At 48.8% G+C, this 276,058-nt stretch overlaps 9 protein-coding genes across 20 annotated transcripts; 7 read left to right on the top strand and 2 right to left on the bottom strand.

The window, feature by feature from the left end:
- Window positions 1-1,369: 1,369 nt before the first annotated feature.
- Window positions 1,370-9,205, bottom strand: PDRG1 (p53 and DNA damage regulated 1). Its single transcript, XM_048819489.2, has 5 exons — window positions 9,067-9,205; window positions 8,297-8,372; window positions 7,760-7,834; window positions 2,787-2,867; window positions 1,370-2,395 (listed from the first exon to the last, which is right to left on the bottom strand). Exons 1-5 carry the CDS (start codon window positions 9,148-9,150, stop codon window positions 2,307-2,309), a joined length of 405 nt encoding a protein of 134 aa, XP_048675446.2. The 5' UTR covers window positions 9,151-9,205; the 3' UTR covers window positions 1,370-2,306.
- A 37,506-nt stretch (window positions 9,206-46,711) lies between these two features.
- Window positions 46,712-90,603, top strand: XKR7 (XK related 7). The gene is made up of 3 exons (XM_048819470.2): window positions 46,712-48,072; window positions 78,650-78,849; window positions 79,445-90,603. Exons 1-3 carry the CDS (start codon window positions 47,504-47,506, stop codon window positions 80,395-80,397), a joined length of 1,722 nt encoding a protein of 573 aa, XP_048675427.1. The 5' UTR covers window positions 46,712-47,503; the 3' UTR covers window positions 80,398-90,603.
- Window positions 90,604-91,990: 1,387 nt separating this feature from the next.
- Window positions 91,991-105,162, top strand: CCM2L (CCM2 like scaffold protein). 3 transcript variants are annotated; one of them, XM_048819475.2, is made up of 10 exons: window positions 91,991-92,887; window positions 94,300-94,467; window positions 97,718-97,801; window positions 98,201-98,384; window positions 99,499-100,004; window positions 100,099-100,234; window positions 100,693-100,756; window positions 101,533-101,665; window positions 101,815-101,885; window positions 104,220-105,162. In XM_048819475.2, exons 1-10 carry the CDS (start codon window positions 92,858-92,860, stop codon window positions 104,434-104,436), a joined length of 1,593 nt encoding a protein of 530 aa, XP_048675432.1. In that variant the 5' UTR covers window positions 91,991-92,857; the 3' UTR covers window positions 104,437-105,162. The 3 variants fall into 3 exon arrangements, with proteins under 3 accessions (XP_048675432.1, XP_048675431.1, XP_048675428.1); XM_048819474.2 differs by having other exon boundaries at window positions 91,995-92,887; window positions 98,204-98,384; window positions 101,815-101,953; XM_048819471.2 differs by having other exon boundaries at window positions 91,997-92,887; window positions 101,815-101,953.
- Window positions 105,163-115,071: 9,909 nt separating this feature from the next.
- On the top strand, window positions 115,072-154,736 carry HCK (HCK proto-oncogene, Src family tyrosine kinase). 4 transcript variants are annotated; one of them, XM_048819479.2, is made up of 15 exons: window positions 123,758-123,948; window positions 124,857-124,911; window positions 127,285-127,449; window positions 132,285-132,402; window positions 133,191-133,233; window positions 137,777-137,876; window positions 138,215-138,310; window positions 139,185-139,288; window positions 140,089-140,238; window positions 141,074-141,226; window positions 142,450-142,632; window positions 143,276-143,352; window positions 151,294-151,447; window positions 151,796-151,927; window positions 153,072-154,736. In XM_048819479.2, the coding sequence occupies exons 4-15, from the start codon at window positions 132,286-132,288 to the stop codon at window positions 153,272-153,274; spliced, it is 1,512 nt and encodes a 503-aa protein (XP_048675436.1). In that variant the 5' UTR covers window positions 123,758-123,948; window positions 124,857-124,911; window positions 127,285-127,449; window position 132,285; the 3' UTR covers window positions 153,275-154,736. The 4 variants fall into 4 exon arrangements, with proteins under 4 accessions (XP_048675435.1, XP_048675436.1, XP_048675434.1 ...); XM_048819478.2 differs by lacking the exons at window positions 123,758-123,948; window positions 127,285-127,449 and adding an exon at window positions 115,072-115,459; XM_048819477.2 differs by lacking the exon at window positions 127,285-127,449.
- A 1,971-nt stretch (window positions 154,737-156,707) lies between these two features.
- Window positions 156,708-182,738, top strand: TM9SF4 (transmembrane 9 superfamily member 4). The gene is made up of 18 exons (XM_048819469.2): window positions 156,708-156,802; window positions 167,309-167,422; window positions 169,553-169,652; window positions 170,258-170,426; window positions 170,518-170,644; window positions 172,279-172,402; window positions 173,396-173,514; window positions 173,727-173,838; window positions 174,468-174,538; window positions 175,032-175,164; window positions 175,817-175,898; window positions 175,988-176,063; window positions 176,581-176,664; window positions 177,551-177,726; window positions 178,129-178,192; window positions 179,199-179,318; window positions 179,920-180,009; window positions 180,543-182,738. Exons 1-18 carry the CDS (start codon window positions 156,782-156,784, stop codon window positions 180,690-180,692), a joined length of 1,932 nt encoding a protein of 643 aa, XP_048675426.1. The 5' UTR covers window positions 156,708-156,781; the 3' UTR covers window positions 180,693-182,738.
- Window positions 171,355-198,306, bottom strand: PLAGL2 (PLAG1 like zinc finger 2). Of its 2 annotated transcripts, XM_048819481.2 has the most exons (5): window positions 198,201-198,306; window positions 194,431-194,818; window positions 192,864-193,459; window positions 177,067-177,143; window positions 171,355-172,024 (listed from the first exon to the last, which is right to left on the bottom strand). In XM_048819481.2, the coding sequence occupies exons 2-5, from the start codon at window positions 194,691-194,693 to the stop codon at window positions 172,001-172,003; spliced, it is 960 nt and encodes a 319-aa protein (XP_048675438.1). In that variant the 5' UTR covers window positions 194,694-194,818; window positions 198,201-198,306; the 3' UTR covers window positions 171,355-172,000. The 2 variants fall into 2 exon arrangements, with proteins under 2 accessions (XP_048675438.1, XP_048675437.1); XM_048819480.2 differs by lacking the exons at window positions 171,355-172,024; window positions 177,067-177,143 and having other exon boundaries at window positions 184,883-193,459.
- A 40-nt stretch (window positions 198,307-198,346) lies between these two features.
- POFUT1 (protein O-fucosyltransferase 1) lies at window positions 198,347-212,233 on the top strand. Of its 2 annotated transcripts, XM_048819487.2 has the most exons (7): window positions 198,351-198,517; window positions 199,903-200,024; window positions 203,876-204,058; window positions 204,817-204,929; window positions 206,394-206,586; window positions 206,864-207,106; window positions 210,349-212,233. In XM_048819487.2, exons 1-7 carry the CDS (start codon window positions 198,406-198,408, stop codon window positions 210,535-210,537), a joined length of 1,155 nt encoding a protein of 384 aa, XP_048675444.2. In that variant the 5' UTR covers window positions 198,351-198,405; the 3' UTR covers window positions 210,538-212,233. The 2 variants fall into 2 exon arrangements, with proteins under 2 accessions (XP_048675445.2, XP_048675444.2); XM_048819488.2 differs by lacking the exon at window positions 204,817-204,929 and having other exon boundaries at window positions 198,347-198,517; window positions 206,394-206,480.
- A 9,747-nt stretch (window positions 212,234-221,980) lies between these two features.
- On the top strand, window positions 221,981-238,469 carry KIF3B (kinesin family member 3B). 3 transcript variants are annotated; one of them, XR_007352633.2, is made up of 10 exons: window positions 222,314-222,444; window positions 229,135-230,576; window positions 231,212-231,313; window positions 232,013-232,135; window positions 232,247-232,365; window positions 232,571-232,684; window positions 233,417-233,522; window positions 234,010-234,188; window positions 234,461-236,303; window positions 237,511-238,469. XR_007352633.2 is itself a non-coding variant. In XM_048819467.2 (9 exons), the coding sequence occupies exons 2-9, from the start codon at window positions 229,194-229,196 to the stop codon at window positions 234,552-234,554; spliced, it is 2,220 nt and encodes a 739-aa protein (XP_048675424.1). In that variant the 5' UTR covers window positions 221,981-222,101; window positions 229,135-229,193; the 3' UTR covers window positions 234,555-238,469. The 3 variants fall into 3 exon arrangements, 2 of the variants coding, with proteins under 2 accessions (XP_048675424.1, XP_048675423.1); XM_048819467.2 differs by lacking the exon at window positions 222,314-222,444 and adding an exon at window positions 221,981-222,101 and having other exon boundaries at window positions 234,461-238,469; XM_048819466.2 differs by having other exon boundaries at window positions 234,461-238,469.
- Window positions 238,470-240,998: 2,529 nt separating this feature from the next.
- ASXL1 (ASXL transcriptional regulator 1) lies at window positions 240,999-272,241 on the top strand. 3 transcript variants are annotated; one of them, XM_048819465.2, is made up of 12 exons: window positions 240,999-241,336; window positions 250,876-250,976; window positions 253,982-254,090; window positions 259,217-259,328; window positions 259,748-259,845; window positions 260,285-260,378; window positions 260,735-260,887; window positions 261,935-262,098; window positions 262,212-262,308; window positions 264,424-264,529; window positions 265,906-266,530; window positions 267,336-272,241. In XM_048819465.2, the coding sequence occupies exons 1-12, from the start codon at window positions 241,277-241,279 to the stop codon at window positions 270,300-270,302; spliced, it is 4,686 nt and encodes a 1,561-aa protein (XP_048675422.1). In that variant the 5' UTR covers window positions 240,999-241,276; the 3' UTR covers window positions 270,303-272,241. The 3 variants fall into 3 exon arrangements, with proteins under 3 accessions (XP_048675422.1, XP_048675420.1, XP_074974742.1); XM_048819463.2 differs by lacking the exons at window positions 240,999-241,336; window positions 250,876-250,976 and adding an exon at window positions 251,308-251,910 and having other exon boundaries at window positions 259,748-259,851; XM_075118641.1 differs by lacking the exons at window positions 240,999-241,336; window positions 250,876-250,976 and adding an exon at window positions 251,309-251,910.
- Window positions 272,242-276,058: the final 3,817 nt, after the last annotated feature.

The following is a 276,058-nucleotide window of genomic DNA, read 5'->3' as shown; positions in this document are numbered from 1 at the left end:
TTAGCAGTTAGAAGCTTGTGGCTGTAGCTCTAAACCCTACACACTCGCTAGTTAAATACAGCCAACTTCTTAAAAGAGCAATCAAGCAAAGCTAACAGATTTATCAAAACAGCCCCTGTCTTAAGGAGAGTGGAACAAGCCTATTCTGGTGCAAACCCACTCCTCCTGAGCTCCATTTAAATGTTATACTTGTGCAAAACTGAACAGGGCAGTGGATAGTAGTGTGTATGTGTCTGCCTAGCTGGCTGGGAGACTGGCTGAGGAGCTAACAATTACAGTTGTTCTGTTTAAAGTGTAAACACCTGGTGCTCAAAGCTGTTCACCCTATATGGCAGGAGGCTGAGTGCTAGAAAAAGATGAAGGGTCAGTTACAGTTCTCTGGGCTGAATGTACAAAATTTCCCCAAACAGATGCAGTTGTTTCACTGGCTTGCTAGCTATGCCTACTCCCCAGCCCTAAAATGTAAACCAGTGTTTTAAACTAAAATTCCACACCCAAAAGCACTTTCACTAATTTAGGGCACACTTTCAAGCAATGCAAACGTTAACAGTGGAAAAAAGAGTGAAAGTGATTCTGCTAGGCCCCAAACTCCCTTTGCTGTATTCAGAGTGAACCAAGTTTCAACCTTATCTCTGACTTTTTCAAAATTAAATAGCAATAACAAGACATAACACACCTACCACTGTCTGCACTATTGAAGCGATGGAATATGAAGGAGAGCTGCTCACGGTAGAATCACCTTAATTCTTTTCCTTTAGTTTTTGCATTAACTGAAGTGTTATGTGTTTTGTAGAGGATATTAATATATGATTAATATTTACTAAAGTTTACCTGAGCTAGTGTGGGGAAGAAAACCTTCATTTCTAGAGAGACGACAGCAGGCTTTTCTTGTCCCTGTATGTTCCTCTTCCCCAGGTCCGTGCACAAACATAAGCAGTCATATTTACCATTTCATTAGAGCAATTAGGAACAAAGGAATTACTAGACATGGGATTTATCTAGTCCACTATCCTGTTGCCAGTAGCAGCTGCTTCCAACCGCTTCACAGAAAGGTTCAAGAAAACCTGCTGTAGGCAGTTATGGGATAATCTACCCCCAGGGAAGTTTCCTCCTAATTCCCCATCGTACACACACTCCTCCATCTCCACTCCAAATAGTTAGAATTTGTCTAAAACCCTGAAACACGAGGGTGTAATTTTTTAAACACTACTATGGCTCTGGCGAGTCTTGTTATCCACCAGTGTTTAATCCTTTTTTGAATCCTGCAGTTAGCCTCAATGATATATTGGAATCTATTGCTACATGTGCTAATTGTGTGAAGAAAGTATTTCCTCCTTTTTATCAGTTCTGAATTAATCATTTATCAACATCATTGAATAGCCCTTTATTCTTGTATCAAGACAGGATGAGTAGAGACACCTCTTCTCTCCTCCAGACCATTCATTGGTTTGGATACTTATGTCCCCTTCCCTAATGTAAACAATCCTACTTCTTCCAGATCTCTTCTTACAAGTTTAGACACAGGAGCCTAGCTCAGAAGTAGACCCTTCAGATTAACAGGCACTCAAGTATCTATTAAAAAGAACAGGAGTACTTGCGGCACTTTAGAGACTAACAGATTTATTAGAGCATAAGCTTTCGTGGGCTACAGCCCACTTCAAAGCTTATGCTCTAATAAATTTGTTAGTCTCTAAAGTGCTACAAGTACTCCTGTTTTTGCAGATACAGACTAACACGGCTGCTACTCTGAAACCTGTCAAGTATCTATTGTACACTTAAAAAAAATCCAGGAATTTTCTTAAGTGTACACTTTAATTGATTCACAATTCTCCTACCACCACAAGCTTACATAACTCAAAGTTTCTTTATTTATTCTTTGAAGACACTATGAATTCACAGTTCTTTCCCTCCTACTCCCTTTCCTGCCAATAGAATGCACTAGCTGTGGAGCTAAGTTACAGAAGTTCATACATAAAAGAGATGCAGTTAGGAATGTCCTGCTCTGATTCTAATAATCCCACTCCCACCCCAGTGATGGCAGGCTGTCAAATAACTAAAAGGGCCAGTGTTCTAGCAAGTCTCTGCAAACTGCAGTATTTAATCCATGATCAACACTGGACCCGAATGATTCCTACCGTGAAAAAATTTCAAAAGCCAAATACTTCTTAGGAAATGTACCACTCAAGAGAGATACCAGGAGTAAATATGTCTTCACAAGAAATCTGGAGATTGTCCACAGATTTTGTACTGTGAGTGACGGTCTGAATGCACCTTATCAGCAACGTTGAAGTCTCCGTGATGAAGGTCTAGTTTCGTCCTTCCAGTATCTGATTGATTGCTCTCATTTCCTCATGGGTCATGGAGTTCAAGTTAAATCCTTTCAACTCAGGTTTACCTGAGGAAGAACAACAAGCGGGAAATAAAGATATTGTTAAAAAGCATGCTCACTGGCGCCTGGTGAAAGAGTTCTCTAAACAACTGCCAGAACAAGTAGTCTGGAGAAGACACTGCTGTATTTGGCTGCAGAATTGTTCCCATAGTCATCACTGACTGAACTACCAGCAATTAGAAACAACTGATAACATGTTAGTGGTGCACAGTGGGGTCTGCAACAGAACAGTCCCAGGCACATGCCCACAAAACTCGGCAAATATGGGGCTTTTGCTGTAAAGAGAATGGAGGGGATTTATTCTCGGAATATAATTCATGGATTTTTGGACCTCTTCCCTCCACCCCTCACCTGATTTGTGCTCACAACCAAATGTTTCCTGACCCTTTTCAAATACCTTGAGCTTCAAAGAGATGGTTGACCTTCACTCTCAGCTCTTTCCGAAGTTGGTTTATTTCCTCGTCTAAGTGCTTCTGATCTGAGAAGATAGTGATGATGGTGATAATGAAGCATCCTGGAGTACAGTGAGTTAAGGCAACATCAACTCTGAGTGAGGGGGAACTCTTCTCTGCTGCCTATTCCTTGGATTCTCACTCTCATTAAAACTTGCTGCATTTGTTTCGTCATATAGAAAAAACTAGGTATACAGTTTTCTTTCTACAGAATATACTCATGCCAGATAATCCCTTCCAGTTAAGTATAAGTGAATTGAATGGTAAGAGAAACAAGGTTCTGGAGCCCAAACAGGCTCATCTGTAACTGCATTACAACCTGTCAGAAAAGATATGCCATGAGAGTACTGGGAGCCAAACCGATGGTTTCTTAAGAGTAACCGTAAGCTATCTGGGACAGGTACTGTCTTTTGTTTGGGTGGGAGGGTGTGGGGGAATGTACAGTAACTAATTATCAGGGCCTCTGGGTACTACCACAATACAAACAGTTAATATTTCTAAACCCACCCACTTTCATAGATTTTAAGGACAGAAGGGCCCATTATGATTTTCCAGATTGACCTCCTGCATAGTATACTCCTGGGGGGATTCTGTGCCAAAAAAATTAAAATTCTGCAAAATTATGCATATTTTGTCAAAATAATGCAATATAATCACACCAGTTTCAATTGTTTTCTTAATTTATTTAAACTAAAATATAGAAAAAAAGTCTCAGTAACTATTCAGCGTTTCCTAAACAAATGAAAGTTAAGTTACAAACACTTGATAACTAATCCCCTGCATTCCAGTTATAATCCTGGAATTTAATTTGAATTACAGAACACCACACAAAAACAAAAAAAAGTAAATATTTTAAATTGCTCAGACTTTCACACATGAAAGTCATACAGTTTTGCTAATCATTGTCCTGGACCTGGCTAGGTACTTTGGAAAGTGCTTGGTTCTTATGGTCCTGACATTTTTACTGACTGCTTGGTAAATGTTTTATTTGCCCTCAAAGTCTTTTTTCTTCATGAGGTAAGTAAAATAAATCCTGAGCTGTAATCTAACCCCATTGTGCCACTTTGACACAGGAAAAAAGTGATAAAGCACATAGAGCTTCCTAGCTGAGGATTCCCTTCCTGTCATTTATAAGACTCCTTTACATCACTCTGGCAGTGTAGGGGCCTTGAAACTTTCACAGATTTTCATGCTCCTGGGGGAACTGACTCAGAATCATAGAATCATAGAATATCAGGATTGGAAGGGACCCCTGAAGGTCATCTAGTCCAACCCCCTGCTCGAAGCAGGACCAATTCCCAGTTAAATCATCCCAGCCAGGGCTTTGTCAAGCCTGACCTTAAAAACCTCTAAGGAAGGAGATTCTACCACCTCCCTAGGTAACGCATTCCAGTGTTTCACCACCCTCTTAGTGAAAAAGTTTTTCCTAATATCCAATCTAAACCTCCCCCACTGCAACTTGAGACCATTACTCCTCGTTCTGTCATCTGCTACCATTGAGAACAGTCTAGAGCCATCCTCTTTGGAACCCCCTTTCAGGTAGTTGAAAGCAGCTATCAAATCCCCCCTCATTCTTCTCTTCTGCAGGCTAAACAATCCCAGCTCCCTCAGCCTCTCCTCATAACTCATGTGTTCTAGACCCCTAATCATTTTTGTTGCCCTTCGCTGGACTCTCTCCAATTTATCCACATCCTTCTTGTAGTGTGGGGCCCAAAACTGGACACAGTACTCCAGATGAGGCCTCACCAATGTCGAATAGAGGGGAACGATCACGTCCCTCGATCTGCTCGCTATGCCCCTACTTATACATCCCAAAATGCCATTGGCCTTCTTGGCAACAAGGGCACACTGCTGACTCATATCCAGCTTCTCGTCCACTGGCACCCCTAGGTCCTTTTCCGCAGAACTGCTGCCTAGCCATTCGGTCCCTAGTCTGTAGCTGTGCATTGGGTTCTTCCGTCCTAAGTGCAGGACCCTGCACTTATCCTTATTGAACCTCATCAGATTTCTTTTGGCCCAATCCTCCAATTTGTCTAGGTCCTTCTGTATCCTATCCCTCCCCTCCAGCGTATCTACCACTCCTCCCAGTTTAGTATCATCCGCAAATTTGCTGAGAGTGCAATCCACACCATCCTCCAGATCATTTATGAAGATATTGAACAAAACCGGCCCCAGGACCGACCCTTGGGGCACTCCACTTGATACCGGCTGCCAACTAGACATGGAGCCATTGATCACTACCCGTTGAGCCCGACAATCTAGCCAGCTTTCTACCCACCTTATAGTGCATTCATCCAGCCCATACTTCCTTAACTTGCTGACAAGAATACTGTGGGAGACCGTGTCAAAAGCTTTGCTAAAGTCAAGAAACAATACATCCACTGCTTTCCCTTCATCCACAGAACCAGTAATCTCATCATAAAAGGCGATTAGATTAGTCAGGCATGACCTTCCCTTGGTGAATCCATGCTGGCTGTTCCTGATCACTTTCCTCTCATGCAAGTGCTTCAGGATTGATTCTTTGAGGACCTGCTCCATGATTTTTCCAGGGACTGAGGTGAGGCTGACTGGCCTGTAGTTCCCAGGATCCTCCTTCTTCCCTTTTTTAAAGATTGGCACTACATTAGCCTTTTTCCAGTCATCCGGGACTTCCCCGGTTCCCCACGAGTTTTCAAAGATAATGGCCAATGGCTCTGCAATCACAGCCGCCAATTCCTTCAGCACTCTCGGATGCGACTCGTCCGGCCCCATGGACTTGTGCACGTCCAGCTTTTCTAAATAGTCCCTAACCACCTCTATCTCCACAGAGGGCTGGCCATCTCTTCCCCATTTTGTGATGCCCAGCGCAGCAGTCTGGGAGCTGACCTTGTTAGTGAAAACAGAGGCAAAAAAAGCATTGAGTACATTAGCTTTTTCCACATCCTCTGTCACTAGGTTGCCTCCCTCATTCAGTAAGGGGCCCACACTTTCCTTGGCTTTCTTCTTGTTGCCAACATACCTGAAGAAACCCTTCTTGTTACTCTTAACATCTCTGGCTAGCTGCAGCTCCAGGTGCGATTTGGCCCTCCTGATATCATTCCTACATGCCCGAGCAATATTTTTATACTCTTCCCTGGTCATATGTCCAACCTTCCACTTCTTGTAAGCTTCTTTTTTATGTTTAAGATCCGCTAGGATTTCACCATTAAGCCAAGCTGGTCGCCTACCATATTTACTATTCTTTCGAATGGGAACAGTTAACTAATAATAGGAACAATAGGCATGCTGCTACATTTCTGCCCCAGAGAATGAGATCAATTAACTCAGGCAGGCTGCTTCATTTGTGCCTCTAGCCTGCCTCACCCATAATAAAAAGCCCTACCCTTACACACCAGGGAACTGCAGTCACGAGGGACAAAGTCTCTCTCTCTCTCGTTGGCACACAGGTACGCCCAGCCCCGCACCCCTCCTCCTGACCATGATCACCAGGCACGCACCACCAGCCCCCCCACAATCTCTGAGGCTGCTTCAGGCACGCTGGAACAGATGCGCTGCCTGGGAAGAGACACGTGTCCCCCGGCAGATTTTTTTGTGTTTTTCTGCACGGGGGGGCACAGAAAAATGCAGACCATATGAATTTTGTGCCGCCGCATGCCGCAGAATCCCCCCCCAGGAGTACAGGCCAGACCATTTCACCCAGTTACCCCTGTACTGAGTCCAGTTTTAAAATGTGCCACCTTTCAATTTCATTGAATGCCCCTTTGTTCCTCATATGATAGAGGCAAGTTGAATACAAGTTCCCGATCTACCTTTCTCACCCTTCCTTTTTTTGTATACTTTTATCACATCCCCTCTCTACCAAGGTGGAGAACTAACTCATCTTCCTTTCATAGCAGAGATTTTCTTGTCACTCATCTCTGAAGCCCCTCTAATTCTGCTGCATCCCCTTTGATATGGGGTGGCCCATACCACACACAGTATCAAAGGGAAGGTGCCCCATTGATTTATAGAATGGTATTCAGATATTTTCCATATTATTCTCCAGCCCGTTCCTTATGCATCCTAAAATTGTTTGTCTTCCTCACAGTTGCTGCCCAGGACTTATAGAACAATACACAGTGATGCCCAGGTTTTTTTCCTAAGCAGTGACAATTAACGTACATCCCAGGGAAATGTATGAGTGGTTCAAATTATCCCCTCTAATGTGTATTTGTCACCACTGAATTCCACCTGCCATTTTGCTGCCCATTTACCTAGCTTGGAAGTTCCTCATCAGCACTACTCCCTCATTTCTTTGACCTAATTTGTTCCTGTACAATTTATACCCAAGTATTAAAATATTAATTTAGCTTTTTACATTTAATCTCCTAATTCCTTAGTAAAAAGTGTAAAGGCTGCACTGTTAAACACTCAGCACAACCTGGACAGAGGCCACCTCACTTCACAGCCAAGTTAAGGGCCTCTTCCTCTGAATTGCACTCAAGGAAAGTTGTGGGGCACTTTGGAAAGGATATGCAGGGTACATGGCTCACAAAGCAGGTTGACGAGGCAAAGCACTGAACTGGGTGTCAGGAAACTCCAGTTCTACTCCTTGCTCTGCCACTGACAAGCTACTCCCCTTCTCAGTGCCTCAATTTCCCCATGTGTAAAACACAGGTACTGGTACTTAACCTTCTCTGGAAGGCACTCTGAGGCCTAGGGATGAGAAGTGCTATCTAGGAGCTAAGCTTCCAGGCAGTGGTGAGAATAAAAGTTCTGGATATAAAAGCTCTAAGTCAATAAAGACAGACTGGCTCAGCAACCAAATTAGCACAAGTACCATACTTGTGACACAAGACACCTGTGTATATGTCCAAGGGTATGAAAAAAAAACTTGTTCAATCCTGGCTGAAGCTTGAGAGTTTACAAGCAGGTTTTAGAAATCTGGCATCTGTCTTACCTTTCTGAATCATTTCCTTCGTTTTTGAATTTGGAAGCTGAATAAACATGTTTCCAAAGCAAACCATTGCTTTATCTGAAACAGAAAGACAGCCTGTTTAGATATTTTCATAATGAAACATGCTCCTCTGCATCCTGCTGGGTACAAAATAAATGCAAAATCCAACCAGCAGGCTAGTTTTTGTAGACCCTTCTGTGCTCCACAACAGTCTGCAGAATTGTTTAGGTGTGTGTCTAAGAACAATTAAGCAAGATTCAGTCTCATGGAACCTGCGTAAGAGTGAGTTAGTCACAACAAACACTGTAATTGACCTCTCCCCAAATCTACCTCCACTCTGAGGCACAAACTCGCACAATTACATCCGCAGCTGCAACTGTGTGTTTAATCTGCATGTGCCATTTTGGAAATGTGGCCCTCCATCACTTTGCAGGCAGGGTGTGTCAATTACAAAGATAACACAGCAACTTTGTGTCAGGCATGTCAGAGAGCTGAAAATTTCACAGATGTGAACAGCAGCGCCAACACTGGATCCCTCACCAGAAGGGTCTGGGTCCTTCTGCAGAGCCCTGAGAGCTTCTCGGTTCTGATTCCGCTTTAGATCCAGGTCCACAATCTGGAAAAGAAACAGGAACATTCAGATTTCTCCGGCCTAAGGTGAAATCATAACTGTTATGAGCTGGGTGAAGCCTTGTTTTGGGTTGAGTTAAAATCCCACTGAGAGCCATAGGTCTGGACTTACCCTGCAATTAACATAACCGCAAGGGTAAGCCCCTGCCCAGGACAAAAGGTGAGTGTGAGGCCCCTGGGACTTTCTGGCGGAGCATCGTTTCGGGGAGGAGTGTGGGATGAGCAGGTTACACGAACACCGGTCAGGGATGGTCTAGAGAATACTCAGTCCTGCCATGAGTGCAGGGGAGCGGACTAGGTGACCGCTCCAGCTCCCTTCCAGTCCTACGAGGGAACACGGGGAAAGGGGGAGCGGCCCAGGGCAGAGAACGAGGCAGAAACAAGCTAGAAAGCCGAGCTGCGCCCGGCGGAGCCCTGGGAGAGCCGGAGAGCGAGCCAGCCAGCGAGCTTTGGGCTCTGGCGGCTAAAGCGGCCGGGGGCTGCGGCTCAGTTCCCGGTTCCTCCCGCGCTGGGGCGAGAAGGGGCTTCCTACCGGCCTGTAAATCGCCCCCCCGCCCCCGTCAGTCCCCCCCCCTCCAGCCGGGGCCCGCCACGGGGCAGCGCCAGGGCCGCTCGGCGTGGCTGGCCGGGGGGTCCCCAGGGGCGCCGCGATGGGCCCGGGGAGAGGCCGCCCGCGGTACCTGCCGCCGCCCCGCCAGCACCTCCTCCGCCAGCTCCTCCACCTGGGCCAGGTAGCGCAGCACGAACTCGGGCTCCCGCGCCATGGCGCCCGGCCGGTCCGCCCGCAAACCCGCCCGGCCGGGAACCGCGGCCCGCGGGCGCCAGGGGGCCGGGCGGGCCAGAGCCGCCCCTCGGCCCGGGGCCTGGGCCGGGCCCGCCCGCTCCTGCGGCCCCTTGGGCCCCCGGCCGGAGCCCGCGGAGCCCGGCGCCCCTTCGGCCCCGCCGCCCGCCGCGGCGAGCGGGCCTGCCGGGCCCCTCCCCGGCTCCCCCCGGGGGCTGCCGCCGGGGCCGCTGTTGCTGAGGGCGCCTCCCTGGGGCACCCCCGCTCTGCGGGGCTCGCCGGCCGGTGGGGGTCTCTTGTGGAGGGCGCCCCTGTGCGCTGTCCCAGGCGGTGCCCTTGCCTCGCCTAGGGTGACCGGACCGCAAGTGTGAAAAACCGGGAGAGGCGGTGCGGGGTCACGGGCCCCTGTGTTTCCCAAAAGAAAGTCCTGAATAGCGGGACTCTCCCTGTAAAACCCGTACACCTGGTCACCCCAGGTCACTTGCGCCGACCCCTCAGCCCCAGCCATATTGCCAGGCGCCTCCCGCTCCGGGGGGACCATGGCACCCGCCGCTGCCATGCACCTGCCTCTGGGGTGGGAGGTAGCCCTTGCTTAAGGGCAGGCCCTGGCGCAGCCGAAGGGCCCCGGGCTGGCGCAGAATCCTGTCGCGGGTTGGAAGGCCCCGGGGGTAGAGTACCCTTACCCGAATTATAATTGGCCTTGGGGCGAAGGGCACAACGCTGAAAAGTGCCGTGGAATGGCTCATGAGCACCAAGTCAGCGTTGGTTCCTGGCTTCCTGCTCCCTAAGTCCCCCTCTGAGACCACAGAGGTGCACCTGGTTAAACCAGATACCAGGGGTCTGTAGGTTTCAGAGTAGCAGCGGTGTCAGTCTGTATCCGCAAAAAGAACAGGAGGACTTGTGCCACCTTAGAGAGACTAACCAATTTATTTGAGCATGAGCTTTCCTGAGCTACAGCTCACTTCATCGGATGTCTGTAGATTATTGATACTCCTAGATGCTATGCAGCTGCATAATTCTTCCTTCTAATTCTGAATACGGCAGCATTCAGGATAACTTCAGCTTTCAGCCTAGATATGTGAACTGACTTCTTTACCTTTGGTCCTTGTTACAAGAACTGAGTGTTTCTCTGTGGAGAATGGAGACGTGCTGAATGGAATGGAGGCATCCTGAGTACATTTGCAGGGGGCGTTAGTGCATGTCTGTGCGAGAGAGAGAGAAGCAAAAAATCTTCGGTCAAGATGAAGTCGTGTTTATATGGCAAAAATCACTTGAAATTAAACAAATATGTTTTAGAGACTTTCCAGTCAAAAAGAGGACAGCTTAAGTAAATAGCCTCTGAGTTTGAAATAATTGAGAAAGGACAAAGGTCTTGTTTGCAGTATAAGAGCAAAAAGGGATGTCAAATACTTGGTGAGGGGTAGGGACTTGGTAGCATCCCCCTCCATGCCTCTTCTGCTGGGTCATTGCCTGAACACTCTTTGTTGCCAAAATACTCTATAAGGGTCTTCTTTACTGGAGAAATGACAGCTGAATATTTAGCAACTCAGGACAGGGAGAGGTTTCTGTGGAAGTGAGTCAGCACCACTCTTGATGAAGCAGCAACTCTGCTGCGTGAAAGAGTAAATTACATTAATGTAATTAAACAGGGGCACTCAATTCATGAAGAGCATCTGTTTAATGCACAAAAGCAATAAAAGTGAGGGATCAGGGCTTCTCCAAGACTGGTCCCTGCCAAGTCACTGAGCAGTTGTCATTAAGGTATTGAAGGTTCTTCCTGGTGTTAAGAACCACTTCAGCTGCAGCTGAAGTCCTTGGAATAATGCAACTTCATGTAACTTTGGAGTCCAATTATGGATTGCATAAGTGAAAAGATTTTGCCAAAGAAATATGTAGGGAAACCTCCCAGAATCTGGATGTAAACTAATATTAATGATTGATTTGCATTAAAGGTTTTTTGGGTTTTTTTTTTTGCTGTGCTTGGAAATTGCTTACAATATTAAGTGTCTGCAAGGGTGGGAAATGTGTCTGCAAGCTGCATGGAAACTTTTTAAAGGCACCATAATAGAGGTTCAACTTAAATATACACCCCAAATTAAAAAAAACATAGAGAACCAAAAAAAAAGAGCCACCGTGACTAAACTACAAAGTAAAAGAAGCAGTGAGAGGCAAAAAGGCCTCCTTTAAAAAGTGGAAGTTAAATCCTAGTGAGAAAAATAGAAAGGAGCATAAACTCTGGCAAATTAAGTGTAAAAATACAATTAGGAAAGGCAAAAAAGAATTTGAGGAACAGCTAGCCAAAGATTCAAAAAGTTATAGCAATTTTTCTTTTAAGTACATCAGAAGCGGGAAGCTGCTAACCAATCAGTGGGGCCATTGGACAATCGAGGTGCTAAAGGAGCCCTCAAAGACAACAAAGCCATTGCGGAGAAACTAAATTAATTCTTTGCATTGGTTTTCACGGCTGAGGATGTGAGGGAGATTCCCAAACCTGAGCCATTCTTTTTAGGTGACACATCTGAGGAACTGTCCCAGATTGAGATATCATTAGAGGAGGTTTTGGAACAAATTGATAAATTAAACAGCAATAAGTCACCAGGACCAGATGGTATTCACCCAAGAGTTCTGAAGGAACTCAAACGTGAAATTGCAGAACTACTAACTGTCGTCTGTAACCTATCATTTAAATCAGCTTATGTACCAAATGACTGGAGGATAGCTAATGTGATGCCAGTTTTTAAAAAGGGTTCCAGAGGTGATCCCGGCAATTACAGCCTGTAGGCCTGACTTCAGTACCGGGCAAACTGGTTGTAACTATAATGAAGAACAATATGTTCATCTATATGTCTGACAATAATTTGTTGAGGGAGAGTCAACATGGTTTTAGTAAAGGGAAATCATGCCTCACCAATCTACTAGAATTCTTTGAGGGGGTCAGCAAGTATGTGGACCCAGAGGGATCCAGTGGATATAGTGTATTTAGATTTTCAGAAAGCCTTTCACAGTGTCCCTCACCAAAGGCTCTTACGCAAAGTAAACTGCCACGGGATAAGAGGGAAGGTGCTCTCATGAATTGGTAACTGGTTGAAAGATAGGAAACAAAGGGTAGGTATAAATGGTCAGTTTTCAGAATGGAGAGAGGTAAATAGTGGTGTCCCCCAGGGGTCTGTACTGGGACCAGTCCTATTCAACATATTCATAAATTATCTGGAAAAAGGGGTAAACAGTGAGGTGGCAAAATTTGCAGATGATACAAAATTACTCAAGATAGTTAAGACCCAGGCAGACTGCAAAAGGATCACTCAAAACTGAGTGACTGGGCAAAAAATGGCAGATGAAATTTCATGTTGATAAATGCAAAGTAATGCACATTGGAAAGCATAATCCCAACTATACATATAAAATGATGGGGTCTAAATGAGCTGTTACTACTCAAGAAAGAGATCTTGGAGTCATTGTGGATAGTTCTCTGAAAACATCCATTCAATGTGCAGCAGCAGTCAAAAAAGCGAACAGAATGTTGGGAATAATTAAGAAAGGGATAGATAATAGGACAGAAAATATCATGTCTTTATATAAATCTATGGTACGCCCACATCTTGAATACTGTGTGCAGATGTGGTTGCCCCATCTCAGAAAAGATTTATATTGGAATTGGAAAAGGTTCAGAAAAGGGCAACAAAAATTATTAGGGGGATGGAACAGCTTCCGTATCAGGGGAGATTGATAAGACTTTGACTTTTCAGCTTGGAAAAGAGATGGCTAAGGGGAGATCTGATTGAGGTCTATAAAATCATGACTGGTATAGAGAAAGTAAATAAGGAAGTGTTGTTTACTCCTTCTCATAACACAGGAACTAGGGGTCACCAAATGAAATTAATAGGCAGCAGGTTTAAAACAAATAAAAGGAAGTATGTTTTCATACAACACACAGTCAACCTGTGGAACTCCTTGCCAGAGGATGTTGTGAAGGCCAAGTCCATAACAGGGTTCAAAAAATAACTAGATAAATTCATGGAGGATAGGTCCATCAATGGCTATTAGCCAGGATGGACAGGGATGGTGTCCCTACCTCTGTTTGCCAGAAGCTGGGAATGAGTGACAGGGGATGGATCACTTGATGACTCCCTGTTCTGTTCCTTCCCTCTGGGGCACCTGGCATTGGCCACTGTCGGAAGACAGGATACTGGGCTAGATGGACCTTTGGTCTGACCCAGTATGGCTGTTCTTATTAAATAAACTGAGGTGAAAGCTCACAAAGCAGACAAACAGTGGTACCCCTGTGTCCACAAGCCCTCTAGAACACCAAGGAGTTAGTAGGGTAATTAAAGTAGATGAAGCAGTTGGAGAGAAGGTAAATGAATTCCTTGCAGCAGCCTTCCTAAAGCAGATGATGAGGAAATTCCTGCCTCAAGGGCATTCTTTACAGGAAATCATAGTATGGCATGAACAGAGCAAGAAGTCTCTGAAGAAGAGATTATGGAACAGCTCAAGTAACTTGAGTGCAGGGAGTCCCTAGAACCAGATGGCATTCCCACAAGAGTTCTTAAGGAACTAAAACTTGAGGCTGCCCTAAGGTTCTGTAACAGATCCCTAACCATGCTCCTGAACCTGAAGAATGGAAATTCACCACTGTGATTATCTTCTTCTAAAGAGGAGCCAGGGTGACCATGAGAATTACAGATTAACAAGCCTCCTGTCAGTGTGGGGAAAACTGACTGAGTGTAATTTCCAAATAATACACCATGTAGAAAAATGTTAAATGAATACAGGCAAACCAGCACAGGTGCTTGAAGGGTAAATATTGCTGCTCTGACCTGCTAGAAATTTTTGGCAGAGCTATTAAAATAATGGAGGAAGGGGGAATCGGGCAGATATAGTTTACTTGGATTTTCCAAAGCATTTGCCAAGGTCGTTCCAAGATGCTGTTAAAGAAAATAAATAGCCATGGAGTAAAGGGGCAAAATCCTGTAGGGATTTGAAAAGTAGCTAAATGATAGGAAATAGTGTCATAATTAACAGCTGCTTTTCATAGAGATAAAATGTTTAATAGTGGGAAACCATGGTGATCAGTGTTGGAATCAGTCTTAAATGTGTATGAAAGAGTTGGTGGAAAGTGGGAAATGTGCAGTGATATTTTCTGATGACTGAAACCTATGTAGATCATTAACAATTATCAAGGATTGTGAGACTCTTCAGAAGGAGTAACATTGGGGTTTGGGCATCACACTGGCAATGACATTTACTCATCTCCCCTCTCTTTAATTCAGATAAAGGGAGGACTTTTTAATTGAGGTGTATGAAATACCAAAGGGTCTACTGAAATCCTTCTGGTTTCAGACACTCATTTTCACGCTGAACACTGGATGTGAGAACACAATGGCACTCAGAGCTGAAAGGCAGTACATCTAAAATACTGGGGTTTTTCTTCTTAACTCATTGTGCAATCAACCTACAGAACTCCTTGCAGCAAGAAGTGACAGTTGGTTACACCTAGTGACAGTTGTGGAAAGAATAGACTAATTTCCTTGGAGGATTTCAACAAATCCATCACAAACTGAGTCTGACTAAACAGAATGAATGAATGAATGGAGTTTCATATCTGGGAGCATCTTGCAAGAGAATGGCTTCCATGCAAATTTTTGGAGAGGAGGGAACTCTCTAGGAAGCAATTTTTGACTGGGCTTTCAGTAACAGAGCTGAAATGAGTGGACATGTACAGGTGTAGTAGCAATCATGGGCCAGATTCTGCTGTTGGTCATGCTGGAGTAAATGTAGAGTAATTCTACAGAAATCAATGGATTTAGGCCACATCAACACCATTGTAACACAGCGTAATCTGCCCCAGGAAGACAAGAATCTAGACAGACTGGTAGTGAGGTCTGAAATGAGTGCCAAAGACAGGAGAATAACTGTTTAATTTCAGTAGGATACATTCTGAGAGACTCCATTAAGATGTGGGCAAAATTGAGAAGAAAAAGCAATGGAGGAAAAGGACACAAAGAGGAAATGGAAAGAATTGAAGATAAATTACTGTATCCCCAAGTGTTCTCCATGCACCATACAGCTCAATAACTACCCTAGGAGCAGAAAAAGGCAATGAGAATGAACAAGGAAGTACAGAAAGTAGAGAGAGAAGTGCCCTCAAGGTCTAAAACATCAGGTTTTGGAGGAGGATGGGAGGGGTGTCAGCAAAGGTAAGAGTAAATCCATGGTAGGAAAAGAGAGGATGACGGATGAAGGGAAAGCTGCAGTGTTTTAGTGTACAAGGTAAACGTGACAATAACAAGGAAATGAATCCTTGGTTATAGATTGCACAAAGCAGAGTGAAGAGGGAGCATTTCTGGCTTGTTCAGGTTCCCATCCGGAACACAGGGTGCAGCTGGGTTGATGCTGAAATTACATGGGAATCAGATTTCAGAGTAGCAGCGGTGTTAGTCTGTATCCGCAAAAGGAGGACTTGTGGCACCTTAGAAACTAACAAATTTATTTGAGCATAAGCTTTCGTGAGCTACAGCTCACGTCATGCTCACTTCATTGGATGCATCTGATGAAGTGAGCTGTAGCTCACAAAAAATTATGCTCAAATAAATTTGTTAGTCTCTAAGGTGCCACAAGTCCTTTTTTTTTTTTAAGGGAATCAGAGACATTGAGGGGGGAATGAGCAGCTTGTATAGGAGCCCAGTCCTGCAAGCAACTACTCAAGTAAGTAATCCTATTGAAGGCAATGCCACTGCTCACGTCGGTAAGGTCTGTTCCTGTGAAAGTGGATTTGCAGATTGAGATGCTTATCTTGTAGCACAGCTATTTGGCCCTTTGGTGTTGCTTTAGGCTTTCCAAAACCAGAGCTGGGTAAGTGAATTTAATACAACTAGAGTCAATAGGCTTGTGCTTGTTCACATCAAAGCTGAATTTTGCTCTTTATTTTTAGGAATAAGATCCCCTCCTCCCCCATGGAGGCTATAGATCTGAAATAATTAGACAGGAGGGATGAGCTATGTGAGTAAGAGGGAGGAAGCCGGGGGCAGGTGAATGTAATATAGGAAGGGATAGACCAGTGAGGTTAAACTGAACTTCTGTGACTAGTCATTGTGTGGAAATGTTTACCAGGAAGAAACACTTGTGTATTTAGAACAAAAAGAAATTGTAGGGTACAGCTTGCTTCTGTGAGACAAGAGCACACCCGAAGATGGACTTTCTAGCATCTTATGGAAACATAGCGTTGTGTGGCCGAACAATCATCTCACTGAAATCCTCTGTAGTAAAGGCAAAAACCTGCCCTCATGTATAACCATGCACCCCCATTTAGGTCATGGGTGCATGTAAATTTGATCCATGATTTTGAACACCGTGAAGACCCCACTAGGACCTTAGAAGGAAGACCCTGCTCCCACGGCATTCAGATTCACTGTGCAAACATGCACAGCTAAGACTCGGCGCTTACCTTTAAAGGACCCTCTTTCAGTTGGGCAGAGGGACAAGAATACTCTGTCCAGAGCTGGGCCAATCTGTTGCACCATCACCTCTGCCACAGAGCTGTTACCAGTGGCTACACACACCCATCACTGGTCATTTGCAGCTGATCTGTGAGGACATGAAGAGGAGGGACTGATCCGTGCTCATGATTTGTCCCTGCTTCCCCTCCCACATCAGGCCTTAGTTTGTGCTTGTGCACACACACACACAGAGTAACTTTTTAGATGAAAGCCAATTGCTTTTCCACATGTCTCTGCAGCTGTAAATAATTTATGCTTTGTCATAAATAATCCCCCTTTCTCCCCACCCCCAAGCAGTGCTCACTGGGCTTTGCTTATTCTTGCTGCTTTCTAACAATACATCCATGTCAGGCAGATGGGCTCATTAATAGCAGAGGGTTGGCTGTTGTGATTTTTTTTTTAACAATACGTAATAAAGCGAGCATTAGAAGACACAGTCGATGAGATCAAATTTCATTCACTGCAGCTAGGCTGCTCTTTCAGAGCTCAGTCGGTTATCTGCTCCTGACAGTTCCCTGGGGAAGGGGATCTATCTGTGAAACAGGGCAGCGCCTACCAATAATACAGAACCCACATTAATGAAAGATGCAGTGATCTGCACTAGGAACTAGGCTTCATTCACTGTAAAACCTGCCTGATTACAGACATTTAGTGAGTCAGTGGCAACAAATCTAGCAATGAGCAGAGAAGTCCGAGGTGGGTGCCCAACCATTGCACCTATGGACCACACTGGTAGCTTGCCAGGACCTTGAGAACATTATATAGGACATGTATTTAAATCTTCAGACATTTTAAAATGAGAACTACGTTCACATGCTCGTACTGGTGTTTGAAACATCACTAGCAATTGCTGCTTGTTTGAGTTCACTGAGATTAAAATTCCACTGATGATCAATTTTGTGTTCTTCCTTCTCTTACAAGCGGAGCGCGACTAGGGGGTGGATTCAGGATGCTACAGCCCTTCAAGCTGCTCTTTCTGTGCCGTCGTTCTAAGGCATCCCATTTGTGGGAATTGGAGGGAATTGGATTTCTCAGAAATCAGAAGCGTTTTGGTTCCCATTTTTCCTAGTCCACCTGATGTATGACAACCTGGTTATCTCCACTCTGCTGGGCTCCTATGATTGTAATTAGTTGTGCACATACTGCACTTAGAACTGTACAGAATGTGCAGCATGCAGGGCCTCTGCCACGCAGATCTCTGTAGGCTAATACAATGAATGAAAAGCAGTAAATCCATCGCACAGCATTTCTTCTGTATATGACTGAGAACTATCCAAGCTAGGTGTTTGGATAGTGTGATGATGGGCATGGGGTAAATATGACAGATTAGAGGGATGGCTTACCCCAGGTAGGTGGCATGGTAGAAATTTATTTTGAAGGAGAGATTTGGGGCATCATGTAAGAATGCACAAAGAAGAGAAGAATACAGAGGGAGGGAGGTGTTGGTGGAAGAGGGGGAGTGGTATGACAGGAAACCAGAGATGATGGCCAGAATAGAGCCACTTTCATAGAAACATTAAAAATAGAGAGAAATTCCCATAAACATGCATCCCACTTCAGACAGTGCAGGATTGATGTTAAATGCCACAAATGATGGTGCTTTTTCTTTTGGAAGACTATTCCACCACTTAATAGTTTGCAAAGTTAACAAATTGTCCTCAATGTTCATCCCAAATATCTTTCTTGTTTGCATACCAATTACTATTTATTGATAACAAAACTTAACATTTAAATAGGGTTTTTCAAACATGAACTCATTGATCTTTAACCAGTTTAGTGCTTGAACCATCCTTCAGAGTGCCTTTCTCCCTAATCCTGATCTGTTCTCCAGATTAGGATTCATCTTAATCCCTAATAGTTATGGGTTCTTTTAACCCCTGAAGAATTTCCTCCAAGTTTTCTTAGCATTAACTATAATTGTGAATATTCTTGTTATCCATTTCAGTGTCCACGCTTTAATTCCTTTTCCTTTCGGTAGAATACTGTTCAGTCTTGGCTTCTTAGGTACAGTCTTTCCAGTTGAAGGTAAGGGATTCATTACAGCTACCCCACCCCCAGCTCAGTGGAAATAAAATAATTTCTGTTCATTTTAATTTCATTTTTATTCCTTGCAGTGAGTTTGATGCTGGTGCCACACTGACAGCTGTGGAGACTGTGGCCCTCTCTTCAGAGACTAGGGGAGGGAGTAGCAAGATCAGTGCAAGCTTCCCCACACTACCCAGCCAATGACTTGGAAGACAACTCCAGGGATGAGGGGGAAGGTCACCCTCCATGGCCCATTCAGTCCTTGGCCCTTCTGCTGAAACTGCCAGTAAGGAGGCCAATTAATGCCAGTTGTAATGGTAGTTTTAATTATGTAGGTATCTGTCCCGGACTCAGGACAAGCAACTCCATTCACATACATCATCAGCTAAGTGTCAAGAAATACCAAGTGTAGACTGGACCATTTCTAGCGATGACAGGCTCCATCCCCAGTGAGCCACCCAGTCCCCCTTCTATTTGTTTTTAGGAGCCGCTGGCTGCTCTGCAATTCAGCAAGCACATTTTAAAATTCAAAAAGCGCCTTGTGAGTCTTTAAACATTAAAATGCTCCAGAGTGGTCATTATACCCTCCCCTTGCAATTTCGGCTCAGTGTCTCATGATTACAGTCATCCCATTCTGTCACCCACAGATTGCTGAGGGTCAGGGGGAGAGAGTGGGGAGAAGCCAGGAGGATAAACAGGTGCATTCCAAGAATACTCTCTCCAATCATCAGTCCTCTTTGGTATGATAAGTACAGGAAATGGGAAACAAAACAAGGCACGTCCCAGCTGCTGGTGATCTGTGAGGTTTGTTTGGCAGAAAACATTTGAATCCTAAACTCTCAGAAATGGGATCCTTTCCAGAGAGCGTTAGCATTCTATGTCAGGAAAGGAAACAGCTTCTGTGGTCTTGGAGCAAAAAACCTCTCTCTTCCTCCATGGAGCTAGCAAGCTGTCTGACCTTGAACGTGTCCTAAATGGAGTCAAGAAGGTCCGTTATTTGCATTCTGTCAGTAGAAGCTGCCAGTGTTGTTGCCCTTTGAAGAGCTGACATCTGAGATGCTGTAGGGAGGCCTAAGAAAAATGGGAGTGATTGTGAATGTGCAAAATTAGCACTTTATATTGGGGGGGAACCTGAGACTCCAGCAGCAGGGATCACACCAAGCCAGAGTTGTCCTCGGGGCCTTGAGGAACGGTTCCAGAAGGGTGTGATAGCGAGTCAGAAAGGGATGGGCCATATTCACACCTGAATTAATTCCAGGGGTTACAGTGGGGTTAAATGTGTAGGGAACTGTTAGAGAGCTTATTCCTTCACTCTCCCACTTCCCTGGTCCTTCTCGCATGAACAGAGAACATGAACAATACCTGAAGTCCAAAGGTGCAAACAATTCAATGTTTATTGGGGTGAACTTCCAGCAAGCTTAAATCCAAGTTCCTTTTTCCTTATTTTTGAATCCCAACTTACTTCCTGTTTGCCACTAATTTATATAGTAATATTCTTAGCTATACCTTAACCAATCATTCTACTGAAATTTAACTAACCAATCCTAACATATTGTAACATGATTAGCTAACCAATTATATCCCACCACCTTAATTAGTTTACACCCAGCAAAATTAATTATACAGCAGACAGAAACAATCACAGAACCAGACAGAGACCATGCCAATAAACAATAGCAAAGTGGGAACTATAGTGACAAAACAGTACAGAAGTGGGGATTTCAAAAGGACATCTATAAAGACATAAGGGTTTCCCAGCTGTGAATATTGATAAGTGAGTTCTTACCAGACAAAAAACTATCAACCTAAATTTCCTTTTACATCTTCTAGGCTCTTCCCTTTCTCTGGAGGTGATAGATCGGATCACCTTCCTAACGGCCGCAGATTGACTAGTTTGCAATGTGAGGATGTGACCGTTCGCTTCCCAGCTTATGGCTGTCTCTGCTTAGCCAAAGACCTTGGCCTAAGAACAGGTCCCCAGACTGTCACAGTGAGAGAAGGCCCTTACACAGATTCTTTCTTGTATATCTCTATGTCACGGAGTCCCTGGGCGATGCTCTGGAACTGCTCCCCATGAAGCCAGTCAGGACTCTGGGGCAGTCGCCTTTCTGTGAGCAGCCTGTCTTCAGGACACACAGCTCACACAGCTTCCACCTTCCTGGGTCTGACCTCGGAGCATTCAGCATCCTCTGCCCCTCCGTGCGCTTCCCCCCAGCGAGTCCGCTCAGGCGGGGCTCCTAGGGAAGCCAGAGGGTCCTGCACCCCAACTTCGCAGTCAGACGTGACTCTCAGCCAGCCAGTAAAACAGAAGGTTTATTAGACGACAGGAACATGGTCTAAAACAGAGCTTGCAGGTGCAGAGAACGGGACCCCTCAGCTGGGTCCATTTTGGGGGGTAGTGAGCCAGACAACCACGTCTGCACTTCACTCCATGTCCCAGCCAGCCCCAAACTGAAAACCCCCTCCAGCCCCTCCTCCTCTGGGCTTTGTTCCTTTCCCGGGCCAGGTGGTCACCTGATTCCTTTGTTCTCCAACCCTTCAGCTCTCACCTTGCAGGGGGGGAAGGGCCCAGGCCATCAGTTGCCAGGAAACAGGGTGTCGGCCCTTCTCTGTGTCCAGACCCCTGCACACACCTGCCCTCTAGGGCTCTGCAATGATCATACACCCTTACTCCACCCCCTAGATACTTAAGAACTGACTAGGGGAAACTGAGGCACCCCCACACTATTCAGAGGAAACATTAAGAACAGTCCCACTTCGTCACACTCTATTACTAGCTAAATGATAAACATATACCTACATTCTTAGAGTATAGGCCTTTACAGACAGGCCTGAATATCTATATCCTAACACTCCACCCCTTTTTTTTCTTTTGGGATCCTCCTGCCCAGGTATCCCTGGAAAAGCATAGGACATATGGCGACACACTTTCTGATAGGGCCAGGCATCAAGGTGGAAGGTGTCGATGCTCCATCTGTCCCACTGCTCCTTGTGTAGTACCATGCCCTGCACCTTCTCTCGTACGGGCATACTACACCTATTCCAATTAGTGTTCCAGACTTCCCAGTGTAGTGGGCCCGAGAAGGTTGGGTCCGGGTTGTCTAGTACGTTGCGGGGGGGCTTACTACATTACTTATAGGTTATAATTAGTGGCTGTTCTCTAGGGGGTTGTGCCCCCCTTGATCGTTTCCATATGCAATGTAACACACATATAGTTAATACACCAGCTGCCATGATAATCCACAGCAACTCCGAGAGTCCTGACCACTGCAGTATGGTCCGACATCCTGGCCACCACCAAAAACACTGCTTCTCCTCCTCTGATAAGGTTAACATTTTGTCAGCGCCATCCTGTAGTGTGTACTGTAAGTGTGTCCAACTGTTGGCGCTTGCAGCAAGTTGCTCTTGTAATCTTTGTGTACTTTTGTCCATATTGTGTGTCCATTGAATATCCACAGTGAACTTTGGTATTGTCCAAACCAATTCAACTACTTGGTACGGTATGGGGTAGTAGGTGCTGGTTCGATTGTTTACAATGATTAAGTCCACTGATCCATTGGTGCACCATAGTCCAGGTGGCAGTGTATAGAAGTTCATAATTTGGTCATACACTGGAAGGATTTTGCCTCCTAGTGTTATATTGCAGGATTGCATACATTCCCAACAGAATACACCGTACCCCATATGCATTACCCCTAAATGCCCCCCCTTTGCAATAAGCCGTTGATCCTGCTCCTCCATAGTCATAGGAGAGGGGCACATCCATATTTCTCCTCTGGATATACAACTGCTTAATGTGATGACAGTCCAATTTACCCCATTCCATGCCCCCCCCAACTATTTCCTAGTGGCTCCCAACGCACTCCCCCTTCCCTACTTACTCCCATAGGGTTCAAGGGAACCACCTTATTTGCATTTCCTTCCCATGGTATCATAGTAACAATTACACAAGAACTGTCCCCAAAAGTCGGGGATGTTATTTTCCAGGTAGATGGGTATGTTTTTGCAATTGTGGATAAATATGGGCTAGCCTCCCGATTTAATACTGAAGGCCATTGTTCTGACCAAGCATCTCTCATAATATCCATTAACATTATTAACTGAGCATTTTGAATACCTGCGCACACTTCTCCCCATGTTAGTCTTCTGAAGCCACCCCCCACCCGTGTCACCAGGTCCCCTGCCCAGTGAGTTAACTGCAAGTTTACCTCCACTGCGTCCTCCACCCTGTGGCAACTGCCGATACTTGCTGTGCCATTAATTCATTAATTTGTTGTTGAAATTTCACATTTTGGCTCACTAATTGTTTGGTTACCCCCTCGTCCCCCAGATTCCATGTACCCAGCATAGTGTTCCCTGCTGCCCACAATCCCCTTTTCTGACGACGATTCCAGGTGTGTCCCCTCACCCACCCATTGAATTGTTGTTTCAGTCCTTTTATGTACATACTACAATTAGGATGGATTTGGTCCACCCACCATGCCTTGGGGCGTCCCATCCCTGGAATAGAGTGAAAGGACACGTCAAAAACTGCTGGCTGCACCTGCTCCCACAACAGCTCCCAGACATTTGCTCGTCGGGGAATATTCTCGGCTCCAGGCTGTGACCACTTTAAGTTTGGTTCTTCCAACTTGGCACCCATATCACCTGTAGGGTTACATTCTGTAAAATGGTTAACTCATCGTACACCCAGCGTCCCAAAGGGGATTTTACACCTAATGTAATATGTACATAACAATCACACCTTCGGGGATTATCTTCCATGGAAGTACCATTGTGGTTACATATGGTAACATCACACCCTACATGTGGGGCCCTATTTTCCCAAGAGGGTTCATTTGCTCCAGGAGACCAGAGGGTTATATTCTTTGGACCCTCTGTAACAAACCACATAGCTGGGTAACTGTGTTTTCCACTATCATTAATCATGGCAGCACCCAGGGAGTACCATGCGATATTTCCTGATAAATTTGATATTCTCCACCTGGTTGGGATTCCCCCATCTAATCCATAAACCATATACCGACACTGCCAAATTTCTGTTGGAGTATTAGTGGTACATCTTTCTATGGGGAGATTCTCATAGTCTTCATTAGCTTTATTACCACAGGTTGCATGTGTAGCCGTCCATGTGTTTCCTCCTTTTGACGCTTCATATCGTGGGATCTGAATAGAATTTGTAAATGTGACAATTGTGATTAGCACTAGTAATTGTTCCATCCAGGGCCAGGGAATTTTTATCCTTTTCTCCTTTTTGAATTAACCTGTAATACACACGTAACAAAATTTACACGTCCCCTTTCCCAATCCCCTGTTTGTACCTTTTTTATTTGCGTGCAGTGAATCCACTCCCGTCCTCCATTCTCTGTACCCAGTAATAGCAGACTGGGCCCTAATTGGTCAAGGACAAGATAGGGGCCCTTCCATTGAGGAGCTGGGAATGGATGGTGTTGACCTGGAATCTTGTACACCATTAGATCTCCCACCATGGGTAGATTACTGTGACCAGTTTTTTCCTCCCATTTCCACTCCCTTTCTTAGCTCACTTTTAATGGTGTGGTTCATGCGTCCCACCTGCCCCGCAGCCTGGGGGTGATAAGCAATATGGAACAACTGTGTGATTCCAGTGAGGGCCGAGAGCTCCCCTAACAGATCTGACCTAAAAGCAGCTCCTTGGTCTGAGTCAATCACCTTTGGGACACCCCAGCGAGTGAATACCTCATTTACCAGTATTGCAGCAGTTACCCGAGCAGTTTGATACTTTGTGGGGAAAGCTTCCACCCACCTGCTGAAAAGCATCCACCACCACCAACATGAATCGGTTTCTCCTGTGATCTGGTGGTGGGGGTCCTGTGTAGTCAATCTGTATTCTTTCCCATGGTCCCCTGTCTCATTAATTCTCCCCTTAGCACCTTGTAAGGTGGGCTGTGCCTGGCACAGTCCAAACAACGTTCCAAATGTGATTTTAAATCAGCTGCCATTCCTGGCCCCCAGCACAACCTTTTTAAAGTTCCCAGTGCCTCCTCAAACCCGGGGTGTCCCCCTGCCAAGCTCCCATGCACCCAGCTTAAGAAAGCCATCCGACTTCCCTGGGGGCACGGCATGACTGGTCCCTCAGTTGTTAAGACACACCAAATCGCTTCCATTAGTTCCACCTTGGGCACATGCCTGGCCCCAAGTTTCATGATGCCTTCCAGTCCTGGGTCAGATTCCTGCAACTCTCAAATTCGCCCTCCCCGATCTGTATCCACCCCGCTTCTTGTTAACACTGCTACAGACACACTCTCTTCTGGCTCCCAGGACCATGGGGGTGCCTCTGTTGCAGCCCGCTTGGCCTCTACATCGGCCAGATTATTTCCTTTGCTTGGGGTCCTGTTTTCTTGGGTGCCTTTACCTTTACCACATTGATCCGTGTAAAACAGTGACTCAGCTCCTCCACTCGCTTCCACCAGGTAGCATGCTTGATTGTGGAGCCGTCTGTTGCCCTGACGTGATTATCTGCCCACCATCTCAGCATTAATGTGGCCCTACGAAATACATCATCTGAATCTACCACCACCCAACATTCTGGCTCAAATTTGGGATCCACTTCATTTAAAGCTTTGCATAATGACAGGTTTCAGTTACATCTGATGAAGTGAGCTGTAGCTCACGAAAGCTCATGCTCAAATAAATTGGTTAGTCTCTAAGGTGCTACAAGTCCTCCTTTTCTTTTTAATTTAAAGCTGTTAGCAAGGCTGCCAATTCTGCCTCCTGAGCTGACCTTGCTTCTAGTGAGAAACCAACGGTGCTGACTGTCTCATTGCCTCGGATTCCCACAACAGCTAAGCCTGCAGTTTTCCATCCCCCTTGATACCTACAACTTCCATCCAAAAACCATACCAGTGTCCCCTCCTTTACCTGATTGGGGTTAGCCACCCAAAACACCTGATGTTGGGTTTTACCCGGGCTGGCTTCACATTGGTGTGGGGTGCCAGCCAGATGTAATCCAGCTACCCAGACTATGGGTTCCTTTAACACCTCTGCTTTAATGTTTTCTGCCTGTAGAGCCAGCAACCATTTGGCAATACGCTGCCCACTCGCTTGTCCCTGTAAGACAGTGTGCATGTTTAACTGTCGCAGGGGGTCAGGATGAGATCGGACTATTACTTTCTGCATTCCCGGGAGGCATTTGAATTTCCCTGCCCCCCAGTAGGAGCACAACCGCACCTTTTCACACCCTCCCTACTTCAGTTCCACAGTGCTCAAAAGTCGAGAGGCAAAGGCCACAGGTCGGTCCTTTGCTCCATACTCCCGTGTTAATGCACAACCAATGGTAGTGTCCGATACCAAAGGATACAGATAAAAGAATTTCTCCCCATCCGGGGAGGCCAGCACTGGAGCACTGGCCAGGTTTTCCTTCAGCACTCTCACTGCCTCAGGACACTCTTCTGACCACTCCCAAGTTGAGGCTGGGGTTAGGTCAAATAGAGGCTGGGCTATTTCTGCATAATTGGCCACAAAATCCCTGCAAAATCCAGTTAGACTCAGAAAACTTCACAAGCTTTTAACATCCATAGGGAGTGGCAGGGACTGGATCAGTGGCACCCGTCCCTTATCAATTTCCCTTCCCATCTGAGACACTTCCACTCCTAAGTAGGTCACTCTTGTTTGTCCCATCTGAGCCTTTTTCCCATTGACCTTCAATCCTGCTCTTGCCAAAGCTTGCAGGACCTGCTCGGTTAGTTCCCTGTCTTCTTCCATTGTCCCTGACATTAGCAACAGGTCGTCTACATATTGTATGCACCTTGCTGAATCCACCCCCTCCAGAACCTATCTCATGTACCTGTGAAAAATTGCAGGGGAGTCCCTATATCCCTGGGGTAGGACTGTCCAGCAGAATTGTCTGCCCTCCCATGCGAATGCAGTTTTATACTGACACGAGATAGCTAGTGGCAGAGACCAAAACCCATTCGCTATGTCCAAAACAGTGAAAATTCAGAATTGGGGTCCAATACGGGCCAAATTTCAGGGTACGCTGCCACCACTGAGACTGGCGAATTGGCCAGAGTATTTAGCGCCCTGTAATCCACAGTGAGGCGCCAGGTACCATTTGGCTTCCTCACGGGCCACACAGCAGCATTACAAGGGGATGCAACTGCCCGAATCAGCCCCCTCTGTTCCAATTCCCCAGTCGTTGCCCCCACCTCTGCCAACGCCTCCCGAGGAATAGGGTACTGTTTCTGTGGGGGAGGGTCCCCTCCCTCCATCAGTACCTCCATGCGGCCCCTCCCACAATCCAGGTTATCCTTCGCCCACACAGGGATGTGTTCCCACCCAGCCGGGGGTGGTGGGAGGGCATATGCCACTTTAATGGTCATAGTGGCTATCCCCATGGGAATGGTATAGCCCTGACCGTCCTGCGTTTGCCCCAGTAAACACACCCAATTGGCTAAATCCAGTAGAAGTCCCAGTTTGTGTAAATCTCCTGCCCCCAACAGATTAAGCATATCATTACAACCCCACATAATCACCCCTTCCCCCATGATTCCTTTGATCCATCCCTGCCTCAGGGTTAACTGTGTCTCCCCTCCCGTTGCCCCTACAATTGTCACCGTCCCTTCTGAGGGTCTCCCCTGCCCCCATGTGGTGAAACTGATGGCTGCTCCAGTGTCTATCAAAAAATCCCTCATGGGACTCCCTTCGATTGCCCCCTGGAGCGTGGGGCGGCCAGATGCGTCCCGTCCTAAACTGAGAACATGGACAGGACGCCTCCCAGGGCACCCCTAAGTTGCAGCACCCACCTCTGTCCCTCCCACTGGTTCACAGGGGGACCGGGGGTCCTGGCACCAAACACATTCCTGTCTCCACGCAAAATTGTGTGTCTGGCATTTCAGGCAGTCCCAGTCCCCTGGCCTCCGGGGCCACTTTCCCCCTGATCTGGTAAGATCCTGGGTAGTCAGTTTAGCCTGCAGTCTCTGGATCTGTTGCTCTATAGCTGCCCGCTTGTCCCTGACTACCCCCCCAAAGCCACGAACTCTCCCTCTCCCTCCTCCTCTCCAGGCTGACCCACCCCTTTTCACCTTGTATTGATCCCCCGCAGTAATAGCATGGAGAGGCTCTTCCCCCTGACGCATCTGCCTCCACACATCTGCCTGTTTCAGAAACTGGGGTAGCTGATTGGGAGCAAGTTCATGGTGCTGCAACCTTAAATGCCCCACAAACTGCGGATTGCTCAGCTCCAACCATTTCTCCAGCAATTCCACACCCCTACCCTGCTCCACACCCCCACCAGGTCCCCGTGCCCCTTCCTGGGGCATCAGCCATGGACCATCCAGGGGATCCACCCAGCACCGTGCCCATGCCTGTATGCGATTAAGTGTATCCCGGCCTGTTTCCCCAGGGATTCGCTTCATCTTATTCATCCCCGCAGTATGAGAGTACACCCCAAACAACTGTTTTGCCACCTGTCCGGGGATTAGAAATGGGTGTGCCACTCCTGCCACATCGATTCCCAAGGTACCTCGTCCCAAAAGACTACGCCATAAGATCACCTGGTCCTCCCGAGTTAGACCCTCCATCTCCCTGCCCACCTCCACTAGCCACAGCACAAACTGATCCCAATCATCCCGGGGTACCTTTCCCAAACGGCCCAGTACTGCTTCCCGGTCCTTCAGGGACAAGGGGCGGATTTCTGCCTGTTCTACTACTTGTGGGGCATGGTCCCCCCACTCCGCAACCAGGACCACTATTCCTGCCTCCTGCAGTTCCTCCCGGGTAGCCTCTCTCGCAGGGGCTGTAACTGTGGATTGCCGGCTTACAACGTCCCCTGGCAGTAGTGGGTACAGTGTTTTTTCAGGGTAGGGTGGTGGAGGTGTCTCCTTCAGTTCCATTAGTGGGGCGGATGGTTTGGGGTCCCCAAGTCCATTGCCCCCATGTTTACAATGATACAATTCCTCCTCTAAGTCTCCTACTCTCCCCAGCAGTTCGTCCCTCTCTCTCCGGATTGCCTCACCAGACTCCTCTGTCCGTGCAGCATCCCGTGCCTTCAAATCCGCTACCTCTACTGCTAACACGGATTTTTCTGTTAAAATCCGTTGCTGATCCACAATCCCCTCCAAATCCTTAATGTGTTGGAGGAGATCAGCTTCCCTTTTTACCCAGTATGCCATCCCAGCACACAAACCTTGTCATACCATTCCCTTTTTCCTACACTCCTTTCCCTTGGGGTCTCCCAAAACCTCTCCCATCTCCTTCTCAATCTCATCCCAGGTGAATCCTTGCACCTGGTATGGGCCCTGATTCTTCCTTATCCATTTGTTCAAAAAATCCGTTACCCCAGCTTGCCAGAACCCGTAACTACCATCATGAGAGTTCGCCATACCCCCTCCAAGCAGCTGTGCAGACTGTTGGGGAGGGGGACTTACAGGCTGCCACTCACCTATCCGATGTGATGTACCCAAGTCCCGGCACCAAGATGTTACAGAGCTTATTCCTTCACTCTCCCACTTCCCTGGTCCTTCTTGCATGAACAGAGAGCAACAATACCCAAAGTCTGAAGGTGCAAACAATTCGATGTTTATTGGGGTGAACTTCCAGCAAGCTTAAATCCAAGTTCCTTTTTCCATATTTTTGAATCCCAACTTACTTCCTGTTTGCCACTAATTTATATAGTAATATTCTTAGCTATACCTTAACCAATCATTCTACTGAAATTTAACTAACCAATCCTAACATATTGTAACATGATTAGCTAACCAATTATATCCCACCACCTTAATTAGTTTACACCCAGCAAAATTAATTATACAGCAGACAGAAACAATCACAGAACCAGACAGAGACCATGCCCATAAACAATAGCAAAGTGGGAACTATAATGACAAAACAATACAGAAGTGGGGATTTCACAAGGACATCTATAAAGACATAACGGTTTCCCAGCTGTGTCTATTGATAAGTGAGTTCTTACCAGACAGAAAACTATCAGCCTAAATTTCCTTTTACATCTTCTAGGCTCTTCCCTTTCTCTGGAGGTGGTAGATCGGATCACCTTCCTAACAGCCCCAGATTGACTAGTTTGGGATGTGAGGATGTGACCGTTCGCTTCCCAGTTTATGGCTGTCTCTGCTGCTTAGCCAAAGGCCTTGGCCTAAGAAGAGGGCCCCAGACTGTCACAGTGAGAGAAGGTCCTTACACAGATTTCAGAGTAACAGCCGTGTTAGTCTGTATTCGCAAAAAGAAAAGGAGGACTTGTGGCACCTTAGAGACTAACCAATTTATTTGAGCATGAGCTTTCGTGAGCTACAGCTCACTAGTCTCTAAGGTGCCACAAGTACTCCTTTTCTTCTTACACAGATTCTTTCTTGTATACCTCTATTACTAGCTAAATGATAAACATATACCTACATTCTTAGAGTCTAGGCCTTTACAGACAGGCCTGAATGTCTATACCCTAACAGGAACCTGGCGAGCTCAGAGCCTAGCGGGAGTTGAGGGAAAGTTTCAGAAGTGTGCTATTGGTGGAAGCGATGGGCAGGGGAGTCAAGAGCAGACTGTTCTTCCTGGGTTCAGCAGGCTTCTGACATGATGCGTTTATATGACTGACTGCTCGCTTTTAACTGAACAAGAATCCCAGGCGCCGAGTTCCCTGAGTGGAAGCCGGGAGAGTGCGCATTTCTCCTCGTGTCTCTTTCTGATTCTTTTATGAAGCTAAAGTTGAGAACTGTGACACTAACCATTGTAGGCGCTTATCTGGCCTCTGTTGCCTCAGCGCTTCACAGGCTTTACTGTATTTACCCTCACAACGCCCCCATGCAGTAGGGCAGAGCTGTTATCCCCAACCCTCCTTACTGCTGGGGAACAGACCTGAGAGACTATGCATATGTCTACACTTCACACTAAGCCCAGGCTGTGACTCAGGTTTGAACCCAAGCCCCACTTCTGTCCACACAAAATCAGTCTGAGCTGGGTCCACAAGCATTAAGGACCCACGAACCTGTTGGGGGGAGGGTCAGAGCCCGAGTCCTGCTGTGACTTGGGGCCAAGCCCTGTAATTTTGCAGTGTGGACGTACCTCAAGCTGCAGAGCTAAGTCAGATGTCCTGTGTAGTGCAGCATGGATGCGTACAGAGGTGCTGACTTTCTGATTTCCATGGGGGTGCTCAACCTCCACTCCGCCCCAGGCCTCCCCCACTCCACCCCTTCCCCCAAAGCATCATCCTGCCCTGCCTCTTCCTGCCCCATTCCTCCCCCTCCCCACAGCGCACCCCATCCTTGCTCCACCTCTTCCTGCCCCCGCTCCTCCCAGCGTCTCCTGACGCCTCTGAACAGCTAATCACCAGCGGGAGGGAGGTGCTGGCGGGGCGGGGGAGAGCAGATCAGCAGGGCTACCAGTGGGTGCTAAGCACCCACTTTTTTTTCCCCATGGGTGCTCCAGCCCCAGAGCACCCGCAGAGTTAGAATCAATCATAGAATATCAGGGTTGGAAGGGACCTCAGGAGGTTATCTAGTCCAACCCCCTGCTCAAAAGCAGGACCCATACCCAATTAAATCATCCCAGCCAGGGCTTTGTATGCCTGTGTATGCATTAGCATGGCCGTGAGACCTGCTCTAGCAATTGTAAAACCCAGTGTTGTATGGACACTTAAGCACAGACCTGGAAACACAGATTCCACAAGCATGGGGTCCCACAGACCTGGGTTTATAGTGCAGTGTAGACATACCTGAAGTGACTCTTCCAGGATGGATGCCACACAGCAGAGAAGGGAAATAAACCTGGGTCTCCTGAATCCCAGGCTATTGTCCTAACCACTGGGCCATCCTTTTCTCAAGCAATGTCATAAAACCTCCCACTCTATACTCTGTCCTACGAATGTGGATATTAGGCATGAAGTCAGCCCAGTGTAGTGCAAGAAACAAGATGGGAAAAGGCAACAAGAGGACTGGCTTGCTGGTAATCATCATACTTTTGTTTGCAGATAATCTCTTAAAAAAGATTACCTATAGATTGGAAGATTACTGATCTTAATCACATAAGGCCATTTGCTCTAGTTAACTTGAGATGTATTTCTGGCCTGCAGCAGTGTGTGCTAAAGCAAGAATGGTTCAAGTGAACATAATATTAATTAAAATGTGCACTTACCCACAGTGACGTTGGCCAGAATAGGACTGAATCTAACTTCTTAGATTTTTTTTTAATGCTGGCTAAAAAGAACCAGAAGATTGAAAGGAAATCTTCTCCTTTTCCCAACGGGGGTCATGCCATTGGACCAATCTTTTCCAGGCTTGCTGGTCCGACACTCACTCTCTATCCACTCCGGCCTTCCATACACATTCTAGCCATTGTTTTCTTGGCTCTCCTCTTGTTCTCCTCCTGTGAACGCTAGTCTCAAGTGCTTCCGTGACAGGATTCCCTTCATCCATCCTTCATCCATGCCCACACCATGTCAGCCTCCTCTCTAGCCACTTCTCTCTGGTACTGCAGACATTGGTCTCGCTCCTGATGACATCATTCCACATGTGGTCCACCAATGGCTCCCCTCTTGCTGCTCTGAAGCGTTTAATTTCAATGGCTGCAAGTCTTCTCAAGTGGCTCTCTTTGGTCGCCCATGTCTCTGATCCACACAGGAGAGTTGGTCTTACCAAGGACAGTCCTTACCCATACACAAAGTACACAGCTGCGTAGGGCACCAGGAAATTTGGGGCATCAAATTTCCTGGGGCCCTATGCAGCTGCATGCTGCTCCAGCCCATGCTCTGCCTCTTCCCCATGCCCCCACCCCTGCCTCTGCCCCAGCCCTGCCTCTGCCCCACCCCAGCCCCGCCCCCACTCCACCCCTTCCCCTGAGGACTGCAGCAGGGGTCGGGCGCCCTGCATTCAGGGGGTAGTGGTAAGTGGAGCAACCTGGCCCCAGCCCACTCTGCACCTCTGGCTCACAGCCGCACCACTGGTAAGTGCTGGGGGGCAGTTCCCCTCCCTGCCCCCCAAGTCCCAAGGCTGGGAGCCGGGGAGCAGAGCGGAGCGGGCTGGGGCCGGGTCACTCCACTTCCCGCTGCCCAGTGCGTGCGGGGTCGAGCTCACCCTGCACTCAGCGAGCAGCAGAAAGTGGAGCAACCCGGCCCCAACCCGCTCCGCTCCGCCAGTGAGTGCTAGGGGGTGGTTTCCCCCCTGCCCCCCCAAGGCTCCGCCCCAATGGAGGCCTGGGCCTGCCTCCCCCTGCAAAGGCCTGGAGCCACACGCACACACCCCCCGCAGGGGGGCTGCGTAGGGCACTAAAATGGCTAGGAACAGTCCTGGTCTTACCATACTTTTGTAGAGTTGTCCCTTAAGTATCCTGGGCATCTGTTTATCATAAATCATTCCACTTATCTTGTGCCATGCAGTTCTCTGTCAACTTCTCCATTTGCCACTAACCACCCCCCAAAGTACTTAAAGCAGGAACCTAATTTAGTTGCTGGCTCTCAGTTTTGCTATTAATCTGTTTTGCTTCTGCTCGAGTCACCCACGTGGCTTTAGACTTTTCTTTACTCATTTTGAGAATATAGTTTGTTAATTCCCTGTTCCAGGGATCAGTTGTCTGGCCCAAATTTCCTCTCTAGCTCGGAACAAAATACCGAGGATAAACTTAGTCTGAAAAATACTTCCATTTTTGTTTGAGGAGAGCTGACTAAATCCAAACTCTGAATTGAGCCTGATGCTTCCACTCTGGAACACTGTTTTTGACTTCATTAGAGTTACCCTGGCATAAATGTGGTACAAAAGAGTGAAGAATCAGGACCCAAGGCCTGTCCCACTTGACTGGACATGGTAAATCCTGTCAACAGTTGCACTGTTGATGCCTGAGAGTGCCAGATTTTGACAAACATGACCTGACTTCAGCTTTCATTTTGGCTTTACAGCACTACTCGATCCTATTGCTTAGAGGCGCTCAGAAGATAGAACCCCTTATTGTAAAAATACACACTAGGATCAGTATCAAACCTGGAATATATATGGACCTTTGCTTACGAGGACACTAATTGTTCATTTTAGTTTTCAAATCAATGACAAAAATCCTTATGGGTAATAAAATCCTTGGATGTCTGGCCTTTTCCAACAGACATGAATGCAGAGCTTGAAATAGCCTTTTAAATAATGGCTCAGCAGTGAAGAGGAGAGAATCCAACAACAGCTTTACCATCGATGGGATAGACTCAGAGAATATAGAGGCCTCCTGGCTCTTCTAGTCCAGCTCTTATCTCTGTTACCCAGGCTTCTTCTGGACACCTCTTATGATGGTGCTTCAGTTAGTTCCCTTCTCAAATGATTCCATTGTCTAAGTGGCCTCATGGTTAGAAGTCTTTCCCTGATGTCTAACTTCATAAGAACATCAGAACGGCCAGACTGGGTCAGACCCAAGGTCCATCTAGCCCAGTATCCTGTCTACCGACAGTGGCCAGTGCCAGGTGCCCCAGAGGGAATGAACAGAACAGGTAACCATCAAGTGATCCATCCCCTGTCATCCATTCCCAGCCTCTGGCAAACAGAGGCTAGGGACACCATCCCTCTCCATCCTGACTAATAGTCATTGATGGGTCTATCCTCCATGAATTTATCTAGTTCTTTTTGAATACTGTTATACTCTTGGCCTTCACAATGTCCTATGGCAAGGAGTTCCACAGGTTGACTGTGTGTTGTGTGAAAAAATACTTCCTTTTGTTTGTTTTAAACCTGCTGCCTATTAATTTCATTGGGTGGCCCCTAGTTCTTGTGTTATGAGAAGGAGTAAATAACACTTCCTTATTTACTTTCTCCACACCAGTCATGATTTTATAGACCTCTATCATATCTCCCCTTAGTCATCTCTTTTCGAAACTGACAAGTCCCAGTCTTATTCATCACTTCTCATATGGAAGCCATTCCGTCCCCCTAATCCTTTTTTGTTGCCCTTTTCTGAACCTTGTCCAATTCCAATATATCTGTTTTGAGATGGGGTGACCACATCTACACACAGTATTGAAGATTCACTGTCCCTTTCTCTGATTTGAAGCCATTACCTGCCCATGATCTACATGTTACCTACTTTGGATAATCCCTTCCTCTTTTATGCTGTTACCTCACAAGTGCTTGTAGACATGCATAGGCTCCCTTTGTCCTTGCTTCTCTGAGCAGCACATATTAAGACCCCTTAACTCTATCATCCTGACTGAAATTGGCACTCTGTTTTAAAAGAAGCTAGATGATAATAGAGTTTTTTCTAGAGATAGTAATACCGATCATGAGCTTTGCCTTATGTACGGGGATAAATTCATGTTGCCCATTTTAACACCACTTCTACAAGCCAGGCATTTACCATGTCAGCCAGAGTTCTGACAGTTTTGATGGGGTTTGAGAGCCATGCTGCAGTAGCTGTATAAGAGAACATTACAGCAGGAATTTGTGCTGTGCTGTGTCTATTTAAATCCTGATAATCAAACTTGGCAGTGTGTCTGAAACAAAAGGTTCAGAGAATTTTTTTTGCACAGGGTCTCAGTGTGGCCAGAGCTGGCATCATTAGTTTAAGCCCAGGCCTGCCTGCAGCATTAGAAATGCATAAAAGGAGCAATCATTTCCTCTGCTTGTAAGCAATGCTCAGAAAATAAGGTGCAAATCTCTGCCTCTGCCTTTCCAGCATCTCCAAGGGAACGATGAGCCTGGTAGGGCTGGGAGCCCAAATTGCACAGGTGCACCTCCGAGTGCCTCTGACTGGCTGCATCAGAGAGCGCTTCTCTCAGCATATCAATGAGGTTCTCAAGGAGAGTCAGAGCAAGTGGAGCCATTCCTCTGAAGGAGCCAACGCTCTTGAAAAGACCAGCTGGTGCAAAGGCTCCTTTCTTTTGGCTGAGGAATGATTTTCAGTCAGAGAAGAGTCCCCTCCCCCAGTCAGTAGTTTGTCGAAAGGATCTGTCAGGAGCTTCTCAAGGTTAGGGATTAAAGTCACATTATCCATGCTAATGTATGCAGCACTCAAAGCCTCACACCGGGCCTGATTCCGCCACTCTTACTCACACTGAGTAGCATGTTACTCCACAAATCGTTTCATTGATTTCATGGAGTAGGAGTCTGATCCAGAGATAGTAATGGTTTAAACTGATCTCATTCTGTGGTGTTGTGCAAGAAAGAGTTTTAAAAGTTAATCAGAATGTCTGGTCCACTCCCATTAAGGGCACTCCCACTCCCCATGTCCCTCAACACCCACTCAGGGCCAGCAGCCGTTTGCACATTCAGCTTCTCAGCAGACAGAGACACCAGGACAAATCTCAAAGGTAAGCTGCAGCAAGAACTGTGCATTTTTGCTGTTAAATCCACACAGCAGCTGCTCAGAGTGAGTGATGTCACTCGCAAACAGGGTTGCGGCCTGTGGATCTATGCACAACATAGATCAGGAGGGCCTAAAACCCATGCCAAGGAGCAGCAGCAGGCCTTATTTGCTCGCAGTAGTGCTAGCTATGTGGGTGACTTGACCCTGTTCTGAACCGGGGGACGGGAGTGAGGATTCCTTCTCTGTGCACCTCCCTGTGCATGCAACTTCTTCATGAAACCAAAGCCCTTTTGCTAGAGCTTTGTTCTAATAAACCCCTTGTGGGTATTCACTCACACTGATGATACATACACGGCCAGTGCATTCGTACCTCTGGTGAGCACCCTCTTGAATGCCTATCCTCCTCCATTTACATCCAGGCTCAGAGGCCCAACAAACTCCCTGCACACCCTGGGGCACTTCCCATGGATGCATGTGTGTCCGTCCGTGGCATGTTGACTATTAATCTAACAGCGCTATCGTATGTATTTGCTTCAGGTTGCGGGGCTGTCTGTAGGCAAGGACTGGCCTACAGACAGCCCCGCAACCTGAAGCAAATACTCACCAACAACCACACACCACACAACAGAACCACTAACCCAGGAACTTATCCTTGCAACAAAGCCCGTTGCCAATTGTGCCCACATATCTATTCAGGGGACACCATCACAGGGCCTAATAACATCAGCCACACTATCAGAGGCTCGTTCACCTGCACATCCACCAATGTGATATATGCCATCATGTGCCAGCAATGCCCTTCTGCCATTTACATTGGTCAAACTGGACAGTCTCTACGTAAAAGAATAAATGGACACAAATCAGATGTCAAGAATTATAACATTCATAAACCAGTCGGAGAACACTTCAATCTCTCTGGTCACGCAATCACAGACATGAAGGTCGCTATCTTAAAACAAAAAAACTTCAAATCCAGACTCCAGCGAGAAACTGCTGAATTGGAATTCATTTGCATATTGGATACTATTAATTTAGGCTTAAATAGAGACTGGGAGTGGCTAAGTCATTATGCAAGGTAGCCTATTTCCCCTTGTTTTTTCCTACCCCCCCCCCCCCAGATGTTCTGGTTTAACTTGGATTTAAACTTGGAGAGTGGTCAGTTTGGATGAGCTATTACCAGCAGGAGAGTGAGTTTGTGTGTGTGGTTTTTGGGAGGGGGGTGAGAGAACCTGGATTTGTGCAGGAAATGGCCCAACTTGATTATCATGCACATTGTGTAAAGAGTTGTCACTTTGGATGGGCTATCACCAGCAGGAGAGTGAATTTGTGTGGGGGGGTGGAGGGTGAGAAAACCTGGATTTGTGCTGGAAATGGCCCAACCTGATGATCACTTGAGATAAGCTATTACCAGCAGGACAGTGGGCTGGGAGGAGGTATTGTTTCATATTCTCTGTGTGTATATAAAGTCTGCTGCAGTTTCCACGGTATGCATCCGATGAAGTGAGCTGTAGCTCACGAAAGCTCATGCTCAAATAAATTGGTTAGTCTCTAAGGTGCCACAAGTACTCCTTTTCCTGTTGGAAAGGCACTCCTGTAACACACACATCCCCAGGCTGACCCAGCCAGGTGTGTTACCCCTGTGTCCTGCCATCCTGAAGGGGGGTGTTGGATGGTCTCTGTCGAAAGCTACGAACTAGCTGATGGGGTGGTTATTTCATGATGTTTGTATGGGAAATAATTTTTGAGTTATGTAACATAGTGGATACTGGCTTTCAAAGTTGTTGGTGTGAAACTTGTCACCTTGAGGTCTCAAGGCTAACTCAATCACCACTGAGAACAATGGACATGCATGGAGCCAGTCCTGCATTTGCTCTCTGGACCTGGTGCAGAGTTGTGGATTTACAAAGACAAATGAACCCCAAGAAAAGTCTCTGAATAGGGGACCCCCTGGGTAAGAGACAGAGTCTGTGACTGTATAAAAGAAGAGGAAAAGACAACAACATTTTATCCATTACAGAGAAGAGACTCTACCAGCTGTGTTCTCTCATGACAGGCGGATCTCAGCTTTCTGGACCGGAGAAGAACTGACCATGGTTGAGAAATACCTTATTAGACAGGAAAGGAAGGATAGGCTTGTGACGATGTGACTCAGCAGGGAGGGGGGAGTGTTGACCTGGGAATGTGCCCTGGGGATGGGAGTCCTGAGAGCCTGTCACCTGAGCCAGGAGGGGGAGGGGGAGGTGACACCTCTGCCCAGGAATGTGAACAGAGGCTGCAGCAGGGAACCTGCTGGGTGAGTTTAGTTGGCAGTTTGGAGGCTGGGGGGAGGAACACAGGGAACCCCAGGGCTGGGGTCTAAGCTCCCTGCTCCCCCAGAAGGACGTGATTGAGGGGTCCTGGTTGTACCCACAAGCTCTGTTGTGGACTGTGTTCCTGTTGTCCAATAAACCTTCTGTTTTACTGGCTGGCTGAGAGTCTCAGTGGATCCCAGGAAGAGGGGTGCAGGGCCTGGACTCCCCCACACTCCGTGACAACTTCTCTCCCCCCTTCGAGACTGAACTGAGCGGGGTCACTGTGACCAGTGACCTGGGGAAGTTCGGGGCCCCCTCTCCGGGACAGCGCATCCGCTATCAGGTTGGCAGTTCCCTTCACGTGGACCACGTCCATGTCGTAATCCTGCAGGAGCAGGCTCCATCTCAGGAGCTTGGCGTTGGCTCCTTTCATCTGGTGCAGCCAGGTCAGGGGCAAGTGGTCGGTGTACACGGTGAAGTGCAGCCCGAAGAGATAGGGCTCTAGTTTCTTGAGGGCCCACACCATGGCCAGGCACTCCTTCTCGATGGCCGCGTAGTGTTGCTCCCGGGGTAGCAACTTCTTGCTCAGGTACACGATGGGGTGTCTCTCCCCCTTTTCATCCTCCTGCATTAACACCGCCCCCAGTCCCGTGTCGGAGGCGTCGGTGAACACCACAAAGGGCTTGTCAAAGTCTGGGTTTGCCAGAACTGGGCCACTGACCAGAGCCTCCTTCAGCGCCCGGAAAGCCTCCTGGCGCTGCTCGGTCCAGACCACCTTGTCTGGCTTCCCCTTCTTGCATAGCTCAGTGATGGGGGTGGCTATGGCGCTAAAGTGAGGCACAAATCTTCGGTAGTATCCTGCCATCCCAATAAAGGCTTGGACCTGCTTTTTGGTGTGGGGAGCGGGCCAGTCTCTGATCACCTCCACCTTGGCTGGTTCCGGCTTTAGGCGGCCGCTCCCCACCCGATGGCCCAGGTAAGACACTTCCGCCATCCCCACCTTGCACTTCTCCGCTTTTACAGTCAGCCCAGCCCCCTGGAGTCGGTCCAGCACTTGTCTAACCTGGGACACGTGGTCCTCCCAGGTCTGGCTAAAGACACAGATGTCATCAATATACGCCACGGCAAAACTCTCCATCCCCCTCAGGAGCTGGTCCACCAGGCGCTGGAAGGTGGCCGGCGCTCCCTTGAGGCCGAAAGGCAGGGTCAGGAACTCATAGAGCCCCAGAGGGGTGATAAAGGCCGATTTCAGCCGGGCATCTGCATCCAGCGGCACTTGCCAGTAGCCCTTTGTAAGGTCCATGGTGGTAAGGTATCGAGCTCCTCCCAGCTTGTCTAGGAGCTCGTCCGGCCTGGGCATGGGGTAGGCATCAGATACAGTGATGGCATTGAGCTTCCGATAGTCCACGCAGAACCGGACCGACCCATCCTTTTTGGGGACCAGCACCACCGGCGAGGCCCAAGGGCTGGCAGATGGCTGGATCACCCCCAAAGCCAGCATGTCCCGGACCTCTCTTTCCAGGTCCTGAGCAGTTTTCCCTGTGACTCGGAAGGGGGAGCATCTTATCGGCGGGTGCGACCCTGTCTGCACCCGGTGGACAGTCAGATTAGTGCGTCCAGGCTGGTTGGAAAACAGCTGTCGGTACGGATGCAGCACCTCCCTGACCTCATCTTGCTGGGCAGGGGTTAGCTGATCCGAGAGGGGAATTGTTTCCAGGGGGGAACCAGCTCTAGTCCCAGGGAATAGATCCACTAAAGGGTCATCTCCCTGCTCTTCCCACTGTCCACACACGGCCAACACCACATTCCCCCTGGCATAATATGGCTTCATCATATTCACATGGTACACCCGGCGGTGGTGCGCCCGGTTCGACAGCTCCACCACATAGTTTACCTCATTGAGCTGCTTGACGACCTTGAAAGGGCCCTCCCAGGCGGCCTGTAGTTTGTTCTTTCTCACTGGGATGAGAACCATCACCGGATCCCCGGTGGCGTAGGCACGGGCCCTTGCCGTGCGGTCATACCAGACCTTCTGCTTCTTCTGGGCTCTGGCCAGATTCTCCCTGGCCAGGCCCATGAGTTCAGCAAGTCTCTCTCGGAAGATCAGGACATACTCCACCACTGACTCTCCATCGGGAGTGGCCTTCCCCTCCCACTCGTCTCTCATCAGGTCCAGGGGGCCCCTCACCCTCCTTCCATATAACAGTTCGAAAGGCGAAAATCCGGTAGACTCCTGTGGCACCTCCCTGTACGCGAACAGCAGGTGAGGTAAGTACTTGTCCCAATCCTGTGGGTGCTGGTTCATAAAGGTTTTCAGCATCATCTTTAGCGTCCCGTTAAACCTCTCCACCAGCCCGTTGGACTGGGGGTGATAAGCTGAGGCCCAGTCGTGCCGGACCCCACATTTCTCCCACAAGCACCGGAGCAGGGCCGACATGAAGTTGGAGCCTTGGTCTGTCAAGACTTCCTTGGGGAACCCCACTCGGCTGAAAATGGTCAGGAGCGCATCGGCCACGGTGTCTGCTTCAATGGAAGCTAAGGGCACTGCCTCGGGGTAGCGGGTGGCAAAATCTACCACCACCAGAATGTATTTCTTCCCCGACCGGGTCGTCCTGCTGAGAGGCCCCACGATGTCCATGGCCACCTTCTGGAAAGGCTCCTCTATGATGGGCAAAGGTCTCAAAGCCGCTTTCCCCTTGTCCCGGGCCTTCCCCACCCTCTGACAGGGGTCACAGGATCGGCAATACTGCCGGACCGTGGTAAAGACCCCGGGCCAGTAAAAGTTCTGTAGCAACCTCTGCCGGGTGCGCCGGATTCCCTGGTGCCCTGCGAGGGGGATGTCATGGGCCAGGTACAGGAGCTTGCGGCGATACTTCTGGGGGACCACCAGCTGCCTCCTGATCCCACAGGACTCTACTTCCCTTGTGGGAGCCCATTCTCGGTATAGGAACCCCTTCTCCCACAGGAACCTCTCCTGGCAGCCTCTCCTCATGGTCCGTACCACCCTGAGGTCGGCCAGGTCCCTGAGCTTCCGCAAGGAGGGATCTTTCCTCAACTCGGCCTGGAACTCAGCAGCTGGGGAAGGGATGGGGACCGGTTCCCCCTCAGTGGCCAGGTCTGAGGCCTCAGCCTCTCTGAGCCGTGCCCCTCGGCCCTCCCTCCCCACCAGGGTAGGGTCCTGCGCCTCCGGTGCGGTACCCTCCCCGAGGTCAGGGAGCAGTGGCCCTCGCCGGCTCTGGCTACGGGTCACAACCAGGGCGGTCTGGGGCTTGCTTGGCCAGTCCTCTAGGTCTCCCCCCATCAAAACTTCAGTGGGCAAATGGTGGTGTACCCCCACATCCTTGTGGCCCTCCTTGGCCCCCCATTTCAGGTGTACCCTTGCCACGGGCACCTTAAATGGGGTCCCACCCACCCCTGTCAGGGTCAGGTAGGTGTTGGGCACCACCCGATCTGGGGCCACCACCTCGGGCCGGGCCAGCGTCACCTCCGCACCCGTATCCCAGTATCCATTGACCTTCCTCCCATCCACCTCCAGGGGAACAAGGCACTCTCTCCGGAGGGACAGCCCCGCGCCCACCCTGTAAACTGAGCGCCCTGAGTCCAGAGCCTCCAGCCCTCTGGTGGAGCTGGCCTGGGGTACTCTTCCCTCCGGGGCAGGTGGTAAACTGGCAGCCCCCCTTGCCTGAGTCGTCTGCCCCTCGTCCAGCTGGGTCCCTACCCAGTTAACCCTGGGTAGGTTGGGTCTGCTCAGTTTGTCCCTGAGCCCAGGGTACTGGGACCGTACGTGGCCTCTCTGGCCACAGTGATAGCAGCTCAGGTCACGTTGGTCCCCTCGAGCGGGTCGGAGGGGCCCGACGCCAGGCGTTCCCCTTGGGAGGGGGTTCTCCCTATTTCCCCGCTGGGAGGCCCCCTGGTGACTCTCTCTCTGCATCGGGGGGGGCCTGTTCTTTTGGGACTCCTCCCGGCTACCCCCTGACCGACTGTTCACAAACTCGTCGGCCAGCTGCCCTGCGTGCTGGGGGTTCTCGAGCTTTTTGTCCACCAACCACAGCCTCAGGTCGGAAGGGCACTGTTCATACAGCTGCTCCAGTACAATTAGGTCAAGCAGGTCCTCTTTAGCTCGGGCCCCCGCTGTCCACTTGCGGGCATACCCCTGCATCCGGTTGGCCAGTTGTAGGTAGGTGACCTCAGGCGTTTTACGCTGACTCCGGAACCTTCTCCGGTACATCTCGGGGGTCAGCCCAAACTCACGGAGCAGGGCCTGTTTGAACAGTTCATAGTCCCCTGCCTCCGGCCCTGTCATCCGGCTGTACACCTCCACGGCTTTGGGGTCCAGTAAGGGGGTGAGAAACTGGAGCCTGTCTGCAGGGTCAACCCTGTGCAGCTCACAGGCATTCTCAAAGGCCGTCAGGAAGCTATCTATGTCCTCCCCCTCCTTCCGCTGGGCCAGGAAGCACTTATCAAAGTTCCTTGCAGTCTTGGGTCCCCCCTCACTCACCACAGCCGGGGCCCCACTGCTCTTCAGCCTGGCCAGCTCCAGTTCGTGCTGTCTTTGTTTCTCCTTCTCCTGGCGCTCATGTTGACGTTGTTTCTCCTTCTCCTCCTGCTCATGTTGACGTTGTTTTTCATGATCCTCCAGCTCCCTCATTTTCATCTCCCTCTCCCATTCCAGCCGCCTCCGCTCCAGGGATGGGGAGCTCCGCCGGGAGGATCCCCTGCTGGGTGCTGGGGTCAGGGTGCCCTCGGTATTCGCTGGGCTTCCCCCAACCCCTCCCCCAGACATAGGTAGGAAGGGTCTCGGGATGTCCTCGGCAGCAGTCTGACCCCTCCCAGCCCGGTCAGGCCCCAGGGCCCACGCTGCGTCTGCCGGGCGGCTCCCCTCAGGGATAGGGATCGGGTCATCCAAGCGATCCCTCTCCTCCAACTGGGCAATCAGTTGTTCCTTGGTGGACCTCCCGATGCGCAGCCCCCTCTGCCTGCACAGCTCCACCAGGTCACTCTTAAGGCGTTTAGCGTACATCTCCCTGCTGGCCACTCGCAGGCCGGGCAGCTTCCCACGGTTTCCAGGAAAAGCCCTTAGTGTGCCAGTCCTTCTTGAGGTCACCACCTCTTTGCCAGGGTCGAGCTGCAGACTCCTCCGCCCCTGGGACTGCTCGCTGCAATCCCCCGGGGGACCCTGTTACTGCAAAAGTCTTTCTCTCTGGTCACACATTCCCAGGGGTTAACCGCCCCCCGAAACCGTCTCTGAATCTTCAGCACGCCTGGTCCCCGTCAATTCCCCTTCGTTTTACTGTTCCCCAGTCACTTACTGCAGGAAGCGCCGTTCACGGGGTGCAGTAGATCCCACCGCTGCCACCAGTTGTCACGGAGTGTGGGGGAGTCCAGGCCCTGCACCCCTCTTCCTGGGATCCACTGAGACTCTCAGCCAGCCAGTAAAACAGAAGGTTTATTGGACAACAGGAACACAGTCCACAACAGAGCTTGTGGGTACAACCAGGACCCCTCAATCACGTCCTTCTGGGGGAGCAGGGAGCTTAGACCCCAGCCCTGGGGTTCCCTGTGTTCCTCCCCCCAGCCTCCAAACTGCCAACTAAACCCACCCAGCAGGTTCCCTGCTGCAGCCTCTGTTCACATTCCTGGGCAGAGGTGTTACCTCCCCCTCCCCCTCCTGGCTCAGGTGACAGGCTCTCAGGACTCCCATCCCCAGGGCACATTCCCAGGTCAACACTCCCCCCTCCCTGCTGAGTCACATCGTCACAAGGCTATAGGGTGCAGTTTATGTTTTCCTTTACTTGTGACCTTATGTTTCCAAACTTACACTATCTTTTATTTGAAAATCTATCTCAAGCTCTGTTGAATAAACTTCAAATTGGTTTTGCTGTAGACACGTCTCCGTGCCTTGCACTAAGGAGAGTGTTGCACCTGAGTTCCCTGGTTTCACCTCAGTTCACTGCTTCCCTGGAAGCAGCAGATCGGTTTGCATTGCAGGTATCAGGAAGATAGGGGACTGGGCACTTGAGTGTAACCAAGTGGAGTGTGTAAATTCCTAGCTTGCACTGGGAATGAGCAGGGCCTGCGGAGAGAGCTTGTCTTGTCACCAGCTGGGAGGGAGGGAGGGCAGGCGGGCTTCCCCAGGTGGGCACAGACAAGGCTCTCTCCTTGTAAGTTGGTGGTAGTGATTCACCCTGGACACCTTGGGGTAACCCTAAAAAGTGCCACAATTACCTCAAAGGCTCCTGCCTGCAGGCAACAGCTAAGTTGTGAGCATGTCCACCTTTGACAGCAATGAATCAGGCCCTACTTGAATTGTGGGAGGATTGTAAAACATTGCGGTTGAGTGGCAGACAAGCCATGGAAAATTGTGGAAAAGTAATAATGGACCTTATGGTAATAAAATCCATTCGTACTTTTCCGTGATGTTCTGCTGTCGGCTGCCTGGGGATGACAACCGGAACAGGGGGCTGACAGTGGGGGCTCCCTCTCAGCCCCAGGGTGGCTGGGGCTTCCACCGTCAGCCCTGCACACAGCGGGGCTCTTGTTGTGAAACCTGCCGTGACAGTCTAATATTGCAGAACCTGCAGTTTCTGCAATATGGCCCGTTAAGTGGGGCACATTAAGTGCGGCCTTATCAAGGAGGTATTTTCATTTAAAACCCCACCCCCAGGCAGCCCTGCTGCTTCTGCTGTCTCCTCCACTCCTAACTTTCCTCGTGCATGAACCAGCAGCTCCGTTCCAAACCAAAATATCAGGTCACCTGAGCCCCTCACCATTTCCTTTCATCTACTGTCTCCTCCCTCCCCTGCCAAAAGGCCCGTGCGTGGCTCCCGATAAAACCCCTGTGCAGAAGGGAAATGATCTACAGCGATCCTGTCACATCCCCCCGTGGCTTTAAACTGGGGAAGAAATGAGGAGGTGGAGTATAGCCGTGGTGAGCTTTCTGTTCTCAGTCCAGGAAAGCTGCTGGCTGTGGTGCAGGAGGGAAATGAACATAGAAGGTACGTGTCCAGCTGGATTCTTGTATTTTTAGGGGTGTTAACTAACTATTGTAAATTCCAGTATAGACATGTGTACCCCACACTGGTTCTCAGCCAAGGGTTAAACAAAAATTGAAAGGAACATCCATGTTTTGTCTACAGTCATATTTAGCACATTAAAACATGACAAAGAATTTGAGCGTGGACCTCCCCATAGGAGACTCAGGGTAAGGGTGGCCATGGGCCCAGTGTGAGATTCCTGGAAAGGTTTCCCATCTTGACTTGCTGCCTCTGGGAGGGGGCACATAGCTGGCCAGTGCACTAACCCTCATGAGAGATGGTCCTCACCAGGCCCCCTCAGTCAACCTTTCCCCCCATGCTGGAGAGGTGCACATGGACTAGAACTGATAGTCTACTCAAATTGAGCAGAACCTGGTTCATGACTAGCCCCTTTGAATCAAGGGGGAGTAAAGTATTATTTGAGGGGAGTAAAGCTTTCAGAATCCGGACCTTCTTTCTAGAAGGGATCCCACCACCCTCTGCGCTGGAGGGGAGCTTGGAGCTACATCCCAGTTTGGCAGCTTGGGACCTCTCCAAACAGGCCTAATGGCCCCTCTGAGGAGCGGGCCCTTTACAGCAGCGGGGTGAGAGGACAGGGAACGTTGCTGCGTCCCGACGCCCCGTGAAGTGTGAGCTTGTGGCTGAGGAGGGAAGGGGAAGGGAGGGGAAAGCAGGCGCGCAGAGCTCCTGGCAGGACCTGGAGCAGAGCCAGCCACGGCCCTGCCAACAGCCCAGCGGAGGTTCCGCCGGCGGCCGGCCTCGCAGGCCAGAACTCTGCGTCCCGAGAGGAGCCGGCCGCCCACGGGAGGGAAGCAAGAGAAGGAGCGAGCGGGGGGTGGAGCGGAGACCCGTGCGCCCTAGGCGCACACCGCGGGGAGGCGGTGGATTCCTTGGGGAGACGACAGGAAGGCGCAAGGGAGTCTGCCCCCGGAGATGCTCCGCACACCCCTGCCAGGTGGGGCCCCTTTCTCCTGGCCCCCTGCTCCCGAAGGGGAAAGCAGAGATGGCCGCCCTCAGCCTCGCTTCCCCGCTGAAGGGCAGAAATGGGGCATGGGGCTGCTCTTCCTTCTTCCCTGGCCTCTGGCGTCGTCTCAGTCCTTCCCTTGGAGAACAGCGGGCCTGGCCCCTTCCCCTGCGCCTCCCAGAGCAGTCTGTACCAGCCCAGCGCCCCTTTCCTGACAGCGCAGGAGGGGCAATGTCCCCTCACCCCGACCCCGGGGTTTCCCAAGCGGTTCTTTCCCTTCAGGACCTGGGAGCAGCCTGGCTCAGACCCGCCCGGCTCCCCAGAGCCAAGGCCGACGCCTCGCACTCCGCAGCGGGGACGCCCCCAGTAGCTCGCAGACTGAGCCGGGGCTGGCCTGGGGGGAACGCGTAGAGTCTAGCGGGGCGCAGCGCGCCCTGCCCAGGCTGCAGGGGGTCGGGGCGGGACCCGAGCGCCCAAGGAGCGGGAGCTGCGAACGGAGTAATCCGAGGAGGCATCAACAAGTATGCGGGAGACGCAGAGAGCCGGGCAAGGGCTTCGAGCCCCAGACTCCTGCCAGCCTGGACCAGAGGGGCCCGCGGCCTCGGAGCGTCGGCTCCCCTTAGCAGCGCCCTGCTCCCTGCGCGCCGGGGAGGGATGGAGACGATCTGCGGTCGATAGGAGCAGGGGGTGGGGAAGCGTTCGTGCAAATGCAGCGCCCGTGGGGTGAGGCTTAAAAGCCATGACAACCGGGCCTGAACACGCGTGTGAGCCTGGGTGGGGTCAGGGCAGGCCTCGGGGCGCTCTGGTCCGCTGATGGGCGAAGCCCCCAAACTGGGAGAGCGCCCCCAGCCTCCAGCCTGCCACAGCGTCTGCCCCCCGGCCCCGGGACCGGTGGGGCGAGGGGAAGCAGGCGGACGAAGGAGCGGGGAAGGGGGGATGCAGGAGGAATGAATGAATAACCGCCCGCCCGAGTGGGGCGGGACCCCAGCTCTTCCCCGCCCGCCTCTGCCTCCTCCTCGCCCGGCGGCCCCATCCGGACAGGCTCCGGCTGCGGCTGCCGTGGGGGTGGGGGGGGGGTAACTGGAAGAGGGGAGGTGGGTTTGCAGAGGGGGCGTCCAGCACGGGGTCCTCCCCTCCTCTAGCCCCCTCCCTTCCACCCCCGCCCCTCCTCTAGCCCCTCTCCAGCCCCCTCCCTCGCTCCCCGCCCCAGCCCGCCCTCCCTCCGGAAGTCTCTCCCTCTCCCTCCTTTCTCCTCCTCTCCCGCAACATGGCCGCGAAGTCGGACGGAGCCGGGGCCGCCGCGGCCGTGCGCATGGAGCCGGGCGCGGAGGGCGGCGGCGGGGGCAGCCTGGCGGGCGGGGCGGGCCGCGGGGGCGCGGGGCCCGGGCCGGCCGCCCCGCCGGCGCCCCGCGCCTACAGCCTGCTGGACTGCTGCTGGGTGCTGGGCGCGCTGCTCGTCTTCTTCTCGGACGGGGCCAGCGACCTGTGGCTGGCGGCCGATTACTACCTGCGGCGCCAGCGCTGGTGGTTCGGCCTCACGCTGCTCTTCGCGCTGCTGCCCTCGCTGGTGGTGCAGCTGCTCAGCTTCCGCTGGTTCGTGTACGACCACACGGCGCCCCGAGCCCCCGGGGCCGCCCCGGCCGCCGCCCCGCCGGCGCCGGCCGCCAGCACCAAGGACAGCGGCGGCCCCAAGGACGGCGGCCGGCCCGGCTCCGCGCGCCTCTCGCCGGCCCCGGCCCCGGCCCCCGGCGCCCCCCGGACCCGGGGCTGCTGCCGCCTCTGCATCTGGATCCTGCAGTCCCTCATCCACCTCCTGCAGCTGGGACAGGTCTGGAGGTAGGGGCGGGCCCCCGGGGGGGGGGGGGGGGGCTGGCTCCGGGCCCCGCTCCCCTGCAGAGCCAGGGGAATTCCGCTGGGGCAGGGCCGGAGCAGGCTGGGGGGTGGAAGGGGAGCCTGGGCTCCCGCTCCCCTTCCAGCGGCAGCTCGGCCCTTTCAACCGGGAGCGGGGAGTCCGGGGGAGCATGGATGGATCTGCCCCTTGGCCCGGCGAATTCACCTAGGACAACCCCGGAGCCGTGTCTAGAGCTGCAACACAGACGGGGTCTGCCCAGCCCAACCCAGGCCTGGGGCTTTAGCGAGTCTCTTTCTCCACCCTGCCTCTGGAAATGGCAGGGGAAGGGGGTCCAGGACACAGGGGTCTATCCCAGCCTTGCTCCCCACACACCTTGCACTGCCCCTGGAACTCAGCAGCCAGGCCTGGGGGTAGGAGCCCTCCAGAGGCTCTGGGGAGCAGTGGAAGGGAGCTGGGTGTAGCCTGAATTTCCCTGAGGATCCGGGAGGGGGATCTGACCCCACCACCTGCTCTGTCCAGATGGGGAGTTTGCAGCCTGCCTTTGGACTTGTCCTTTGAACAGTTCTGCAGCTGGACATCAGCCAGCAATTGGGGTGAGGGCCCCTCCCTGCCCCTCAGGCCCAGCAGCCCATCACCCACCTTCCCCTAGGACCTGCCTACTCCAAGCCCTCACCCCCAGATCTCATGCTTCTAATTTCCAAAGCTTTAGAGGCAGTCCTGTCCTCAGCTACACCGATCTCCGCCCCGGGGTGGGACGTGGCCCCAGCTGCTTGTCTGGAACAGATGCGCTACAGCAGGAAAAAGAAGAGGAGGACTTGTGGTACCTTAGAGACTAACCCATTTATTTGAGCATGAGCTTTCGTGATGCATCCGATGAAGTGAGCTGTAGCTCACGGAAGCTTATGCTCAAATAAATGGGTTAGTCTCTAAGGTGCCACAAGTCCTCCTGTTCTTTTTGTGAATACAGACTAACACGGCTGCTACTCTGAAGCCTGTCATAGAGCAGGAAAGGGTCTCTTCTGTAATCAGATCCCTGAGATCAACAGTTCATGAGCTGCAAGTAGAGGGTGTCTGGTCCCCTGACCTGAAGCACACGACCAGCGTGAAGTGGGGAAGGTGATGGAGGCTGGGGCTGCTTCCCCTTGGGTGTGTGTCTTGGGGTTATTATATGAGCTCCCTCCGGTGAGCCCCATCCATTCAGGAAGAGAGGAGAGTCCTGGGCAAACTGGAGCCGGGAGGAAGGGAAAGCCCTGGGCCGAGACAGGCTTTGAGGGCTAAATGTAACTGATGTGCCATGGGGGTGCTTTACCTAAACCCCAGTGACGGGGAAGGCAGCACTGGGCTGGGGGCTGTTTTGAAATATTACGTTTATGGAGCCTTTTCATGGCATGAGGAAACAGGTACCAGATAAAAAGGCACCAGACAGCTGACAGGATCACCCCTACCCAACAAACTCCCCCCCCCCCCCCCGCGGTTTATAATGCATGTGTGTGGACGCCAGCCAAGCTGCTAGCCCCTCTGGAAGGGGTGAACGTGGTGTCCTTCTGGTCCCTGTAACAAGGGACCACAGCGAGCAGTCCGCGGCTAAAGGGTTGCACCATTCTAATCCACTCACCACTTCAGTCAGAAACTGAACAGCTCAGTCTTGGTTCCCTGCAGGGCCTGATCCTGTGAGGTGCTGAGAGCATCTGGCAGGGTGCTGGATGCCTTTGGCTCAGATCAGGGTCCCATTCCGTGCCCACACCCATGGAAGTCAGTGGTGTCACACAGAACGTGCAGGAGTGGGGTACCATTGGAGCCATCGCACATCCAGCCTCTCCCCTTCCTTTATCCCAGTCCTCTGGCATTTCATTCCTCTGCTCCCCACCGAAACAGCTGGGACCAGGTCCATGTGAGCAGGATGAGAGACAGCACAGACAGGCACTCACCAGAGGTCAGCTCCACTGCCTGCATCTCCACTGGCTCTCCAGGGCTCTGAGCTGATCATTTACTGGCATGCCTCTTTCCCAGGGCCAGGCTATTGAGCTTCCCTTTCTCTTCTCCACCCCAGACAGCCTGCAACACTCTCTTTCAGAGTCACAGAGCTACAGGCAGACAGTGCGAAGGAGCTAGGCCTCTGCAACAGAGCTGATTTGTAGAGACGTTAATGCTGGGAGAGAAAGGGGAGACCGTGGCAAATTTCTGAAAAAAATGCAACTAGCAACTGAGGAGTTTGGATCAGGTTTTGACGCTATTCCCACCTTGTATTTCTGTTTTCTGTGGCCTTGTTTGTCCCAGCATATCTGTGTGGAGGCATTTGTCTGTTACTCTTCCCATGATCAGGTAGCATAAGGGTTCTCAAACTTTTCCGCAGTATAGAACGCATCTTAATAGTGAGATTGTCTGTCCCTTCTCATTCGTGACTGCACAGACCGGCTGCTACTCTGAAACCTGCCTTCCTACCCATTCTGATCCCAGCCCCGTGGCATCTGCAGCAAGTGCTTACAAGGAAAAGCGATATTAGGGAAATCTGTTGTGTAAAAACTGTCTTTAATGTGCTGTAGCAGCTGGAGATGTGGGGGAGAGCCAGCACCTTGGGACCAGCCAGCTGTCTACAGACTGTTAGCAAGTGGACCATGGCCCACCAGTGCTCCATGGGTCACAGTTTGAGAATGGCTCAGCTACAATTACATTGTAGTCATTGGTTAATTTTTATTTATTTATTTATTTATTTTTGCTCCTGGTTCTATAAATAATCCGACCCCCTGATCTGTTATGGTGGGGTAGGGTTTTAAGCCAATTAAAGTGGTAGCTCTCAGAATTGATCTCCTGGACATGTTGGGCTCAAATTGCAGATCAGTCTCTTTCTAAGCTTGCAAAAAGAAAAGGAGGACTTGTGGCACCTTAGAGACTAACCCATTTATTTGAGCATGAGCTTTCGTGAGCTACAGCTCACTTCATCGGAGTGAGCTGTAGCTCACGAAAGCTCATGCTCAAATAAATGGGTTAGTCTCTAAGGTGCCACAAGTATTCCTTTTCTTTTTGCGAATACAGACTAACACGTCTGTTACTCTGAAACCTTTCTAAGCTTGGGATTTGTTACTTATGCCCATTACCAGTTACATGCAGTTTACTAAACTCATTAGTGAGGCTGGGTTCGGTGCAGGTGGATGTGACAGTTTCTAGGGGTTGAATTATTGCTGTGTTAACTGTGCATGTGAAGAGAAGACTTTTCCTTGAGCTTCTTTGTCAGTGGGGGCCTGGCCCTGGCCCTGGCCCTGGCCCTAGCCCTATTGGACTGGGGCCTTTTGCGTATCACAACTTACATTCAGTCAATGTACTTACAAGCCTGAGGCCCAGCTTCACTTCTGTGAGAACAATTTGCACCTGCAGAATTTGCCCCTGCATTTTTGGCACCTGCAAAATGAATTTCAGCACAAGCCTTGATCTGCAGTTGGGTACTTAGAGCTGCTAATGCTGCACTTTGTCCTGCAGCTGAACTGTTGGCGTAAAAGTGAAGGCGCAAGTTTTGTGGGTGCAAACTGTATCTGCCCATATGCCTAATAATGTGTCCTTGCTATAGAGCACTCATTTTTCTGTTACCTTGATTTAAAGCTACTGTAGCAATCCATTAAAGTCCACTGTAATCAGCCCATTCACAATAAACATGCAAAATCATTCTTGTGGTATCCCCTAGAGACGGTATCAGTTGCATGAGAGTGAACATGTGCAATCTATTCTGACTACCCGGAGGCGAGGGTACAAATGCTGGGAAATGTGCCTTAACATTGGACCAGTTCCGGGCCTCCATAATTATGAATGGTCAGAAGAGGGACAGTTCCTTGCATGCAGATTTCCAGCCCAGTCTTAAATGCTCTTCCTAGCCAGTAAAGCACAGCCATGCTCAGTTTGGGGATAGTCAGATGCAATCAGCACACCATTAGCAGCCTGGATCAGGCTGTGTTTCATCGTGTGTCTCATGCTGATGAGATTTCTCAGTTTACAAATTCCTACCCACTTTGCTTGCAAAAGGTCAAAACTATCTTCTCTAAATGGAGAAATATCAAAGAGAAAGAAAGTCCTTTGGGGACTGTTCTCCCCTTGACACGCTTGCCTGCCTCCCATTAGCGTTAATAGGAGCATGTGCACATGCCAAGGGGACAGCCTTCTCCAGTCTGTGCACATCACGCAATGTATTTGCATTTGGTATTCATTCCTCTCTGTCTTGTAATGTCTTTGCTCAGAAAAGCTCGGCTTGGATGTGGCATCTGTTTGCCCGGTCATGTTCTGCTTCCACCCAGTTTCACATCTGGTTTGGTCGAGGCACAGCGGGGCCACATGATTTCCCAGAGGTCACACAATAGCTCAGAGGTCATTTGCTGGCTCTGCCCGAATGATTAATATTAACTCTACTTGGCATTTCTATATCACCTTCCATCCAAGGATCTCAGTGCGCTTTGGAGACATTTCATTAGGCCTCCATGTGCATCCTGATCTTATCATTATCCCCATTTAAACTGGGGGATAGCAAGGAGAAATGACTTGCTGTGATAATACAGAAAAGCAAGGCCCCTATTCCTGAAACTGGATTCACATGGCCCCCAGCAGGGCCCCATTGACTTCTGCGGATCCCTGTTTGGGTGCAAGAGTCTGCCTGGGTGGATCCAGTTGCATAGTTATGGCCTGGGTTTGTGGCAGAGCTGGATACGGAATGGAGATTGGCTGATTTCTAATCCTGTGTCTTTAGCCACAGGATTCCCCTTGGAACACATGGCCCTCCTGTTTGCCAGGCCTTTGCTCTAACCACTCAAACAAGCAGGGATTCCTTTGATTCCCTAATTACACCATTTTCTTGGATATAAACTGGGCCTATTAAAGAACAACTTGTATTGAAATCAGCCAATTCCCCTGTTGTCTCTTTTGGATCCCACCTGTTTCTCCTTGGCAGTGCACTGGGCTTTTCAGGGTATGATCCAGTGTTTTTCAGAGCATGAGCTGGGATTTGAAGAAGTGTTGGGGGTGGGTGGGAAAGGAAGTCCTTCAAGCCTTTAATCAATGCATTGATGTGACATCATTCAGACTGTGCCACATGGAGATCTTTCTAATTATTTCACTTTGCAAGATGTATAATGGATTAAAATGGCTGCAACTGAAAAGCAATTTCCTCCTTGTTTAAATAAAGGATTACGGAATAATATCCCACATTACCTTTTAGGAAAATTGTACTCTGTATCAATTACTTTTAGATCAGTGGGTCTCTCTTGTTTTTTCATCTCAGGATAATGATGAATGAATTTAGTTACAACTGGGGCTAGGCTGTTTTTTTTTTCTTTTGGTTTCAACACTTGAAAATTGGAGTCAGTAATTGGAACAAGTTAAGGACAGAGCTGGCTGGCAAAGGAGCGGAGGAGATGCTGGTATTGTTTTGGATTATTTATATCACTCTGAACAAGGTTAATAATGAGGGTCTTTAGCTGGCCACTTGCTGTGCGGCTTGTCTCTGGGTGATGCTTGCAAATGAGAATGTGCATTTCAACAGGTTTATTCTGGAGGCGCGAGGTTTAACGTGACACACCAACAATTGAAGGGCTAACTGTGCTTGTGACAATAAACCAAGCCTTTCAACACACTCTTCAGAGAAGAGCTGCTGTCCAAACCCTTTCTATGAATTTTTACACTGGTGTTCCTTGGATTTTTTTTAATCTGAAGAAGGCAGTAATTAGCTCTAATAGCCTTCTCTGTAGATTTCTGCTTGATCATCAGTTTTTGAAAATTAAATGATTTTTTGTAATTGATTTCTTATTTCTCACGCAGCTGCCACTGTGTTTGGTTCATAAAAACCTAGCCATGCCCTGTCAGTGCAAGAGAGAATATTTTTCTGAGTTGAAACATAAACTGTATGATCAAATGCATAACAAATAAGAATCAGCATTTCATTCTCGCAAGTTGATGGGAGATGAAATCTTGTTTTAATGAGATCCATAGAACTGACAGAATGATGGGAGAATAATTGTGCCCTGCAATGAAAACAGAGGGCGGGGGAGGGAGGGAGGCAGGGTCACTTGTTGAATCCTTGAAGAGTTGGAGATTGTATTAGCAGATGTGCATATTTTGTGCTTCCTTATCCCTCCCCTCTCCCTTTGTTCCAGTAATGAACTGTGCACAGCAGCTGCTGGCTGCACGGAGGGGAAGACACTGCCATAGGGTTTGTGTGCATGTCAGGCCATTGTGCATTGCAGACAGCAGTGTCATTGCAATGACAAGCCCAATTAGTGAGTTTGATTACATCAAGAGGATAAGGTCACTGGTGTCTGGGCTCCCTTGCACAGACCTGGGAGGGGGACTCCCTGTGGATCCAGACTGCCTATGCCCTAAGGACAAGGGGAGCAGAGAGCTCTGAAATGTTTCAGCTGAGTGGGCTTCTGGAAGCCTGTGGCTCACATCACTGCAATTGTGGGCTGTGCTTTCGCTGCCTTGTGTGTAGTCCCACAGCTGGGGGCTTTGCTTTGTTCACCCCTCCTCCTAATACTTGACAGCTACCTCTCCTCCCTGCTGGGATCCTCCCACCTGAGGGCTCAGCCCTCCGTAGCCCCACAAAGGCAAGGGATTATGTGCAAGGGATTATGAATTTACTATGTTTGTACAGCTCCTTGTACAGCGGGCCCTGGGCTCTGACTAACAAGGCTGGTGGACACTACGGTAATCCCACACTCCCTGCAGCTGCTGACATCTCTTCCCTATGCCCCTCTCACCCCAAAGCACAAAGGACAAAGCACATGCTGTTCCAGCACTTGTCCCTTCACACAGGCCAGCTCTGAGGGCAGCCTCGGAGGCTGAGAGTCTGTCTGTGTATCTGTCCATCCCATCCACTCCTCTCACTCCTTAGTGTGCAGGGACTGATAGCAGGGTGTCCTGCCGCACTGGGCAGACAAATGGGCATGGTCCCTGCCCCGAAGAGATGAGTCTGTCTGGGGAGCATAGAGAGCAAGTCTGCCCTGGATGGGTTATGACCTGCTAGGTCCTTTTCATCGCTAGCCTCTGTGATGCCATGAGAGCTGGGGCTAATTAGGCCTGGTCTACGCTACGCAGGTCGACATGAGTCTCCTTCCATCAACGTACTTGTGCCCATGTCTACACCGTGTCACCCGCTGTCCTACGCGCTCCATTAGGGCCACGCAGCAAACCCCGACCAACCTGCTGAGGTCCTCGCAGTGCGAGTGTAGACACTGCTTGACCTGTGTCAACCTAGCAGTCCTCCAACAGCTGTCCCACAATGCCCCATTCCCTGCATCAGTGACGGCTCTGGTCACAATGGTGAACGCCACTGCTCAGCGGTCACAGAGAGTAGACGCCACCCCCAGAACTCCCCCAAGTCTTTTTGAAATGCCGTTTCCTGATTGTCCAGCGTGGCGAGCACACTTAGCAGGACTCCCTGGCCATATGCAACTGCCCGTGCCAGGTCCGTGCCCTGGCCGCACTCCTGCCTGGCCTAGACAGGAGTATTGGATCTCCCGGCCCCGGGGTGCGGGGGAGAAGAGGCTGAGCGACGGACCAACCGCAGAAACATGGACATCTATGAACAGCTTGCACCAGCGATGCAGGCAAAAGGGGTCCGACAAGGATCAGCAGCCGTGCCACAGGACAGCAAAGGAACTGAGGCAGGCGTACCACTGGGCCAGGGCGGCCAACAACCGATCTGATGCTGAGCCTCAGATCTGCCACTTTTACAGCGAGCTGCAGGCCATACTCGGCAGAGACCCCACCAGCACGTGGCAGGCCATTGTGGATACCTCTCGAGACCCTGAGACACAGACCCCTGCCTGGAACAGCGAGGAGCAGGAGGAGGACGTGGCAGGCGGTCCAGCCATGTCATGAGCCAAGACCTGTTTGAGACTCCACCAGTCTCCAGCCAGTCCCGCCAGCCGAGGACAGATGAGACTGATGAAGGGGAAGAGACCAGGGTAAATGACTGCATGCATTTTTCCTTACAGTGTTTAAATTTAAAGATGGTGCCTGGCCTGTTCCCAAGCTAACAAGACCCAGGAATCAACTTCTCACGGTTTTACTCATGTGTGAGAAGAGACAGAAGCACAACAAACAGAGGCCGAGCTGCCATGTGCTTTTCATTCACCTGCAGGGTTAGGCTAGGGAGCCACGTGGAGCAGTTTGTTTGTGCACATATGGCCCTTGTATCCTCCCAAGAGATCTCAATGAAACTTTCCTGGAGATATTCTGCAATCATAACGCGAAGGCTTCTAGGGACAGCTGCCTTATTTCTTCCTCTGCGGTAGCCAGTAGGACACTTTCCCATGCCACTCTGCCATGAGTTTGGCTAGCACGATTGCAGTAAATAGGCAGTGGCCTCTAGGTCCGGCCGGCTTCGGGACGCAAGTAGCAGCTGAGCTCTCTGGGCTTTTGTTATCCTTCAGAGTGAGATATCAGCTAAAATCCCCACCACCTGTGGAAAATAGCGCCAATATTCAGTGCCAGGGCCCTGAACTCCTACCCATGGAATAGGGGCTGAAATTTGATTGTTTCATGCAACCGAAGTTCCTTTCCCCCACCCAAAGCTGAAGTGGCGATAAGTGGCATGCTTATTACAAGCTTGTCTGAGAACAAGGGAAGGGAGTTTTAAAACTTCTCTTTCCCTTTCCATTGTGACTGTAAATCCTGTGATGCATCTGTCAGTTTTTATCAGCTGCTGCAGGCTTGAGGGGTGCCCCCTCCACACCCACAGAACGCCTGGCCCTAAAGAGGAGGAGCAAGAAGACGACTAAGGAGGATGTGTTCAGCGAGATCCTGCATCAGACCACAAACAAAGGGCCTGGAGGGCCACCATGGCAGACGTTATGGAGAAGAAAAGAGCAGACAGGAGAAAGGCCCAGGAATCCCAGCAGTGAAAGGAGATGCAGATGCACCAGGACATCAGAGGTCTTCTCGGGCAGCAAACCCAAATGCTGAAGACCCTGGCTGGCCTACAGGTCCAGCCATCCCCGACTCCCCACCCTTTGCAGTCCTTGGAGAACTCCCTGGTAGCAGGTCCTTACACCCCCCGACATTCCATGTGGCATCATGGGTTGCATCCTTATTCTGACCGCTCCACATGGTGGGACAGCAAAGAAAACCCCGGTGTCACATACACTGGCCTGTGGGAACCACAGCTGGCATATGCCTGGCCACAATGGGCTACATGTGTGCATTGAAATGGACAGAAATGTTTGTTTGCTGCCTTTCCAAGTGTAAAGTTCCAGTCCGTCAGTTTACATGAGAGGTTTCTAGTGCATCGCCTGGGAGGTTGGCTCTTTTTCTTTCGTTCGTTCGTTCGTTCGTTCTTGATGTTTGACCACTCAGTAAAGTTCCATTGTTGAAGAAAGTGATGGAGTCGACAGACGGCGCTAACCCAGAGGCAAGGCAGGGGGGGCCTGTCCCTGAGCAGCTGCAGGACATGCTCCAGGTGGAGGAACAGATTGAAAGGGTACTGGCAGGCCAGGGGAAGGAGCTACAGGCTGCACCAGGAGGTGAGGCTGACACCTGGAGCTGTGAGAGGAGGGATTACAGTTTTGTTAAGCCTACAGTGGGCACCGTGATCCAGATCTCCCCGCTGCTCCTCCCCTTTGGGAGTTGGAAACTCACAAGAGCCTGTGAAGAACGGGACATTGTCCTACAGGCAGATGAAGTGGATCTCTGTCCAGGCCCCAAATCTCTGTCCAGGCCCCAAATGAGGGAGCCACAGCCTGGTAGAAAGCGACCCGGGGGGAGTATAATTTGCAGGGCTGGGCAAAAACTGGTCCAGACACTGTAAGGCCCCACTAGGGCCCTGGTTCAGGACCTGGTGAGGTGGGTGGTCCTGGGTCCCCTTACCTTGCTCTGCTGCACCTACCCCATGACAGACACCTCAGGGGAGTGGAAGGGACACTCAGGGAGATTGAGGCCCACCACATACTACCCAGCCAGGACCCCCTCTAGAAGCACCAGGCCGAAAAGATCTGTGCAGCCACTGCTTGACCACTAGGCCAGCTGGCTATCAGACTGACACCCCTTCCCCCTCCGGAGAACAGAATTATCTTTATTCATTCCCAGTCCTTATTGCAGGCTGCCCGGCAGCACACGAAGCACCCAGTGCTTGCAAATGCACAGCAAGCACCACGTGCCAGCTGGTATAAATGCACAGCAAGGTCTGCAAGGTGCCTAGCAGCCCCCGGAGCTTCAGCCCCAGACAACGCTCCAGCACAGAACACGGCCGAGGCTGACCGTCCAAATGCTTCTTCAGAGCCTCCCGCACCCAGAGAGCCCATGCATGAGCCTGAGCACCTGTCCCCTTTGCAGTCAGTGGGAGTCTTGCCACTGACTGTAATAGGGTCAGTTGGCTCAGAGGCTGCAGCAGACACCATCACCTCTGTGCGTGGTCTGGTCACTAGGCGTGACTAAGCGTATGGATTATGTTCAGCCCCCGGCGGCTCTGAGCCCGTCTGGCCTGCTCACCCTTAGGCCGGACATGCGGGTCAGTTGTTCAGTCCCAAAGCAGTACCGTTATAGAGTGACTTTCTTTCCTGGCCATTTATTTGGTGGTGGAAGGCAAAGGGCCAGACCCGCAGGCCCTGATGGAGCCACAGAATAGAGCAGAGCTGGGGTGGCTCTGCGGCCCACTGGGCTACGAATGGAGGGATCTCCGCCACAGAGCTGCGTTCCAGGGAGTCTCCCCGTATCTGAGCAGGGAGCATGCCTGGGGGCATGGCACTGGCAGAGCAGGGGAGGGGCAAGGACCCAGTTTTGTCCGTCTATGTATTTATACCATGTCCCTCACAATGAGAGCTGAACTCCTGCGGAATGGCTGTTAGATCTGTGGCTCCGTGGATCTACTGGGAAACACCCCCACCTCTCCCTGGGGGAGAAGAGGAGGGAGGAATCACAAAGTACGAAGTGAGCCATTCCTCCAGGCCCCCCTCGTACGAGCTCCGAGAGTTGGGCAGCATGCTGGGCAGATGCAGATGCGGCTCACAGCCGTGACAAACTGCAGCCGCAGGCAGTGCGTGGTTGATACACCGTGGTGGTCGCACCGTTCATCTCCAAGCAGCAGCTGCAGCAGCCTCTCCCTCTGCTCTTAACAAGGTGGTGAGTGACATGGACAATGGATGCAGAGGGGATTTCACCTCTGATCCAGAGAAGGAAGTACTCAGCTCCCTCCTGTCTGCTGGATTGCAGTGTGGCGTGCTCTGCCCAGTGCTCAGTGAGCGGCTTTTAAAAGATTTATTTGGGACCCCCAAACCTGATCCTGCTTTGGAGACACGGGATCAAGTCACTGGCTCCTCCAGCCACACCATCCTTCCAGCCATTGCCTCTGTCACCAGCACTCGGAATAACGCCTGACGCAGAACTGCAACAAGCAGTTTTGGTGCAAGGTGACAAATAACACAACAGAGCTGGAGTGCTGGGGCTTGGGCTGGTGGCTCTACCTGAAAAGCCGAGGGCCTGAGTCTGATCTCATGTCAGCTACTTTTACCCCAGCATCACTTCATTGCTTTTCCTTTTCAGGAGTTACTCCTGACTCCTGACCTGAGCGAGTGAGACTAGAGGACAGTCCTGAGTCTTCTCAGGAGGCTGTGTGCAGTTGTTCTGACTGAAGATCAGGGGGAAAGGAGCTGGCACAGGAAGCGGGAGCTGGGAACGGTGCAGCCTGGTAGCCAGTGTTCACGGTTGTCCTTCGCATTACAATGGGCTGAGTAGATTTGGAACAGATGGTTTTCAGCTCCTTGTCCTTGCCAGAGCCCAGTGCAGTGAGCTGAGCTCATGCCCTGTCAGCCCTCTCCTACTCTGCCAGCCGCCCCAGGCTTCCCTCTTCACTCCTCAGATTGTGCAGGAGATAGCTGGGCAATGGGAGGGAAAAGAGCAGTGGGGCTTCCCTGTGCTGAGCTTTCAGATCCTGAAACAGCAGATTGTGTAGCTGGCACTTGCAGAGGGAGAGGTGTGGGCTGAACCAGGAACTCCTGGCACGGTCTCCCTCTGTGGCCTTGGGCAAGGCCGGACAGTGCTTTGTGCCTCAGTTTCCCCAGCTGCAGAACAGGGGTAATCCTACCTTGGGGCAGGGGGGGACTTAGGGTTTGTAAAGTGCTGTGAAGAGGAAAAATGCTAAATACAGTTAAAGGTGGGTTGAGTGTTATGTTATTTGTATTTTATGGTTAGAACCCCCCAGTTCTCCATCAGGACAGGAGGGTCAGGGATTTTCAGAAGTATGCAGCAAACATATTCACACTTGGCTCGAAAATGGGCCCTTGCTTTTCCTCAGAGGAAAAGCCACCGTTGTGGCTGGGTGTTCAAATCCCTTTGGTGCTGTGAGCTGAACTTGGACTCCTCACTAGAGAGGGGATCCCAGGAAATACAAGAGGACTTTGCCCTGTTTTCTCCCTTGCCCAGACACACCGTGGGCCCTGAGATCCCAGGACTTGCACATGTGCTTAACTACTGCAGGTGGCTAAGGCTTTGCCAGATTGGGGCCTGGTGGAGGAAGCATCTCCTGTCTGCGAGGGAGCAGTGAGTTGTGAGTGGCACAAAACGCTAGAATTAGCAGCTCCTTCAGCGCTGCATATTAAAGCCTCCTTTTTACACTAATGCAAACAAACAAATTGGTGCCGGGGAGCCTGGCTGCAGGGTCCCAGGCCGGCACACAGCAGTAATTGGCACATAATGAAACTGGAATTGAACTATTAAAATCACATTATTTGCTGACACTAATGTTTTGTTCGGTTGCCAATGCTCTGAAGGTCCTTTTGTGACTCTCAGCAGGAGAGACTCGTAACTATCTCACAAAGAGAGGGGGGCTGGGAAATAAGAAAATTAGGCCATTAAAGCAACTCCTAAGGGCTCTATCCCGAGCCACCACTTGAGAATGAGACTGAGCCGGAAAAATGGCCTTTTGTCCTCACACTCCGTTGAGAGGCTTCACTGACTGCAGGAGTCGCTGCTAAGAGCTTTTCTCCACCGGCCACGGGGCTGGGCGCTCGGAGTCCAACACGCTAGCGAGCGAGCAATTTTGGCATCTTTTCAGGACCTTCTGCAGGGCACTGCGTAACCGTCTATGTGTCGCACTGGGAATTAACCCTTTCACGCAGGAGATGCCAGCCACTGGTGGAGACCAAGAATTGTTCATCTCCCCTGGCTGATGCTTAAGCTTTCCCTTCGCCACCTCAGGGCCTGATCCTGCCAGGTGCTGAATGTCCTGGGGGCCTAATGACTTCAGGGAGAGATGAGAACATTCAGCCCCACATGGGGACACAGCCTTTATGCCGAGCCTCTCTGATGGGACCTAGCCTGTCGCTGCTCCTCAGGTCCTGGCCCTCTGTGCCTGCTTTAGCTTCCTGGCCCAGGGTGACTGGCCCCTTTAAGGGGAGATGGGGCTAGCCCCACTTGTGCCATAATTAATTAGCCTCAGAGGGTGGGGCTAAAGGGGGTCAGCTGGTGCTTTAATAAACACTTGGTTCTTATAAAAGGACTGAGCGTGAGCTCAATGTGGGGTGGAGTCACAGGAAGTGGGTAGCAGGCTGGTCTGCTCACTCACTCCTGTAAGAGGCCCTGAGCCAGGGCTCAGGAGAAGGTGATCCAGAGGAACCAGCATGTAGACTGAGTCCTCAATAGAGGAGAGACTGAGAGGTGGCCCAGAAGGGGACTGGGAATGCTGCCCAGAGGGTGGGCTGAAGAAAAGCCCATGCAGGGCAATAGAATGTTTTGTTTGTTGGGACATTTTAAGTGGACTCCTGTTACCCTGGAAGGGGTTAACTTCATTTTGTGACTTTCTTGGAGCGCCAAGCCATGTGTCCAGCACTGACCTGGCTGTGTGGAGTTTCTTTATCAGGGCTGCTTAATAGGGAAACTGAGGCAGTGCTGCAGAGCCATCCCTGGTCATGAGGGGTGCTTGGGAAGCAGCTGACCTTGTTGCAGACTGGGATGCTGGGGTTAGGTTGGGTTGGGTTGGGAGGGGCCTGCGCTCCTGAGGAGGCTAGGGCAAGCACAGTTGAATGGAAGGAGGCAAATGCTGGCTGGTGCCGATGAAATCTTCATGGGGTAGCTGACCTGCAAAGACGGGGGCCATTAATGTAAAGCCCAAGACACCACGATCTCAAGGCCAGTCCTGCATCTCCTTACCTACCCCCTCCTTTACCTTGGCAGGGAGTCCTGCTGCTTTCTCTTCAGCTTGTGCATCCACTCCATGCTGGCTGCGGCCACTTGTCTCAGAGCCCAGGCTCCCTGTGCCCCGCGCTGCCATGCGGGAGGAAGGCACCTGTCTGGAGAGCCTGGCCGCTCTCTCCCCAGGTCTCCTTGTCACTCTCCTTTCCCAGCCATGGGCAAAGCCTCTCTCAGGTGAGGAGCTGCGTGGGCAGGCTCTTCTCTGCAGCAGAGCGAGAGGGGTGGGAAGACCTTGGGATAAACCCCTCTCTGCTCTTCTGCTTTCATTCACTCCCAGGAGCTGCCTGCTGCAGTCCCACCTCTCCAGCAGCCTCCACAGGTGCCTCTGACTCTGGGGGTGCTGTTGGGGAGCTAGTGAGCAGGGTTAGCAATAAGGACTCCAAGGGACCAGTTCACCCCCTGCAAAATGCAAGTTAATCCCAGTGAAGTCAGCAGGCAGTTTGTATCCTGCAGGACACTGATCAGACCCTGCGGTTCTGTGTGACCTTGGGCAAGGCCATCCCCCCACTTTCTGGACCTCCATTTCCCCACCTGTAAAATGGGGCCATTATCTTTGAAAACTCATGGCGATCGGGGGAGGTCCCGGACGACTGGAAAAAGGCTAATGTAGTGCCCATCTTTAAAAAAGGGAAGAAGGAGGATCCTGGGAACTACAGGCCAGTCAGCCTCACCTCAGTCCCTGGAAAAATCATGGAGTAGGTCCTCAAGGAATCAATTCTGAAGCACTTAGAGGAGAGGAAAGTGATCAGGAACAGTCAGCATGGATTCGCCAAGGGCAAGTCATGCCTGACTAATGCCTTCTATGATGAGATAAAACTGGCTCTGTAGATGAGGGGAAAGCAGTGAACGTGTTGTTCCTTGACTTTAGTAAAGCTTTTGACACCGTCTCCCACAGTATTCTTGTCAGCAAGTTAAAGAAGTATGGGCTGGATGAATGGACTATAAGGTGGATAGAAAGCTGGCTAGATTGTCGGGCTCAACGGGCAGTGATCAATGGCTCCATGTCTAGTTGGCAGCCGGTATCAAGCGGAGTGCCCCAAGGGTCTGTCCTTGGGCCTGTTTTCTTCAGTATCTTCATTAATGATCTGGAGGTTGGTGTGGATTGCACTCTCAGCAAGTTTGCAGATGACACTAAACTGGGAGGAGAGGTAGATATGTTGGAGGGTAGGGATAGGATACAGAGGGACCTAGACAAATTAGAGGATTGGGCCAAAAGAAATCTGATGAGGTTCAACAAGGACAAGTGCAGAGTCCTGCTCTTAGGACAGAAGAATCCCATGCACCGCTACAGACTAGGGGCCGAATGGCTAGGCAGCAGTTCTGCGGAAAAGGACCTAGGGGTGACAGTGGACGAGAAGCTGGATATGAGTCAGCAGTGTGCCGTTGTTGCCAAGAAGGCCAGTGGCATTTTGGGATGTATAAGTAGGGGCATTGCCAGCAGATTGAGGGACATGATTGTTCCCCTCTATTCGACATTGGTGAGGCCTCATCTGGAGTACTGTGTCCAGTTTTGGGCCCCAACCTACAAGAAGGATGTGAAAAAATTGGAAAGCGTCCAGCAGAGGGCAACAAAAATGATTAGGGGACTGGAACACGTGATTTATGAGGAGAGGCTGAGGGAACTGGGATTGTTTAGTTTGCGGAAGAGAAGAATGAGGGGGGATTTGATAGCTGCTTTCAACTACCTGAAAGGGGGTTCCAGAGAGAATGGATCTAGACTGTTCTCAGTGGTAGCAGATGACAGAACAAGGAGTAATGGTCTCAAGTTGCAGTGGAGGAGGTTTAGGTTGGATATTAGGAAAAAACTTTTTCACTAGGAGGGTGGGGAAGCAGTGGAATGGGTTCCCTAGGGAGGTGGTGGAATCTCCTTCCTTAGAAGTTTTTAAGGTCAGGCTTGACAAAGCCCTGGCTGGGATGATTTAATTGGGGATTGGTCCTGCTTTGAGCAGGGGGTTGGACTAGATGACCTCCTGAGGTCCCTTCTAACCCTCATATTCTATGACAGTGATACTGGCTTTGTCGGGGTGTACTGAGGCTCGGTTAATCTCTCGAGTGCTTGGAGATCCCTAGATGGAAGGGGCTGGTGCAGAACTGATGGTGTGAATAGGCTAAATACTGCTGTCCTCTTACTCAAGCCCCTTTTGACTCCGGCAGAGCTCCCCTGACTGCGATGAGAGTTGTGCCAAGTAAAAACTCAGTGAGGGCCTCAGGCTGTGGCTGGTTCTTACGAGCTGGTACATGGGGTGGGGAAGTGGAGCAGGTACTCGGCTATGTTCTTTCACCAGGCGCACACATGCTCTCCTGCGTATCATGGGGGATCTCACTAGCAGCTCCCATTGCTTAATACGTGACTGGCGGGTGCTCAGCTGAGCATGGTGTAAGAACCAATGTAGAGCCGAGCCGAGGTACTGGGCAGCCCCTAGGTTTCCCCGGTGCAGAGCAGTCCCAAAGAGCAGGGACACCCGAGGGGTCAGGGTGGGGACGACTCCTCCTGACTTTGTGAGCTCCCTCACGTGGCTGGCCAAGAGTAGCGCTAGCTCTTCTGTGCAAACCCCCACAATCCCTTTCCAGGTGCCCAAAGGGGCTGATCTTTGAGGAAAAGCCGGGGTGCAGCCTCAAGGACTCACTGGGGTAGCCTGTGGGTCTTCCCTGAGAAATCCACATGTGGATCCCCACTCCAGCGAGACAGGGCCCCCTGCTGCCCAAGGTTGAAGTTCCTAGTGGGCAGTGATGGGGGGAGGCGGGCCTGTCCCTGCCCCTCTGGACCCTGAGAGTATAAGGGCTGGGGTAGCCTCTAGCGCCTATGGCGAGTCTGTTGGGGTTCTGCTGCAAGCCCCCCCCTTGACTTGGCCTCTGGCTCTGCTGCTCAGTGTGGGGGAGCTACCCCCAGTCACTTTTCAGCCCGTGCCCCCCAGGGCTGGACGCAGTGCGGGTGCGCAGGGTGACTGCCAGGAATGAGACCCTGGGCCGAGGTGCACAGGTTCGAGGGTTAGTTACTTACGCAGCTTCTATGAGCCTGCCTGTAAACAGAAAGCCGGCGTGGCGCGAGACTGGGCGGGCACAGGGGTGGCTTGCTGGGTGGCAGAGTTTCTCCCCCCGGGGATATGGCTCTCCTGTCATCCCGGCCCTTCCCTGTCCTTCCCACAGTGATTGATGAAGGTTTCCGCCATTAAGAGCCATTGCCAGGTATCCTGGCCCTTCCGAGTGGCTGGAAAATTGTCAAGAGCCCAGTAAATCCCCCGCCCTGCTGAATATTGAAAGCGCAGGATTAACAATCACTGTCACATGTCAGTGTCCTTGGTAACGCAGCCAGCCAGGGAGCTGTCAGCTCAGTGACAGCAGAAGGGCTCCTCTCTGTCTGCGGTGATACACCCCTAGCCCCGACTCTCCTCCCTCCGGGCTCCACTGCCCAGCCCAGCCTTGCCCGGCTCTGCCTCTCCCCTCCCAGTCCCTCGGCTGGCTGGCTCACTCAGGCTGCTTTACTTCCCCTCGGCTCTCACCCCCCCGTTTTTCATTCAGCTCCCTGGTGTCTGCTGTCGTACAGACCAGATGCCCCTTTCCAGTGCACCAGCTGCAGGGGGCTTCACCCACCACTGAGGGGATTTCCAGCAGGGCTCCAGTTCTGCAGGGTCCCAGGCTTTCATGGGCAGGTGTCTCTGCCGTGCTTCAGCTCTGCAAGCCGCAGAGGCGCTGTATAGTTGGTTAAATCCAGCACGGGCACATATTCCCACCAGAGAATATTGGCAGGGAAGGTGGGCATCTGTCTGGCGTGGGCAGCCGGGCTCTGGCGCAGCAAGGCATTCGTCTGGCGGTGTTCTGGCACTGTGGGATGGGGCTCCCTTGGGCAGTGCGGCATTCCATCGCACCCGCATCCCCGGCGGAGCAGCCTGGCACAGCAGCCTGGCAGGCTCTGGGGGAGGAAGGGGCAAGGCCTCCGTCCCTTGCGGGCTCTGGATTTACTCCCAAGTGGCCGTGCCTGCATACACAGGGCCCAGTGCTCTGCAGCTCTCCTGGGCAACCCTGCTGATTTCTGGCCCTGTCTCTCCTCTCTGGGCCCAGCTGCCACACGCTCTTTCTGGCTCATTATCTATCTCTCCTTTGTCTCTAGGGGTGTCTCTCCCTCCTCTGCTGCTCCCTGGTTCCAGGGCCCACGCGCGCGCCCACCCACCCCTGCCCACGCACCCCTTCACATTACCCCACGTTGCTGTTTCTTCTGTCAAACCAATTGTCACTTTTCAGCTGCTCTGGAACCTTCAGGCTCCAAGAGTCCATCTGCCTCTCCCAGCAAATTTCTCTCCCTGCTGTCTCCTGAGCATCCTTCGGGGCCCTCCCTTCCCTGGGGGTTTCCATTGCCAGTGTGTGCAAGAGGCGAAGGAAAGTCTCCTTCACAGGAGGCTGAGGGAAGCCGCTGTGCGAGTTCTGCCATCCAGCTCCTCCTCCACGCACAGAGCAGCAGCTGCGAGGGTGCCCCAGTGCCCGGGACAGTCACGGCCTGCAGCACCCAGCTCAGTGCGTGGATAAGGAAAAGGTGGTTTCAGGGGCGAGTGGTGCATGTTTCGCTGGAGAAGGATTGTGCAGTTTGTTTGCCAAGAAGGCTTGGCTATTGGGCTGCAGTGAGAGAGACACAGAAAGACCCAAGATCTCTAGGAGCTTCCCCCTCCCCACCCATCCCTACCTGAGCACCGGTGCCACTGGCTCTCCCGCATCTTCCCACCCTCTGGGGTAAATTCATTTGACTGCTTCGGTATACAAATGACTGCTCCTATTAGAGCTCTTGCCTGAGCAAAAAGCAGCCACTATTCCCAGGGCAGGATCAAATATCTTCCGCCTGCCCCTGGCTTCCTGCTCCTTTACTCCCAGTTCCTGGTGGGGGTCTGAGAATGAGCTCTAGTTCAGGTCCCAGCGGCCCTGCCTTGGCCCCCCAGATGCCAGCTGCTACCTGCTCTCAGCTGCTCTCCTTCCCTCGCTGCGTCTTGCACTTTCCCCCTCTCTTCTTCCTCCTTCACAAAGCCCTGCCGCCGTGCTCTGGGAGCTGTGGGTCTCTGCGGGTCGCTGCGTGCCTGGTGGGCGGCATGATGAGTGGGGGTACCTGTGGCACCCCAGGTCTTGCCTGAGAGGCAGTCTGGAAGGGGGCTGGTCCCGTGGGTCTGGACTTGGATGTGGAGTGCTGCTGCAACGGTACGTCCCTGTGGGGAACCGAGCAGCAGCTTTCAGGGGGCTGTTAACCTGCCCTAGGGAGCGGGTGTGGCAGAAGTTTGGGCTGGAGGAGACCAAGGGTGGAGCGCTGTCCGGGCCGGAGGGTGAGGTGGAATGTGTGGGTCTGGGCTGGGGAGAGCCGCCTGAGGGAGCACTACCTGGCAGTGATGCCTTTCTCTTTGCACACTCTGAACAGTGTGTTTCTCCATAAGCCAGGGACTGAGAAACCACGGGACCAAGTCCAGGGCTGGTGTAATCAGGCAAAACACCACTGAAACCAATGGTGAGGCACCAGTTTGCACCAGGCTTGAATTTGGCCCAGTAAGAGGAACGATCCCCCTCTGGGTGTGTTCACAGGCGCGCGTCTGTGGCTATTGCACAATGATAGGAATTGCTCCACTGCTCCCTCTTGTCTTGTTCGTGTGTCCTAGCTGCAGCTTTGCACCTTGCTCTCTCTCCTTTATCCCCCTTGGGGCGATTCTGTCCTGCAGAAAGGTGCTTGGCCTCAAGACTGATATAGACGTTCCTTGGATCCCTGCATTCTGCATGGTCTAGGTACTCCACACCCCGATGAACCTGCTGCTGGCCACCTGCCGCTGCTGGATGACCCTCAGCCTGTCGCGGATACAACCCTAACCCTAAAGCTCATGCTCAGATAAATTTGTTAGTCTCTAAGGTGCCACAAGACGTCCTTTTCTTTTTCCTAACCCTCAAGTTACTCCTAGCACATGAGTGAGCACTAGCTAGCTCTGGTTGGTAAATAGACCCTGCCTTGTTCACTCCTGTTTGCCCACTAGTCCAAAGTCGCCCCCAGACTCCCTGTTATGGACTCCCTCTCTTCATACCCCCTGAGCAGAGCTGGGTGAAATATTTTTGGCACATAGGAAATTTGGTGAGAAATGCATTTTTCAGGACCCCTACACTGTCCATGAATTCAGAGTGAATTCGGCAAATGCCTTTGGCTGACAACTAAAATATCAAAAATCTGGAAGCGTTTTGCTTTTAAAAAAATTGAAACGAACCATTTTAAAATGTCTGGTTTGATTTGACATTTGAACATAAGAGTGGCCATACTGGGTCAGACCAAAGGTCCATGTAGTCCAGAATCCTGTCTTCCAACAGTGGCCAATGCCAGGTGCCCCCGAAGGAATGAACAGAACAGGGAATCATCAAGTGATCCATCCCCTGTCGCCATTCTCAGCTTCTGGCAAACAGAGGCTAGGGCTAGGTGTAATTGGAAATATTTCATGTTGACCCCCACGTATTTTCTTCTGTATTTTATTCCACCAAGACACCCAAAAGTCAGTTTGGCTCGAAACAAACCAGTTTTCCCCTGGGATTTTTCAGTTCAGCCACCAAACTGACAAATCAGGTATTTCTTCAGCTCTGCTCCTGAGTGCTGGTTTCTCAGCTCTGGCCTAGCATTAGCTTCTCTCCCTGGGAATTATAGCAGGGCCATGGAAATAGAAACTTTGATTTCTGTTTTCCCAGTCATTTGTCTCCCGCCTTCCAACACCTACGTGAGGTGGTTTGAGTAGCAGAGCGTGGAGCACGGACCAGCAACCAGCTCCTCAGCCCTGCTCCACCACTGGGGCTCAGCCATGCCCTCTCGGGACGCCCTTTCCCCAGGGATCCAGCTCCCCAGCTGGCACAGTTCTCCTCCTTCCCGGGGCGAGGAGAGAGAGAGGAATTGGATGTCTAGTGTATAATTCAGAGGATGTAATTGACTGTGAGCACCGAGGCTGTTTGTCCCCAGTGCCCTGGGGAGAGCCACAGGCAGCTGGGGAGAGCCTCTGGCGGTGAATACCTGGCCCCTGAGCTGGGTAAGGCAGGAGCTCCAGCACTGACCGGCTGTGAATCAAGCTGCATTGCAGCTCCCCTCACTTGTGGTCAGTTTTCCTTGAGCACCTGTGTGACGAAGTGGGACTGTTCTTAATGTTTCCTCTGAATAGTGTGGGGGTGCCTCAGTTTCCCCTAGGCAGTTCTTAAGTATCTAGGGGGTGGAGTAAGGGTGTATGATCATTGCAGAGCCCTAGAGGGCATGTGTGTGCAGGAGTCTGGACACAGAGAATGGCCGACACCCTGTTTCCTGGCAACTAATGGCCTGGGCCCTTCCCCCCCGCAAGGTGAGAGCTGAAGGGTTGGAGAACAAAGGAATCAGGTGACCACCTGGCCCGGGAAAGGAACAAAGCCCAGAGGAGGAGGGGCTGGAGGGGGTTTTCAGTTTGGGGCTGGCTGGGACATGGAGTGAAGTGCAGACGTGGTTGTCTGGCTCACTGCCCCCCAAAATGGACCCAGCTGAGGGGTCCCGTTCTCTGCACCTGCAAGCTCTGTTTTAGACCATGTTCCTGTCATCTAATAAACCTTCTGTGTTACTGGCTGGCTGAGAGTCACGTCTGACTGCGAAGTTGGGGTGCAGGACCCTCTGGCTTCCCCAGGAGCCCGCCTGGGTGGACTCGCTGGGGGAAGCGCACGGAGGGGCAGAGGATGCTGAATGCTCCGAGGTCAGACCCAGGAAGGTGGAAGCTGTGTGAGCTGCGTGTCCTGAAGACAGGCTGCTCACAGAAAGGCGACTGCCCCAGAGTCCTGACTGGCTTCATGGGGAGCAGTTCCAGAGCATCGCTCAGGGACTCCGTGACAACTGGTGGCAGCGGTGGGATGTACTGCACCCCGTGGATGGTGCTTCCTGCAGTAAGTGACTGGGGAGCAGTAACACGAAGGGGGATTGCCGAGGACCAGGCCTGCTGAAGGCTCAGAGAGGAGCGGTTTCGGGGGGCGGTTAACCCCTGGGAGTGTGTGACCAGCGAGAAGGACTGTGCAGTAACAGGGTTCCCCTGGGGATTGCAGCGAGCAGTCCAAGGGGCGGAGGAGTCTGCAGCTCGACCCTGGCAAAGAGGTGGTGACCTCGAGAAGGGCTGACACACTAGGGGTTCTCCCTGGAAACCGTGGGGAGCTGAGAACACACGGGCCTGTGAGTCCACAACAACTTGGGAGGAGCGGAGTGATGGCCTGTCACCGTCTCCTTAAGAAGGACATTGTAACCCTGTGCAAAAAGAGAGGGTTGAGCATTGGAAAGTTCACCAAAGCAGAGTTAATCGTGCAGCTGGAGGAGGATGACCGCTCTAAGGAACAGATTCCTGACCCCAACTGGGGCTATAGCAGGATCTGGGAGCAGCTGAAGCGGGAGCCAGGCATCGCCAAGACTCCTGTCCCCGACCAGACGGGGGTCTTCACGATCGGGTTCCCCATTGGGGGATCAAGACGGACGGGATTGGAGCTGAGTCTGAGAGAGCAAGAGGACTGTGAGAGACAGCGAGAGCCCGAGAAAGAGCTGCAGAAGCAGCAGCAGCATGAACTGGCGGTGGGGGAGCGGAGAGGCCTAGGGGACCTCCCAGGGGTGAGTGGGGATAGACCCCGGGGGGCCAGTTCCGCAGGGAACCTCGAGACTAAATTGCTGCCCCTGGTTAAGGGGGGGGTGTGTGTGGATGCCACCTCACTGCCTTTGAGCAGGCTGGCGATTTGAACCAAGGGGACCCTGCGGAAAAGCCCCGGTGTCTAGCTCCCTTGCTGGGTCCCAAGGCCACAGACTCCGTCAGCCAGATGGTTGGGGATGTGGACAGGCTCCCACTCCTGACCCCAACCTATATGTCTGTGTGGAGTTTCCTGGGGCCAGGCCCCCCGGACCTCCAGTGGGAGCAGAAGGTGATGGTCAATGGGGAGACATTCTTGGGGTGGCCAAAGGGCATGGGCTGCATAAACCTTCCCACATGCGGCCTGCGAGTGCTATCGACCACCCCTGACCTAAGGGAGGGCGTGAAACTGGAAGGGCCTGGTGTAACTCCTACCAAGGAATGGGAGAGATGCTGGGGCATCCATGGGAACGTTGGTGGCTTCGAACTTCCCCAGGTCACCGGCTAAAGTGACCCCGCTCAGTTCGATCTCGAAGGGGGGAGAGATGTGACGAAGTGGGACTGTTCTTAATGTTTCCTCTGAATAGTGTGGGGGTGCCTCAGTTTCCCCTAGGCAGTTCTTAAGTATCTAGGGGGTGGAGTAAGGGTGTATGATCATTGCAGAGCCCTAGAGGGCATGTGTGTGCAGGAGTCTGGACACAGAGAATGGCCGACACCCTGTTTCCTGGCAACTAATGGCCTGGGCCCTTCCCCCCCCCCCCCCCCCCACCCCGCAAGGTGAGAGCTGAAGGGTTGGAGAACAAAGGAATCAGGTGACCACCTGGCCCGGGAAAGGAACAAAGCCCAGAGGAGGAGGGGCTGGAGGGGGTTTTCAGTTTGGGGCTGGCTGGGACATGGAGTGAAGTGCAGACGTGGTTGTCTGGCTCACTGCCCCCCAAAATGGACCCAGCTGAGGGGTCCCGTTCTCTGCACCTGCAAGCTCTGTTTTAGACCATGTTCCTGTCATCTAATAAACCTTCTGTGTTACTGGCTGGCTGAGAGTCACGTCTGACTGCGAAGTTGGGGTGCAGGACCCTCTGGCTTCCCCAGGAGCCCGCCTGGGCGGACTCGCTGGGGGAAGCGCACGGAGGGGCAGAGGATGCTGAATGCTCCGAGGTCAGACCCAGGAAGGTGGAAGCTGTGTGAGCTGCGTGTCCTGAAGACAGGCTGCTCACAGAAAGGCGACTGCCCCAGAGTCCTGACTGGCTTCATGGGGAGCAGTTCCAGAGCATCGCTCAGGGACTCCGTGACAACCTGTGAATGTGAGATAATGAACAGCAAGGGTGAGACCATGAGATGACAGGGCACTGCTGTAGGGAACCTCAGATCTCTGGGGCGTTATGGCCTGGGTCAGGCAGGGCACCCTGCAGGGAATCATAGGATCATAGAATCATAGAAGATTAGGGTTGGAAGAGACCTCAAGATGTTATGCAGATAAAACTACACAGGATCGTTTCAGGGGACAAGACAAGTCACATTTATTATAACACAATTTGATTTATGACCAATAACTAATTTCTAATACCTGTGTATACACACACACACCCCACACACCCCAAATGTTCTGCAGCTGCTGTATAGTTACCAGTCCTGAATGTAGCTTGGGTTCGTGGCGTGGGTTCGTAGCTTGTGGCGGCTCACTGGCCAGGAAAGCCGGGCACAAGGAAGAGCTGGGTCTCTGTTGGGCATGCACCAATGCCCTTCCATGTTGGCAGCAGAATGTTACCCTCCAAAGTCTTCCATCGCATCCATCCTTTTTATAGGCTTTAGTATGAATCCAGAGTCTATAGGTCCTGCTGTGTCAGGCTGCCTCTGGGTCCGGTGTGACTGATCACCCGTCAATTGCAGACATATGTCTTTCAGCCTGGGACCTGGCTTTGAAGTTTCTTCAGTTGTACTTTTGTTCTTTTCTTTTGAGGGTGGACTCTTCTTGCTTTGTCAGGGCTGTTGTCTGCATCTTCAGCCGTTGGCGTTTACACTTTATTTCATCAGGACAGGCTGGGGCTGGAGGTTGATTCCATCATCCATCCATCCCTCATTCCCACATCTAAACTACACTCATCAGATTACAGCCGGGTTTTGCAAAATGAAGGTTGCAGCAGGGTTTACAAAATGGAGTGAGCATTTTAAAATGGAGTTTGGGACAAGCTGAAATGGAGTTTGAGTTACAATATGGACAGGTGTAAGGAATGACAAACAGTGAGCAGAAGTTACAATGTTGAAACTGTGTAAAACAATTGGATTGAAAGTGAAACTCAATTAGCCAGTTATTGGGGTAACCGGTTTTATGAATGAATGTTGTTTCATTCAAAAAACTTTGCTTATGAAGTTATATTAATAAAGTGAACAATTAAAAACTATTTCATTGATCAGTTCTACAAGTAGGTCATCTGGTCCAGTGGTTCTCAAACTTGTGCACTGGCGACCCCTTTCACATAGCAAGCTGCTGAGTGCGACCCCCCTTATAAATTAAAAACACTTTTTTATATATCTAACACCATTATAAATGCTGGAGGCAAAGCGGGGTTTGGAGTGGAGGCTGACAGCTCGCGACCCCCCATGTAATAACCTCACGACCCCCTGAGGGGTCCTGACCCCCAGTTTGAGAACCCCTAATCTAGTCCAACCCCCTGCTCAAAGCAGGACCAACCCCAACTAAATTATCCCAGCCAGGGCTCTGTCAAGCCTGACCTTAAAAACCTCTAAGGATGGAGATTCCACCACCTCCCTAGAGAACCCATTCCAGTGTTTCACCACCCTCCGCGTGAAATAGTGTTTCCTGATATCCTACCTAGACTTCCCCCACTGCAACTTGAGACCATTGCTCCTTGTTCTATCATCTGCCACCACTGTGGACAGCCGAGCTCCATCCTCTTTGGAACCCCCTTCATGTAGTTGAAGGCGGCTATCAAATCTCTCCCCACCCCCCTTCTCTTCTGTCGACGAAATAAGCCCAGTTCCCTCAGCCTTTTCTCGTAAGTCATGTGCCCCAGCCCCCTGATCATTTTCGCTGCCCTCCGCTGTAGTGAGGGTCCCAAAACTGGACGCAATACTCCAGATGTGGCCTCACCAGTGCCGAATAGAGGGGAATAATCACTGCCCTCGATCTGCTGGCAACGCTCCTACTAATGCAGCCCAATATGCCGTTAGTCTTCTTGGCAACAAGGATACACTGTTGACTCATATCCAGCTTCTCGTCCACTGTATTTCCCAGCTCCTTTTCTGCAGAACTGCTGCTTAACCAGTCGGTCCCCAGTCTGTAGCGGTACATGGGATTCTTCCGTCCTAAGTGCAGGACTCTGCACTTGTCCTTGTTAAACTTCATCAGATTTCTTTTGGCCCAATCCTCCAATTTATCTAGGTCACACTGGACCCTATCCCTACCCTCCATAGTATCTACCTCTGCCTCCAGCTTAGTGTCATCCACGAATTTGCTGAAGGTGCAATCCATCCCATCCTCTAGATCATTAATGAAGATGTTGAACAAAACCGGCCCTAGGAACAACTTCTGGGGCACTCTGCTTGATACTGGCTGCCAACTAGAAATGGAGCCATTGATCACTACCCTTTGAGCCTGACAATCTAGCCAGCTTTCTATCCACCTTATAGTCCATTCATCCAGCCCATACTTCTTTAACTTGCTGGCAAGAATATTGTGGAAGAGTGTATCAAAAGCTTTGCTAAAGTCAAGGTATATCGCGTCCACCGCTTTCCCCATATCCACAGAGCCAGTTATCTCCTCACAGAAGACAATCAGGTTGGTCAGGCACGACTTGCCCTTGGTGAATCCATGTTGACTGTTCCCAATCACCTTCGTCTCCTCCAAGTGCTTCACAGTGGATTCCTTGGGGACCTGCTCCATGGTTTTCCAGGGACTGAGGTGAGGCTGATGGGTCTGTAGTTCCCCGGATTCTCCTTCTTCCCATTTTTAAAGATGAGCATGATATTTGCCTCGTTCCAGTCGTCCGGGACCTCCCCCCATCGCCACGAGTTTTCAAAGATAACGGCCAATGGCTCTGCAATCACATCCGCCAACTCCCTCAGCACCCTCGGCTGCATTAGATCCGGCCCCATGGACTTGTGCATGTCCAGCTTTTCTAAATAGTCCTGAACCTGTTATTTCACCACTGAGGGCTGCTCGTCTCCTCCCCATGTTGTGCTGCCCAGTGCAGCAGTCCGGGAGCTGACCTCTGTGAAGACAGAGGCAAAAAAAGCATTGAGTACTCCAGCTTTTTCCACATCCTCTGTCCCTAGGTTGCCTCCCTCATTCAGCAAGGGGCCCACACTTTCCCTGACCTCCTTGTCTCCAACATACCTGTAGAAGCCCTACTTGTTCCCCTTCACATTTCTTGCTAGCTGCAACTCCAATTGTGGTTTGGCCTTCCTGATGACTCTGCCCCTGCAGGCTCGAGCAATATCTTTATACTCCTCCCTAGTCATCTGTCCAAGTTTCCAATTCTTGTAAGCTTCCTTTTTGTGTTTAAGCTCACACGGCTGGAGCCATTGCTCACTGATGTGCATGGCTGTGGACAATTCCCACAGACTAGTCACCCCGCATCAGACCTGGGGGCAGGGCTATAAGACAGAAGGGAATTTGCAGCTTGAATTGTGCTCACCTAAGACTCTGTCTACACCGGAATCAGGGGTGTGACCGTAGACGTACCCCAATTAGCTCCGGTGCCAATAGCAGGGAAGCCGTGATAGCAGAGACAACAGCAGGGCTGCACACACTGGCCTTGGGGGTGTACTTGAGGGCTGGCTTCCCTGCTGCTGTTCCTGGAGATGGTGAGATCAAAGCCAGGCTAGGGGTGTGTACACATGCCACAGTCGCACCTCAGATTGTCATGTAGACAGGATTCCTGTGGCCCAGTGGCTGCATAGGAGCTGCCCGGAGCAGAGGGCAGTGTAAAAGCACAAAAGCCTCTTCCTCGGCCTCTGGCAATGGCTCACCACAGACCCAGCGCAGCTGGTCGGTCCCGGGCTTGTTGCTGGGGGGGGGAAGGGAGTCCAGTCCCTGTTTGCAAGGTAAAAGATGGCCTGTTTGTAAATCACAAGCATGTGTCCACACAAACACCTCCGCTGACCCCACGCTGGCTACCATATGGCAGGCACAAGCCATGTGATGGCAGCAGCCAGAGCCAGGGAAGGCTCCGTCATCAAAACCCTGTGAGTTTCCTGCATACAGCTCCCGAGGTCTCAGTCAGAGCAGCTGTTCCCTTTATCCTGTCTGATCAGCACGGCGGGGGAAGAGGGGCAGGCCTCAGTCGGGTTAGGGAAAAAATAGATATCCACTTCCGAAAGCCAAGGTGCCACGTTCTCTCTCTGAGATCAGTGCTGCCAAACTGCACCCCCCAGGTCAGTGTGCAACCCAGCGAGATAGACCAGGGATCTCACGCTGGAGGGGAGAGTGGGTGTGATCCCAGTGAAATAGACCCGAACTCCGCGTTCACAAGGCGAAAGGTATCGTGATATCCCAGGGAAAGATACTGGGACTCAGTATACAAAGAGGCCAGACTCTGTGGCATGAGCAACTGTGGGGATGTGCAGCCTAGCCAGACTCTGTACCCACTGATGCCCTGCATATCCTGCGAGGGGATCCCCTTCAAGGGCATCTGGGTATGCCCAGTTCCTGTCCCGGCCCGAGCCCAGCATGCCCAGTCTCTCCTGGATCCCTGTGAGGGTGGGTTTGGGTTACTCTCTTGCTGATTGGCAGTCAGGCTGACCAGTCCTCTACCTCTCCCACATTCCCCCCAGCCACAAAAGCCTCCTGTACAAGGCTGCAGGGCATCTGCACAGGGCTCTGTTTCATGGCACACAATACGGGATCCCTGCATGGAACCCGGCATCCTCCTACCCCACCAGGCACCAATCTGGCTGCCTTTGGGGCCCTCTGCACCCGGGAGGAAGAGCTCAGCACTTGTCCCATGGCCAGTAACAGCTATTAACATGCAGAGCCAGAGGGGAAAATGTTATACTTATAAGAAGTACACGGGATCTTTATAGGGGAGAAGGCAGCACGCCGCATTTATTGAGAATACAACAGTTAGCGTGTGCTTTTCAATCACACACCCCATGCACACAGTCCTGCCAGTCGATGTTTATAGTTACCAGTCCAGAGTCTGGATCAATCTAGTGGCCAGCCAGACTGGTCGCAAAGGGGAGCAGGGCTCTGTTGGTTGTGATCCGATGCTCCCGGAGCGTGGCAAGATGAACCCAAAGTCCCATGGCCAAGCACCCTGTTCTTATAGTCTTTTTTCCCTGTTGAAGTCTATGGATTTTGCTGTGTCATTTTGTGACCGGTTACTTCTTAATTCATGTATCTTTTGATGTAAACATTCCAATACACCTCCGAGAGGGTCATCCTGTCCTGGTTCCAATTTAATCAATTGTCCTGTCTTTAGGGGTGTCAGCCTTCACCTCAGGGTCGTCAATCTGCCCTTGCTTCATTATGGATGCACGTTGACGGTTCTCTGGTGTCCTTAAATCTCTTCACTCCTTCTTCCTTGACCATCTGGCTATAACAACGGCCTTCACACCTTATCTTTTCCTGATGCAAACACTCCTCATTCACACAAACTGTCTTTTTATAGAGACCTTTGAGAATACAAACAGTGTCAGTTTATTTTGAGCGAAAGACATTGTAAATTAAGCCTTCCTCTAATCTCCTTAACATAGACACAATACAAGATCCTGTCTCTTACTTACTAAACCTTAAAACAAAGAAATGTATATTTAACTAGAGTGCCTAATTTGTAATACATATAGGAAATCATAGTAGACATTATAACTTATCCTAAAACAAAAGGGTGACCATAATCAGGCATAAGGATTGTGCTGGTCTGTCCCTGCCTTAACATCAGTACAGACACTGGTAGTCTGTCAGAGGGTCGTTCCTTTCTGCTATTCAAAAAGGGTGGCTGGCAGGATGAAATCAAATCATACATTAATTCTCATAGTACAGTTATAAAATCCTGCTCCTACAGAGACTTCAAGCAGGAGGAGCACAGGAAAGCATCTGCTAGTGGACTCACTTGTCCTGTCACGCGTCTCCTTGCCCAGCGAAGGTGTTGGCAGAACGGGGTCAGCCTCAGGGGGGAGCATGGGACATTAGACCTGAGTGGGAGTTTTACCGAGTTCCTTTGGCACCCCAGGGATCTCAAAGGGCGTCACAAAGCAGTGAGTTAAACACTCAGGGCAGGCAAGAGCTCAAGGAGGAAGATCCTGAGCCCCATGCATTAGCAGCTGCTTCACTGAGAGGGGGCGCTGGCCTGGACGCGGCTGTTCTCCCCTGCCGCCGGGATACCTCGTTAGGAGAGCGAGAAAGGACCTCGCTTCAATGTCTCTTCCCAAAGGCGGGGTATCCAACCGAGCAGCCCCCTGCCCCTCTGCTCCACTGCAGGGCCAGAGGGGAGCACGATGTCAGCTGGCCTATTCGCTGCGAGGGGAAGGAGGATACTCATCTCCCGCATCCCGAGTTTCTGTGGCCAGCTATGAACGTGCTCGGGATGAATCTGAACATACTTGGAAGGATCCTCGAGTCTCCCAAACTTCGGTGCCTTACCCTGGCCCCACAATGCAGGATTCTGTGGCCTTGCTCTTATCCCCCGGACCAGCCGCTGCCTGCCTACCCCAAGCCTAGACTGCATGGCTGGGTCGGGCAGCAGGGCCGCGTGCCAGTCTCTGACATTCAGGGGTCGAGCGAGTGGGAAGCACGGGCTCGCTCCGGTCTCACCCGCTGTCTTCCCTGCCTCCTGCACAGGTACCTCCGGACCCTGTACCTCGGCCTCCAGAGCCGCTGGCAGTCAGAGCACAGACAGCGCCACTTCTACTGGAGGATGATGTTCGAGAGCGCGGACATCAGCATGCTGCGGCTGCTGGAGACCTTCCTGAAGAGCGCCCCCCAGCTGGTGCTGCAGCTGAGCATCATGGTGCAACAGAACAACATTGAGCCCCTGCAGGGTAAGGGATGACCCCCGCCGACCCAGCCCCCATCCCAGCCTTCCTGCCCCCTCTCATCACCTGTCACTGCCGGGGACGTGCCACGAAATTAAAAGGTGGCAAATTCAAAACTGAGAGACAGAAAGGGTTTCTCACACAATGGGGGAGGAGACTGTGGAACTCTCTGCCACTGGGAGTTGCTGAGGCCAAGAATTTAGCAAGAGTCGAAAAGGGATTGAACACTTGTATGGATAACGAAAACAACCAGAGCTGTCAATAGTTAATGGTCAAATTCTGGAAGGGACATAAAACCTCCTGCTTTGGAGCTGAAGCCAGAGTCTCTAACTGAGGGACCGGGAGGAGACCTAATGTGGTGGCAGATTATCGCATATCTGCTCCTGCGGATTCTTACCCCTTCCCCTGCAGGATCTGATGTTGGGCTCTGGCACAGACAGGACACTGAGCTAGAGGGAGCTGGGATCTGATCCAGCCTGGCCACACCCATGTTCCATCTTCTGTCTTCCCTTCCTCTTCCTCCCATCTCATACCATCCCCTCCTCCTGTTCCTCTCCTTCCTCTCCCCTCCAACTCCCTGACTCATTCTGTGTCTCCGCAGGTCTCTCGGCCTCGGCCTCCCTGGTGTCCCTGGCGTGGATGATCGCCTCCTACCAAAAGGTGCTGCGGGACTCGCGTGAGGACAAGATGCCCATGTCCTACAAGGGGGCAGTGGTGCAGATCCTCTGGCACCTGTTCACCATCGCTGCCCGCGCCATTGCCTTCGCCCTCTTTGCCTCCGTGTTCCAGCTCTACTTTGGCATCTTCATCGTCACGCATTGGTGCATCATGACCTTCTGGATCATCCAGGGGGAGACGGACTTCTGCATGTCCAAATGGGAGGAGATCATCTACAACATGGTGGTGGGCATCATCTACATCTTCTGCTGGTTCAACGTGAAGGAGGGCCGGAGCCGCTGCCGCATGGCCATCTACTACACCATTACGCTGGCGGAGAACGCGGCCCTCACCGGGCTCTGGTACATGTACTATGACCGCCAGGCCACCGCTGACTTCGACGCCTTAATCATCGTCTGCGTGGTCTCCTCCAGCTTCGCCCTGGGCATCTTCTTCATGTTCATCTACTACTGCCTCTTGCACCCCAACGGGCCAGTGTTCGGCCCCCAGACCAGCGGCTGCATTTTCAAAAAGGCGCCGGCCGCCTGCGTGGGACCCCCGGAGGACGTAATCACCAGCCCCCCACGCTCCTTGCCACGGACTACAGGGGGGGAGAGGGAAGGGGTGCCAGGGGACAGGGACAGCTGCGTGCCTGTTTTTCAGGTCAGGCCAAGCGTCCCCCCAACCCCTGTTGCCCGCGCCCCCCGGACAGAAGGGCCCGTCATCCGAATAGATCTGCCCAGGAAGAAGTACCCTGCCTGGGACGCCCATTTCATTGACAGGCGGCTCCGTAAGACGATCCTAGCGCTGGAGTATTCTTCTCCGGCTACCCCGCGCCTGCAGTACCGCAGCATGGGGGCCTCGCAGGAGGTGCTGGAGTATGAGACCACGGTGTAGGCCACCGCGGGAGCCATGTAACTGCCTAGCATGCCCCCCCACCCCCACCGTGGGGCTGACACAATGGTGCATTTCCAGAACCCAAGGGGGTCGCTGGTCAGAGCCCACTGGCCGCCAGCCAAGCCCGGCCTTCCGCTGCCCTGGAGAGTGGCTGTCCAGTATCTTCTTAGCATTTTGCCTTTGTGTTCATTCGCACTGATGGCCCCGCACCTCCCCGCTCTACCCCCCATCCCAGAGGGGTTGGCGAGGTCAGCTGGTGCTACCTGCCCCGCTCTGCCTTGACAAGCTCCCCCTCTAGGCAATGCCATGGCAAAGTTTTCCTCCCTGTGCCCCAGTTGCGTCCAGGCTGCCTCCCTGGCACCCCCACAGATGGGCCCAGAGGAGTCCATCCTCCCCTCCAGGCGGGAGTCTTTGTTGGTGCTGAAATACCTCACCTGTACCTGAGCTCAAACAGCCTGGAGCCGCCCCATGGTGTGGCCTCTAGCCACCGGCAAAGGGGCAGGGCACCTGGTGCAGGAGGGGTTGCACAGAGCCCGGCTGGAGAGGGTGGGGAGCAGCTTCCTTGTGGGTGTGAGGACTGGCCGGAGCTGGGGAGCAGGGTGTGTGAGGGGCCACGGAATGGGGGGTGGGGGAATCAGGGCAGGCTGAGCGCCCTGGGTACAGAAGTGCACCACAACCCCCAGTTACTCTGGGCACAGGGGGGCCCTGGGAAGTGGGGCTGAAGCATGCGGAGCTCTGGGGGAAAGGTGGGGCCCTGGTTGCTGGAACACACACTGGTTTCTGGGGCGTGCCGGGGGTGCTGGGGTAAGGTGGAGCATGGCAAGATCACAGGCGCAATCCTTCATCATTCCTGTGTGAAGTCTGTTCCCGCCATTCCCTGGGCCTTGGAATTAAGGGAATGACCTTGGGCCCCCTCCCTGTTGTTCCCCCCCACCACACACACACACCCTGAAATGCCTGCCACAGCTGTGCCAGTCCATGGGGCAGATGCACTTCTGCCTCTGAGTAAAGGGGACATAGGAAGGTTAATAATCCCAGCATCCCATGGGGTGAGCGTGGCGGGGGATTCTCCCTAGAGTGTTGGGGTCATGATGGAGAGAGCTCCTGGGATCCCAAGGAGCCCGTCGGCGAAGCTGGGCCGGCAGGAGCTGGAGACAACAGGGAGAAAGCTGGAGCTGAATGAGGTGTTTGCTTGAGGCCAGGCCAAGCCAATGGCAACAGCCCTGGCAGGGTAAACGCCAGATTCATACCAGTGCCAAGGGCCAAACTCCCTGGGACTCCAGTGTCGTCAGGATGCAAAAGCCCCAGGGCTGCAGCAATGCCAGGCACCAGCACACACCCAGCGTTTGCCACTCTGCAGAGCCTTCTGTGCCATTCAATCTCCTGTGCGAGGAACGCAGCGGGGCCGCGCTTGGTTCTAGGGCCTCGGGTGGTAAATACTGAGTCTGCAGGGATCAGTGTCCCATCACAGCTCTGCAGGCATGCCCCGAACCCAGGCCAGAGGCTGGGGGCAGTGATCTCTCACTGGGGTGGCTGTTTCAGGTTTTTTGTGAACCAGCTGGTGTGTGGGGAGGGGCTATATCACCGGCATGCCATGAAATTAACAAAGGCTCCCTCACTGTGCAGGCCAGGCCAGCGGGCAGGACAAACCCCGTTTGTCAGATCCATACCTCCACCACTGAAGGACAATGATCTGAACAAGGCCTTTTCAAGCCAGACTCATGCAGCTTTGTAGAGGGTTGTGGCAGGTCTGCCACGGGAAGCTGGGGGTGTTTTGGTGGCTACTTCATATATTTTCCTGCTTGTGTGTTTCCACATCTGGAAAACCTGCAGCCTTTCAAATGATTGTAGGGGAAGGTCAGGGAGAGGGGTGTCTTTCACCAAGAAGATTAACAGGTCACAAAGAAAGCCGCGTGCGCACACCCCTGGCCCCGCAGAGGGCCAGCCCCACCTCTGTTCTGACCTGACTTCAGCGCACACGCAGGTGTGAGGTAGGGCAGGGTGAGGCCTGGGCATGCATAGATGCACACACGGATCTCAAGGGATAGATTTAAAAAACGTGTGAGGTGCCCAGGTGCTCCCAGATGCCTGCGGTTATGTGCGCAAACCGGTTCATTGCACATGCAAAAGGCTGATTAGGCGCATTTACCGATTGGCCTGGGCAGATTCATTAATCAAGAGCAGAAATTAGCTGCCCCTTTTTCACCGGCAATGAAGAGCTGAAGCTTGCTGAATCCCTGGCCCACAGAGAGGAGGCAGCTGGATCTCACAGTGCCACCTCACTGATCCCAAATGCTCCAGCTCCTACTGTGAGCCCCATGATCCCAAGGAGGGGTTGCAACCACAGGAAAGGAGATGATGCCCTGAGAGCTAACAGCCTTCGCTCAGGGCTATGCCGGAAACCCCAGACCTGCTTCAGCTGTGGGGGGAGCCCAGTCTGGCCAGGCCCAAGGTCACCTTCCAGGCTGAAAAGGAGGAAACTCAAGAGTTACATGGCATGTAGAAAGAAAGCAGGAGCATGTGGAGCTGGGAGGAAGGCAAAGCCCTCTCCACATTTTCAGCCTAGCTGTAGGGTTTCAGGGGGACACTCTCTACACAGCCTCCCCTTCCCCCACCACGTACAGGCTGCTCACGCTTCCCATGGTCAAAGCCCCACCAGCTCTCTGAGTCCCTCCGTCTACATGAGCAAAGGGCTGTAGCAGCACTGGGCCCTGCCCTGGTGCTCACCTCTCTGCCTGGCTGGGGCTGGGGTTGGGGTGGGAGAAGGGGGTAGCTCCCTGCTGTCTGAGTTGGGCACCTTATGGGAGAGTCTGAAATATCCAATTTCCTGTTTCTTTTTGCCCTCACCCTTGGATTTAACCCTTTGGCCCCTGCAGCTGTTGGCTCTCCCGCCGTGTGTTCATTCCGGTGGTTCTGCAGCCTGCTTACCCTGTGTCCTCTTACACAGCTGAGCACCCTGTGACTGGCACCTGACTGGGGCACCGGGAGAACTGGGGCACTGCTCACACAGGGGGATACCTGAGTCTCCTCTCCCACAGCTAGGCTGGGCTGCGCTGACTCTGGGCAGGAAGGGTTAAAATGTAACTGAGCCAGAGAACAAACCAGCTGCCTCTACGTCTCCTCCTGGGACTTAAACGCACTGGGCTAGGTCTGCCCAGGGCAGCCTCCGCTCCTCTTGGGGGTCAGTCAGGACAGGGAGCGAGGGGGAAGGTGTCTGGTGCCCAAGGCTGGTAGCTCTGCTGGGCCATTGCCTCGGCCCGTGGGTGTCCCTGCCAGGCTGAGTTTGCCTGAGCCAGGCACCAATGGTTTGTCTGATTTGCGAGAACTGCTTTTTCTGATTTGTTTGATTTGAAGTGAAATGATCTACCTCAGCAACGCGGGCTGGAGTCCATTGCTACAGCTGGCTCTGCCGGCAGGGGTTGCTGGGGGGGGGGGGGGGGGGAGGGGTGTGTGCTCGTCACCAGGCCAGAAAACCATAGGTTCATTGCGCCAAACGTCACCCAGGCCAGTGAGATTTGGGTGGGGAGCTTCCCGGGCAGTACAGGCCCAGGTGCGACTCTCAGGGCTTCATGAGAAGGCACCACGCAGCGGAGAGCAGAATCTGTCCTTTGTCAACTGTGGGCAGGTCCTGAGGGCCCTTGCTAAGTTCTCATCCAGTCCTCACTCAGACTAGCTCCTGATGTCAGCCTCTGGCTAAGGATTTATCCCACGCTTGGCACTGGTGTGTGCAAGTCAGCAGGGTGGAGCTGAGCAGGGCCTCGTGATCTGGCCCGCTCTTTCCCATTTCCACCTGCCTCTACAGCCACCGGGGTGATGGTAAAACTCGCGTTTCCCTGGGGCCTCGCGATGTATTCCCCCAGAGCGCCGCTTCTGCGCTGACCGTCCCATGCAGCGAGCGGAGCAGCATGCGCCTTGGACAGGGCTTGGACGTGCTGTGCAGTCCTGGCTGGCTGGCCCACATGCACCGTGACCTGAGTCGCCTGCAGGCACCAAGCATGGGGCATCCCACCTGCCGCATGCACTGACTACACCCCCTCCCTGTGCACTGATGTGTTGACGCACCTGGCTACAGCAGGTGCTGTGTATCCCCTAAGTGCCCCGCGGGCTGGGCACGCTGACTGCATGTCTTGCCCCGGCACCCACACGAAGCACTGTGTTCACCCGCTGGTGCACTGATCTCTCCCAGGGACAGAGTGTCCCGTGCACACTGATTACACCTCCCTGTACACCAGAAACTGAGCATCGCGTCTCCTGTGCACTGTCTGGCACGAGTCCCACAAGCAGGACTTACAGGGCAGGGAGTCACGGGGACACCCTCAAGTCTCACTCATGACTCCACAGTCCCTTGTGGTCACACGCCCAGTGCCAGTGAGAACAAGCTGTGCATGGCTCTGGCGAAACTACGGGGCAGAGCAGGGGCAGTCCAGCTCCCCCTCCTCAACTGGTGCAGGGAGAGGCTCTCCCCCCCCTCCCGCCCCACTCTTGTTTCAATCTACTTTAACCCCAGTGCTTGATTGTCAGTGCACTGACTGTACCATGTGTTGTACCTCATTATACCCCTGGCATCTGCATTCCACACACTGACTGCGATATGTGCCTTTTACACACCATGCTCTCACTCACCCTGGCTCCCTGTACTGTCTGGTAATAGTGAGCTCCATATAACTGTGCAGACCTCACACTGTAACTGCACCATCACTGCTGACTACACCAGGTGTATTACACCTCTCAATCTGACTGTATTTTGCACACTTACTAGCACACTCTTGTCCCATACACCACACTACACATTGATAGTAGCATGCTATATAGCAATTGTTCCTTTGCACCATATGTCCATTGTCCTTTTCAGGCAACTATGGTCCTGTTGTACCATGGACTGGCCCAGATTATGATCTCAGGTCAGTGGCATCAATCCAGGGTAATGCACAGTCAGCCGAGTCACTCTGGATTTCTGTCAGTGTAACGTGAGAGCAAACGCTGACCCACCACCTGAAGAAGACCGTGCCCACATGGTGCTGCTGCACGGCATGCTGATCACCCCGCCACCTCCGCCCGGCGCAGCCTGCCCCAGGATGCTGCATGCGTTCTGCTCCAGTGCGGCACAGCGTGTGCTGTAACACCAAGCACTGTCTGCAGCATGGACAGTTAGCACAATTAGCAGAATGTTCTTCACATCTTCCGAGGCAGATTGTAACCACGGCCATCTGAGGCCTGCCTGATGGCAAGCGGATTGCAGCTGGAGGCTGACTCCTGAAGGCAGGTTTGAAATAGATTGCAGAGAGAGAGCTGGGGGAGAGAAATAGACACAGCTGGACAGAAGCTGTCTGTGCATAGTCTGCAAATGACTGTCCGCATGGGTGTCAGCGTTATTCCCACCTCGATGCTGCAATCTGAAGAAACAGGGCTAAGCCCATAGCAAGGGCATAGAGGCAGCCCAAGAGCTAGTCACTGCCTCAGCGGCTATAACCTGGGCTTCAGATTTAGCCCCTTGCTTATTTTGGTCGCTGTTTTGGAAGCAGCCTGTTGACGAAACGCCCTTGAGCTTGAACTGGTGTTTCTCAAAGTGTCAGCCAGTAGCAAGAGCTAGTGCCCCCCTGCAGTACCCAGGGTCTCCCCTAGGTGTCGCTGGGTTGCTGTTCTGTGCAATGTGTCGAAGTGGACACATTGCCTTGTGTGTTGTATTCTTTGTAATCTGAAGAGCTGGGCCAAAGCTGGTGGCTGGGGTGTTTTTATACCTTTCCATATTGAATGGCAGCCGCAGAAATCCTTGCTGTATGCATTTCCCCTGGGTCCAGGTTACAGCTGGAGCATGGAGTCCAGACCTACACACCCATATGCATGGAGCAAATTTACACTAATGAAAGGGCAGAGAAGTGTTTTGCTTTAGTAGGTCCTCTGGAGCCCCAGGTCTGACAGGAACTCCAGCCCCTCCGAGTTCAGCATTAACCGGCCTGGCATTGGCACAGCATCTGGGTGTGAATTAGGGCCCTGTGGGACGATCTGAGCTTGGGGGTCGGGTTTGGGTTTCTCTTTCGCCTCAGGGAACCATTTATGGGTCAGGAATACTATGATAGCTGGTCCACTTGGGTCATGTGAAAGGAGCAATGAGGAGTATTGTGTCGTGGCCAGAACATGGGACTGGCAGTGGAGAGTTCAGAGTTCTGGCCATGGCTCTGATTCTGAGTGACTGTGTGACCCTCGGCAAGCTCACTTAATCTTTCCTGGGCCTCGTTCTGTGCCTCAGTGTCCCATTCTGTAAGAATGGGGTAGTGAGTTTGCAATCAATGTTCGTCAGGGGTTTTGAGATGCTCAGAAGAAAGGTGCTAGAGAAGTGAGAACTGATTAATATTGTTAGCTCCCCTGTCCATGGTCTGCCATACCATGAGGTCATTTTTTTGGCCCTATAAATGGCTACTGGAGAGACAAGGTGGCTGAGAATATGCCTTTTATTGGACCCCTTCTGACGATGGCTGACAGTTACAAACACCAGAGCCTGCCTTCCCCACTGTTTGGGCTCTAATCTGGCTCTAGTGGTTAGTCATAGGGGACTGTGATGGCTGCGAGCACGCTGTTACTTTATACACGTAAGGAAAGAGTTTCTTAGCAAGTTTGGAAGCGTCATGTTCATGTCACTCGGGCTCCAAAGAGACAGGCTGTTGTTTGGCCAGCCCCAGCTGTTATAAAGGGGTAAATACATGCTTAAGCCTCACAGTCTGGGACCTGCTACTGTGGGGTGGCCGGGGGACAGTTAAAGGGGCAGGAACTGCGAGGTTGTGGGAGGGTCCCAGAGTTTGGGTTGCGGCCCCAGTGGGAATGTCTACATGGCACCCGGCAATGGAACTGCCTGGCAGCCTGAGCCCTGTGAGGGAGTCAGCTGGCACAGGCCAGCCGCCGGTGTCTGATGGTGAACTTTCCAAGCCCACACTGTGTAGTAATCCTGGGTTTGCAACGCTGGACCTGGGTATCACCGTCCTGCTAACGTGGCCGTACCTCGCCATGCAGACCGTCCAACTTGGGTCTGCAGTTTGAGCTGCGTCCACACTGCAAAGTGACAGGGCTTGGACCACAGTCGCAGCGGGACTCGGTCTCTGACTCAGCTCCCTAGCAGGGTCCTAGGATCTAGGTCCTGAGTGTTTGCTCACCCAAGTCAGACTGATTTGTTTGTGGACGGAAGGGGGGCTTGGGCAAACCTAAGTCAGAACCTGGGCCTAGTGTGTGGTGTAGACACAACCACAGAGCTTTAAAGCTCATAACCCACCCCTTAAACTTCACCAGGAACCAGCTGGCAGCCAGTTCAGACCCCAGAGCTCCAGGGCCACGCACCCCTGGGGGACATTCTGCTTGCTGCCTGGCAGCAGCACTGAGGAAGAGTCTGAAGCAGGGTAAGTGAATCACTGGTTGGATCCACAGGCCAGCAGGATGCTCAGTGACCCCATTGCTGCTACAGTCCCTGGGGCTGGGATAGCAGCCAAGCAGCCTCATGCCACCAGAGTGGGGGGAAGAGGCTTCTTCCACACCCCTACTCCAGTCTCCTGCACAGATCCCGTTGGCCTGGGTTTTGTGGGAGAGGCGAGGAGAGTGGCATGTGCCCCTTAGACTACAGAAGCTTGTCAGGTCCTGGGTTTGCTTCAGTTTTGGTTGGTATTCAGCATTGTTAGCCAGAGGGTGCCTGTCAGCATTCAGCGTATCACCATCCTCATGGTCCTCCACTGATACCCATGCTGGGGACCTCTGCAGGAAGAGTGACGGCTTCCTCTAGGGCAGTGATGCCCCAGCTCTTCTGGGGTACCTAGCTGGGCTTGTCACAGGATCCTCGCTGCAGCCCTAGGGAGGAGCAGCGAATCTGCATCACCTCCTCCTTAGAGCCCCTGTCCCGCCCCAGCCCCATGGCATGAGCGCAGAGAGGGCAGTTGTTGGAGACGGGTTCTTTAGTGGCTCCAGGGGACTCCGTGGGATATTCCCCTTCGGTTTGCTCAGCAGTTTGCTCCTAGGTATAAAGAAGCTGGACCCTCAGCTGCCATCGTCTGTGTCAGACGATTATCCCAGCCCCGTGTAGCATACAAACCAGCTGCCTCCACAGTTATTTTCAGCCACTTGCTGGGAAAAGTAAAAAGACTTTCCGGGGGCCTGGTTGGCAGGCAGATGCCAGGAGGGTGTTGTGGGCGAAGGGAGGACTCTGGAGCTCTGCTGGGTGTTTATAGTGTCCGTATAGATATGTAGATCAGCTAGAGTGATCCTGACTGTGTCCAGGGTCTCATTTGGGGGACGGCGGTGTGGGGGGATGGGTTTTCCTGTGTTCTGCTCTGTGTCGCTGTGTCTACGTGTGTTTGTGGGCACTCCGTGACGTGATCTTGTCCAGCACACATGACCTGAGACCTCCAGCCTGTCTTTCCAGCCCAGCACTTGGGGTCAGGTAGGAAGGAGGGGGTCAGGGGGGTCTCTGAGCTCCTGCTGCAGGGACTGGACATGGACTGGACACACTCCCCTGTGAGATGGGCGTGGGCCCTGCCAGCAGGTAGAAGGGTGTTGCCTGAGGTAGCCACAGCTTGCTACAGACACGCAAGAATCCCGCATTCTGTGGGCTGGCCTGTGAAATATGCACCTCCTCCCACAGGGTTGTAGTCATCTGGGAAGGGCTTGGAGGCCGGCGTGTCGCCATGTGGGAAACCGACTTTGGCTCAGCAGTGACCTAGAGGTGGTCGCTGGCTCCTTGGGCTGGTGGGGGGTGGGAGCCCTGCAGGGAGGGCTGTGAGGAAAGGGCAGGTTTTTCTGTGCACCGAGCCATGGGCGTTGGACCCTCTGGAGGAACCTTCCCAGAGCAAGCGCTGGGAACGGGAAGCCCACTGATAAAAGGGCCCGTTTTCTATGCACTCCAGCCACGGTATCCTCACCGTCTCCGCTGCTCTCAGGAGAGGGGGAACGCTCCCTAGCCCCTGCAATAACCTCAGAGCAGATCAGCAGCTGGGCTCCTGCAGCCAGCGCACCATGTGGCATGCCAGTGGGGATGGGGAGGCAGACCCAGGAAGGATGGCTGGGCCTGGGAGAAGGGCCCTGCAGCAGGGGAACTAACGGAGCCCCTGCGAGTCTCGTCTCTCGTCTCCCGGTGGATGATCCCGCCAATGCAGCCTCTTGCCCTTCTGCCTCTAGCTGCTCATTCCTGCTGGGCAGGTGCAAGGCCATGTGTGGGCAGGGCGGGCAGAGGAAGCCTGGCCCACCTGCGCCGTCTCTAAGGCAGGGCTCCCAATAGGAAGTCCCTGAGCGTTCTCTGGCTAGCGCCTGAGGAGCCTTGGTAGTCCGGTCGCCTCCCCACCCACCCAGAAACAAGCCTGTTCCCTGCAACGTCACGACTCTCATGACATTCTCAATAGGGCTGAAAAAAGACCCAAACCAAGCGGAAAAACTGACCTCAGCCGCTGGGAAATGGGCTTTCCGACATTCTCCTAGCTAGATCCCGTGCAAGGCCGGCGCAGGACTGCACCCCAACAACACCGTAACCATGGCAACTCCCGGAACGGGCCCTTCCGTGAGCGGAGACGTGGGTGTCAGCTTGAAATCTGGAGCCAGAGGTGGATTTTGAACACCCCCACCCCTTCCCCTCAAAATCCCAAACCAAGATTTTGGTCCAGCCAAAGGGACACCTGCAAAATGTGGGTCTAGGGTCAGGTTTGGATTCTGCCTCCTGCTTTAAGGGCAGGGGGAGCTTGGTTCAGATTAGGGACTGGGTTCTGCCCACTAAATGACACAGACCCCACTGGTGCCGGGGGTCAGAGCAGGGAGGGAGGGTGCTGAATCCTAGCCCTCTCCCCCCCAGAATTCAGGGAGCTGGAGCTGGGGTTTACCAGGGTCCAGCTCTAGTTTTAAACAGCCAGTGGGAACAAAGCGCCCACTCTGGTTACGGATTTGTTGGGAGCACTAGCCACGTGGCTGGTTGGTTTGCTGGCTAGTTCCCCTCGCCCGGCACAGATCTCTCAGAGCTGTTTGTTTCTCCCTTCTCCTTCTCATCCAGCATCTGGAAAAACTTCCATCATGTACTGTAAATACTCTGTGTGCCACCTTCTTCTTACTTCCCTTGGGAGGCGGGCAGGGCCAGGGGTGGGGGGGAAGGAGACCGAGGTTCTGTACTAAGACTTTTTTGTATACCACAAACTTTTTGTATATTTTTAATTTTGCTGCAACATGAGATATTAAATTCCTTTCAATACACCTGGCCTGCGGGCCTTTCTTTGCTCTGTCCTCATTCCCCTCTAGGGGTGCCAATTCCTGCAGCAGCCTGATGTGTGCAACGCAGTGGGCTCAGTGGCGCTGTGCTTCTGCTGAGCTGGGAGCACCAGACGTGGAGCCCACCAGGGACCTCCTAGCTATGCACCTCAGCAGCCCTGTGGCAGGGCAGAGGCCAGGTTACTGCACACCACAGCTAGGAGCAGGTCTCCCACAGGGCAGGGCAGCAGAGGATGGCAGCAGAGTTGGTGCTGAGACTTTGCATCGCTTGGTTGTGGCTGAGTTGGGATTGTCTGTTGGCCAGAGCACGAGGACGGGGAGCCAGGACTCCTGGGTTCTGTTTCCAGCTCTGCCACTAACTCGGGGGAGTTGCCTCAATTTCCCCAGTTGTAAAATGGAGATAATGACTCTGCCGTCCCTCTCGAGGGGTGGCACTAATTCACTGAGGCGGGTGACGCACTTTGAGACCATCAGGGAGGGAGCTGTGTAAGAGCGGAGTGTTATTCTGAGTGGGTTGGTGGGACAGGGCAGCAAGGAGGCTGTGATCTCCTCCCACATAGCTCATAGACCAGCCGGGAGAGGGAGGGATACATGCTCTGCCATGCAGTAATGTAGCCAATGCAGAGCTGGACTGTTGTGTAGCGAGCGTTCATATTTCCATAGCCTGTCTCCTGGGGGCAGGCTGTGCTGGGTCCAGACACAGTAAAAGGAATCCAGGATGCAGGAGCCCCCCCCCGGAAGGGAGGTTACGATACCCACAGCAGATGCTGATCAGCTCCCGCAAGAGGCTCCTGCATGATGCCAGCTCCCTTCTGCTCCTGCCACTCGCTATGTGGCTGGGTATTTGGCATCAGGGACATTGCAGGAAACAGGAGCCTGGGTGGGGCTTGGTAACTACGTGAGGCACATGGGAGCATCCCTGGAGACACTCCACTGCCTGAATGCACCACGCAGGAAATGGAACACACCCACTCCGGGGCAAACCCAACCAAGGAGATTGCCTGGGGCATAAATCAGGCTGACGGGAACGCATTGCACGTGTTAGCACACTGGGAGGGTCAGGGTCATCCCTGACTTTAGTGGACCTGCCCCAGGGAGGAGATTGGCCAGGGAGAGCGGTGGTGGCTCTTTGGAGAAAACCCCCATCATGGCCCCAAGTGACCTTCACCCTGCGGCTCGGGGGCTCACGCAGGAGAAAAAATGGAGTTTAGCAGCCCCCAGGAGACTCCTGACTCCAGAGATTTACAAGCTCCTGTAGGCGTCAGCTCCTGAGTGTCTGTCCCCTTCCTGTCCATCCCTTGCTGCTCGGGAAGAGGAAGTCTCTGCAGCTGCTGGGGCAGGATGCAGTGCACAGGAGGGAAGGAACATCCCTTTTAGCCTGGAATTTCTCTTCCCACCGGCTCTCCCCCACTCTAGAGCGGGGCCCAAGCCGCAGTCTGAGCTCCCCACAGGCCCCGGGGGGGTTGAGGTTTGTGCCTCATGTGCACTTCTCAAGAGCTGGGGCTCCTTAGCGATGATGATTTGGGTCCCTGCTGATAATTTATGAAGCCCCAGAGCCTTGGTGCCTCTGAGGCTTTCAGCCCCCACCATGGCTAGCATTTCAGGTCCCCTGCTCTAGTCACTGTCCCAGGGCCAGCTCTGGTTCCTGCCTAGCCCTACAACTGCATTGCATGCCCCACGTTTGCACCCAGCTGATCCTCCATCTATGCCCCAGGCCTTCTACTCTGGCACGGGAGTGAGTCAGGGACAGGGGAGCCCCCGAGGAGCTGCCAGGAGCTCCTACTGTGGAGGAGATCCAGAAGAGCCTTGGAGAATGTCCCTTCGAAGACAGCACCAGCAGAACCACCGAGATCTCCCGGCTGGGTTACTAGCGCCAAGAGAGGGACGGGGTGTTTGTGACAGAGAGACAGACGGACGGAGTGTGTGAGAGAGGCAGACAGACGGCAACAGTGCACAAAGACAATGTGTGCTAGGCGCTGGGCAGCGGGCAAGGGGGTGGGCGTGAGTGCGTTGGGAACGAGCGTTTCCCCTTGGGGTGTGAGCCGAGCCCAGCAGCCCCAGAGCCCCATCTGCTCGGCCAGAGCTCAACTCCATGAACTTCTCCCTCCCCGGAGGGGCAGGAACTCAGCGAGTTCACATCAGAGCCGTCGCTGGTGGAGTTTCCGACACAGGAAAAAAACAAAGGAATAGCACGTAGCGGAAAGAGCTGCCTTTGCCGTGACAGGAGCGGAGCAGGGACATGGAGTACGAGGCCAAGAAGGGGAAGAAGGTACGCACAGGCCGAGCTGGCTTTGCGGGGTGCAGGTGCGTGTGTGTGGCGGTTCCCAAGGGTGTCACTGCACGGGGCACTGAGTGCTGCCTGGGTGTGAGACAAAGGCCAAGTGCTCCCTTCCCTTAGGCAGCATGCAGGGTAGCAGGTGAGTGGAATTCATGGGGAGCAGGGCCTACAGGGGAGAATGGCAGCCCATGATTCCTCCCCCCACCCCCAAACCGGGCTGAAAAGAGGGACGTGGCCTAGCAGAAAGGGGCGGAGTCACCAAACAGCCTGCGCCCCACCCAGAGCAGCGTAAATTGCATTGAGCCCTTAGGCTATTCGACGTGCCAGGTGACCCCTTGGGGCTGGGGAATCAACGGTAGCATAGCCCCAGAGCCAGCCGTGCTACTGGGGTGCGGGGAGCCCCAGAGCCAGCCGTGCTGCTGGGGTGTGGGGAGCTGCATGCAGGATCCATAGGGGACTGGGCCATCTCTCCATATGCACCCAGCTGGCTATGCGCTCTGTCCTGCATGGCCCATGGGACAAGATGGTGCACATGTGGCTCTCAGAGGCCAGCAAGGTGCTTTCCCTTCAGGGACTCTGTACAGAGGAGAATCCACAGCCTGACCCTTGGGTCTTTTATTCCCCTCTCCCCCCTGTGACTGACCCAGCACAGTTAAAGGCCCCAGGGCAGAGGCCCGGCAGAGACCAGCTGGGTTTAGAGTCCTGGCTGGGTTTTCCGCAAGGCAGGGACTGGCTGTCCATCGGTTCTGCGCCAGGAACGTAACTCAGCTGCGATTGTGAACATGGCATTCTGATCTGCTCGGCCTGCCACCTTGGCTTGGCCCAATCTCGGGGTCTGTGGGGAGAGATGCATGGCTCCATTCTTTCTGGCTGGAAATTCCAGCTCTGATTCATCCATTTCTCTCCCACTAGGGTATTTCTGGTTCATTTATCATGTCCTCGCTTCCCAGGGGTTGTACACGGCTTGTTTACTCCATCCACTGCCCTCCCCCCAATAATGGCATCCCCAAACTTCTCCATGTGCTCTTTATCCAAACCCCTCTGCCTGTCCTGTTCTGTGCAGGACAGCCACCTTAGGCCCAGGGCCTATGTTCATTGGATTTATTTACATGGCGCAATTAGAGCCAGCCCCGGAGGGAGCTCACTCTCTGTGTCTCTAGGAATAGATTTTCTCTCTCTCTCTCTCATAGCATTTCTAACGCACCCTTTACTGCACATGGTCTGGGACTCCCCTGGGGGATGCTGGCTTCCTCTCATTGTGGGATTGCTGTTGAACCCATATCACACTTGAGGGGCATATTCATGCACATATGATCCTACCAGGGTGCACAGCAAACACAAGCCCCTCTGTGGTTGGAGCGGATGAGAGATGCCGGCTTCTCAGCTCTCCTGTTTGTTCTCAGGGGTTTGTGTCTCCCATCAAGCGGCTGGTTTTCCCCAAGGCGGCTCGCAGGCAGGCGCTCAGGAGTAGTGTCTACCGGAGGCCTCTGCATTCTGTCCCTCTCTACCCCCCTGATTATCTCATAGATCCCCAAATACTGCTGCACGACTACGTGGAGAAGGAGGTGAAGGTAAGGAGGGGTGGCCGGGAGGGCCAGGCGCTATCCCAGAACCTCAGATCTTCTTGGTCGCTGGCAGGAGTGGAGGTCACAGGCCTGGCTTCCTTAACCCTGTGAGAGTTCCCCATTGCTGTGCTCCAGAGAAGGTGGATCACCTCTCACTGTAATGCACCCGCCAGGTAAACCCCAGCCGTGTGAGAATCACCACCTGGTGGTTTGGAGTGAGCTCTCCCAGGGAAACAGGCTGCCACGAGACCAAACTGAATAGCTGAGCTGACTGTCTGCCCAGAAGAAGACCTGGATCCTGGTTCTTCCATCCGCCACTGGCCTCTAACTCCGGCAGGAAAACGCTCATTTGGCCTTTGGTAACTGTGGGCCCAGCGAAAACCCAGGGGAAGGATGTGCTGGGGGAGTTCTTCAAACTGTAAAGTAACCAAGGATTGCAGCTTCAGAGCTACATGCATGGCAGGGCCCTTTTGCATGTGCAGGGTGCAGAGGTGAAAGTAAGCTGGTATGGTATGGTATGGTGTACCAGCAAGAGCCAGTACACAGCTGACCATGCTGGCAGGGGGCAGCTTCCCCAGGCAGGCAATTTAAAAGGGCCCTGAGCTCCCAGCAGTGGCCGGAGGCCCTGGCCCTTTAAATTACCACCAGACCCCCAGGGCTCCCGGCTGCCATTGCAGCTACAGCTACCATGGAGATGTGGTGGTAATTTAAAGGTCCCCGGGCTCCCGGCTGCCACTACCACAGCTGGAGCCCCTGGCCCTTTAAATCGCTGCCAGAGCCCTGGGTTAGTAGGCAGCAATTTAAAGGGCCTAGGGATTTAAAGGCTCCGCCCCTTCTACCTGAGGCCCCACCCCCCGCTCAGGACCCCGGCCCTGAGTACCGGTAAGTCCTTTAAGTTACTTTTACCCCGGCAGGGTGGGCCCCAGGCAGCTGGGAACCTTTACTCAGAGCCTGACCCCGAGTCTCAAGGGTTCCCGGGGACACAGGGTTTAAAGTGAAAAGAAAAGGAGGACTTGTGGCACCTTAGAGACTAACCAATTTATTTGAGCATAAGCTTTTGTGAGCTACAGCTCACTTCATCGGATGCATACTGTGGAAAGTGTAGAAGATCTTTTTATACACATAAAGCATGAAAAAATACCTCCTCCCACCCCACTCTCCTGCTGGTAATAGCTTATCTAAAGTGATCACTCTCCTTACATTGTGTATGATAATCAAGGTGGGCCATTTCCAGCACAAATCCAGGGTTTAACAAGAACGTCTGGGGTGGGGGGTAGGAAAAAACAAGGGGAAATAGGTTACCTTGCATAATAACTTAGCCAGTCCTTGCCTACAGATAGCCCCCCAACCTGAAGCAAATACTCACCAGCAACCACATACCACACAACAGAACCACTAACCCAGGAACCTATCCTTGCAACAAAGCCCGTTGCCAACTGTGCCCACATATCTATTCAGAGGACACCATCACAGGGCCTAATCACATCAGCCACACTATCAGAGGCTCGTTCACCTGCACATTTACTAATGTGATATATGCCATCATGTGCCAGCAATGCCCCTCTGCCATGTACATTGGTCAAACTGGACAGTCTCTACATAAAAGAATAAATGGACACAAATCAAACGTCAAGAATTATAACATTCATAAACCAGCCGGAGAACACTTCGATCTCTCTGGTCACGCGATTACAGACATGAAAGTTGCTATATTACAACAAAAAAACTTCAAATCCAGACTCTAGTGAGAAACTGTTGAATTGGAATTCATTTGCAAATTGGATACAATTAACTTAGGCTTGAATAGAGACTGGGAGTGGCTAAGTCATTATGCAATGTAACCTATTTCCCCTTGTTTTTTTCTACCCCCCCCACCCCAGACATTCTTGTTAAACCCTGGATTTGTGCTGGAAATGGCCCACCTTGATTATCATACACAATGTAAGGAGAGTGATCACTTTAGATAAGCTATTACCAGCAGGAGAGTGGGGTGGGAGGAGGTATTTTTTCATGCTTTATGTGTATAAAAAGATCTTCTACACTTTCAACAGTATACATCTGATGAAGTGAGCTGTAGCTCACGAAAGCTCATGCTCAAATAAATTGGTTAGTCTCTAAGGTGCCACAAGTCCTCCTTTTCTTTTTGCAAATACAGACTAACACGGCTGTTACTCTGAAACTGGTTTAAAGTGAGTTTCTTTTCCTCAGTTCAGGCAGGTCTCCATCCCACAGTTTGCAGGGTGCTCCGGTGTCTTCGGGCCAGGCCCATGGAGATGGGCATCACCGGGTGCCCGAATACACACTGCCCTTGGCCAGGACCAGCACCAAGCCCTTGTCCTTGTTTCAGGATGAAGCTGGTTGCTTCCGCTCCAGCGTTGCTGCTGCAGGTTCCCTCCCCAGGCGGGTGACCGAGAGGAGACCCCTTCCCCTTTTGTCCTGCAGGGATATAGAAATACACTGTGCGCTGTGGTGTGCAGCTCACACAGACCCTGAAAGGCTTCATGTGGGCCTAAGAGGTCATGTATGCGCTCTGGCTGCACCTGCAGGGAGGGCCAGGCAGGAGTCCCAGCTGGGGAAGCAGCCAGGTGGTTACTCTAAACAGAGGATGTGCAGGGCAGAAAGGGGCTCCAGGTAAGGAAAAACTCTGGGGTCCCTCTCTGGGAAGAGATGGCAGAGAGTCCAGCAGGGTCAAGGAACAAAGCCCCCCGAGGCGAGGAGGTGGGGAGAAGAGCAGGCAGGGGGCGAGCTGGGGCCTTCCGGACCCCTGAGGAAGGGGGGAGTGGGCCAGCCCTGGGCTGTGGGATAGGTTAGGCACCGAAGGACAGTGTGACCCAGCAGAGGCAGAAGGTTTGGTTTCTGTATCACTCCTGAAGGACTTTGGTAAGGGCTCTGCAGGGGGCTCTGGAGCCCCTCCCTTGTCCCAGACACGGCGTCTACGGCTACTGGGCACCAGCCTGTCACCCCCAAGGCTGATCAATGCCCCTGCGCAGCAAGGGAGCAAGCGGACCCGCCAACAGAGGCCAACCAGCGAGACCGTGAGACTTGCCAAGGCCACCCGGGATGTCTGTGGCAGGGAATTGAACCCAAGTCTCCAGCTAGCGCCCTACCCACTGGGCCATCCATCCACTCTGAAGGCACATCCCTGGGAACAGAGATCCCCAGGCCCCCCGGGGCTCCCTGCAGGGCTTTCCGGACAGCAGGAATCTCCACCACCTGTCACACTCACACGAGTCACCTGCAGTATTTTTCTCTCTAGTTTTTAGGCCACCTGACCTGGGTGACGTCCTCCTTGAACCCCTCCAGCCGGGATGAGCTGCTGCAGCTCCTGGACACAGCCCGGGTAAGAGAGGGAGTCCACAGCCCGGGGAGGGAGCTGCCACCCCAACGCGCCTCCACTCAGCACCTGGGTTAGAAGGGAAGCCATGCGTAGTGTTCAGTGCCAGCTGCCAGCTTCCCCATGCTGCAGGGGGGGCAGACAGGGAGCCCGGCTCAGGCTGTTTCCATTTTGGGTAGAGCTGGCTTCCTGTGGAGAGAAGGGCCAGGGTGACCTTCCTCGCAGTCGCAGCAGTGCCCCGGCAATGCCCATCCTGACTCAGAAACTGTTCTCTGTGCCGCGGCCCTGCCCAGCTGAGGAGAGCTGGGACTGCAGCAGGGTGGGCTCCCGCAGAGCAGAGCCCCAGCACTGCCCGCTGGGCTGCCTCCGTTCTGCCTCTGACCATGTTCCTTTGCCCATCTGCAGCAGCTGAAGGAACTGCCCCTCCAGACAACCCCGGAGCAGGACAGCATCCTGAGCCTGTCGGCCCGCTGCCTCCTTCTCACCTGGAGAGACAATGAGGAGCTCATCCTGAGGATCCCCACCCATGAGATTGCTGCCGCCTCCTACCTGCGGGATGATGCCCTGCACCTCCTGGTGCTGAAAACAGGTGCGGAGACTCACCTGGGCCCAGCACCTGTGTGGGTTTTTCCCTGCAAACCTGTCTGTCCCGCACTGTGCATACGGGACTCCACCAGCCCGATTCCCTGCTGCTTGGGGCTGCGTGTCATCACTTGCACCCATGCCGGCAGGATGCCCGGGTGATTGTGACGAATAAGTGAGGCATGTGGTTGGTTATATCCCTAGTGAGACAAGCACAGGGAAGGGGCGTGTTGGCTGGGTGCAGCTCCCTGCAGCACCCTGGGGCTCCGGGGTGATACAGAGGCATGCAGTGTCACCAGGTCCAGCCACGTCCTTAGAGAGCTCTCCTGCCTCAGGGGGTCTCCAGAGTCAGGCTCCCTGGCACAATAGATGAGCAGCCCAGCAGGGCTCTGCTTGGCCTGGCAGTTCACCCCAGACCCCCCTCTGCCTTACAGCACTTCCCCATGGCCAAGGTGGAAAGAAGCGGAGAGCAGCGACAGGCCATGCTCTGCAGTGCTCTGATGCTCCCCGCCCTGCATTTCCTGGCTGCAGTGGAGGGGCTGGTTTCTTTCCCCTCACCTGCCATATGCCAGGACCCAGTCTAAGGAGAAGAGGGTCTGGACGCGTCTAACAAAAAACCCCAGCCTCAGTCAGTAGCTGCAGCCGGGATCTCCAGGGGCAGGGGTGTCATGAACGGCTTGTCCACAGTCAGTGGCAGGGCTGCTACTAGCTGGTCAGGCGTTTGTCCCAGATGTGACCTGACTACAGAGCTTCCACCCCGAGGTAGGCACAAGAAATGGGGTCTGGCTACCCCATACTTTAATGCCCCCCTGGGCTGACTCCAGCTGTTAGCAGCTAAGGGAAGATGTGTGACCCGTGGCGCCACCTGGTGGCTGTACGTTGTAATGGTTTTAAGGTTCCATGATAGGGGCAGCCCTGCACCCTACCCTGACTTGCAGGCACCGGGGCGAATGGGGAGGCAGGAGACTCACCTCGTTAACCCCAGAGGAGGGTGTGAGGCAGGGGCAGGGAGCAGCATCCGGGTGGGTACCAATCCCCCCACAGGGTGGGAGGCGGCACCTCCTCATGCCAGCTGGGGTTGGAGCTTTCCGAGCACAGATCTCTTCTCTCGTCTATTCCAGGCCTAGGAGTTGACCCCGTTCCTGCAGGGGGCAACCTGGACATGTACCCAGGGGGCAGTCTGGAGAAAAAGCTCCCTGGAGGGGCAGCTGAGAAGAGGCAGGCTGGGATCTGCCTGGAGCCCAAGCAGCTGGGGGGCACCATGGAGCGCCGGCACACCATCTGCAGCCTGGACTGGAAGATGGCCCGGGGTGGGCAGGAGGGCAGACAGGGCGGGGGAGGCAGCCTGGAGAGGAAGCAGGCCAGTGGCAGCTGGGAGAAGAGGCACAGCAGCCGGGCGGGTGGGAGCTGGGAGCGGAGACAGACCTATAGTGGCAGCTGGGAGCGGAGGCAGCTGGGCAAGGCTGGAGGCAGCTGGGAGCGGAGACAGACCTACAGTGGCAGCTGGGAGAGGGGTAAGACCTATGGCAGCTGGGAGAGGAGGCACACAGGGAATAACCCACTGGATCCCAAGGAGCCCAGCCCTGAGGCGTATTGCAACCTCATCATCCTGGCCGTGGCCAACAGGGTAAGTAGCCAAGTGTGCTGTCCCACTGCCAACCCACCCAGCATTTGACCCGCTCCAGATCACCATGACAGCTGTTTTCTCTCACTGGGTGCAGGATGCAGCTGAAGAATCCTGTGCCCTCATCTGCCAGGTCTTCCAGATCATCTATGGGGACCAGACCATCGAGTGCGTAGACCGGGCTGGCTTCCACTACACCTCCACCCCCGAGCGCCCCTGGCTCTCCAGCAGGAGTGAGTGCCGGGCGTGCCAGGCTTAGTGGGATGACAGGACATGGGTCCCTCCCACTGCAGGGTGTTTATCGTGGAGCTCTGAGGTGGGGAGGCCCACACGTGATGTCAGGATGGTGAGGTCCGGCAGTGTGGGGAGCTGGCAGTGCTGCGAGGGGGCGGCATTTGGGCTGGCAAAGCCCTGAGGCAAGATTCCCTGTCTCCTCTGACAGAGGGCAGAGTCTCCTCGGTTCATGGGACAGCGTGTAGCGTTGGGGATAGTGGGAGTCTGCCTGCGATGCCTTGAATTCTGGGGTGGTGCTTTGGGAGTCATTGCTGGGGCTGCGCATAGTGGATGGGAGCGGGAGGTGGTGTCCCTGGCTCCTGGGGGTGGTTAAAGAGGCAGCGGGACTCTGACATGGGGCGAGGCAAGCACCGTTGGACAGTTCCCTCATCTTGCCCCCGGGGTTTCCTTTTCCTAGGTGAGAGCTGCCGCACTGATGGGACGTATGGATACGATGCTGATTTCAGCTGCTGCAGCTCATTGTATGTCCTGCTCCCCGAATATCTGAATGACCCTCCCCCCTTATTCCTGTGTATGCTCTGTGTAGCCCTAAACAGCCGCTTCACCCCTTGTGCGAGGGACCCGGGCCCAGTGAGGGGGACTCACAGCAGACAGAGTTAGAAATAGGAGGATATATTTATCTGCCTGCATCTGTGCAAGGGGCTGGGAGCTGACAGCCAGAGCCCATAAAACAGGGAACATAAAACAAAATCTCACCGTTCCAGAGAAAAACTGGGAAAATACAGACAAGAAACAGGAACAAGCTCAGCCTGGTCCCAGGAGTTATCCTTTCTCCCGGCGGGCGGGCGAGGGGCAGCCAGGCTCCACCTGCAGCCAGCAGGGCCTGAACCCTGCCGAGAAACATCCCAGCTGGTTGTTCGTAAGGCCGATGGCGTTAGGCCCCCCTCTAGTGGCTGGTCCCTCAGGAGATACCAGCCACAAGAAGGTTTCAGAGTAGCAGCCGTGTTGTCTGTATTCGCAAAAAGAACAGGAGGACTTGTGGCACCTTAGAGACCAACCCATTTATTAGAGCATAAGCTTTCGTGAGCTACAGCTCATGCTCAGATAAATGGGTTCGTCTCTAAGGTGCCACAAGTCCTCCTGTTCTTTCAGCCACAAGAAGCAATCCCACCACCGCCTGGAAAATGGGGTGGCAGGTGTGGGATGAGCAGGGCCAACGTTTAGAGTAGGGCTCGGACTATGCTCTGAATGAGGCTGTCTGGACAGCCCAGCTGATCGCCTTCCCCTCTGCCTGCAGCAATGGCTCCCACGAGACCTTTGAAGCGTATTACAGTGGGACGTCTTCCCCTTCCTGCCGGGAGTCGCGTGACAGCCTGGCCAGTGACCAGAGCAGCGTGGGGCTGGAGCAGCTGCAGGACTACATGATCACGGTACTCTCCTTGCTACTGCATCATGGGGGAGTCTTCATTTCCCCGGGCCTCATTCCATCCTTCCAACCCTGAGTCCTACGCATCACTGCCAGGGACCTGCGGGAGGCTGGAGCCGGTCTAACCTTGCTCTCTCTCTCTCTGCTCTGCAGCTGAGGAACAAGCTTTCCCCCCAGGAGATCCAGCAGTTTGCGTTGCTGCTCAGGGAGTACCGGATGGGAAGGTCAGTCCAGGAATACTGTTCTGATCTCCTGCAGCTCTATGGGGACAAGAGGAAGTTTCTCCTTCTGGGTAAATGGCTTGTTACTGACTGCTATCCCCACTCTGGCTTAGCTGGCTAGTGGACACGGCATCTTGGGTGGGAGACCTGGTGGTGTCGACGGCAATTAATTTGACCTTTTCTAAGATGTGTAGAGACAGGCATCTCTCTTCAGGGAGTTGAGGTTTGTGTTCATCAGACCAGCACTGTCCGATGAGAGATGGAGCCCAACCCGAAAAGTCCAGGTCCAGACTCTGAACACTGTGATCCAGGCACTCCTGAATGCTGGATTCAGATTCTGCAAACTTGGTTTTGCTCATAACCAACCCTCCACCGCGAAAAAAGTAGGGTCCAGAAGGATGCAACGTTCTGGTTTGGGCCTATGTGTAAAGAAGGGATGGGAAAGCGAAGGCTTCAGGATATAAAGGTTCTGATCTGACGAGGGTGACTCTGCCAGCTTCAGTGGCCATCTCCTCGATCTACACTGATGTGAGATCAGGATCAGGCCTTTGATTCTGAGAATACGACCCAGAATGAGGGACTGAAGGAACTACGTGTGTGGGAGGCGGCATCTCTAAAGGTGGGTGGGGGTGAGTCAGTGTCTATAAGGGTTTGGGGGGGCAGGTGAGTAGGTTTTCCAGCTGTCTAATCACACAAACCGCCCCTATCCTGCCCCTTCTCCGAGGCCCGACCCCACTCACTCCATCCCCCCTCCCTCTGTTGCTCGCTCTCCCCCACCCTCACTTACTTTCACCAGGCTGGGGCATTTGATTGGAGTGTGGGAGGGGGTGTGGCTCTAGGCTGGGGCTGAGGGGTTCGGTGTGTGGGAGGGGGCTCTGGGCTGAGCCTGGGGCAGGGTGTTGGGGTGAAGGAGGGGATACTGGGTGCAAGCTCTGGGCGGGAGTTTGAGTGCTGGATGGGGGCTCAGGGGTGGGGCAGGGGATTGGAGTGTGGGAGGGGGTGAAGGATGCAGGCTCTGGTAGGGAGTTTGTGTGCAGGAGGTGGCTCCGGGCTGGGGCAGGGACTTGGGGTGTAGGAAGGGATGCGGGCTCTCAGAGGGAGTTTGGGTGCAGGAGGGGACTCAGGGCAGGGGTTTGAGGTGTAGGAGGGGGTTTGGAGTGCTGGCTCCAGGAGGGGGGTCAGGGCTGAGGCAGAGGGTTGGGGAGCCGGAGGTGGTGCAGGGTGCAGGCTCTGAGAGGAAGTTTGGGTGGGACGGGGTGCAGGGTGCTGGCTTGGGAGGGGGCTGAGGGCTGGGGCAGGGGTTTGTGGTGTGAGAGGTGGTGAGGGGTGCAGGCTCCGGCCAGGTGGCACTCACCTCGGGCATCTCCCGTTTGGTGGTGCAGTTGGGCTAAGGCAGGCTCCCTACCTGCCCTGGCCCCGCACCGCTCCTGTAAGCGGCCGGCACATCCCTGAGGCCCCTGTCGGGGGCAGGGGGACTCTGTGCACTGCCCCTGCCTGCAGCTCCCATTGACCGCAATTCCCAGCCAATGGAAGCTGTGGAGTCAGCACTCGGGGCGGGGTCAGCGTACAGAGTCCCCCTGGCCCTCCTCTCCAGGGGCCACAGGTATGTGCCAGCCACTTACGGGAGCAGTGCGGGGCCGGGGCAGGTAGGGAGCCTGCCTTAGCCCCACTGCGCTGCTGGACTTTTAGCACCTAAAATCGCCCAGATTGGCTTCAGTAGCCTCTGGGAGATAGAGCCTGATTCCGGGAGACTCCCGGGGAAATTGGGATGGTTACCAACCCTAGGTGTGAGGTGGTGTCTATAAGGGCGGGGGAGGCAGTATCTATAAGGGCAGGGCATGTCTTTGTTAGATCTTATTTTGTGTAAGGGGCCTGGTGTGTGGAAGATGCTGTCAAGCAGTGACAGGGCCCCGTGCTTCCTACAGCTGACTGGTGTGACTTTGGGAAGTCTATGGGTTTCCATTCCTGCTCTGTACGATGGAGGGGACAGCCCTGCCCTCCCAGATGGGGTGTGAGGATAAATCCGTTAAGGAGTGCTAGGTGTGTGGATGCTGTGGTAAGGAGGGCCCAGGTCAGTCCTAGCGATGGACACGTGCCCGGGTCCCGCAGGGAGTCTAGCGCAGATCAGGGAATAGCAGCTGGATTTCCTGACAGCCCTTCCCCTCCTGTACCTGCTAGGCCAGCTTGTCGGTCGGGAGCTGCTTTTAGACATGCAGACCAAGGGGGTGGCCTGTGGGCTCCCCCCACCCCTCTGGCCCCTGGGAACATGAGCCCTTCCCAGGGCAGTAAGCGCCTACTGGCTCCTGGCCGACACCTCATGGCTGTGTGTCCCCTCAGGGATGCGGCCCTTCATCCCAGATCAGGACATCGGCTACTTCGAGAGCTTCCTGGAGAGCATCGGCATCCGGGAAGGGGGGATCCTGACCGACAGCTTCGGGCGGATAAAACGCAGCATGAGCAACACCTCCGCCTCCGCCGTGCGCAGCTACGACAGCTGGTCCCTCCGCTCCGAGTCGGAATCCTTCAACCGCATGATCACGGACATCACCCATGACATCGAGGCGCTGGCTCGCGAGGAGGAGGAGGAGGAGGAAGACAACTATCTGTGAGGGACTCCCACCTCCTCCCCCAAAGGGTGCTCAGTGATTCGCTCTGCGGCCGGGAGACTCCTTGAGACCCTGAAACCTCTTGGCTGAACTCAAAAGGTGCCAGCCCCCCCACGTTTCAGCTGAGCTGGGGCTGGTGCTAGCCTGCTGGCTTTTTAACCCTCACCGCTCCAGCTCTGCCTCCTCCTCTCCTCAGCGGTCTTGGACTCTGCAAGGGGCCTGATGGAGGGGGAGACTGAGCTGCTGCCACTCGCTGGACCTTGGCTTCGCATACCCCAGTGAGGCTCTGTATGCACCTTGCCACCGATTTGAGTGGCTTGGATTGTAGCACCACTAATTCAAGGAGGGGACTGAGACCTGCCTTACCTGGCGGTGGATTTCTGGAGCAGCAATTTACTGTTAAACGTTTGGGATCAAATTCTTCTCTCGGTGAGGCCAGTCCCCCCGTCCAGGTCTGGGGAGGCTCCCCGGGGGGAACTGCAAGCCGAACTTGTCTCCCCTTCATTAACAATCATCCAGCAGGAAGAGGGCAGCCGCTGCCCTCCACAGGAACTAGCGATTCGTCAGCCTACATGGGATTCCCGCATCGGCACCCAGGGGAGCAGAGACCCTGTGGGGCAGGCGCGGGCGTGTGTTCTGAGTAATTTGGAACAGAATTAAACTCTGGGGCTGGCGCTTGTTGTGTGTTATTGCCCAAGGCACCAGTCACGCTAGGCCATCAGGGGAATCCAGTGACCCCAAGCCTGGGAAGGGAATGGCTGAGTCCCAAGCTGGGCGTGCGAGGGTGAGGAAGAGAGCCAGGGCTCCATGGTGACACCCCTTCCAGCGAGAGGGGCGGGGTCCGGTTTTCTGTGCAGAGCACGGATGTGACAGGCCAAATCCAACACAGGGCAGGCTGTAATGAACATGCTCCAGTTCATGAGGTAAGGGGGTGAGACGCTCCTGAGATCGCGGTTGCTCCCAGTTACACCAGGGCTGAGCTGGCCCCTGGAATCGCTCTCTAAGGACTGAGCTCCGGCCCTGCTCAGGGCCGTGGGTGAGGGCTGCCCCACAGAGGTGTCTTTAGAGTAGGGAGGGGTTTAAAGGAGAACCGCAGAAAGGCGATTACCAGTTAATGAGGGCCCAGGGCGGCCCACGTGGAGCCCAGCTCTGGGTGCTGAGGACAGCTGGGATTAGTGCTTCTCCTCTCAAACAGCAGCCACCTGACGGGAATGCTCCACTGCTGGCCAAGGAGGGGGTGGGGGAGTGTCTCTGTCATGGGGCCTGGGCACTCCTTCCCCCCAACTGCCCTGCTGGGATCTGCACAGCCTGACCTGACAGAATTACACCCGCTGAGAGACAGCCCAGGCCCCGAGGGGGCGAGAGAGCAGAGCATTTGCTCCGTGAGGAGGAGCAAAGGAGCAGTTTTTGCACGCCAGTCTGCAGGTAAGCCACAAACGGGACAGGTGATGAGAAAGCAGCATATCCTGGCACGGACCATGGCCATACCCTCGCACTCCCTTGCACTCTGCCTGCCTGGGGCCGGGCCTGGTCCCTTGTGTCAGGGCATCGGCTCAATGGCAGGAGTGACGTCGGCGATGCCAGTTCAGGGGTGGGCTGGGGGAAGGGCTTGCTGCTCAGGCCCCGACGGGGTTCTTCCTTTCAATAGTCGCCGTGCTGAAGGCTTCCAGGTTAACAAGCCCTCAGCTGGTGGGACAGAGCCCACCCACAGGGCCCTGCCTGCACAGGGCCAGCAGCCCACAGCCACAGCAGTAAATGGCATCCAAAGCAAATATTCCTGTCCCAGGCCATCTGGGGAGATGGGCATGGTCTGCACTAGGGGTGGAAGCCCTGACGCTGGGGCTTCTCTTCTCTGCCATGAGAGAGGAGTTGGTTTGTCCCTCGAGAGAGAATCTGCCAGGATAGCGACCCAGCTGTAGCAGCCTCAAGCCGGCAGGTTGAAATGGTGCATACTTGCCGCCTGCTGACCTCCTGGAGCCTAGCCAGAGGCCTGGTTGCAGGGAGCCCACAGACCTGGTGCTGGGAGGCAGTGCTGTGCAGCCCCTTGCCGTGTGGGCAGTTAGCTGTGTGCTAACCACGCTCTCCCTTTCCAAGGAACCCAGCAGCATGAGAGAGCATGGGGTTGGGGTGGGGGGAAATGCAAAGATGGGCTCAAGCAGCAAAGTCCAGAGCAAGTTTTTGAACAGTCCCTTCCCGAGCTCTGGTTCTCGTCCCACAGCATCTGCTCTCCCGCTCTGCCAGTGCAGGGCTTAATCTGTCGACCTGAACTCTGACTGCCTTGGCAGGATGACTCCTGGGTGTCTGAATCCAGGAGTCATTCAGGAGAGAAATGTGGCTGTTCCAATAAGCTGCTGTGGCTTCTGTTGTTAATGCTTCAGAAAGCCGCTTGAGGGCACTGTTCCCTCTCTTGGCTTGTCTGCACAAGAGCATTGCACGGGCATCATCTGAATGGATCGCTAAAGGAATAGTTCCACCAGTGTCAAAGGCTGTGGGCATGTTTGTATTGTGGTGTGGGAGTGAAGTAATTTGTTACAGCTCCATCTCTTACAAGCAGGCTGAACTAAACATAAAAAAGAAGCTTACAAGAAGTGTAAGGTTGGACATATGACCAGGGAAGAGTATAAAAATATTGCTCGGGCATGTAGGAATGAAATCAGGAGGGCCAAATCGCACCTGGAGCTGCAGCTAGCAAGAGATGTCAAGAGTAACAAGAAGGGTTTCTTCAGGTATGTTGGCAACAAGAAGAAAGCCAAGGAAAGTGTGGGCCCCTTACTGAATGAGGGAGGCAACCTAGTGACAGAGGATGTGGAAAAAGCTAATGTACTCAATGCTTTTTTTGCCTCTGTCTTCACTAACAAGGTCAGCTCCCAGACTGCTGCGCTGGGCATCACAAAATGGGGAAGAGATGGCCAGCCCTCTGTGGAGATAGAGGTGGTTAGGGACTATTTAGAAAAGCTGGACGTGCACAAATCCATGGGGCTGGACGAGTTGCATCCGAGAGTGCTAAAGGAATTGGCGGCTGTGATTGCAGAGCCATTGGCCATTATCTTTGAAAACTCGTGGCGAACCGGGGAAGTCCCGGATGACTGGAAAAAGGCTAACGTAGTGCCAATCTTTAAAAAAGGGAAGAAGGAGGATCCTGGGAACTACAGGCCAGTCAGCCTCACCTCAGTCCCTGGAAAAATCATGGAGCAGGTCCTCAAAGAATCAATCCTGATGCACTTGCATGAGAGGAAAGTGATCAGGAACAGCCAGCATGGATTCACCAAGGGAAGGTCATGCCTGACTAATCTAATCGCCTTTTATGATGAGATTACTGGTTCTGTGGATGAAGGGAAAGCAGTGGATGTATTGTTTCTTGACTTTAGCAAAGCTTTTGACACGGTCTCCCACAGTATTCTTGTCAGCAAGTTAAGGAAGTATGGGCTGGATGAATGCACTATAAGGTGGGTAGAAAGCTGGCTAGATTGTCGGGCTCAACGGGTAGTGATCAATGGCTCCATGTCTAGTTGGCAGCCGGTATCAAGTGGAGTGCCCCAAGGGTCGGTCCTGGGGCCGGTTTTGTTCAATATCTTCATAAATGATCTGGAGGATGGTGTGGATTGCACTCTCAGCAAATTTGCGGATGATACTAAACTGGGAGGAGTGGTAGATACGCTGGAGGGGAGGGATAGGATACAGAGGGACCTAGACAAATTGGAGGATTGGGCCAAAAGAAATCTGATGAGGTTCAATAAGGATAAGTGCAGGGTCCTGCACTTAGGATGGAAGAATCCAATGCACCGCTACAGACTAGGGACCAAATGGCTAGGCAGCAGTTCTGCGGAAAAGGATCTAGGGGTGACAGTGGACAAGAAGCTGGATATGAGTCAGCAGTGTGCCCTTGTTGCCAAGAAGGCCAATGGCATTTTGGGATGTATAAGTAGGGGCATAGCGAGCAGATCGAGGGACGTGATCGTTCCCCTCTATTCAACATTGGTGAGGCCTCATCTGGAGTACTGTGTCCAGTTTTGGGCCCCACACTACAAGAAGGATGTGGATAAATTGGAGAGAGTCCAGCGAAGGGCAACAAAAATGATTAGGGGTCTAGAACACATGACTTATGAGGAGAGGCTGAGGGAGCTGGGATTGTTTAGCCTGCAGAAGAGAAGAATGAGGGGGGATTTGATAGCTGCTTTCAACTACCTGAAAGGGGGTTCCAAAGAGGATGGCTCTAGACTGTTCTCAATGGTAGCAGATGACAGAACGAGGAGTAATGGTCTCAAGTTGCAGTGGGGGAGGTTTAGATTGGATGTTAGGAAAAACTTTTTCACTAAGAGGGTGGTGAAACACTGGAATGCGTTACCTAGGGAGGTGGTAGAATCTCCTTCCTTAGAGGTTTTTAAGGTCAGGCTTGACAAAGCCCTGGCTGGGATGATTTAACTGGGAATTGGTCCTGCTTCGAGCAGGGGGTTGGACTAGATGACCTTCAGGGGTCCCTTCCAACCCTGATATTCTATGATTCTATGATTCTAAACCACAATAAGCCACTCATAGTCTTGTCCCCAGGGACTTTGGTGTTGGTGTAACTCCATTGATTTAAATTAACACCTAGTTCTACCCCTTAGCTATCATGGAGACAAGTTCTCAGCCAGCCACCCTCCCACACACCCCGTTTTTGTATTGGCAAGTGTCCCTTTGTGGGCTGGCCTGGCCGCTCGAGGGCTGCATGCTGAGCAGCCATGGGGAAGACCTGGATAGCTAGCCTTGGGACCCACGGCCTACACATGCTCTGAGTGCCCTATGTCACTCCAGAGTGGTCCTAGCTGGCCAGCGCCCAGTGCAATGTGGGTGAGTTCTGGAGGGAGCCTCAGCCAAAGGGAGGGTCTCTGTACCATGGGGCCTTTGAGGTGGTGGTGGGGGAAGTAAAGGGGATTCTCCCATGTGAGTGAGTAACTTTCCAGTGCTGGAGCCAACACTCCAGTAACAGCTCTCATTACTCATGGTCAGTGTGCGGTGAAGACACTTTCCCATTTCACCCCAAAGCACATGGAGGGTGGCAGGGATAGAATCATAGGACTGGAAGGGACCTCAAGAGGTCATCTAGTCCAGTCCCCTGCACTCATGGCAGGACTAAGTATTATCTAGACCATCCCCTGACAGGTGTTTGTCCAGCCTGCTCTTAAAAATCCCCAATGATGGAGATTCCACAACCTCCCTAGGCAATTTATTCCAGTGCTTAACCACCCTTATGTCCAACCTAAACCTCCCTTGCTGCAATTTAAGCCCATTGCTTTTTGTCCTAGCCTCAGAGGTTAAGAAGAACAATTTTTCTCCCTCCTCCTTGTAAAAACCTTTTATGTATTTGAAAATTGTTATCATGTCCACGCTCAGTCGTCTCTTTTCCAGACTAAACAAACCCAGTTTTTTCAATCTTCCTTCATAGGTCATGTTTTCTAGACCTTGAATTATTTTTGTTGCTCTTCTCTGGACTTTCTTCAATTTGTCCACATCTTTCCTGAAATGTGGCACCCAGAACTGGACAGAGTACTCCAGTTGAGGCCTAATCAGCGCAGAGTAGAGCGGAAGAATTACTTCTCGTGTCTTGCTTATAACACTCCTGCTCATACATCCCAGAATGACATTCATTTTTTTTGCAACAGCGTTACACTGTTGACTCATATTTAGCTTGTGATCCACTATGACTCCCAGATCCCTTTCTGCAGTATTCCTTCCTAGGCAGTCATTTCCCATTTCGTATGTGTGCAACTGGTTGTTTCTTCCGAAGTGGAGTACTTTGCATTTGTCCTTATTTAATTTCATCCTGTTGACTTCAGACCATTTCTCCAGTTTGTCCAGTTCATTTTGAATTTTAATCCTATCCTCCAAAGCACTTGCAACCCCTCCCAGCTTGGTAATGTCTGCAAACTTTATAAGTGTTCTCTGTATGCCATTATCGAAATCATTGATGAAGATATTGAACAGAACCGAACCCAGAACTGATCCCTGCAGGACCCCACTCGTTATGCCCTTCCAGCATGACTGTGAACCACTGATAACTACTCTCTGGGAACAATTTTCCAACCAGTTTTGTACCCACCTTATACTAGCTCTATCTAGGTTGCATTTCCCTACTTTGTTTAAGAGAAGGTCATGCAAGACAGTATCAAAAGCTTTACTAAAGTTAAGATAGACCACGTCTACTGCTACCCACCATCCACAAGGCTTGTTACCCTGTCAAAGAAAGTGATCAGGTTGTCAGGGATAGTGGTTTCTGCTGCTCTGGGCCTGGTGGGAATGAGGGACTCTACTGATCTGAAATGAGTTATTGCTGTGCCAGAGGGACCCTCCCACTCAAGGTAACAAGTCAGGGGGGTAAGCAGCTGGCCATCTCCTCTCCCCCCAGCTGAGGTCTTCGATGGTGGCTGATAAGCAAAGAGCTCATTACATCAGAACCAAGATGTGGAGCAATTTGCATTTCACAAAAGGAAGTTCCCACCCTGCAAATGAACTTCCTTCTCAGCAAAGAGCCAGAGCTGTCACCCAGTTGCAGAGGGGTTTCTCACACCAGGCCCTACACCTGCTCCTGCTTCCACTGAATTCAGTGGCAAAAGCTCCTCTGGGAACAGGGTTGGGCACTTCATCAGCAGAGCTCACTCACTCTTGGCCAATGGAATCTGTGTGAGGCAGCATGGTCCAGTGGTTGGATCTGGGAGGTTGGGCCCAAGCAGCTGTCAGCATTTCCAGCACAGCGTGGGTTCCGCGGGGGGATAGACCACACCATGGCTAAAACGCCTGGGGCCTATACGCTCACACTCCCACTGTTGGGGCTCCCCTGGCACTAGTGCGCGGCTGGGAAACTTTCAGCCCAAGCTCCATGCAGCCCTGGCGTGACCCTGCAGTTCTCCCACGCTTTGGGTGCGGAGTGGGGCTGCTGGTTATCCCTGGCTCTCTCACCCCTCGGACCAGCCTCCTGGTAGCTCTTGCGCCCTGCTTCCACGCGTGAGCAAAGGGAAACTAGGGCAACTGCAATCAGCCATGGGCCATTCTGCTTCCCCTTCCTCCCCCTCTCCTACAACAGAGCCAGCACATCACAGCTGCCTCCCCCAAGTTACGCTCCAGTTTGCAAGTGCAATGTTCACTCACACCGCAGCTGACCAGGATGTGGTCTGTTTGGTGTTATTGGCTGTGCATCTTGCTGGAGCACCTTGAGGCCCCCGTCAAGGATCGGGGCCCCACTGGGCCAGGTGCTGGACACACACGTAACAAAAATGTGGGCCTTGCTGCAAGGAGCTTCCAATCGGCATCTCTGTCCCTTTGTGCCTTTAGCTGCTTTAGTTCTTACAGTCCTGCCTGTCAGTGCACAGAGCCCTGCCCCAGGTGAACACGGGAGGGGCATCCATGTTTCAGCTCTCCTGTTTGCACCATTTCCTCCAGCAGCCCAAGGGGTTAATGTGGAGCATGGCTCAGACAGTTCCCTTTTCTAATCTTGGTGCATTTACAAAAACCATGTGTGAGAATAAGAGGAAAATTGTCTCCCTAGCTGCCCCAGCACCCACAGCCTGGAGCTCAGCATGGCAGAGGGGAAATCTTTGATGTTGACTTGGTCCCTTCTTTGCCACTGTGCTAAAAGTCCCTGGCTTGCCCCTGCCTGTTCGCTGGAGACCAGTTCTGTTACCAACATCCAGGGCAGGAAGAGATGGCTGGGCTAGTCTAAGAACTCCTACAGCTCCAGTTAACTGGCCTAATTCCAACTCACTCAAACACTGTAAAGCTGAAAATATGACTTGAGCGTGGCTGCTCTTGGGTTCATGTCCCACACAGGAGAGAGTTTAGCGACAAGGCGGAGTGGGGGTAGAGAGAGAAATCCTAATGAAAGCAAAAGCCAGCTCCCAGACCATACACCAGGAACCCCGTGAAGCAGTCTAGGTTAGATGGGCTTCTCTCTCCCTCAGACAGAGCTCAGCCTGTCTAGCAGCTAGGAGATAGGGTTGTTTTTATTGGAATCATGGTTGGAAACATAAAAACACATGGGTTTAAATTACAAGGTGAAGAAAGGATTTGTAAATACACAGGAACCTTAAAAAGCTCCCGAGGAGGTTGCTGACCCACCGAGGGTCACCCATTCCCTGAACAGCATCATATTAGCTCTCAGTGGGTCAGATCAGTGACACAATCATAACGGTCCAAATAATCTGAAGAAGTGGGGTTTTTTTGCATCTGAAGAAGTGGGGGGGGTTTGCATCTGAAGAAGTGGGGTTTTTACCCACAAAAGCTTATGCCCAAATAAATCTGTTAGTCTCTAAGGTGCCACCGGACTCCTCGTTGTTTTTGTGGCTACAGACTAACACGGCTGCCCCTGATACTCGGTCCAAATAATCGTGCACCTAGGAAAGATGTGCCCAGCGTGTCTGCCCTGGGCAAATGTGGACACTGGAGCCCTGAAAGCCTCTTAGCCCCACTTTCCCTGTGGACTGCTGGATGAGCCTGCAGCTTTGTGCTCCTGTTGAGTGCTAACAGTCAGCGATTTGGGTCACCAGCAAGGCACAGGAACATACAAGGAAACGCCTGCTGGCATCTAGTTATTTATTTAAAACAAAAAAGAAATATGCAAATTTATATGCAAATGAGGTGTCATTCTCAGGACTCCTAGGAAGCTTCCAGTAAAGCCTTCAGCATCATGACTTTGAGCAAGCCCCAGTCTAAAATAAGTGTGTGTCCCTCCCTACTTCTCTGTCCTGGAGGTTGTGCTCTCACTTCTGGCTTCTGCAAATTGTATTACACTAAAGCTGCTCCACCCCCCCGGCCAGCGTCCCACACACGAGACCAGTGACACTCAGACCTCAATGGCTCAGGAGCCAAATTAGTGATCAACAGTACCCAAAAGAGCCACAGGAGTGTGAATTCATTATTTCATTTACTCTCTCTCTCTCTCTCTCTATATATATATTCTCACAGCAAAATGGCTGACCAAGTATTATTTTATCAGCTACAACTGATTAATAACATAGTAGAAGCACCCTGATTGGTTAATAATTAAATCAGTCACTGGTTTAAGATCATGTGTGGCAAAGCGCTGCAGCAGACACGTTCAAGAGCCACTTGTGGATTGCAGCCTCAGGCTGAGTATGGCTGCACCAGACCGTGCTGCCTCCCTGGGCAGAGGGTTCCGATTCTGGTTTTACTGCTAAAAGATCATCTTCCTTCTGCATGACGCCGCAGACGGTGCGGCCGAAGGGCACAGACATAGATTGTCAGCAGCTCAGGCTGCAAACAAGCTGCTTCTGGTTCCAAGTGTTTGAGCACCCAGCCTGGCATGGTTCTAGCTTTCTAAAGCCTAGACATGAAAATTGCCTTCAGAGCAAGAAGCCAAGAGATGGGAGTGGAGTGAGAAGCTTGGTCGTTTGACTGGCTGGGAAGCGTGCCAGTACCAAAGAAAACCAAAACCAAGAGAGGCCCACTGGCCCTAGCAATAGGCAGAGGGGAAATGACCCTTTCTGACTTGCAGCTTCCTGCTCTGCTGAACTCAGATACCCTCCTCCAGTGGCTGCCCCTCCTACCACTTCCTCCTCAGCTGCTGCCTCCACGGCACTGAGTTAGCCACCTGCTCTGAGATGCTGCCCCTTCAGGTTTTACTCAAGGTAGCTCAGAATGAAGGTCCTTTATCCATCAAATTACGCTTCCTGGTGAAAAACCACACCCGCAAGGCCACCAGGATATTCTGAGAAGGGTCTTCCCGCCAGCGGGATCCTGACCTTGCCCATTCCCTGCAGACACGAGCAGGTTGCTACTCAGCAGTCTGAAAGGAAGAGTGAGGAATTCAGATGGGAGAGAGGTGGCCCGTCAGAATTTTCTGCCTGTTGTTCTAAGGAAGGGAATGAGGATGGAGAACGCTGGCAATGGGCAAACACTTCCCAGATTTGCTGCCTGCTAACAAGGAGGAGGAAGGAGGTGCTGAGAGTTCATTAAGGGCCTGATCCAGTCTGGCTCTCATGGAGCAGCTCCAATACTGCTACGGGAAATGCTCCTTAGCCATTTCCAAGCAGGGAGCAGATCCTAAGGAGGCACAGACTAGGATGGGAAGCCATTTCAGGAGACAGTGCCTCATGGCAGTGACACCATCAGAACTTCTGAACTTTCTCCTGCCGACTCTCTGAATGTTATAAGGACTGACAAATGCTGATCTGGACCACTTTTTCCAGGTCCAGCCCTTCACCCCTGTGCTGGTACGGCAGCCCCAAGTCTGAGCATCTCTACTCACCTTACCTTTAACCAGGGGAACTGTGGAACTGGTCCCTGTGGATACTGGTGAAGGAAGGCTCCAACCACGGTTTGCTATGTAAATATCAGACAGAGAAGAAAAACAGCCAAAACCCTCCACCCCAAGCCCCCAGCACCTGAGCAACATCTGGGCTGTATGGCCTAAAGCAGGCGTCATGGCTTGGAGAGCAGGGAGGGGAAGTTGAGGGGTATTTCCTCTTTTCTCCTCCCCAGAGACTGAGAGCTAGTTCGTGCTTTAGACGAGTGACCTCCCCTTGTCCCCACCTCTTCCACCCCTGTGACTGCCCCAGTGATGAGAAGGGTGCCAGCTGGGCATTCCAGTGCAGCTAAGCAAGAAAAAACAGTCTATGAGCAGTTCCTGTGGCATTTCTGTCCGTTTCAGGACATCCTCCGCAGGGTTGTGTGCTTCTCTTGTTGCTCTTCTGATTCCTTCACCCAGACTCTCTGCGCTCTGCCTCGCCAGGGGATGGGGAGCCACGGGGGCGCAAATTAACAGATGGAAAGGAATATTTTTATGTCCTGTGATTAAAAAGTGAATATTGTGCCCTAAGTCTGCCGGGGACCTCGTCAACCCGCTAGGAGTCTGCTAAAATCCCAGAACATGGCCTAGCAGCTTCACCTAACCTCTGGAGGGAGCTTGACCACAAAACACTGGATTGTACTAATAATACTTAGCACCTGCCATCAGAGGATCTCAGAGCACTTTCTAAGGTGAGTAATGTCATTATTCCCATCTTACTGAAGCCAAGGTACCGGGGTGAAACGACGGGGCTGAGCCTCCACAGAGAGCCACTAACAGAACAGAGGCCAGTGCCCTGTTCGCAGACCCAGCAGGGCATAGATGCTGGAGCTGGCAAAGACAGGTCAGGGAATTCATTGACCTATCCATGCAGGATGCAGCCCCCCTGTTAGAGGACGCATGGGATATTAATTTCATGCTGCCCTTGATTTGAGGGCAAGCCCAGACTAGCTTATGAAACTTGATCTGATCTGAGGTCCTTTCATAAAACTGGGATTCTTTAGACAAAGTTTACTTCCATTTAATATGTAAATCAACTATCATGTTATTCATATTACAGTATACTTGCTAGTGTATATGTGTGCCATTTGCCTCTTCTGGAGAGAATCACAACTGCTCAGTTGTGTGTCATATCACCTATAGTGCTAATGGAGAGTCTTCTGTGGCTAAGGTAGCAGGGATCTGTGATGTTGGAGCAGAAGCAGCTGAGTTCTTTCCATATCACTGCTGTGATACTCCAAAGGGTTGGGGTGTGCAGTACAGTGACAGCTGTGAAGTCCCAGCTGGCTACAGCGGGGATACAATGTGCAGTGAGATAAAGAAAGTTGGTAGGTGGGCCTGGACCCAGCTTCTGGGATGGAGAGAAATCAATCATTGCACTTACCGTCTGGTGTCATTCTCTCTTTGGGGATTTTATTCCTCACCATCTCTTCCTATTATCTCTGCCCATTCATAATTCACCCCCTCTCCTCTCATGAACCAGGTTTATCCCCTGGACCCACTGGGAGGAAGGAGGTGAGGCTGGGGATTTATACACTACAGGATCCAAACCAGCACATTGCAACATGTCTGATGTGTCACAAATACCTGACCCCAATTTGTGTGGCTAATTACCAGCTAGAAATACATGGAGGAGTCTGGAAATAGCAATGGGATGTCAGCTACACATATTTGTATAACAAAGCCCAGAACTGCGTGTGATTTATATAGACCCTGATCATAAAAAGGGGAGTGTGTGGTGGTCTTCAAAGGCTCAGGATGCTGGAATGCCACAACTCCAATGTCTATATTAGATCTCACACACACTCAAATTAAGCTTGCAAAGTCAAGCCCTCAAAATTTAGGAAATGCCAGAATTAAGGATGCCAGTGCAACCTTAATTTGCGCCCCCCCTTGTGCGTATGCAATACAATACAGTCTTTAATTATATGATGACATGCTATTTTTTTCTACAGGCCCTCTGCTTCCTTCAGTGCCCAGGCCAGTTAATGAGCAACAGTTCAAAATTTTATTTTATTGTCATTGTTCAGTGTGTGCTCCAGCCCTTATCTACCACACCCTATTCAAACCCTGCTCTGAAGATGGAATTATTAATTTCCTCATAGACCTTTTCTATGGTGCTCATCACTATAGTGTGTGAGTGCTTCACAAATACCAGTTTATTGTCACATGAGATGAAGGGATGGTGTGACCCCCCCTTTTTCCAGATGGAGAACTGAGGCACAGAGAGATTGTGAAAAGTTTCCACTAATTTTGGATGCCCAAATTCAAAGGCCTCAGATCGGATTTTGCGGCGTATTTAGCATTGCAGAGCACTGGGTATGTTCAAAGCCCAGCTCCCATTGACTTCAGTGCAGCTGTGAGTGCTCAGCACTTTTGCAAATCACACGCCAGGGTCTCAAGTGGTGCACCGAGAAAATGAGGAACACACAATTAGTGACCGCCTGGGAAATTCTTGGTTTAAGTAAGCATCACAGTTTCAGGATAACTCCATTCCCCTTCTGCAGTCCCTTGAGAGCACCCATTTAAAGGTTTCTGTTTCCCATCCATCACTTCTCTTGGGCAGAGACCCACGTCTCTCTCTCCCTTCTGGCTAAAGATTTTAAGGCTGCACAGCTCCCTGCCTTCACTGTGCTATCCCCAGCAAGCCAGGCTGCCCAAACAGGCCCGTGTCAGTGCTTCGCTTTCTCTCTGAGGGCTATGAATGAAGTCACAGCTGTCACTGTGCTGCATACCACGATCATTTAGAGCTTTACAGAAATTATGGGGAGAAAACTCAGCTGCTTCTGCTCCAGCATCACAGATTCCTGCTCCCTTAGCCACAGAAGACTCTCCATTAGCACTATAGGTGATATGACATGCAGCTGAGCAGTGGTGATTCTTTCCAGAAGAGCCAAGTGGCACACACATACCCTAGTCAGTGCATTGTAATTTGAATAACATGATAATAGATTTACATATTAAATTCAAGTGCCCCAGTGAACTGCCTGCAGTTATGTCACCACACAGCTCCTTCTAGGCAAGCACAATTATTATTACGATAAAAGTGTTACAGAGAAAACACATTAAACAATAAAAGAATCTACATGCATGCTAAAAATCTTACCAGAGGTCACCCATCAGTCTTATGGGGCACTAGTAGGTAAAATCCTTCCAACCCTTCTCCAAGGATTGGAACTCCCTTTGGACAGAAGGTCCTGTCCATTTGCTGGGTCAGAAAGCAGGCCATGAGCCAGTTTACACGCAGGCTATTTATCCAAAAGTCATTTCTTTGTCTAGTGGTGTCTGGAGAATCCAGTTTGAACTAGTATATGCAAGCATCCCCAAGAAGCAGTACCTGGTGTGTGTGTGTGGGCGGGGGGGTTACAACCTGGCTGATTTGCCTTAGTCACCACCCACAGTGCTTAGTTCCTGAGGAGCTGTGGCAGCCCGTCCCCATGGTATACATCCGATGAAGTGAGCTGTAGCTCACGAAAGCTCATGCTCAAATAAATTGGTTAGTCTCTAAGGTGCCACAAGTCCTCCTTTTCTTTTTGCGTCCCCATGGAGAAGAACACAACTGGCCATCATCCATTCGCTTAAAACAATGGACCCCAAAGATACTGCAGGAAGTTGTTCTATCTGTCACCCAGAATCACATAGCAACTCTGGGGCAGAGTCGGGGATAAAATCCAGTTCTCCAAGGCAGCAGTCATCTGCCTTAGCCATGAGACCAGCCTTTCCCTTCCTTCAAACCCCTGCCTCATTCACTGCACTGCCCTGATTAAACCCTGAAGCAGGTTCGTGTTGTGCACCACATGAGACAGTGGTTCTGTCAAAAAATAGGATGTGATCATGTAATTAAAGGCTGTATCGTCATGCAGATACTTCAGCCCCGTGTGTGTAAGGTTGCATGGGCAACCTGAATTCCAGCATTTCCTTACTTTTGAGTGCTTGACTTTGGCACCTTAATACTGTTCTTTTAACAGAGTTACCAGGAGTAATGTCGTAGATTTCTAATAGCAAAGCAAAAAAAAAAAAACAACCAAACAAACAAAACCAAACCAAACCACTTCAGAAATTCCATCATGTAGCATCATAATGACACCAGCATGGATCATTGGGAGGGTTGGAACCTTTAGATCCAGCCACTCAGACCTCTGCCCCTTGATGTAATGGAGCAACTGTTAGCAGTAGTAGGCTGTATCCTCTAGGTGGACCAGCACTAGAGGTGAATAAGCCACAAACTTTGCCAGGGGGTTTTCACAGATATTTGCTGACAGCCGAGGAATGGACTCTGGAATCTTGGGCTCCATTCCAGGTTCTGGAGCTGATTGTGCTCGCGTGCACACAGATGTTTCTATCCATTCCCCCAGGCTTGATCCCTTCTGCCTCATCCCTCCAACATGTGTCTCTCCCAAACCTGTGTCTTCTCCCGGGCTTAGGCTTCTCATCCAAGTCTCTTTGCCCAGCAAGTCCCGATCCAGTTCACCCCTCCTGGTTCCTTGTCCAACCCATCTCTCCCCTCCCAGCCCCATCTCCTAGTCCTAGTCTCCCCCCCAGACTCCTCACCCAAGCTCAGTCTCCGCCCTCCCTCCCTGGCTCTTTGCTCCAGTCTCCCCATTCCATGACTCCTTGTCTGAGCCTCAGCCCCAGCTCTCTCCCCTGACCCACAACTCCTTGTCAGATCTGCCTCCTGCGGCCTGCCCCATTCCCCCTGTACTAGTTCCTGGTCCTAGTCTTCTTGTCCAGCCAGTCCCAGTTTCCCCCACCCTCCAGCTCCTTCTCCTTCTCCAAGGTCAGTGTATCCCCTCCCATACAACTCGATCCCAGTCTCCCACCTTTCCCTCACTGGCTCCAAGTCCCCAGCACCCAACCTCCTGGCCCAACCAGTTGCACCTTCCCCACTGGAGTCCCCATCCCAGTCTCTTTACTCAGCTAGTACGAGCCTTCCAACCCACCCCTGGCTCCCAGCCCCACCCTTTTTGCTCAGCTTGTCCCCGTCCCAATTTCTCTCCCCCTTCCAGTCCCAGTCTCCCCAGACTCCACATCCCAATCCACTCCTTTCCCTCCCTGTAGTCTGGTTTTTGTCCCCTCTGCATTCGAATCAGACAGTTTCCTCTCTATGCTGCCTGGGCGCCCTCAGTGTGGTTACTGAGAGCACGGAGGAGACACGTTCCCTGCTCTGAGTACTGGTGCCCAGCCCTGCCCCAGCAGGCAGCAGCCATTACAGGGAAAGACCAGCTTCTCCCCTGTTGCCCTGGGCTCTAGAAACCATGTTCTGTGGTGATAGTGCATACACAGTCTGGTCACCCCGGGAGCTGTGAGAGGATGGCGTGTGCTCAGTGAGGATGGACTCTTCCAAGCTTTTAGTTGCTAAAACTGAAGACGGCTTTACCAAGCATGTACAAACTGCAGTTTTTCCAAGGCTTATAGCTTGGCCAAATTTGGGCAGATTTTCATGGGGATGGTAAAAGGGACATCCCTGACACAAAATCTACCCCTGCCAAATTTCAAGTCCCTGCTCCAATGCATGGAGGTGCGAGGGCCGTTCAAAGAAAAACTCACCAGAATTTTTTAACAAGCATTTTCCCCTTAGCCAGCCTCATTCTCAGAAATGGCCAAACTGTTTTGGCAGAAATTTAAAAAAAAAAAAAAAGAGTCAGATATCCAGAATGGAAAATTTCAGCCTGGCCAGTTAAAGTTTGGCAAAGTTGTAAGCAACTGAAAACAGGGTTTTGTAGTGGGAAGTGTCAGGCAGCCTTATAATAGGCAGTGCTATCAGCTGCTGCTAAGAACCCCAAAGAGAGAGAGCTTTCAGAGTAGCAGCCGTGTTAGTCTGTATTTGCAAAAAGAAAAGGAGGACTTGTGGCACCTTAGAGACTAACCAATTTATTTGAGCTGTTAACAGAGAGCTGTTACACTTAGAGAGGCAGGGGGCTTGTCTCTTTCACTAAAAGTTCATCCAATAAAAGACATTACCTCACCCAACTTGTCTCGCTTGTATTTAGAGAGACAGAAATGGAGAGAGCAAAAGAGATGGTTAGGGAGAGATGCTGGGGTTCTCAGAGACATAGAATAGCCTGTTTCTGTTCCTTCTTCCTTGCATGTTAATTGCATTCCGGGTCAGTTCCAATAACTAAAGAAGGAACTTGAAGTGTTGTCATACAACAGGTTCCTTAATTTTGCTCAGAAGAACCAATCTACTGGCAGCCATCATTGTTCTATCTCTAGAAACAGCCCCAGTGAAATGCTGCCGACCTTTGAACTACCATTGAACGGGTAGTGATCAATGGCTCCATGTCTAGTTGGCAGCCGGTATCAAGTGGAGTGCCCCAAGGGTCGGTCCTGGGGCCGGTTTTGTTCAATATCTTCATAAATGATCTGGAGGATGGTGTGGATTGCACTCTCAGCAAATTTGCGGATGATACTAAACTGGGAGGAGTGGTAGATACGCTGGAGGGGAGGGATAGGATACAGAAGGACCTAGACAAATTGGAGGATTGGGCCAAAAGAAATCTGATGAGGTTCAATAAGGATAAGTGCAGGGTCCTGCACTTAGGACGGAAGAACCCAATGCACAGCTACAGACTAGGGACCGAATGGCTAGGCAGCAGTTCTGCGGAAAAGGACCTAGGGGTGACAGTGGACGAGAAGCTGGATATGAGTCAGCAGTGTGCCCTTGTTGCCAAGAAGGCCAATGGCATTTTGGGATGTATAAGTAGGGGCATAGCGAGCAGATCGAGGGACGTGATCGTTCCCCTCTATTCGACATTGGTGAGGCCTCATCTGGAGTACTGTGTCCAGTTTTGGGCCCCACACTTCAAGAAGGATGTGGATAAATTGGAGAGAGTCCAGCGAAGGGCAACGAAAATGATTAGGGGTCTGGAACACATGAGTTGTGAGGAGAGGCTGAGGGAGCTGGGATTGTTTAGCCTGCAGAAGAGAAGAATGAGGGGGGATTTGATAGCTGTTTTCAACTACCTGAAAGGGGGTTCCAAAGAGGATGGCTCTAGACTGTTCTCAATGGTATCAGATGACAGAACGAGGAGTAATGGTCTCAAGCTGCAGTGGGGGAGGTTTAGATTGGATATTAGGAAAAACTTTTTCACTATGAGGGTGGTGAAACACTGGAATGCGTTACCTAGGGAGGTGGTAGAATCTCCTTCCTTGGAGGTTTTTAAGGTCAGGCTTGACAAAGCCCTGGCTGGGATGATTTAACTGGGAATTGGTCCTGCTTTGAGCAGGGGGTTGGACTAGATGACCTTCTGGGGTCCCTTCCAACCCTTATATTCTATGATTCTATGATTCTATGATTCTTTGATGTTAAGAAATAATGTTTTTTTCTGATAATGCAAAAGGGGTTTTCATCAAAGTGGACTTTAGGTCAGATTCTGATCTCCGTTGCACTGGTGTAAATCCAGAGTAACTCCATGGACAGTGCACATATTGGGGAGTCTGATGCCCCACTGCCAGAGCAGAATGGTAACATTTTAAATCCACTTTCACAGATATCGGTGACAACACAGGGAGAAAGGCAATGGAGAGTCAAGCCCTGGATGATGGTCTTGCACAAAATGAACACCTTTGCCCAAGACTCTGGTGATAGTGGACTGACACAACAGTTTTGGGGTCGATATGGTGACACCCAGGAGCATGGGCTCACCATGAGATTCACATCTGATATGGCCGCGAGAGTTGTGTGGACATTCTGATCAGAGTCAGAGTTGGGAAGAGGGGCCAAATCAGCTTAATTAAGTTAACAAAGGGACAGTGAGCAGCGGGGAGGAGACCCCTGCAGGAGTGAGCAGAGATATTTCTCTCCATTGTGTTTGCTTTGTGTAGTTACAATCCAAGGAAGCCCATGAGAATTCCTAGTACATCCATGCAAATTATATTGTGACTATGTCATAAATATGAAAATACGTTCTCTAAAGAACTGGTTACGGGGACAGCTTCTGAGGTGTGCTGATCCTGGCTAACTTCCAGGTCCAATTCACACCATAGGGCTTGGCTCCCTTTAGCTAGATGGGAGCTCAGGTTGGGAGCGGGACGTTATGACGTTCCCCAAGAAATCAGACAGGGACAGATGGGAAGGAGTTTCTCTTGTTCTGCATTTATTATTCTCTGATTCTGTGATTAGGAATGCCTCCAGCTCCAAACGAGCTCCCTGAGTAATGGCCTGGAGATGGTTTCTTCTTGGAATGGTTTGTGTGTGTGTGTGTTGAGTTAATAGCCAAAGTGAAGGCCACACGGAGCTGCCAAGTGTCATTCACTTGGGATTCATTTTTAAGGTAATTTTTAAAGCCTCCCACTGAACTCATTGAGGTTTGTAGAGCACAGCAAGCTCCTGAGATGATGGAAGCTAGAGAAGGGCAAAGTCTTGCCGGAACAGCGGGTGGTGTCATTGTTAGGGTGCTGCCGTATTTTCTTAAATCTCACTCAGGAGTTTTTTGTCTGAAATTTCTCTTATCAAAATCGTCACAGGGTGAGAGGCCTGCAGAGTCTGACACTGTGCCCTCGGCCTCCTCCCGCCAGCCTACCGTGCACCATGCCCTCTTCCCAGCATGACACAAATTCTCCCGCGGCTGCTCCGCCCTAGACATGAAGCTGTTACACTGGTTCTACCCCGAGGTCCTTCTATTGACTTCAGTGGCATTATACTGGCATAACTCTTGTATCAGGGAGCAGGGAGCCAGGCCCAGTGTCTTTGAGGGCTAGTGACAACCAGCTCCCCGAGGGGAAGGGGCCAAAGTCCACCGGAGAAGAACCAGAATCTTTGCTGGTAAGAGATGATGGCTGTAGGAACAGGGGCCCAGAGACAGCGACCGGTGGCTGGAATGGAATCGGAGTAGGAGGGTAGGGTCGGGTAGAACCATACAGGTGCCAAACTGACAGGGAGCAAGGTTAGAAGTCTGTGGGCGGGGCATGTGGTGGTGGTGGGCGGGGCCTCAGTCGTGTGGGCGGGGCATGTGCTGGAGGGCTCAGAACCGGCTCCTGAGGGCGGGGGAATGGTTTGCGGTCCAGTTAGCAGCCGGTTCAGGGCAGAGCGGCCCCGGCCTGGCCGGGGAGCCGGTAGCCTGACCTCCTGGGACCCAGAGCCGGGTAGCAGGAAAGTGGCAGCTGCACCCCTGGGAGCGGGGAGACATGCAGCCAAGACAAGGGGGCTGAGCCCCAGGCGGACCCGCGGCTGCAAGCGCCGGTGAGATCGCGGGGCCGGGGGGGGCGAGCTGGGGAGCCCGGGAGCCCGCCCCGGCGGGCGGCCAGCAGCGCTCGCTGGGGCCCGGGGGAAGGAGCAGGGGGCTGGCCTCAGTGGGGAGGGGCCGGGGTCTGGGTTCGTCCCGGCCCTAGAGCCCGGGTACCACGCTCCGGAGTTGCCGTGGGGGGGACCCGGACAGGGCGCCCCGGCTGCGGTGCACGATCCCCGGCTCTATCAGCGAGCCCCCGGCTGGGCTGGGAGGTGCGTCCCGGTCCCACCCGCCGCGTGGGCAGGCGGCTCGCTCTGCTGGGCGAGCTTTGCACGGCGTCCGGGGAGCCGGGTGCACCGCGGTGCGATGCCCTGTGGGGTGCAGGGGCTCCCCGGGCAGGCTGGGCTCCGCGCCCTACACTGCTGAGCCCAGGGAACGTGGCTGCCAAAGTCACCCAAGTGTCTGGCCAGGCCGCGGTGCAGAGTCATCGCTGAATGTTTGGAAAGCGCTGTGGGGACGAAACGCAGCTCTGTGCCGGCCAAGCAGTTGAGTAGGAAGCTGTGGCTGGCTCCCAGCGCGGGTGTTTGCAAAGGTTAGTGGGGTAGGGACCGAGGGATTGCCAGATCGGAGCAGGTAACGGCTGGTCTAACTTTATCCTGTCTCCACTCTTGACTAGTACCAGCTTCTTCAACGTAAGGTGCAAGCAATGGTTCAGGGCAGTGATGGGATAACCTGTCCTCAGGGCAAGCTCCCATCTCATTCCCTTTAATCCGTTTAAGTAAAGATTGTGGCCGGGAACGTGCAGACACAGACACTGTCTATTTGGATGCCTGCAAATAGACCACCTGGAGTGTGTTGGAAGGTTATTTATGAATTCAAGAACTGAAGGTTGACTTTTCATACCCTATGGTCTTTTATTCAGGAACCGAAGGTAATTGCCAGGTTGCGGAGAAGGAACTGAAGTTATCAGCATTGAGGTATGGGGGTTTTTTTCCATGTGTGAAATAAAATAGCTGAAATGTTGACACATGGGTTTAGGTCCCCTTAAAAATTGCTGATGTGTGTGCAACCCCTGAGAGTTAGGTACTGGCAACTCTTAATCATCTCCCCGCCCCACCCACCCCCCGCTTACAACCAGCTACACTCCTCCAGTGTGCAGTGCCCCAAATCTACAACTGGAGCTTGGCTTCCCACACTCTGAGGCGGGCAGTGTCGTTACATCACACGGGGTTTCTGTTATTGCTACAGGTCTGGGAATAATTCCGTCCTTGCTGGTGGAACTCCTGACTTCAGTTCAGTGACGCGACAATGAATTTGGCTCCAGCGTTTCACACGTTGTAGTGACTTTGAAAAATAAATGTTTTCTTTCCCTCTCCTCCTCCAGAAAGAAATGTAATTAGAACGTATCTTCCTCTCAGACCCTCGCTCATGGTGAAGGCAGCGTCTGGGGCTGGAGCCAGAGCTGGACTTCCAGTACAATGACTATCAATTCCAGCAGTAATAGCTGTCCCAGACCCCGGCCTCTTCTTCACATAACCGTACAAAATTAAGCCCCAAATTTACAGCAGGGGTTCAGCCTGGCCTCCCTATTTGGAGGTAGAATTTGCATCTGAAAAACTGCACTCCAATTCCGCCCCCCAGGTTAGTGACTGTCATGTGCAGAAGTTAGCAGCTGGACAGCTAACTACAAGATCTGCAAGCCATCCATCTCCAAATATTTGCTCTCTCAATTTTGAGCCTGCAGAAAGTGGAGGCTGAGCTTTGGAAAATATAATGCTAACTCATAGTACTGAGTCATAACATCCCTGCTTCTAGATAGCAATATGGAGAATGGGCACCTTTAAATACCCCTCATTTATTATGAAAATGGACACAGAGAAAAGTCACACCATGGTAAAATGAAGGGAAGGAAGCTCTCAATCCAGTTCCTAATAGTTATATCTCGTCACAGAAGTGTTGTACTGAACAGGCCTGTGACCTGTTGGCTGAGCAGTGTATGGGGGAAGCTTGCATGGTACCTCCTCGCATGCTGGACCTGTCCTATGGGTAGAGGACTCCTTCCATCTCCAGGCCTGTTAATCTGGACTCTTTTGCTGACACTAAATGCACCCAAACAAGTTGAGAGTGGAGATGAAAGAAAACAGTAAAGTAAAAATAGAGTCTCTAGTAAGCAGATTCCTAGCCCAGGGGTTTTCAATCTTTTCTCATTTGCTGACCCCTAAAACATTTCAAATGCAGGTGCGGAAGCCGTTGGAAATCTTAGACATAGTCTGTGGACCTGCAGGGGCCTGCGGACCACAGGTTGAAAACCACTGTCCTTTGGCTATCGGGAAGATGCCATCCATGCTACTACTGAGAGTTACAAAGCAAACATTTAGTACTTTCTAACTGCATAAAACTCACAGGGCCAAACCCACCGGTTGGGGTATCCCAAAAAGCTCTCACTGACTCCTTGAGTAAGGACTTCAGAAGCTGGCTTGCAGACACGCAGTCAGAATGAGCCATCGAGGCCGGGACTCTGCCCTGTGTTCTAAGTCCCTCTGCTGGGACTTTATTTTCCCTTTATAGAAAGCTGTTGCTGCTCAGGGCTTTGCCCGCAGCCCAGTGTAGGGGGCCCAAAGGGGTCTTCATAAAGATTGTGCCAAGTGTCTATCAGTCTGGTAGCTCCACCTGAGAAATGAGGTGCATGACAGCTCATTGGAGGGGATCTTTGCAGCTCCTTGGTAGGAGACCTGTGTTACAAGGGTGCAGTGTAGAGCAGTGGAGGGGAGCATCTATTGCGGACGGGGGGCTGGAACAATTTTTATAGTGGGGGATGCTGGTGATGGAAACCATGTATTTGGTGTTTGTTATTCCACCTACAAGGTGCAGCAGCACCCCCAGTTCCAGCACCACTGATTGGAGAGGGGCACATTCTCCTGGATTCTGAGGAGGTTGGTACTGGCAGAGTAGAGGAGCCCTAGAACAGATTTTGGGGGGGGGAGGGAGGAAGGGCCTGATTCTCTCTGCTGTTTGGAGAAATGCAGTTATATCTTTGGGCAGGCTACAAGGTTCCTTCCAAAATGAAGAACTGGTTTCAAACGTCTCTTAGTTTGCTGTTCACTGCCTCGCCTGCGGTTTAGGTACCAGCTCCATCCTGAGAGGTGCTGGGTGTTCTCAGCTCCTGCTGGGAGCCAAGGGAGTTCTTGCAGGATGGGGCCCAAGCTGTACTTCTCTCTTGGTGAAAGAACCCCCTGTCGCTTTGCTCACCACCTCCTGGTCTCCATCCTGGTGGGAGGGGTGCAGTGTGTGCTATCAGTTACGTGGCATCTCTTGCTTATGCTGTGGTTCTCTTCCCTTTCTGTCTGCAGCACCAAGCACTTCCTTTCTCTCGTTCTGAGTGAGGTCTCCACAGGACACCAGGAAGCTGCTCCTTCTCCGTCTCTGCTTCTTGTGGCCCGTTCACTGCTGACACTTTAAAGATTCACTGACCTTTCACAGGGAACTTTGAAAAGCCCAGCGTTTACAAAAGCTGGGTGAGGGATGGCAGCTGCCTAACTTAACTCAGTATGTAAAAGGATGATGAGGAACCCAGAAACTGGGTTGGAGAGGGTACCGTGGGGCAGAGCAAGAGACTAGAATGAGGAGTAATGGGGTGAGATTTAGAGAGGTTAAGTTAAGGAGAGTGTTAGGAATTGCTCCTTGGGGCAGTGGAATAGTCTCCCAAGGAACGTGGCGGACGCAAACTACAGACAGGGACAAAGCCCTAGAGAATGTGCAATTGGGGACAATCCCACATTGGCACCAGGAGGGACTGCATGATCTCATGGGTCTTTTCCATCTTGCTTCTGTTATTTTTCTCCAGAAGTCCTTCACCTCTGGCAAATTCAGATCAGGTGATGGGCTCCCCCAACCTGCATCTCCCATCAAGCTCACACTGAACTCCCTCAGCCCTGGGAGTACTCCATGCCCCCCCCCCCCCCCCGTTCACTCATTTCTTTTTTCTTTTAATTCCTTGTATGGTATTTCACAGGTCGCGGGAGGGAGGGGGAGGAGGGTCTGCACATAGGAGCAGATACTACATGTGCCAGTGTAAGGGATTTCTGTGTCTACGTTATAATTTGCCCTTAGTGCCACCCCTTAGGCCAGGTGGCTGCTGTTCCTGTAATTCTCAGGGCCTCACCACCAACGTACCCGTATTGTTTTGTGTTGCTCTGGCAGTGCCATGGGCAGGGGTACGCTGGGAATCTTGTTCTGGGTGCATACGACATCTCCCAACAGAAGGAACTGCAATGGGCAGATATCGCCAGAGTAGCTGGCTGTTGGAGTGACTTTCTCCCTTCTGGCGTCTGGTTTTTTTCCAAAGCAATTGTCTACTGTTGTACTAATTTTGATGGAATAAATGGGCCCAGAGAGTCAAAGGTGTTTACATGATCCCGTCGCTGTACAATGCTGCACAGTTAAACATGGCTTGAGTGACCTCAGGCTGCTTAGCCCCAAGACAAACACACCATTAAAAATCTTTATAATCTTTCATTAAGGATACAGAAAAGCAGGGAAAACAAAGCATTTGACATGTAAAGTATTCAGTAATGTTTCATTTTAACAATATCCCTTGTTTCCATTAGCTGTAGAGAGTTTTCATAAGGAAACCCCCATCTGACAGCTGGTTTTTTGTTTAGCGATGGTGTTAAAGATGGTAATAACAGTCCTTTCTGGAAAAACAACAAGGGGTCCTTGTGGCACCTTAGAGACTAACAAATTTATTTGGGCACAAGTCTCTAAGGTGCCACAAGGACTCCTCGTTGTTTTTGCTGATACAGACTAACATGGCTACCACTGAGTCCTTTCTGGGGAAAAGAGCAACAGAGAGTTGAACTGGTCTGGAGCTGCTGCTGCTGCTGTTAAAGTCCGGCCCTGTTTCCTGCAAGATAAAACAAGACACACACACACACAAGAGTGGAGAGAACAGAACAGCAAAGACAGAAAATGCAATATCTGTCTCCGGTGCAGACTCATACTTGCGCTCTCATGGCTAGCGAACGCTGGCCCAGCACGCGGGCTTAACAGCCACTTGGAGACCTGGCAAACTTGTACCAATGCCAGGCTGTTGAAGGCACTGCTTTTAGCTCTACTGGTCCCAGGCTCCCAGCAGTGTTGCAAAAGATGCAGTTGTCTTGGCTGGACTGAGCCAGACTCCCATTAAACAGAAGGCAAAAGGAGAGAGAGAGGAAGGTGAAGAAATAAAGTGGGGGAGGAAGAGGCCACAGGAGGGAGGGGTGGTAGCAGGAACCCAAGTCTCACATTCTGTGCTACAGGCCTAAAACAATAAATAAGTGCTCCAATACAGGGCAGCAGGAGGCCCTGGGAGGGAGCAGAGAGGATCTGGGGCTGGTGTGCTGCTCTCGGAGTGGCCCTGCCACCTGGCTCCCAACATGCCTGGGCTCCTGGTGGCTCCAGCCCCCTTGCTCCCCTTCTGGGGAGGGGAAAGGAGCTACCTGGCCGAGGACCAGCAGAAGTACCAGAATGCCATTCTGGCTCTTAAAGAAAAAAAACGGTGCTGGAACAGCCTTCTGGCCTGACGCGAGCGGTGCTCGCGTTCCAAGTGGTGGATGGGATTTAGTGGGAGCTGGGGGAGGTGGCAATGTCGTTGGAGGATTCTGGGGTCCCAGGAGATTGTGAGGGTGGTAGCCAGGATGGTGCTTTCAGTCAGTCTACCCTTCTCATTTTGGTTCTCCCCAAAGTGTCTTTTTACAGCCCCCACAAGAGAGTGATTGGTGGAATAGCCCATTCCCTCGTTATTTTGTCCCTCAGTTAGGAAATGTCTGATGCACTAGTTTTGGGCCATTGATTTCCTGTTCCGTTCTTCTCTTTACCAGTCATGACCTCAACACGGTGCTTGCATGGTGTCAGGAGACCTTTTTGTTAGAACTAATCTCCTGTTTGCACTCCTTCTGTTTACAGTCATTGTAACAGCTTAGAAACCTTCTCCCACTTTCCAACTATTGAGCTCACAGTTGGGGTAGACTTTAAGGCCAGAACAGACCATCGTGATCATCTAGTCTGACCTCCTGCACATCGCAGGCCACAGACCCTCACCTCCCCACTTCTGTCACAGACCCCTGACCTCTGGCTGAGTCACTGAAGGCCTCAAATCATGGTTTAAAGACTTCAAGTTACAGAGAATCCACCATTTACTCTAGTTTAGTTTAAACCTGCAAGTGACCCGGGCCCCATGCTGCAGTCTCTGCCAATCTGAACTTGGGGGGAAATTCCTTCCTCACCCCAAATATAGCCATCAGTTGGACCCTGAGCCTGTCAGCCAAGATCCAGCAGTCACACACCTGGGAAAGAATTCTCTGTGGTAACTACGAGCCCTCCCCATCTAGTGCCCCATCTCCAGCCGTTGGGGGTATTTGCTACTAGCAGTCACAGATTGCCTGCAATGGCATGTGGCCCATCTCATCTTACCATCCCCACCATCATCTTATCAAGCTCAGTCTTATCACAAGTCAGGTTTTATGCCCCCACTGCTTCTTTGGGAAGGCTGTTCCAGAACGTCACTCCTGTGGTGATAGCCCTGCTAGACCCCAGTTATTACAGCACGACGCCTGGAAATCCTGACTTGTGGAAAGACCTTGCAGGTGGGGGCAGGAGGGACATGAAACCTTAATGACATTTTACATTGAGGTTTTCTTTTTAAGCAAGCCCCCAGCCATTGGTTTTGATGCAAATTTTAGATCCAACACCATTGCACAAATAGACCAATGCTGAGCCCTTGGCGTGAAAGTCCTTGAACTGTGGGGACATCTTGGCCTGCATCTGAATTCTGTGGCTCAGGTCCTATGTCTATTTAAAACACAGTTAATCAGCTACTCTACTGCCTCAAGCCTGTGACCGCAGCCACAACGCGGCTGTCTTTGGTGAAATATGATTCAAAATAGCATGCAGTTCAAGTGAGATGAAGACTCTGAGCATACAGCAGTGAGCCTGGAGTAAGGCCGTACAGTCACGGGGATAGCTTGGACGAACAAGAGACAGGGAATACAGTTTTGACTTCCCCGGACTCTGAGGTCCAGAAAGTCCCATGCAGTTTGCTGAGCTGTGGAGTGGGAGAAGCAGGGTCGAGCCCAGGCACTGCTGCAAGGGGGATGCGTGTGGCAGAGCAGGTGACTTGCAGACTAATTTCCAGAGTGCTGAGCACCTGTTACTCTCCTGTGCGTTGGAGTGTTCATGAGATCAACCGTGTGCGTGTCCTTCCCTCCCACACGGGGTGCAGATTAACTAGTGTTTGGAGGGTACTTTGGCAACCACAAAGACTTTTTTTTTTTCTTAACAAGGATTATCATTATCTGGCCAAGTCCTACCACCCTCACTGAGGGGAACTCGCACTGAATTCAAAGGGCTGCATCCGCAGTGGTGCTGTGCGATTGCGATTCCCACTGAAAGCTGATAAGCACTGCGGCTGCTCAGTATCGCTCAGGATCTGGGCCGGTGGGGGTCTTGTCTGAGTAGAAGCCCTGGTGTTTGGCTTCTTGGTATCTCGGTCCCCAAAGGTCCTCCCAAGTGGGAATGCCAGTGGCCATGTCCGGGAGCACGCTGCTAGGGCTGTGATTGTGGCTGTTTGGGTAGTTGTCTCTCCGCCCTGCGAGCCAGGGTGTCCTCACTCCCTGCCTCCCCCACGCTGCCAGTGGTGCTGGCCTCCATATGCCATTTGTCACTTCTCCCCCAGCTGTCTCCGGGTGCCTCCTGTGCTCCCTTGGCATGGCATGCTCGGGCTGCAAGGCCCCCAATTCTCCTCCATCATGTCCTTCCTTCAGGCCCCTCTTCGCTGTGATGCCCTCATGAGATTCACCAACTCAGACCTCTCTTTTCTCTGAATAAAACAAATTTAAAAACATCTCCTTGTTTCACCATGATGTTCTAGCCCTTCCTGAGTAACCACAATATCCTCCTGCTGAGACCCCTCACGCCTCCCCCTTCCTCTCTTTGAGTCCTGTCTAATGTTATTTTGTAAGCTCCTTGGGGTCAAGATTCCTTCCTTTTGGGGAAGTTTCTACCATGTCTTTGGGCTCCTTTGGAAGTAGTCATGATAATAATCCTGCTGTATTATGTAAGCCAACCGCGAACTGCCTGGGGTTAGGGAGGGATTTTCCTCTGGGCTGGTTTTTCTGTCATTGTTCATTTTGGGGTTCCAGCACTTGGTACTGGCTGCTGCTGGTGACCGAGCAGGCTAGATGAGTGGGGGCCTAATAGGGTGTGCTGATGGCTATGTAGGCGTGAACATGGGTTTGTCAGTGTTAAAGTTATTTCCTTTCTGTGCAGCACTGAGCCAGAGAAACTATCTTTCTTTCTCTTCTTTCCACTGCAGGATGGGCTGTGTGAAATCCAAGGATGCCAGAGTGCATGGCAAGGACTTCAAAGCTGATTCTAGCCCTAATTTCCTGCAGCCCCACTATGTGAAAGACCCCACATCCACTAACAAGAAAGTAAGTGGGAATGTCAGTGGAAATTCCTTTCTGAGCGCTAGGGAAGGTCCTGCTGCTGTTGTATTTACTGATGGGTCAAGACCAGGGGCAAAGGGAAATGAGGTGCAAGATCCAGCCATTAAAGGAGAGAAAAGGGAGCTATGGAATCTCTTTCCCCACCACCAGCCAATGTTTCTGTTTGGATTTGACCTAGGCAGTAGGATAACCTGCTCTTGGGGCATCTGGGACCAGCATACCAGAAGGAGTCTACTTGTCACCGGTCACTGTGCCTGTGGCTTGGGGGGTAATGCTGGTTTATTCTGGGTTGGGAATGCAAATGTATTGCAATCCTTCCCAGGGTCAGGCAAGAGGGTAAGCTGATGGAAATGAAGAAGCTAATGGAGAATGAAAAAGAGAGGAAGGGGTCAGAGAAGGAGGAAGACACTTGAGAGGGAGGAAGAGGAGGAGGAGGAGGAGGAGATGAAGGTCATGGTTCCATTAGAGGTCAGCAGTGAATGGGTTAAAGAGAGAATATAAATATTGCAGGAGCTCGTCATCCATAATGGGCTGTCCTGCTGGGGGTGATGGCTGTGGCTCCCCACAGGAGCGTGTGCTCCATCCCGCTGTCCATCCAGACTTTCATGGTGCAACTCCCAGCTCTGCTGAGCCCAGTCTCCCTGAGTATGTCCTTTCCACATGGTCTCCAGTGCCGTCCATGGCCCATCTCCATTCTGCAGGGGAGCGATTGGTCTGTGTGACGTCTGGGGACTTCATACTCTAACCGTTCCCCTCCCCGTCTTGCTTTCCAGAGCAATAACGCCTCCAGCACGACTCAGCCCCACACAGCGGATGGTATGTATAAAATATGATATGCAGGCAGCTGTGTTAGAGTGAGTGTAGGAGATGAATGTGAGCTGCAGGCTTCAGATCTGGTTCAAACTCCCCGAGAGCAGAGGATCTGTTCCGGTGCCCTGGTTGGACCCCTCCCTGATACAAGCTGTCTGAGTGTTGCATGTAATACACCCGCCTTTCACCTTTGAGAACTGGGGTTCGGATTCCACTTGGGTCCTGGGTGCCAGCAACTATAATAGGCTCAGTGTTGTGCCTCTGGATGCTCAGGCATATCCCAAGCTCATCAAAAACTCGAAAACAGACAGGTACATAAATCCTTATCCCCGCATGGGGCCTCCCCCAGGTCTGCAGTCCCTGCCCCTGCTGTGCACGAGTGTGTTTGTTTGTGGGGAGGGAAGGCGCGAGTGTGTACGTAACTGTGAGGGAGACGAGCGCTTTGCTGTTGGCTTTGTGTTTTCTATTCGAGTGGAGGGGACTCCGCTGTTATAATGGGGTTGGCTGGGTGAATTCGGAAGGACCCACCAGAGGGGCCTGATCCTGGCTAGTCTGGGTTGGAATCCATCAGGGGAAACAGTGTGGGGTCAGCCAGGACTGAATGTGCATGGAAGCTGAATTCCCAGGGGCCACAGCCAGTCGCCCCTCCAGGTGAAGGATCCACTGAAATAATGGAAGGTTTCAGAGTAACAGCCGTGTTAGTCTGTATTCGCAAAAAGAAAAGGAGTACTTGTGGCACCTTAGAGACTAACCAATTTATTTGAGCATGAGCTTTCGTGAGCTACAGCTCACTTCATCAGATTCATAGATTCATAGATATTTAGGCCAGAAGGGACCATTATGATCATCTAGTCTGACCTCCTGCACAATGCAGGCCACAGAATTTCACCCACCACTCCTAAAAAAGACCTCACACCTATATCTGTGCTATTGAAGTCCTCAAATTGTAGTTTGAAGACCTCAAGGAGCAGAGAATCCTCCAGCAAGTGACCCGTGCCCCATGCTACAGAGGAAGGCGAAAAACCTCCAGGGCCTTCCAATCTACCCTGGAGGAAAATTCCTTCCCGACCCCAAATATGGCGATCAGCTAAACCCTGAGCATATGGGCAAGATTCATCAGCCAGATACTACAGAAAATTCTTTCCCGGGTAACTTGGATCTTACCCCATCTAAAAACCCATCACAGGCCATTGGGCCTATTTACCATGAACATTTAATTACCAAAACCATGTTATCCCATCATACCATCTCCTCCATAAACTTATCGAGTTTAATCTTAAAGCAAGATAGATCTTTTGCCCCCACTACTTCCCTCGGAAGGCTATTCCAAAACTTCACTCCTCTGATGGTTAGAAACCTTCGTCTAATTTCTAATCTAAATTTCCTAGTGGCCAGTTTATATCCATTTGTTCTTGTGTCCACATTGGTACTGAGTTTAAATAATTCCTCTCCCTCTCTGATATTTACCCCTCTGATATATTTATAGAGAGCAATCATATCTCCCCTCAACCTTCTTTTAGTTAGGCTAAACAAGCCAAGCTCCCTGAGTCTCCTTTCATAAGACAAGTTTTCCATTCCTCGGATCATCCCAGTAGCCCTTCTCTGTACCTGTTCCAGTTTGAATTCATCCTTCTTAAACATGGGAGACCAGAACTGCACACAGTATTCCAGGTGAGGTCTCACCAGTGCCTTATATAACGGTACTAAAACCTCCTTATCCCTACTGGAAATACCTCTCCTGATGCATCCCAAGATGACATTAGCTTTTTTCACAGCCATATCACATTGGCAGCTCATAGTCATCCTATGATCAACCAATACTCCAAGGTCCTTTTCCTCCTCCGTTACTTCTAGTTGATGTGTCCCTAGCTTATAACTAAATTTCTTGTTATTAATCCCTAAATGCATGACCTTACACTTCTCACTATTAAATTTCATCCTATTCCTATTACTCCAGTTTACAAGGTCATCCAGATCCTCCTGTAGGGTATCCCTGTCCTTCTCTAAATTAGCAATACCTCCCAGCTTTGTATCATCTGCAAACTTTATTAGCACACTCCCACTTTTTGTGCCCAGGTCAGTAATAAAAAGATTAAATAAGATTGGTCCCAAAACTGATCCTTGAGGAACTCCACTGGTAACCTCCCTCCAACTTGACAGTTCACCTTTCAGTAGGACCCGTTGTAGTCTCCCCTTTAACCAATTCCCTATCCACCTTTCAATTTTCCTATTGATGCTCATCTTATCCAATTTAACTAATAATTCCCCATGTGGCACAGTATCAAACGCCTTACTAAAATCTAAGTAAATTAGATCCACTGCGTTTCCTTTATCTAAAAAATCTGTTACTCTCTCAAAGAAGGAGATCAGGTTGGTTTGGCACGATCTACCTTTTGTAAAACCATGTTGTATTTTGTCCCATTTACCATTGACTTCAATGTCCTTAACTACCTTCTCCTTCAAAATTTTTTCCAAGACCTTGCATACTACAGATGTCAAACTAACAGGCCTATAATTACTTGGATCACTTTTTTTCCCTTTCTTAAAAATAGGAACTATGTTAGCAATTCTCCAATCATACGGTACAACCCCTGAGTTTACAGATTCATTAAAAATTCTTGCTAATGGGCTTGCAATTTCTTGTGCCAATTCTTTTAATATTCTTGGATGAAGATTATCTGGGCCCCCCGATTTAGTCCCATTAAGCTGTTTGAGTTTCGCTTCTACCTCAGATATGGTGATGTCTACCTCCATATCCTCATTCCCATTTATCATGCTACCATTATCCCTAAGATCCTCTTTAGTCTTATTAAAGACTGAGGCAAAGTATTTGTTTAGATATTGGGCCATGCCTAGATTATCCTTGACCTCCACTCCATCCTCAGTTTTTAGCGGTCCCACTTCTTCTTTCTTTGTTTTCTTCCTATTTATATGACTATAGAACCTTTTACTATTGGTTTTAATTCCCTTTGCAAGGTCCAACTCTACTTGACTTTTAGCCTGTCTCACTTTATCCCTACATATTCTGACCTCAATAAGGTAGCTTTCCTTACTGATCCCTCCCTTCTTCCACTCCCTATATGCTTTCTGCTTTTTCTTAATTACCTCTCTAAGATGCTTGCTCATCCAGCTTGGTCTACAACTCCTGCCTATGAATTTTTTCCCCTTTCTTGGGATGCAGGCTTCCGATAGCTTCTGCAGCTTTAATTTAAAATAATCCCAGGCCTCCTCTACCTTTAAACCCATAAATTCTTCAGTCCAATCCACTTCCCTAACTAATTTCCTTAATTTTTGAAAGTCAGCCCTTTTGAAATCAAAAACCCTAGTTGCAGATTTATTTTTGTTAATCCTTCCATTCAGTTTGAACTGAATTAGCTCATGATCACTTGAGCCAAGATTATCCCCTACAACCATTTCCTCTATGAGGTCCTCATTACTCACCAAGACCAAATCTAAAATGGCATCCCCTCTAGTCGGTTCAGCAACTACTTGCTGAAGGAATCCATCAGCTATCGCATCTAGGAAAATCTGAGCCCTATTATTATTACTAGCACTCGTCCTCCAGTCTATATCTGGGAAGTTAAAGTCTCCCATAATCACACAGTTTCCATTAGTATTTACTTTATTAAAAACATTAAAAAGGGCTCTATCCATATCCAAATTAGATCCCGGTGGTCTATAGCACACCCCAAGCACTATCCCAGGGGAGGCTCTAATAGTTTTCTTCCCCAATTTAATTGTTGCCCAGACAGACTCAGTCATATCCATTTCATCGCTTCTTATTTCTTTACATTCTATCTCATCATTGATATACAGTGCTACTCCACCACCTTTACCTTTATTTCGGTCTTTCCTAAACAGCACATACCCTTCAATACCTGTAGCCCAGTCATGACTACTATTCCACCAGGTCTCTGTTATACCTATAATATCTGGTTTCACTTCCTGCACCAGTAACTCTAGTTCCTCCATTTTATTACCTAGGCTCCTTGCATTAGTGTACAAACATCTTAATTTTTGCTGTTTGGCCTCACTCACATTCTGTACCCTATTAGGCACGGTTATTTTACTACCAGTATAACCTATTAGACTTGTATCTACACTGCCCTTCCTCCTACCTACAGCTGTATCCACTCTTACTTCATTTTCTTTCCACTCTATGCTAAATTCTGGCGTGGAGATTACCTGGACATCTCCCAACCATCTCCCCCAAATACCTGGTAATACCAGCAGGACAGTGGGGTGGGAGGAGGTATTGTTTCATATTCTCTGTGTATATATAAAGTCTGCTGCAGTTTCCACGGTATGCATCTGATGAAGTGAGCTGTAGCTCACGAAAGCTCATGCTCAAATAAATTGGTTAGTCTCTAAGGTGCCACAAGTACTCCTTTTCTTTTTGAAATAATGGAAGGGTCCCCGTGACCTGTGGACAGAGAGGGGTGAGGGTGTCTTGTGTCTGAGTCAACTGCTTCCCCCCCACCCCACTACCTGTGCCCAGGAGAAGCTCTTCTGCCATTCTGAGGGACAGGGTGTGTGTTCCTCCCTGCAGGCTCCGATGACTACATCGTCCTGGCCCTGTATGACTATGAAGCGATACACAGTGAAGACCTGAGCTTTCAAAAAGGAGACCAGCTGAAGGTCCTGGAGAAGTAAGTGCAGCCCCGGCTCCCTGGCTGCGGGAGTGGAAGGCATTGAGGCTCAATGAGTGATGGCGTAAGACTAGCCTGTTTTTCTTGAGCACCTGGCAGCTGGCTCTGTGGGTCCTGGGGAGCCTTGAAGGCTTATTCCCTGTGATTACTCTTCTCTAGGCTTCTGAGCCTGTAGAGTTTCCTCTGCTACAAGGCTGCCTCGCCTGGAGTGGCCTTAGAAGGTCATCAGAGATGCCTTAGAAGTGCTGCCTTTGGGGGGTAGGGAGGACGGAAATGCACTTCAGACTCCCATTGCAATGTCGGGTGATGGGAGCAATGTCATGTCTGTCTCTCCTCAGGTCAGGAGAGTGGTGGAGAGCAAAGGCGCTGACTGGGCAAGAAGGCTACATCCCTAGTAACTACGTTGCCCGGGTAAACTCCCTGGAGACAGAAGAGTGAGTCTGCCATTCATTTGGGTGGGGCAGGATCTCTGTGCAGGGATAACCTCAGAGATCCCTCTTTAGCTGAATAACCTGCACTCTGCTGCCCATCGTGTCTGCCGTTCGCTGCCTTTTCGGGCGTAACCTTCCCATTTCTGTTCTGCTGATCTTCTGCTTCTGCTTGCTGCATCTCCAGGAAGGTTAAACTCTTCTCCTGCCTAGAGACAGACCTGGGGCTGGCCACCAGAGTCTCTGCTTCCCACTTCCCCACAGACTCCTTCTCCTCCTTCACGGGAACCATAAGCTTTCCCTGCCCTTCCCCATACACCCCAGAGAATGAGTTGCCCTAATTCTGCCCTGGTCTCTCTCCACCACGCACTCCTTCAGGGGGCTGGGAATGCCCGGAGTGCCGAAGGGATGGTTAAATGTGGGCTCCAGCCCCCCAACCCTTTGTGGCCCTGACCTGGCTGTTCAGAGTCCAGAGGAGAAAGTGAGGCCAGGGGGAGAGATCACCCAGGAAGCCTCCTTCCTGTTCCTGTGTGCCAGGGAGATCCATTTGAAAGGCATGACATAGACGCCATGGTGAGTCCCCAAAGCATAGGTAATGGGGGGTTGGGTCTTTGCAGCCCAGTGATGGAGACATGGGAGCTGTAACTGCCATGTCACATGAATGACCCTGACAAAGCAGTGCTGTGTTGTAGAAACACCATGGCAAAGCAGGCTGCTTGTCCAGCAGTCTCCCCTGACTCACCGTCACCCTCAGCTTGAGTCTGTCCTGGAAAGGCTTAAGTGGGCAGAGTTTCAGGAATGTCTGAGAAGCAGAAAGCCTGGGAACCCACCTGCGTGCTCAGCGCAGGGGGCAGGGGTCAGCTCTGGTTTCACCCTACAGGTGGTTTTTCAAAGGAGTCAGCCGGAAAGATGCAGAGCGTCATCTCCTCGCTCCGGGGAATATGATTGGGTCCTTCATGATCCGGGACAGCGAGACAACCCGAGGTAACGAAGGGGGCAGCAGAGGGGGTGCTGCCCCTTGTGGAATTGAAGGCCTCTGCTGTTTGGGACAGGGCAGGAGGAGGTTGGGTGGGGGTGGGTGATCCTGATCCAGACAAAGCAGCAGTTATCAGGCAGGGAATGAACAACGGTCTGAAAGTTCCCCCTTGCCAGTCCCTCTCTGCGCTGGGTGTCTAACTCGATTCCTCTTGCTACCAGAACATAGGGTTAGTTCTGCTAATGTATCGCTGTCACCCACAATGTTGCAAAATAACCTAATCCATGCGGGAGGGGTAGGCTTGCAGGAAATGACCCCATTTGACACGCCCCTTGAGGTTAGGAGGAGCGGATGATTGGGGAGGGCAGAGTTTATCCGCTTCTCAGCTCAGTGCTTCAATAAACAAGCCCATTGCAAACTCTTCCTTGTGTAGGGGGTTGAGTGTCAGCCTAGAAATCCCACCGCCATGCTTCTGGAAATCCCTACAACAGACAAAGGGATGTGGGCACTTAGGGGAGAAGGGAGGAGCGGTTAGCAGAGCTGCTTTCCCTTGGGCATTGCTGCAGGCTGTTGAACTAGCTGCCCTTGGCAGCAATGAGCTGGGTTGCATGGTGAGGAGGTCGCTGTGGCATGGGCAGTCCACACTAGGAGGCAGTGGTGTCGTGGAGGGGAGCTCAGGCTGGCAATACGGGGGTAACCTGTGCAAGTGTGGAAGCACTACAGAACAAGGAGCCTGTAGCTACCCGCTTTCAACAGGGCCTGCCAGTACCCCTGGAGTCTCCATTTGCATGTCTGTCTCTTGAATCAGGGAGCTATTCCTTGTCTGTGAGAGACTTTGATTCCCAAAATGGAGACACAGTGAAGCACTATAAGATCCGGACGTTGGACAGCGGTGGCTTCTACATCTCCCCTCGGAACAGCTTTGCCACGCTCCAGGATCTGGTCAGCCACTATCAGAGTGAGTCCTATGTCACCCGTGCTGGGTCCTTCACAGAGAAAGTGCTGCTCATACACACTGCTGCCCCCGGGCTGCCTTGCTATCGCCATGGGTGGGCGGCTTCCCTGGAGCCTTGTCTCTCTGCAGCATCTCCTCGCTACTGCTACCTCTTTCCCTCTCTCTGCCCGTCAGGGCTCCGTTCCTGGTTTCTTTCCTTCGTTTTAGGGGCCGTCTATCAGTTATGGATTCTTCTACCTCCAGGTTACTGCTTTGAATCCAGCCCTGGTCATTGGTGCCTGCAAATTGTTCATGCTTGACAGCCGGTTGGATGCTCTAGGACATAAGTTTGCTGGCTGTAGTCCAGTTCTTAGCAGCAGGCGTCCACATCCCCAAACTACCCCCATACCTAGCAATCTGCACGCAGGAGCAGAGGCTTGGAGAGCGGCACCGTCGGAAACTTTCCCACACTCCAGAAGTGGCTTGTGCTCCCCGGACTCCAAAATCCCAGGATGCCGGGCACTGTGGGGAAGCTTCCTGACCTGTTCCTACTTAGTGCATAGGGGGGACTTCACACTGGAGGTCACATGCCATGCGGATGAACGTTTATCCCATTAAAGCAAAACCAGTCCTTAGGGCTGGACTGAATGGCATTATTTATGTGGCCGGCTGCTATGTGAGTCGTGAAATTCTGCGTGTGGTGAAAACCCCTGCATCTACACTGGCCCTTATGCTATTACTAGCCTGAGAGGAGCCGCTCACCTGCTGAAACGCTGGCACAGAGCTTTGTAGCCCGGACTCATCCTGCCTGGCAGAAAAGACTGATCCTGATTGGTAGATCTTGTTCCTCTTTTTTCAGACCAAAGTGATGGGTTGTGCCAGAAGCTCACTTTCCCCTGTGCTGCGCCAAAGCCACAGAAACCCTGGGAGAAAGATGCCTGGGAAATCCCCCGGGAATCCCTGAAGCTGGAGAAGAAGCTGGGAGCTGGGCAATTTGGAGAAGTCTGGATGGGTAAGAGCAAGGATTGGGGGTCAAGGGGAAAGGGAAGACAGAAGAGGTAATGATGAAGGGGCTCTGAAGGCAAGAGGTGAGGGATATAGTAGGCAATGAGAAAGGGAGGCCACTGGAAGGAGGCAGGTAAATAACTGATCTCTCCAGCTGCAGAGAAGGGAGGATTTGAATAATTGGATATATGAAACCAAATTTTGCTTTTCTTTCTCCTATGATTTGCCTCTCAGGGCTGGGTCAGGTGCAGGTGGAAGAGCACTGAAGGATATGTCTAGCCACCAGCCTTCATATAGCAATTGTGTCCATACAAACCAGGGTCGTGCCTGTGAAATCATAGAATCATAGAATATAAGGGTTGGAAGGGACCCCAGAAGGTCATCTAGTCCAACCCCCTGCTCGAAGCAGGACCAATTCCCAGTTAAATCATCCCAGCCAGGGCTTTGTCAAGCCTGACCTTAAAAACCTCTAAGGAAGGAGATTCTACCACCTCCCTAGGTAACGCATTCCAGTGTCTCACCACCCTCTTAGTGAAAAAGTTTTTCCTAATATCCAATCTAAACCTCCCCCACTGCAGCTTGAGACCATTACTCCTCGTTCTGTCATCTGATACCATTGAGAACAGTCTAGAGCCATCCTCTTTGGAACCCCCTTTCAGGTAGTTGAAAGCAGCTATCAAATCCCCCCTCATTCTTCTCTTCTGCAGGCTAAACAATCCCAGCTCCCTCAGCCTCTCCTCATAACTCATGTGTTCCAGACCCCTAATCATTTTAGTTGCCCTTCGCTGGACTCTCTCCAATTTATCCACATCCTTCTTGAAGTGTGGGGCCCAAAACTGGACACAGTACTCCAGATGAGGCCTCACCAATGTCGAATAGAGGGGAACGATCACGTCCCTCGATCTGCTCGCTATGCCCCTACTTATACATCCCAGGGCAATCGAATGATCTCCCAGGGCAGAGAAGCCTTGGTGCAAATTGAGAGGGGTTGAGTCACTGTGGGCGGAGGAAGAGAGATGAGCAGCCTCATGGGTGCTAGCACCTGCATCAGGTTCCTGAGCTGTAACTAGAACAGGCCTGATCTGTGACTGCAGAGTGGGACAGGGCCATGGCCACTGGAAGAGAGGAAGCCCTGTACAGTTTTGCTCTCAAAGCAGCTAGTGATGTCAGCAGCCCCAGGCTGGTTGGGAATGGCCTTGAAGCATCCTAGTGTCCTCCTATCCCTTCCAGCCACCTACAACAAACACACCAAAGTAGCGGTGAAGACCATGAAGCCAGGGAGCATGTCAGTGGAAGCTTTCCTGGCAGAAGCAAACCTAATGAAGAGCCTGCAGCATGACAAGCTGGTGAAGCTGCACGCGGTGGTGACCAAGGAAGAGCCTATCTACATCATCACTGAATTCATGGAGAAAGGTAACTTCCCCCCCAGCTGACCTGCCTCTGGGGCAGAGGGAGAGGTGGAGCCCCGAGTACACTAATACCAGGTGGTAACGCTGTTCAGGGCCCTCCTGGGGGTAGGCGAGGTATGCTCCTTGGCAGCTCCAGGCAGACACGGTTTGCCCATACCCCTCCACACATGCTGTCCCTCAGTCTGGGAGGAGTGCATTGCCCACGTGCAGTTGGCCAGAATACGGTTCATGGCTGGAAGTATGTGATAACAGTTGTTGCCAGGAAAGAGGGAAGGAGCATGGGAAATGACAGGAAGAGAACAAAGAAAAAGGCAAGAAGCATGAGAAACCCATGGAGTCGAGCTAGCGCTCCTCCTCCCCCCAGACTAACCCCACTCCACGGGCATGCAGAAAGGAGGCAGGAGACACATCTCGCGGATCAGAGCATGAGATGTCCCATCTTCTGCCTGAATCCTTCTGGCTGCAGCACTGAGGATGTGCAGGATTGAGAAATCGCTCCTGGGAGGCTGGTTCTGTAGTTTCCCCTCTGCGTTTCCCTGAGCAGACGTGGGCAGTGCGCTAAGTTTGCAGGCCATGACCCAGGGGCTTGGCGACGGACAGAACATGCTGGCCAGGCCCTGACCACTTTCCTGTCATGCCCTTTGCAGGCAGTTTGCTGGATTTCCTGAAAAGCGATGAAGGCAACAAGCAGCCTCTCCCGAAGCTGATTGATTTCTCTGCCCAGGTGAGGAGAGAGCACAGTGAGGGCATAAGGGGGGCCAGAGAAACTTCTGCTCCTACTTTGGGCATGAGCCACGGAGGAGGAATGGAGTTGTGCTCAGAGGCCAGTGGTGAGAGAGAAGCCAGGCCAGCTTGAGCTGAAGGTCTTTGTGCTAAGGCCTCAAGTTCCTGCAGCAATTGACCTTTTGGGGTCAAAACAACTGGTCTCTTGGCATGTTTGTGAGCCCTGTGTGAGCTGAAGAGGCCAGACCACAGACTGGGGTGGTTACAGAGCAGAAGGGCCCTTGACCTCAAAGGCAATGTGGTCTAGAGTACTGAGCATGGGACTGAGTACCAGGAACCCTGTAGTGCCACTTAACTCAGTGTGACTTTGAGAAAGTCCCTGAACTCGAGGCCTGCCTCTTCTCTTGCTGAGGGCAGTGTAAAGTACTGAAGTGTAAGTGAGATGAGGGCCAGGCTGCCTGTCTAGCTGAGTTTCCCTATCTTTAAAAGGCAAAGAGCAATACTTCCTTACCTCCATCGGGGGTGTGAGTTGGAACAGCTGAGTGTTTGGGAAGCGATTGGGAGGCATAAAAGGCCAAATTGTGTTACTGGAAGGAAGAGTGTTAGATTCAAAAGCTGAAACGATCAGGAGAAATATTTGGCCTGTAGGTCGTTACCTGCTGGGAGCAAACCCCTGCCTGGGATGTTCCTTCCTGGTAAAAGCTGATGATGAGGGAGGGGGTAGAGACCAGCTAGGTTCTGTGAAGAATCCAACTCTTCAGGATCTAACAATGGAGAGTTGTCAGCCTGATTTGAATATGCAAATAGGCCTCGTACGCCCCAGGAAAACGTGCAGGTGTTGGGGAGGACCTGGTGCTTTTTCTGCTTTGGGAGAGGAAACATGGAAATAATCCAGTGAGTTTCCTTTCCCTGCGCCGTCTCTGATGCGTTGGTGTTCTCACTCTACTCTCTGGAACAACTGGCCACTTGTTCACAACTGTCCCTGGGCCCCACAGTACAGCTGTGCGAAGCTTAGGAGAAGCAGGTGTGTGGTGGTGGCTGAAGGGGAAGTAGTTTGTTCTCTGATGATTAAACCCTTAACTAGAGAATTTGGCAGTGGCAGTTAGAGGTCTGGGGACTGTGCAGCTGGTTAGTGTTGTAAAGGATCCGGTTGGTCAGCTATCTGGCAGGGAACCTGTCCCAGCCTTTCTCATGTCATGATCTGGAGGAATCTGTGTCTATTAAAAAAAAAAAAAAAGAGGAGGACTTGTGGCACCTTAGAGACTAACAAATTAGTCCTCCTTTTCTTTTTGCAGATACAGACTAACACGGCTGCTACTCTGAAATGTGTCTATTAAGGCCCTTGGTTTTATGCTCTAGTGGCCACAGAATTTACTACAGATTCTGGTGACTTTTCTTTGTGGGAGTCTAGATGGGGAAAAAGAAAAGGACTAGTGGCACCTTAGAGACTAACCAATTTATTTGAGCATAAGCTTTCGTGAGCTACAGCTCACTTCATCGGATGCATAAAAGTGAAAAATGCAGTGCAGATGTTTTTATGCACACAGAACATGAAAAAAATGGGTGTTATCATACACACTGTAAGGAGAGCGATCACTTAAGATGAGCTATTACCAGCAGGAGAGCGGGAGGGGGGAGAAAGTTTTCATTTTATTTCTGGTCACCCAGACTTGCTCTCTCCTGTCTCCAGGATACAACAATTATGGCCGAAGTCAGCTAATTGCCAGGTGTGTAACTCAAAGAGGAGCAGCAGAAATAACTCTGTGTATTGGTGATCTGGTTTACAAGCCACAGGCCACCTGGTGGCTCCATCTCTGACACCTTTCTGCCAGACACCACAGTACTCAGGCAGGGCCATGCAGCTTTCCAGTCAGGGCATTCTTTACTCAGTCAAAAATTCATGCTTTGAACCACCAGGCACTTTCTCCAGCTCCCCAAGGCTCCAACTGTTTTCCACTTTACCCCATGTTGGGAAACCATTTTAAACATGAGACTAGTGTAGTCTTGGGCAAGGCTCCTGGAAGGGGACATAATGAACATTTGCTCCATACACCCTGCCTGGCACAAGTGTGTTAGCAGAAGCCATGTCTAAAAGTAGTTTCCTAGCAGAGGGGAAAGTGGGTTGACAATAAGGCTAAGGAAAGTAAAAGATTTCACAGGAGTTCAGAGTAGTCCCTGAAAATAGCTTTTGAAATAACATTTTCAGTACCAGATCTTCAGAGAAGTTGGATGTGCAGTTGTGCATCTAATCTGAGTGTGAAGTGATCTGATTGTGTATCCAAATGTATTATTATTTCTCTTTCAATAGCAGCTAGAAGCGCCAGCCAAGGTAACGGTCCCAGGGTCGTGGGCACAGTACATATACACAGGCCAGGTTTACACTACTAAATTTTGCCAGCATAGCTATGTCAGTCAGGCGTGTTAAAAAGCCGCACCCCTTCTCCAGCATAGCTGTCAGTAAAACCCCCGTGTAAACGCAGCTATGCTGACAGAAGGGTGGTTCTCTCGGCATAGCTAATGTGCTTCAGGGAGGTGGTGGTGTTATGCTGGAAGAAAAACCACCTTCTGTCAGCATGCACTGTGTCTACGCAAGGAAGTTCTGCCGTGCAGCTATGCTGGTATAGCTGTATCAGCAAAGTCTCTGAAGTGCAGACTCGCCCCTGGTAAGGACTTGTCTGCACTTCAGATGATACAGTGACACAGCTGCTCTGCTGTAACACTTCAGCGTAGACACTAACTATACTGACGGAAGGATTCTCTAGTTAGTATAGGGACTCCACCTCCCTGAGAGGTGATAGTAGATTGGTCGATGGAGGAATTCTTCCATCGACCTAGTACTGTCTATAGAGGGACTTAGGTCAGCATAACTACACTGGGCAGGGGATTTTTCACACCCTTGACTGACTTAGTTAAACAGACCTCATTTTCTAGTGCAGACCAGGGCTTTTGGACTGTGTCTGAGGCCTGGAGAGATTACCCTCGAAATGACAAGCTAAAGGTGGGAGGGGAGAGATATGACATAGCTTGCATAAGGTCATGCCCAAGCTGATGGCAAAGCTGGGAATAGAACCCAGGTCTCCTAGTTCAGTCCCTATCCACTAGGACTAGCGCAGTGATTCTCAAACTTTTCTTTTCGCGGACCACTTGAAAATTGCTGAGGGTCTTGGTGGACCAGTTAATGATCTTTCCAAATGTTGTTTGTACTGTTAGCTAACTATTGGAAAGCGCTTTGGATAAAAGCGTTATATAAAAAAAGTCATAATAATTAAAAAAATTTTGCGCCTGTGCGGCTCCACTAATTAGGTGGGTGGCCCTTTATGCTTTTGTGTGTGGCCGCCCAGGCGCGCACCTTAGAGGGAACTATCCGTGGACCACCTGAATGGAGCTTGCGGACCACTGGTGGTCTGCGGACCACAGTTTGAGAACCTCTGTACTAGAGCACGCTGCCTCAGGTAAATGCCTATGCAAATTAGATATGCACTTGTGCACGTCATTTTCCTGGCTCTCAGAGCCTTCACAAAGGGCCTAGCTAGAACCTTTAATGTATTAAATGTATTTAATGTAATAACCTTTAGTATTTCCTCCAGCTTTCCCAGAGACAGGCAGCAATACATGCAAATAGCTCCTGGGCAGCTGGGTGAGCAGCACGTTTGCACATTCAGAATGAGTAACTGTGGGTGCAAATAGGTTCCTGAGTGTGAAATTATCTCTTGTGTCTGTGGCACTTGTTTTTTGCATAGACAGCACAGGTGCAAGTATTTGAAAGTTTAGGCCCCCAAATTCTATGGGCCAGATTCTCCACAGGGGTAAGCAAGTGCAGTATGCATACTTCATCCCCATGGATTCTTTCCTTTCCAGCTCCATAGTCTATTCCTAGTGTCCCATTCTCTGTAGCCACCTGCTCCCATTGCTCTGTCTGAGTGCCTCTTGATGAGTGTTCTGTGTTGTTTGAGGCGAGTGCCATCTACTGGGCTCTCCCCCATATGAGCATGGTCAGATAACAAGGGAGTGTTATTTAGATGTAATATTCAGTGCTACTATGGGCAAGTCTGAATTTAAAATTCCCACTCTCCAGTTAGACATCTCGGGCACCACATCCACTGAACTCCATGAGAGAGATGTCTGAGAGAGAACTGTGCTCATATATGTTTAGGCTCTGGGAAAGTTGCTCTCAGTTCTATGGAGTTTCTCCATCCTAATGGGAGATCTGTATATGTTCTCACTTACATTCTTCTTCATGTACTGGGGCAGGGGAGGGAAGAGAGGAGAAGAGCATCTTCGCGAGCAGGCTGGCTAACCTAGTGAGGAGGGCTTTAAACTAGGTTCACCGGGGGAAGGAGACCAAAGCCCTGAGGTAAGTGGGAAAGCGGGATACCGGGAGGAAGCACAGGCAGGAATGTCTGTGAGGGGAGGGCTCCTGCCTCATACTGGGAATGAGGGGCGATCAACAGGTTATCTCAAGTGCTTATATACAAATGCACAAAGCCTTGGAAACAAGCAGGGAGAACTGGAGGTCCTGGTGATGTCAAAGAACTATGACGTGATCGGAATAACAGAGACTTGGTGGGATAACTCACATGACTGGAGTACTGTCATGGATGGATATAAACTGTTCAGGAAGGACAGGCAGGGCAGAAAAGGTGGGGGAGTAGCACTGTATGTAAGGGAGCAGTATGACTGCTCAGAGCTCCGGTACGAAACTGCAGAAAAACCTGAGTGTCTCTGGATTAAGTTTAGAAGTGTGTGCAACAAGAGTGATGTAGTGGTGGGAGTCTGCTATAGACCACCGGACCAGGGGGATGAGGTAGATGAGGCTTTCTTCCGGCAGCTCACGGAAGCTACTAGATCGCATGCCCTGATTCTCATGGGTGACTTTAATTTTCCTGATATCTGCTGGGAGAGCAATACAGCGGTGCATAGACAATCCAGGAAGTTTTTGGAAAGCGTAGGGGACAATTTCCTGGCGCAAGTGCTAGAGGAGCCAACTGGGGGGGCGCTTTTCTTGACCTGCTGCTCACAAACCGGGTAGAATTAGTGGGGGAAGCAAAAGTGGATGGGAATCTGGGAGGCAGTGACCATGAGTTGGTTGAGTTCAGGATCCTGACACAGGGAAGAAAGGTAAGCAGCACGATACGGACCCTGGACTTCAGGAAAGCAGACTTCGACTCCCTCAGGGAACGGATGGCCAGGATCCCCTGGGGGACTAACTTGAAGGGGAAAGGAGTCCAGGAGAGCTGGCTGTATTTCAAGGAATCCCTGTTGAGGTTACAGGGACAAACCATCCCGATGAGTCGAAAAAATAGTAAATATGGCAGGCGACCAGCTTGGCTTAATGGTGAAATCTTAGCGGATCTTAAACATAAAAAAGAAGCTTACAAGAAGTGGAAGGTTGGACATATGACCAGGGAAGAGTATAAAAATATTGCTCGGGCATGTAGGAATGTTATCAGGAGGGCTAAATCGCACCTGGAGCTGCAGCTAGCCAGAGATGTCAAGAGTAACAAGAAGGGTTTCTTCAGGTATGTTGGCAACAAGAAGAAAGCCAAGGAATGTGTGGGCCCCTTACTGAATGAGGGAGGCAAACTAGTGACAGAGGATGTGGAAAAAGCTAATGTACTCAATGCTTTTTTTGCCTCTGTTTTCACTAACAAGGTTAGCTCCCAGACTGCTACGCTGGGCATCACAAAATGGGGAAGAGATGGCCAGCCCTCTGTGGAGATAGAGGTGGTTAGGGACTATTTAGAAAAGCTGGACGTGCACAAGTCCATGGGGCCGGACGAGTTGCATCCGAGAGTGCTGAAGGAACTGGCGGCTGTGATTGCAGAGCCATTGGCCATTATCTTTGAAAACTCGTGGCGAACTGGGGAAGTCCCGGATGACTGGAAAAAGGCTAATGTAGTGCCAATCTTTAAAAAAGGGAAGAAGGAGGATCCTGGGAACTACAGGCCAGTCAGCCTCACTTCAGTCCCTGGAAAAATCATGGAGCAGGTCCTCAAAGAATCAATCCTGAAGCACTTGCATGAGAGGAAAGTGATCAGGAACAGCCAGCATGGATTCACCAAGGGAAGGTCATGCCTGACTAATCTAATCGCCTTCTATGATGAGATTACTGGTTCTGTGGATGAAGGGAAAGCAGTGGATGTATTGTTTCTTGACTTTAGCAAAGCTTTTGACACGGTCTCCCACAGTATTCTTGTCAGCAAGTTAAGGAAGTATGGGCTGGATGAATGCACTACAAGGTGGGTAGAAAGCTGGCTAGATTGTCGGGCTCAACGGGTAGTTATCAATGGCTCCATGTCTAGTTGGCAGCCGGTATCAAGTGGAGTGCCCCAAGGGTCGGTCCTAGGGCCGGTTTTGTTCAATATCTTCATAAATGATCTGGAGGATGGTGTGGATTGCACTCTCAGCAAATTTGCGGATGATACTAAACTGGGAGGAGTGGTTGATACGCTGGAGGGGAGGGATAGGATACAGAAGGACCTAGACAAATTGGAGGATTGGGCCAAAAGAAATCTGATGAGGTTCAATAAGGATAAGTGCAGGGTCCTGCACTTAGGACGGAAGAACCCAATGCACAGCTACAGACTAGGGACCGAATGGCTAGGCAGCAGTTCTGCGGAAAAGGACCTAGGGGTGACAGTGGACGAGAAGCTGGATATGAGTCAGCAGTGTGCCCTTGTTGCCAAGAAGGCCAATGGCATTTTGGGATGTATAAGTAGGGGCATAGCGAGCAGATCGAGGGACGTGATCGTTCCCCTCTATTCGACATTGGTGAGGCCTCATCTGGAGTACTGTGTCCAGTTTTGGGCCCCACACTTCAAGAAGGATGTGGATAAATTGGAGAGAGTCCAGCGAAGGGCAACTAAAATGATTAGGGGTCTGGAACACATGAGTTATGAGGAGAGGCTGAGGGAGCTGGGATTGTTTAGCCTGCAGAAGAGAAGAATGAGGGGGGATTTGATAGCTGCTTTCAACTACCTGAAAGGGGGTTCCAAAGAGGATGGCTCTAGACTGTTCTCAATGGTAGCAGATGACAGAACAAGGAGTAATGGTCTCAAGCTGCAATGGGGGAGGTTTAGATTGGATATTAGGAAAAACTTTTTCACTAAGAGGGTGGTGAAACACTGGAATGCGTTACCTAGGGAGGTGGTAGAATCTCCTTCCTTAGAGGTTTTTAAGGTCAGGCTTGACAAAGCCCTGGCTGGGATGATTTAACTGGGAATTGGTCCTGCTTCGAGCAGGGGGTTGGACTAGATGACCTTCTGGGGTCCCTTCCAACCCTTATATTCTATGATTCTATGATTCTATGAGGGGGGTCAGCAGAGATGGTTCCACGTGTGCAGTTATAGTGAGATTTGGAAAAAGATTATCGCTGAGGCAGCTTAAAAGCAGACATGAGCCTAGTATAGTCCCACAGGTCTTGATAGTAGAGTTGAGGGCCTGTGGCAGCAGATTTGGGTTATGATGATGTGCGCACTAGCTCGTGTGTGAGTGCTCGCAAATTCATGGGTGTTTGTGTGAGTCCATGTGCATGACGGTTGGTGAACAGGTTATATCCCAGCTTCCAGTTCATGGAAATTTGCAAAGTCTGGTTCTGATACTTCAATTCATCAGCCACTGTCCTCTGCCATCTCCCCACAATGCGTGTAAGTGGTGCATAAGCCTCGTGTTGACCCTTTGCAGAGGGCTGAATGCCACCCAGAATCCTGGTCTTTGCCTTCATTGATCCCCTGTCTTGAAGCTCAATGAACAACCCTTTCCTTAGGGGACAGGGATTTAGTCTGTCACCGCAGTTCTTCCCAGAGAGAGAGGATTCACTGCGCACTCATTGTTCTAGTCCTTGATTTCCAGGTGCTTGTTAATGATCAGCTAATGTCTTTCATGGTGCCCATGGATAAGGTCTGTTTCTGTGGCTCACAAACACTTTCTCCCCTTTCTAAAGGTTGCGGAAGGAATGGCTTTCATCGAGCAGAGAAACTACATCCACAGGGACTTGAGAGCTGCCAATATCCTGGTGTCAGCCACCCTGGTGTGCAAGATTGCAGATTTTGGACTGGCCAGAATCATTGAGGATAACGAGTACACGGCCCGGGAAGGTAGAGAGAGCTGCTGTGGATGCCATGCACAAATGCAGCTTGCATAACCTAATAGACATGACAAAATGCACATGGACGGCCAAATTCAGAGGTGATGTGTAAGATGGTGTAACTTAGACTCCCTTAGGCCTTCTTACACCTACCTACCCATGTACACGGGAGTCTGAGTTGGCGTAATTTGCATGTCTAGGACATGTGGAAGAAGTTACCACATAGGTTAATGTAACATGGAGGCTACTTAACTTGCATCTCCATACATCCTTCTGTTAGTTACTTATCTTGCTATGTGCCTCACTTCTGACCGCTTGGCATGTGAGTTACACCTGACAATTTTGATCTATTTGCCAGGTGCCAAGTTTCCCATTAAATGGACTTCACCAGAAGCCATCAATTTTGGATCTTTCACCATAAAATCAGACGTCTGGTCCTTTGGAATCCTCCTGATGGAGATAGTTACCTATGGGCGGACCCCATACCCAGGTAGGAAGTTGAAATGTCTCCATATGCTATTCTTGGCTTGTCCATATAATCTACTTCTAGCTGAAGTTAGAACGGTATCAGGGAAGGAAGGGTGCCTTGAGAACTTTGAACCACAAAAGCTGGGGAGCAGCGTCTGAAGACAGGATCATGAGCACAGAGTTCCAGGTGACAAAGCCTTGGAACAAGAAGTAAAAGGCAGAGTACCCTGGACATGGTGCGGTCACATCTCTGACCAACATGTATTATTCATTCATCCACGTTTGCTGTTTGGGCAGGTACCAGCCCAGACTGGATGGTGTGAAAGATTGAAACCCAGCTGGTGCTCTTAATTTAACCTTGATTACTCACTGTTTATAGCCTAAAAATACACTCCAGTTGAAATTGGGAGACATCAAAGTGCACAGAGCCCAAAGCAGCAGCCCCAGTTTTAGAGACTGAGAAAGGGCCATGAAATTAAGGTCTGTAGTTTCAAAGGTGTCCACTAAACTTAGGTGATTCCACTTCTGGGCACCCAGCTTGAGACACGGCTTGATTTCAGAGATGCTTAGCACCACTGACTGTGGACGGTCTGCACCTTTGAAACTCAGGGCCAACGCCAGGTACTTCAGAGGGAATGAACAGAACATGTGATCCTCAAGTGATCCATCCCCTGTTGCCCATTCTCAGCTTCTGGCAAACGGAGGCTAGGGAAACCATGGATGGACCTGTCCTTCATGAACTTATCTGGTTCTTTTTTGAACCCTGTTATAGTTTTGGCTTTCACAGCATCCCCGGCAACAAGTTCCAAAAGTTGACTGTGTGTTGTATTAAGAAATATTACCTTTTGTTTGTTTTTAAACCTGCTGCCTATTAAATGAAGAGTATGGTATTTATTTTTGGAGTGTTATGCAGAACTGGACTTCATAATTGATCTCTCTTATTGGGATAAAAAATGATTATGTTAATACTGCTTTGAATGTCATTGTCTCTGATTGCTGTACCTTTCCCAGGTAGTGGTATAGGGGCTTATCCCCACCCCCTCTTCCTGTGTTTTCTTCCTGTCCCTGTGTCTGGGGATCACACTTCCTAAAGGGATTGTTAAAAATCAAAATGAAAACACCTGTTTTAATACTCGGTTTCCCTCCTGTCTATTGTTGTGTTATAGGGATGTCTAACCCAGAAGTGATCCGTGCCCTGGAGCGTGGATACCGAATGCCGCGCACAGAAAACTGCCCAGAAGAGCTGTATGACATAATGATGAGATGCTGGAAGACCAAACCAGAAGATCGTCCTACCTTTGAGTACACACAGAGTGTTCTGGAGGATTTCTTTACTGCAACAGAGAGCCAGTACCAGCATCAGCCTTAATGTAGAAAATCCAGGGACAGCAATGAATATCCATAACTGTGCATACTATAGTACCTGTAATATACACACTCAGTCTGTTCTTCTCCTGTCCCATCCCTCCCTTAGTATTCCTTTATACATATTGCCCACTTCCATCAGCCTCTTCTTAGACACCAAAGATTTCCTGACACTGACTTGATTGAAGTTGAGAGGCAGAATGCAGTAGCATTACATTTCAGCCTCCTTGGGCTGTGAACTCCCTGGATAAGCTAAACACTGTTAGGCCTTGTTAGTATTTAGGTGTGAGACTGCTATGGAAAGTCCATTGCTGCAGAAAGTCTTCAGCAGATGGCTCCATTCCCTTTAAATCCATATAGAACTATTTCCCTAGCATAGTTCAAGAAGGGACTGTGATGTAGAAGGTGCCATCTTTCCAACGAGAGAGAAAACTGTGGGCTTGACTCTATAAAGATCCCATGATGCTTGTTTGCTTTATGCAGATAGGATAACAGAGCAAATTACATTATGAATAACTACATTCTGACTAAAATCTCCCCATGCAGTTTCAAATGAATATAGTTTTCACTCCTCATCACAGTCATGTGTTGGAGTTGTGTACTGTTAAACAGCTGCTGGATTTCACCCTAGAAGTGGTCGCTTGTAAAGTGATTTGTAAAAGGCTTTAGGATCTCTGGATGAAAGGTGCCATGTAAAGCCTCTTTCAAACCCATTTCTCTTTTGTGATGGTTTCCTGCATGGATCTGATCTGCATCTTCTTGTGGGTGAACTATTGGCAAGTGCATTAACTAAACTAGATATTGAGCTCCTTGGAGCAGGAACCTCATCTTTTTACAAGACACGTCAAATGCCTTGCACATATATGGTAGTTTATAAATAACAGACATTGGCCTGATTTCCCCTCCCCACCCCCAGTTGCTCTGGCATAACAACAGCAGAATTTTGATTTTTCAACTCTTTTCTTGAGCTGTTTCTGCAGGTTTTATAGTGGCACCTTTGTGATTGTCTGAGAATTACAGGAGTGTTTCCTAAAAAACATGTTAGGAACACGATGCTCGGGACTGATATATTCTCATGCATTTTACAATGTAGAGTAGGTGGCACTGGAAATCTGAAGAGAAAGTAGTTAACTTCAGTGATTCCATCCAATTTGTTTCTCTGGGCAGGGGAGGATAGCACAATTTGCAGTTTAATAACTTGCATTTCTATGAAGGAACCCTGCATTTCTTGCACACTTATTTCAGGTTTTTTAGTATTTAAAGATAGATTATGGTGGGGGGGAGGAGTGGAAGGGGTGGCAGGAGTGAGGATAAAGATTTTTGACATGTTTAAGTCTCTCTTTTTCGTAATGAATTTTTGAGATAGTTAGGTGACTTTCCCCGTAACAGGAGAGAGACAGTGGAGGATGTGCTTCTATCTCAGCTTTGATTTTCAGTCAATAATTATTAAAACATTTTGCATTGTTTGTGGCTTTCTTTTAACATTGTATATGTGGAGCAGGTCCTCAAGGAATCAATTCTGAAGCACTTAGAGGAGAGGAAAGTGATCAGGAACAGTCAGCATGGATTCACCAAGGGCAAGTCATACCTGACTAATCTAATTGCCTTCTATGACGAGATAACTGGTTCTGTGGATGACGGGAAAGTAGTGGACATGTTATTCCTTGACTTTAGCAAAGCTTTTGACACGGTCTCCCACAGTATTCTTGCCAGCAAGTTAAAGTAGTATGGGCTGGATGAATGGACTATAAGGTGGATAGAAAGCTGACCAGATTGTCGGGCTCAACGGGTAGTGATCAATGGCTCCATGTCTAGTTGGCAGCTGGTATCAAGCGGAGTGCCCCAAGGGTCGGTCCTGGGGCCGGTTTTGTTCAATATCTTCATAAATGATCTGGAGGATGGTGTGGATTGCACCCTCAGCAAGTTTGCAGACGACACTAAACTGGGAGGAGAGGTAGATACGCTGGAGGGTAGGGATAGGATACAGAGGTACATAGACAAATTAAAGGATTAGGCCAAAAGAAATCTGATGAGGTTCAACAAGGACAAGTGCAGAGTCCTGCACTTAGGATGGAAGAATCCCATGCACCGCTACAGACTAGGGACCGAATGGCTAGGCAGCAGTTCTGCAGAAAAGGACCGAGGGGTTACAGTGGACAAGAAGCTGGATATGAGTCAACAGTGTGCCCTTGTTGCCAAGAAGGCCAGTGGCATTTTGGGATGTATAAGTAGGGGCATTGCCAGCAGATCGAGGGACGTGATTGTTCCCCTCTATTCGACATTGGTGAGGCCTCATCTGGAGTACTGTGTCCAGTTTTGGGCCCTACACTACAAGAAAGATGTGAAAAAATTGGAAAACGTCCAGTGGAGGGCAACAAAAATGATTAGGGGACTGGAATGCATGACTTATGAGGAGAGGCTGAGGGAACTGGGATTATTTTGTCTGCGGAAGAGAAGAATGAGGGGGGATTTGATAGCTGCTTTCAACTACCTGAAAGGGGTCTCCAAAGAGGATGGCTCTAGACTGTTCTCAGTGGTAGCAGATGGCAGAACAAGGAGCAATGGTCTCAAGTTTCAATGGGGGAGGTTTAGGTTGGATATTAGAAAAAACTTTTTCACGAGGAGGGTGGTGAACCACTGGAATGTGTTACCTAGGGAGGTGGTGGAATCTCCTTCCGTAGAGGTTTTTAAGGTCAGGCTTGACAAAGCCCTGGCTGGGATGATTTAGTTGGGGATTGGTCCTGCTTTGAGCAGGGGGTTGGACTAGATGGCCTCCTGAGGTCCCTTCCAACCCTACTATTCAATGAAAGAAGGCCTGGTATTACCTGTTTCTAGCTACTGGTACGTACCCTGTCCTCCCTTGGCTAATAGAGGGAGAGACCTCAGGTTTCAGGGCACGGTCTCTTCCTTCTGGGATTTACCCCAACAGAGGTATCCAGTATTGCCAATGCCCATTGGTGCGGCTACCACCTCTCTGTCCAGCTGGGGTCCCATCAAGCAGCGTAACAAGGGTGACAGATTGCTATCATTACGCTCCAGGGTTAACCACACAGGGCCGCGAACGGGAATATGTCACACTGGGCTCCCTGTACCCTCTGCTGCCCTCAGTAAAGATGGCGCCGAGTGTTACAGACCCGCTCGCCGGGCCTGAGGCTGAGCCCTGCTGCCCTCAGTAAAGATGGCGCCGAGAGTTACACACCCGCCCGCCGGGCCTGAGGCCGAGCCCTGGTGCCCTCAGTAAAGATGGCGCCGCAGGCAGTCCTGTCCCCGGAGCTGGGCCCGCTGTCGGTAGCTAGGGCATGGGGCGAGGGAGCGTAGCCCCGCGGAGGCAGTGCCTATGCTCGGCCGGGGCCCGGCCTCGGTCTTTCTTCGCTCCGCCTGGAGGGCCCGGCCCAGATCCCGGCTGCCCGGAACCGGCTTCCTTCGCCCGTCGCCGTCTCCATGGTGATAAACTTCCCCAACCAACCACTAACTACTTCCGCTTACGTCTGTCCCGACACGTGGATCCAAGATGGCGGCATCGGGGGCCACGGTAAGCGGAGCGGCGCGGACGGTGCCTGTCAGGGCTCGGTACCAGCCTCCCCGGGGCGTCAGCGGCGCCCGGCGGGCCCGAGCTCCGGGCCCGACCGCCCTGCCCCGCCCCGGGGCTTGTCCCGGCCTCTCCCTCCGGGGCCTGAGCTGGGCGGGGGCCGGGGCCCCGGGACGGCTGTGGCGGGGCGAGGGGGGAGTTTCGAGCCCTGGCTGGGGGGCAGGCGGGCGCCGGAGGCTCGGCGGGGGCGGGTCTTTCGCCGCCCGGGTGGGGCCTGAGGCTGCGGGGAGCCTGGGACCGGGCTGGCTGCTGGGCTCGGTACTGCCGGGGGCGGGGGGCCCATTGAGGCCCCGAGCTGAGTGCTGGTCGCGGGGGGGGGGGGGGGGGGAGTATGCTGAGTTTCGAGACTTTGGGGGTTGCTTTGAGGGCCCGGGCAGGGCGTTGCTGAAGGAGAGAAGGTGCGGGCGCTGGGGCCCCGGGCTTGATCGGGGCACTGCTTTAATTCTGCGGCGCAACCCGGCTGCTTGCTGGGGAGTCACCGCTTCAGCAGCTCCCAGAACACTCCTCTCTCACAAGCGTCTCCTGAAATGAACCTAGCTGTCCGTGGGATTTGTCCCCTGAGTTGATCACACAGAGCAAGAGGCTCTAGCCCGAAATAACTGTTTTCCCTTGAATTCTGCTTCCTCTGAACTGTGGGGAAATAAACACCCTTCGCATGTGACACTGACTTGACCGATGCAAACTCTGCACAGGCCAGGCTTTAACTCAGGAAAGCCTGAAACGCGTTAGGCCTTTTATGCTAGTTGGTAGCAGCACTTTCTCTAGCCCTCTTAGCTCTGTGGTTCCTGTTACAAGGAATAATCCTGAGTTTAGTAGAATCACAGAAGTTGTAGGTGGGATAAACTCGTTACTTTGACTTGACTAGGAACAGTGGTCGTGTTCAGGTTGAGCTTAGTTAATAAGCGTTAGAGCCCAGCCTTGGGTCGGGCATTTGACTGGTCCAAAAATAATGACCAAGTATTGTCAAAAACAATCAAATATTTTAAAGCACTAAGTTATTAGAAGAATAAAACAGAAATAATAAGATTGTATGGTCTCCAACAGGCTTAGCCTTAATTAAATACTTATGACTAATTACAAAAAACAAGTTAGTTAACTGAATTATTTTAACTCAAAAATGCAGAACACAGTGAAATGAAGTCCTAAACAAAATGAAGGAATGGCATCGTAGTGCAATCAAAGAGGTAGGTAGGCCGGCAGGCAGGCTGCTGCCTGCATCCAGGCATTCTTTTTGGAATAGTTGACAGTATTTGATTATGGTCAAATAGGCGGTCAGTTGATCTATGACCAGTCAGTTGATTGGCTTGCTAAGCCTAACCCAACCTAAACTTTTCCTAGTCAGGACAAACCTTAAAGTTTAAGAGTAGCAGCCGTGTTAGCCACAAGTCCTCCTTTTCTTAAAGTTTAAATCATCCTATCTTCCCTACCCCTGCATGAGAGGGAGATGGGTGTGTTATGTTAAACAGGAAAGTTAGCATGGCTGTTGATGTCCTTATCACCTCCATTCACTAGCAGACTGCTTTGTGGAATGATTTCTCTGCTGCCCTGTTATTTTACATTTTATGCAAAAAGATTAGATTGTTGCTGTAAACATATTTCACAAAGGTGGCTTGTAGTTAAGAATTTTTGACCAAACATCCTTTTGTGTTTGTTTTTTCCCCGTTCTAAGACAGTGGTTCTCATATTTACTCTGCAGAGCTGCTTCTTTCTTAGTGATGAACTGTCACAGTCTTCAAGGAGTCTTCCTGCTTTTGTAATCCAGTCTGAGACCTTGTTTATTCTTTATGCATTAGACATGCATCTGATGAAGTGGGCTTTAGCCCATGAAAGCGTATGCTCAAATAAATTTGCTAGTCTCTAAGGTGCCACAAGTCCTCCTTGTTCTTCTGGTTTATTCTGCACTTCAAAAAATACATAAACCTCCCACTGTTCCACCACTACCAGCAGAGCTCCACAATTGATAGGAACAATTACAGAGCTAATGTAGGCAAGGCTCCTGTGTCTCTTTCCACTGTGGTGTCTAAACCTGCCCAGTGCAGATCTAGATGGCATAGTGGTAAAATGCTGATGCCCTGTCTACACGAGCATTACCACTGGCAGTAGTGAATTGGAGATTTCCCCCCAAAAGCTAATACAGATACAGGTTTCTAGTTATGGTTTCTAGAGCGGTTTTTGACCAATACATCTTTTTTTGAAGCCCCTCTTTGCCTTTCCTACTTTGTGTCGTAAGTGGTGCAGGCTGACACGAACATTGGAGGGGGTAATAAATACACTGGAGAACAAATCAAAAGCACAAAGTAACTTGGAGACAATAGAGCAGTGTGGACAATTCCTAATTATTAGCTGTATAACTAACTTCCAGAGCTTCTAATCAGGTCAGGGTCCCATTGTACTGGGTGTTGTGCAAATATAAGACAGTCCCTGCCCAAAAGAACTTGCAAGCTAAAGCCCTGTACCTATGGACAGGAAATAAACAGATCAGCAATAAGACAGGAGGTGTGAGGATTGAGCCAACCAGCTATATGCATCACAAAGCAAAACTATTTTCATGTGTCCTCTAATACTCTTAATACTATTTTGTATGGAACCAAACATTTTAGCCGACTCAGGTCGGATTGGGAGGGAAGTGTCCATCAGACCAGGTGGCCCACAATATGAAAAGGTTGAACTGTTCTCAGTAATGGCAAAATTGAGAGTAGGACTCTTTTATGTAATCCATTTAACAGGAACATGGACTTAGGCTGAACACTTAGTGCCAGGTTTAACGGGGGATTATATTTGTGTGTCAAATATTAGTGCAAGTTGTAGTAATAAAACTAGATATGTATAGCCACCTTCCCTCCTTGGTTCCTGGAGGTCTTCACGAGCATTAGTTTATTACACCTCACAAAACATCCCAGGGATGTAGGCAGGTATGACAGATGTGGGAAAAGAAGTCCGTGAGAAATCCGGTGACCTGCCTGAGGTGTCACCGTAAGTCAGTGGTGGTGCTTTTTTCTATCACTTAGCGTCCTTTTGTGGAAGGATGCTCATACCGGTTCGGATATAGATAGATATATATATAGTGTGTGTGGCTTATACATGAGCGACATCAACATACTTTGTGGATACAAGTGTTGGGGCAGTGATAGCTGGGAAGGGATGTGTGACGTGTTCTATGTCGTGTTAGGGCCAGAGGATGCTATGGGAGATTGTTTAAAGATTCTTTGCATGGAAGTACTGGAATTTTCATCTATTTTGCTTCAGAAATCTATATTATCCTGTTTGTTCTTTTGCTGTGGAATTGTTCCTTTGCCCATTTAGAAGGCTGAGGCCTCTGGGCTCTTTCTTCGGTGTAACTTAAGTTGCTCAGAGGTGTGGAAAAGCCACCCCCCGGAGCGATATAAGTTACACCGGCCTAAGCACCTGTGTGGACAGCGCTGTGTTGGCGGGAGGAGCTCTTCTTCTACCGCAGCTCAGGGAGGTGGAGTAATTATGCCGACGACGGGAGAGTGCATGGAGCGTCTGCCCTAGCAGCAGAGCAGCTGTGTCACTGTAGCTATTCTAGTGTAGACTAGCCCTCTGTTTTGTGTAGAGGTGAGAGCACAGGAGGCTGTTCACAGCTCCCCAAGTGTCAAAGGGACAGTCTGCAAGCAGCGTGAATACAGCATTTGTCTCCTTGCCAAAGGCTTTCAGTGGCTCTACTGAGTGCATGTGAAAGCTGGTCAGAAATGTAATAAAGATGAGCTTGTCCACACAATTGCCATGAATATCTAACAAGACTGCTTTAAAAACACTGGGACACACTACATAGGTTTCTCTTCTCTATTTTGCTGGCTTTTCTTCCAAACGTGGCTTTATGTGAGTTAAAAGGGGCCTGGCACTGCCCCTAGCATAGAGGCCGGAAAGATGCACACTAACTGAAAGAGCAGATCACACTGATGTTTTTCCCTTTTGTTGTGTATATGGTGTCAGTCACCACTGAGCTCCCCTCCCCCTCCATTTCCACCCTTTGAGTACACCTGTAATATTGTCACTGGGTTTGCAAGTGAACTTCGAAACTGTGGTCAGAAGGAAGTCCCAAAGCAAGCCCTGTGTAGAGCCTGTGATACGACTAATGTTACTGCCATCTGAGGTTAGCCTGTGTGAATTATGGTCCTGGTCTTGGTGCTGTCCCCAGTAGACGCTGCTTGCTGGCAGTCTTGGCAGAGAGGCCACTGCTTTGAATGGGCTTTGAGACTGGCTTTTTCACCCCCCTGGAGATAGTCCCTCCAGATTAGGCTTGAGGCATGTTGGCAGACAGGCATGGAGAGAAGCTTGCAGTGTATTTGTTCTGTAGATAAACTGTGGAACTCAGTCTCTTGTGCTGGCATCTTCAGTGGCTGTAAATTCTCTCACACTGTGTGCATGCACTTTTTAAAATATAATAAAAACATCTAGTAAGCTCCTGTCTAGCCAAGACACAGGCGGGGGGCTCAGCTATAGACAAGTGTCTGTTTTGGAAAGCACTAACAGATTCACAGATTAACTGGTGGCTGTTCTTAATGACTTCATAAATTAGATTCATAACCGTCAGTGGAACTTCCTGCTGGAATTGTTTGCTCATGTTAAGTTTGGTGATTATTCAGAAGGAACTTCTTGGAGAGAATTTGGTATGTGACTCTGCCTGATGCCGTTCAGTGCTGAGTTTCACACCTGGAAGAACGTCACTTGTCTGGTGGTATGATTATTACATTGTGTAGTTGGGAGGACCTTGTTGACACACATCAGGAATTCCTGGTGGTGATGGGTTCACTTAGCCTCACAGCAATAAGGGAGTTCTCTCTCTGGTCTCTCTCAGTGAGATTTAACTTCCAGGTCTGCAGAAAAGCATAGAATTCCTGTGCAGCTCTCTGCTTGTGGAGAGATCTTAGAAGTAGCCTTGTTTGAAAGAGAGTGCTGTTGCTTTTTCTGTGCTTTCCTCTCCTCCAGATTTTGTTGTGCCTGTCCCTTTGATGGGTTTATCACAATGGAACGGGGACAGTCGTTCTTGTCTGGCTATCCAACTTCAGAGTGAATGCTGCTGCTCTAGCTGCTTGTTTTCTCTCTCATTTGCGGCTTAGTGGTTTTGTGAGAAACTAAATAATGAAACTTAGGGCTTGTTTATACTACCACCCAGGATCGATCTAAGAGATGCAACTTCAGCTACATGAATAGCGTAGATGAAGTCATCGTGCTTAGATATACGTACCGCGGTGTCTTCACTGTGGTAAGTCAACAGCTGACACTCTCCCGTCAACTCTGCTTGCGCTTCTTGTTCTGGTGGAGTACCAGAGTTGACGGGAGAGTGCTCAACGGTCGATTTATCGTGTCTATACCAGATACAATAAATCGACCTCCGCTGGATCGATCGCTGCCCGCCAATCCAGCGGGTAGGGTAGACAAGCCCTTCGTCAATCATGACTCTCGTGCTTAAAGGTTTTCTATTGGGATCTGGAATTATGTAACTCCATGGTACCACTTGTTGCCACATGGTGCAACTTCCCAGTACACCAATGGGATTTTCCATCACTAGAGTGATTTTTCTTTTTGAAATATACAATGGAGGTCTACTTTGATGTATCAATCAGAATGTCATGCAGATGTTTTAAGGCTCCTTTACATTGCCAAATTGGTGTAAAGGACAGTATGGCCTTATAAATGCTTACAGTGCTTTAATGATTAGAACTGGTCTAAATTTCCTATCAAAGTGTGCTCCATGAACTGTTTGCTACTGACTTTTCTGGTCAGTAGCCAATATAAATCGTGAGTTTGATTCCCCAGCCCTCGCTTGCTTTTCTGTTGCCTGTGATGTAACAGTGAGCATATGGCTGCATATATTTGTTGACTAATAACTAGAAATAAAGAGTCAAACCTAGCTACATTACTATTAGGCAAGGGGGTTTGGGGATTTCCTCCAATGCTCTCTACTCCCATTGTATTGTAGTTTAAATAAATTACCAAAATAATTTAAACCAGAGTGATTATATTGCATTATTTTGACAAAATATGCAGAATTTTAAAATATCGTGTACAGAATTTTAATTTTTTTTAGTGCAGAATTCCCCCAGGAGTAAAGTAAGCAGAGTTGTTTTTTTAAGGAGGCAGGACACAGTCCTACAACCTTTTACTCATTTAGCTTCCGAAGAAACCTAAAGGAGTCTCACATGTGGAGGAACTGCTGGGCTAGGCCTTGGAGTTGAGCAAATCGGTTGGCACATGTCCATATTGTTGCAGCTATGTTTCTTTTTTGTCTCAAAACAAGGAAGCAGACCTGCAAATGTGAAAGCAAAGGTCCTGATACCAGCATTAACTCCTTCCATTGTACATGCTGCATGTTGTTGTTCATTGGACAGCTATGCCAGGAATCTAAACTGGAGAATTCCGTAAAACCCCACCTGTCTCCCTCCTCCTCTTTGTCCTCTTGGCTTTACCTTCAAGGCCTTGCACAATCTCATCTCTGCCTGTTCTGTACCTTTGCTCTTGTTCTCGCCTCCCAATCCTCTCTCCTTAAGGTTCTCTGTATCTGCAGCTCTCAGCTTCACACCACCTTTCTGGCTGGCCCTTGCACCTGGAACAGTCTCCTTCTGTCAAATGTCCACTGAAGACCTGCTGCTTCCTCAAATCCTTCCTGTCATGCCTCCAGGCCTGCTCATTTCCTGAGCCACACTCTTGTTTTATCCAATTACATTGTAAGCTCCTCAGGGCAAGGTTTGCACCTTACTCTGTTTTGTAAAGTGCAGGGTACGTTTCTGACACTATATAAACGTTAAGTGCAGTGGCTGTGACAGAGCTGGCAGCTGTGTGATGCAGAGCAAGGGTGATTTCTCCTCTTAGCGTTTTATCCGCCTATGAGACCTTTTTCATCTTAATGGCACCAAACCAGGGTTCATGCAGAGGCTTACATTATAAAGCGTTTATACTCTAGATTATTGGATTTGGGGAATATTAGTAAAGCTGTAATCTTGTGTTGCAGTTGAATGAATATGGGAAATCGGAGAACACCCCTGTATTTATTTGTTGTTGTGACAGGGTGTCTGTCCATTGCTTTGCTGTGCATCTCTGTTCAAGGTCCTTTCTGTTGACTCATGCTGGCAGCCAGAGCAGGTGGGGCCTATTAGCTCCAAGGGTACAGAAGGCAGAGGGGAAATAGAGCCAGGTACAGAGGGGCTCTGTAGGGGAACATAGGAATAGCTAATTTCAGGAGGAAGCTTAGCCTGAGGTTTGTTACTTAAACTAATGATAAAGAAAACTCTGGGAAGGGGTAAGTATTTAGAGTGTGCTTACAGATATTGTAGTGCTTTATCATAGACTCACAGTTTGGGATAGATGTCCTCACTCGTCCTCCTTGTTGTGGGACTGTGCTTTGTCATGGTTGATGGGCAGTTGTGAATTTCCAGAGGCCAGCATCTTCTCCTCACTGCTCTGCACTGTGTCCACTGCCTCTGGCCAAAGAGGTCTGACTTGCATTAGTTTCCTCGAGCCTGCCAATACAGCTTTTGTTGGACAGAGGCGGTGCGTAGCTTCTACAAGACACTCCATCTTCAGAAGCAGGCGTGTCCTTCCTCCACATACTCCCAGACCCTACTCACCCACCCCAGCAGCTAAACTCTGTCCCAGACTGTGATCCACCAGTGCAGCTTCTTCCCCTTTTCCTCGTCTAGCCCCATGTCATTTGGCCAGCCTGTTCCCTCTTTTTTCTATTTTCTCCGCTCTCTTCCTGTTCTCTCTTGTGCTTCCTTTCACCACTTTCCCCTAGCCTCTGCCTATAGACATCGTGACCCCAGCAGAGTGACATGGACTTTGCTGCTTCTATAGGGAAACTGCACGGGAAAGTGTTGACCATAGATTTGTCTTCACTGCACTGTTAGCTCGAGGTATAACTTGAATGTCGCCCCAAACCTGACCCCATCCCTACACAAATCTCTAGCTTGAGTTAAGTGGTGCTTTAAACTCCAGCTAGTGGACCCATTAAGAGGCATGGGTTGATGCTTGAGTTTGCAATGTAGGGGAGGATGCAGCTACAGGTTATTCTCCTGAGGGCATTCTGTGAAGAAGAAAAAATTCTGCACCAAAAAAATAAAAATTTTGCGCACAGTATTTTAAAATTCTGCAAAATTTTATTTGCCAAACAGCGTGGCATTGGGGAGCACAAGCCATGGGCTGCACAGAGGTGGGAGATCACTGTGTAGCTCCTCCCCGGGACACGGACTCATTGGTGAGGCTGCACCCAACCCAGACATCGCGCAAGGACCGGGCTGCCCCAGAAATACTTCAGGGCCATGCCAGGTGCACCAGGTGTGAGCAGGCAGGCTCAGCAAGGCAGGATCCATGTGTGGAGGGACGTAGTGTGGGGGTGATCCAGGTGTGGGATGAGACTGTCCTGTGTGTGGGGCAGTCTGGGTGCAGGCAGCTTAATGGGGGATCTGGATGCACAGGGGCTTGTTGGGGGGGTTCTGGGTGCAACAGTAATAGGACTCTGCAGGGGGGTCCAGGTGAAGATGGTTGGGGCTCAGTGCGGAGGAGGTCTGGGTGTGTGGGGATAGAGCTTGGCAGGGGGGTTGGGGTATGGAGGGTTCAGTGGGGGGGGGGGGGTCCAGGTGCTGGGTTAGTGGGCTCAGTGGGGTGGGGATCCAGGTGCAGCTGGTTGGGGCTCGGTGGGGGTGGGGATCCAAGCACAGGTGACTCATTGGGGTGGTCTAGGTGCAGGGGGATTGGGGCTCATCGAGGGGTTCTGAGTGCGGGGGCGGGAACTGAAGCTTGGTGGGAGGGTCTGTGTAGAGGGGGTCTGGATGCACAGGAGTTGGGCAGATGGGGGAGCAGCTCCCTGTACAGCGATTTTTTTCCCCCTCCCTTGCAGCTGAGGAGCAATGGGTAAAGGAAGCTTGGGGGGAGGGAGTTTGCAGAACTTCCTGCAGCTGGGGGAGAAATCTGTGGGTGGGTCTGACCTGGCCCTGGATGCTGTGCAGGAGAAGAGGAAGTCCAATCAGATTAGCAGCTGAGCCACCCCCTGGGTTTTACCCTGTCCTGCCCCATAGCAATTTACCTCTCTGCCAACTGCCCTGGGCACCTGAAACTGTAGGCGCTGACTTCCCTTCTGCCCGATGGGTGCTCGACTCCCACCTCTTCCTGCCCATGCACTGCCCTCGCCCCACCCCCATTCCACCCCTTCCCCAAAGTCCCTGCCCCACCCCGCCTTTTCCCACCCCAGTCCCGCCCCTGCCCTGCCTCTTCGCCTCCTTCCCTGAGTGTGCCACGTCCCCGCTCCTCCCTCTCCCTCCTGGAAAGTCCTAAGCGCTGCCAAACAGCTGTTAGGCGCCGGGGAGGTGGGCAGTGCTGGGAGGAGCGGGGACGCGGCATGCTCGGGGCGGGGGGGTGGAGAAGGAGGTGAGAAAGGGGGAGCTTGGCTGCCGGTCGGTGCAGAGCACCCGCTAATTTTTCCCTGTGGGTGCCCCAGCCCCAGAGCACCCACAGTCAGTGCCTATGCCTGAAACATACTGCTGGGGAGGGTCACATGACCACTGTTGTGGCTTCCCTTTGCTTCCCCATCAGAAAGTCATTTTTCTGCAGGGAAGCAAAGAAATCTGCAGGGGACACGCATTCTGTGCATGCGCAGTGGCGCAGAATTTCCCCAGGAGTAAGGTTACAGCTGGAGTTAGCACCATTCATGAGCTGCTAATCAAATTGCTGTGTGCAACTCACGTGTTGAGTGAGAATGTTGTTTTGCAGTGTGGCTGCTCTTATTTGAGCTAATTGTTGCAGGGAAGATAAGTCCTGTGAACAGCAGCCCAGAGGTTGCTGCTGGAGAATTACTGAAGTGCAGTCCTGGCTAGTGCCGGGTCTAATATCCTGCTCTATAGCGAAACATGGAGTTACCAGGGTGAAGAATAATGTGTATTGTACTTGTATCAGCCTGGGGATTGTTACACACCTATCAGATTATGTAGTGTGCAGCAAGAATGTAAAGGTGGGGGGAGGTTTCAGATACAGCATGCCATGGAAAGGCGTCTTTGTAGGGAGTGGAATGAGAAAAATGGTGATGAGATCATCAAGTGTCCATGGTCAACTGCTTCAGAGCTCTTGTTATCCTAGATCTGTAGCACTTTGCAGTTCTGGTCTATAGTGTATTCCACCTAAGAAATTTGAAGCACTTCATGAATATTAATTGAGCTTCACAACATGCGCCTGAGGTAGGTAGACAGGGAAATATTATCCCTATTTTAAAGATGGAAAAACAGAGGTGGAAAGTGATTTGCCAAGAGTCACAAAGTCAGGAATAGAACCCAGTTCTTCTGACTCGGTTGTACTTGAATTGCTAGACCATGCAGCCTTTATAAATGTCATTAGCGGACTGGGGGTTTCTTGTCCACCATGTCACCTTTCTTCCATCGGGTTTTGCTCTGATCTGTGTCCCCCAGGTGGTGCAGCCGTGATATCTCTTTTCCTTTTCAGGAAAGGCCGATATGTTTGCTGATGCTGCTTGCACTCTTTCATGAGACAAGCTCCTTCTATGTACCAGGTGTAGCTCCAATCAACTTCCACCAGAAGGATCCCGTAGAAATCAAGGTAGGATGGATTTCACAGGAACAAAAATGGCAAGAGGGAACACATTTATTTATAGCACAGTAGCCAAGTTGGACTACCAAAGTCAAGCTTTGGAATCTTGCCTCTAAAATTCAGTGCTCATGTAAAATGTCAGTAAAAAGGGGCTTCTGGACCATACCTGTCGTCGTCGTCCTCCTCCTCCTCCTCCCCCCTCAAAGTCCCAACTTATTTTTTTATTCTCTTCAGTTTCTCTCTTGGCCACCCATTTCTTCTCTCAGGTATTTCTTTGAACCATGCAAACAGCTGCACCAGAAACCCTGCAGACGTCACTCTGCTTGGCACAAGAGATTTCCCAGCAGCATTGGTTACAAAGTGAAAGTAATCAAAACTTCTCTGTCTCCAATATTGTGCATGATATATGCATGAGGTAACTGAGTGAAACTGCCATCAGGGCAGTTCTTGGGCTACAAGCAAAGCGTGAAGTGGCTGTGTCCTGAAGATGATGGGATAAAGCCAAGGATAGAACGAAACACTTTCAAGTTGTTGGTTCAAGTCAGTTCTCACGAGCTCTCTCCCCATGCCAGGAATAAACTGAAATCCACAATATGCCCCCACATCCTTCCTCCAGACCTCAAACGCCCACGAAGATGGCAAAGGTTGCCGACACTCCCACACAATGTTATTAATATCCAACTCTGGAACTGTGTCTATCCTGCTGGGAGAGAGTTCAGACTTGCTTTCTAGACAGAAACAGTCCTAAAGCCATTTATTTATTTATTCTAAAGCTGTGGGCTAAATTGCTTACAAGGCATCCAGAAAAGTAGATGTCTGTGGGGATGTTGGGGTTGTCTAGTCATATACCAAGCACAGTGCAACTCATTTTTTGGTCACAAATCCCCTGACCCAAGCTATTTTAAGCGAACAAGGCTAGCTCGGGGCTACAGTAAAATCACAAAGTAGCCTCAGGAGGAATTGGATTGGAATAGCAACTCTCAAAAGGATTTCAAAAGCTACATGTGTCCTCCAGCAGTGAGACCGGTTGGCAAATCCTCCTGTACGTTTCCATAAGTGAGGCTGGCTTCAGTTACAAACAGCTCCTGTTTGTCAGAACAGATGTGCCCTTTATACTGGATCTCTGCGCCTCAGTTGTGCCCTACATTTTTGTGGATGCCCACCAGCAGTATTCAGTTTTGTCAGTATCTGTTGTCTTCAGAAGCAGCTTCTGCTCAACTCTTCATATAGGATTGAGGACATGACTAGGGCCTGGTCTATACTACAAACTTTTGTCAGCACAACTGTGTTGGTCAGGTGCACAGAGGGTGATCTCTGACCACAACTGTGAGTAAAAGCATCCACTGTAGAAACAGTTATTCCCGCAAAAGTGCAATTTTGCTTGGATGAGCTTCCTCCACCCTGGGAGTGCTCTGCCAGGATAGTTATACTGGCAAAGTGCACCTTGTGTAGAGCTGGCCTAGGATTTTTCCAAAGGCAACGACAGTGGTCACACCAAACCATTTTCACAAACTTGTGACCCATTCATGTGCTTCAGAAAATAGGCATGGGAGAGATTCAAGAGGACTGTAGTTATAGGGGAGTGACATATTGGGCACATCTGCGTCAGGTATTTCTTTGCTACTTAAAAATGGGGCTGCTGCAGCAGGTACGGCACATAAAACTATTAATAGGCTGCAGAGGTGAAGAAGTCTGGACTTAACCATAACTTCCATTTCCCCTTTCCTAGAACAGGGCTCCAAATAAAGTTCACTCCCCCACTGCTGCCCAACCAGCCCCTTACAAACATTTCATACTCAATTCTGGCTCTCTGGTGCCCTAGTTAACTTTGTGATCGTTCCTATGCTTAAGAGAATTGCTCCACGAAGCCTGATGTAGCTGGTGGAGTTGGTAACCTTACAGACTTCAGTTACTGGAGCAGGTTTTTCCTACGCTTAGTGGATTAGTTGTTTGGTGGTGGTGGGAAGGGCAGTTCAGATTGGCTTTCCCCCCACTGAGACTATCTTAGAAAGTGTGTTTCCCTTTGAAATTGGTCTTCTGAATGAGACTTCAACTTCCAACTGATGTAGGGAGCATAGGAAATGGTCTGAGTTTTTAGCGGGTCACAGAGGGGAAGATAACAGCTGCTTCTTTCTTCAGGCTGTGAAGCTCACCAGCTCACGAACCCAGCTGCCATATGAGTACTATTCATTGCCTTTCTGCCAACCCAACAAGATAACGTACAAGGCTGAGAATCTGGGTACGTACCCATCACACAGCATGCTCTCTGTATGTAAATATGTTGCTGTCTAGGCCCGTGCAATCTCATAGGCTGAGCAATAGCAGCACCTGTACTTGGAACGCAGTAATATTTGCAGCCCTACCTCTTGCATGGTGTGGGTGTGAGTGACTCCAATGTGTGCATTTTAAGTGGGAGAAATAATTGCAAATGCAGCCTATGATAACCTGTGAATTAAAAGAGGGGAGGCGCTCTCCAGTGTACCATGCTCTTCTTGCTAGTTGATTAGAGGCAGCAGCAGGAAGCTGGAATTCCCAGTTAGCCAAGAAGTGATGGGAAACGCTTCTTTGATGGACCTACAGAAATAAGAACCCGCCAATGTACTTGGTGCTTCAGACAAACAAGACAAGATCCTTGCTCCAAACTGTTCTTTCGCATCTCTTTCCATACAGTCAGCATCTGCTGTAACCTCTCCAGCTTCCGTAAGACTCTGCTGTCCATACTGTAACTCACTGAAGTTGCCCTCATTGCTCCATGATAAACAGCATGCTAGAAACCCGATGGCAGAATCAGTGTTGCTTGATAATGGTATCCCTCACTCCTCCCATTGTGTCTCTGTTTCCCAGGTGAGGTTCTGCGGGGGGACCGGATAGTAAACACGCCATTCCAGGTCTTCATGAACATAGAGAAGAAATGTGAGGTTCTGTGCAACTTTCCCAACAAGCCAGTCACCCTGACAATGGAACAGAGCAAGCTGATTGCAGAGCGTATCCGGGAGGATTACTATATCCATCTGTGAGTTGCCACCGAATCTCACTGTGACAGGGTTGGGTTGGAATTGCTGCGCTGTGGGCTGGTTTGATTTGAAAATGTTGTGTATTTTCAGTATTGCTGATAACTTGCCTGTGGCCACACGGCTGGAGTTCTATTCGAATCGTGAGGAGGAGGAGAAGAAGGAAAAAGATGTGCAGTTTGAGCATGGATACAGGCTTGGTTTCATGGACAGTAATAAGGTAACCTGTGCTTGAAGCTTCCTGTATAAAGCCTCTGTGGGATCCCTGAAAAAGCCTGTTCTGGAGAACCTTGTGGGCCTCCTTCAAAAAGAATAAAGTGCACCATGATGTTAGATGCTGCCACCAGGTGCGAGGGCTGGAACTGCTGCTGAATGGCCGTATGCAGGACGGAAATATGGTGTTTTAGATCCTCAGGCCTAGGCGATGTCTTCACTTAAACCACTACAGCAGCATAGCTGCCATGCCGCTGGAGCGCTTCAAGGTAGACACTCACCACAGGGATGGGAGGGTTTCTCCTGTCGCTGGAGTTAATCCACCTCCCAAAGAGGCAGTAGCTAGGTCGATGGAAGAATTGTTCTGTCAACCTAGCGCTGTCTACACTGTCAGCTTCGGTACGTCACTCGGGGATGTGGATTTTTCACACCCCAGAGCAAAGTAGCTGAATCAGTCTAATTTTCTAGTGTAGACCGGCCCTGAGGGAATGGAAAAAGGAGTTAGAGAAATGGTGTGGCCTATTGATTAGGGGACTGGGAGCCAGGGCTCCTGGGATTCATACGTAGCTCTGCCACTGATTCACCAGATGACTGTGAGAATGCTTTGGGTGTCAGTGTCCCCCTCTGTAAAGTGGTGGTAGTTACTTCCCAGGAGTGCTGTGAGGATTATCTAACGCTTGTAACTTGCTTTGAGCTCCTTGTATAAATGCCACTGAGTATTTCTCACAGTATTTTTATTAACAAAAGGAACTGGCTGGAATACAATCATGGAGAGTGTATTAATTCAGTTTAGAGAGCAAAAATCAGAATTCACTTGAGTAAAATCCAGTTGTTTAAGTGTGACGCAAACAAATATGCTTAAGGAGGTGGGTAAAGGGCATATAATAGTAGGGAAAATAAAAAGACATTGGTCAAGTTATAAGAACAGCCACCTGGCTACTTTGTGGAGATTTCAGACTTGTGTGCAGTTGTATGTGTAGTTTGCAAGCACAATTACCATTATTGCATTGCATTTGCAGTGATTGCATGTGCCAATAGCCAGCTATGTGCCTGACTCATCGTTTGTTCGTGCACATGCTGTAATTGTGTGTGCAGTTGCACATGCGCTTCTGATCACTGGGAACCTTTAAGCTCTTATGGATGAGGGAAGCCTTCTGTGCTTTTATGGAGCTGCTGTGCTTTGCCCATATATGATCGGGGATGCAGTTGCCTTGAAGAAGCATGTGACAGCCAGGACCCCTTGCAGTATATGTATTTGGTGTACTACAGAAACATTGTAGAGCAGTAAGTTCAAAGGAGCACCTCTTGCTAGTGGAGTCGTACCATGCAAAATGCTGTTGAACGGTTGGCTGGGTTCTGCCCCTTAGAAGATCGCTGGTCGCCTGATCTGAAATGGAGTGAAACATGGTCGTTCTTATTCTGATCAAAAGCCTGAGATAGTTACTGAGAAGAGAGATCCTGTTCCTTCTCTCTGAGAGCTCAGAGAGAAATAGAGTGCAGCCTTGCTGTGTAGCCCAGATTATCTGAGGCTGTTGGAGTCCTTAACCTTCTGGGGAATGTGCAGCTGTTGCCCCAGGTGTTGTCCATTTCTCCCTTGGGCCACTAACACTTCTTTTTTTTTTTAATGTCAATCTGTTTTAGTTCTACCTGCACAACCACCTCTCCTTCATCCTTTACTACCACAGAGAGGAGGTGGAGGAGAATCAGGAGCCCACCTACAGGGTTGTGCGGTTTGAAGTGATTCCCCAGAGCAATAAACTTGAAGGTAAATTATGTAGTCTACCCTGGCCTGTAAGGATGGCAGCAGAGCTCCCTACAGTCACTGCCACCTGCATTGCAGGTCCAAAAAGGAACCTAAATCCCAGGTGGCAAGTTCCAGTTGAAAAGCAGACTTGGACATTGGACTGAGGGATTTTGAAATATGCCCCAGTAAATAAAAGCACCTGCTCTGATACAAAAGCAGTGGGACATGTGCTTGAAACTGAAATGAACCACATGAGAAAACTGATCAAAGGAAATATAATTTTGCATAATTAACCTGTGCAACTCATTGCCATCAGCTTTCACTGAGGCTAACAAGGTTCAAAAAGACAGCAGACATAGACATTTATATGGAAAAGGAGAACGTCCATGGCTACACTGGATGGAATTTTAAAAAATTTCTTAGATGGTATATAAGTCCACCTTTTTCAGGGCATGAGCAACCTCTTGCTGTTGGGGGTTGGAATGAAACTCTATGGGTTCTGTTATCCTATGCACCTTCCGAAGCAGCGTCAGATATCGGACCCTGTTGGAGACAGGGGATGGAAGTAAATGGACCTTGGTCTGATCTAGTATGCTAATTCTTATGATCCTGCTACCTCCCTGGGCATGGGAGGAGGTGGGGGGTTGATGGGTCTTCAGTGTTTCTGGTGGAGCTGAGGATCCACCTGCTTATTTCTCTTCCAAATGCCTGTCTTATGAGACTCTGTCTCTATAGCCTCCATCTTTCCAGCTAAGGAGGGGCCTAGCCAGGGTTCCTTTCAGGGTGTATGAATGCTGGTCGTTTATTGGGTGAAAGGATAGCTTTTGAACAATGCAGAGCTGCGCTCAGCCACCAAGGGAGGGAACTTGCTGTCCCCTCAGTGCATTCTGCTCTCTTTGGTAAGAACAAGACTGTGCCTTAGATGTCTGGGGGAAGCTTGATTGCCCTTCCCTTTGTGTGGCGGAGGGAAATGCTAATGTGGTACATACAATGTGTGGATGTTTTCTCCTGTAGATCTGAAGGCAGATGAGAAGGGCACTTGTATACTGCCTGAAGCTGCAGGCTCAGCCCCTCAGGAGATAGATCCCACTAAGAAGAACCAGCTGCTCTTCACCTACTCTGTCCACTGGGAGGTGAGGGAGTAAGGAGGGACTTGGCTGACCTGTACCCTGGGATGAGGGAGGACCATGTGCTGGGCTCCAGAAAGAAAAGTGCCATGGGTGTCCGTGTTGCAGACAGGGGAGTAATGAGTGGTGCGCGGGTACAGTGTGATGAGTGAGTAGGGGGAGCTGATGGCTTTTGGGGTGTCTTATCAGTTTCCGAACATGCTGTTCTGTTCCTCCAGGAGAGTGACATTAAATGGGCTTCTCGCTGGGACACCTACCTGACCATGAGTGATGTGCAGATCCACTGGTTTTCCATCATTAATTCAGTCGTGGTTGTCTTTTTCCTTTCAGGTGAGTGAGACCTTGGGGTGGGGGGTTAATCTCCCCATTGCTAGCCACTGGGGGTCAGGAACTTGTTTTAAACGTCAGGGCAGGTCTGAATTCCCAAATAGGAGCAGTAAATAAAAAGTATTGCCAAGGGTCAGTTTGTGTAAAACTCCCACCCCAGGCAGCTCCTTTTGGAGTCAGCCCTTGGCTCTTGTTTCTTGTATGGTCCAACTGGACTTTGTGGTGGAGGAGTCCATTCACGCTTTGACTTCTGCCACGCACCGTGCTCACGAGTATTGGTGTGCAACTTTCTCTGCCTCTTTGAGTTCCACAGCTTAGTAGGGAGACTGGGAACAAATCTGGAAAGACAACATGGCCTTGTTTGTGCATCAATACTATTCTTTGCCCTGAGGGCTTGATCCTGTGCTCACTAAAGGCAATGGCAAAGCTCCAGTTGACAGTGGTGCAGGAGTAGGCTCTGGGAGAGCAGCTGCGTTGCCTAAGTCATGTCGCTTGGGACCACGCATAGAAGGAATGAGCCAAGGAACTATGAGTCTGAGTTGTGCTTCTGTAGCATCTGGGAGAGTAGCAAGGCAGGGTTACTTGGGAGCCTTATAACAATGTCTCATTCACTCTGGGTTTGTGTGTTTTAGGTATTCTCAGCATGATCATTATCCGCACTCTCAGGAAGGACATTGCCAACTACAACAAGGAAGATGACATTGTATGAAATGTATCTGTTCTCCTGGGGGGGAGCTGTGTAAAACCAGAACATGTGGGAAGGGGCCCTTCTCTGAAGACCTGATGCATTTCCCCGACCCCCACTTTGTTAGAAGCACTATTGAAGGTGGGAGGGGCAGCTCTGTAATAAACTGATGGGGAGGATCGGATGGTTAGGTGAGCTACTGGTGCATTCAGCAGCTGAGCTGCTCAGCCAAGCTGCTGGGGGATCACTACCACTGACTTGATTAAACTCTTCCAGACTTACTGAGTAAGTAATTAGCTCAGTAAACACATGTCCTGGTATGTGACAGTCCAGATCTAAAGCTGTGTTTAGAGACCTTCAGTTTAAAACCCAAAAAGAATGCAGGATCTCTTGTCAGAATGATGGACTCCCTGAAAGGGAATTGGTGTTGGGAGAGTGTGACATCCCGAAGGAGCCTGTGTTTCCATTTGGGTGATAAAATCTTAATGCCCCTTTTCTGGTTTTGCTACAGGAAGATACAATGGAGGAATCTGGTTGGAAACTTGTGCATGGAGATGTCTTCAGGCCTCCACAATATCCCATGATTCTCAGCTCGCTACTGGGCTCTGGAATTCAACTCTTTTGCATGATCCTGATAGTTATCTGTGAGTATCACCACTGGGTTTGAGCAGCCTTAACAGGAGGGGAAAGAGAATTATCTGACTTATATAGGCCTGATCACCAGCAGAGTTTCAGCAGCTGGTGGTACTTGCCCTTGTCTTGGTTTGAGCCTCTTCATTTGCTGGCTATGTCCTGTTTCAGGACAGATTCAGACTACAGAGCCATACTCAGTAGTTCCAGGTTTCTAGGTGCCTTTCCCTAAGGAAAGAACCCATATTTTTCTATGTAGTGTCAGCTGGTTTTGAGTGGTTTGGACGCTGGGGTCCACCTGTGATCTGAGAGCTCTGTGTTGGGCTGGCTGGTGGGGTTGTGGGCAGACTCTAAAAGGTAAAGCACACACTGTCTTCCTGAGCTGCACCTGTTAACGTAGTTAGAAACACTAAGAGGTTTGACATGTATTGCTCCTATTTGAGACCAAAGCCTTGGTGCTGCTTGGAAGGGTCTTAACTCCCTCCTTGTCTCTGGTCACCAGAGGCTGTTGGTCTCAGGTATGACCTGAGAAAACAAGTTCTGTGTGGGAGGTGAAGCAATCCCAGGCTGCTGGATTCTCCATGGTGCGAACCAGGGCTCCTCTAGTTAGTGTTCGCTAGAGCACGTCCATCGGTTGCCACCTTTCTCTTGTGTTTTGCTTTGCAGTTGTTGCCATGTTGGGGATGCTATCACCTTCTAGCCGGGGCGCCCTGATGACTACAGCCTGCTTTCTCTTCATGTTCATGGGGTAGGTGTGTCTCCTGCCCTTATGCTGGGATGCTGTTGCCTGTCAGGTAATGGGAGATAACCTGGCTTCTCTCCTGTTTTCCATCCCAGGGTTTTTGGTGGGTTCTCCGCTGGCCGTCTTTATCGGACGCTGAAAGGCCACAGATGGAAGAAAGGGGCCTTCTGTGTAAGTGACTCTTGGAGTCTCTTTGCCATGTTTTCCTAAGGCAGAATACACTTGTTGCTTTTGGTAGCTGTTAAGCATCCTGCTGTAGGCATTGCTGGGCAGGTGGGCATTGGCCAGCTGTATCATATAGAGAGAAGCTGGGTATGGGGCTGGGGTCCTGGCAGCTCTGTGCGGGTAAATCCTGGCAAGAAAGAGGTCTTTTGGGTATGGATCACAATAAAGCAGAAGGGCATGGGGGTAGGATCTCAGGCATGCGTGAAGCAGAGGGGTGTTTTTTCTGCACCTAATTTACCCCAGTGATGGGCGCATTAAGATCACCTGGGGCAGTGATGACCAAACTTTTTGTCTTGTGCTCATGCCCCTGCCCCCTTTTACTGGTAATGGCATGTGTCCACACACACCCAGGCCAGGAGGGGTAGGAGGATGCCTCCGGGGGGGCATGCCCCACAGTTTGGGGACCAGTGACCTGGGGGATAATGAGCTCCCACTCTCTTTTAACATGTGCTCTTTCCCACAGACGGCAACCCTGTACCCTGGTGTAGTCTTCGGTATCTGCTTTGTCCTGAACTGTTTCATATGGGGGAAGCACTCCTCTGGAGCGGTATGTACCCACTTCTCCTTGCAAACCTGGCTGGGTAGGGTGCTCATGGGGTTCCTGGGAGGGCACTTAATCTCTGGGCTCCTCTAGTTTATGGAGGTGTCTGCAGTGAAGAGCTGGGCCTGTAATGGTGAGTGTTTCAAAGCAGGTTTAGGCTGGTGGGGTCTGGAATGCTGTTTAAGGGAAGTGTTCTAGCTGCAAATGCCCTGGTGAAGGGACTCCCCTTGGCTGTGCCCGTTGGGAGAGCGACAGTCTGACAAGCAAACACACAAAGGCAGGAACAGTTTAAAAAAGCAAATAAGTGCATGTTGAAAAGGACCTTCCTGCACACCCTGAGGTGTTTTGAAGCTGTCCCTGGGCACAGGTGGGATGTGAAGAGGGCTCCAGGGAGAGGTAAAAGAATACCTGAACCTCAGGCAGGGTGGAGCCCAGACCAGCTGCATTTCCAGCTGTAGCTAAGATGCTGCAGGGGAGGTTGTTACCTGTGGGAAGATGAGAGAATGAGAGATTAGATAAAACTGGCTGCTGTGGGACACAGCCTCTTGGATTTAGGTTCTAATTGCTCTGTCCTGTATGGTCAGTACTGAGTTGCTGTCTAAAAATGGCCAGAGCCTGAGTTCCTCCAGGATTCAGAGGGACTGGGGGTATCAGGATCTTCAGTTGTGGGGGAATTCATGCTCCCAGAAACAGAGCTAATTTAAAGCCAGAGTGAATGGTGGAACCTAAAGCATTCCCAGGATGTGACAATGAGCCACCTCTGGTCCCTCACTGACATCCTGTGGTTGGTTGGTGAGCTGGACTTTGAAAAGCCTCATCTGATTGTTGGCACTGGTGAATTTAGTGGGTAGAATTGCTAGGACCCTAGTGGTGATGCTTGCTATGGTTCCAGGTTCCTTTCCCCACCATGCTGGCCCTGCTCTGCATGTGGTTCGGTATCTCCTTGCCCTTGGTCTACCTGGGATACTATTTTGGATTTCGCAAACAGCCATATGATAATCCTGTGCGGACCAATCAGATTCCAAGGCAGATCCCGGAGCAGAGGTGGTACATGAACAGATTCGTTGGGTGAGTTGCAAATGTGTAGTAAATCTGGTAGTTTATTAGACTCCAAGTCCCTCTGCCCACTGTACAAGGCAGCCATCTGGTGGTCTCTGGACATCACAGGTGAATTGTAGGTGTGTGGGCTGCCCCTCCCACTGCACCCCACTTTACTCATTGAAACATTGTGCTGCTTAGAGAAATAATAAATGTACCCTGGTCTGTAGCTTAGTACCTCCTAACCACCTATCTAATGAGATTTATGAAGGCCAAGAAAGCAGGAATTGCTCATTTTAATTAATTGTGAGAGACTTATTCCAGCAGTATCCTTTGACCCTAAGTGTATCTGGGTTTGGGTGGTGGTTTTTCTAATCTTTGAGTAAAGACAGTCATGTTTTGGTGGTAACAGAATTTCTCCCTCACTCATAGGATTCTTATGGCTGGCATTCTCCCTTTTGGAGCCATGTTCATTGAACTGTTCTTCATCTTCAGTGTAAGCACCAAATCCACCTCTTTTTGAAATAAGAATCTTACCAACTGCTGCATTGTGCCTTTAAGGAGAGAGGGGTTATCCACCTGGAGTAGACCTATCTTGGTGTGTGCATGCAGGGAGTGGGTAACTGCTTTGCTGCCCCTCTGGGGCCCTGTGAATGGGAAGCACTGGAGCGTAGGTCTTCAGGCTGTTTTCTTGCTAGGACTCTTGGAAGATGTCGTGGGTTAGATTTGATCCTACAGAATCTTCTTGGGTTATTCTTGGCTAAGGACAGCCAGGGTGAAGGGATGCCTCACAGTTGCTACAAAAATTAGAAACCACAGGTGTGAAGCTTTTCAGAGGAGACCATTGTAGTTCCTTCCCATTTCTCACCTTCACATGGAATTGACCAGAAGAAACTACAGGGGTCTTAAGGAAAGGAGTTCTTGTGGCACCTTAGAGACTAACCAATTTATTTGAGCATGAGCTTTCGTGAGCTACAGCTCACTTCATCAGATGAAGTGAGCTGTAGCTCACGAAAGCTCATGCTCAAATAAATTGGTTAGTCTCTAAGGTGCCACAAGAACTCCTTTTCTTTTTGCGAATACAGACTAACACGGCTGTTCCTCTGAAACCTGTCATTATACAGGGGTCTTGTTACTGTGGAGAACAAAGACCTGCCCCATGAGCAAGAACCCTTATCTTGGGAAGGAAGGTGTCACCATGGTGGCTCTTCCCACCTCATACTGTGTCCCTGCGATTGTTTGGCCCCTTTCCCTCGACTTTTCAGAGTCCAGGCAGCTATTTTTTGCCTAGCTTTGTGAATTTGCTCTTCTAGCCTAACGCCTTTCAAGGCATGTTGTAAAGTATACCAGGCTTCGTGTATCTGCTAGACCCACCCTAGCAGTGAGCAAACCACTTACTGTTGCTTGGGTCAGCTGCTGTGAAAAGTTAGATTGTCTATTGATTTGCACCAGCATCTTCTGGTGCAGTGTTGTGTGAGGAACTTATGCTGTCTTTGTTTCAGGCGATCTGGGAGAACCAGTTCTATTACCTCTTTGGCTTTCTCTTCCTGGTTTTTATAATCCTGGTGGTATCCTGCTCCCAAATCAGCATTGTCATGGTATATTTCCAGCTCTGTGCTGAGGTGAGACATACCCCGTTGCAGTTTCAGTAGCGATCTGTGAACAGACCTTGTGTCTTTCAAGAAGCGCTATTACTTGATTGTTACATCAGCGCAGAAGTCTAGTCTGCTGATGTGAGGCCCAAGCTTATAAGGTGCTGAATGCCCTCAACTCCCACAGACTTCAGGGGGTGTGAGGTTGCTGAGCACCTTGCAGGATGGGGCCCAGACTCTTCCTCAAAGGAAGCTGCAAAGGAGAGGTTCAGGGAGACTCGTTTCAAGTATAACTTGTTTCTGGAGAAATACCTCCAATCTGCAGATATTTGTGGGAGAACTCTGTCTTGTTTCCCATGGCATATGCCACAACAGGGGCCTGGCAAGGGGCTGGATTTCTGTTTCATTGTTCATTATTTGTTCTCTGATATACTTAAGACAATTTGGGAATGATTCATAGTAGTTTCTTCTTTGTAAGATGAATCCCCAAACGGTGGTAACCTGCCTGCCTCGGGGGATAATTCCTACCCCATCTGGACCAAGGAGGCACTGTGGGTCATGTGTACCTAGGAGCCCAAGAGGGAAATGAAGTCCTTGAAATAATGCAGTCTCTCTCTTCTATCCGTGTCAGGATTATCGCTGGTGGTGGAGGACCTTCTTGGTGTCTGGAGGATCTGCCTTCTATGTACTGATTTATGCCATCTTTTACTTTGTGAATAAGGTATTGTCAGTCCCCGCTGTGTAAAAGCTCTATCTTCCCTGAGGGCATAGTAGAATTTGAAGAGAGAATACTTATTTGGTCATCTGGTTCTAGTCCATCCCACCTGCCAGTGCATGGCTGTTCTCTGCAGTATCATTTTTCGTTCATTGTCTAGTGCTCTTTTTTGTGTCTCCTAGAGATGATTCTGTTAATTACACTATTCAAGTTCAAGAAGGTTTAGGTACTTGGAGACTCCGGTCTGTGCTCCATCCACCTGTGGGGAATAACATTTGCTTAATGTTCTCAAACCCTGCCTTGGGGGGATCATCCCCAGCTGGAGTGAAAATCCCAGCTATGACTTGGAGGGAGCTCCATCTTCTAAGGGGGGAGGAATTTAGCTTCCATGTCCAACTTATCCAGTGCTTTCTTTTCTCACTCTGCTTCCCCCGACCATCCTCTTTTGGAAAAGGAATAGGCCATTGACTGAGCTGGGGAGTTGACTCTTAACATCACTTTGTATTAAGGCTCACTTTGCTTTTTCTCATCTATTCTAGCTGGATATCGTTGAGTTCATTCCCTCCTTACTCTATTTTGGCTACACTGCTCTCATGGTCCTGTCTTTCTGGCTCCTCACTGGCACCATTGGCTTCTACGCAGCCTACATGTTTGTCCGTAAGATCTATGCTGCGGTGAAAATAGACTGAAGATGCACAGACTCAGCACAAAGCAGACACCTCTGTGTGCATTTCCTCCTGGAAAGGAAGAGGGGATCCTTTCCCAGTTCTTTTAAGGAAACAAAACCCAATGGAGGAGTGACAAGAGAAATAAATAACTCCTACTCATTTTGGAATGTAACTTTTGGCACAGCGTACATGGATTCTGGGGCTACTTCTGGGGGGAGGGGTGTGTAGATACCTTGCATTTTAACTTTATTATTTTATTCCAGTTTTGAGGGATTTTTAGCAGAAAAATACCCCTCTATGTAAGTAAGCCCCTTTTTTGCTCATTCATTCTTTCGTTTGTTGAATAACGAATGGACTTGAGACAGCAATGGAAACATTTGTGAAACTTTTTTTTTTTCAGCCCTTATGGCACTTGGGTTCAGGGAGAGTCTTCAGACCAATAACACACAGGGTTTGTCTCCTGCTTTGGTTCTGCTTGGAAGAGGTGGAGGGTGCTTCAGTCCATAGTGAGCTAGGAGGATCTCAAAAGCTTCCCCTGCATGAATGCGTCTGGCATGCTTTGACTACAGTGATTTCAGTTCCAACTGGTTTACAGTTCCATGGAGGTGCCATTCAGAATCCGGCAAGTGCAATTTCACTCTGAGAGGGCTTGGGAACCGTAACCCTCTGCATCATTTCTCCCTCCCCCCTACTTTTGGACAGCGTATAACATCCCAGATGCATAAACTGGAGGGGCTCAGAGGAGGGCAGGAGTGCTTCTCTTCTGGAATAGCTGAGTCACCTTTCCTGGCAGCATGAAGAAGCAGAACATGGGAGTTGTACCAGAGCAGCGTAAATACTTGTTGATTCTAGAGCACAAGGCCCTGTACCCTGGAGAACATTTATGAGATTGCCACATGGTTTTGTTCCATTAATTTCTTTGGCCATCTGAGGAAATGGGACAGCCCTACTAATTAGGAGAGGCCTCTGAGGTTAGATAAAGCCCTGTGTAGAGAAACTCATTACTGTGTTGCTTTAGTGCCAAGAAATCTCTGCTTCATTTTGGGGATGTCTACTACAAAGTGCATAATGGCCAGAAGGAGATGGAGTGAGTGGTTCCTGAGGATTTCCTCCCACTTCTATTTCTTAAAGGGGAGGTATACATCCCACTTACTCTGTCTCTTGGCTGGTCCCGCTCTCCATTCCTGTCTCCTGTTCTCAGACACTGCCTCCTGGGAGCAGGGAAGATTCACACCTCAGTAACCTGTATTCCGCTCTTCGCTACCAAATGTGATGAGCCCTCAGGAATAGCCCAGGAGTGCTATCTTATAGGGGGTTCCTCCTTTCCCATATCTGGATGCCTGGCTCTGGCCATGGGAGGCGCTTTTAAAAATACATTTGAATTTTTATTTGACTCATTTAAAACAAAACTATGGCCGCTGGCAAATCTAGACCCAAATTGCAGTGAAGCCTTCCTCCATCCCCAGATCTATGGGGTGACTTTAGTCAGAGCTATAAGAATTCTTTTTATTTCTTCAACAGGACAGGGGAAAAAAATCTCCAAATATTCTGCTCTGTCACAGGCCACAGTGATACGATTTAGACAGAACAGACGTGACTCCAAACAAAACCTCTCTGTTGCTAAGTGAGTCTCACACATTTGAGGCTTTCTATACCGTGGGTATCACCTTAACAGTCTGCATTGGGGCTGTGTAAATGGTTCTTACTTTTAATGGTGACCTTTTGCTCCGCAAGCAGGAAGAATGGAGAACTAGAATCCCAAACCATTCAACTTCTTCTCTGCATTGCTTCTCACCTAATAATCTTCAGTTACCGAGCCCAGAATCAAGGATGAAAAGGGGGCAGGGGGTATGGGATACACTAGTTGTGTGGGATCCTTAGTAATCTCTAATTTGAAATATCTTTCTCTCTCAGATTCTGGTTGATTTCCTAGTGGAGAGTTTCAGCCTGCATTAATTTCTCTCCCCTCCCTCCCTCCCTCCTGTTTTTTTCTGTATTCTACTTTGTATTTTTAATTAATGTATGTATTCTGTGTCCTATTGTAAATAAATATTCCATCGTCCTGTTGTCCTAGTGTCCTGTGTAAGCAGCCTTTCATGGTCTTCTCTCCCATAACATCTGTTTTGACCCAATCTTTTGTTCTTAAAAGACAATAAAGCTTGTTGTGTAATTGCAATAGGAAGTACAATGTAAATCTACTTAGGGAGAAAACCTCACTTTATTACTCCAGCAAACTTCACGGTAATGTTTAGGCTCTTCCCAGTGCAGCATTTTCTTCATACTGAGGGGAACTGAGGCACAATCCTGTGTCTAAAACGTGAGTTGGGGTTCTGTTCTTGGCTATAGTACTGACTTCCTGTGTGATGTCAGTCATATCACTTAACCTCTCTCTGCCAGTTTTGTCAGCTGTACAATGGAGAGGATACTCCTCTGCCTCCTATGGTTGGGGTTAAGGAATTAGGCATCGCATTTGTAAAGTGAATGAAGATTTGATGGAAGAGCTGTTTGAGTTCAGAAATATTGTGGCAGCATGGTGCAGGCATGTGAATTTATTAAAGCAGCAATTTCACCCTAAATCTCAGTGCCTGGCTAGGCAGGGGCTGTCTTTTCACTCTTTGGCCAAGTCTCCCAAAAGTATCCGTTCTCAAAAGAGGAGAGCTGGATCTCCATCTTTAGCTCTGATTACTGTGGTGGTGATGTACAGACCCTACAGGGCTCACCACAGACTGACTTGTGGTTAGGAAGTGACAATTTGTTGTTGTCTATACAATGAACCTGGGCTGGGCTGAGCTGTACAACATAAGACATGAAACTTTGTTAGGGAGAAAGGAATGTCAAGCTAAGAAATTAGATCTGCACCTGCCTTCCTGCATAGATCAATTAATGGTTTGCTTCGATGATAGTGTGTCAATAAGTGGCAATCTGACTCTTCTGTCGGGGTTTCGGCAACATTGTTTAGCCTGGAAAACAGCAATTTGAAGTCTAGGAAGTGACTAACCCAGGTTTTAGGTTCATGAAGAGAAATTTCTGAGAGGATGCATGGTTCCTCCCACCATTCCCAGTTATTTTGGCTGGATCTAGGCACAGTTGTTGGGCTAGTGAAGCTTTTAAGAAATGCAGACTACTTTAGAAGTCTCTGGAGAGGAAAGGTGCTGGATTCTTCACTTCCATGGAAATCATGGTTCATTTGTAGAGCTCTTAGCTTCTGCTGAGGGAGGACTGTGTAGGGTTTAAAGCAGAACTAGTTCCAGGCTTGTAGGATCTATTCCTGGCTCTACCAATGAGTTGCTGTGTGTGGCTGTGCAAGTTACTTAGGTGATACCAGTGACCCAGGGAAGCTGTGTAAAATGGAGATGACACCCAACATGGGTACTGTGAAACGTTCGTGTTTGAAGTGCTCTTAATAGTGCCTTACATGTAAAGTATTATTTATGATACCATAGCTGTTTAACTTGGTGCTTAAGGGATTGCCCTCTGGTAACTTCTGATTCCTGATTTAAAAGCTTCAGCAGAACCCATCCGTTTCTGTTGCCATATCAGTTTATCGCGTTACCAACAAACTGTCAAAACGAGGTTGTTGCTAGTACTTTTAACAGGGATTTTTTTTGAGACGCGTTACAGGTTCTGTCTACGCTACAAAGTCAAGCAGACTGTGGACACCAATGTGAAAATTGCCTGCTGTGGTTTAGTGTTGCAGTGTGGCTGTATGACCTAAGCATATTTTAATCTCATTCAGTACTTGAGTACAATTCCAGCCTACACTACAAGTTGATACTGCATTGATAAGTGTTATAAACAGGTTCCTGCTCTGACTGATTTTGTATAGTATAGATGGGGGAATTAGCTAGCCTGCTTCCTTGAAAGTAAACAAAAGTTTTGTTCACTCTGGTCACGAAAATGGTGCTAAAACCTTAATAGCAGCAACAGTCATGTTTCAACACTGCTGGTAGCTATAGCTTTAATCAAGTGGCCAGGGTGTTTAAATGTAAGCCTCCAAAATACTGTATTCTTGTCCCTTCATTGATACAAGATAAACAGAACCAGCCCCATAAAGACACACACAAGAGAACGGCCTTTTTATCCCTTTGCTCAGACATACTCCATATATGTGAAGGCAGAAATTAAAAGTACATTCAGATCCATGTTGAGAATTGGAGCTTTGTGATCTACTGGGCTTCAGCCTCTGAGGGAAAAAGTGCAAGTTCAAGGCAGACAGTTCAAAGGTTTTTAATAAACTTCATTATAAAAAAGCCCTTTCATCTTGGACTTAATTCTGTAAGACAGTGGAAAAGCTAATTTAACAGAGATGAGCTGTACATTTCCTAATGGCACTTGATATTTTACAATTTAAAACCTTGTTTTATATAAAGCCCAAAAATACTCCTATAAAAAGAGGTTATTCACTGTGTGTAAAAAAAAAAAAAAAAAAAAAAAAAAAAAGTGCTAGAAAGTTTCTTTAAAAAAATAATCCAGCTGTAAGGAGGGGAAGCTGCTGGCCTTGACAGCTGTGGCTGTAGGAATGGAAGTTGGGAACTTGTGCTCTAAAAGTGCAGCATGGAAAAGGTTGAGTTGCATCCCTGGAAAAAGAAAAAAGATGCTGACTCCCTTCCACCCCAGCTACAGTAGAAGAGAAATTCCAACTTGCTGCTTTCGGAAAGGGGTGCTCCCAGCCTTTGGACCAAATACTGCCCTCGGAGGTCCCACTCCTGTGTACTGGAACCTGAGGGCAGAATTTGTTCCACTGGTGACAAAGTTCACCCTGACTTGAAGAGGATCCTCAGCCTGACTTTGCCAAAGCTGTGAAGGCTACTGTAGCTTTTCCTCCAGCTGCAGGTTCAGAGCTTGAATACTTCGAGGGGTGAATCTGGGTGGCTTCCAGAAGTTCCCTGCACTCTCCCTCTTGTCACCACCCAGTTTTTGAACCTAAACTAAGGCAAATTTCATTTTTTTTAGTTAAATATCCTTGTTAAAGTAAAATATTGATACAAATGTTACAAAAACTTTCTAAAACAGCTCCTAGTTATTAGGGAAAACTACAAAAAAAAATCAAGAACTTAATGAGGCACTAAAAAGGGGGTGGGGAGAACTCATAAGCTCAAGACATGAGGCTTCCAGCATAAGCAATCGAATCTGCTATGCAGACTTCAACATTCAGAAAGAACCTGAATTTCAACTCTTTCTCCAAACTTGCCAAAGGCTACATCTCTCAGCAGGATGTGCTGGTGAAATCCACAAGTGGAAACCTTAATGGTACATTACCTTGAAAAGGAACAACAAAATGCAGAAAGAAACTGGGTTTGCTGGTGCAGATGCCAAATGTGAACTGGTCTTTTCAACTGGATATTTAATTTAACTGGGACCCATTCTCTGAGTGACATGTTGTGGTATTCCTGTACTGCAGAAATTGTTTCACACAGAGCTTTCCCTTTATCATCTCAGCATATCCTATGCAATAGACCTGTTCTGATTTTATAGCATTTTCAGGGTAAGATGCAGTGCCTGTGCTAATCATTAAGAATACAGCAATGGAGTGGAAGAATTTGTTAAATATGCTTGTCTTAAAAAATAAGGAAGTTCAGATGCTTTCACTTTGAGGGTTGTGCAACTGCCCTGTTTAATAAATAAAATCCCAAATTCTCTAAGTTTTCTTCTGTCAGGCTTTGTTTCCTGCTCACTTCCACTGGTTTCTCCTGCTGCATGTTGTGAGAACATAATTTAAAATGATTTCCATGTTTTCCAAGTTTTGTGTTCACTTTGTAAATGTGGCTGGTGGGAAGCAAGATTGCATGGGTGGGAGAGGGACATATACAGCATACAAAAGAACTGAGCACCTGCTGTCATGTATGAGGAGATACGGCTCAGATTTTTTTCTTAAGACTGTACATATAGTTTCAAATACCCTATTAGTAACATAGGAAGCAAAATGTACTTTCAGTTAGAAAACTAAAAAAATCCCAAGTAGTAAATTCTTGTGTGTTCTCCATTTTGAAGGTCTAATATCCTTGGTGATCAACTCAAAGGGTTTTGCTGAACCTGCCTTTATAGAGAGGAGAGGAAGTGTATAGTAAGAAGCAGTCTATGCAAGTGTGGGGAAGAGATGGCTCTGGGTATTTAGATGGGATGGTTGTACATTAACAAACTGCTGTGGTAGGTAAGAGCTCTCGCTTTTGCTGAGGCTGATGGAATGAGAATCGTGCCAAAACAGTGTGACTCAGAGCACAGCTGGATTCTAAACAAAAGTTCTGGTTTGCAATCTGTTGGCATCCTCAAAGAATAAAGCAAGCCCAAAACAAGATGAGGAAATGAAAGTCACTCTACAGATTTAAGGTAGACAAACACAAACTCATTATTGGGCAGTATAGTGAGAACCTGGGACAGATCTAATAACATTGGAAAAACAGGGCCAGGACTGGAAACAAGGGTGTCCTGTGAAAGGAAAGAACGCTTAAGTATTATTACTGACATATGTCTTACCTAGTGCTTTTTCATCTATTGATTTCAAAGCACTTTACAAAGGAGGGAAGTATCCTCATTATGCCCATTTTACAGATAAGGAAACTGAGAAAAAGAGAGAAGTGATTTGCTTGTGGTCACCCAGCAGGCCAGTGGTAGATCTGCAAACAACTCAGGTCTCCAGAGTCCTAATCCAGTGCTCTATCCACTAGGCAACACTGCCTCTCAGCACAGTATAAAAATCAAGTGAGCCGTATTCAGAATCCCAGGTATCAGCCTTCTCAGTGCAGAGATTAAAATATACATCAGAGGGGATTAAAATGATGCAAGTGGCTGTAGGAGCAGAGATGAAGAAATATTGACCTAGCTAGGATGGAAAGACCTTTTTAATGAAACAGTCCTGTGCAAACCATTTCACTATAAGCAGGTTCCACTCTGTTTTGTGGGAGAAGTGCATTTATAGTGTGTTAGGGAGATTAATCAATTTGTACAGTAATCTGTTTCCAGGATAGAGCATTCTGGATACTAGGCGCCTGATTGGTGCAGGATTTGTGTATGCAAGCCCAGTAAGTCTAATAACTGTTGTAATTTAAAGAGACTTGGGGTGACAATGTTGGACTATGGGCATAATTACTGAGATCATTACGGAGAAGAAAACCATCTACAATCTGGGTCAACTGAAAATTATTATCAAAATGTGGTTAAGGGGGAACCTGAAGAGCAATTAACTACCAAGAGTCAGCCCATAAGAGAATCAGTGGGTCTGGAAGGGAGTAAAAGGGATGACCAGAGTGTAGGAAGACTGGGAAAGCATCTTAAATGATTTTTTTGCACCAGTCTTCATCACAGAAAACAATGGGAAATGCCTTCTGCAGGATTTTATTTTTCCAGGAAGTGAAGGTGAAGAAGCAATGTCAGAAAGGAGTGATGGGGAAACTCCAGAATGAATTACAGTAAGTCACCTAGAGAGCTGCTGTTCACCTGTCAGTGCTGAAGGAATTAAAAGAACAAAGAGCTGTTTCCAAACAGAAGTAATCAAATCTACCATCTATTTAACCTGGAAAAGAGGATGAACAGGGAGGTGATTTTCCAACATTATTCAGGTTAAAGAGCAGGCCCTATTATGAGGCACTCAAGAAAGACCTAGCAAAACTAGGTAAGTCACTACCTAGGCAAAACTAGGTAAGTCACATAGTGGGAGATGAAATTCAGCATAGACAAATGCAAAGTAATGGACATTTTCTTCCTATTTACACTACCTGCACACAGAAGGGTTCTTGAACCAGCTGTAACCCCTCAGAAAAAAGATCTAGGTGAGTGACATTCTCCCAGTTCTAGAAATCTGAGCCTGGGGAAGATTAGGAAGCCCACCTCCCTGGCACTGCAGGGTTATTCCTTACTGTATGTGTACTAAAATTGAGCCAGTTTGGTCTGAAACATCTTAACTTCCATTGGGAGACTGACGTCCTTCCTGCTATTCAACCAAAACTTTCCCTTTTATTTATTTAACCTTATTTTCCCCTGTGTACTATCCTCAATAATTCCTCTCTCTCTCTCCTAGGTCTTTTAAATTTGAGGGTCATTACATGGTGTCTATTTCTATTAATTTCTTTTTTAAAATGAACCCCTCCAGCCACTTTCCCATTTTAATTGCTTTCCTCTGAAACTCAATTTGTCTATGCCCTTCTGGTATACAGTGGTGTCCATAAACATACAGTATTCTAGGACACAGCATGATCAGACATGGTGCAGGGCTGAAGTCAAGAAGTTGATTCATGGGTTCTATCACTGAGCAAGCCCAATGTAGATTCTTAAAAGGCACTTCTGAACTTTTGATGTTGACTTTAACCTCTGTCTCATTATCCCTATTTTATATACGGAGCAAATGATATTCAGTTGTAAGTGGTAGGAGACATACAGATGTAAACTACTACATACATGCCAGTATAATTATTACAGATGAGGTCTTCCCAGTTATAGATATTTATTCCTCTTATGAATTGATGCTTTGCTTTATCCAGTCTAAAATCCCACAGTTTTTTTGTTGTCACATTTCTTTGTAAACATACATCTAACTTGCTGTCCTCTATCACCCCTTTAGTCTTTCACAATATTGCTTTCCAAATATCTCCTCTCCAATTTATTTCCCCCAAGATGTTTTAACTTGCATTTGTCCTGCATGAATCTCATTTAGCTATTTCCCATCTCTTTAGATCTTTTGCATTATTTCTGTGTCTGCAATGGTATTTGCAACACTTGGCATTTTAATCTTATCTGCATACTTAGTGTCTGATCCTATATCCATTGAACTCAAAAGGACCTGTTATGGGTCAGGATGAATCTTTGCATCAAGTTCTCAATGTAAACCGTTGGTTTGAGTTCCAGACTTGCTTTTCCATTAATATATTACCTAATGTTGGTTAATCATTTTATATATGAACATGCTTGTAAACCTGCTTGCTAGAATAGCCATGGAAAGCAAACCAAGTGGTGCAAAAACTAGTTAAATGAATTCCATTGATTCTTTGAGAGAGTATTTGTAGAAAATGGAGGCATTTGCCTGGCTGTAGACTTGGCTACCCCTGAAGATATTTCAGTGAAAACCTCTTCTCAAAGTACAATGAAGGCAAAAAAACCCCAAAAGAGAATCAGATGTTAAAAATTTAGAGATGAGGAAAAATTATGGCGGCACTGCATAAATCCAAATAACGCTTTCCGTTCTGATCACCTTTCAAGTTTTTTCCCATTTTTGCTTTTGTTTTAAAAATATATATATATATAAAAAGACAGGAATCGGACTTAAAGTGAAATTGTGAAACTAATTTGGAAAGAGAAAAATAGGAGACATGACTGAGGTATTTAAAAATAATGAATGGTTAAGAGAAGACCAGCTGAGATCCCCCTATTTACTGTTTCAAATTAAAAGAAGGCACTTGCTGAAATTTGAAAGGCAACATTTGAAAATGGATAAAAGAAAGTACTACTTTTAATCCATGGAAACTCATTTTCACAGGATATTGCTGAGGTAAAAACTTACACTGATATGAACGAAAGTAGCATTTGCAGTTTCACTGGCTAAACTTTAAATGACAAGGTCTATCACTCCTTATGTTTCAAGGTTTAGCTGGTTCACCAGCTGGGGTTAGGAAGACATTACTAAAAACTTATAGGAAATCCTTGAGTAAAGTGGAGGAAGAGCCAGGCCTATGAGCAATTAAAACAGAACTAATTGTGCGCTCTGGGTTTGAGACAAATGGCTGAAGATAAAAGCAAAAACTGTGTCAGCTGAAGTGAAGAGGGAAAGAAGAGAATGCAGGGGGACAGTAACTGACTTCATTTATGGAGTTACGATAACAGGACAGAGGTAGGTCTCTATTTTGGGGGGTTTGTAAAGAGAGATGTTGGTAAACTCCCTGGGTTATCTTAGCCTGTTATGCTCCTACATGCTGAGGTACGAAAAGCTGCATGTCTGTGTTCATAGATGTGCATTAAAATATAGCTGGATTTAACATACCCAAGATTATGGGCTACTGAGCATGATGTGAACAGGAGACTATGTGGAGCTGATCAGACTAGGAGTCCACTGATCCTTAAAAGTTTAACCTTTTTGCTATCAGTAGGTGGAGATCCCACAAAGGAGAACTCAAAGGCTGTAGATGATGGGTAGCAAGGGAAGCGGAACCCAGGGTTCAGGGGGTATGGCAGGAGAAAGGAGGAATAAAAAAGGCCCACAACTCCAGGATGGAGGAGAGGAAGGGGGACTGTAATCCCAGAGACCTCAGCTATTGTTAGGACAATTAGTGTTGGGGAAACAGTTCAAATACAGTGACTAAGTGTAAACAAAACTAGGGCCAGTTTTGTTTTCTCCTGACTCCTGCATGCTATCACCCCACTGTGGAGGTCAAAATATGTCTCCTGATGCCGCTTTGTGGATCAGCCAGGAGGGCACTGACCCTGGCAAATGGTGGCAGAAAAGATGTCAGCTTATACAGTGTCCTTCATCTCCATGCCTAACCTATGGAGCAGAAGCCCAGAGATCACTCCTAAACCTGGGTCTCCTGTATGACAGCACTTGATGCTGCCAGCTACCAGCTCTAAACCTTGCTTTTTTGCGTGCTTTGGTTTCCAATATAGAGGCAAGATCTGTGTGGTTGTGGTGTTTTTAAAAGGGCTCACTTCATACACCATGAAAGTGAGCCAGATGTCTAAGTTGCTCCATCCCCCTCTGACACATATGGGAAGTCAAAGGGAATGTGCAAACAACTACCATTTAAAATGGCAGAGACTGAAGTAGTCCAAGTCAGTTTATTTTCCCCATGGGGGAAAAAGGTGACACGTGAAGAGAAATCAGTGCAACCTGACTTCATTGTGTAAACAGTATTCTAGCTACACCAGATACAAAACTGATGTACACTGGTGTGTCCTATTTTTGTAATGACTGAAAGAGACTCATGTGTTTTTAAAAAAAAACTCACTGGAATGAGTCTAATCTGATGGCTCTGCAAAAAGAAATGAGGTGCTCTGCATCCATCGTGTTGATGCTATCATTATCGCTTAACACTGATGCAAAATGGCATGAGCTGTGTAGGTGATGGGATGGGGGTAACGGGGAAGGACAGCTCTTCTCCTGTCTGTTCCAAATGGGATAGGTCTCTGGACTTGCCCCTCCTCTTGATTCACTTGCAGGTACTGGCTGTAATGCCAGGATTGCAATGTGGTAACACAAAATGGAAGTTGGACTCTTCAAAAGGTTAGTCCAAGTCTGCCCAAACTGAAACAGCCCCAACTCCTCAGATTCAATCCCTTCCCAAAGAGGAACAAGGCTCCAAAACCTCAGGGAAGGTCAGTGCTAAGTGTGGCTCCCGATTCACAGATTAAAAATTAGAAAAAAAAAAAATACAGCTGAAACCTTTTCACTCTAGAGGACTGGGACATGCACAGGGATATCTGCTGTTCCAGTCTACAAGTGCTCCCTCCAGACACCAGAATCGTCCTGTCTGAAACAGCTTTCAAAAGCTTTCACATCCCAGCAGAGAAGTACAAGAGTTGTGCATTTGTAGGGCTCTCCAAGCAAGTATTAGCGGAAGACCCGCTAACCAGTGCCACAGTCACCTTATTGGAATGCCTGGTGGAAACGTGGCAGGGTGGTTGTGCTCAAGCTGGAGGTGAAGACAGGGGGTAATGAATGAAGGGGACCAAAGTTCAGGGAGCCTCCAGCTCCGGGAGATTCTTGAGGTTGAGGTTGCAAAGTGGTAAGCAATGGCTGGGTTTCCCCCTGTGAGTAGCCCATGACCAGCCCCCCTGATGACACAGGTGGGTTACATGGAGGAAGATTCAGGGGGAGGAAGCCCAGAAGATGAGAAAAATCCATGTTAGCAGCACAGAGAGCCTCTGAAAGGTTAGCAGGGCTCTTGGAAAGCAGAGTCTCGTCCAGAGTTACTGGCTGAGGTGAGGAGGACTGAGGCTCACCAGATGAGAGAGACAGACTGCCAGGAAGCTCTGACAGAAAGCTCTCCACCTCTGCTTTGGGTAGTTTCTCAGGTAAATATGAGGTAGATCCGAGCTGGTACTTCGGAGGAGGTTGTGGTGGGGAGGAGATAGGAGAAGAAGATTCCAGAGGATAACTCATTCCCATTGGAAGAGAGTTGGGAACCAAAGAATGGGGCATCCCTGAACTTGGCATAGCTTGGAGGTGTGTACTGTACATGCCCATAGGCAGCATGCCAGGAAAGCTCTTACCACTCATCATGTCTCTGGATGCCATACATAAAACTGGACTCAACTCTTCTTTCACTGCTACAGCTGAGCTGCAGCTTAGGAGACCCAACATGTCAACTGGCTCTGTCTTGATCTTCAGCAATTCTTGGGAGTGGCTCTTCTTCATGTGCCTGGTCAGGTGGTCCTTCCGCCCAAACCTCTGAGCACAATACTGGCACAGGAAGTCCTTCCGCCCTGTGTGCACCACAAGGTGTCTCCGCACATCTTTACGTGTGTAGAAGCGTCTGTCACAGTGATCACACGAGTGCTTCTTTTCCTTTGCTCCACCAGATGCCCTCCTGGAATGAGCCTTGAGGTGTTCCAGGAGGACCTGAGTGTTCTCAAAGGTCTGCAGGCACACTTTGCAGCTCAGATCACCACTGGCAGCTGCATGCATAGCCAGGTGTCGCCTGAAGCCTAGTTTGGTGTTGTAGTTCTTCCCACACTCAGGGCAGTGGAGGGCTTCCTTGTTGGGGTCATGAGTCTGCAGGTGATTGCGGAGATGGTCCTTCCGGTGGAACATTTTCTCGCAGTACATACACTGGTGAGGTTTCTGGGCAGAGTGTGTGGCCATGTGCCTTGTGTGAGGAAAACAGAGAAGGAAAGTTAGGGTAGTGTTCAACCCACAGCACAGTAAGTGCTGCTTTTGCAAGCTCTGCCCCTGCTCCCTCCAAAACTTTTTTGTTTAAAATCTCGTGTGAAATTTTAGCTTTTTAAAGGGGTTGCATTGACAGCGCTAGAAGCACAAGTCCTCCATCCACAAAACCAGTAAAGGATCATGGGCAATAGCATTTCAAACTTCCCTCACAATGCCCTTTAAGTTGTTTCAGTCCTAACAGAAGGCATCACATCTACACAAGTATACTTTAGTCTTCCATTCAGTTCTTGCCTTCTCTACTAAGCCTGCCAACCAGGGTAACTAGCTAGGGCCAACTTTGGAAGTTTTTGTGTTGGACACTTGTCTACTGGGGACTGGAGTGAGACCAGCAGTGCATTTCAGAAGCAGCCAGCAGAGAGTGGTAACCTGTTGTCACTACCAATTTGGGTTGAATTCTTACTTGAAACTCAGATGGATTTTCTTTACCCTCTCAAACCTTGATCCATCCAGCCTATCTTCACAGTGAACTTATTTAGCAAATTTAATGATCCCATCCCATTCTTCAGCACCAAAGTCTGGCTCTTCATGGCTGACTACTAAGTGGGAGAGAAATGGTCTTTGTGATTAAAGCACTAGACAAGGATTTGAGACCTGAATGCTATTCTTGGCCTTCCACTGTTTGCTTTGTAAGATTAACTTGTGTGCCTCAATATCCTCATCAATAGAACAGAAAATACTTATCCTGGGCCTTAAATTTTAAAGTAATGTGAGGTCTTCAGATGGAAGGGGCTAAAGAAATTCTGTAACACCAGCACTTTACTTGCAAGGTAACAAAGATTTTCCCTCCTCCACCCTGTCACTAGATATGACAAATCCCCAGTGTAGTGGGATTCTCCCTGTCCTATGAGGGGAGAGAACTGTTAATTAGAGGCACTGAGCATAGTCACCTACCTATAGAGCTTGTACTTGGATGCAAAGGCCTTCCCACAGTGCAGCTGAGGGCAGTTGTAAGGTCTCTGCTCCGTATGAGTGAACGTGTGAGTTCTCAGCTTGTCCACATTGGTAAAGGAGGTCCCAGAAATTTCACATTGGCACTTGCCTTGACTTTCAGCCTCTCGACCCCTTTGCCTGGGGACTAATTTCCAGCCTGTCTCCTCCTCCTCCTGCTTTGCATCTTGAATCCAGGTAGGAACACTGGTAAAAAATGCCGTCATGGCAGGCCTAGTAGAACAGGGCCATGTTAAGCAGAACTCGTACCTGTTGGTGACTTGCTGTTACACTGTCCCAGTATAGCTGGAACCTTTGCAATGATATGACTTTAACAGCAAGAAATCTTCATCTGAAACAACAGAACAGGTGGGGTGAGGGTACTGCATCGTTCTAGCTGCGCACCCAAATGGGTACAAATATACCTTAGCAACAGCCTGCATGAAGCCACTCATATTATGCTGGTCCACTGACATAAGAAATTCTCCTCTGTTTCTCTTGATTACATTTTGTTCTGAATAAACACAATACAACATGGCCTGGTACAAGGGATTGGTTTGAGAGTGCTTCCACTCTGGTAAAATCTGGATGGAAGATTCACCCTGCTAGCCAATCATCCACTCTGTGAGGAGAAATGTTCCTAACAGGCTCGAGCATTCTTAGCACAGAGGGCTACCAAGGAGAGAGAGAAAGTTATTCTCCAGTCTCAGGTCACCTTCTCACCAGTCCTCTTCCTCCCTTAATCTCATGGGGGTCCTAAAGGCACTTGTACTAATCTTTTATGAATAAAATGAGGTGAGGGTTAGAACTTTCCCACGTAACAACCATTATCTGATCACATAACTTAAACTACTGTATTAAAAGTCATCATTGCTGCCTGGTGAATTCATTTCCTCTGAACATAGTGGCTGGTCATGCCTCTACAGCTGTAAGCTTGTCATCTTTTTCTCATCTGCTTCTTCAAGCTAACATCCCCTCATCATCCTAGTCCCTTTCTTCATACATTTCACTCTTTTGATTTGCTCTTGGGCTTTGCTGGGCTTCCCTTCTTGCATCATCTGTCGCAGAAATTCCACAATTCAATTATTTATTATTTTTGGTATTCTACAGCTCCCTAGCAGTTGGGTGAGCTGACAAAAGCAGCTCCCGTGGAGCAAATATGTGTTTCTCTAAGTGGGTCAATAAGACAAGCACATATGACTCTCTGAGGGAGGCTGATATAGGCTGCCTCTGTTTCAGAGTTTGACTAGTCTTAGAATTTTCTTTCTACCATACATGGAATTGTTCCTGGCTATCTGGATCAACAAGCCTGCTGTAATGACAGACAGCCCCGCTTTTATAGTCTGACCTGATCCTATACATCATCATGGGCAGTCAAAACATCTGCTTTTCAGCAAAACTACACATTTGACAGTATTCTTATGGATTTTCTGGTTCCTCTTGGAGGGTTTCTGCTAGTAGATTAAAACTCTCATGGATTTCTCACTACAGCTCTAATAGGAGATTTGTCTTCAATCTGTCCCCTCTTTTGCCTTCACACGGTTGCCTGTACATCTCCACAACCTCATGTGGCAGGGAAGGGTTAACTTGAATGGCTGTTTTTACCAAAGTCACAGTGGAGTATATCCTCCTCCTTTAAATTTAGCAACATGAGAAACTCTTCTTAAAATAGCATCAAACTCTCTAACCCCTTCTCAATGATTGCATATGAGGGAGGAACTTTGTACCCACACATCAACAGCAGTGCCAGATGTGGGCCAGATCTGCAGCCAGGAAGGGAAAGATCCAGTCCTTCTGTTAAGACAGAGCCCCAGTGAACATTATAAATAGATGAGACAAGAATTGGCCCTGGATACAGGATGAAACCATGACACTACAAATAGTTCCCTCAGACAGGATGGAAAATAGTAGGGATGGGAGGACTCCAGGAGAATTAGTATCTATAAGCATGTTTTGAAGTCATACTAAGAAAGAAAATTTGTTTTTATATAGCTTGAAAACTTTACCAGACACCTATTAGACAGACAGAATACAAAAGAAGCTAAGGTACCCCAATTCTAAAATCCAGTAGCAATGTGCTGGTCCCCCCTCCTCTTTCCCAGTGTGTTCAGGAATCCCACATTTCATGTCAGCTACTGGTTGGCAGGTGTCCCATTATTTTATCTTCATGAAGATATTTATACACTATAATTGTCATCTTTCAACCTTCTTTTTGACAAACTAAACAGACTGAGCTCTTTAAATCCCTCACAAAAGCATTTTCTCCAGCTCTTGAATAATTTTGTGCTCTTTTCTGCACCCTCTCATTCTTAAACATCCTTTTTAAAATATGCACAACAGAATTGCCTGCAGTGTTCTAGTATCTGTCTCACTAATGCTGTATACAGAGGTAAAATAGCATCCCCTTACTCCTAGTTTATACATCAAAAGAATGCATTAGCCCTTTTTACCACAGTATCACAGTAGGGCTTATGTGGTTTGCTTGTCCACTCTCGACCCTGAATCCTTTTCAGAGTCACTGCTTTCCAGGACACAGTTCCCCACCATTCTGTAGGTATGACCTGCATTCCTCGTTCTTAAATGTACACTTTACTCTGGCTGTATTAAAAAACACAGTTTATTGAAATGGGGCCAGTTTACCAACCAATCCATACTGCATTGTGTAGCAGCTGTGTCTTCCTCCGGATCTATCACTCCACCAATTTGGGTGTCATTAGAAAATTTTATCAGTAATTTAGAAGTCACTTCCACATCATAGATGAAAATGTTGAACAGCATCGGACCGAGAACCGATTGCTACAGAACCCCATTTAAAACACCTCCAGCCGATGATGATTCCTCACCAACAAATACCATGAAGCTATCAGTTCTTAATCCATTCAACATGTGATTTACTGATCTTGTATAGTGCTTTATTTTAAAACTGAAATGCCACGCAGTTATAAGTTAAATACCTCACAAAACTGCATATATTACATCTTTATTGATAACTACTACCTCCCTCACCATGCCTATCTAGTTACCTTCATCAACTCAACTCCTTCCTCCCTTCTCCCAAAGAATGGAATCAAATCTGACAAGGCCCATGTCCCATAAAACCATGTTGAACGTTGGCTGGCATTTAATTATATTCCTGTTCTTCATCATTTACACCGCCGACCCCATGACCAGTGTCCCGGACTGGTGGCCGGCTAACCAGCCCCTCCGTTACCACCTGCTCCTTTTGCACGGCGGGCACGACGTTTGGGAGAGGCCAAAGGGCAGAACTGAAGCGCGGGCTGCGGGGCCGGAGATCCGACAGGCAGCCGGCGCGGAAGAACGGACCCAGGGGCGAGCGGGGCCGTGAAGGCTGGCCACGGGGGGCGGGGGGCCGGGGCCGTCCGCCGAGCCGCGGGGCTGGGGCCAAGGTCGGGCTCCGGCGAGCCACGAGCTCTCTGCGCCCCCCGCAGCCCGGAGTCCAGGCCCACCCCGGGCGGAGCGGGACCAGGGCAGCGGCGGGGAGGCGGATTCCCCGGCCCGGGCTCGCCGCAGGCCGGCGGGGCTCTCGCGCCGCCCAGGGAAGGGCTCGGGGCTCCACGGCCCGGGGGCAGGAGGCGGCACCGGCTCCGCGCGCGGGGCTCCCCGTCCGCCACAGCCCCGCGCGGGGGGGGTCCGGGCTGGCCCCGGCGGCGCGGAGAGACGCCCGCTGGCGGGGGGCGTGGCTTGGCAGGCTCCTCCCCGGTCCCCGCACTCACCCCGTTCCCCCGGGCCCCGCCAGGCTCGGCTCCGGCTCAGGCCCCGGCGGCCCCATTGTGCGGGGCATTGTGGGAGTGACGCCGCGCTCGCTCGCGCTCCTTCCGCCTCTATGGTGCCCTCCCCTCCCCCGGCCTAGAGCGCCCCTTCCGTCCCGGAGCCCGGTGCATGCCGGGATAGGCCTCCCGCCCCGCTGGTTCCGCGGCGATGGTGGGGGCTCTCGGGCTCCGGCTCCTGCTGCTGCTGCTGCTGCCGGCGAGCGGCGCGGCGGCGCCCGCCTGGGACCCCGCCGGTTACCTGCTCTATTGCCCCTGCATGGGTGAGACCTTCTCTGCGGGGCCCCCCGTGCGTCCCCCTCCCCGGGCCCCTGCCCCCCAGAGCCCCCGCCCCCCCCCGTGCGTCCCCCTCCCCGGGCCCCTGCCCCCCAGAGCCCCCGCCCCCCCCCGTGCGTCCCCCTCCCCGAGCCCCTGCCCCCAGAGCCGCCGCCCCGCCCCCCCCGTGCGTCCCCCTCCCCGGGCCCCTGCCCCCCAGAGCCCCCGCCCCGCCCCCCCCCGTGCGTCCCCCTCCCCGGGCCCCTGCCCCCAGAGCCGCCGCCCCGCCCCCCCCGTGCGTCCCCCTCCCCGGGCCCCTGCCCCCCAGAGCCGCCGCCCCGCCCCCCCCGTGCGTCCCCCTCCCCGGGCCCCTGCCCCCCAGAGCCGCCGCCCCGCCCCCCCCCGTGCGTCCCCCTCCCCGGGCCCCTGCCCCCCAGAGCCGCCGCCCCGCCCCCCCCGTGCGTCCCCCTCCCCGGGCCCCTGCCCCCCAGAGCCGCCGCCCCGCCCCCCCCGTGCGTCCCCCTCCCCGGGCCCCTGCCCCCAGAGCCGCCACCCCCCCCGTGCGTCCCCCTCCCCGGGCCCCTGCCCCCAGAGCCCCCGCCCCGCCCCCCCCCGTGCGTCCCCCTCCCCGGGCCCCTGCCCCCAGAGCCCCCGCCCCGCCCCCCCCCGTGCGTCCCCCTCCCCGGGCCCCTGCCCCCCAGAGCCGCCGCCCCGCCCCCCCCGTGCGTCCCCCTCCCCGGGCCCCTGCCCCCAGAGCCGCCGCCCCGCCCCCCCGTGCGTCCCCCTCCCCGGGCCCCTGCCCCCAGAGCCGCCGCCCCGCCCCCCCGTGCGTCCCCCTCCCCGGGCCCCTGCCCCCAGAGCCGCCGCCCCGCCCCCCCGTGCGTCCCCCTCCCCGGGCCCCTGCCCCCAGAGCCGCCGCCCCCCCCTGTATGTCCCCCTCCCCGGGCCCCTGCCCCCCCAGACCCCTCTTGTGTCCCCACTCCTGGATCCTGCCCCCCACTCCCCCCGCGATTTCCCCCTTTCCAGGTTCCAGCCTCTTCGGAGCTCCCCCAGTGTCCGTCTCCTACTGGGGGCATTCTTTTCTCTTGCAATCAGACTTTCAGCCCCAGGGACTCAACTCCCCACATCCACTCTTCCTTCCTCCCTTCTCCCACCCCAACAGCCCCTCCTTGCATCACCCTTCACCCCTGCCCCTTTCCCACCTGGGCCTTCCCTCATCCCATCCTCAGCCTGCCGTGGGTCCCAGATCTCCCCCAGATCCCTGTAATTCCTGAAAACCTTCACTTTTTTGATGACCCAGAGATGGGGGAGGGCATGGAGTTGTAGTGAGTCTTTGTGGCAACATGGGCATCTCTGATTTGGCCAATAAATCCAGATCTTGACACTTTTTTAGGGAGATTTGGGAATCAGGCGGATCATTTCCTGGGCTCCTTGGCGTTTGCCAAGACTCTGAATCGTACCCTGGCTGTGCCTCCCTGGATTGAGTACCGACACCACAGGCCTCCCTATACTAATGTAAGTCCTGATCAGCCCATCAATACTTTGATGTTGAAACCATGAAAACGTGTCCCTCTCGCTGCTGGTGTGGTGCCATGTATGTTTGTAGTGCTACATGCATGTTCCTGATAAATACATTCAGCACAACTTAATATAACAACTGGGGCCAAACATGCTGAATGCTATACAGGCATAGAGGAAAAAATACCCTCTGCTCCAAATAATCTAATATTCTAGGGAGACAGGCTTCTACATAGCTATTTGTATATTTACATAATGGCTCTGGTTCTTGGCTTTGAACTGTGTGCTCCATGACGTACAAGACACAAAATAAAGACAGTCTCTGCTGCAGAGAGCTTGTGTTCTGGAAGAGAGAGGATGTGCTGGTGCACAGTATATAAAGGGACTCCTGAGTTTGGTGATCTCAGACTAGCTCCCACTGCACAGATGTTGCATGACTCCGCTGGCACTAACTGACCCCATTATCGCCCGATTCAGCAGAGGGGCCAAGATTTGAATGGACTGTGGGGACTGAATTTCCATCATGCTGGTAGAAATGGTCCCTCCAGCTAAGGCACATTGCCAGGGCAATGTGGGGATTCTTGCCCTGTTGTTTGCATGCACCGAACCTGTTCTATGGATACCCGGAGGATTTTAGACTTTGGGGCTATTAAGTTAGCTCCTTTCACCACCAGTACGCTCTCTTGCACCAAAGATACTGAATGTGAATAAAAACATGGCATCTCACGGGTTGTTTTTTTAAAAGTCCCACGTGTCCTAGTTAACATAGTCAGTGTTCTCATGGGAAAACGTTATTAATGAGGGGTTTGTATCAGCTGCTGAACTCTGCATCCTTGTAACAGGGGCCCAGTGCTACTTTTTATATAAGTATCACCCTGTTGTAAATGGGGTATAAAAGTCAAGATCATAACTAGTGATCACAGGGGTGCCTTTCACAAACCAACCTGGATGTTGATGCTGCATTTGATGATTCCATTAGTTGATGTTAAGGATACACACTGGTTATTTTCTCTTTATAGTAGCTTTGCCTTTATATAGTCCATTTCATCTGAACATGTCAAAGCACATTATAAACATTGAGCCACATAAATTACATAATAACTTTACACAGCTTTCCCATCTGTAAAATAGGGATAATACTTACGTGCTATACAAGGTTTAATCAGATACTGTTTGTAAGGGGCATTGGGGAAAAATGTAAGTGCCTATTCTTTATGTCTCTAGGTCTCAGCATGCCAGTGGTGGAGCTGGGAACCCAGGAGTCCTGACTTAAAGTCCCCTCTTCTAATCTCTAGATTAAAACTTTTTAAAACATAGTAAGAAAACTCAAAAAGTGCCTTAAAAAACAGAGAACCAAAAAAGTGTCACTGTGGTTAATCGACAAAGTAGAAGAAGTGGAGAGAGGCAAAAAGGCACCCTTTAAAAAGTAGAAGCTAAATCCTAGTGAGGAAAATAGAAAGGAGTGTAAACTCTGGCAAGTGAAGTGTAAAAATACAATGAGGAGGCCAAAAAAGAATTTGAGGAACAGCTGGCCAAAGACTCAAAAAGTAATAGCAACGTTTTTTTAAAGTATATCAGAAGCGGGAAGCCTGGTAAGCCACCCGTGGGGCCACTGGACAATCAAGATGCTAAAGGAGCCCTCAAGGATGATCGGGCCATTGCGGAGAAACTAAATGAATTCTTTGCATCGGTCTTCATGGCTGAGGATATGAGGGAAATTTCCAAACCTGAGTCATTTTTTTTAGGTGACAAATCTGAGGAACTGTCCCAGATTGAGATATCATTAGAGGAGGTTTCAGAACAAATTGATAAACTAAATGGTAATAAGTCACCAGGACCAGAGGGTATTTACCCAAGAGTTCTGAAGGAACTCAAATGTGAAATTGCAGAGCCACTAACTGTAGTTTGTAACCTATCATTTAAATCAGCTTCTGTACCAAATGACTGGAGCATAGCTAATGTGATGCCAATTTTTAAAAAGGGCTCCAGAGGTGATCCCGGCAATTACAGGCCAGTAAGCCTGACTTCAGTACCAGGCAAACTGGTTGAAACTACAGTAAAGAACAAAATTGTCAGACACATAGATGAACATAATTTGTTGGGGAAGAGTCAACTTGGTTTTTGTAAAGGGAAATCATGCCTCACCAATCTACTAGAATCTACTAGTAGAATCTGCTCTTTTTTTGAGGGGGGTTAACAAGCATGTGGACAAGGGGGATCCAGTGGATATAGTGTACTTAAATTTTCAGAGAGCCTTTGACAAGGTCCCTCACCAAAGGCTCTTAAGCAAAGTAAGCTGTCATGGGATAAGAGGGAAGGTCCTCTCATGGATTGGTAACTCGTTAAAAGATAGGAAACAAAGGGTAGGAATAAATGGTCAGTTTTCAGAATGGAGAGAGGTAAATAGTGATGTCCCCCAGGAGTCTCCACTGGGACCAGTCCTATTCAACATATTCATAAATGATCTGGAAAAAGGGGTAAACAGTGAGGTGGCAAAATTTGCAGATGATACAAAACTACTCAAGATAGTTAAGTCCCAAACAGACTGCGAAGAGCTACAAAAGGATCTCACAAAACTGGGTGACTGGGCAACAAAATGGCAGATGAAACTCACCGTTGATAAATGCAAAGTAATACACACTGGAAAACATAATCCCAACTATACATATAAAATGATGGGGTCTAAAGTAGCTGTTACTAATCAAGAAAGAGATCTTGCAGTCATTGTGGATAGTTCTCTGAAAACGTCTACTCAATGTGCAGTGGCAGTCAAAAAAGTGAACAGAATGTTGGGAATCATTAAGAAAGGGATAGATAAAAAGACAGAAAATGATGTTGCCTCTCTATAAATCCATGGGACGCTCACATCTTGAATACTGTATGCAGACGTGGTCGCACCATCTCAAAAAATATGTATTGGAATTGGACAAGGTTCAGAAAAGGGCAACAAAAACGATTAGGGGTATGGAATGGCTTCCATATGAGGAGAGATTAATAAGACTTGGACTTTTCAGCTTGGAGAAGAGATGACTAAGGGGGGCTATGACAGAGGTCTATAAATTCATGACTGGTGTGGAGAAAGTAAATAAGGAAGTGTTATTTACTCCTTGTAACACAAGAACTAGGGGCCACCCAATGAAATTAATAGGCAGCAGGTTTAAAACAAACAAAAGGAAATATGTCTTCACACAATGCACACTCAACATGTGGAACTTGTTACCAGAGAATTTTGTGAAGGCCAAGACTATAACAGAGTTCAAAGAAGAACTAGATAAGTTCATGAAGGATAGGTCCATCAATGGCTATTACCCAGGATGGAGAGGGATGGTGTGCCTAGCCTCTGTTTGCTAGAAGCTGGGAATGGGCGACAAGGGATGGATCACTTGATGATTACCTGTTCTGTTCATTCCCTCTGGGGCATCTGGCATTGGCCACTGTTGGAAGACAGGTTTCAGAGGAACAGCCGTGTTAGTCTGTATTCGCAAAAAGAAAAGGAGTACTTGTGGCACCTTAGAGACTAACCAAATAAATTGGTTAGTCTCTAAGGTGCCACAAGTACTCCTTTTCTTGTTGGAAGACAGGATACTGGGCTAGATGGACCTTTGGTCTGACCCAGTATGGCCGTTCTTATGTAGGTAGCCATGTTTCCCCCCATCAAATTCTATAGAGTTGTGGATTCTAAAGCATTTGTTTACTTGGATCATAAGATGTCCTGAGCTGTTCATCCTGCCATTACTGAATGAGTAAAAGCGTATAGACGGCAGTGTTTTCTATTGATTTGAATAGAGATTTAGCTGGAACTGACTTCCAATTGCACTATGAGTAGATCTAATTTCTCTCATTCACAGATGCATGTTTCCTACAAGGAATACTTCAAGCTGGAACCTCTCTTAGAATATCACCGGGTTATCAGCTTGGAGGACTTCATGAAGCAATTAGCACCCATTCACTGGCCCCCTGGCAAGCGAGTGGCTTACTGCTTTGAAGTAGCAGCTCAGAGAAGCAGTGACAAAAGGACTTGTCCCATGAAGGTAATTGTCTCACTCCTGTTTTGCTAGCTTAGGTCAGAGGAATGATTGAGTCTGAGACTGGTATTTATTTGCTATTCTGGGACCTTCCTAAGGCTTGGTGTCCTAGATCACTGTACAGGGCACTTCTTCCCCTGCCTATCCCTTTGGGCATTGCATTCCAGATTATTCACTCTCCCGAGCATTTCAGGCACTCCATCCATGTACTGCTTTTCCACTAGAACCCATCTGTGAGGTACTTACATTCAGGTCTGGTGGTGACAGTGAAGGGTTGGGAGTCAATAGGGTTGTATGTTTAAGTGTGTATTTATCATATTCACAGTAACTATAATTTTAGGTAAAAACAAGACCTTAACCAAAAAAAGCAGGTATTCCACTGGCCTTTTACCCAGATATCACATCCACACAGCAATTATCCCCAACTGATTTTAAAAGTCCGGCTCCTTCAGGACAAACGGTCACTGGGCACCAAACCCCTGTTACTTGATATATTTTAGGACAGCTTTTGGAATAGTCTTTTATTTTAATACAGGGGTCTCCTCAGTTTATCTGCTCCTTCCCAGCAAGTTGTTAGATGGTAAGCATACCAGACTGCCATCAACCCCCTGGTAAGCTTGTCTTTCTGTTGCAGAATTCTGGCTGCAGACCTCTCCAGGTCCTCCACTTTTTAGATTCCAGCTCTAAGGGCAGGTATCCTATTAACTGCACGTGCCCAGGGCTCCATGTGCTGTGGTGAATGAGCAGCTATCTTTGTTTTGCAGGATGGAAATCCCTTTGGTCCATTTTGGGATCAATTCAACGTGGACTTCAATAGGTCTGAGCTCTTCGGGGGCATTTCCTTCAGTCTGTCTTACAAGGACCACTGGATCCAAAGGTAGCAAGAGCCTGGGGAAGCTGTGCACCATGGTGGAGTAGCGATGCCAATAGCTGAACTTGTGTAGGCACTTGGAGTGGCTCTCTCAGGGACACGCTCACTCTAGTCACACCATAGAGCCCTGATGTCATTTGGGATGGCTTGAAGTGATAGTTTAACATTTCAGTTAGGAGTGTGTAACCTTGAGACAAAAACCTTGAAGCCGTTTCCATGGTCAGTTGGCCCAACGCTGTGTTCCTATTCACAGTATTAGGTGTGAAGTATGTAAGGCTGAGCGACTTGCCAGCCTGTAAGTGATAACATTTAACTGCCGTGTTTATTGGCTGAGTCTTTAGTTGCTCTTCAGAAGTAAATCAGAAATAATTCAGGTCTCAGCTGATGAACAAAGATCACACTACACTAAACTTCTGTCCAATATCTTCCTGTTATCAGAGCCACAAGTGGCCTAATATTTATTACTGCAGTGGGCCTGTGCATCAGAACTACTTTAACTTGGAGTGAGAAACACTAAAGAGTACTTATAACTGATCCACTGCCATGAATGTCAAGGCTGTCTTATCATTGTTCTGTCCCTCAAATTGCATTAATTCACTTCTGATTTACTGTTGAGTCTGAGGTAAAAAGCAGTGTCTTGACACTATGAGTTGTGAAAAATTCATATGCTGAAATGATGAAGATTCATTTTTTCTGACAGCAAGAGTGATAGGCACTGTTATATTTCAGTTTGCATGACTGTTTCCATTCTAATCCACTGTATAAAAAAGTACTTTTTATACCAAGCTCATAAAGTGCACAGCTAAGGATGGCTACACCGTGGATGTAGGGCTAACTAGCTATGCACTGAAACTTGTAGTGCAGGAGTGGAGGCTAGGGTTCAGTTCCTACATCTCTCATGTGGTTGTTCTAAGGTGCACACAGGCTAGACTCCTCCTTGCACCTCTGAAGCCCACAAGATGGGAAGAGTAGGAATTTCTCTAGGGAGAGCTGGCCAGAGCTTGCAAGGGCAATGAATGGGGATGAGGTATGGAGAGACCCAAGGACAAGTGAGAGAACTGCAAGGATGGTGAGGGTGAGAAGGCATTTTGTTTGTTCTTGAGAATGTCAGTGATCATGTAATTAACAACTGAATCCTAATGCATGTACCCAAAGGGGTGGAGTTAAAATCATTCAGGCAGCTCTAATTTTGGCAATTCTTGATTATGAGTGGCTATCCATGTAATCTCTTCATAGTTTTTAGTCTGGAATTACACCTACTGCTTGAACAACTTGTTTGGTTGTTGGTTCACTGGACTTCTATAATGCAGGATTGCTCAGTTCTTTCCATTCCATGGAGTAACTGTCTTTTCTGATTTACCCTGGCACTCTGACAAGGCCAAAAGATTTCCTGCATACCTGTTTGTTTTTCCTTCTCTTTCCCAGAGATGCTGAAAACATATGGAGCTCCTGTCTTGTTTCTCCTTCCAGGTTTCCACCATCAGAGCACCCTGTTCTTGCCCTACCTGGAGCTCCAGCCCAGTTTCCAGTCTTAGAGGAGCATCGGCCTCTGCACAAGTATGTTGTGTGGTCTGATGAGATGGTGCAGAAGGGAGAGGCCTATATTCATTCTCTCCTGGTTAGACCCTATGTAGGAATTCATCTGCGGATCGGCTCTGACTGGGTATGACTCTTATGCTCTTACGTAGATTTCATTGGTCTGGTGCAGGCAGTCAGTGTCATCACCACACAACTGGACTGGCAGCCACCATCCCTATAGAAAGTATACTAAAAGAGAAACAGAGGAGCACTGATGTGGTCAGTCATTCTGAGATGAGTCTAAACCTAGTTTGCACTCAGTAACTGGCTGTGTTTATATACTAGAAATGCTGGCTGTGTTGGAGTCAGTTCTTAGCTGTTGTCGTTCACATATGGCATTCTCTCTTTTTGTCCCCTAATAGAAGAATGCATGTAAAATGCTGAAGGATGGGACGGCTGGATCACACTTCATGGCTTCGCCACAGTGCGTGGGCTATGACCGAAACAATGCTGTGCCTCTCACAATGGACATGTGCCTGCCAGACCTGAAGGAGATCAAGCGTGCACTCAAGCTCTGGGTGAAGACTGTGGAAGCTATGTCTGTCTACATTGCCACTGATTCTGAGCCCTACACTACAGAAATACAGCAGCTTTTCAAAGGAAAGGTAAGTCCTTCAGACTCTCAGACTGACAGGACTGCTCTATCACAGAATCATAGAATATCAGGGTTGGAAGGGACCTCAGGAGGTCATCTAGTCCAACCCCCCACTCAAAGCAGGACCAATCCCTAATTTTTTCTCCAGATCCCTAAATGGCCCCCTCAAGGATTGAACTCACAACCCTGGGGTTAGCAGGCCAGTGCTCAAACCACTGAGCTATCCTTTCCCCCCCCCCCCCCCATACCAGGGTTGGAAGGGACCTGAGGAGGTCATCTAGTCTAACCCCCTGCTCAGAGCAGGACCAATCCCCAATTTTTGCCCCAGATCCCAAATGGCCCCCTCAAGGATTGAACTCTCAACCCTGGGTTTAGCAGGGCAATGCTCAAACCACTGAGCTATCCCCTCCGGCTAGTGCAACACCTGCTGCTGCTGCAGCATGCTCTGGACATTTGATTGTCTCGTGTGTGTTCAGTGAAATTAAGACTGACTGATTAACAGATGTCAGGAAATACTTTGTGCCCTGGTGCTGCACTAAAATTGAGGTAGATAGTTTAGTGAGTGTCAAAGGATTGGATGTTTATTGGCTTGATCCTTTGAGGTTCTGCGTGTCATAAGAATTTGGACGCTCAGAACCTTGCAGACTTGGGTCCTTTATAAATAACCCTAACATTTTAACAATCCCAGCACTCTCCCCTTTCCCATCAGTTGGGGTGGGGTACATCAGTTTTCACCCAGGCATTGTCCCTGGGCAGTGGAGCCCTAGCCCACATCTTAATGTAGTGGGAGAAATTGATGAGATATATTAGAAAAAAGACGTTTGGGAGGAACAGAAAATATGGTAGCACAGATATTTTCCACCCTGGCTAGTAGGTTTACTACTTGGGCTAATAAGTGTCAGGTAAAATTTCCAAGTCCTTCTAGTTTAGATCAGTGTGAACTTCAGGGACTGCTAACCTTCATATTAGGAAAGTTAATTACTGGTACATGGAATGAGAAGTGGGCTTTACCCACAGCAACAATATTAAAGTACTAAGGGTCCTTTGAAGAATTCAGCTTCCTCCAGAACTAAAAGATCCAGTCCTGTGTGTTGGCAAGGACTTGAGCTGAATTGAGATGCCTATGTAATAGCAAAAAGAATGAGGAGTACTTGTGGCACCTTAGAGACTAACAAATTTATTTGAGCATAAGCTTTCATGGGCTAAAACCCACTTCATCGGATGCACGCAGTGGAAAATACAGTAGGAAGATATATATTGTGACAGGGTCGGGCCAGATGGCTACAAGAGAGTAATAGAAGACAGATATATTAGCCCCAGGTTAAGTAGGTCCCTTTTCCCTGGGTAAGGTAACAGGGAAGGTTTTTTTGAACAATCAGGAACCTTCTGGAGACAATTAAGACAGAGAGGCTGATTAGAACACCTGCAGCCAATCAAGAAGCTGTTAGAATCAATTAAGGCAGGCTAATCAGGGCACCTGGGTTTAAAAAGGAGCTCACTTCAGTTTGTGGTGCATGTGTGAGGGGCTGGGAGCGAGAACGCGGACTGCTGGAAGACTGAGGAGTACAAGCATTATCAGACACCAGGAGGAAGGACCTATGGTGAGGATAAAGAAGGTGTTGGGAGGAGGCCATGGGGAAGTAGCCCAGGGAGTTGTAGCTGTCGCACAGCTGTTCCAGGGGGCACTCTAGACAGCTGCATTCCACAGGGCCCTGGGCTGGAACCCGGAGTAGAGGGCGGGCCTGGGTTCCCCCCAAACCTCCCAACTCCTGGTCAGACACAGGAGGAGTCGACCTGGACTGTGGGTTCAGAAAAACGGCCAAGCTGAGGGCTGCTGTGAAGCTCCAAGGCGAGCAAATCCGCCAGTAAGCGCAAGACCCACCAAGGTAGAGGAGGAACTTTGTCACAACACACACACACACACACACACCCCCGAAGCAAATACTCACCAGCAACCACACACCAAAAACACTAACCCAGGAACCTATCCTTGCAACAAAGCCCGTTGCCAACTCTGTCCACATATCTATACAGGGGACACCATCATAGGACCTAATCATATCAGCCACACTATCAGAGGCTCGTTCACCTGCACATCTACCAATGTGATATATGGCATCATGTACCAGCAATGCCCCTCGGCCATGTACATTGGTCAAACTGGACAGTCTCTACGTAAAAGAATAAATGGACACAAATCAGACGTCAAGAATTATAACATTCAAAAACCAGTCGGAGAACACTTCGATCTCTCTGGTCACTCGATTACAGACCGAAAAGTGGCAATACCACAACAAAAAGACTTCAAAAACAGACTCCGAGAGACTGCTGAATTGGAATTAATTTGCAAACTGGATACATTTAAATTAGGCTTGAATAAAGACTGAGAGTGGATGTGTCATTACACAAAGTTAAAATTATTTCCCCATGCTTATTTTCCCCCAACTGTTACTCACACCTTCTTGTCAACTGTTGGAAATGGGCCATCCTGATTATCACTACAAAAGGTCCCCCACCCCCCCGATGGTAATAGCTCACCTTATCTGATCACTCTGGTTACAGTGTGGAGGGTAACACCCATTGTTTCATGTTCTCTGTGTATATAAGTCTCCCCACTGTATTTTCCACTGAACGCATCCGATGAAGTGAGCTGTAGCTCACGAAAGCTTATGCTCAGATAAATGTGTTAGTCTCTAAGGTGCCACAAGTCCTCCTGTTCTTTTGTGGATACAGACTAACACGGCTGCTACTCTGAAACTCCAAAAGCAGTGTAGCATCGTCCTTCTGACTGGACTGAACCATTATACCAAGTGACAGGGGTAGCACTGTTAATATTATTCTCCTGCTGATAATAGCCCACCTTAACTGATCACTCTTGTTATAGTGGGTATGGCAACATCCATTTTTTCATGTTCACTCTGTGTGTGTATATCTTCCTACTGTATTTTCCACTGCATGCATCCAATGAAGTGGGTTTCAGCCCACGAAAGCTTGTGCTCAGATAAATGTGTTAGTCTCTAAGGTGCCACAAGTCCTCCTGTTCTTTTTGCGGATACAGACCAACGCGGCTCCCACTCTGAAACCTGTCACTATGTAATACTAGTACTTGCTGGAGCCTTTGAAAGGGGAAGTTTAGATTGATTCCAGTTTGTATCCATTTGCTATGTTACGGCCAGGACTCTTCTGCTCTGGGACTATCTATTCTGTACAGTGATGTCTGGATTAACTTGTTCTTCCCCTTTCACTTTGCAGATCAAAGTGGTGAATTTGCAGCCCGAAGTGGCCCAGTTAGACTTGTATGTCCTTGGCCAATCTGACCATTTTATTGGGAACTGTGTCTCTTCATTTACTGCCTTTGTGAAACGAGAACGTGATGTGCATGGGCAGTCCTCCTCATTTTTTGGCATGGACCACCCTCCAAGGCTGCGGGATGAATTCTGATCAGGAGAGGAAGAGGCAGATTTTGATTGTTCTTGTAGCTCTGAACACTAGTGCACTGTCAGCAGACGCACCATGATAAAAATGTCATCTTAGGACATTCAGTTCCACTATGACAGGCCTGTCCCCAGTAATTCCATGATGCCAGCATAAGATTAGAAATAGAAAGTGAATTTTAAACCATGGGGTGACTTCTTGTAGGAAACCTTCCATTTTCATTATTTGGGATTTATCAGCCATCACAATCTGATCACGGCTCATATTCCCCTCTCTTCATTTCCCATATCTTATTGTTTCTCCTGCAAGTGCTGGGAAGCATCTTGTGATGCACCTTGGATGACAGGTGCTCAAGAAGTGCAAACTAGTATTACAAGGGAGCATGGTCCATGAAAAGGAACGTTGCCTAAAGCTGAGAACTGAGCATCAGAAGATCTGAGTTTTATTTCGAGGACTGCTGCTGTCTGATATGGGCAAGTCACCTCTGTGCCTCAGTTTCCCATCTGTAAAATGGGTTTAATACTTCTACCTCCCCAGAGTGTTGAGACCAAATTTAATAATGTCTGTAAATTACTTTGAGATCTCCAAAGGGTGCTGCAGAAGTATGACGATGTTATATCATAATGACGCAGTTGTCTGTTTAGTACCTGCGCTGACCAGGGCACACAGAACACTGATGGGGGCAATCTCCTTTAGCTTGTCATGGGCTGGTGTTTTATGATTTCATAGCTGTTCTCTCTTGCTCTGAGAGGGGGATTATGATATTCAGTCACAGGGACCTGTGGAGATCAGTAAATATTAGAAGCTAATATTTTAAAATGAAACTGAAATTTTAAAATAACCTCAATAAAGCATTAGGAGGCGGTATGGTGGGCTTTTATGCCATGTAGGTTTGTGATAAGGGTTTTTCTGCATTTTCTCACAAAGGGCCCTCTCCATTGACAGCAAAATCTGGTCCACAGTGATTGTTCCCATTAAATTGATTAGGGACATTGTTCCTTTGCAGTGAGATGCTAACAGAAACCTGGATTAAGACTTTTGACCAGTTCAGTTTAATTTTGCATGGGTGACTGTGATGATCCACATCACTATGTCTGCATGTAACAGCCTTGATTGGACTAAGGCCTCTTGTTACTCCTGTGGCTGTTTGTAAATGATTGAGTTTTGGCACTCACTCCCTTTTCGATACTGATTAGTTGTATAGCTAGGGCTTGCATCTGGGGAACTCTCTCATATCTGAGCATTTTTCTTTGGTTTAATACTCTGTCTCCCCTTATTTGTGTTCCTGTGGTTTATAGTGAATGTCAGAGGAGTTGAGGCCCATGTTAAATTGGCTAACGAAGGTGTTGTGTCAATATACACTAGCCTCGTGCTTTTCAGTGCTAACTTTCAAAAATGTGTCCGATTTGGTCACTTCAGTGGTGCTAACTGTGAGCAGGTTTTAGGCTAGCTGGGGATTTATGTAACTTTGGAAGCTCATAAACCTAAGCAGTTTAGATCCATCAGTATTTTCCTCCAGTTTATGGTGGTATTGAAAGATGCAATCAAAGGCTGCATTGATTAGGAATGGCGAATGATTGAGACTGATTACTGAGATTTGAAAAATATCATGGTTTAGAAGATGTATTTTGACTTAAGGAGCATTGAAAAGAAAATATTTTTTTGTATTTTTTTTCATAATAAAAAACACTATGAAATTTCATCTTTGTCTTGAGTGTTTCAAAGCTTACCGATTCCCCTTCTCCACAGTTCAGATTAACATTTGGCTGTAGTTCTGCCCAGATCAATTTACTCTAAGGCTGTCAAATCTTTTTTAAAAATATAAATACAAATCCCCACAAAGGTCAATCAGTACTGTCATCTCACTTCAGTTAGGAATATCCAAAAATATAAGAACAGCCTTATTGGGTCAGACCATGGTCCATCTAGCCCAGTATCCTGTGCCTGACAGTGGTCCATATCTGAGCTTCAGGGGGAGTGTACAGAACAGGGCAATTCTGGAGTTATCTACCCCTGGCTTCTGGCATTCAGAGGTTTAGGGTTGCCCCAAGCTTGGGGTTGTGTCCCTGACCATCTTGGCTAATAGCCAGTGATGGACCTATCCTCCATGAACTTATCCAGTTATTTTTTGAACCCAGTTATGCTTTTGGCCATCAGAACATCCTATGGCACTGAGTTCCATGGGAGTTGTGCTTTGTGTGAAAAAGTATGTCCTCTTGTTTGTATTAAACCTGATGCCTATTCATTTAAGAGTGTTACCCGTTTTTTGTATTGGGTGAAAGGGTAAATAACACTTCTCTATTCACTTTTTCCACACCATTCATGATTTTATAGCCCTTAATCAGATTCTCCCTTAGTCATCTCTTTTCTAAAATGAACAGCCCTAATCTTCTGTTGTAGCTGCACTTTAGGGGGTCAGATGTTAATATAACAGTGCTACCCCTGTCACTTGGTATAATGGTTCAGTCCAGTCAGAAGGACGATGCTACACTGCTTTTGGAGTTTCAGAGTAGCAGCCGTGTTAGTCTGTATCCACAAAAGAACAGGAGGACTTGTGGCACCTTAGAGACTAACAAATTTAATTGAGCATAAGCTTTCGTGAGCTACAGCTCACTTCATCGGATGCGTTCAGTGGAAAATACAGTGGGGAGACTTATATACACAGAGAACATGAAACAATGGGTGTTACCCTCCACACTGTAACCAGAGTGATCAGATAAGGTGAGCTATTACCATCGGGGGGTGGGGGACCTTTTCTAGTGATAATCAAGGTGGGCCATTTCCAGCAGTTGACAAGAACATGTGAGGAATGGGGGTGGGGGGAATAAGCATGGGGAAGTCGTTTTACTTTGTGTAATGACACATCCACTCTCAGTCTTTATTCAAGCCTAATTTAAATGTATCCAGTTTGCAAATTAATTCCAATTCAGCAGTCTCTCGGAGTCTGTTTTTGAAGTTTTTTTGTTGTGGTATTGCCACTTTTAGGTCTGTAATTGATGACCAGAGAGATTGAAGTGTTCTCCGACTGGTTTTTGAATGTTATAATTCTTGACGTTTGATTTGTGTCCATTTATTCTTTTACGTAGAGACTGTCCGGTTTGGCCAATGTACATGGCCGAGGGGCATTGCTGGCACATGATGCCATATATCACATTGGTAGATGTGCAGGTGAACGAGCCTCTGATAGTGTGGCTGATGTGATTAGGTCCTATGATGGTGTCCCCTGAATAGATATGTGGACACAGTTAACAACGGGCTTTGTTGCAAGGATAGGTTCCTGGGTTAGTGGTTCTGGTGTGTGGTTGCCGGTGAGTATTTGCATCAGGTTGGGGAGCTGTCTGTAAGCAAGGACTGGCCTGTCTCCCAAGATCTGTGAGAGTGATGGATCGTCCTTCAGGATAGGTTGTAGATCCTTGATGATGCATTGGAGAGGTTTTAGTTGGGGGCTGAAGGTGATAGCTAGTGGCGTTCTGTTACTTTCTTTGTTGGGCCTGTCCTGGAGTAGGTGACTTCTGGGTACTCTTCTGGCTCTGTCAATCTGTTTCTTCACTTCAGCAGGTGGGTACTATAGTTTTAAGAACTCTTGATAGAGATCTTGTAGGTGTCTGTCTCTGTCTGAGGGGTTGGAGCAAATGCGGTTGTATTGTAGAGCTTGGCTGTAGACAATGGATCGTGGGGTGTGGTCTGGATGAAAGCTGGAGGCATGTAGGTAGGCATAGTGGGGAGTGATCATTAGTTAAAACACACAAGTTGATGGAACCTTATAAATTAACTTCAGTCAAATATCTTATAATTCCAAACCGCAACCTTTACATTATTTTTTTGAGAATAGTACCGGGGGTAGCCGTGTTAGTCTGTGGACTCCTTGTTGTTTTTTTGAGAATGAATACTTCTGCCCATATTTGTATTTCCATAACTGCCTACAATGCAGAGGGTTTCTTTTAATTATTTTCTATAGTATGTGGTACTGTCCATATTTGGATAGAGCACACTGGACCAAATGGACTTCTGGTCTGATCTAGTATGGTAATTCTGGTGTCTACTCCAGAATTTGTTCTGGTATTTGTTTGGTATTTGTTCTGCAGCAGACTGCAACAGAGAACAATTTGCTTCTCAAATATAAATTACAAAACAAAAATGAAAAAAATAGTATCTGGCTAGCAAATTTGATTTGTAGGGAAGATTTTACAAAATAAAAAATGGCCTGCTGTACTACTAATATACACAACTGGGGCTTGATTTGTCTGGATAGTAATAAACTCACATTTGTTCTAAAACACGGGTTAATTTGCACAAATTCAGAACTCTCCCCTTCCTCACATACATGCTCACTATTTCTCCTATAGAAACTAAGCTGGAAAATTATAGAAGAGCTGAAGTTAAAAGAATGTATTTCTCTTCTTGGGACCAGGAAACTATCCTTTACCCTTGAAACTCTCAACTAGACAAATCTGTATTGTGTGTACACACACAGATACTGCTGCCCAACATTTATCACACAACCATCTAAGGAATGCAAAAACAGTAACATAAGAAAATAAAGAGAATCTAAACCAAATTTTCTAGAGCCATTACACAGCAATAAAAGACATTTGGCTAGTCAACCAGTGAGCCCTTAAACCAGGGGTGGGCAAACTTTTTGGCCCGAGGGCCACATCTGGAAATAGAAGTTGTATGGTGGGCTATGAATGCTCAGAAAATTGGGGTTGGGGTGCAGAAGGGGGTGAGGCTTGTTAGGATATAGATATTCAGGCCTGTCGGTAAAGGCCTGTACTCAAAGAATTTAGGTGTATTCTTATCACTTGGCTAGTTATAGAGGTATAAAAGAAAGAATCAAAATCACTGTCTGCAGGTGTAAGGTCCTTCTCTTACTGTGACAGTCTGAGGCCCTGTTCTTAGGCTAAGGCCTTTGGCTAAGCAGCAGAGACAGCCATAAACTGGGAAGTCAAGGGTCACATCCTTACATTCCAAACTAGTCACATTGAAAGAAGGTGCTATTGGGCTGTTAGGAATACAATCCTGTCCTGATAATGCCTATCGCCTCCAGAGAAAGGGAAGTGCCTAGAAGATGTACAAGGAAACTTAATTTGATAGCATCCTGTCTGGCAAGAACTCACTTATCAATAGCTGGGATGTGAAATCCTCACTTCTGTATTGTTTTGTCATTATAGTTCCCACTTTGCTATTGTTTGTCTGTATAATCTCTGTCTGGTTCTGTGATTGTTCCTGTCTGCTGTATAATTAATTTTGCTGGGTGTAAACTAATTAAGGTGGTGGGATATAATTGTGACATAATCATGTTACAATATGTTAGGATTGGTTAGTTAAATTTCAGGAAAATGATTGGTTAAGGTATAGCTAAGCAGAACTCAAGTTTTATTATATAGTCTGCAGTCAATCAGGAAGTGAGAGGGTGGGGGGTGGGGCTGTGTGTGCGGGGGAAATGGGAACAGGGAATGGGGGTAAGGAAATTGGAATCATGTTTTGCAAAAGGGGGAAATGGGAACAGGGAATGGGAGTGGGGAAATTGGAATCATGTTTTGCTAAGGGCAGGAATGGGAACAGGGACACAAGTGTAAGGCTCTGTGGTGTCAGAGCTGAGAAGGAGGATACTAAGGAAGGAAACTGGAATCATGCTTCATGGAAGTTCACCCCAATAAACATCAAATTGTTTGCACCTTTGGACTTCGGGTATTGTTGCTCTCTGTTCATGGAAGAAGGACCAGAGAAGTAAGTGGGTGAAGGAATAAGCCCCCTAACAAGGCCTCCAGGGTGGGGCCAGAAATTATGAGTTCAGGATGAGGGAGGGGGCTCCAGGCTGGGACGCGGGAGTAGGGTGCAGGTTCTGGGTTGGGGATGAGGAGTTTGGGGTATAGGAGGGTGCTCTGGGCTGGGACCAAGGGGTTCGGCGTGTGGGAGGGGGATCAGGGCTGAAGCAGGGTGTTGGGGCGTAGGGAGAGGCTCAGGGGTGCAGGCTCCGGGCGGCACTTACCTCAAGCAGCTCCTGGAAGCAGCGGCCATGTCCACACTCCAGCTCCTACATGGAGCCACACCGAGGTGGCTCTGCATGCTGCCCTGTCTGCAGGTGCCACCCCTGCAGCTCCCATTGGCCGCAGTTCCCAGCCAATGGGAGCTGTGGGGGTGGCACTTGGGGTGGGGGAAGCATGCAGAGCAGCACCCCCTGGCTGCCCCTACACATAGAAGTTGGAGTGGGGCCATGCTGCTGCTTCCAGAAGTAGCACGGAGCAGCCCCCTACCCTACTTCCCGGCTGGAGCGCAGCAAGCCCCAGACCCTGCTCCCCAGCGGGAGCTCGAGGGCCAGATTAAAATGGCTGGTGGGCCAGATCCAGCCCATGGGCCATAGTTTACCTACCCCTGCCTTAAACTAAGGATGTATCTTCATTTTAAAAAGAGCGTGACCTGCTGATCAAGAAAAGATTGAAAGGATAAGCTGGAATTTCCTGTCATCATTTCTTAAAAAATCATCAGACACTTGAGAATGGAAACCATTAACATATTAAAACACACTGGAGTGTAAATTAGAGCTGCCACCTTTCTGAAAATGGAATGCTGGACAGTTACAGAAAACTTGCAAAGGGCTGTGGGTAGCAGCCCAAGCTCCAGAAATCTGAGGGGTTTAGAGCCTGAGATGCAATTTCCTTTATCTCTTACAAAATCCTTTAAAATGTCAACAACCCCCAAGGCTGAGATATGCCCCAATTTAAGTTTATACAGTCTTTCAGCTCGATTCTGTGTTCTGCTATATGCAGCTTGTGTCAAAACTCAAGAAGCATGGCAAATGGAATATAAAGTTCAGAGGGCAAGCTGCCTATGCATGGATTTATTCCTGTGAAATTCCAGAGCTCAGGAATGTATATGCTACTGGACATGCAGTATGGGAGGTAGACACACTGCTCCAGCCATAAGACTCTCTCTTTCCTGCCTCTAAGCATGTAGTAATTACCTAACTAAGGACAATGGTTGTCCCCTCATCTCCACCAAAGACCTGTGGGCTTGGCCCCAAATTCTTCAGTGATCTTTGCGACAGGCTGCTACCCCTACACATACCCGTGACCAGTGCTCCCCATCCCCAGCCATCTTGCATTCCCCCTCCACCACACATCCATTCCCTCCCACCTTCATCCTGCATTCCATCCTCTGCAACCCCATACAGATCCATAGCAATGTATGGCTGGAAAGGACCTCAAAAGGTCATCAAATCCACCCCTCTGTGCTGGGTCAGGATCAAGTAAACCTAGACCATCCCTGACAGGTGCTTGTTCAACATGTTCTTAAAAACCTCCAACAATGAGGATTTAACAATCTCCCTTGGAAGCCTAGTCCAGAACTACCCTTAAAATTAGGACATTTTTCCTAACATCTAACCTAAATTTCACTTGCTTCAGATTAAGCCAATTACTTCTTGTCCTACCTTCAGTGGACATGGAGAACAATGATCACCATCCTCTTTATAACAGCCCTTAACATATAGTCAGACTTATCAGATCCCCCCTCAGTTGTCTTTTCTGAACACTAAACATGCCCATTGTTTTTTTTAAACTTTTCCTCATAGGTCAGGTTTTCTAAACTTTTTATCATTTTTGTCAGGTTTCAGAGTAGCAACCATGTTAGTCTGTATCCACAAAAAGAACAGGAGGACTTGTGGCACCTTAGAGACTAACAAATTTATTAGAGCATAAGCTTTCGTGGGCTACAGCCCACTTCATCAGATGCATAGAATGGAACATATAGTAAGAATATATATATATATACACAGATAAGTTGGAAGTTGCCATACAAACTGTGAGAGGCTAATTAGTTAAGATGAGCTATTATCAGCAGGAGAAAAAACTTTTGTTGTGATACTCAAGATGGCCCATTTAGACAGTTGACACGAAGGCGTGAGGATACTTAACTTTATGGAAATGGATTCAATATGTGTAATGACCCAGGCACTCCCAGTCTCTATTCAAACCCAAGTTAATGGTATCTAGTTTGCATATTAATTCAAGCTCAGTTTCTATTTCCCTAAAGTTAAGTAATTTCATTTTATTTCAGACCAATTCTCTAATTTGTCAAGGTAATTTTGAATTCTAATCCTGTCCTCCAAAGTTCTTGTAAGCCCACCCAGCATAGTGTCATCTGCAAATTTTATAAGCATATTTTCCATTCACTTATCCAAGTCATTAATGAAAATATTGCATATTACCGGACCCAGGGGTGACCTTAGTGGGACCCTACTAGAGAAACCCTCCCAATCTGACAGCGAACCATTGGTACCTACTTTTTGAGTAAGTCTTTCAACCAGCTGTGTACCCACCTTATAGTAATTTGCTCTAAACCACATTTCCCTGCGAGACTGTCAAAAGCCTTACTAAAATCAAGATATAGCACATCTCCTATTTCCCCCTATCCACTAGTATCTTAACAGGAATCAAAGTTAGGCTGATTGGTCTAGAATTCCCCGAGTCATCTTTGTTCCCTTTTTTAAACATAGGTACTATGTTTGCCCTTTTCCAGTCTTCTGGGACCTCACCTGTTCATGAGTTCTTGAAAATACTTGCTAACGATTTTGAGATTGCTTCAGCTATTTCCTAAAGTACCCTATGATGAATTTCATCCAGCTCTGCCAAATTGAATACATCTAACTTAACTAAATATTCTTTAGCCGTTCTTCCCCTATTTTGGCTTGTGTTCCTTCCCCCTTGTTAATATTAATTGTGTTGAGTCTCTGGTCACCATTAACCTTTTTAGTAAGATTGAAGCAAAACTGGCATTAAACATCTCAGCCTTCTTGATGTCACCCATTATTAGCTGTCCTTCCAGAGGACCTAGGGTTTCCTTTGTCTTTGCAGGAAATAGCCCGACTTGATTATGTAAAGAGTTGTCACTTTGGATGGGCTAGCACCAGCAGGAGAGTGAATTTGTGTGGGGGGGTGGAGGGTGAGAAAACCTGGATTTGTGCTGGAAATGGCCCACCTGTTGATCATTTTAGATAAGCTATTACCAGCAGGACAGTGGGGTGGGAGGAGGTATTGTTTCATATTCTCTGTGTGTATATAAAGTCTGCTGCAGTTTCCACGGTAAACATCTGATGAAGTGAGCTGTAGCTCACGAAAGCTCATGCTCAAATAAATTGGTTAGTCTCTAAGGTGCCACAAGTCCTCCTTTTCTTTTTGCGAATACAGACTAACACGGCTGTTCCTCTGAAACCTTTGTCTTTCTGTAGCTCCTAATGTATTTTAAAACCTCTTATTTCCTTTTATGTCCCTTGCTAGGTGCAACTCATTTTGTGCTTTAGCTTTTCTGATTTTGTCCCTGCATGCTTGTGGTATTCTTTTGTACTCTTCCTTATCAATTCATCCATGTTTCCACATTCCGTAGAATTCCTTTTTGATTTTAAAGATTGCCTGATGGAGCCATATTGACCTCATGCTATTCTTCCAATATTTTCTTCACATTGGGATAGTTTGTGTTGCACCTTGAAGACTGAAACTTCCAGCTCTCCTGAACTCCTTTTTCCCTTAGATTTTCTTCTTACTTGTGATTTTTTTTTAATTGGTTAAAGTCTGTGGGTTTTTTGTTTTGTTTTTTAAATTCCATTGTTTTTATTCTGATACTCTCACTCCTTCCCTTCATTAGAATCATGAACTCTATCATTTTTTGTTTCAGAGTAGCAGCCGTGTTAGTCTTTCTATCATTTCTTGACCACTTTCACCCAAATTGCCCCCAACCTTCAGATTTGCATCTTCCTGTAGGTCAGAATCAAGTCAAGAATGGCTGCCCCCAGTTACATCCTTGACTTTCTGAAATAAAAAGTTGTCCCCAACATGTTCCAAGAACTTATCGGAAATATGGTTTTGCCATCTTACTTTTCCAACAGCTGTCTGTCTAGTTAAAGTCCCCCATTACTACCACTCCCTCCCACCCCCATCCTTCATGTCTCCCCCTGGCCCCACACGTCCAATCCCTCCCACCCCCGTCCTGCATGTCTCCCCCTGGCCCCACACGTCCAATCCCTCCCACCCCCGTCCTGCATGTCCCCCCCTGGCCCCACACGTCCAATCCCTCCCACCCCCGTCCTTCATGTCCCCCCCTGGCCCCACACGTCCAATCCCTCCCACCCCCGTCCTGCATGTCCCCCCCTGGCCCCACACGTCCAATCCCTCCCACCCCCGTCCTGCATGTCCCCCCCTGGCCCCACACGTCCAATCCCTCCCACCCCCGTCCTGCATGTCCCCCCCTGGCCCCACACGTCCAATCCCTCCCACCCCCGTCCTGCATGTCCCCCCCTGGCCCCACACGTCCAATCCCTCCCACCCCCGTCCTGCATGTCCCCCCCGGCCCCACACGTCCAATCCCTCCCACCCCCGTCCTGCATGTCCCCCCCTGGCCCCACACGTCCAATCCCTCCCACCCCCGTCCTGCATGTCCCCCCCTGGCCCCACACGTCCAATCTCTCCCACCCCCGTCCTGCATGTCCCCCCCTGGCCCCACACGTCCAATCTCTCCCACCCCCGTCCTGCATGTCCCCCCCTGGCCCCACACGTCCAATCCCTCCCACCCCCGTCCTGCATGTCCCCCCCGGCCCCACACGTCCAATCCCTCCCACCCCCGTCCTGCATGTCCCCCCCTGGCCCCACACGTCCAATCCCTCCCACCCCCGTCCTGCATGTCCCCCCCTGGCCCCACACGTCCAATCCCTCCCACCCCCGTCCTGCATGTCCCCCCCGGCCCCACACGTCCAATCCCTCCCACCCCCGTCCTGCATGTCCCCCCCTGGCCCCACACGTCCAATCCCTCCCACCCCCATGTCCCCCCCTGGCCCCACACGTCCAATCCCTCCCACCCCCGTCCTGCATGTCCCCCCCTGGCCCCACACGTCCAATCCCTCCCACCCCCGTCCTGCATGTCCCCCCCTGGCCCCACACGTCCAATCCCTCCCACCCCCGTCCTGCATGTCCCCCCCTGGCCCCACACGTCCAATCCCTCCCACCCCCGTCCTGCATGTCCCCCCCGGCCCCACACGTCCAATCCCTCCCACCCCCGTCCTGCATGTCCCCCCCTGGCCCCACACGTCCAATCCCTCCCACCCCCATGTCCCCCCCTGGCCCCACACGTCCAATCCCTCCCACCCCCATGTCCCCCCCTGGCCCCACACGTCCAATCCCTCCCACCCCCGTCCTGCACTCCTCCCCTATTGTCTATGGTCCCCACCCTGCATGTCTCCCCCGACATCCGCTCCCAAGGCACTTCCTCTCCTCCCCCCCGGGGCTCCTTTATCTGCCCTCCGGTTCCCCCCTCCCCCCAGGTGCACCCAGGTGCCCGGATGGAGCTCGCCGTGGTCGGGCGGGGCTCGTTGCTAGGGAAGCGAAGGCGCCTCGTCTCTGTCCGGTCGCCAAGGAAGTGAGACCGGTTGCCAAGGCGGCCTGTGGGGCCGGTTGCTAAGGAAGTGATGGCGTGGGGGCGGGCGCGCGGGTTGCCAAGGAAGTGAGCGGCGGTCGATCCCCCCGTTTCCGGTGCAGCGGGAGCGGCGGCGGCGGCGGCGGGGCTCCATGGTGACAGCGCAGGTGAGTCCCGCACTGACCCCCCCCCCCCGCCTCCCATTCACAGGGTCCGAACCGGGCCTGAAAGGGCCCCAGCGGGGGGATGCGCTGCGGGGGTGGGGGGCTTCGTAGCGACCGGCAGGGAGCCCCCTCCCCATCAGAGGGGCGAGCAAAGGAGGGGCGGCAGCGCTGTTGCACACGCCTATCCGCGTCGGGGCGTGAAAAGGAGAGATGGCAGCCGTGTCGTGCACGTGTGTGCGCAGAGGAGGACCGGCAGTCCCTGTTGCACATGCGTGTGTGCACCTGGGTGTGCAAAGGTGGGACGCCACCCCGTTGCACGCGCGTGTGCGTGCCTGGGTGTGCCAAGGTAGGACGGCACCCCCTGTTGCACGCGTGTGGGCGCACCTGGACATACAAAGGTGGGACGGCAGTCCCTGTCACATATGCGTGTGCATATCTGGGCGTGCAAAGCAGGGACGGCAGCCCCTGTCATGCATGGGTGTGTGTATCTGTGTGCAAAGGGGGCATGGCAGCCCCTGTCATGCATGCATGTATACACCTGGGCATGCAAAGGAGGGAGTGTTTCCACCCAGATGAGCATGTGAAGGAGGAACCAATTCCATGAGTACAGAAAGGAAGAAATCTCTCCTGTGGACATGTAAACGGGTACTTTTCCTTCCCCCATCCCTTTCCTATGCATGTGTCAACCTCTTAATCGGATTGCTGTGTATTTTCACAATGATTTCTGTGGAGTTACAGGCTGTTGGTGATCTCATAACCCACTGCAATAGCTTTGAGTTCTCTCCACCACAAAGTTCACTATTGCTCAGCTGCATTTATTGTGTGTTATCATGACATTTAATGTCATATCCGAGATCTAATGTGTCACAGTACCTACAGTATAGGATTGTTAGTCTGTATAGTGTGGTTCTCGTGTTGGTTTGAAGCTGAAAGCGGACACTCAGAAACTTTGTGATCTCATAACCAGAGATGAAGTTACAGCTTTAAATGTTCATGTAGCTTGGGGTTTACATAACTCTCAGTAAGCTCTGGTGGGAGGAAGGTATCTGGGAAGTAATAATGCCCAAACAGTGTTGGGATTGTAATGGGCAGCAGATTAAACATGGGTTTGCATTATCATATGGCAACAAAAAAGGAGCAAAGGGGTGATGGTCCCTTTCTGTGGTATGATCACACCTGGGATAATCTGTTCAATTCTGGGCACTTCTTTAGCAGAGAGTGAGAGAGAAAAAATTAGTGGGAAAGACCAACAGAGTGGGGGTAGAAGGTATTGGGTTCTGAGAAAATATTAAAAGAACTAAATGCAGTTAAGTGAGTACATAAGTCTACAAATATCTGAAGACCGTACACAGCAAGAAGGGAATGTAGTTATTTAGGATGATGCTTGGCGGTATAACCAAAGTACGGAGATGCGATTTTGAAAAGTAAGAATTAGGCTGCATATTAACAAAGTCTTCCTGACAGAAAGACCTGTTAAGTTTTTCAGATATAGCTGCTCCTTTGCTTGGGAGTATTAAAAATAGAGAGGTTAAAGCACACTAGCATATGTTCAGTATGGTATCAGTCCTGTATTGGCCCCATGGACTGTTCACTACCATCTCTGATTTCTAAAATTCTAATGATTAAATGTGACAATTTGTGAGATCACTTATTTTTTTTCCGGGTATGACTTCATAGTGTAGTAAAAGAGAATAGGGCTTAAAATTCTTCCTGCAATCATTCAGGGCAAATTTAAAATACACTAATCTCAGTCTTGAAGTCTAATGGATTAGAGGCCATTTGGGATGTTATCCAGATCTCTTTAGATTTACTGGTTTCATGACGAACAACTGTTAATCATAGCATACAAATAAATGGTGCTGTGATGCAAAGCAAGTGATAGTTTACAAGCCCCTCTATCTCCAGCTGTTTCTTGTAATGCAAATTTTGCAATATAATTTTTGGTGACTATAAAATATGCAGTATAAATTGTCCTTTAATTTTTAGGTGAGACAAATTTCTGTTCAGATTCCCTAGAATAATTTATAATGCTTTCATGGGGAAGAAGAGTTCAACTAATTAATACACAAGTAACTGTTAACAACAGCAACCAGCAGCAATGGAAATGAATCATGATGAGTTAGCATGACAATAGTGCAAATCAGGGATGAGATGAGATGAAGGAACTGACTTGTTTGTGGCAAAAGTAGATCTGAGATGTGCATTTGAGCAAAGGCAGTCCTAGGTGACTGACAAATAGACAACATAATTCTCACTAAATATATATAGGATACCAAACTGAGAGAGTGAGTGGTTGATTCCTCTGCTGTTATGTGTATTTTCTCTTACATTCAAGATGGCCACATGTGAATAGCAATATGCCCTCGTACTGAAAAAAAAATCTACCAGAAGATTAAATGAACCTAGGATCACATAATCCTAGTCAGTATCTCTTGCGGAAGGTGCCAGAGATAGAGGCAAGAGGATAACATTAAAAATAAAACACACCTCTGGTTCTGCTGCTGAATGAATTTCATTTGTGAATAAAAAGTTAGTCTGTTGTTGATAAGGTACATCCCCAGCAGTATTAATTATTGTGTTGTTTTTGTTTTTCATAAACTTTTTGGCCCAAGAAGAATCTGGAGAATATGTCTTGTATATAGTTTTGATTAACAGAGTCTGCTTCAAAGAATCCTGTACGACAGTTTGCTGCTACAAACGTTAGTTTAATTTGTTTGACAGAAGAGTGTTACCGAAGCAGTCGGAGATGGTCTTATTCAAAGATTATCCACATTGATTAGAGGTGGCATTTCTGTAACAGATCATAGCCCATGCTTTCAGAATCTCATGAACATTTCCATGCCTAATTTGAACGTACGTATGGTGGTAAAGGTGCAAACAGATGCACATTCATTTTTGTCCATGTGGTTCTGAGATATTTTCAGTTGCAGGAACTCTGCATGCCAGGGCAGAGGTGGAGGGAGAATCATATATGTAGGTGACATTCACAAGTTTATCAGCAAAGAAGGAGGGTATGCTTTGTGAGGTTTTACAAGTCTTCAATCTGACTTTCATATTTTCTCTAGACTGGCATTTTTAAATATGTATTCCTTTCTGTCCAGGTAGTGAGCCTATCCTTATTGGAGTTGTGAATCGGGAGGGAAAAGATCACTGTATTTTAGTCAGTAGCATCTGGAGACTCATTGGTTATACACTGTATTGAATCCTTTGTGCAAGTCTATAAAGCACTGCAGATACTTAGCCACTTTGGTTAACTCGATGCACGTTCCGGATCATCTACTTTGAGTTCTAAGTGTCTTCATATGGCATACCTTCTCCATGCAGGGAGGCAAGCAGTTTCCATTAAGGCATTGAGATAATTTTAAAGGTCTTACTGAAATTTCAGTAAATATTATTACATGTGTTTCTTCGGTGCTCTAAGATTACCTCCTGTTCTTATAAATGCCTTGTTCCCAGCATGGGTATTGGGATAGAAAATGTTGCTGGTCCTTTAGGTCTACACCTGAACTTCTCAGGAGGTCCCCTCAAGGACACAGACAAGATGCAATTACAGAATCAAAAATGTAGTCCTCAAATGTGGTATTTTTGCTACAGATCCAGCTAGCATTAGAATAGAGGGAAAGCCCTGAGGGAACCAAACAAATTGACTTTGAAATGTTTCCAACAGCTGGACCTAAGTATAAAGCAAGTTCAGAAAAGCCCATCTAGGATTTAAACAGGCAGCCGTCTTAGAGGGTTCATTTTTTAAAAATTGGTTTGTCTGAAACCTTTCAGTTGCGTTTTATGAGCTATGCAGTCACATACTTTTGGTGGCAGCCCATTGATGAATGGCTGCACATTTTCTTTTAAAGGGAAGCTCAATGTGCTAATGACTGGGGATGGATGAGCATGTTTCACCATCTCCAGGTGTCTCCTCATTACAGAACCCATAAACTGCGGGGCTTTGTGAATCAAATTGTTATGTAGCATGAGTTTTGTCTAATGCAGAACCTTGTAAAACTAGATGGCATTCGATCACTTAGTACTTTAGATCTTGGTTGTGGAATATATTCCATCATTTCTGGGTTCTGGAGCAGAGCTGGCCTAGACAAAGAATCCAAATAAAGGTATATTGGGACGAGAATAATTATGCCATAGATCTGTTGACCCTGTGACATCTAGAGTACATATGGCTATCTTCAGCTTAAGATGTTTCAGCTTAAGATGATTTAACTGGGAATTGGTCCTGCTTCGAGCAGGGGGTTGGACTAGATGACCTTCTGGGGTCCCTTCCAACCCTTATATTCTATGATTCTATGTATGAGTTGAAGCTGGGGGAAACTGGTGTTACTTTGCAAGCCCCAACCCTAAAGTAGTAGTTACACTAGAAGAAAGTGGAGTATGATCAAAGACCCATGTACTTTTTGCTCGTGTTATTTATTTTGATATTAAGTTTAATTTATTTTATTCTTTTCTCTAATTTTTAAGGACAGGGTCCTCGGCCTCTCATAACAAGTGGTGCAAACGGCCTTAAACCAGCCTTAGGAGGGAGGAATGTCAGGCTGATGTAAATCTGGTATCCTGAGTCTCCCATTCTCCATCTCTCAGCTCCATGCAGAATATGTATTGGGGCTGGCTACGAGGGGATAGGGGCATGATGGGAGTTGGAGGATGAAGATCCAGGACCAGACTCAGTGCACTTCGCTGATCCCTTGTCAGCTTAGTTGTCCCAGGTCATATAAGTTAGAATAGCCTATGGCTGCTCTAACTTGCACTAGGGGCTGGTTCAGGACCAGAGAGTTATAAACATAACCTAGAGCCATCTTTATGGCTTCTTCCTACCCACTCCCCTATGCTAATTGTGAATTGGGACCTGCGTCCTCTATTTTTAACATGCTACAGATGTTTGTATTGCAAATGCATAACTGCACCATAGATGTTGGTAGGGAGGAACCTGAAGGCTTTGGCAACGATCGGGAAGGGAAGCTGAGTTTTACAGCTTTTAATACTGTATGGGAATACTCCTTCCACCCACCTTATGAGCATAGTTGGTGGTGACTTGAAAGTTTGTCATAACCAGCAATGCAATCCTTAACAGCAAAAAGCTGTCTGATTGCGCCTGCCTCAGCATCATCCACTATCTCTAACATCCACAACAAGCACAGTAGTTAAATTAAGTGTTGATATTTAATTGCCAGTTGGTTTCAGAGTTAACACACCATTAAGATGAATAGGGATGGTTTACTCTGCTTTCCTAAGTGTGCAGACAACTCTGCCTTGGTTTGTGCCAATTCACATTGAAGGTTTTCTTTGCAATGTTAAGGACTACAAATACATTTGTGTGTGTGTGTGTGAGAGAGAGACAGACTGTTTAGCCCTGGTACACGCTACAAATTTCTATCAGTATAACTACATCTCTCAGGGGTGTGGAAAAACCACACTCCTGAGTGACGTAGTTATACAAACCGAACTCCTGGTGTAGACAGTGTTATGTCAACGGGAGGGCTTCTGTCGACATAGCTACAGCCTCTTGGGGAGGTGGAGTTACCTATGCCAATGGGAGAAGATTTCCTGTTGTTGTAGGTAGCATCTTCATGAAGCGCTACAGTGGCAGAGCTGCACCAGTGCAACTGCGGCACTGCAGTGCTGTAAGTGGGGACAAGCCCTTCGATTCTGCCACATGTTTATATCACAGACAGTCGATTCTGCATCAAATTCCAGGGCTCTGGAAACACAGACCACGCTAGGTATAATAGTTGAAAGGTGAAAATAAAGCTTTATGGGTTTCTCTTGAATCCTGGCAGCTATGGCAGTTCCATTAAAGATTTATTATGCTGTAATTAGACCTACAAAAGGTGACTTAAAATGTAGCAAAGAAAAGGAAAAAGCATCCGTGGTACTTTTCCAGGCAATATCTTTCCTTTAAGAGATCCTAGAGATGAGTTTTAAACTTGTGGCCAGAAACTGAAGCACTGCATCTTTCTGATGACATAACATGTAAATAACATAGGACTAATTAAATCTGAATCCTGACCCTGAAGTGCCAGAACCCAAATGTGACTCCCTCCAGAATCCAGTGTATTTATATAGAACCTCACAGTCTGTCAGGTACTGCTGCAGTAAAAACAATCAAGGACAATTTTTAGGCAACTAAAAATGCAGGCAGTTAAAGCTGGTAGTGTATAAGAGGCTGCACAAAGGCTGCTGTTCACCAGTTCCTTTTTGTCCTGTGATGGTGCTCTGTGACCTTCCATTTCTCTGCAGTATAAGGGCAGCTGAAGAGGGGGAGGCAGCAGCATTAGGTTAATGTAACTGTTTGATGCCCTTTCCCTGAAATTAAATGTGCTGTGCCAGGAAGGGTTTTGGCAGGGGAGTGGCTGCTCTAAGCTCTTCATTATGAAATGAAAATGTTTAGTAACAGCAGGTAGTTTTAATCAGAGGCATCTTTCTAAATTTATGTATAAGTTCTTCAGATGTGTCCTGAATTTATAATTTTGCTGGATGAGTTGAGGCTCTTGATCTAAACACTGATATGGTTTAGAACATAGAACCTCTAAACAGCATCTTTAATGCAGTAGGCAGCAGCATAAGCACCAGATAAAGTGACTCAAAAGTCATGTGTATGTTAGATTGATAAGGGCTGTGGTTTGAACCTGAAGCTAATGCTTTTAATTGACTATTCCAAACCAGAATGTAGAAGAAGTTGATTGCAATGGGTTTAACTAATAAAAAAAAAGTGTTAAACAGCATTTCTAATTTTTTTTAAAGGGAAGGGAAAGGGGTAAATTGACCAACTATAGTGATTTTATTTCATGAAGATTCTTTGCAACGTTTCTTTATGTAACAAAATATTAATCCATATGTAAGATTTTGAGAGATTGTTTCAAATAGATGAAGGCTTTTAAAAATGTTTACCTGAACTGTTATTTTTGTGCTTCAGAATCCATCACAGGTCAGGTGACCCAAAGCCTGCAGAATTAAATGAGTTGAATCTGTGCCTTTGCCCAAAAAATGACTGAAAGCTGTAGTCACGCGCCCTTCCTTTGTTTATTTCTAGGTTTTCAGCGCTCCTGGCCTTCCTGTCTGTCAAATCTCCCCTGCCACCGTCCTGTCATCATGTCAAAGTTAAAGAGTTCTGAATCCGTCAGAGTGGTGGTGCGGTGCCGGCCAATGAATGGGAAAGAAAAGGCAGCTTCATATGACAAAGTTGTTGATGTGGATGTCCAGTTAGGGCAGGTATCAGTGAAGAATCCCAGAGGAACATCTCATGAGCTGCCTAAAACTTTCACCTTTGATGCTGTCTATGACTGGAATTCCAAGCAGTTTGAACTTTATGATGAGACCTTTAGACCTCTGGTGGATTCTGTCCTGCAAGGGTTCAATGGGACTATCTTTGCCTATGGGCAGACTGGGACAGGGAAAACGTATACAATGGAAGGAGTGCGTGGTGACCCTGAAAAAAGAGGGGTCATCCCCAATTCGTTTGACCACATCTTCACCCACATCTCTCGATCTCAGAACCAGCAGTATTTGGTTAGAGCTTCTTATCTGGAAATATACCAAGAAGAAATCAGAGATTTGCTATCAAAGGATCAGTCCAAGAGGCTGGAGCTGAAAGAGAGACCAGACACTGGTGTGTATGTGAAGGACTTGTCATCTTTTGTCACAAAGAGTGTCAAAGAGATCGAGCATGTCATGAATGTGGGGAACCAAAACCGCTCAGTTGGTGCTACCAACATGAATGAGCATAGCTCCCGTTCCCATGCCATTTTTGTGATCACCATTGAGTGCAGCCAGGTGGGACTTGATGGGGAGAATCACATCCGTGTAGGAAAACTCAACCTAGTGGACCTTGCCGGCAGTGAACGCCAGGCCAAGACTGGAGCACAGGGGGAAAGGCTGAAGGAAGCTACCAAGATTAACCTCTCCCTTTCAGCTTTGGGCAATGTTATATCTGCCCTAGTAGATGGTAAAAGCACTCACATTCCATACCGGGACTCAAAACTAACTAGGCTACTTCAGGACTCACTAGGTGGCAATGCTAAGACTGTGATGGTGGCCAATATAGGCCCTGCCTCTTACAATGTAGAAGAAACTCTTACTACCCTGCGATATGCCAACCGTGCCAAAAACATCAAGAACAAACCAAGAGTTAATGAGGATCCTAAGGATGCGCTGCTACGAGAATTCCAGGAAGAAATCGCTCGGCTCAAGGCACAATTGGAAAAACGGTCTGTTGGTAAAAGAAAGAGGAGAGAAAGGAGAAGAGATGGTGGGGAAGAGGAAGAGGAGGATGGAGAAGAGGGTGACGAAGGGGATGACAAAGATGACTACTGGAAGGAGCAGCAGGAAAAGCTGGAAATTGAGAAGAAAGCTATTGTAGAGGATCACAGCTTAGTGGCAGAAGAAAAGATGAGGCTGCTAAAGGAGAAGGAGAAGAAGATGGAGGATCTCAAGCGAGAGAAGGAAGCAGCAGAAATGCTGGGTGCCAAAATCAAGGTAGAGTGCTTGTTGGACTCCTTGAAGGGAATGTTCTCTGCGTTTAAGGAAGGATGGCAGTTCATCAAATTGGGACAATAACCTTGTAGAGAAAGTTTCAGAGTAATGGTGAGAGGAGGTGCCTGGGTCAGAAGTTTTAAAAATCAACTTTATGTAGACAGAGGTGGGAATTCCTTTAAAAATTGAATTTAGAATTAGTGGTTCACATTTGTAAGATGTTTTATATAATTTATAAACTGTGGTTGTAGAACCTACTTGTAGGACCTTGGGAAGTCAATACAAGAGATTAAATGTGATATACACACTTCTTATAGTGCTGTAACTTCTAAGTAACAAGCTTCATTCTGTTACTGATTATTATGTGTGAAAGCCTCCATCTCAACCTCTCAAAATGTGGGACAGATTGCCACAATGGAGAACACAAGACAAATTACTAGTGCATTAACCTTACAATTATGTAGGATTTGACAGAGAGAACAATTTCCATAACAACAGGTTTAAATTTGGCTGTTCAGTCAGTGACACCCGTTATAAAGGAGAGTTCAGTGGTAAGTATGTAAGGAATTGTTTTTTTTAAAAGGATGGGTTACATGGCTGCTTGAGAGGTTAACCTCTCGGTATATTTTTTCTTTCAGGCAATGGAAAGTAAGCTCCTTGTTGGAGGGAAAAACATTGTGGATCACACAAATGAACAGCAGAAAATCTTGGAGCAGAAACGTCAGGAAATTGCAGAACAGGTAAGAGGCGGGAAACAGTTTATTATTTTGTGGCAAAGAGCTGCTATTCTAGACCTTTCAGAAAACATGAAGGTAAGAGAAACTATAAACTAGTGTTCTTGAGATTAATGATTGATCCCTAGCCCTAGTTTAATGATTACTAGCAAAAGAGAGATAAAAAGGGCTTGTGTCCTTCTTACTGCTTTATGATGTAAATGTTTTCCTCATTGTTTTTTACATTAGAGACTCTGGTCCTGTCTTGGTTAGAAATTTCTGTGGTGGAGGACTAATGAAATGATATCCTCATAAGACGCTAGAGGGTGAAAGCTGCAGCAGTTAAATGAGGGGAGGGATATTTAGTCAGACTATTTACAACTTTTTCTATTTTGTGTTTTTGTTGGTGCATATTTAACTACAATGACTAATTAAGATTTTGGAGAAAGAAAGTCCTTGCTACGGTTTCAACACTCCCACTCCTTTAACTGAGTTTATTCACAATAAATATCCTATGTGGCGCCCAACAAACCCTTCAAAGTCAAATAAACACAGGGTTGATGTTCCTGATATTTCTAAGGTAAAAAACAACTTGAAATTGGAATCTAAATCAAGAATCCTGGATCCCAGGCAAAAGGGATGCCTTGGATGTGGCTTTCATGTATGCAGGCACCGAAAGCAGCAATATGACAGTGTTGATCTAATCTTGTTTGTGGTATTCCTTAGAAACGTCGGGAGCGAGAAATCCAGCAACAGATGGAAAGTCGGGATGAGGAAACACTGGAGCTAAAAGAGACCTATAGTTCCCTACAGCAAGAGGTGGACATTAAAACCAAAAAACTCAAAAAGGTAAAAAGTAAATAATGCTAGATCAGATGGATTAGAAACTGAATGGCACTGCATGTGAAGGTGATAACAACATTGCACAGTCATTGCTCTGGTTCTTCTCACCTGTTCCAGCTTTTTTCCAAGCTGCAAGCTGTGAAGGCAGAGATCCATGATCTCCAGGAGGAGCACATCAAGGAGCGGCAAGAACTGGAACAGACCCAGAATGAGCTTACCAGGGAGTTAAAGCTAAAGTAGGTCCCATTGCTCCATATGCTGCCCTTAACTCTTGCTAAAGGTATTTTATTCTTGGGAGTGGATTGCAAACCAACTGCTTACAGAACAAGAGACAGAACTAGAAATTCCTTCTCTTTTTCTAGGGCTGTGTTGGAGAGATGGTGGGATGTTAATTCTCCTATTTGCATATGTCCCATTTTTGTTCTTGCCTGTTATCTACAGGCACCTGATTATTGAAAACTTTATTCCACTGGAGGAAAAGAACAAGATCATGAACAGATCTTTCTTTGATGAAGAGGAAGACCAGTGGAAACTGCATCCCATAACTCGGCTGGAGTGAGTTTACCCCCTAACCTTTCTTTAAAACTGGGTCACATGAAGACTTCAAGCTGGCCAAAGCAAGATTCTCCATATAGTTTTAGCCTCATCCAGTAAGAGTTCTTAAAGTCAGAATGAAGTTCTAGCCAAACTGTAACCTGAGTATAATAAAGGTGAAAGCAAAGTTAGGAAAACTCTAACCTATGAGGAGAGGAAGGAAGTTCTACTGATAGTCTTACATATATATATATATAGCATCTTTCTTCCAAAGGATTGTGAATTGCTTTGCAAACTACAAATAGTACTGTGTTCGTGATTTAAAAAGTCAACAGATTCAACATATCTACTACCATAGTTATTTCCTATTTTAAATATAAGCTATCTCAGAGGCCAGTGTATAGGAACTGTTGACAAATCCTGACTCTATATATATGAGGTTCCAAAGAGCAAATGTAGAATGAAAGGGCCAGAGGAATGTACATCATCCTATGGTTTGTACTATAGGAATATGTAGGAATCCCACAGTAAGCACAAAACAACAAATTGTAGAGGCTAACTTGTGAAGGACTGTATCTAATACCACTTGCTTGGGTTTTTACTGTTCAGTTGGAGCACATTCCCAGGTGCCTGTAGCAATCTTCTTTTTCCAAATAGATACACTGGATTGCCTCAGGGCATTGCAGATATTTTGATTTATTCAAATAATGAGAAATCTTTTTAGTTTTTGGCATGTACTCATCTCCTTTTCAGTAACCAGCAGATGATGAAAAGGCCAGTGTCAGCAGTGGGATACAAGAGGCCTTTGAGTCAGCATGCCAGGATGTCCATGATGATTCGTCCAGAGGCCCGGTACAGGGTAAGCCCAAACATGGATGCAGCCTGCAACTGTTTACCTCTTGTATTCAGAGGAGTATGAATTTCTGAGAATATATAGTTGTCCTACATAAACTGTGTGACAGATGCAGAAGACTGTGGAGAGGAAGCTTCCCTCTTGACATATTAAAAATGTGTCTTAAACCCAGCGGTCTGGTGTTGCTCAAGAAGAGTTTATGACCTTCATGCTGCTGCTAAGTTACCTTCACCTAGTGTTGATCAGAAGTGATAAAGTAAAAGCTTAAGCAGGGTGATAGGAAAGTCACAAGCCAGAGAGAATGCAGTGGCCCGAGAACAGTCTTTGTGACAAGGGTAATGTGACCACGAGCACAAGGGAAATATATGCTTCCAATAAATCTAGGAGTTCTGGTAACAATCCTTATCAAAGTGTGGAATACGTCAGTACAGTGAGTGGAAAGTATGAGTATGTGTGGACACTGATGGTTCCGGTTCTGCTTCCACTTTCTTAGGCAGAAAATATTGTGTTACTGGAGCTAGATATGCCTAGCCGAACAACCAGAGACTACGAGGGCCCAGCCATTGCTCCTAAAGTGCAGGCTGCTCTAGAAGCAGCTCTGCAGGATGAAGATGAGATACAGGTGGATGCCTCCACTTTTGAGAGCATGTCAAATAAAAAATCGAAATCCAGGTGAGTCAAGTTGTAGAAAGTAGGTTATATCCACCTCTGTCCATTGGACCCCAGTCAGCAATGTATGCATGCATAGGGTCACTGTCCGTCTGCAGGACTGGTCAGTGAGATGAAAACTAAATTAGCCCTGAGGTAGGTGGAGAGAGATGGGTAAACAGGGCAGAGGAGCAAGCTGAGATTGTTAGAGAATTATATCCAGTCAAACTCATTCAGCTTTTGGGAGATTCGTTTTGATGTGTAACAGGCAACTTTCTTTGTTTTTACTTCTTCAGGCCTAAAACTGGAAGGAAATCGGGGGGATCCTCTTCCTCAGGCACCTCTGGGTCTCAGCTCTACCCACAGTCCCGAGGGCTGGTTCCTAAGTAAAAACAACAATTCCTCTCCAGGGCGTGAACAGCATTTACCTTCTGAGAGCAAAGACAAGTAAAAATCTGCAGAGAGGACTCTCAGCCAGACTCCAAGCCCTTTCCTTTGGGGAATAGCAATTGGCTTTTTGCAGTTTAACTGACTTGTGTCAAAATGTGCCAGTCCCAGGTGTGCTGAACCTTGCAGGAAAAGATTTGCTCACAATCTAGCAATCAGCCCCTATTGGGAACAGATTTTAGTTAGGAAATCAGAAATGCATGAGGTACGTTAAAGTGTGTTAGAAGCAATGGGAAGCATGAGGATCACCTCACAGCATCGCCCTCTCTCCTTCTGTTCCAGCCCCCTTGCTGTACTGGGCTCTCGTGCTGTTGGGCAACAGGAAAGAGTTGAAAGTCATCTCAACAGAATCAACTCTCCAGAACCTCAGAATGGAAACTTAGGGAGGTTAAAAAGTGGAGGGTATATCCAAGCTTGACTAGGTGCATTGTTTTCCTCTTTCTATTGAAAGAATGGCATCTTCATTTGGGGTTAGAGTTGGGTTGAACAATCCTGAGAAGGGCAGGATTGGAGATCTGTTTCCATGCACTTCACAGCTAGACCTTTCCACTTCCCTTTAGAAAAGTAGAACAAGGGAGGATCTTGGAAGTATATTTTGCTCCTATAGAATGGAAGCAATAGAAACTGAAGTTCTCTATCTGTTTACAGACATCAGTAAGAGCTCTTCTAAACTGACCTGCTAAACACTCAACCCCTACTGGCAGGAACCACCTTGTCAAAGAATAAGTCTGCATACCAGTGCCAGATCCATACTAGCTCTCTTTCTCTCTCTTCTCCATCCCACACCTGGCTTTTTAGACCAGTTTCCATACTGAATATCTAAACCCCAGAGCTTGTATGGCCATTTTCTCAGATCTTCCACCATTTGTAGGAAATGTAGATCTAGCTTGGTGCTAGGTCTCTGCCAGGAGGCACACGTGGCCGGTTCTGCCATTCCCTATGACGTGGATGGAATCTGGAGCACTATGAGGCAAAGCCATATTAGACTTCACTTTTCTGATAAGTATGCAACCTTTCCCTTGATGTTATGAGGAGCTTCAGTGCAGGAGCTTCCTTTTGTGTCTCATCCTGCTCCAAGTTAAGAACATTCCCTTTTCAGTCTTAAGCTTCCCTGAATACAGTGAGGCTAGGTGGGAATGAGGGCCATGTGTAATCACCAGTCTGGGGGTGCAAGGAAATCCGATATAAATCCCAAGGATGGTACACTGAAATTGAAAGGGGAAGAACTCCTGCTTTAGATGGTCTCTTTTGAAAGTTTGCCCTATGACTAATATCACAGGCCTGCATGGTCCAGTGGGGAGAGGGGAGCTGCTGTATTGGATGGGCTCAGAAGGCAGAGTAAGGTGTTCCTGTCTTGCGTCTCACTGTTCAGCTTGTAACTTTTAGTTCCTTGTATATTGAGAGTTGAGCTATTTTTTTCTTGATTGTTGTCAACTGTTGTCCTGTGATTGTTTTTTACCCATTACCTCTCCCTCGCAGATGACCTCTCACTAGACCGACCAGTGTATGAGAACTTGCCTGTTTTTAGAAATACTCTAATGTAGGGACTCTACTTTGTGTTCTTGTTAAGTATCCATTGACTGACTCTGTCCAGTCTGGAACAACTCCATTGTATCTGACCGTCATGAGCAGAAGGAACACAACACTTCTGGCATAAAGCTCTCCTCTGCATCTTGCTGGCATGGTGCCTTGGTGAGTCAGCTGCTCAGGCCTTTTGTCCTTTCTGCTTAACTTGGGTTAAGTTCTAACTCAGCTGCTTTGATTCAAGGAGTATATTTCTGGATGAGAACCAGATTAATATTTTTTTAAATTTTGATGGGCGGGGGGAGGAGAGTTTTGCCTATGGGTGAGGGAGGAGCCATCTGCTCATTTTCTGCTAACCTAATAATGGAAGCCTAACATAACTTTCTTTTTTGTAAACCACTGTTTCTGTACAAAAAGCCTTGTGATGGTCTCTTGTGGTATAAAACAGAGTGTCAACGTCCCATCCCCCTCCCCGGGTATATAATCTTGTTTACTTCATAATTGAAAAAGAGGATTGTATGGTTTAAGTATTCAGAGAATTGAAATGAGACAAAGTGACTGTACAGACTGCGATGGTACTATATACATCTATGCCTCTTCACTCACTACTATTCCATTGGGTTTCTGTATGAAATTTTGTAGTATTTCCCATGTGGCAGGAATAAGTGCATTGGAAATCACAGCCCAAACCCAGACTGTTCTGCTTTTACTCTTAATATGCTAGAACGGCTGATACCTCAGAAAGCCCTGTTTATAAATGCATATAAGTGAGGGTGAGAGAAAGGGAATGGGGTAAGCAAAGTATAAAATTGACTTTTAGTTAGCTTTACCCACAGCTCCATTTTAAACAGTATGTCCAGTGAATAAGAGATAATAAGCAAATCTCAGGGCAACAGCAGCTTTCAGCTTCTCACTCTGATTACCTACCCCTTGAGTAGATCCATAGGGTACGTCTACGCTGCAATTAAAAAATTGTGGCTGGCCTGGGACAACCAACCTGGGCTTGTGGGGCTCAGGCTAAGGGGCTATTTAATTGCAGGGTAGACAATCGGGCTCAGGCTGGAGCCTGGGCTCCAGGACCCTGCAAGATCCCAGAGCTCAAGCTGGAGTCCAAGCCCGAACATCTACACCACAATTAAACAGCGCCTGAGCCCTGTGGGCCCAAGTCAGCTGGCACAGGCCAGCCACGAGTATCTAATTGCAGTGAGGACATACATTTTGTGGGGCAGCGATATTGGGATGAAGTGAATGCATGTGTCTTAAATTGTACAATGTTAGTGAAGTTCTGAATTGACATGTCTAAAAAGTTATCCTGCCAGGCTTGTCTCTCTCTGCTGCATGTGGGTATGATCTGAACCATCTGGGCTTCCTGCAGGTTAACAGCCAAAGAAGACAGGAAATCCACCAAGTTCCTGGAAGAGACCCTGGGAGAGTGTACACAATCAGTCTCTTCAGAGGACTGTATAAAATCCTCCTCCTCTTTGCTCTGCTCTGTATAATTGGATACGATTTTATTTTTCAAGTTACATGCAGTAAAGGTAGCTTTTCTGTTCCAGAGTCAATTCCCACATGAAACCGAACACATAGGAATTACAGCACTTAACATTCTTAATATAGGTCTGATAGCCCCTTGTTGAAAGGTTTGCATGCTGCTTGAATCTTATAGAACATATACCTCTGTGATGACCTTTTGAACTGTAATGATGCAATATACAGACTTTTGGTTTGATACAGAACTCTCTAGCTGTAGTACTTCCTCACTGTGTCTAGATTCATTGCCAAGTTTCAGAGAAGCACTGATTCCTGTAAATCTGGATATTTTATCTGACCTGTCTTTTAATTTCTGATATCTGACCATACAACCAGGCCTTAAAAGGGGAAGAAGTGATTCTTGTGGCTTTCTTTCTACAGTGTTAAACACATAGACAAATGAGAAGAACATATGTGCACAATGCAAAAGCCATAATCAGATGCTCAGCTGGAACTGAACAAGAACAGTGGTGCCTGGCTGCTTTGCACCGTGCAGTGGTCATTTAGCTCCCTATGATCTAGGCACTTAATACCTTACCCTCCTCAACCCAATTTCTCTAGTTTCTGGAATGAAATGCCCAAGGATACGTGTGGGCACAACTGTCTTTGTGAGATTTCACTCCTTGGTCTTACACTGATCTTGACCTTTTCTTTGGCGACCTGTAGACGATGAACGTCCCTAGTTCTGTCAATAGGTTTTACAACTTATATTTATTTGTATCATCTCTTTTGGCTAGGAATGTAAAAGTGATCCTAAAGTAAGATATGTAATAAAATCAATCAGATTTATTGTATCTACCAAAACGTGTCCTTTCTTCATTCTTAAATGAATTTATAAATCATTGCAATGTTCACAAATCCTTAGGTGGCTGTAAAACACCAGGCCCTCATTCTATTAGAAAGTGTCTGCAGAAGCTAGCCTGTTATAACAATGGAATGTAAATGTCATTGTGACAGGTAGCCCCAGAGAATAGCATACTCTTGTTATTAACAGAATATGTATAGTTCAAGCCATAGCAGCACAAACGTCCTCGTTCCCCTCCCCGCAAATGTGACTCACCTCTACCTTGGAGAGACCACTTGTGGGGCTGAAAGGGTAGGTTAGTCCTTTTGTCCTTTCTGCTGAGTGACAAAAAGGGATCCAGTTAGTGGTAATTATGGTGGAGGTTTTTGTGATGTAAACATCTGGAAAATGGAGTGAGACCACTAAGCTCATTTCATATAAGTCACTATATGGTCTCTAATGAAAGTTGAGTATTTTGGTTGGGAAAAAAACACTGTCTTTCTATTTTTTTAATTTATTACATGAAGCCTGGTGTTCTGTTCCTCAGGTATTTTATGACATGGCATGGTGAGGGACCTGTGTCCAAAAAAAAAAAAAAAAGCTCCAACGGAAAAACCCTAAGCATTCATTCTCTTCGAGCCTCTCTCACTACACACGCTCAGCAGTAAGACCCAGCTCTACAAAGGTATTTAGGCTCCTAACTTATATTGATATAAACAGAAGTTAGAAGCATAAAAAGGGGGAGGGTGTTCACATGGGGGTTTATGGCCCTGGGTCGGGGGGGGGGTTCACACAGGGGTGAATGGCTCTGTTGGGAAAACGGGCATGGCCACTAGGTAACTCGAGGGGATGGAAGACCACGAGTGTTGATGAAGCCCCCTCGCACTAGCCCCCGGTGTCCTTGGCCCCCCCTCCTGCCTGGAGGCACTCGCAGCAGCTCTGCGTACTAGGCCCAAGTGTCCTTGGCCCCCCTGCCTGGAGGCACACACAGCAGTTATGCTGAGAATCTGCAACAGTATGTTGCAGAGTCAGACTGCCTGAAACTAAGCAAGGCCAAACAGGGGAGATATGAAAGACCAATGCTGAATAAAGCACCTTTATGTATAGTTTAACAAATGATACAGAGAATCAGGGAACTGGATTGGCTGGCTATATGGATACTTGGGGCAGCTTGCTATTGGATAAGTATGCTGGGAAAAAGGATGTATAAAAGCCTGTGTAACTTCCTGCTCTGTTGTGCAGGATTTGAGATTTTATTCTCCCTGTACCTTTTTGCAGCTGCAAATAAACTTTTCTGCTTCTCCACCCCGTTGTGATTATTGGGTGTAGCACACCGGGCAACCAACCACTCAAACTGTTGTTCAGCCTCTCGGCACTGGGTGCCGGCAACAGCTCTGAGTGGAGGGAGGTGTATGGCTCTGGGGGGGGGGGGTGGTCACACGGGGGTGAATGGCTCTGAGTGGGGGGAGGTGTATGGCTCTGGGGGGGGTGGTCACACGGGGGTGAATGGCTCTGAGTGGGGGGGGTGTCTATGGCTCCGGGGGGGGTGGTCACACGGGGGTCAATGGCTCGGGGGGGGGTGGTCACACGGGGGTCAATGGCTCTGAGTGGGGGGGGTCCATGGCTCCGGGGGGGGTCACACGGGGGTCAATGGCTCTGGGGGGGGTGGTCACACGGGGGTGAATGGCTCTGAGTGGGGGGAGGTGTATGGCTCTGGGGGGGGTGGTCACACGGGGGTGAATGGCTCTGAGTGGGGGGGGTGGTCACACGGGGGTGAATGGCTCGGGGGGGTGGTCACACGGGGGTGAATGGCTCTGAGTGGGGGGGGTCTATGGCTCGGGGGGGGTGGTCACACGGGGGTGAATGGCTCTGAGTGGGGGGGGTGGTCACACGGGGGTCAATGGCTCTGAGTGGGGGGGGTCAATGGCTCGGGGGGGGGGTGGTCACACGGGGGTCAATGGCTCTGAGTGGGGGGGGTCAATGGCTCGGGGGGGGTGGTCACACGGGGGTCAATGGCTCTGAGTGGGGGGGTGGTCACACGGGGGTCAATGGCTCTGAGTGGGGGGGGTGGTCACACGGGGGTCAATGGCTCGGGGGGGGTGGTCACACGGGGGTCAATGGCTCTGAGTGGGGGGGGAGGGTGTCGGTAATGAGGCCTGAGGTGGCTCCTACGAGATCCCGGGGTCAGGGCAGGGAGCCGCTGGAGAAGGGGCCTGCGGGGCTGCCGGAGCCCCCCACCGGCGTGTGGGGACAATGGCCGCCCCGGGCACGGAAGCCGGGCCCGGCGGGGCCCTGTCAGCTAACGTGGGCAGGGCCATCACGGCTCAAGCCCAGCGTGCTTCCGTCACCGGCACGCCGGCCCTCGGCGGCCTGGTGCCGGAGAGCCTGCTGGGAGGTGTAGTCTCGGGGCTGCAGCGGCCCGTTCGCCGTTCGCGCCGGGCCGCGGTGGGACTACAATTCCCATCAGACCCTGCGGGTTGTTTTCCTTCAAACGGAAAAGCTCCCCGCCTCTTCCCCCCGCCAGAGCCGAGCGCGGGGGTTGGATTGTCCTGCCGAGGCCACCGTTGAGGAGGTCCCTCCCCCTCCACCTCGGAGCCCTTTGACCCCGTTGTTATGTCGGGCCTGAGCCGCCACTGCTGCTGCATTCCATAGCGCCCGGGAGCTACCCCTCCCCTTGCCTCGCGCCCTCCCTGCCGCCGGCCGCGCCAGCCCCGCCCCCCGGCTAACGGTCCGCACCCGCACCGCGCGCTCCCGCCTCCGAACCCCGGCCCGCGTGCCCGCGCCCCGGCCCCCCACACCTCTCCCCTCAGCCCGGAGCAGGAGGAAGATGAAGGAGATGAAGCAGCGGAGGAAGAAGGAGCGCACGTGGGCTGAGGCCGCCCGCCTGGTGAGGGGGAGATCCCCCCAGGAAGCGGGGCGGGGAGGCCCCGCGGTGGCCGGGGCTGGGGAAACACCCTGCCCCCGTGACTAGCGGGGCCCGTGCTGGGCAGGGAGGGGCCCTGCGGGAAGGGTTGTGAGGAGACGGACCCCGGTGTACAATGGGGAGAGGGCGGAGATCGCCTTCCCTCGGGGCGAGGTGAACCCCCCCCCTCGGAGGGAAGATGGGATGTCTCCCAGAGAGGGGCCCGGGCACGCTGGGGGGCTCCCCAGTGCAGCCAGGGCAGTGGTCGCTCCAGGGGGTTGGGCGCAGGGGGGGACACCCCACCCTGTGAGTAGAAGGGGCCTGGCTCCAAGGGAGCTGAGAGACACCTCCTGAGGCTGCTTAGCGTTATCTGTGTTGCTGTCGTGCCTAGGAGTCCCCATCCTGGACCAGGACCCCTTTGTGCATGCTTGGTGCTGTGCAAACAAAATAAAGAGCTGGTCCCTGCGCCAAGGATCCTGCAGAGAGGCCAACATCCCCCTCCCACCCAATCTGGACATTGCTTTTCCCATACAAGAAAAGAGAGAGAGAGAGAGAGCAACCTCCTCCCCATCTTCAATATGAGATGGGAAAGAGAGGAGGCTGCTTCTAGAGCACAACACCCCCCCACACACATCCAGCCCAACATAATCACAGCATGACTTCTTCTGTAGAAAGGTGGAGAGTCACAGCTCCCACCATTACAACTCTGCCCGCTCCTTTTTTCACCTCCATCCCTCAAGAGAAAGAGATAAATTACTAGCCTCTTTTCTCTGTATATTACTGGTAGGAAGAAAGGGAATGGTTCTAGTCCTAACACATGCACACTCTGTACTGCCAGCAGGGTCTTCATTGCAAACTACAGGAGTGCTTCCAGAAACACTACCTCTATAGTTGCAAAGAGTCCTGTGGCACCTTCTAGACTAACAAATGTATTGGAGCATAAGCTTTTGTGGGCAAATACCCACTTCGTCGGATGCATGCATCCGACGAAGTGGGTATTCGCCCACGAAAGCTTATGCTCCAATATGTCTGTTAGTCTAGAAGGTGCCACTCTTAGTCTGGATCTGTAAAAGTGGCAAACATGTCTACCTCTCTGATACTTTACCTCGACAGTATCCTCTTGAGAGACTGTCATATTACATGGGGGAAGGGTCTACTGTTAGATATTTCTCCCTTCCAGATTGCCAGGTTTGTGGGGGCTTCTCTCAGAGAGGGTGAGAAACAGGTCCTTTCACATGCTCTCACACATATTACCAAGGGGAAGGAATGGGTCTTCTAGAAAGAGATTCTCCTTTAACCATGGAAAGAGGAGGATTTTCTCTTTTAGAAAGGTGTGACCACACACCCCATTTATGGTGGTTGGATAAGGCATTTTTCTGGAGAGGCCTTCAGCAGTTTGTAAGCATTGCTTAGATTTCTCAGTATCTGTCTTACAGTATCTTCTCAAATGGTATGAATAGATAGTCTGACGAGGCATTGACAAGGTCTGAGGTGATTTCTTCACCGTAGAAAATGGTACTGTTTGTTAGAGAGCCTTTAATTTTTCTGCTTGGTTCAATTTTACTTACAGGTCAGCAAAGTCCGGGCGGTAGTATAGTAACCATTCTCAGTTTTGTCAGGTCCTACTTCTTATTCTGCTTTCCCTTCTTAGATTTATTTAAACCTCCTTGGAAGGGATCATAGCTTGAGGTCCAGAAAACATTACTGTCAGGAATTTCCTTCATGGCAACAAGCTTCTCCCTGACACCACTAGTATGGGGAAACTAGGTATTGTAAAGGCTATGGTGTTCAAGCGTACATGAAAACATAAATATCCCTCCTGTCTACCAAAGGGCTTTACTTGTTTAGTGTCTTCATGGTCAACATTTTCATTTGGTCATAAGCATGTTCTTGTAACAAATCTGGTATGTGTGTGGTTAATTTTGTGGCATGTATTTTCATCAGTTTTTTAAAAATTCCATTCATTCAAGTGGCAGATTTCTAGAATAAGTACCTGCTTTGGTTATAAGAACATAACGGCCATACTGGGTCAGACCAAAGGTCCATCTAGCCCAGTATCCTGTCTTCCTACAGTGACCAATGCTGGGTGCCACAGAGGGAATGAACAGAACAGGTAATCATCAAGCAATCCATCCCGTCACCCATTCCCAGCTTCTGATAAACAGAGGCTAGGAACACCATTAATTATGTCCATTAATACTATCCTATTGGAGCCTTGCTGTACAGGCAAGTCTCATCTTAAGCTGGGGTTACGTTCCACAGTCAGTGCGTAAAGCGAAAATTGCGTATAGTCAAAATTACATTGAATGTAAGGGTGGGCGGAATCGCCCACACTACAGGTACAGTATTTAAATTGTTATTTTTCTCTTTTTTGTTTGTTTATTTTTGCCAACCGTGCAAAGCTGAATTCATGCGTGTTAAATGCACGTAAGATGAGACTCGCCTGTATTCTGTTGCCTATCACCATGTGGGACAAACCTGTCTTTTATAAAAGAACTAAAGCCAGATCTTAATCTGGAATCCAGAGGTCAACTGTAAAATCTAAAATGGAAACAAATTTTTAAAAAGTCTGTACCAAATAAGAAAATATAAACCCACCAAGAAACTAGAATCAAACTAAAATTTTTAAAAGAGGAGGAAAAGACGGGAATATGGGCCAGTTGATCCAAGTGGAAATTGAACTCTTCAACTGTTGTCTGAACAGTTGGTGCCTTTAATACCCAGCCCCTTAATTCAGTTCATAACGCTCTCCATTTCAACTCTTTTGGAGTGGGAGAATAGTCACGTTGCAAATGGCACACTCAGCTTTTTGCATGCTTTATTGTGCTGATTGTTGCTGCTATCTACTTTTAATGCTGATTGGAAAAAGTTTGTTTTGTTTTGTTTTTTCCTCCAGGAACCAAAATGTCTTCACAATAAACTTTAAAAAAATAAAATCCATGAATGTAAGTGACTAGGGGAGGCACAGTGATCCTGCTATCTCCATGTGGATACTAGTGGATTAGATAGTTTTTCTTCTAAGCTCTGTTTGGGCCAAAGGCACTTGATCATTGATTTACTGGCACAAGATACTTTGTGTGTAGTATGTTGGCATCTATATAAATAATAATAAATGCGTCTTGGGGTTTTTTGTTATGTATTTTATGTATCAAGGTTATGTACCAGATCATGTAGACATTTAATAAGAGCTGGACAATTGTCTTGGGTCCATCCGATTTGGCTTTGCATCCAGTGGATTCTAGTAGTTATTCTAGCTTTTCCTGAATAGGACTTGCTTGCACGCAAGAGGAGATTCCCAGGGCTGACCAACAAAGAAAACATAAGAATGTTCTGATGCAGTATGGCCAGTGGTCCATTTAGCCCTATATCCTGGCTTTTGATAGTGGCCAATGCCATATGCTTCAGAGGGAAAGAACAGGACAGGGCAGTTATTGCGTGATCTATCCCCTGTTGTCCAGTCCCAGCCTCTGGCCGTCGGAGTCTTAGGGACACTCAGAGCATGCGGTTGTATCCATGACCATCTTGGCTAATAGGCATTGATGGATCTTTCCTCCATGAATTTACCTAAATCTTTTTGGAACCCAGTTATAATTTTGGCCTTCATAACGTCCCTTTGCAACGAATTCCACAGGTTAGCTGTGTGTAGTGTGAAGAAGTACTTCGCTATATAACCTATTCAGACTAGAATGTCTGCCTTCTGGTAGCTTGTATTGTCCTTTGTGTGAAGATTATTATTTTTGAGCTCACTTGACTTTGACTTTCGCTCTTCTCCTGCTCTTCAAGCTAAAAGTTGCAGCTGGAAAAAAACTAGTGCCAGGTTCATGCTCAGAAGTGCTTCAGCCCGCATCTCCTGTGTGGGTCCTAGTCTTGTGGGTGGAATACTTGAATGTAGGCACTTGGGGTCACCTGCCAGCAGAGCAGCCCCAGTGTGGGGAAAAGACTAAGGTTATATGTGCACTAGAAATGCTACAGCTGTGCCACTGTAGTGTAGACACTTATTATAGCGAAGGAAGGGGTTCTTCCATCGCTGTAGTAAATCCACCTCTCTGAGAGGAGGTATCTAGGTTGAAGGAAAAATTCTTCCATTGACCTAGCACTGTCTACATTGGGGCTTAGGTCAGCTTAATTTACATTTCTTGGGGGAGTGTGTGAATTTTTCACACCCTCTGAGTAATGTAGCTAGATCAACTTAACTTTCTAGTGTAGACCAGTGCTAAGTCTGCTTGCATAATTTTTCTCGCCACCCAACACACTAAACTCTGTGGTAACTCACTGCTTATTGGCTGTCCAAAAAGTAAGTCTGCAACTCATCTACTTTGGCAACTCATTAGTAGTAATTTAATGGCATAGCACCCATGTTAGTTAATCCTCACTGGTATCTGGTCTACCAGTGAATCTCTTCATGGATGTCATTTGTTACCTTCCTCATGGTTGGTGCCTCTCCCTATGTGCATTAAGTGTATGAGGTCTCTAAACCCCAGCTTCATCTTTGTTCTATTTCTGGTTTGTCATTGGCTCAACCTCATACCAGATTATCCTCTTAGGGAGACCAAGCCTTTCCTAGCTGTTCTGGGTTGTGGGGCTCCTTTCAAGCTGATCTTAAATCCATTAAAAATAGATGTTTGTTTAGTACTAGGCTTTACCACACCCCTGTCAAAGTGTTTTTAATTTGACTCTGTTACATTTTTTATTCTGTTAGATGCCTCCATGGATGGGAAGGAAAAGAACTTTTTGCAGCTTCTAGTCCTGTGGAGTGAATTGTTTGCACATACTTTTTTTTTTTTTAAACAGAATTTTGAGATTCAGTGTAGTACATAAAAAGAAAAGGAGTACTTGTGGCACCTTAGAGACTAACCAATTTATTTGAGCATGAGCTTTCGTGAGCTACAGCTCACTTCATCGGATGCATACCGTGGAAACTGCAGCAGACTTTATATACACACAGAGAATATGAAACAATACCTCCTCCCACCCCACTGTCCTGCTGGTAATAGCTTATCTAAAGTGATCATCAAGTTGGGCCATTTCCAGCACAAATCCAGGTTTTCTCACCCTCCACCCCCCCACACAAATTCACTCTCCTGCTGGTGATAGCCCATCCAAAGTGACAACTGTCTACACAATGTTCATGATAATCAGGCACCTTAGAGACTAGCCAGTTTGTTTGAGCATGAGCTTTCGTGGGCTGCAGCTCACTTCATCGGATGCGTGCCGTGGAGACTGCAGCAGACTTTATATACGCACAGAGAGTGTGAGGCAGTGCCTCCTCCTGCCCCACTGTCCTGCTGGTGGTGGCTTGTCTGGAGTGATCGTCGGGTTAGGCCATTTCCAGCGCAGGTCCGGGTTTTCTCGCCCTCCACCCCCCCACACGGATTCACTCTCCTGCTGGTGATGGCCCATCCGGGGTGACAACTCTCTGCACAGTGTGCATGGTGGTCAGGTTGGGCCATTTCCTGCACAAATCCAGGGGTGAGAGAACCTGGATTTGTGCAGGAAATGGCCCAACTTGATTATCATGCACATTGTGTAGAGAGTTGTCACTTTGGATGGGCTATCACCAGCAGGAGAGTGAATTTGTGTGGGGGGGTGGAGGGTGAGAAAACCTGGATTTGTGCTGGAAATGGCCCAACTTGATGATCACTTTAGATAAGCTATTACCAGCAGGACAGTGGGGTGGGAGGAGGTATTGTTTCATATTCTCTGTGTGTATATAAAGTCTGCTGCAGTTTCCACGGTATGCATCCGATGAAGTGAGCTGTAGCTCACGAAAGCTCATGCTCAAATAAATTGGTTAGTCTCTAAGGTGCCACAAGTCCTCCTTTTCTTTTTGCGAATACAGACTAACATGGCTGTTACTCTGAAAAGTGTAGTACATATAGCCACAGGGAATATTGAACAGGTGTGTTCAGGTATATATACCTGTTCATAGAATCATAGATATATGTTCATATATATACAGGTATATATACCTGTTCATTATAAATCTGAGGATTATATTGCTAGTCTAGTAGCAGGGTAATTGGAAGAGTGCCATAAAGGTTCACAGTTAGGGTCTTTGGGAAGGCAGGAAATGGAAATATTACAAACAACACATTCAATTTCTGTGGTAAGTGTTGTCTTATCCCAGTGGTACTCAAACTTTTGTGCTGGTGACCCCTTTCACATAGGAAGCCTCTGAGTGCGACCCCCTTTATAAATTAAAAACACTTTAAAATATATTTAACACCATTATAAATGCTGGAGGCAAAGTGGGTTTGGGGTGGAGCCTGACACCTCGCGATCCCCCATGTAATAACCTTGTGACCCCCGAGGGGTGCTGCCCCCCAGTTTGAGAACCCCCAAGATATTCCTTCTGGCCAGTGCTCAATACTGCATTAATAGGTTCCTAATGGAGCCACGATATCCTGCCATAATCAGCCAGAGGAGGCCTTGCTTCAGTGCATGCAGGGCCTTTCAGGGTAGGTGAAGGAATGAGAGAGAATCTTGTTGGATGCTTTCTCTTCCAGCTCTAACACTTAAAAGTAGTCATACATCTGATACAGTTGGGGGTAGGAACTGTTCTGAGCAGGGCTTTTTGTTTCTGGCAGTAAGTATTCACTCATTCTCCATTGTGGGCTGTGTTTTATTTGGTTGCATTGAGTTCAGTGTTTTCCAGATGCATTATGGGCCGTGAAGGTTTTTCTTGATTTGGGAAACATGAATGTTCCATTTCGTGCCTCTCACATTTGACTGTTGAGTGATGTGTTGTCCACATCAGATGCCCATTTCATTTGGGTGATGAAGGGTGACAGTGTCTGATGATGGCACTGAATTATTGTACCCCAAAGAAAACTTGATCAGTGCAGGAGACTGTAGTAGAGCTGTACTGCCTCCAAATAAAAATGGTTTATTCCATTTAAATATGGAATATGGAATTTATTCCAATTAAATAGCTCACGAAAGCTCATGCTCAAATAAATTGGTTAGTCTCTAAGGTGCCACAAGTACTCCTTTTCTTTTTGCGAATACAGACTAACACGGCTGTTACTCTGAAACCTGTCATTTAAATATAGGTTATCATACTGCTTGCAGTTCTGGCCGTCCCATCTCAAAAATATATTAGAATTGGAAAAGGTGCAGAGAAGGGCAACAAAACTGTTTAAGGGTATGGAACGACTTCCATACGAAGAGAGATTAAAAAGACTGGGACTGTTTCGCTTAGAGAAGAGACAGCTAAGGGGGCATATGACAGAGGTCTACAAAGTGATGAATAGTGTGGAGAAAGTGAATAAGGAAGTGTTGTTTGCCCCTTCATATAACACAAAACCTAGGGTCACTCAATGAAATTCATAGGCAACAGGTTTAGAACAAACATAAGGAAGTACTTTTTCACACAGCACACATTCAACCTGTGGAACTCATTGCCAGGGAATTTGGGAAGGCAAAAATTAGAACTGAGTTCAAAAAAGAAGTAGAAAAATTCATGGGGGATAGGTACATCAATGGCTGTTAGCCAAAAAGGCCAAGGATACAACCCCATACCCTGGGTGTCCCTAAACCTGTAACTGCCCCAAGCTGAGACTGGATGACCAGGGGTGGATCGCTTGAAAATTGCCTTGTTTTCCCTCTGAAGCTTCTGACACTGGCCACTGTCGGAAGACAGGATACTGGGCTATAGGTGGACCATTGGTCTGACCCAGTATGGCCATTCTTATGTTCTTATTTCTTGGGCTTTCATTGCATTTAACCATGGCTTTCACAATTCCAAACTTCCAGTCCCCTGGCAGGCTAATGCTATAGTGCTTTGTGTATTATTTTCAGATACTTAAATGTGACATGGTGGATATGATTTGGTTTTGCTTTTCTTGAGAAGTGTAGGTAGACTTTTAATTGCAGTACAACACTGGAGTGTGTCATTCAGTTTGGACTTTTTCTTTCCTTTAGGAGGCTGGGAAGTGGGGGTGATAGAGATGGTGACCTGCACTGTTTTCTTGCAGACAGTCCTGCTACTGTACCTTTCAAATGGAGACTTCAGTCATTGGTCCCTGACATGATGCTGCAGTGACTCAGTTCTAGACATTGCGGACATAAAAAGGGCATTCATTTTCTTCGCTCACTACTTGTACTAGTTGAATTGAAAGACAAAATTGCATTGCCAACTTGTATGAAGTACTGTCCCTCATAAAATCAGAATTGCATGTCATTGTGGCCATTGAGTTAGGGGAATTTATTAAATTATTACGAGCAGAATATCCCAGACTGAATATCTGTTGCCTCTTCTCTCAGGTACTTTAGGCTATATAGTGAAACATATTTTTACATTGGAGTTGCTATACTGGATCAGACTAGTGGTCATGTAGGCCAGTATTCTGTCTCTGACAGTACCCAGTATAAGTTGCTTCAGAGAAAGGTGCAAGAACTCCTGCAGAGCAGGCAGTTATGGAGTAACCTGCCCCTAGGGAAAGTTTCCTCTTAAATCTGAATAATTAAAGGTTGGCTTCAGCTCTGAAACGCTATGGTTTACATCTCTTCTGAAGCTTTGTTATTTTTAATATTTACGATTATAATTCTGGTTTTTCTTGTTATCCATATAAATGCCCAATTCTTTTTTGAATTCTGCTAAGTTGTTGGCTTCAATGATATTTTGTGGCAGAGAGTTCCACAGGCTTATTCAGCATTGTGTAAGGAAATATTTTATTTTGTCACTTTGAATTTGTCATCTTTCAGCTTAATTAAATGTCCCTTTGTTCTTGTACTATGAGACAGATGAAGAGAAGCTCCTCATCTACATTCTTTAGACCATTCATTACTTTATACCTTTGTCATATCCTCTCTTACTCATCTCTTTCTGAGACAAACAGTTCCAATTGTTTAAATCTTTCCATGCAAAAAATGTTTCCATGCCCCTAATCATTCTTATTACCAGTCTCTGAAACCCCTCTGTTTCTTCTGTATTCTTCTTGAGATGGGATGATCAGAACTGAATACAGTGTTCCAGCTGAGTTTGTACTATTGATTTATGTAATGACATTATTATTTGTAACTCCAACATGATAGATACTTAACAGATAGGTATGAAGAGAAAGTCTCTGCCCCAAAGAGCAAACAGTCTATATCTACTATGTTAATGTCTATTTCAGTGGAAGCCTTTGATTCTTTTATATATTTTAAAGGTTGTGTGCAGTAAGGGCTTTGTCTGATGTTTACGAAAGTCTGTGGGAAAGCATCCATTAACTTTAATGGTGCGGGATCAGTGCCTAATTCCCCAGCTCTCCCCTTCTCCCCATACTTGCACAATTGTACACTTAATTAGAGACCTGATGACAAAACAGGGCAAGCCATTTGTAGCCCTAGAAAAAGTGCAGGGATCATGCATATATACCGTAGTCTGCTCTTGGGTTAACCTGAATTTTGTAGCAGGTTTTCTTGTGGAGATATTAAGTTTTAGCAGACATATTCCTATATTTGAATCCCAACCCAGAAAACAATTCAGCGAATAAGAATAGAAAATGTTGAATGAAACTTTGGTATTTATATCTCTTCAGGTGTTGGAAAACTACTCTGATGCTCCTATGACCCCGAAACAGATTCTGCAGGTCATAGAGGCTGAGGGACTAAAGGAAATGAGGTCAGTATTGATCTTCTTGTTTATAATGAAGTGTGTGGAGTGTGGGGGAAGGTGGATAAAAAGGGCTGGATTACTTAGTGGAGTTCGCCGTCCTTTCTCTAATCCACCTTTCTTTTCTCTCTCTCTCTGTAGCCCAATAATTTGGGGTAAGAATATACTAGCTGTTTTTTCTTTAACTATTGCTACTGGAGGATTTCCAGTTTCTTGTAAACACGGAGTGAACATCTCTGCCTTTCAGTGGAGTTGTAAGATTTTTGTAAAATATTTTAAATGCCAACCACGTGTCTGGCTCTGATATAAATGCTTCTCCTTTGTGTGTTTCTTCTACAAATAAATTACTACTACTGGTCTTCCAGTGTTGGGCCTGTGTTTATGTAATGAGTCAAACTCAGTCCTCTGTAGAGCTTCACCTCTAGAGCAGAGACTCCTCCTTTTTCTGGGGTCAAGTAAGAAGCTTCCCTTATATACGCAAGTATACTGCTCTTTCTACATATTCTACCATACCACAGTGTTAATTCTGCTGTATTTTTTGTGGCCCTTGATATGGATCTCAGAACATATATCACCTGAAGAAGAGCCTGCACAGGAATGTAGGAAACTACAGGGATGGATGGAACCCCAGGTGTTGTCTTAAATTAATTTCCTGGAATTTCCATCTGCTTTTGTTGAATCTAGGAGAAAGGAGATACAAAATACCTTGTAGGTCAAAGGAAGTAGATGTTTGCTAGCCATCATGCTGCAAACTCCTTAACTTGGGTTACAAGATGAAAGTTCCCAAGTTTGACTGCACACAGTAAATCAAGCTATCTTTGGCAGTTCAGCATTCATTGACTCCCATGTGGGATGTTAACTCTGTGCTGTTCTAACTATGCTCTGTTTTTCTTTTTGGTTTATGAACTGTCTTCCACCATGTTGCCTGCATCACGGTTGAACTGCTGTATAACTATAGAAGGTAAATGAATCCCTTTGGGACTGAAGCAATTCAGACTGTTAACTTGTTTCTCATCTCACTATCCCTGAAATTAGGAAACAATCATGATGGTTTGAGTAGCGAACAGCTTCGTAATTAACAGACAGAGGTATAAGGTGTAGGAGTTACCATTGTTCAGAGGGACTGTGCCAGCATGCTTTGTTCCCTTGATAGCAGATCTGTTAGAACACCACTCGATACTCGGGGTTCCTCACAACTAGGTTTATAGTGGGAATGGACTTGGGTGATGGTTTCACAGCATGGTATGTAGAGAGTGGAATAAGGATGGGCTTATAGTGAAAAGCTCCATATTCCTTCTCTTTTAATCAGATATTCACTCTGCACTGACCTACTTTCTTTGATCAGTCCTTTTACCTAGAGAGGTAGCTGCACTATTTGAGGGTCTGTGAGCACTGTGCTGTCTTTACTAATGGCAATAACAGGGTATCTTTTCACTAGTGCAGATTTTCTTGCTGTCTTCCAAGCTTTGACTGGTAACTTATCAAAATGGGTATTTAAAACCAGGCTTCTCTGCGTGTGTGAAGTTAAATCCTTCAGAGCTAAATCATTTTTCTAGAAATTGGTATTTCCCTCCAGGTATATCTGCTTCCCTTCACCCAATTGTTAATTTTCTGCTTTGGGGAAAGATGGCTTTCTTTCTTTATCGTATAACTGAAAGGATCAAGTATTGTTCATAGACCCAGTGTCAAAATACCAACTGCCCACCAAGGCTGTGATCTTGTGTAGCTAAATAGCATTGAACGTTTTCAATATTTACATGAGGTGCTTGCAAAGAAAACCTAAGTTCTGAAAGAAGTAGCATGATGACTCAAGGGACACTCTGAACTAATGCACCCTGATTCTACGAAACACTCAGTAGTTGGAGTGCTGCCTTCCTGAAGAAGTGCAAAATAGCGATCCCCTGTGGTTTATGCAAGAGCAGAGGTCCAGTCTCATGGCTAAATTGTAGCTCCAATGAATGTTTTGACATCTCTTTTGTCTACTGTTTCAATTAGGGAAGTTAATCTTTTCCTTTCCTAAAACTTGTCCTGTGGCAGGTAATTTACTTGCAGCATTCTGCTCAGTGCAGAGGGGGAAAAGATGTGTAATTTACAGGAGAGCGAGTTGGGATTTCTCTGTGGTGTATAAAATGACACATGGTAACTTTGGCTACCTCCAAGGCTTGCAAATAAATGCCAAAAAGCAAACCAGCAGAAAAAAAAACTCAATCAAGATTAACTGAGAAGTTGTTCTAAACCCAGTTTTCGGTTTGAGAAGTTGAGACTCAATAGTTTAAGCTTTTGAGACTAAAACATTTCAATTAGACCAGTTTTCAGTTTCACTTTTAGTAATAGTGAACTCTTCCATTGCTTTAATAACGTCCCTTGCAGGCTCTAGAGGTAATGTTTTATATGTGCATGTGTGATTATGTGGAAAATCTGATGATGTGGTGTGTCACAAAGGTTTCATTAGCATGAGTGTGGGTTGAATGGTTTACTTACAAATGACAAACAACCACTAAGTTATGAGGGCCATCCAAAAAGAGTGCCGTTAAATCCTTTCTGTTACACTTTGCTAACATGTATTCTCTTTGTGTTACGTATATTGAAAGAAAACTATTTCAGAAATACTTGATTTTATAAACATTTTATTGATAGGGTTTTTTTGAGGTTCTCCATCTATAAAGTAAGGCTTCCTTAGTACCATGAATCCAGCTACAAAGAATTCAGAGAGAGAGCGAGAAAAATATCTCAAGTGATAAACCTCTAAAAATGACCTAGAATGGCTTGAACATTAGTATAATGTGCTGCTTTCCTATTATCTGAGACTTATCTCACTATGATGTGCCTTAGTGGTAAGCAGCTCAGATAGGAAAGCTATAATAGTGTTCAGACTTGTTGAGATCCTGTACCTTAAATCTCATCACCGTCCCTTCTGCTACCTGCCTTTGATTTAAAAAAAAGAAAAAAAATGCTGTAGGGTTTTGTGTATTATTTAAAAATTGGCAATTAGATACTCTAATCCTCATCTCCCTTTTTCTCTCTGGTTTCAGTGGCACTTCGCCCCTGGCCTGCCTCAATGCCATGCTACATTCCAATTCAAGGGGAGGTGATGGACTCTTTTACAAATTGCCTGGACGTATCAGCCTTTTCACACTCAAGGTGAATTGTGAACTCCTGTCTTCCAGGCTGGGGACAGAGTGTGAGGTCAACTTGTTACGTATTGCTGTTATTGTTAATCCATCACTGGTGATCGCTGTATGAGTTTAGCATACTGCCCTTGGTAACATCATGCGAAACAGAGGCTCTGGGATCCATAATTCTATACATGATGGTTCTTGTGCCTATAAGCTATATGTAATACATTTGTTTTTTAAATTTTATAATTCTTAAATTACACAAGCAAGATAAACTCTCTTCTTCCAGGACATGGAATGTCAGAATTTAGTTCATGCAGTCATAAAGGATAGAGCATCATCAAAATAATGAAACCTGTACGTTTCCCTTATACAGTATACTCCCGTTCATCCAAAATCCCATTACCCGAACCTTTGCATTATCCAAATCTCTTTCTTGTCCCCCATGTATCTCATGCTGGAAGACAAGAAAGGGATTTGAATAATGTGGAGGTTTGTATAATAGAGTAGATACTCCTGGTCAGGACCTCAAGGAGGAGAAAGACAAGCCCCTGGCTGTGGGGGAGGTCACTCTGCTGCTTAATGGATCCTGCAGCAGTGCAGGGAGGCCTGTTCAGCCCTGCTGTCATGAAAGTGAGTGAACAGGGCCATGGCAGTGGAGCTGCAGAGGCCTCCCTGCACTGCCGCAGGCGCAAGGAAGACTGCAGTCATCTGGCAGAGCAGAGTCCTGGCTGTGGGGTCTGTGCTTTGTCCTGCACCTTGCACCTGCAGGGATCAGGTTTCACTGGCAGGGAACCCTCTGCAGCCCCACTGTGAAGAGAGTAAGTGGGGAAGAGCAGATTTCTCCTTCCTCCCCCCGGCCAGGACTGTAAGGAAGATGAGACGGTTGAGTCCCTGACTGCAAGGGAGGCCACCTTGCTGCTGAATGGCTCCTGTTCCCTCCATTATCTGAACTCCCAGTTATCTGAATAAAATCCATGTACCCGTTGCTTTTCAGGTAGTCGGGAACTTATTGGATACCAATCTCAAAGGGATGCAGTCAGCTTACAGATAACATTTGTCTGAAAGTTTTGTACGGACAATAGTTACAAGTAACACCTAATATTACTATAATTAAAAAGTTAACCAAAAATCATTTTTCAGTTTGTTTACTCTGTGTTTGACAGCAATCTGCATAGTTCATTCTCTCCTCCATATTGTCTGTCTTTGTGATGAAAAGACCCTTAAAAACATCAACCAAGAAAAAGGAAAAAATATATAAATTTTTTGTTTAAGGAATTTTTTTTAAAAGTCAAGACTGTTTAAAGAGGCTTTACCTAACGTAGGTTTTTTAGTACAAGTTGACAGTCCCTTTAATTTGAAATATAGAAAAATATGCTTCTGCTCCTATATTTTTTTAGTGTCTCAGAGATGTTCCTCCTCTCCCACCCCACCTCCTCAAATGCACCTTTGAACCTCTCTCTTCCCCCAAAAGATGCCTTATGTTAATGTGTCATTCTGTGTTTGAAAATAGACTGAATTCCAAAATATTTTAATTTGCCATTTGTATAATCAATGAACATCACAAGTTTGGCATCTCTGCAGCTGTTTGCTGTTTGACACTGTTGTCTCTTTATCTCTAGGAATAAAAAGTGGCTAAATATTGTCACACAGTTTCTCAGCCCAAGAAAGAATAATTTTTCTGAATATTAAAAAAAAATACCCTCAGTAGTTACGCATGGACAAATATGAGCAAACTTTTATTTTTCTCAAGTGTGTTTGAGTTACACATCTGCAAAGGGTCCACAGAGCATGCCAGTAATTCAGTTCTACTATTTGAGAAGATGGTGTGCGAGTTAATTTAATTAAAATGAACTGTGCTGACTTCTGTTCTATTAGGAGCTTGAATCTATTGAAGTTCCAGGGGATTAAAATATGGAGGTGAAAAAATCAAGTAAAAGCTGAAAGTCTGCACTGCTGCTGTCTATGTTGGCAGCATGGTATGAGATCAGAATAAAACCAATGGATTCTGCCAGGAAGTGGTGGGACAGTGGGCCCACAGTTAGGCAAAGGCAAGGGCAGTAATGACAGCAGAAAGTAAAACTGCCTGCTAACACAGAAACGGAAGAGCAGTTATTCCTCCCACTGCTTACATTTGTGTGCTCACACACACTGCTGCTTTGCAAATTTAACTCTGGAACACTGGATTTTTAGACCTTAATATACATATGAAATGTTATATGAATGCATGAGTTTTTCTCTTTGCAGATCAAGCGTTATCTCATACAGCTCTCGAGTTCTAGCTCCATAATTCTTGCACGCGCACATTGTGCAATGCATCATAGTTGGACTGTTAAAAGATATGGGGGCACTTATATGATTATGAATTCTTTAAGTTAATTCTTGCTTGAAATTTTTGATCGTTTATAATTAGGGCTGTCAAGTGATTAAAAAAATTGCACGATTAATCGCACTGTTAATAATAGAATACCGTTTAAATATTTTCTGATGTTTTCTACATTTTCAAATATATTGATTTCAATTACTACACAGAATACAAAGTGTACAGTGCTCACTTTATATTTATTTTTGATTACAAATATTTGCACTGTAAAAACCAAAAGAAATAGTATATTTCAATTCACCTAATACAAGTACCGTAGTGCAATCTCTCTGTCATGAAAGTTGAACTTACAAATGTAGAATTTATGTACAAAAATAACTGCACGCAAAACTAAAACAATATAAAACTTTAGAACCTACAAGTTCACTCAGTCCTACTTCAACCAAACAAGTTTGGTTACAATTTGCAGGAGATAATGCTGCCCACCTCTGTTTACAATGTCACCTGAAAACAAGAACAGGTGTTCGCATGACACTGTTGTAGCTGGCATTGCAAGATATTTACGTACCAGATGCGGTAAAGATTCATATGTCCCTTCATGCTTCAACCACCATTCCAGAAGACATGCGTCCATGCTGATGATAGGTTCTGTTCAATAACGATCCAAAACGGAGCAGACCGACGCATGTTCATTTTCATCATCTGAGTCAGATGCTACCAGCAGAAGGTTGATTTTTTTTTTGGTGGTTCGGGTTCTGTAGTTTCCACATCAGAGTGTTGCTCTTTTTAAGACTTCTGAAAGCATGCTCCACACCTCGTCCCTCTCAGATTTTGGAAGGCACTTCAGATTCTTAAGCCTTGGGTCAAGTGCTGTATCTATCCTTAGAAATCTCACACTGGTACCTTCTTTGCATTTTGTCAAATCTGTAGTGAAAATGTTCTTAAAACAAACGTGCTGAGTCATCATTAGAGAATGCTATAACGTGAAATACAGCAGAATTTGGGTAAAACAGAACAAGAGACATACAATTCTCTCCCAAGGAGTTCAGTCACAAATTTAATTAATACGTTATTTTTTTAACGAGCATCATCAGCATGGAAGCATGTCCTCTGGAATGGTGGCCGAAGCATGAAGGGGCATATGAATCTTTAGCGCATCTGACACGTAAATATCTTGCAATGCCAGCTACAACAGTGCCATGCGAACACCTGTTCTCGGTTTCAGATGACATTGTAAACAAGACGTGGGCAGCATTATCTCCTGCAAATTGTAACCAAACTTGTTTGTCTGAGAGATTGGCTGAAGTAGGACTGAGTGGACTTGTAGGTTGTAAAGTTTTACATTGTTTTATTTTTGAACGCAGTTATTTTTGTACATAATTCTACATTTGTAAGTTCAACTTTCATGACAGAGAGATTGCACTACAGTACTAGTATTAGGTGAATTGAAATGAATGTTTAACATTGGCACATAAATACCTTGCAATGCCGGCTACAAAAGTGCCATGCGAATGCCTGTTCTCTCTTTCAGGTGACATTGTAAATAAGAAGTAGTCAGCAGTATCTCCTGTAAATGTAAACAAACTGGTTTGTCTTAGCAATTGGCTGAACAAGAAATAGGACTGAGTGGGCTTGTAGGCTCTAAAGCAGGGATGGGCAAACTTTTTGGCCTGAGGACCACATCGGGGTTCTGAAACTGTATGGAGGGCCAGGTAGCGAAGGCTGTGCCTCCCTAAACAACCTGGCCCCCACCCCCTGACTGCCCCCCTCAGAACCCCTGACCCATCCACACACACCTCCTCCTTGTCCCCTGACCACCACCCCCCCCGGAACCCCACCCCTTATCCAACACCCCCCGTCCCCTGACTGCCCTGACCCCTATCCACACCCCCAACCCCACCCGCTGACAGGCCCCCTGGGACTCCCACGCCTATCCAACTGCTCCCTGACCCCTTACCATGCCGCTCAGAGCACCAGGACTGGCAGCCGCGCTGCCCAGCTGGAGCCAGCCACACCGCTGCACAGTCTAGAGCACCGGGGCAGGCCGGCGGCTCTCGCAGCTGCGCTGCCCGGCAGGAGCTTGCAGCCATGCTACCCAGAGTGTTGGCGGCATGGCGAGCTGAGGTTGCGAGGGGGGGGGACAGCAGGGGAGGGGCCCGGGGGCTAGCCTCCATGGCCGGGAGCTCAAGCACCGGGCAGGACGGTCCCGCGGGCTGCAGTTTGCCCACCTCTGCTCTAAAGTTTTACTTTGTTTAATTTTTTGAGTGCAGTTATGTAACAAAAAAAAATTTGTAATTATGCTTTCAGGATAAAGAGATTGCACTACAGTACTTGTATGAGGTGAACTGAAAAATACTATTTCTTTTGTTTATCATTTTTACAGTGCAAATATTTGTAATACAAAATAATATAAAGTAAGCACTACACTTTGTATTCTGTGTTTGTAATAAAAATCAATATATTTGAAAATGTAGATAAACATCCAAAATATTTAATAAATTTCAATTGGTATTCTATTGTTTAACAGTGCGATTAATCGCGATTAATCTTTTTAATCACAGTTAATTTTTTTGAGTTAATCGCGTGAGTTAACTGCAATTAATCGACAGCCCTATTTATAATTATTGTGAACATAGTCAGGATTAGTGATTGGATTAATAAAAACAAAATTCTATGACCCAGTGTCATAATTTGGTTACGTTATATTCAAGAGTTTCTTCCTGAGGAAGTGTAACTGTAGCCATGATTATGTATGTTCCTGTCAGTCTAGCTCATAAAGCTGCAGAGGTAAGGACTCTAATCACTCATGTTCTGTTTGGCCTTTCTAGAAGGATGCCTTGCAGTGGTCTCGGAACCTATCTGTGGCAGAGGGAGAGGAGCTGGATGATGCAGAAAGCTGTGGGTCCAATGAAGCCAGCACTGTGAGTGGTGATAATGATGGTAAGTGTCAAGTAATATTAATATTAGACCAGGGTTCTCAAACTTCATTGCACCACGACCCCGTTCTGACAACAAAAATTACTACCTGACCTCAGGAGGGGGGACCAAAGCCTGAGCCCACTCGAGCCCCGCTGCCCTGTGGGGGGCAGGGGCAAAGCCAAAGCCCGAGTCCCACCGGCCCAGGGAGCCAAAGCCCAAAGGCTTCAGTCCCAGGCTTTGGGGCTTGGGCTTCACCTTCAGCCCAGGGTGGTGGGGCTTGGGCTTTGGCCACAGGTCCCAGCAAGTCTAATGCCAGCACTGGCAACCCCATTAAAACAGGCTCGTGACCCACTTTGGGGTCCCAACCCACAGTTTGAGAACCGCTATATTAGACTATAAGCATCTTCCTCAGGGTCTGATCATGTGTTATTTTCTTCCAGTGTCTCTTGATGAAACCTCTTCTAATGCGTCCTGTTCCACTGAATCTCAGAGTAAGAGTCTCTCCACTTCCAGAGAGAGCTGCAGAGCAGCCTCACAGGTAGGGGTAAGTGTGGGGTTAATGTCAAGGGGCAAAGCCAGGAGTGTTTATTCTTGAGGAGAGATCTCAGAGCCACATGAAGGCTGGGTGGTAGGGAGAGGGATTAGACACACATCAAGGTCGTCTCCTCAAGCAGGGGCAGAATTATAGAGCCACCTCATGGAGTTGAAATGAGTGTGAGTGAAAGCTGCAGCAAAGGTAGATCTATTATATAAGGCCTTGATTCCAGGATGGGTGGGTATGTGGCAGTGGTGCAGGATTCTCTGCTGTTAAAGATAAGTTTAATCAGTGAGTGACACTTGAATACTTGGCTGGTGGTTCATTTGTGGCTAGGTGGAGCGATGTGTCTGAATTCAGCTAGGAAGAGGTGCAGTTTAGGTGACCTACATGTACTTTAGCACCCTGAATAGTTTGTATCTTGTTTTTCTCTGGAACACAGACAAGCAAACAAAAGAAAAAGACTGGTGTGATGTTGCCCCGAGTTGTCCTGACTCCACTGAAAGTAAATGGGGCACATATGGAGTCAGCCTCAGGTGAGCATTTGTTGCACCTTGACTGTTTTCAGCCAGTTGCATGGCATGGCCCTTCAGCACTGGTTCTATACAGCTATCCCCATAAGCTCTTCCTAGGCCAGGACAGGAGAGAGATTTATTTAGTGCTCACTAAACATACAAGTGATTCTAATTAATTTGTGCAATGCTGCCTTATTGGATAAAATTTGTATTAACAGTCACCCACTCAGAACTGTCAGTGATGGAGCAATGACCTAATTTTGTCTGTCTAAAAATGGGTCTGTTGTAAGCAGATCGTTGTCATGTGCTAAGACCTCTCCTCCCGTGGAGCTTCTGCTACTCGTCCATGAATCTGTGACAAATGGCTTTGCCTTTAGGTTTCACAGGAAGGCATGCTGATGGAGAAAGCAGCAGCACTTCCAGCAGCAGCCGCTCCTCTTTGGCCCTGTGTAGTGCCACGATGCGCAGTAGGACAGAAATCACCAGGGATACTCCACAGCTGCTGAGAGGTATCCGGAAGCCAGCTGCTGGTACGTGCTTCTGAATAAAGTTGTAAGAACTGGCCCTAAAAACTGAAGCAACTATCAGTTGTGTCCAAGTCTGTCCCCTTCTTATGGAAGAACTCCAAGACTTTTATCCTTCTGAGTGTCTCTTCCAATGTTAAGGCTCCTCACTATCAAACAACTTCTCCTCACCCTCAGTGAGGAGGCAGGGAACTCCTATATGTTATTTGCTTAATCTGAAATGGAGCATCCGGACCCTTGATGGTGTGTTCGTGAGAGCATGTGTACGCGATGTGGAGTTCCAGAGACGTACTTTCCAAGTCTTTGGGAACAAATGGTTTTTATAAAAACCATTGTGATTGAAGCTTAGTTTTTATCATCAGTTATCTTGTGCATGTTCCGCTATGCTGCACGTTTTTGTCCATGTAATAATTCATAAGACACATTGGATTCAGTGATGTGATGCATCCAGAAATAGTGCAAGTCCCTCACCTCTATAAATGGTCTAGCCAGGTGAACTGGAGAGTGATCCTTTTGGAAACTCCTTAGTCCCTCCTTTGACTCTATCACAAAGATACAGGAGTAGAGAAGCGTTCCCTCTTTAATGCTATTGGCCCCATGAGCACAGAAGGTGCTGGCTGGGATCACTAGCCTCCTATATATTAGTCCAAAAGTGCTCTGACTGCAGGAACCCTGGAAAGGATGGTTCTGAAACATACAAGAGGATTGTGTTTGTATGCTGTGATTAAGGTATTCAGGGAACTAGTCTCTGAGCCACAGTGGGGTAGTGCCTTAAAAAGCAGCTCATTTATGGTGTTTGAAATCAAGTTATCTAAGAAGGGCACTCTTATGTCAAAACAATAGCCATCTCCTTTCTCTATTAAATATGCTACCTAGTAATGTAGTAAAATATGAATTACTTGTTTAAAGGTGTTTGAGAGGTCCTTCCTTTGTACTGGCATGCCACAGCCTGTTCTCTTGTAATTTGCTCATTTGCAGCAGCAGGTTCGTTTATGAAATGTTGTCATAAATAGTTTTGATTTTATTTTTTATTTGGTTTTCTGAAAACTACAGGGCAAATGAAACGAAACAGAGGTGAGGATATAGATTTTGAGACACCTGGTTCCATTCTCGTCAACACAAATCTCCGGGCACTGATAAACTCCAGAACCTTCAATGTACTCCCCCAACACTTCCAACAGCAACTCCTCTTCCTCTTGCCAGAAGTTGACAGACAGGTACAGGCACACAACAATCACTGTGCATCTTGTGGCTTGTTATGTTGTATCACCCCTGTTCCCAAAGAGCTGATGCATGTGCTTTCCAACTATTATACTTTTGTCCTCCATAGATGGGGGCAGATGGGCTGATGCGTCTCAGTGGCAGTGCTCTCAATAACGAGTTCTTCACCCATGCTGCTCAGAGCTGGAGAGAGCGACTGGCTGATGGTGGGTAGAGTGCTGTTTTGAATGATTGGGAGAAGCCTGCTGTGTACCTTATTTGGTAGAAGAGAAATAAACTGTGGAGTTTGATTCTGTACCAGCTTTGGAGCCTGTTTGGCTACATTGCCTTTTTTTAAGATTTTACCTTACACTTTTTTTTAGATGCCCAGAGGCCTTAAAAACAAAGTGCCAGCTAGATTTGTGTGGTCTCTCTCATACTGCCTCTATTGGGTGGAATATGACTCTCAGACCTGTTCAGGTGTGTATGGTCATGTTGCCCTTTAGTGGCTGCAGTGTGCAGAAGCTGTAATCCCTAAGGTAGAGGGAGGACAGATGACAAGGCGGGGAATCTACCTCTAAACTATTTTCAGGTCCTAGCTACCATTAACTTATTTTTTAAATGTTGTTTTGGGGGTTTTTTTGTTATGGCACTTTCAAGATGTCTTTTTATTATTTATTTATTTATTTACCTACTCAACCTTACTGTATTAAGTTGGGCTTCAGTTATTCTAAATTGAAAGAAAAATAAACAATAAAGAAACTTAATTGGGTGCTTTTTTTCTCACATTTTCTCTCTGGTAGTTAATGTATAAACTGAACACTGACCTCCTTATTGTGTGGCACATACAAGTTGCTTATTAATCCCGTGGGTCCTTAGGCTTTTCCAGATAATGGGCTCATGTTACAACAGAGCAAAATGTTGGGGCCCTTTCCCCTATCTAGTCATAAAGAAAGGGAGGGTGATCAGGACCTCCCTGGCTGTTTGTGACTCAATTGGAAACCCATGCTCTAATCGATGCATCTTTACTATGTTCATCTCTGTGGTATGTGAGCACTTACCCTTTTTTCCCTTCCTCGCTCCCCCCAATCTTCCCATCACAAATAGTTACAGTAATTGCCCCTAGGAAGGGAGAATGCATATCCATTGGTGGTAATATCCCAGTCCAACTCCCTGTGTACTCTGTGGCAAACTGGACACCAGTTTTGTAGTAAGCTCCCTGGTTTCTGTGATATGGTTGTAAATTGTGTGGCAGCTTCTAATAAATTTCAAAATGGAAACTTATTGAGTTAAGTATAAACATGAATAATACATGCAATACAGTATCCCTGCTACTGTTTTTTTATATTTAATGTAATTAACATTTCTTGTACATTTTCAATGTCAGAATTCATCTCTAATATAATGAGTGCGAGAATTTCACACCGCTCACAGCTATTGTTTCACGCTGTCTGAATTCTCTGGGAGAGAGACATCCCTGCATTGATTATACTCATTTTACATTTTGAAGGATTTCTGTACAACTCTGAGAGCTAGAAACTTTTTTTTAAAGGAATGAAAGATTTAGAATTTCTAGCACAAGTACAAGGGAGGATTCTGTGGCTGAGTCTACACTGCACTTCAGGGGACTACAGGGTCACGAATAACTGAGCGCCAAAGCGCTGCGCTGTAACTCCCCCGTGTGGACCATGAGGGCATGAACGAAATGGCTCCTAGTTTGCATTAATGCAGTTCTGTTAGCGAGGACTACATTAATGTGAACTGGGAAATTTTTAGTTCATGTCCTCACTGTCCACAGAGGGGAGTTACAGAATAGCACTTTGGTGTGCACTGCTATTTACACCCTTGTTGTCTGAATGGGATAATGTACACACCCTATGACAACTTCTGTGGCCCCTGAATCACCAAGTTTTCTTTTGGTTTTTGATGTTACTTAATACAGTTAGATGAGAGTCATTTCTTGCAATATAGTTTATCTCAAGGGGTGAAATCCTGACTCCATGGGAGTCAGTGGGAATTTTGCCATTGACTTGAGGCCAGAGTTTCAAAATAGGGGTGGGGACACTTGCTGTCAGTTGCATAAGTGTTTGGTCACAGCTGAGTATTGCTCTGGAGAAGACCGAGAGGCCTGCTTTTTTTTCCCCTAAATAAGTGATTTGGTGCTTTGACCATTAGCAATATTTCAACATGCCAGACTATCCCATCAGGATATCGAAAATTTCAAAGGGTAGAAAATGTCTATATACTGGCAGGATACTCTCTGGCAAGCACAGAATGTGTACTATGCATGCTCTGAGTGCTATGGATAGCAATGAAACTTGCACTTGCTTGTCTCTCTGCAGGTGAATTCACTCATGAGATGCAGGTTAGAATACGCCAGGAAATGGAGAAAGAGAAGAGGGTGGAGCAGTGGAAAGAGAAGTTCTTTGAAGACTACTATGGACAAAAGTAAGGAATGCTACCTCGTTGGTCTTGTTTTATTCAAGTCGAGCGGAGGGGGAACTTCCCTTTTGGTAGCTAGCTGCTCTCTGAGAAGAAGCAACTCCATAATTATCCACTCCTTTTGGGATGCTAGTTACCGAGTGAATCATTCAGATTATCACTGCAAGGGAATACCTACCTAGTAGAATCCTAGAATCATAGAACTGGAGGGGAGCTCGAGTGGTCATCTAGTCCAGTCCCCTACGCTCATGGCAGGACTGAGTATTATCTAGACCACCCCTGACGGGTGCTTGTCTAACCTACTCTTAAAAATCTCCAATGATGGAGATTCCACAGCCTCCCTAGGCAATTTATTCCAGTGCTTAACTTCCTAACCGTCAGAGTAGCTTTTCCTAATGTCCAACCTAAACTGCCCTTGCTGCAATTTAAGCCCGTTGCTTCTTGTCCTAGCCTCAGAGGTTAAGAAGAACAATTTTTCTCCCTCTTCCTTGTAACAACATGTACTTGAAAACTGTTATCATGTCCCCTCTCAGCCTTCTCTTTTCCAGATTAAACAAACCACGTTTTTTCAATCTTCCCTCATAGGTCATGTTTTCTAGACCTTGAATCATTTTTGTTGCTCTTCTCTGGACTTTCTCCAAATTGTCCACATCCTTCCTGAAATGTGGTGCCCAGAACTGGACACAATACTGCAGCTGTGGACTAATCAGTGCGGGGTAGAGCGGAAGAATTACTTCTCGTGTCTTGCTTATAACATCCCAGAATTATGTTTGCTTTTTTTTGCAACAGTGTTACACTGTTGACTCATATTTAGCTTGTGGTCCACTATAACCCCCAGATCCCTTTCTGCAGTACTCCTTCTTAGGCAGTCATTTCCCATTTTGTATCTGTGCAGCTGGTTGTTCCTTCCTAAGTGGAGTACTTTGCATTTGTCCTTATTGAATTTCATCCTGTTTACTTCAGACCATTTCTCCAGTTTGTCTAGATCATTTTGAATTATAATCCTGTTCTCCAAAGCACTTGCAACCCCTTCCAGTTTGGTATTGTCTGCAAACTTTATAAGTGTACTCTCTATGCCAGATTAGTTTTAGATTGTATTCTATTGTAATCTATTACAGATTAGTTTTAGATTGTAAATCCTGACATCATTTAATCGTTCTCCTTGTTCCCCATGACAGTTACCAGGAGTAGTGAATACATAATATATTTCTTTGTAGATTGATTGAGTGAGATGAGTGACTGCTTTGTAATCTGTAATGCACCATGTACTGCTCTGGTAGTACATACTGTAAATAATAAACAATTTACATCCTTCCCAGGAGATGAAATCGGACCTAACAAGCTTGCTCTGGGCTTTAAATAATTCTGTGGTTGCTTTGCAGGTTGGGTTTGACTAGAGAAGAATCACAACAGCAGAATTCAGTACAAGATGATGCTGAGAACAGGACGGGATTGTCTGTTCAGGGAGAAGCAGCAAAGCCACAGCATGGTCCTTCCACACGTCAGCGAGATGGACACTTCAAGAAACGCTCTCGGCCAGATCTGCGATGCAGAGCAAGGAGGAGCCTGTACAAAATACGTGAGCCCGACCAGTCTGAGACCCCCAAAGAGACTGCGTCTGTGGGACCAGATTCCTCCTTCCATAAAGAGACTAAAGCTGAGGTGGATTTGGGAGGAGATGATCTGACAGGCTCTTCATCTGCATCTTTGAAGCCAGAGAGTTCAGAATTGCTGTTTTCTCCAGAGGCTTCCAGACTGCACAGTAAAATGGAAGATCTGTCATTTGCAGCTGCATCTGTAAACCGAATTCCCAGTTTGCCCCAAGAAAACTTAGATCGGGAGTCAAAGGACCAGAAAAGGAAATGCTTTGAGGAGGCTGCCTCTACCTCCTTCCCCGAAAAGAAGCCCCGGCTTGAAGATCGTCAGTCCTTTCGTAACACAATTGAAAGTGTTCACCCAGAAAAGCCACAGCCTACTAAAGAGGAACCAAAAGTCCCACCCATCCGGGTAGGAGAGACACTTATACCTGATTATTACATTAGGGACTTTGTTCCCAGTAGCACCAAAGTAATATGAAAATGTCATGTCATGTCATTTTCTTCAAAGAGGGGAATGGAAGAGTCTTTCATTGATAGCGCTGGCTAAGATCTAATTACTGCAGTGTGTTGTCTTGTTTAGACAGCCAGAGAGTAGAATGGAAAATTATTCCAAGGTCTCCTGTACAAGAATGCAGAGTAGCCTCTTTTATTATACAGCTCATTTGTAGTTTTGTGAGTACAGAGATGGCTTTTCCTGAAATGGGCTGATTTAATGCAGTCAAGATTTTCAAACCTTCTCATTGTAACCTTGTAGACTCCTCACCTACCTCTATGTGGGATGGAATCCTCTTGTCTCCAGCTTATACTCCCCTGTAGGTGCAATTGTGGCTGTGTCCTTTTTGGCAGCAGGAGGGCATCCTACTAATTTCAGTGCGAATGGATTATGCTTGACAGAAATCAAAACTCTCTCTTCTCAAGAGTCCAGATTCAGCTAGTGTTTAAGCCATCAGTTTAATACTTGTCTGGTGGGTAATGACATAGATGATCTCACTATAAAGTGGATTTTAAAAGATACCATGATATGGAGCCTGAGTAGAAACCTCTTGAGGACCTCATCAAGAGGCCAAGAGCAGCAGCACTACCAAATGCCAAAAATTACTTCCTCTAGGAATCTTAACTAAATATACTGAATTTCAATGAACCGATTTAAAGGTTTTTGCTCTCTGAGAATATCAAGTGTTAGTTTAACATCTTCTCCTCTGATTCTTTTTCAGATTCAACTTTCACGTATCAAACCACCCTGGGTGGTTAAGGGTCAGCCCGCTTACCAGATATGCCCCAGGATCATCCCCAACACGGAGTCCTCTGGTCGGGGCAGAACTGGTGCCAGAACACTCGCAGACATTAAAGCTCGTGCTCTGCAAGCCCGAGCCCAGCGAGAGGCCGCTACAGCTGCCATTGGAGGTGGGGGTGGGCCAGGAGGAGGAGGGAACAGCACAGATAAAGGAGGTGGTGGAGGAGACTCCAGTAGCCATACAGAGTGCAGGAGATCAAAGAGAACTCATGGAAGGTGTGCGTCAGATCTACAACGAACACAATTACTGCCGCCTCTCCATCTAGATGGAGAAAAGACTAACTTTGCTGAGGTAGCTGTACAGGTAGCTAAAATAAATGTATGTGAACCTGCAAAACAGGACCCCTACACCCCTAATGGTATGGGAGCCTTCATTCTTGAACATGCTGCAGATGTTGTCTCAGGTGGAACAGAAGATGTTGCTCAACATGCTGACGGTTTAGCTAACAGCCAGCTTGGTGATGCTTTGACTGGACCATCTTTTGACACTGCAGCTTCTCTGGGGCGGGAGGAGAACTTTGAGCAGTGCCTCCATGACGTAAGAACTGAAAATGCACCGCATATTGCCTCTCAGGAAGGGCAGAGTAATAAGCAAGAATGCAGCGTTCCTCCTGAGAATGATCTGTTTTGTTCTCAGGTACAGGGGTCTGCAGTTTATCTCATAGATGATATCAATGTTGTACCAAGAATTGAAGATGTTGGCACTCCCGTAGAGTTGAATTGTAGTTCTCCTATGAAGGAAACTTTCTCCAATAATTCTAGCCTTACCCCAGAATTCTCATCAGATGGTAAAGAACAACATGAGCCAGAAATTGAAGCTAGATTTAATGGATCAAAGCCACCCATGGGAAAATGTGTAGCTGATCATGATGATTCAAAAACGAATACTGTTGGAATGGAGAACATGGGCTCAGAGTTACATGCCTTTACACACCTACAGACAGGAAAACAGCATGAAAGTGAACTACAGAATGGAGAACAGTATAAAGGGTCTTTGGTGAAACCTTTTTCACTTGGTGGTTTAACTGTTCAGAATGGAATAGGTACCTCTGAGAAGCTTCCACAGCTGTGGGAGAGGCCATCAGGAGCAAACACAGAAAATGTATGTCAACACATGAGAGAGACACAAGGATTTAAGACAAATGGAGATGATGAAATCCAGAGTACGCATAGCGAAACAACAGATACTGCTTCAGATTTTGAAGCTGACCTAACTGATGAGAATGTGGAGGTGGATATATACTTCAGGAATATCCACCTTAAGGAGGCTACAGGAAAAGGAAATGCCAGCCATAAGCGCAACACTGAGAGAGATGAAGGGATTAGATCGAACTCTTCTGTGAACACTGAGAGTCTCCCATACATGGTGGACTTGCCATCAGTAACAATGGTGAGCAACGTGTCTCAGCCTCAGAGATGGGCACCACATATGCCTCTTCCTCAAAAACCTTCTGAGAGTCAGAAAAAGCCACCAGGCTCCACTCGGCCCATATCTTCTATTGAAGCCAGCAACCCTCTGGTGATGCAGTTACTTAAGGGGAACCTTTCTTTGGAAAAGGTTCTACCAGTATCACATGCCAGCATCAAGTTGGAAATTACGGAGTCACTTCTGGACAGACCATCAGAAAACCACTCATTACAAGTGGAGAGAAGTAGCAATTGCTGCTTTGGCCAAGAGTCTTCCCAAGATGTGGGAATAAATACAAGTAACCTAAGCAGAAGTGATGATTTCCACTCTCCAAGTGCTTTAAGAGATCCTCAGAAAAAACAGTGCAACTCTGGGACGGTACTGCCCAAAACAGAAAGCATGGAGAACCAGCCTGATGTTCCAGACAAGCATTCCAAAGTTGGCCGTAACTTGAGCTCTCCAGACCAACTGGCAAGTATGGTGAGTGGCTCTCAGAAACCTAAAGAGTTGGGCCCTAGAGAAAGAACATCATCTTCCTGTAGCTTTGAAGATCAAAAAGAGCTGCCCCTGGTCCATGGTGTCCCACAGCACAGTCCACTAACAAATACTATTACAAGTGAAAGCCCTGAAAAGTTAAACCCACCTGCAGCACCTAGATTTTTATCTCCAAATGTAACCTCTCTTGATCCAAATCGGATCGGTGGAACCTCAATTAATAAAAGTTGTGTTGGCGTCCAGGGCAAAAAGCTCTTTGGTTCTGGTTTTCCTTGCAACGCTGCTGCTAGATTGCATCATCCAAGAGCTTTGGAGCACATTGCAACCATGGGAACCGCATCCCCCAGCAAGCAGATTTCACTAAATAAGAGCTCTGCATCTGGAGAAGGAGCACCAACTGTCAGGGAAGACTGGCCTTCGAAGCAACATGCAAACACTCTAGGAGGAATAAAAAATGAGAACGTACTAGCCTGTGGAGGCCCAACCAAGGGTAGTATCATGAAGAACAGGAAGGATGTTACACGCAACCCAGTGGAACTGATGGAGCATTTGCAGAGTGTTCCCTTTGTTATGGACTTGCCATTTTTCAAGTTACCAAGAGAACCGGGAAAAGGACTCAATCAGCCCTTGGAGCCTTCTTCCATCCCCTCTCAGCTCAATATCAAACAAGCATTTTATGGGAAGCTTTCTAAGCTGCAGCTTCATTCCACCAGCTTTAATTATTCATCCAACACAACTCCAGCTTTTCCGAGAAGCCTTGCTGGAAGCGTGATGCAGCTAAGCCACAAAGCGAACTTTGCTGCAAACCATAATACTTCCCTTTCTGTGCAGATGTTTGCTGATAGCAGCAGTGTTGAAGAAATATCACTCAAATGTTCCTGCAGCCTTAAAGCCATGATTATGTGTAAAGGATGTGGGGCATTTTGTCACGATGACTGTATAGGACCCTCGAAGCTTTGTGTATTGTGCCTTGTGGTGAGATAATAAATTATGGCCATCGGGAAAATTGTATATTTAGTGTGTGTATTTTGATAACTGACCCTAAAACCTGTACACAAAATATTATTCTGTTTATAATAGACACAATATTACACTTTAAGTTTTGGTGAGAGAGTTGATTTGCCTTCCCACTAAAATTCACAGTGCAAAACCTGTTGTTCTTACTCACAGTTACACTCCCCAATCTGTGGGTTGTGCCCTACTGGAGCAATCTTCTGCTTAACGCCATCATGGAAATGTTGATTTGTGCTCTGGGCACACGTGCTGAGGCTACTACCTGACTGAGAGGCAGTTTGCTCTGGAAATCCATGGACCTTTTCTAAAGGAAACGTTTACATCCAAAGGAACTGGAACAGAGTGCTGTCTGTTTTTAAGGGCTGAGCTAGGTTAGTCCCAGCCATGCCTTAGCAGAGCAGAATACAGTCTTCCACTCTCCGTTCCCTGTCTGTGTGGAAAAAGTACTACTGTACAATAAATGTGGACATGAAGCTTCTCTATAGGTGGTGGCTGTGCAGTACTTTGAATGCTACAGCAGAATCAAGTAACTAGTAAAACACTCGGCAGGTGGCTGAAGAGCCATATATGGGTGATTGCATATTTGATGGAGCCAGTTAAGGGAATGAAAGAAGCAAATAGTAGTGGCTGCCAGCTTCAATGCCTTCTGCTGGACTGAATAAGATGTGTAGTCTGTGGAACTGTTGGACCAGGCTGCCTCTTCTGGCCAAATGTTGCTACAGACTTGTATGAAAAGCCAAGGAGTTCATTAGTGTGGCCGGTAACCTCCCCATATTACAGCCCTACAATGAGAACCTTGCCATGCCAGCATCTGACCACCTGTAAGTGTCTGGCTGTGCATCTGTGTGTGATGGTCATTTTACATTCTAAGCGGTGTTTCCTTTTTTTTTTTTTAATATTTTAACTTTTCATTCTTGGATGTATAAAGTGAATTATTTGATTCTTGTAAGTATCCTCTATGCATCTGTTTGATCATGTATTTATATGTTGTACACAGTACTGGCCAATTCTGTAAATGGATGTAATGTACATAGAACATAAAGGGTTTTTTTTTTGTTTCTTTATTTTCAGGCTCTACAGCAGTATTACATTAAAGTGGTGTTAGTTCTTAATCTACATCTGTAGTCAAAGCCACTGTATTCTGTGCTGCCTAATGTGAGGCTGAACATGCAAAGGGGTCACTCTTGGTTCAGATTGCCTCCCTCTGGCCTCCGTGGCTTTGCTGTGGGCAGATAGACTGCAACATGCAATCTCAAGGATGCCTGCCCTGATTTGCTGAGCTGGATGTAATTTGCTCCTCGCTCTTCTAAAAAATATTTCTATAACAGTTACTGGTCCTTGTCAGAGTCTCCATGGACAGCTTGTGTGAAAGCCCGTATGTATCCAGAATTGATGCGAGCAGAAAAAGTGACCAACCCTCCTTTGAGTGTTTGCCTCTCGGGAATGGGTTGCTCTAAGTGGGGAAGAAGCAAACCTACCATTTCATTTACCAGCTTTCTCCCACCCCTTTCCTAGCTCCTACCTACCTCTTTCTTGACTATGCTTTTTTTTTTTAATTGTAGACCTCCCTGTTTGAGAGCTGTAGAGAGTGTAAAATCTGTGGGCTGCAGAAACCTTCTTCGTCTCTGAAATGGTTTACCCATAACCCAGGTGGCAGTTTGATATTGTGAAATGGGAGAAAGAGAGACGGGGGTGAATTGAAATGCAGTATTAGTGAAGTCTTGAGGGGATGGTGTGAAAACCTGCTTACCAAAGATAGGGAGCAGAGCTGGGGCAGTCTGGCTCTGTATCCTTTGGGGCCACTGTAGGGTACAGATTGAAGCTGGTCTGGTCTGCAGAGCTCCCCAGCAGGGCCCTGCTCTTGTATGTCCCTTGTGGTATTGGAAAAATAAACATTCTGTAAAACCTGCATGTGTGGTTTCAATCCTCTTCTTCTGAAATGGGCTTGGTGTTCTGGGCTCGGGAACTTACCGGTTTGCTGTTGTCTTGCCATTGCCAGGCTCAGAGGGAAAACACTTGTTTTTTTCAGGCAGAGTTTCTCATTTTTGCCTTGGCAGTGTCCTCACAAGCTTTTAAACTGAGCTGATCAAAAGGGGACTGTCATTCTTGTCTGAACTTCAGTATGTCATTTTTATATACTAACATAATTGAAGACACTGCATCAACTGCCAGTAATGTATATGATCCAAGTGAAGTTAAAAGTACTTACGGCACAAAACAAGTAGTTTGGGTTGTTGGACTTCTTGCCAGAGCGAAGTTCACTGCTGTACAAGCCCTTCTGCAATGGTATTGCTCCCGGATAGTCACCTTATTGGTGGTAATGCACTACACACAGTACAACCTACCTAGGGAATTCCTTAAGTATTCCTAAACAAGTATTTGGTCTCTGCTATTGTATGGCATTTTCTTCTGATGTCTGGTTAAATTGTTGGGTTAATGGGATTTTAAATGCTGATTTCAAATCAATGCAATGGTTTGATACCAATTACAACACTTGAAACTAGCTGTAAGCTTAGATTGTCAATAAATTTGTTTCTCTTCCAGGCAGTGATGGTTTGTAGGGGATGGAGTGGAGGGAAGGTTAGTAAGACACTGACACTGCGGTCAGCTGTTGCATCACACGCCTCTATTCAGTAGATCCAGCTTTCACTGTAGTGGAATTTCAACAAGGCAAATGATCTGATAACTCATCTAATGCCACATTTGGAATATATAGATATACTACAGTATGGAAGCTAACTATAATGGTTTATATTCTACAGTGCTGCTGTTACAGTAGCACCCGGTGCTGTTGTCTTCTACTGGCTCCTGAACCTAGGTGACTGCATATGTTAGTTTAGCAGGAGTGGATTCATTCTTGCCTGTAGCTTCTTTAGTTTGCTTGTTAGAAAAAATTAATACCAGCCATAGAATCATAGAATATCAGGGTTGAAAGGGACCTCAGGAGGTCAACTAGTCCAACCCCCTGCTCAAAGCAGGACCAATCCCCAACTAAATCAACCCAGCCAGGGCTTTGTCAAGCGTGACCTTAAAAACTTCTAAGGAAGGAGATTCCACCACCTCCCTAGGTAACGCATTCCAGTGTTTCACCACCCTCCTAGTGAAAAAGTTTTTCCTAATATCCAACCTAAACCTTCCCCACTGCAACTTGAGACCATTACTCCTTGTTCTGTCATCTGCTACCACTGAGAACAATCTAGATACATCCTCTTTGGAACCCCCTTTCAGGTAGTTGAAAGCTGCTATCAAATTCCCCCTCATTCTTCTCTTCCGCAGACTAAACAATCCCAGTTCCCTCAACCTCTCCTCATAAATCACGTGTTCCAGTCCCCTAATCATTTTTGTTGCTGTCCGCTGGACATTTTCCAATTTTTCCACATCCTTCTTGTAGTGTGGGGCCCAAAACTGGACACAGTACTCCAGATGAGGCCTCATCAGTGTCGAATAGAGGGGAACGATCATGTCCTTCAATCTGCTGGCAATGCCCCTACTTATACATCCCAAAATGCCATTGGCCTTCTTGGCAGCAAGGGCACACTGTTGACTCATATCCAGCTTCTCATCCACTGTAACCCCTCGGTCCTTTTCTGCAGAACTGCTGCTGAGCCATTCGGTCCCTAGATTGTAGCGGTGCATGGGATTCTTCCGTCCTAAGTGCAGGACTCTGCACTTGTCCTTGTTGAACCTCATCAGATTTCTTTTGGCCCAATCCTCCGATTTGTCTAGGTCCCTCTGTATCCTATCCCTACCGTCCAGCGTATCTACCTCTCCTCACAGTTTAGTATCATCTGCAAACTTGCTGAGAGTGCAATCCACACCATCCTCCAGATCATTTATGAAGATATTGAACAAAACCGGCCTGAGGACCGACCCCTGGGGCACTCCACTTGATACTGGCTGCCAACTAGACATGGAGGCATTGATCACTACCCGTTGAGCCCGACAATCTAGCCAACTTTCTACCCGCCTTATAGTCCATTCATCCAGCCCATACTTGGAGGGTATGGAGGAAAAGAGGAGGAAAGAGAAACATAGCTGAGCTTTGCTGCTATTGCCTAATACAAGGACACATGTCCTACGTGTGGAACAAGGTTCATGCTTTAAATTCTAGATTAGTCTCTCAGCACATTGTGTTGAATTTTATCTATATGTAAGCATCAGTTCTAACGACAAAGCAATCCCTCCAGTAATATGAGTGGAAGTCAGATAGGAACTCATTGGCCTTAAATATCGTCTAAACGCTGATGCTTTGGTAATGTATTGTTCTTAAAAGTCAAGTGGTTGCTTATGGCAAGTTTTGTTGTTTTGTTTTTGCCATCAGTTGAAGCTCTTTGACTGTAGCTGAGTAGGCCTAGAAGCATGCGTGCGGTTAGATGAGCCATCCATTAAAAGAAAACTTGATCTAATTGTGAAAAATACATGAACTCACCATTTAGAAATGTTAAATATAATTTTAAAATGGCTGAAAACCTGAGACGTCAATAGCTTGTCTTTCTGATGGTGCAGTGTCTGACAGTAGCAGAGTTAGCTGTCTCTGGAGTAGCAGGGATCTGGGAGATCTCACAGTTGGTTTTAAGGTAAGCCCTAATATTTTTTTGCTTGAGTCTCACATTGGTCCAATATGAAGAATACTTAAAAATTTTCTCCATACTGTTTTTCTAGTAAGTAATAGAATTTACTTTTTAAAAAAACCTGAGCACCTCCAACTTGCCTTTTGCATTTAGCTGAGCAATGCTCCGGTATGTGATCCTGTCATAATGGAATGACTGACTAGCTGGGAAGTAACAGCAAAATCCATCACTTCCTTGAGTCAACAGAACCATTTGCAGGTGTGGAGTTACTGAAACAATGACAGGTATTTCTAACTGTTCTCAAAACTCACTGTAGACATGCACAGTAATCCTCACTGTAGACATGCACAGTAATCCCCACACCCCATAATTAGAATGGTTCTTCACTACTCAATGTAGATTTAAGAGTAGAGGTCTAGTATTATAAGACTTCATTATGCTTTCAAAACACACAATAGAACACATTTACTAGTGTATATATTATGAAATATCATGAATAATTACAACTAATATAGAATTGTTAGATAAAGTACAATTTAGGATGCCCTCTTCTTGCTATTTCTTATTGACTGCTTACTAATGTATAATATTCAGCCATTCACAGCGGGTCTCCTGGTCACTCCCTTGCAAGGGTCCGTCAGCCAACTTCTTGTCTGTCGCTGGGGAAGCCCTGCCCGTTCTGGAATCAAAGGTAGGGCAATGGAAACTTGTTTTAGCATACAGTCTGGCTCTTTAAAACCTGTCATACCTGTCTTTCCTAGGCCTTCTGCCTCTGTCACCAGATCACTGACGTGAATTAGTGAGGTTTAACTGTGTTGTGGTTTGCGATCCTTTAGTACAGAGGCACCATGTAAGTGCCACGTAGTTATTTATTTTATTATATGTAATTAACAGAGTTGGTCAGGAAACTATTTTTTATGGACAATACTGAATTTCATTTAAAAAAAGAGAGTTTTTCACTGGGAAAAGCAAATAAAATTTCCATGAAAGCAGACACTTTTTTAGCAAAAAATTTCATTTTGTCAAAAAACAGCTTTGCCAGTCCCAGAAGTGACTATTGAGGTAGCTATCTAAAATATAAGAATAGCAGCAGCTGATTGTTAAGGAAGAGACAGCACAGCTTGTTTTAAGGTACTTGAGTGATGAAGGTGTTTG

This window comes from Caretta caretta, chromosome 13 (assembly GCF_965140235.1).
Source record: "Caretta caretta isolate rCarCar2 chromosome 13, rCarCar1.hap1, whole genome shotgun sequence".
In the NCBI taxonomy this organism is placed as follows: domain Eukaryota; kingdom Metazoa; phylum Chordata; order Testudines; family Cheloniidae; genus Caretta; species Caretta caretta.
This window is presented reverse-complemented; position numbering and strand designations above follow the sequence as displayed.

Bases quoted from the DNA above. Each gene is read 5' to 3' on its own strand.
- PDRG1 (XM_048819489.2), bottom strand. From the start codon at position 9,150: ATGGCGCGGGAGCCCGAGTTCGTGCTGCGCTACCTGGCCCAGGTGGAG. The intron at 7,835-8,296 runs GTGAGGGATCCA...TTTCTGTTTCAG, and splicing joins GAAGGACCCAGACCCTTCTG to ATAAAGCAATGGTTTGCTTT. The intron at 2,868-7,759 runs GTAAGACAGATG...CTATCTTCTCAG, and splicing joins GAAGGAAATGATTCAGAAAG to ATCAGAAGCACTTAGACGAG.
- XKR7 (XM_048819470.2), top strand. From the start codon at position 47,504: ATGGCCGCGAAGTCGGACGGAGCCGGGGCCGCCGCGGCCGTGCGCATG. The intron at 48,073-78,649 runs GTAGGGGCGGGC...CCTCCTGCACAG, and splicing joins CAGCTGGGACAGGTCTGGAG to GTACCTCCGGACCCTGTACC. The intron at 78,850-79,444 runs GTAAGGGATGAC...GTGTCTCCGCAG, and splicing joins CAACATTGAGCCCCTGCAGG to GTCTCTCGGCCTCGGCCTCC.
- CCM2L (XM_048819471.2), top strand. From the start codon at position 92,858: ATGGAGTACGAGGCCAAGAAGGGGAAGAAG. The intron at 100,005-100,098 runs GTAAGTAGCCAA...CACTGGGTGCAG, and splicing joins TCCTGGCCGTGGCCAACAGG to GATGCAGCTGAAGAATCCTG. The intron at 101,666-101,814 runs GTACTCTCCTTG...TCTGCTCTGCAG, and splicing joins TGCAGGACTACATGATCACG to CTGAGGAACAAGCTTTCCCC.
- HCK (XM_048819478.2), top strand. From the start codon at position 132,286: ATGGGCTGTGTGAAATCCAAGGATGCCAGAGTGCATGGCAAGGACTTC. The intron at 142,633-143,275 runs GTAACTTCCCCC...TGCCCTTTGCAG, and splicing joins CACTGAATTCATGGAGAAAG to GCAGTTTGCTGGATTTCCTG. The intron at 151,928-153,071 runs GTAGGAAGTTGA...GTTGTGTTATAG, and splicing joins TGGGCGGACCCCATACCCAG to GGATGTCTAACCCAGAAGTG.
- TM9SF4 (XM_048819469.2), top strand. From the start codon at position 156,782: ATGGCGGCATCGGGGGCCACG. The intron at 156,803-167,308 runs GTAAGCGGAGCG...TTTCCTTTTCAG, and splicing joins TGGCGGCATCGGGGGCCACG to GAAAGGCCGATATGTTTGCT. The intron at 175,899-175,987 runs GTAGGTGTGTCT...TTTCCATCCCAG, and splicing joins TTTCTCTTCATGTTCATGGG to GGTTTTTGGTGGGTTCTCCG.
- PLAGL2 (XM_048819480.2), bottom strand. From the start codon at position 194,693: ATGACGGCATTTTTTACCAGTGTTCCTACCTGGATTCAAGATGCAAAG. The intron at 193,460-194,430 runs GTAGGTGACTAT...TCCTCACACAAG, and splicing joins TCCAAGTACAAGCTCTATAG to GCACATGGCCACACACTCTG.
- POFUT1 (XM_048819487.2), top strand. From the start codon at position 198,406: ATGGTGGGGGCTCTCGGGCTCCGGCTCCTGCTGCTGCTGCTGCTGCCG. The intron at 198,518-199,902 runs GTGAGACCTTCT...ACACTTTTTTAG, and splicing joins GCTCTATTGCCCCTGCATGG to GGAGATTTGGGAATCAGGCG. The intron at 204,059-204,816 runs GTAATTGTCTCA...TTTGTTTTGCAG, and splicing joins AAAGGACTTGTCCCATGAAG to GATGGAAATCCCTTTGGTCC.
- KIF3B (XM_048819467.2), top strand. From the start codon at position 229,194: ATGTCAAAGTTAAAGAGTTCTGAATCCGTCAGAGTGGTGGTGCGGTGC. The intron at 232,136-232,246 runs GTAAAAAGTAAA...CACCTGTTCCAG, and splicing joins AAACCAAAAAACTCAAAAAG to CTTTTTTCCAAGCTGCAAGC. The intron at 234,189-234,460 runs GTGAGTCAAGTT...TTACTTCTTCAG, and splicing joins AATAAAAAATCGAAATCCAG to GCCTAAAACTGGAAGGAAAT.
- ASXL1 (XM_048819465.2), top strand. From the start codon at position 241,277: ATGAAGGAGATGAAGCAGCGGAGGAAGAAGGAGCGCACGTGGGCTGAG. The intron at 254,091-259,216 runs GTGAATTGTGAA...TGGCCTTTCTAG, and splicing joins TCAGCCTTTTCACACTCAAG to AAGGATGCCTTGCAGTGGTC. The intron at 260,379-260,734 runs GTGAGCATTTGT...CTTTGCCTTTAG, and splicing joins ACATATGGAGTCAGCCTCAG to GTTTCACAGGAAGGCATGCT.